Source organism: Lacerta agilis, chromosome 9 (assembly GCF_009819535.1).
Source record: "Lacerta agilis isolate rLacAgi1 chromosome 9, rLacAgi1.pri, whole genome shotgun sequence".
NCBI lineage: Eukaryota > Metazoa > Chordata > Lepidosauria > Squamata > Lacertidae > Lacerta > Lacerta agilis.
Genome location: NC_046320.1, coordinates 50,722,562 through 51,010,919, shown reverse-complemented (window position 1 = coordinate 51,010,919; position 288,358 = coordinate 50,722,562). Strand labels below are relative to the sequence as shown.

The 288,358-nt window shown below is 41.4% G+C and overlaps 8 protein-coding genes and 2 long non-coding RNA genes across 36 annotated transcripts in view; 6 read left to right on the top strand and 4 right to left on the bottom strand.

The window, feature by feature from the left end:
* The window catches only part of COL25A1 (collagen type XXV alpha 1 chain), a 269,680-nt gene extending 203,885 nt beyond the window's left edge, over window positions 1-65,795 (bottom strand). For 6 of the 26 annotated variants that reach the window (XM_033160233.1, XM_033160225.1, XM_033160226.1 and 3 more), the window contains exons 1-2: window positions 65,161-65,791; window positions 63,607-63,676 (exon numbers count right to left, since the gene is read on the bottom strand). In XM_033160233.1, coding sequence (XP_033016124.1) covers window positions 63,607-63,676; window positions 65,161-65,487 — 397 coding nt within the window. In that variant the 5' untranslated portion in view covers window positions 65,488-65,791. Of the gene's footprint in view, window positions 1-63,606; window positions 63,677-65,160 lie in introns of all 26 variants that reach the window. The other 20 variants (XM_033160220.1, XM_033160240.1, XM_033160244.1 and 17 more) reach the window with 6 other exon arrangements.
* A 22,432-nt stretch (window positions 65,796-88,227) lies between these two features.
* Window positions 88,228-89,829, top strand: LOC117052786. The gene is made up of 2 exons (XR_004427319.1): window positions 88,228-88,378; window positions 89,714-89,829. It is a non-coding gene; the product is annotated as an uncharacterized LOC117052786 (long non-coding RNA).
* A 26,642-nt stretch (window positions 89,830-116,471) lies between these two features.
* On the top strand, window positions 116,472-149,965 carry SEC24B (SEC24 homolog B, COPII coat complex component). Of its 2 annotated transcripts, XM_033160215.1 has the most exons (24): window positions 116,472-116,711; window positions 123,423-124,136; window positions 125,077-125,238; window positions 129,083-129,187; window positions 131,581-131,661; window positions 133,155-133,333; window positions 134,827-135,002; window positions 135,539-135,641; window positions 136,065-136,191; window positions 136,686-136,795; window positions 137,048-137,160; window positions 137,718-137,836; window positions 138,247-138,302; window positions 139,145-139,351; window positions 139,673-139,796; window positions 141,269-141,427; window positions 143,017-143,190; window positions 143,370-143,480; window positions 144,391-144,566; window positions 145,241-145,378; window positions 145,778-145,882; window positions 146,218-146,310; window positions 147,235-147,338; window positions 148,791-149,965. In XM_033160215.1, the coding sequence occupies exons 1-24, from the start codon at window positions 116,585-116,587 to the stop codon at window positions 148,903-148,905; spliced, it is 3,678 nt and encodes a 1,225-aa protein (XP_033016106.1). In that variant the 5' UTR covers window positions 116,472-116,584; the 3' UTR covers window positions 148,906-149,965. The 2 variants fall into 2 exon arrangements, with proteins under 2 accessions (XP_033016106.1, XP_033016107.1); XM_033160216.1 differs by lacking the exon at window positions 129,083-129,187.
* Window positions 149,966-156,487: 6,522 nt separating this feature from the next.
* Window positions 156,488-223,240, top strand: MCUB (mitochondrial calcium uniporter dominant negative subunit beta). The gene is given in 12 exon segments (XM_033160213.1): window positions 156,488-156,638; window positions 206,894-206,969; window positions 207,821-207,835; window positions 207,838-207,864; window positions 207,867-207,899; window positions 207,902-207,988; window positions 213,243-213,347; window positions 215,123-215,283; window positions 217,202-217,405; window positions 218,728-218,827; window positions 218,830-218,843; window positions 222,767-223,240. Coding segments are annotated over 12 exon segments (1,032 nt in total). The 5' UTR covers window positions 156,488-156,506; the 3' UTR covers window positions 222,845-223,240.
* A 749-nt stretch (window positions 223,241-223,989) lies between these two features.
* Window positions 223,990-232,473, bottom strand: CASP6 (caspase 6). The gene is made up of 8 exons (XM_033160214.1): window positions 232,293-232,473; window positions 230,140-230,181; window positions 228,959-229,001; window positions 228,261-228,413; window positions 227,053-227,129; window positions 225,997-226,172; window positions 225,270-225,420; window positions 223,990-224,535 (listed from the first exon to the last, which is right to left on the bottom strand). The coding sequence occupies exons 1-8, from the start codon at window positions 232,333-232,335 to the stop codon at window positions 224,297-224,299; spliced, it is 924 nt and encodes a 307-aa protein (XP_033016105.1). The 5' UTR covers window positions 232,336-232,473; the 3' UTR covers window positions 223,990-224,296.
* Window positions 232,474-236,921: 4,448 nt separating this feature from the next.
* Window positions 236,922-246,319, bottom strand: PLA2G12A (phospholipase A2 group XIIA). Its single transcript, XM_033160439.1, has 4 exons — window positions 245,862-246,319; window positions 243,561-243,637; window positions 241,339-241,504; window positions 236,922-239,776 (listed from the first exon to the last, which is right to left on the bottom strand). Exons 1-4 carry the CDS (start codon window positions 246,070-246,072, stop codon window positions 239,658-239,660), a joined length of 573 nt encoding a protein of 190 aa, XP_033016330.1. The 5' UTR covers window positions 246,073-246,319; the 3' UTR covers window positions 236,922-239,657.
* Window positions 246,320-252,085: 5,766 nt separating this feature from the next.
* On the bottom strand, window positions 252,086-267,290 carry CFI (complement factor I). Its single transcript, XM_033160211.1, has 14 exons — window positions 266,672-267,290; window positions 266,252-266,504; window positions 265,147-265,297; window positions 262,497-262,663; window positions 261,978-262,088; window positions 261,055-261,165; window positions 259,572-259,622; window positions 258,358-258,387; window positions 258,107-258,142; window positions 256,144-256,247; window positions 255,347-255,453; window positions 254,256-254,536; window positions 253,496-253,597; window positions 252,086-252,845 (listed from the first exon to the last, which is right to left on the bottom strand). Exons 1-14 carry the CDS (start codon window positions 266,732-266,734, stop codon window positions 252,628-252,630), a joined length of 1,785 nt encoding a protein of 594 aa, XP_033016102.1. The 5' UTR covers window positions 266,735-267,290; the 3' UTR covers window positions 252,086-252,627.
* Window positions 267,291-269,480: 2,190 nt separating this feature from the next.
* On the top strand, window positions 269,481-276,041 carry GAR1 (GAR1 ribonucleoprotein). The gene is made up of 5 exons (XM_033159566.1): window positions 269,481-269,579; window positions 272,280-272,499; window positions 272,596-272,750; window positions 274,018-274,077; window positions 275,751-276,041. Exons 2-5 carry the CDS (start codon window positions 272,289-272,291, stop codon window positions 276,039-276,041), a joined length of 717 nt encoding a protein of 238 aa, XP_033015457.1. The 5' UTR covers window positions 269,481-269,579; window positions 272,280-272,288.
* A 406-nt stretch (window positions 276,042-276,447) lies between these two features.
* Window positions 276,448-278,411, top strand: LOC117053188. The gene is made up of 2 exons (XR_004427364.1): window positions 276,448-276,518; window positions 277,851-278,411. It is a non-coding gene; the product is annotated as an uncharacterized LOC117053188 (long non-coding RNA).
* Window positions 278,412-279,359: 948 nt separating this feature from the next.
* The window catches only part of RRH (retinal pigment epithelium-derived rhodopsin homolog), a 10,934-nt gene continuing 1,935 nt past the window's right edge, over window positions 279,360-288,358 (top strand). The window contains exons 1-4 of the mRNA XM_033160502.1: window positions 279,360-279,938; window positions 282,976-283,166; window positions 286,108-286,207; window positions 287,754-287,907. Of these exons, the coding sequence (XP_033016393.1) occupies window positions 279,833-279,938; window positions 282,976-283,166; window positions 286,108-286,207; window positions 287,754-287,907 (551 nt within the window). The 5' untranslated portion in view covers window positions 279,360-279,832. The remainder of the gene's footprint in view (window positions 279,939-282,975; window positions 283,167-286,107; window positions 286,208-287,753; window positions 287,908-288,358) is intronic.

Sequence of the window (288,358 nt, the reverse complement as noted above, 5' to 3'; positions counted from 1 at the left end):
CTCCTGAAAAGGGTAAAACAGGCTTGTTGTTTCTAGTTCCATTATATTTATTGCATTTTAACAGCTAATACCAGATTTGGAGCTCTCCCAAACCATTCTGAGAATCCAAATCAAGGAACTGCCAGACCAGCTCTTGACAATCCAAAGCTTTTACAACCTGCAGCATGACTAATGTGTCACTTCTTTTAGTCATTTATATGAGGAAGGTCAATGTTCGACATCCTCAGAATGTCTTCTGCCACCCTGGTCTAGGAATGTAGAGTGTCATATCCTCAAATCCTTGTTAGCATGTGCCAGAGACTCCAAGTTTGCTCTAAACTACAACATGACCAGCAAAGGTGACACCATCTGTGTCCTGCTAGATTAATGTCCTGGGCAGCTGATCTTGGAATTTCTCCAAGCTGACAAGAGCAGCACATCCTCCACCACGTCATAGCTAGCCTTCCATGCAATCCAGCTTGACTGGCCCCAGTTGCACCTGACACAACAACTGTTGGACAGCTCCAACCAGCTCTGCCAATTTCAAAGCCCTGTACGGTTAAACTATGCACATTGGTCTCATCCTGGTTACACTATGGTTATCCGAGCCCTCTGATATGTTGTCATGATCTCAAACATTTGCTGCATTTTTTTTTTTTACTTAGGAAACTTTATCCCATTATGAAAGCTGAATATATATCCGTTAGATTACAATAGATCACTTAATTTTGTGCACTGTATTTCAAAACATCTGTGATGCAGTGAATTACATTGCATTCTTCAGAAATGAAACAGCCTTTCTAGCCATTTCTTAAAATAATGAACCCCAAATAGGAAAAATGCACATTTCTTTTTTAGCATTTACAACTTTGAAAGGAAAAAAAGTATCCACACAAAGGTTTACATGTACAGTATTTCTACTTAGAATTCTGTAAAGACCAGTGATTGCAATCCAGCACTCCTTTACAAATGTCAATTGTGCACTAGATTGTAGCTGAATGCTGCCTTGCTATAATGAAGGAGCTGCTAAAGGTTGTACACAAAGTTCTTCAACACCTTCTCAGTCCCTTGGTACTATTCCTGAGCTTCTTGAAAGTAATAGCATTAGCGCTACCTATTTCCACTTCAGTCAAAAGAAATGCTATCATGGGGATCTTAAGGCATAGCCTGAACTCCTCTGTAAATGGAAACAAGCACCATTTATTACAATCTGATGCCTTACTATTGACATATAGATTCACTTAACGGGTTCTATACTTGAATACAGTTGTATCCTCTTGAATATCCTTGAATGAAGGGCCTCCTCACATCTTAAAACCGAGAACATGTTTTCACATTTCAGTATTGTTACATTTCAATGTAACACCTCACACTATAGCTTAGTGCGTTAAGGAGTAAGCCCACACATGGCTTGAGTGCATACATGCAGGGGCGTAGGAAGGGGGTGCAGTGGGGGTGGGCCGCCCCGGGTGTCACCACTGAGGGGGTGACAAAATGCCGGGTGGCACTCAACACAGGGCCTGCAGTGCGCCCGAGCCATGTGTCTCTCCTGGGACTCTCCAAAGAGTCCACCCGCCACCTTCCCCTCAGCTGTAAGGTGACTGAGTGGGAGGAGACAGGCAGACTCCTCAGAGGACCTGCAGAGCGTCCTGCCCCAGGCGCCCGATCGGCTTGCTCCGCCACTGCATACATGTCCCCTGCTCCTTGTCTGGTGTGGCTGCAAGGAGAGATTCAGAACATTTGCCCATTGGGAACTGCATTTAGTTTTCGTGTGATACATTCCAGCCAGACATTAACACTCAAGGAGGGTGCAAAGCAAGGGAGTGAGAGGTGTGACTCAGGAGATTGTGTGGCCAGGGAAGGGAATCCTGAGCACTAGACAGAGATGCCTGGATAACACATCTGATGGATTGATCATTTCTATCCTGCTTAATGTATTAAAAATATACCTACGTAGTGTACAAGTAACTGAAGCAACAACAGACAACAAAATATTACAGAAATATACAATTACATATAAAAATGTTACTGTAATACAAAATTACTAATATATACAAAAATCAATATAAATTCATTTACCTTCTGACACACCTGCCTCTCAGCCTCCAGGTTCTCACCCAGGGTCCAAACAAACTCCCAGCTCACCCACAGAAGTCTCACAATGAGAAGAGATCCCAGAAACAGAGGACCCAGAAACAAGTCTCTCACTCTAGACTTGTGTTTTATGGGCAGGCCCAAGGTGGGTGGTACTTCCTCAGGCTTCCCACAGCTGTGTCCCATTCAGCTGCTCTTGCCACACTTGGTTCCAGGTGCAGCAGGTTTGCTCCTCAGCCTGAGATTCCGCTTTCTTGCTGCACACATCTGAAACCTAGTTTCTGGTGTTCAGAAAACAAGTTCCCCTGAAATGTTCTCCTGAACAAGTTCACCTGTTCCCTTAAATCCCTGCAAAATCCTTGAGGTCTTCAGGAAAGCCCTTGTTAGTGGATCCCCACAGTTCAGATGCATGGCTCATATCCACCAGAAGCCATGCAATTCAGTATTGTGGGTGAAATCTTATTGGACTCCCTTCCAATTGATGTCTGAGAGGTCACCTTCCTGTTGAACACCCAACACCTCCTGAAGACTTTCTGATTTTATGGTTTTAAATCATTTTACGTTTCATTATACAGAGGCTTTTTTACACTGCTTAGAGACAACTGTAATTAAAAATATATATATATTGATATTACTATTATTTTAGCATCTTAACCAGGTCCTGAATAATTAGAATCCTTACTCATGAAATTTAAAAACTCATTTGAGCATCCCATGCTATTTGTGTGGATATGCACCTGTTATCAATGGGAGATAAAAAGTGCAAGAGAGTCAAATTTATACCAATTCGATTATGACTAAAGTGGGTTTTACATTTGAGTTACAGGCACAAGAAATGGAAAACAACCTAAGTGTGCATAAGGACAACCTCTATTCACTTATTGTCAAATTGGTAGAAGCAATCCTGAGCCATACGTCCGAACTAACACAAAAGAAACCTTTCTTTTTAGAAATACAAAGGATTATACTTTCTCCCAGAAGCAAAAGGTTAAAAGGTTTTTCTCTAACTTCTTCACACCTGTACATTCTGTAACCTCTTCACAAGGTGAACAAACATATCCAAGAGGTTAAAGAAAATAAGCAGACAGAAAGAATGAGGTTTTCTACCTTACTTGCAGAGGTTGGTTTGTTTCCTCTGTTATAGAAAAAGACTTTTTTCCATTTTTGATGGGGGAGGGAAAGAGTGTCCCCCCCCCCATACAATATAAACCACTGGATTTGTTTTGACTTATTTTATACCTTACCATCAGGGAATGTAACAACAGCTAAACATTATTACTAGGTTAAAAAGGTGGTGGTGGCAGTCGAGGAGCTAAAGGACTCAACTAATTGATGGATTATAGAATCTTCAAAGAGAATTAAGAAATATGGTCAGGGCATACTACACTCTGATCAGAGAGTCCCTAAGCACTTGGCTGTCCATCACAATGGACAAAAATTCCTGGATCCCACCGCCTTGTGCTCTGCAAGCAGCATCTGATATTCTCCATGACCAGATATAGGCTACCAAGCCAGATAAACCACTAATCAAATATAGGAAAGCTGCCACTGTTCTTGTGTAGGCACAGAGTCCACACAAAACTCCACACTGTCATTTCTAATGATGTGCTGCTGTAGCGATAGAAATATATAACTCAAGGTGAGCAGCATTTTGAATGTTTGGGCTTAACTAGCAAGGCTTTGTTGAGGCACATGGCAGGATATACAGTAAAATAAATAAATAAATAAAAACAAATTCCTCTTCTTCTTTTGCAGGAAGATGACAGCTAAGTATTTAAAGTGATAAAAACATCACAGCTCGATCCTGTCATTTTAATCTCATTCCGTATTTCCGAAGAGCTTTACTTTGGCTAAATCCCATTTCCACAGATTGCCATGACATGAAACTTCTCCTGTGATTTAAAGCTCTCAAATATAATGAAGTGGACAAGAGGAAGGGAAGAGTCTATTGCTGCTGTGATCATTAGTTGAAGGTGTTGTTGTTTTTTACAAGTTCTTTTAAATGGAGCAAAGGAGGAGGAGGAAAGGATGTCTGTCTTTGGTGTCAGCAGAAGAAGGAAGGATGCTACAAAGTCACTGCTAGGTTTTCTGTTTCAAAAGAAGTAAAGGGACAAAAGCCATAAAAGAAATACGCAAAATAACCAAGCAAAGTATTAGAAATCACCCCACAACTGGCACTACTAAATTTCTTCCAAGACAATAATGCTCATTCACATCACAAAGAACTCATAACCCACCTACTCTCAGCAGCCAGAATCATCATAACCAGACACTGGAGAGACCTGTCGGGAGTAAGCATGGACCAGTGGCACCAAATAGTATGGGAAACAGCCTTACTAGAAAAATTAACCAATAAACTGAAACTGACATGGGGACAAATAGAAGACGCCTTCACCAACAAAACAACAAGAATCCACCAACAGCATAGGAATCAATATGGCTAACCTGATCCAAAACACCCACCCACCCCACTCACAAAGTTCACCACTGCCAATCACAAACAAACAACCACACCCTAGGCCAACCCCAACCTCTCTCACCAACAAAGGAACACAAGTGAATAGCAAAGAAAACCTGCACAAGTGATGCTGACACAAAACCCCACACATACATTAAATAAAATAGAAGCATTGCCACCCAACCCCAACCCCACTCACCATTCCCCCTTCCACCTTTTCCCCCCTTTTCTTCCTAATGTAACACTAATGTCTCAACAAATGAAACTGATCTGTAGAAAATGCAACTTGAAAAGAGACATTGCACATACTTTTGTAAACCAAGAAATCATTAATAAAAACACATTTAAAAAAAAGAAAAGGGAAGGGAAGAAACCCAGCCTAGAACAAAAGCCATTTCATCAAATGCATTAAATTATATAATATTAATGTATTTGGGAACATGTTGAAAAATGTTCATGCTTTATATGGACTTCTCCAGCCCAGACACTGCAAGCTGCAGAGAAAGTCGTATTAACAGCACCACAGCCCACAGATGTGAATCACCAAGACAAATGCAGCCACCAGCCATGTCTGCAGTTCGGCAATGGTTGGAAGATCCTTTCCCAGTAAAAAAAATGGGGGGGGGCGGATGGCTGACCACAATACATGGTGGGTGGGCTATGTTTAGTTTTGTGGGTCACACTGTGTCAGATTGATTTATAACTTTCTGCCAGATTCCACTCCAACATATTAAAACTGCCCAACAATCTTACGAACTATGCCATTAAATAAAGATAAAGTTGACCAAACTGAGAAGATGGATTTTTTGTTGAATATAGGGAGAGCCAGCAAGATCAGAGCAAACCCCTATCTATGCAGAAAATGTACAGGAGCAGCTTCAAAATGCATGTAGCATAAAATTAATTGCACATTCATGGCTTCTAAATACAGTTGCTTGTAAAAGTGAAGTTTTAAGCTAGGCACATACATATGAATCAAACACTATAGCCCTGTGCAAATGACCAAATGTGGAGATAATCAATGTATGGAAGTAGGAGTGGGATTTACCTCTGCCTGGGACATCGGCTGAACCAAGTCTGGGGCCTGGTCCTGAGGAGCCTCAGTCTGCAACAAGACTCAGCTGAGCCCAGTCTAGTGCCTGAGTCTGCCTTGGTTCCAGGTGCAGGGGATACCTCGTTGCCATCAGCTGGGTCATCACCAGCAGCTGGCCCATTACCAGCTGGGGCTGAGGCGGCTCCTGGGTCCTGTAACCCACCAGCATCTCCCACCTGATGCCCTGCCCTGTTCCCAGCTTCAGCTACTTCAGGCTGTCTCTATCCTGAAGCTACGAACCATGGAGCAGACTAGGACTTTGCCTCTTGAGTAACCCTTGGGACCAGCACAAGAACCTACTGTGCAAAAAAGAACATATCAACTCATCACGCCAGCAGGCATCATGCCTCTTCCTCTGCATCGTCTGAATATTCCCACATTTAATTATCTGCACAGGGATCCTTTGCGCATGCAATCAGCAGCTTCCACACAGTTCCCACCTTGGCAACTCAGCTTCATTTGATGGAAAAGCTCTCGTTTACAACATTAGCCCAGTTTACACACAGTGCAATTCTGTTTATTTTAGCTGACTGGAAGAGATCCAGGAAGTGCACAGAGCAAAACGAAGCTCTCCCAAGTGTCTTCTTGTTCTCAAATTATACATTTGACCTTATGAGTGGGGAGGCAAAAAAAAAAAAAAATCCCTTTGGGAAACCTTGAAGGTTGGTTAGAAGAAAATCCTAATTATCTGTGTTGGGTGACACACATCAACAGCTGAGGCAGTGAGTCCCAATCTCTCTTCATTCTGGCTTTAAGAGACACTTATCACCCACATGAAACAGAAACAGAGAACATTGCAAGTTGAGCAGCTGCTCTGAGAGGCCAAAGGCTCATTAACCACGAAGCTGATTATGTTTTCCCGCCGAGGTTTTTCCCCCTGTCTTAGAACTTTTTCAGTGTCTTGTCTTTACGAAATATTTTTAAAAACAGAAGATGCAGCAAATAACCAGACAAATTTGATTTATTAAGAAGTCTTGGAATCGGAGGTTTTGCTGTAGGAATGATGACAACAATTCATCCCCATACAGTCCTGAGGATTTTCCAGTCCTCTGACCTGTAATATTAGGTTCAAAATCTTTCACGGCTTGGACTGTTCCAAGAGAGAGAGAGTGACTCTTTGCAGGAATAGCCATGATGGCTTCTCACTGGAACAGTGTTCAGACTAGCAAATTGACTCGTTCATGCAGACAATTCAGACTAAGATCTCTGGAGGTGAAATGTAATTAGTGAGGGAGAAAGGCACTCTAGTTTCCCCATAGTTAGGGTGAAAGTGGGGGAATAGCATTCTGCCATGATAACCTCCAGAAAAACACATTCCTCATAAAACCAAAATGAAATTCTCCTACCATTAAAAAAAAGTTGGCACTGATAAAGTCAGGTCAAGTATGTTTTTAAAATGCATTAAGATATTCAGAAGGAAAGGATTAGAGAACATCATTCCATTGAAAGAGCTACAATTTTCTTTTAACTGGACTTGAGACTACAATCCTATGACCCACTTGCCTAGAAGTGCGTTTCACCTGGATAAAATTGACGGCATTTCACCCAAGTGTTTTCAGCACTAATAGTAAATTTTTACAGGTAACCAGGCAGAAAGGTTTTTGTATATAGAGTCCCTCACCTTGCCATCAGTTTTGGCCATTTATGTGTGAACTTATGTTTTCTGGATAAGAGTATAAAAACGTGCTGGAAGGATAAAGTCACATTGCCAAAATGACCAGTGCAGTTAGTGGATATCACCTTCCACAGAAAAAACCCATGTTTGTGGCTGGTTTATAGATAAAAGCTTGCAGAGACTCATAAAGGCTCCAACCATGTAAGAATGCCTTCAGGGCCCAACAACGCCATTAAAATAAATATTAGTTTTGCCATTGATTTCAGTTGGATGTGGACTGGAACCCAAATTATTATTTGAGTGTAAGGTCCGCTAGCCTTTACAACCTCATATACATTTAATGTTGAGTTAAATACATTCTCAGGGATGGAGCGGAATATTAAATCGACCTCTAACAACCTATCCGGGCATCCTGAGCTGAGCAGGACGAAGTTCAGGATTCAGTTGAGACCTAACTAAAATCTACAGTTTTGCAGAGTCTGTCATCTTGAACACATCATGACACACAGAAGCCAAGGAAAACAAATGAAGTTCATGTTTTACTGGGTCCCACATGCTGTGATATTTCCAAGCCTGCTAGCATCCAGCATGAAACACTCAGAACCCTGGATTCAGAAAACAAATCCATAACAAGGATAGAGCAGAGAACAAAGTCAACTCAACAAGTCACTCCATGTGTTTTTCATTTACCTAAAGTCTGGAGGGGAAGTGAATGCGTGGTTCATATTTTGGAAACCTCCAAATCAATTCTCTCTCCCCACACTGCCCCACTCCATTTCATACCATTTGTTCATCATATCTCTTCTCCTTCCACCTCAACCAACTTGTAACTCATGTACATTGGGGGAGGGAAGGAAAGACACAAAGTTAGGAGCACACAGTAGTTTGGATTTAAAAGTTCTGCCCACAGATATGTGTATGTCAAAATCAGAGGAGAAAACTGTTATGAAAACTTCCCGCGGGGGCAAGTTGAGAGACTGACCCCAAGGCGGACGAAGCTTCTGTGCCCTCTGGCTTCTGGAGTCCAGGGGCACAATTGTAATACGCGGTTGTTCCCAGCTTGAAAACAACACACACAAGCCTTTTGGCTAAAACCTACTTTATTGTAGATAAAGAGCAGAATGTCTGCGTAGCCAGCTCGTTAATTCAGAGCTGTCTATTAAAGCGTCTTGCATCTCCGATGCAAAACAGAAAGTAAGAAATACAACAGGATTACAATGACATCACATGTGTGGAATGATTGTTGGATTTCCCACAGTGTGAAACATGACTCTTAAGTCAGGTGCCTCGCTTCTTGCAGCTCGGCTTGTACTGATATCACATATATGCAGATTTCCCTTTCTCATTAATATTTTTAAGCTGGAACTAGTAAAGGACACAGGCATATTAAGATATCATGCAGTATATACCATGAGAAGTCAGAGAAGTGCAGGGGGTTGGACTAGGGTACTTTCCAATTCTACAGTTCTATGATTCTATGACTATACTGAGAGAAGTTCACCTTAGTGACCCACAATAACTCCCCAGATAGTTTACTGCAATGCACTATACAGGGGTATCCTTTAAAGAACAGTCTGGGTGCTGCAACTAGTACAAAAAAGAAAAACGACCCAGTGTAGGACATTCTCAGTGGTGGCACCCCAGGCACAGAATTCCTTCCCAAAGGGAATCTGGAATCTAGTAAATTATTTACTATTACAGAGGAACTTTTTGTTTATTTATTCAGACTGAGTGTTTTATGGTTTATTTTTAAAAAAACAAAACCACACCATATATACTGCAATATGTCATAGCGTTGTTTTAAGTTGTTTTTTAATGCGATTTTTATCATCGTGAGCTACCTTGCACTCCCTCTGGGGAGAAAGGGAAGGCTATAAATTTGAAGGAACAATAATAAATAGATAGTGTATATACTATCTGCAAGCATATAGTAGACCTGTTAAAAGAATTCCAGTATACATAGCTTACACAAAAAGTGTTGAATTTGAGTGTTGCAGGTAAGCTTTGGGTTTCTACCTTGTGGCCCTCCAATGGACATTGACTCCCATCATCTCTTGATTGATGGGGCTGATAGCAACTGGAGTTCCTCAATATATGTAGGGCACCATCTTAGGCACCCTTGAAATAAGCAATCCCTGACCCATGATTGAGATTATTTAGAATGGAATAGTTTTTCCCTCCTACATAAATCCTTTTAAGAATAAGCATAGAGTGCAATCAATTCCAAGTTTAGTTGACTGGCCACAATCCAGCGCATTGTTCATGTGGCCATCACTTAACTATGCTGGATTGTGGCCACTGTATTTCACTCACTTCAGCAAGCTGATCAGCTTTGGATTTAATGTATTATGGGATCTAGCACATAAAACAAAGTGTCCTTCAGGGTGTTTTGCAATCAGTCATATAAGCTTCACTTCTACATTAAACTAAGCACAATGCATTTATTGGCATGCTGGTGGTGGGGAAAACAGCTTTCTTTTCAGTTAAAACATGCATTGTTTCAATGTCAAACACATCCTCGGGTGGCTTACTTTAGTTTGGGAAAGTCTGGATTTCTGGATTGGGTTAGGCCAATTGGTGGGGGTTGCTGGGGATGCCTGCAAAAATGTCTCAAGTTTGCAAATATCTCCATGGGCTCAAAAAGATGTTGGTGACCCCTGGCTTATGTTGATGCTGTGAAGGGCGTATAGGGAAGGCGGTGGGAATAGAGCTTAGGTTTAGTTTCACTTGTTCCAAATAAGCTGGATCTTGGGGAAATGGAGTAAAGAAGAATACTCTAACCTAGCTCTCTCTACTCTTCTAGGTGGCCGCATCCAAAATTATCCAGAACACTTGACAATTTCCCCAGCAGTATATAATCATTCAGCAGGCCTTTCCATTCCCCACCCCCTGCACTGGCTCCCTACATTTTATATAGTTCAGGCTGTTGCTGTTATTGAGATGGGGCCAGGAACCATGAGACTGCTGTTTGTGGCAAGGAGACGGGGGGGGGGGTAAGAGGAGAAACTTCAGTCCTCCCACCATCTACAGCAAGGCTATCCAACATGCGACCAAGGGCCAAATGCAGCCCTCAAGGCCTTTTTTGGCAGTCCGGCCCTCAGCAACATTTGATGCCCCCATGCAGCCCATGAGCTGCCTTCCGAAAGCTGGGTAAGTGAATGCTGGGCTTTGGGAAGGTGGTGAGAGGGCTCTAGGACCCTGCCAGAGCCTTGCATGTCCGTCTCAAAGCCCGGCACCTCACTTATCTGGCTTTGGGAGGGCACCATCAGGGCTAGGGAGGGGCCTCAAATTTTGGCATCACTCTCCCCCCCCCCAGCCACCAAGCAACAAGACAGACTGCTAGTTTAGGGGAACTTCAACATCTATGCTGAGGTGACTGAATCTGGGATGGTCATGGCTACCAAGAAAACTATGGGGCTGTCCCAACATGTCACAGGTCCAACACATGTGACAGGCCACAGGGTAAATGTAATAAGTAAAAATGTAATGATGATGATAATATTAATTGTTGCAATAATAACAAAAACTTTTTTTGCTATTATTATTAATTAAATTTATATCCCACCCTTTCTCTCATAGCAGCCTAGGGCAGCAAACACACGAATGATATAGCAACTCAAGTCGGTAGATCATGAGACTCTTAATCTCAGGTTATGGGTTCAAACCCCATGCTGAGCAAAAGGTCCTTGCATTGCAGAGAGTTGGAACAGAGGAACCTCGTGGTCCCTTCCAGCTCTACAATCCTATGACTTTATGATCTAAACACAATTCCATACACATTGATACAGATGTTATAAAGATAACTAGCAACTTAACACTTATTTTACTTACTCAGTTGTAGCTTTGTGCAGTTGGGTGGGGTGGGGGAATAAATAATTGGAGAGTGGAGGAAACCCATTCTCTGGTTATTTATTTCCCACACACACCTGTGTAAAGCTGTGATCAATCTGAGCTTACCTGGCTTTAGGAAGGTGGTGCAAGAGCTCTGTCAGCATCCCAGAGCCCTTGTGCTGCCTCCTCAAAGTCATGTTAGAGGGGCTTTGGGAAGGAGGCACAAGGGCTCTAGTCCCACCTCCTTCCCAAAGCCAGGTAAGCAGCCCTCCACCTAGCGAGGGGCCAGGTTCCAGGGGTTCCTGGCTTCATGCAATTTTGTATGCAACCCACCCTTTCTCAGATGAGTTCGAGGTGGCTTGCATAGTTCTTGCACTCCCCATTTTATCCTTACAAGAGTCCTGTGTGGTGAAGAAGAAGAAGAAGAAGAAGAAGAAGAAGAAGAAGAAGAAGAAGAGAGTTTGGATTTGATATCCCGCTTTATCACTACCTGGAGGAGTCTCAAAGCAGCTAACATTCTCCTTTCCCTTCCTCCCCCACAACAAACACTCTGTGAGGTGAGTGGGGCTGAGAGACTTCAAAGAAGTGTGACTAGCCCAAGGTCACCCAGCAGCTGCATGTGGAGGAGTGGAGACGCGAACCCGGTTCACCAGATTACGAGTCTACCGCTCTTAACCACTACACCACACTGGCTCCATGAGGTGGTGTAGGCTAAGATACATTGACAGATCCAAGGTTGTCCAGAGCAGGGATTTTAACCATGGTCTCCCAGATCCTACTCTAACACTCTACCCATTACACATCCAAAGAAGAATTACTCGCATGGAAACGAAGTTAAAAAATCTCATGAGGTAATGTATTGTATTAAAACATAATGTGTGAATCAACCAACCGACAGAAAAGCATGAGAAGAAGGTGGCTCTGGATATGAACCCTCTCTTTGCAATATTTAGCTTGAACAATCAATATGTTATCTGGGACCAAATGTATTAGATCAAGGGCATGAACCACCAGCCCTTGCAGGCCCTATCTGACAGCCCGTCAGTCCGTTTTCAATTTCCCACTGGTGATAATGACAACACAGCCACCGGCAGGAGGGAAGCCATGAATAGTCAAGCAGCAATATTGTGCTTTTTTATCCTCATTGTGGATGAAAATTTAGATGCAGGGCTGGATAAATACTGCAAGAATGAGTGAAAGCTTGCAGAGGAGCGGGGGAAGTAATGTGAGAAGAGCAGGGATCACGATTTAAACAAGGGGAAATGTTTCAGTGGACCTAACTGCTTAAGATCACAGACTTTACTTATCAAGACTTTTACTATATAAAAAATGTAATTCTGGCCCAATTATGGGCTATCACAAATCCATTGAGAAAAAACTTGAGTACGAGAAAGATTAAGTGAATGGATTTCTCAAGTCCTGCTTCCCTGTCTGGCAGACTCTTTAATATCAGGTTTCAATATTTTGCTAAGTCTATCTTCCATATGTATCATAATGCCAGAATAAGGCAAAGAGACCTGCAGTTATAAAGGAGATAGGTAAATTTTAGCAGGCCAGTGGGAACCAGTCTCCCATCTATTAGAGTTTTGGTGATTAGGCATAGAGGAAATTTGAGCAATACATTGCTTCACAACATTCCCTACCGACAGGAGATCTTGCACAAATGCAGGAGTGAGCTTTTCTTCTTTAAATAAAATATCTTGTGAGCAATATGAAAAACCAACAAGCAGCTCAAAAAAAAATCCAAACTGTTGTTCCCATATGCAATTTATGTACATATATTCAGTATTAAACATACCTACTCAAACATAGAGCCCAAACTTACAAAGTCATAGATTCCACATCATCACATCCCCAGCACAAGAGTCTTGGTGACCCATCTTGGCCCGACTACTAGGGAAAAATTCCTCTAGCTGCTAACTATAATCTGAGTCTGGCACAGGGTTACACTGGCATTCAGAGCTACAAAGGGCTCTGCTGGAACACAGAAAGCTGCAATGAAGATTATTTTTGTGTGCTTTGTAAGCAGAGCAAGAAATAAACTGCAGTGGCCAGACACTACTAGCACTGTCACATTTAACTTGAGCAATCATTGAGGAAGCCTATGCCCCAAAACAAATAACCACAGGAGGGCAATTAAAGGCATAACAAATAGAGACATGTTCCAAGAAATTTGGACCCCCTTTTAAACTATGTTAATGGCCAAAATCAAATCAAGACCTTGTTATACCAACCGCTCAATATTCTCAGTGGAAAGGTTACATTAAGTAATATGCTTGAATGTTGACTGTATAAGTTTATGTCTAGAGTCAATGGATTAAACAAACACTATTAGATGTACTGTTGGATAAGGGTTTACGGGTTCTTGTATTTGTTTAAAAACTAATTTAAAATTGAAGAAAAAAGAAAAAAAGAAAAAAACTATACAAATGAATTTACATTTTGCCTACTCATGCTCACCAAATAAATACCTGCATGCTTTCAAGATGTGGGTGCTACTGAAACTGACTGGAGTTCATTTATGTGTTACAGTACATCAATCTGAATCACAGACATTAGCTATACCACAACAAAACAAAATAAAAAATAAAAAAATCCTTCCAGTAGCACCTTAGAGACCAACTAAGTTTGTTCTTGGTATGAGCTTTCGTGTGCATGCACACTTCTTCAGATACACTGGAACAGAAGTCACCAGACCCTTATATCTAGTGAGAGAGTGGGGAGGGGTATTACTCAGAAGGGTGGTGGGAATGGGTGATTGGCTGATAGGTGTGGAAAACCTGTTGACGACTGTTAACGACTGCAATTGGTCTTACAGGAAAAGGCAAGGGGTGAGATGGCTAAAGATAGCTTTGTCATGTATAATGTTATACCTGTAACTGGAACTATACCACAACAGTGCACAGTGGGAAGCTGTGGGGGAAAGGTCCAGGATGCAGGGGTTCTAAAAGGAAATGGAGCTCACCTGGGATAGCAGAGTAGAAAACAGATTTAGAAGAAGAAGAGTTTGGATTTGATATCCCGCTATATCACTACCCGAAGGAGTCTCAAAGCGGCTAACATTCTCCTTTCCCTTCCTCCCCCACAACAAACACTCTGTGAGGTGAGTGAGGCTGAGAGACTTCAGAGAAGTGTGACTAGCCCAAGGTCACCCAGCAGCTGCATGTGGAGAAGCGGGGACGTGAACCCAGTTCACCAGATTATGAGTCTACCGCTCTTAACCACTACACCACACTGGCTCCCTAGAAATGGAAATGCTTTGCAAATTTTATTTCTGGGAATATCAGCATTCTGTGTTCCCTTGTCGTTCCTACTGGACCAAGCTCTGCTCCCCCTTTGTCTCCAAGGGCACAGAGGGCTTTGCATGTAGCAGAACCAAGGGCATAGAGGGGCCCTCCCCCATCATAGTTAAAGGCTGCTAGGGAAACATCCAGCTGAAAAATAGGTGGGGTCTACCATCTTAGGGTAGAGGGTTGAGAACTTTAGTTCTGGCACCTGCTCAGTGGAAGCAAGTTCAGCTGGTAGGCAGTGCTGAGCTGTAAATAAATAAAGAATAAAGAATTAAAATACACTACTGAACTCCACATCTTGTGTGCTGAGCTGTGTCAGAGCCAGTAGTGACAGTGGCCCAGCAGAAACACCAAAGCTACTAGGGTATATGCTGTCTGGAATGGCATGCCTGTCATTTATCTGAGTCAAGGAAGTGAAAAATAAATATGCCCTGAGTTCAAATACACTGTCTCTATCATGAGACATTAAACTCTATCATGGGTAAGTAAACAAGTACAAAAATATATTGAGTTGGGAATGAAGACTGTATACAGGAAGTTGGGATACCTCAAAGTCTTTTAATCTAAACCTTCATTCCTGCAACAACTTCATCATGAATCTGATCTTCGATAGCCCACAGCAATATCCTGCCTACCTCCACAATGAAAGACTTTAAAGTGCCAAATGTTCCCATATGCCAAAAATTGAAATTAGAAATGAACACGCCAGCTGCCCTAAATCTATACAGACTTTATGTAGTGTTGCCCAATCGAAGCATTACATTTCAGGTAATCAGCTGGCATAGTGGAGCAGAAAACCAGAAGCTGGAACATTTGGGGTTACTCCTAAGGGTGCACTTACAGTTTAACACCACCAACGCATCTCTCAATAGCAGGAGAGATATTCAACAGCATACAGGCGCATTGCAACATAACCCTCTCCTTTAACATTTTTCTTTCTTTATCTAGCGGTTTTGTTATTGTTGATACAAGTTTTTCCTTGTCTGTAAAAAAGCAAGTTACAAAATAAATGCGTAATTCCAGAGTAAATATTCCACATAAATTACATCCCTTTTATATTTATGCTCTATTCATTCAATCTCTGTCCGAAGGGACAGCTCACTCAGATTGCAAGAGACCTGCCCACGTTGGCAAACAGATCTGCAGGTGCTCTCCTGACTCAGATCAGGGCCCTGGTGGGAAGCAGAGGGGGGCTTAACCCCCTCCCATGCCATTTTCCCAGTTGAAGCAATCACCTAATAATGCCCTGAAGGAAGGAAGCATACTGGTACCTCTATGCTTACCCCCATGGAGCAAATAGCAATTTTAGGATGGTTTTGACTGTAGAAATAAAACGGCATCAAGCTCCAAATCAACCCCCTCCCCATCTCCTGCAGCTGGCTGCTTTTAACTACAGGTATTTTAAGTTTATGTCATGCTGAAATCATAGGAGAAGGAAAAAATATTTTTCAATAAACCTTAAAGCTGAATCTACATTTCAGTTAAGATTAGTACCTGCAATTTCAAGTTGATTCGGGCAGGCTGACTGAATCTAGTTGGAATCAATATTTGCTTTCATTGTGATGGATTCCAAAGGGACCCACATAATTTTAGGTGAACACAAAGGATTGAGCACCCATAACTGTAAACTGATTTTTAATCTTGGCCTTTTAAAAACTTGCCTATGAGGTGGCATGATTTTGGAAAGGAATCAAAGCACTACAGGGTGTATTCAGACTGCGTAATACACACAATTCTGTGAATCATATTTATTACATCTAATCTTGATCATTTTGATTGCCAGTTTATTTACTTTTTTCAGTCCAACTTAGTAAAACAGTATAACTCCCCACTTCTTGATCACTCTCTGTATCTTTAATACAGCTGGCTTTAAGGCCTACTTCAGCACCATGGCAGTAAAACAATAAATGCTCCTGAAATTCTCTCATCAGCTTGAATTTGGGTGAGCTTCATAGGCTGCTGTGATGACAACTTTAGCTTTCCCATTAGATTTGATGCTTAGGTATTTCACTGTCATTTCAAAGTCTTTGGAAAGCCTGAGAAGAACGCTTTCTTCCCTTGTCAAGTGCTGTTCCAGTAAATGCAGCATTAAATACCTTGGTTTAACAGTAATAATAAAAACTACCGGTAATTCACACACACTTTTTTTGCAGCCACTGTGTTTTGCTTTTGCTTGCTTTCTTCTGTCTCATCTCCAAACAAGAAGAGCAAAGAGAAATAAGCTTTCCTTTTTTTTTTTACCCCTTCTTCTTGTATCAATCTATCTAAGCAGATCTCCATGCATCACTTCCATGTATTATTTTCCAGATGAAGTATGGCAGGACTAAATGAGACATTGCTCCAAATGCATGCATTATCTGCACCACATTGCTTTCAATTGAATGTGCACTTTGACATGCATCCCACTCAAAGTAATGCAGCGCAGAACGACAACATGTGCACTCAAACAGATATTCAGTGCACCCCATGGTCCTTTAAATGCAGACCCTCCAAATTTCCCTATTTTCCAGGGACATCCCTAATCTAGAGAAGCCATCCCAGTTTCTGATTTGATCCCAGAATGCCCCACTTTTCCTTAGGATGTCCCTATCTTCATTGGAGAAACGTTGGAGGCTATAGAGTTATCCAACCCCTGAGCTGTCTGAAGGCAATTATGTATAGGGAAGTTTTTTAAAAAAAATGTTTAATGTTTTTATATAAGTTGGAAGCTGCTCAGAGTGGCTGGAGCAACCCAGTAAGGTGTGTGGGGTATAAATAGTAAAATTATTGTTATGGAATGGGACGTCCCTATTTTCATCGGAGAAATGTTGGAGGATATGTAAATAGCATTCCTCTAGCAGTTTAACAGACCCTATGGAAGGGGCATATGGCTTTGAGAATGTGCATCTCAGCAGCAGTTCCCCTGACTGGCTGTGGGGGTGAAGATGACCAGTAGCAGTGCCAGCCAGACTGGGGATCTGGATCATGGGGGCAGGGGCCCCAGGGCTGGCAGGCAGATGTGCCAGTAGAGCAGTGTGGCCTTTGGGGGAGGGGCTGCAGCAGCCTGTTGTAGCTGTCCCTCTGTGGCTTGCCTATGCCTCTTGTCATGCTAATTCACATGCTAATTCACAGTGCCATCTGTGGTCACCACAGCATGATGAAATTTAGTACAGATATGTATTTCACACATACTACACACGCACACACACACACACACACACACAGCTTTATTTTTCAGACAGAAGGGCCTCTAGCCTAGCCTTTGCCTCTATGGGTTCAAATTACAAGAAATGAGATTCCAACTAAACATTAGGAATGACTTTCTGATTGATAGGAACTGTTTGACAGTGGAACAGACTACCTGGGAAGTTGGTAGACTTTCACTGGAGGTTTTTACACAGAAGTTGGATGACTGTCAGTCAGTGATTCCTGCACGGCAAGGGGATGGAATGGATGACCCTTGGGTCACTTCCTATTCTACAGTTCCATCCTTTATTCATTCCTTTTCTATATGTGGGGATTTACTTGGAGAGGGTATGAAGAAATCATGAGAGCACCCACAATGGTAATCTGAAGTGGTACAGTCCTGATACACAAGTTTAGTGCCTCATCTGCCATTTTGTTTTTGGCAGATCTTAAGAGAATCAGAAGGATTAATCTCAGTCTGTAAATCACTAGATAAAAATGACACAAGTTCTGAAACTGTCTCCTCTGCTGCCTGCCTCTACCAATGCCTCCCCTACATACACTTTTCTCTATGAATGAGCCAATCCATGGAAAAGAGCCACAGGAAGCAAGTCCATTGAATGGATTTCCTCCAGTCTGACCCTTGTGTGATTTAGGGAACTGAAGTATTTTGAGGTGCCTGCTCCATTTCCTGGTTTTTTTTAGCGCCAGCTGTAAATGATTCTGCTTTACTAAAAGGGACATCCTATCTAAGATTTCTTGAAGCAATTAGGAGTAAAATAAGAGCCTAAGATTGATGCTTTTGGTTTTCAGAAGACTAAGATGGAAAGACAAAAAAGTAAAATAATTGAAACCCCTAACTGATAATAATGCCATAGAATTTGCAATGCAACTGAAACAGATGGCCCTGGTTTTTAGAGCTTTATCTGGAATCTTGATGAAAGATAATCCATCATAAAACTGAAATGTTGAATGTTTCTTTGTAAAACCCTGATACAAGAGTGCTGGGACTTGTAGATAGTTGCATCTATTGACCTGAACTCATATTCCCTTTACTTTAAACTCACATTTACTTATTTTTTTCTGCTTTTTGGAAGGACATGACAGGCAGCTTCTGTTATTTTCTGTTTCAATGCAATTGCTGTTCAAGAGCTTTCAGGAAATCCATCCCATACAACTCTCCAATTTAGTACCCTGACCTGTATCCATATAAAATAATCCTCTTCTACAAAAATAGGTCTGTTGTCTAAGTCTAAATCAGCAAGCTACTGCTTTATGTGCACACAAATTTCTTATATTAAGTTAATACCCATGAAATGCCACAGATCTGGCGCTAATATCATCCCAGCAGCTCACTGGAAAAGGGGTTAAGGACAAGTCTATTATTGACAGCATTCCCTTTTATAATAATAATAATGATGATAATATAATAATAATAATAATAATAATAATAATAATAATAATAATAATAATAATAATTTTATTTATACCCCATCCATCTAGCTGGGTTTCCCCTTTCTGACTGAATTACAACATACCAGGCTGTGTTCAACATGCTGCTACTGATATACCCTAGGCAACTTGGGACAAAGATACCTAAAAGATTGTCTCATCCCATTCCACACAATGTCCCATTCCACACAATGTCATAATAGGGCATTTTGGGAATGGACTAGATAAATTCTGAGGTTCCTTCCAACTTCTTAACTGTGTGATAAGCTGCCTGGACCAAGAAAGATAAGAAACAGATTCAAGTCCCAACAGGAGTAAAGATGGGATGAAGCACGAACTGATTTTTTGCCTGGCTTGTTGGTCTAGAACAGGGACATCCAACTCCTAAGAGACTGTGATCAACTCACAGAATAAAAAACTGGCTGTGATCTACCCCTTGAGGGGGGTTGGGGGAAAGTTGTTGAGTTTTTTTTAGGGAGAAAGGGGTAAACCAAAAGATCGCTAAGGGAACAATCAGCCTCACAGCAAAAACTCTGTCTTCCATTCTAGAGATCATGCAATAATGGAGGACCGGGCGAAGGGGGCAGGGCTGGATGCTCTTTTGTCGCCATTAACAAAAGGGAGCCAGCAGTCTACCAAAACGTCCTGGGAATCTACCACTAGATCATGATCGATCTGTTGAACATCCCTGGTCTAGAAAGTCAATAATCATGGAACTGTAGAGTTTGAAAGGACCCTGAAGGTCATCTAGTTCAACCCCCTGCAATGCAGGAATCTCAACTAAAGCATCCTTGAGAGATGTCCATCCAACTTTTGCTTAAGAACTTCCAGTGAATTAAAGTCCTTTGAGAAGGGACCAAAGACTATGTGGTAGAGCATATGCTCTACAACAGGGGTCAGCAAACTTACCACGCCTCGGGCTGGTGTCTCCAGCACCGATCGTGTGGTGGGCCGGAGGGCGGGAGAGCGCATGCCCATGCGCGTGCACACACGCGATTTCTGGCGCACTTCCGGGTCGGAGGAGCACCGGAAATTGCTTGTGTGCATGTGCACGGGCCTCCTCCGACGCAGATGTGCACCGGAAATATCACTTGCACATGGGCACAAGCTATTTCTGGTGCTCCTCTGACCCAGAAGTGGGCAGCCGAGCTGCGCTGCATCGGTAAAAGCGGGTGGCGGCAGTGGGCGGTGGGGGTCTCCAGGGACTGGATAAATGAGTCCCTTGGGCCGTATCCGGCCCCTGGACCGTAGTTTGGAGACCTCTGCTCTACAAGCAGAAGGTCCTACCACCTGGATTTAAAGTAGAATGAGGTAGTAGCAGATGATGCATGAGCTTCTGCAGAGAATATTGAGGTTACATAGACCTGGCATAAGGCAGCATCTTAGGAAAACATTGGGAAAACAGAATAAACTGCACTGTGAATGCAGCCTGGTAGTACCTTAGAAAGGAGGGCAGTTTGACTGGCAAAAAGGCACAGGGAAAAGGGTTAAACGGTATCTCCTCTGGAGTTCAAGTTCCACTCAAAATGGGAACCCCCTGCAGCTGCTTTAAAGCAAAATAAAATAAAATCAAAATAAATCAGGATATCTGATCCCAACAGAATAACCCTGTGGAATGCCTTAATGTGGTATCTGCGCAGGATGCGCCAGGGTCACTATCATGCTATAGATTAAACCTGCAGATCTAGTGTGTACAGCACACATAATTTAACAAAAATAGAGTTAGAGTTCAAACATTCATGTCTGAATATGAAACATTCAGTCTTTCATTTTATAGTTCACTTCACAAAAGAGAGATAAAGTGTTCAACTGCAAACACCCTGTGCAGCTGCAATAAAAGTTTGTAATTAATAAAGTTACATTCATTTCCTTCACTTTGGTGCCTTTTTTGATTCAACAGTTGTTGGTTTTTTGTGTGTGTGTTTTGGCTTTTTCTTTCCAGGGTCTACCAGAACTGCTAAGAATTCCAAGCATCATTTGAAAATGCTGCTCTACTGTGTTTTGTTTGCATGACTGGCATACTCTTCATTGCACAAAACAACTCCAAAATGCCTATAAAAGTATTTATCAATTAGAATCTTTGTGTGTGTCTACCAGAGAGAGAGAGAGATGGGGGGGGGGGGGAGAGAGAAAGCATCAAACACACATTATGAGAGGTCTTGGGTTGTCTGAGAAATATTATAGTATGATGTCAGCTCTCTGAACTATAGTTTCTTTATTTGGTTTATTACATTTTTTAAAAAAGATTGACTGATTTGGGCCCCAGCAGACCCCTCTTCATGAACTTTAAGGCTCCTTGAGAATAAACAGTCCTCCAGCTCCCATTAGGTACTTGTATAAGCCATTTATTTTACACTGAAGAGACATTCAGAAATGACAGCGCAAAACAGATATTTAAAAAACAAAAGGCGTTCATTTGAGACAAACAGGTTGTGTGCAAAGGCCATTCACTGTGGCTTTTGCAGTGGAATGCAGAGGGGGGGGGATTTACCACAGACTCTTAATTACATTAAACAAACTGAACTAGCTCAGTCAGTGCATCATGTTTAATAGCACTCCATCGTGTATACAAGTACTATGTTTGACTAAAGGTTTTGTTCAACAGCCTTGAGAAAGAGCTATGCAGGGCAAGGCAATCTAGCTGATTATTTTCTACTCATTATTTATTAGGGCAGCAGAGGGGACAGTGCTTTAAAAAGCATGATTTAAATTTAAAGTCTGAAATGTATACAGAATGCACATTGCCTACTTTATTGGGGAAAAAACACATTCTATGTTTTCTTGAATTATTAAGAAGTAACCCTGGCTCCAAATCACCTTTTTCACCTCTTTTACTAGGCTACTTAATGACCCATTGGGCTCTCCAATAACATATGCAGTGTTTACACCCTACTTAACATAACGTGTCCCCCTAGAAGTCAATAGGATGCCACTTTTCAGCTGGTGAACAAATGTTTGCCAAGATTACAGCGCAAGAACGCAATTCAACCAAGCACATACTTTCCACCATTAAATATTCATATTATAATATTTTTACATACCACCCCAATCTCTGAGCAGTGAGAGATTCCATGGGTTCTAGCACTTACCCCCAGGGTTCAGTTTTCCTGGAATGAAGGTCAGTGGAGACTGTGGCGTCTTTAGGATATATAGCTTATTTACACCCTGATAAATAATTTATACCCTGAGCCAGGGCCAACCCTGTGGGCATCCCACCTATACCCATTAATCCCACCCATTCATGAATAGAAATAGTCCTATTTTTATCTTAATAAAATAATAATAATAATTTTATTCTTTAAATTCCGCCTATGTGGGTTGCCCCAGCCACTCTGGCCGTCTTCCAGTAAAATATAAAAAACACAATAAAACATCAAACATTGAAAACTTCCCTATACAGGGCCGGCTCCAGAAGTCTTCTAAAAGTCATATACCATATTTTTCTGTGTATTAGACGAGGTTTTTTGACTCAAAAATCATGTCAAAATACTGGGGTTGTCCTATACACAGATAGTGGCATGGGGGGAGAAGTGGCACGCCTGCCAGCCAGCCTGTTGGTGGGAGCGCAACTTCCCCTGAAGCCGCTGTGCATGGGAAACGATGTTTCCTGTCCGCAGCTGCATGGGGAGGAGAAGCTCAAGAACTTTGGGCCATCTCCCCTCATTTTCTTAAAATTGAGGTTCCCCCCCCCAAATAGGGGGGAGGTCTTATACATGGGAGCATCTTATAGAAGAGAAAATACGGTAGTTGATTATCTTCTTTGACATTTGATGGAAGGGCATTCCACAAGGTAGGTGCCATTACTGAGAAGGCACTGTGAAATGTTGAAAGAAAGATGTCAGCAGGCATAATCTAGAAGTGGGTGGCATGCCTGGCACCTTCATTGCATATCTTCAAGCACCAGGCAAATACAGTGGTGCCCCACAAGACGAATGCCTCGCTAGACGAAAAACTCGCTAGACGAAGGCATTCGTCTTGCGGAAGGCTGCCCCGCTAGACGAAAAAGTCTATGGGGCTGCCTCACAAGACGAAAAATTTTCGTCTTTTTTTTTTCGGTTAGCGAAAGCACAGCTGACATTGCCGCTTCGCTAGACAAAAAAACCGCAATACGAAAAAATTGTACACTGTACAGTACATTCTTCTTCTCCCAAGCTAATTAAACAATCTATGACCTTTTAAACTGGAGAGTGATGTTGTATCTGTTTGTTTGTGCTTTTATGCTGTAAATTGTCAAAACCTTTGAAATTCAATAAAAATTAATAGGCAAAAAGGGGGGATCAATCAGCCTCTGAGGGCAGACCATCCTAATAGGTTCCCCTGCCTCTGTGGAGTGGAAAGGGTGCTGTAACCCTAAATCACAACAGGAAGTGATCTGACCATGACAAGGGACTGCTGTCAGTATCCTCCACTTTCAGATCATCCTCTTTCTGCCCAGTTGAGAAAACAAGCTGCAGGGTATGGCCTACCACATGTGTTAGACTGGTGACATGTTGGGACAGCCCTATGGTCATTTACTTCCCCTGGTTAGCAGAGGAGCTGACACATGGCACAGCAACTAAGTGCCTGTGCTGTGTGCCCCTTACCCAACCTGCCCTACTGATTCATTTAAAGAGCAGCAGATACTATTTAACAATCTGAATTCAATATTTTTAAAGATACAATTCAGGTAGTTCTGTTTATCATGGCTTTAAGAAAAAATGTAAGCTTAATTCAATAAACAATAATTACATGAAGAACAATACATTGCAAAAGTATCCTCTTATGCTGCTAATTGGGTTTTTCCAATGTTTCAGTTATACTTATGTCTTGGTCTCAGTTTAGTATGTTTGTACTTTGAGGAACAGCAACAGAAAATAAGTGTTCAGACAGAGTCAAAAGAGCAGCTGGTACCAATGCTATGTGAAAAGAATGTTCCAAAAAAAGTTCAAGCATGTTCAATGATATCCATCATGCATCTCCTTCTAAGATTTCAAAGTCATATAGGAAAGTGCTAATTACTGCTCTAAGTAAGAGGAAGTCCGCTGTGAGTGGAATTAGAGAAGATACTTACTTCGACTCAACCACCAGAGATTCAACTTTCAGGTTTGTCCTGAAAGTCATACGGTTCATTGAAGAAAATTAAACAAAAACCAGAAGCAGCTGTAAATGAGTTAAAGTTAATAGATGTTGCAGGACTACAGTTCCTGATAGTTCCAGCCAGGATGGGCAATGGTCAGGAACAGTGGAAGCTGTAGCTGAGCAACATCTGAAAGGTAACAGGTTCTCAACCTCTGTGATATAGCATTAGCACCAGTTCGAAAGAAGAAAATATCCCATGGAAAGAATCCTTCCAGTAACGAGGATTGTTTTTGTTTGTTGTTTCTAACAGCATCACTACAATATCACAGTCCATCACCTATCAGACACTTTCACATAACAGACCTGTAGATTCCACTGTGCAAATATCAGCAGGGAAGAAAACCAGACATCTAAATCCACCCTGCGTCAAACACAATTGCCTTGTTTTGTGTAATTGCTTTTCACTGTGCCTAGCGGAAAGGATTTTAAGATCATTGCAAGTTGTGGGTAGGTATTTTCATTGAGAAGAAAAATAAGGCACCATTGTTTCGAACTCTTACAAGAAGTCTATCCGATAAATAAGGTAGGCTAAAGCATTGCCATATGACTTGAGCTATTGACTTAGAAAGAGAACCTGACTCTAATATAAACTTGAATCCAGTATGTTCAGATCAGTCATGCAAAGGCAACACAATTTACAGTGTGTTGTGTTTTACTCACAATGTTTGGAATTGTCCTGGGAGCACAGTAACAATACATTTGTCTTCTGCATAAGTAACCAGATAGCTTCACATATAAATGTTTTTAGTGTGGTGTATTTAGAATAATAAGTCTGGTTTGCTGAATGTGGCTATTCAGGTGAAGTTCATTATGGGAAAAGAGCTGGAAGGAAGGCAAAGATTCCCATAGATCATCATTCATGAATTAAAGATGAGCAGTATATATAATATACAGTATTTCCCAACACAGAATGCAATGGAATATGGTGCTCTTCAAGTGATCCACATCCCTCAGTTTATTGTAGTTTGGTCAAAACTGTGATTTGGGTAATTACCTCCTGTTCACCAAAGATCTCCCTCAGTGCTTAATGAACAATATACCACTCCTATGCAGCTGTTTTGCTTTATACTATTAATGTCTCATTGTTTCCCAATGTTCCCCTGACTGTCTGCTGTGTCCACCTGTTGTCTCTTGCACATTGTCTGCCAACGCTCTGGGTCATGTCCCATCTTTTTCATTCAGTGATGCTGAAGAATACCACAACACAATGGAGCTTTGGTCCATGATGATAGCTGCTAGTAAAATTAATAGCAACACTCTGCTATATTGTTCTTCACTTGCTAATTAATGCTTCATTACAACTGAGGATTCTCTAACTCAAGAGATGTCACAGTTTCCACTAAAGCGATATTCTCTCTCTCTCTCTCTCTCTCTCTCTCTCTCTCTCTCTCGTAATAAAAAACTGAAACTATTTCATTCATCACAAGCTGTCTTTTTGGATGCTTTCCTTGCAAGAAAAACAAATTTGTCATGTTATTAAAGAAGGGAAAAGGACAGGCAAATATTTGGAGGAGGTGAGTTACACACTGGGAAATATCCAACAGCAGAATTTTGATCACTTGCCAGCTTTAGTTGCCACAGTTTGCTCACAAAATGACCAAAAGTCCTGTTCCAACTTCTGTGGGTACAGACATTTCTGCACTAGGCTCCATCTCCAGGCACGCCAGGATTTGACCCTTGAACCTTCAAAGCAGGGCCATCTTTGTACCTCCACTTTTGACAGAGTCATTCAGCCAATGGGGGCAGCCAATTTTTACCACAAGAATACCAAGGAACAGATGCTACATCATGCTATAACATCATTCCCATTTGGCCAATTATTCAGCAAATAAGAATTCTCTTGAGCTACTTTGACTTCAGCTCCACTGTCACTGCTTCAAGCAACTGCAAAGCTTTTCTCCCCCCCCCCATTTAATAAAGAAAATATATGTCTTTTGCCTCGTCTGAAATAAGCCTCCACAACATTAACCAATTTCAGACATTTTCACCTCACTCCCTAAAACTACTGATAAAGTCTGGGCTGAATATTTCAACCTTGGGGTAGCCAGGCAACCTCTTTGATACTGGACAACTGGTATTTCAATAGGGAGGTGACTTTTTTTTTTTGTATGCCCATACTAGACAGGGCAGGGAAGGACAGGACAAGGTAGTTGGCAAGTGTTCCCATTTCTTTTATTTCTACTTAATTAAGCAATAGGACAGTTGGCACGGGACTTTCCACTGCCAGCTCATGGCTGCACCACAGACTGAACCTCAAATGCCCCTGCATGGGAAGCAACACATTCCATTTGCTTTCCAGGGTCAACTATTTCCTTTTCTGTATGCTGTTCCTGGAAAGGAAATGGAAACAATGTTGTTTCCCAGGAACACCTGAGATTTCCATTAGCTTGGTGCAGCCGCCATCACCAGTAACAGGAGTTTAATTGCCAGTTTCCCTTTTGCTTAATTAAGGAGAGAGGGAGAGACCACCTGCTGGCCACCTCATTTCATAGAATGAATCTTCACCACTGCCACCCAAAGGGCACCATGCATGCTTTTTATTTTTAATCTGATTGAATGTGTGGGGGAGCAATCATGTGGTGATTGATGAGGAATAGGGGATAATTAATTGGAGGGAAACTGATTTTGCAGCAATATTTGGGTGGGAAATTGACTGGGTGTAAATTAATGGTGGAAAATTAATTGGGGTAAATTAATTGAAGAACTGCATCTGGGGTGGGATGCAAATTAACTCAAGAATTTATACAGGGTAATTTGGATGGGAAATTAATTGGCTTGCTTTCTGTGAAATTTAAATTGTAGTGATTATTTTGAAGTTTCCATATAATATGTAAATTCTGTGCAGATTTGTGAACTCTTGTATTTCTTCTTTTTTGGTGATGCATAAGTGGCCACCCTGGTTCAGACCAGCCTTATTTGATCTCCTTGTGTTCTACCACCTGGGACCTGTCAGAATTGTGTCTCTCTTGAGAGACAGCAATCTTGGCAGAAAAACATAACAAAGAAGGCTTGAAATACCAAAATATCAATTGCTCAAAATGCAAGCTGTCATTGTAGCATGCAACAATATTCACTTAGAAGCAGGGTGGATAAAAATCAATGTGGTGTTTTTTTATTTAAAAAAAAATCCATTGTTTTTAAATCAGATTTTTTTAAAAAAATTAAATTGGATTTTTAAAATAAAATGCTTTTGGAGGAAAAATCTTTCTAAATATAGTTTTCTATTTAAGTTACATTATAGTCCAAAGGCTATTCATCAGGAAATAAGGATTTGTTTTAAGTTTTTCATGTGTGCTAAAACTCAGTCTAAGTTTAAAACAAAAACAAACAAACAAAAAAACGTTTAACCGCATCAGTTAACAAACATGGATACATATGCTATAATGTTATTGTTTTAGTTAATTAAATGATTTAAATTGTTTTCAAGGAAATGGTTATTTTTCTCCTTCCAATAAAGTACAGCAGAAAAGCTGTCCAAATATAAACAGTTAACTTATTAAACCTCACAATAATTTCAGAATTATCTGTCTATGTATTTCTAATAGTATAATCAAATCAGTAATTTTTGATATAACTGTAAAAACTACTCTGAAAAATTATTATTCAAAAAATGAAACCTTCATCTGGTTGTAAATATTAAGATTATACCAGCAAGAATGAGTCTTTCTGTTAAAAAAAATGATTTAAATAAAGTCTTACTGTTTAGTGATTTAAATCAATTTGATTTAAATCAAATCCACTCTGCTTAGAAGTAAATCCTATTGTATGCAATGGAGCTTACTCCCAGCAAAGTGTGGGTATGATTGCAGCTTAAGCCTTTTGGTGTTTGTGGTAGTAACATTTCAGCTTTAATAGCATCCCTGTCTAACAAGTCAATGTAAGAAGGTTCCTTTTAATATCTAAAGTCCTGCAGAAAAGAAAGATCACTGGACAAGACTGAAAAAATGGAAAGCTGAAAAGCAGACCGGTTTAGCTACTATAATGAAGAGGTGAACTTTGAAAAAGCACCAAGATTTTCAATAGTCTACCAAGTAACCTCCATTTCTACTGTACCGGCATGTGTGTGAGTGTGTTTGTACACAAATTAAGTACAAATGCAACACTCTGATGTCCTGTTGTAGATGCGTTCTAGTTTCCAAAGGAGAGTGTGTTGGCTATGCTTTTCTGGCTATAAACTGTACAGCAATTGCTATAATACAAAGAAAATATATGCATGTGGGAAACAAAAATATACAAAGCAGAAAACTGGATTCTTACAAGACGACAGAATACCTTGCTATAATAACTAAACAGTTGCGTTACATTTTCCCCTACCTCCATTCTCTTTTAAATCTCAAGTTATTTAGAGTGTCATGTGCCTTTAATTAAGAATATAATTCTTATTTACAGCACAGGAAATGTAAATTTGTCGAAACAATAAAATTGGTGAAACTTGTAACAACCTTGATTTCACCCCAGTACCTCTATCTTGGAAACTTGGCTTAAATTCCATTTATGCAAATGTATTTTATAATTCTAGTATCATCTGTATAGCACCTGAATTTATAAGTAAGCAATTAAAAAGCAATAATAATAAATTGTCACCTTGCATTTGCTTGAATTGCTTCATTTTTAAAGGCAGGAACCAAAGCACAATGACACATTTTGGTCTGGAATATACATAGAAGGCTTTTTTCTTGCTTGCTTCTCATGCACACCACATTCTATTAGTGTGACATCATCACCGCTTCTAAGTAGAATACCACTCTTCTTTGCACACATGGTTGTCATGTATCTCCCCAGGCTGCTTTTCCAGTGCACAAACAGCTGAGGAAGTGCCCTGTGTTTCTTCAGCTTTGCACCATGTGTGCTGTCCACATGCATTTGGAGTAGTATAATCATGCAAACTGCCCTTCAACCATTCTCCTTTGGAGTTCAAATATTTAACCCTATTTCAGCCAGCTTCACACACAAGAAATAATCAACAGCCACTCCATAAATCATAAATACGCACACTTCTATTTTGCATTCAGATTTATAATGGTATTTTTTATAGCTCTTGGTCTCTAGCCAACAGGAAAGCTTAATAAGGCTATGTATGAACTAGACTAGGTGTATGATACAATCCCTGCAGAAGTAAGATCTGGTGTTTAAACAATTTCCCTTTAAAATTACTCCTCCCACACTTTACATTTTCTAAAAGAATGATGTCAGGATTGTATTATTCTGAACACATTAGAAGGAGCTTTAAAATTTTGATATGTTTCTGTGCTTCCGTACTACAAAAATGTCAACCTTCTGTTTATTGCAAAGGCTATTTTTCTCTTTCCACGTTGAACAAAGAACACAAAAATCAGTCAGTTTGAATAATCAAAGTGAATGTTAGCTACTTAATAAAATACTGTAATTTTATCAAACTGCAGCGTATCTTGACTTAAGGCACAAAATAGGGTGGCATAGCAGTTAACACTTAAGTCCTAGAACAGTGGTTCCGAAACTTTCCCCCTGATGGTCCACTTGAAAATTGCTGAGGGTATTGGGGATTACTTAATGACTTTTCTGCCTGTTGTAGGCTGTAGGAATTGTAATGTACTGTGCTAGATCCTGCATGGTTTTTAACTATTTTTAGGGACAAGCCATGAACCACTTGTGGTCGGTCCACAGACCACAGTTTGGGAATCTGTGCACTAGAAATTTCCTTTCTCATTGTAGCCATGCACTCACAAAGCCAGGCCACCTCAATCTGTAGCATGGAAATAATATTAATAGTAACTTTACAGTACCGTATTGTTTTAAATGCTGTGAATAGAATGCATATGAAATATTCATCTTTGTTAATGAAAAGGAGGGAGAATTCATTAGAACTGACCCAACTGTAATAATTCCACTAAAACAGGTGGTGAGAACTTTAATCAAGATCCAAGGAAAGACTTCTTCTGATTTCTGCAAGGTTGTAACATCTAATGACAAATGGGATGGGAGTTACTTTAAGTTACTTTTTTTGTTTTTGTTTTGCTAAGGACTAAGTAGTAGTAGTAGTAGTGATGAGGAGGAGGAGGAGGAGGGGAGGAGGATGTAACTGATTTGCCCCAAGGGGCATAACAAAATTACAAGACTGTAAGTTTGGGAATATCCCCCAAATGCCCAACAAATATTCTCATAACATCCTCCTTTTCCCTGAACATATTACTGAATAGAGTATCTGCAACAGACCAATTTATTTGGGTGATTTAACCACCTGGGCATAGATGTAGCTTGCATCATGTGCAGTTAGTACTGTGCACAATTATAGAGTAATATCCAACATTAGTCGTACTAAATCTACTAAAATCAATGGGTATAAATAAATATACTGGTATGAATGAGACCACTCTGAGTATGGTGAACATTGGATATCCCCCACAATTTGTACTCCACTTTAAGCATTTCTGTGTGAAAAATTAGAAATTAGAAGATGCCTGCTTCTTGGGAGAAAAGCAATGACAAACCTAGACAGCATCTTAAAAAGCAAATACATCACCTTGCCGACAAAGGTCCGTATAGTTAAAGCTATGATTTTCCCAGTAGTAATGTACAGAAGTGAGAGCTGGACCATAAAGAAGGCTGATCGCCGAAGAATTGATGCTTTTGAATTATGGTGCTGGAGGAGACTCTTGAGAGTCCCATGGACTGCAAGAAGATCAAACCTATCCATTCGTAAAGAAATCAGCCCTGAGTGCTCACTAGAAGGACAGATCCTGAAGTTGAGGCTCCAGTACTTTGGCCACCTCATGAGAAGAGAAGACTCCCTAGAAAAGACCCTGATGTTGGGAAAGATGGAGGGCACAAGGAGAAGGGGACGACAGAGGATGAGATGGTTGGACAGTGTTCTCGAAGCTACTAACATGAGTTTGGCCAAACTGCAAGAGGCAGTGAAGGATAGGCGTGCCTGGCGTGCTCTGGTCCATGGGGTCACGAAGAGTCGGACACGACTGAACAACAACAAAATGTGAAAAATGATGCTTCATGAATAGGCACCAACCACTCTGCGATGTTTCTCAGCAAAGGTCACTTGAATGAGATTTTCCACTAAATTTCCACCAGTTTTTTTGGTGGGGTAGGGGTCCCGAAAAAGGAAGCCAAAAGATAGTTGTACATCTCTACGGGTGCAATCCTATACACACATAACCCTGGGAGTAAGTCCCATTGAACAAAGTGGGCCTTATGTTCTGTGTAGCCATGCTTTGTCCATATATAAAACACATAATTTCTCAGAATTCCCATATTTTACCTATGAAATAACTTGTGCCTTTTGCCTAAGATTGGAGGAAGATATGGGAAACAGATGGATCTTATATTCTTAAAAATGGGAGATCAACCTTTGAATGTTTCTTCTTCCCAACTGTTCTGTGAGCAACCTGAAACCTGAATAGCACCTAAAAGAGCCTGATTTGAGCGTCTGCTGCCTACTCTCATGTTTTATCGCAAGACTGTGAATAAATGCAGACTTCATTGATGGCTCCAAGACCAGCCAACTGTTCCTCCTCCTACCCCAAGATGTATACCATCTTGCCTGGAGAATTTGAAAGCTTGCACAAAATTTTGAAAATTTTGGCCCTCCTAATAATGGTATTGCAGTAATGTGGATTTTGGATTTTTTTTACTTACAGAAACATGGCTACCTTTAATTTTAAAAAACCCTGAATTTAGGCAAATACTTTCTTTCAACAAGTTTTTTCCCACCCACCTCCAACATTATATGGCTTTTTTATTGTTTTATACGTAGCTCTACACATGCCAACAATATTTACCAATGTTTTTCATTTCAACATGGTTTTCATTTTTACCCTTCAGAGTCTACACTCATCCATGTAGATGGCTGCCTTGTATATATGAAAGGAAGTTTGAAAACAATTACATTTCCAAATTATAAAAAGGCCATCATTTCATTAAGATTCCCCTCCCCTAATCTTGGCATATGTGCATTCTTTTACACATAGAGAGTATCTATAACATTGCTGCTTTTCTTCATGGCTGTTTTCGTATGTATGTATGTATGTATTTGTTATTCTTTCCATTTCTTATCCATCCTTCACCATAAGGTCCCAAGCTGGGTTGCAGCAATTTAAATATGTAATATTTTAAAAAAAACCTGTTTAAAGCAAATTACGTACAACCAGAAGAATAAGATGCACCCAGGATGCAATTATTATGATCTTGGTATATGCCCAACCACATCATTGGACAGGTGCGTGCGCACCCACCCACACCTGTTGCCATCTGTTTTCAAATGAACACACTGTAGAGTAATGCAGAATCAATTTGTTTTCAAGTTGTCAATAAGTGCTTCTCATGGGCAAAAAAAACAACAACCCCACAAACTAGATCTATGTGTGAACTACATAGAAAAAAACAAGTACTCAGTCCTCACTGGTTCTAGAATAAAATGTTGTGTGTATGCTGCCTAGGTATTATAAGTTTTAGCACAGTAAATTTGGTGTGCGCCATCTACAACCCCATCTCCAGACTCCCCTGGCCTAGAAGGAATTCTGATGCAGGCCCATTTTAGGAGACCTGACAAGCAGTTGTGCAGACTGTGTTTCATCGCAGACTTCAAAGGAACTGCAAAGGTCATCTAGTCCAAGCCACTCCCGACTAGATGACCTTTGAAGTCCTTTCCAACACTATGATTCTAAGATTATATGATTCACACAGTTAGAAACTGTGTCTCACCTGGACTACCTTTGCGTAGTGGAAAAAAAAACCTGAAAAATGTTTAAACAAAGAAAAATTGTGGGTGGTAAATTTAGTTAGTGTTGGGGATCAAGCAACTCTCTGATGGTCCTTTAGATGTACTGTAGTTCAAATGTTCAGAATGAAAGGAAAGAGTTCCCACCCATGGACAAAATAGACAATTTGTTTCCTTTCACTAGCACTAAGGTTTTTTTTGTTCCTGAATTTCTCCTGTACCTGCTTTCATGGAGATGTGTAATGTGCAGACTGAAAGATTTCCTAGATTGCATCAGATGAGAAAATTTCCTCTATGATTATAGGAAATTGCTGCTGATGTGACTTACTAGTTCACTTGGTACATTTCCCCATGCTAGTACATGCATAGCCAAGTAAAGTTTGGGACTCCACATGTGGACAAGGAAAAAAATGTATTTTGTGCACAGGAGCTAAAATGAGTGCAGCTTGTTGTGATGAGGAGTGAAAGTCTTCCTCTCTTGTTACTACATTACTTATACACACACTAACCTTTGGAATTGCTTTGGAATTTCTCCTCATCAAAATGCATGCAATGTATAAAATGTATTTTATTGTAATATACTAAAAACAACAGGTGCTCCTTGATATATATGTTTAAGTCAAAGACATAAATAAACAAGCAGCTGCAATTACTGAACTGCGTGAAAGATGGGCCTTTAAAAATTGCAAAAATGAGAATGATTAAAATTCAATCTGGATTTAAAAGTGGGCTATGTCCCTGAAACATCCAGAGTACCAGCAATTTGTGATGAAAGTACTAGAGCTGTGTTTCTCACAAGCTTTTGTGTTAAGATAAAAACACAAACACAGGTAGGTGTAAATGGTCTGAATGAATGGCAGCTTATGCCTCTCTTCCATTCCTTTGGATAGATTATTTTTCAACATATGGGACAATTTGATCAATAGAGCATTTCCATTTCGTGGCAATAATGGTGGAAAATAATGTCCTATTTACAAGGATATTACTTTCGGAGATGGGGTTCTCTTATTCTGCATTCTCTGCATATCTCTGCAGCTTTGCTCCAATTTCACAGTGCTCTTCATAAATTCAGCTGTAGGAACTACTAACTAAGCTGTTCACCATTTGTCTGGGTTGGGGGAGTAGTCCTTTAATCACCCAGAGAAAGAGATACTCCCCCTCCCCCGCAAGATGAAATATGATAAGGAATCCAGTTCAGAGGTACACTTTTGTCCTTGGGCTCTGATATAGTTGTACACATCTGCAAGCAATTAAAAGGGATTGAAATAGTCTAGTGGCTGTGAATATGAGCTAGGACATCCACAGTTCAATGCACACCCCAGCCATGCACTAACTAGGTGTTCTTATTTCCTATCGTCCTCCTGAAGCTGTTCTGGATAGCATATATTCTCCAAGTGACCAGCCTGCTATAGATCAGTGATAGCAGAGAACAGAAGGACAGAGAACCAGTTTGCCCATCCCAATGTGTAAAGCAGCTACTGCAGAGCAACTTTTCCTTTCCTTTAGTTTTGGCTTTGCACTATAACCAGACTGCCCCAAAGCCCCACAGGAAGAGAAAGGGCAGAATAATGAGGCTGTATTGCAGAGATACTACCTTGATGGCAGAAAGTGAGGAGGAATTAAAGAACCTTTTAATGAGGGTGAAAGAGGAGAGCGCAAAATATAGTCTGAAGCTCAACATCAAAAAAACTAAGATCATGGCCACTGGTCCCATTACCTCCTGGCAAATAGAAGGGGAAGAAATGGAGGCAGTGAGAGATTTCACTTTCTTGGGTTCCATGATCACTGCAGATGGTGACAGCAGTCACGAAATTAGAAGACACCTGCTTCTTGGGAGAAAAGCAATGACAAACCTAGACAGCATCTTAAAAAGCAAATACATCACCTTGCCGACAAAGGTCCGTATAGTTAAAGCTATGGTTTTCCCAGTAGTAATGTACGGAAGTGAGAGCTGGACCATCAAGAAGGCTGATCGCCGAAGAATTGATGCTTTTGAATTATGGTGCTGGAGGAGACTCTTGAGAGTCCCATGGACTGCAAAAAGATCAAACCTATCCATTCTCAAAGAAATCAGCCCTGTGTGCTCACTAGAAGGACAGATCCTGAAGTTGAGGCTCCAGTACTTTGGCCACCTCATGAGAAGAGAAGACTCCCTGGAAAAGACCCTGATTTTGGGAAAGATGGAGGGCACAAGGAGAAGGGGACGACAGAGAATGAGATGGTTGGACAGTGTTCTCGAAGCTACTAACATGAGTTTGGCCAAACTGCGAGAGGCAGTGAAGGATAGGCGTGCCTGGCGTGCTCTGGTCCATGGGGTCACGAAGAGTTGGACACGACTGAACGACTGAACAACAACAACATTGCAGAGATGCCCCACACAGGCTTGTTTGGCAGGTAAAAGAACCACCATTATCCAGACCAAACAAAAGATTATAATATGCACATTATAAACTCACTTCCCCTAAAACATGTAAGGGCAGTTTGCAGCAATTGTGTCTGCTGGTTTGTGGCTTGTACACATTCACTCCATGCACAAACACAAAGAGAGAGAGACAGAGATAAAAAGATAGCCGATAGCTTAAGCCAAACAAGTATGGTATATTGAACAGCAGTACACCATACAACCCATATGCATGCCCAGGGCCTATGTTCATGATTATTTCAGCATGTGATGGTGCAGGAACAGATTTGCCCATGCTGACTCTCAGATATATTAGTGAGTTTTTTCTTAGTCATCTATGGGTTTGGGGGATGAATCTTGCAGGGAACAGCTTGTGAGAATGCTAGGAGCTGGCAAGAGTACCCAAGGGCACTCCTAAAGATATGGGACTAAGAGAGGCAAGAGGCAAAGAGATATGGGACTAAGAGGCAAGCAGGAGAGAAAGGAGGTACTACAGAAAGGAATAACAAAAAAGCAAGGGGAAGGGGTGGGTCAATAGATCCAGGTTATAAACAAAGAAGGGACTGGCAGTAAAAGGGAAGAAAATGTTACTTTTCCTTGTGGGGAAAGGTGGTGGTGATTCCCAGGAAATGTAGAGTTTGTTCCCATTAGCAGCTTGAAACATTGCATTTCCAAGTTGCTTTCTTCCATTGCTATTCACACCTGAGTGAGGGCAGGAATGTCTTCAGCCAATGATTTCCTTCCTTGCACTGAACTCCAATTCAGTGAAGCTTTCATTTACGCATATGCATTCATCTGTGCATGCACAACAGCTGCCCAAACTGTTCCCTCTACATCATAACCACAGCTTCCATTTTCAAATAACACAGGAGCTGGATTAAAGTAAAGTGCATCAACGAGGAGTATTTCTCTAAAAGCTACAGAAAACAAAAGGATTGTGGCTAATATAATGTGAACCTAGCTTTGAAAACCAGCAGTGGGAGTGTGCTGGAGACACTGTAAATGGTAATGTGAACATACCCTTAGACTTAATCTAATTACTGGTGGAATATACCTGATGCCTCAGGACCAAATAAGGGTATATATACTTGCAATGGATATGGCAAAGATTCTGGGGACTAATGAGGTTTGTACTTACGTTGTAGTATTCAATTCCATGCACAGTTGCTACTGTGGGAAAATACCCTTCTCTAATCCTTTGCAATGGCACTGCACTCATTGCTCAAAGGAAAGCCAAAACAGATACATAAATCCTGGGCACACGTAGAATTGCAGCTGAATCAAGCTTCTCAATAACAACCATCACATGCTGAAGTGGTCATATGACAATTTATCAACTGGCCCTTAATTTAGCCTTGTGTGCCATCTGTCAGAAGGAGCATTTAAATCATAATCACATGTGCAAAATGTACTTTGTGATAAATGTAGAAATATTTATTCATTCATGATACTGCTAACATGCCATTCAGCATCTAGCAGCAAACAAGAGACAGCTTCAAACTGAGTGGTTTATTACAATTCTCACCCTCTCCCAAAGGCTTGGCCAAAAAGATAAATGTTCACCAACCCATGAAAAGTCAGCAACATTGATACTAGACACACACCCAAGGGGGTGCCATTTACAGATGGGGCACTGCTGCAGAGAAAGCCCTTTCACATGTCAACCTAGCAGCTGCAGGTTTGATCTGCAGATCTTAATGTACTGGTGGCATGGAAGGTGCTCCTTCAGCTACTTAGATCCCAATCATTTACAACTTTATTTGTCTGCAAAAGCACCTTGAATTGGGCTTGAAACTGAATTGGCAGCAAGTGCCAACTGAGTCCAGCCAAGAATGCCTGTCACCAACCTCTAGCTACTGCATTCTGTATCACAATCTTCAAATCATTTTCAAGGGCAGCCCCACACAGAGCACATTAGATTAGTCAATTCTAGAGGCTATCTGATCATGTGATAACTTTAGCCAGGCTTTTTCCTGGCGCTTCAACCAAAGCTGGCCCTAGGCATTCTCCACCATTGAAGCTCCTTGTACCTCAAGTAGCAAAGCTGGATCAAGGAGGGTCCTCAACCTACACACCTGCTCTTCCAAGAGGATTGCAACCCCATCCAGAAGAGGGCATCTCACCTACACCTGTTCACCTACCACCCATAACACTTCCATCTTGTATGGAATCAGTTTTAATTTATTGGGCTTCCTAGAACAGGTCCCTGATTAGGATGGAGCAGCAAAAGAGCACTGAATGTCATCCATATATTGATGACACCTCTCTCTAAATTATAGCTCCCAGCAGCTTCATAAAGATGTTAAATAGCATATCAAATCATGGAAGATAATTCCCACAGAGTTGAACAGTAGTCCACCATCATTAGTCTCTGAAAATGACCCAATAGATATGAACAAAACCTCTGTAGTACCATGCCACCAACTCCCAGTCTGCAGAGCTGACCCAGGAGGAGAGGACATTGTGGTCAATGGTATAAAAACCACAGCAAGTTATAGGGGAGTTGGTTCTGATGCATACCCCGTCTGTCTCCTGACATCAGTCAGGTCAACTGGGGAGGTTTCAGTACCAGTATATTCAGTACCAGTATATTCCAAGGGTGATAGTTACTTAACACTTCTAGGGACAGCCTCTCAAGCAGAGAACACTTGCTACCTTGAGAAGTTTAAGATTTCAGAACAGAAAAATCAAGATTTTCTTTAAAAAAAAAAAATACAGCTACAGCTCTAGCTTCCATATACTAGAAAGTCTGCCCCATAAGAACAAAGCTCCCTATTTAAGTCTAAAAATGGGCTGCCAAAACCATGATACATAACATAAAGAAATAAGAGACTCAGGAATATTTTGCAATTATATTAATGCATATTTCATATTTATTAGATGGTGAGCTTTATAAATTGCAACCTAAAACAGTCATATGATTTTATTATCCCTTGTTTAATTTATTTATTTTTTCATTTTTTCCCCAATATCCCTTGTTTAATATAAAGACACCAACTTCAAGATCAAAGACTTCTGATAGAAACTGACTATGGCCAAAAGGTTATAGTTTCATTGAAAGAATTTAAGTCAGAAAAAATGTTAGCACCAAATTCAATATATTTTCTAAATCCTACACAAAGTGGTCTCACATTAAGCTAAGGGATATATTTATCATTAGAAAATAATCAATTTTGGCCACTTGATCTATAGCTTGTCTTCAAAATATCAGGCTGAAGTTGTTGCTTTTTCTTGATGATGAATTGATTGCAGTTTTTCCACTGACACTGGTACTAAACTTGCCACAGATTCATCATTCACACCCTTCACAATAAATTGCAATAATTACATTGAAAAAGCCCATGAAATTCTTCTCAGAGGAAGAAAAAAAAAGCAAAGTAATACATCACAAATGGAGTGGTGGTCTCCACAGATTTTGTTAGAATTTGATTATTGGGTATTTACTACCTGCTTTATTATCCAAATTATATATTATTTGGAAGAATGATTCAGTTTTTTAAGCCCAATAATGAAATATATATGCAGTGACATGGATTTATGAAGCAAATTCGCTATGATAATTTGAAACATCTCAACACACATGTATAGAAAATGGTAAGTTAATATGCCCAAGTACAATATACATAACAGCCACATCAACTTCACAAGTGCATGGACCTCAGAGCCTTAACAAAATAATTCTTTCTATTAAGATTAGCTCCTTTGCTACCCATTTCTTCATTGCCTTCTTTCCAGAACACATCTCATAAATGTTAGAAGTTCACATTGCAATCCTTTTTTTTAATCTTTCACTTTCTCGCTTACACACAAACGATCAACTCAGAAGGATTTATTATTTTGAAAGCTATTCTATAATGCTTCTCTCCCCCCGCCCCCACCTAAAGAATCCCGATAAGCAACAAAGCTGTTCTTCAGTATGATTTTTTTTTTAAGGCAACACAATGCATTTCTGGAACACTTCACTTAAAGCAATTAAATAACCGAGTCTACCAATCACAAAGCCTGGCCTATGCTCTAGCACTTGAGATATACTACGGAATGGAACTTAGGGGAACATTGCAATAGAATACTGTACAAGCAAGATATTTGGTTCTGTGAATGGTGAATCAGATGACACAGAGGACTACAAGTCAAAGTAGAAGGATTGGCTACCTGTTATAAACAGAAAGGTGCTCAAGAACAGATTATCAACAGGGGGAGAGAACAAGATTATGGTAGACAACTGATCTGGATCAGTACACTTGAAGAGGGAATAATTTGTATCATTATACCAGCTTTCTACTGTGTGTAAAAATAGGAGACGTTGCACCTGGTGGAATGTCTGTTGCTTTAGAGCAGGAACGTCCAACAGGTAGATCACTTGACGTCTGGGATAGATGACTGGTAGATGACTGAGTCCCCCCAAAGAAGCTCAACAACTTTGGCTCTTCTAAAAAAGTTCAATATTTTTGCCCTTGACCCCCCCAAAAGGGGCCTTCCTCCTCCCTAAAAAAGCTCAATAACTTTGACCTGAACCCCCCAAAAGGGGGTAGATCACTGCCAGTTTTAAACTCTGCGAGTAGATTACAGTCTCTTGGGAGTTGGCCACCCCTGCTTTAGAGCTACTTAAATGTAAAGAAGCCATGCAAATGTATGTCCACATGTCCCATAGGGACTTGTGAAACTTCTTTACACCTAGTCAGACCACTGGTCTATCTAGCTCAGGACTGTCTTTGAGTAAGGTTGATTTGGTTCCCCCATTGTTCTCAATGTAGATCTTCTTCCCTTTTTCCTGATGTAGAGGGGAGGGTGAGTGCTATTTTGTGGTTCACCTCAGGTACTTGGTATGGTACAATGCCAGGCCTGGTAGTACAATCCTATACAGACCTACTCAGAATTACTGAGTTCACTGGAACTTACTCACAGTAAGTGTGTGCAGAACTGCTGCTGGACTGTACGAAAATTGCTTTTGTCTATTGTCTATTCACAACTCCATCTCTGATGTGTTTTGTGGTGAAATGCAATTAATAATTCAATGTAAATTACAAGTCTCTGCTGTGTAAGGGATGTGAAAGTTTACAGCAAACAGCATGATTCATTGCAGAATGCATACAAGAGTGGTAAGATCATTGTAATTTAAAATTAATCTGGTCATTTGTGGAACCATTTTTTAAAAGCAGAATAAAATTAGAGCATGTGTTCATACATCAACATCACACTGTGACATTTTTGATGTTTCCAATTTTAACGATGTCACTAAGATGGAGAAGCCTGTGATTTAGTCATTTCAGAAAAGGTCCAATAGCATTCCAGAGTTTAATTTGAAAATCAGTAGTTTAGCTCTAAGCTATTTTTGTATGTTTTTATTGTCCACTGGCCTATGTTAATGTTCTGAGAATGATTTGCTTCAAGGTGCTCGGGATTTAGGCCACTGTTCTTAGCCTGATGCTTAGATCATGATTTCAAATTCAAAATGGCCAAAATAAAACTGAAAGTAGCATACCATGAGGGCTGAACATCTTGGCTACACTTTTAAATTGTTGACTGTGAGTTAACATTGTGAAGGATAAACCTAGCCATTATTCATCTACTTAGCACTGTCAATTTGATTAGCAATATGTGTTCTAGATCAGAGATAAACAATTTCATCAATGTGTTTATGATTTATATCCCACATTTTCTCCAGTGAGTTCAAGGCAACAGATATGGCTCTCCTCCTCCATTTTATCCTCATAAAGAGAGATAGTGGCTGACCCAAAGTGACCTCAGTGAACTTATGGCACCTGGATTTCTCCTGTCCTGGTCCAACACACTAACCACTGGATCACCAGTGGACCATTTATGAAATGTACTATGAATTCTTTATTAATTTGCAATGATATACAAAATTCGTAAAGCAAATCATTTGTCCTGGAATGGACTCCTGCTGACCGCTTTAACCAATTTATCTTATGCTTCAAAGTGTCATTGTCATAACACAAATTAAATCTGAGCATTTTCCACTTTTCCTCATCTCTCAAATATAGGAAGCTATCAACCACCCTCTGCATGACTTTCTACAAATACACCTTGCCACAGTGTTGATTCTTGGGCCTTGTTCACACATATGATTTGCCAGAGGTGTAGAAACATTTAGAGCCATGTTAGAATGTTTCAGAATGTATTAGATGCTATGGAAAAATGACACAAACCATGAGGAGTCTGGTTTGTAGTAATCAGGGTGTGTTTCTGCTGTTGCTTTTGTTTTTACTATATGTGTATTTATAAAAGCAGGGGACACAGGTGGCACTTTGGGTTAAACCACAGAGCCTAGGGCTTGCTGATCAGAAGGTCAGTGGTTCAAATCCCCGCGACGGGGTGAGTTCCCATTGCTCGGTCCCTGCTCCTGCCAACCTAGCAGTTCGAAAGCACGTCAAAGTGCAAGTAGATGTACCGCTCTGGCGAGAATGTAAACAGCATTTCTGTGCACTGCTCTGGTTCGCCAGAAGCAGCTTAGTCATGCTGGCCACATGACCCGGAAGGTGTACGCTGGCTCCCTTGGCCAATAAAGCGAGATGAGCGCCGCAACCCCAGAGTCGTCTGTGACTGGACCTAATGGTAAGGGGTCCCTTTCTCTTTACCTATTTATAAAAGCACATTCTACTTTCCAGCCATAATGCTTATCAGAGCAGCTTTGCTATGTTTCTCCTTGAACACCTTAGCAGAAAAAGAAGAAGAAGAAGAAGAAGAAGAAGAAGAAGAAGAAGAAGAAGAAGAAGAAGAAGAAGAAGAGTTTGGATTTGATATCCTGAAGGAGTCTCAAAGCGGCTAACATTCTCCTTTCCCTTCCTCCCCCACAACAAACACTCTGTGAGGTGAGTGGGGCTGAGAGACTTCAGAGAAGTGTGACTAGCCCAAGGTCACCCAGCAGCTGCATGTGGAGGAGCGGAGACGCGAACCTGGTTCCCCAGATTATGGGTCTACCGCTCTTAACCACTACACCACACTGGCTCTCCAGCTACCTAGACAATTTCAGTAGTAATAATAAAATAGTGAAGGTCTGAACCAAATCCTCTTACACCCATTTTAGTTGCCTTATCTCCCAACATGGAATGCCCATCCAGTTACAACACATATTTTCACGCAGCAATAGACATTTAAGCAACCATCAATTGGAAAAACCAATGTTAGTAAACTGAGAGGCAAGGTGCATGTTAACACGTTCAATGGTGCCCTGACATTGTATAGATACGCTGCATGAAAGCAGGAAGTTGTGTCCCACCTCCAATGTTATTATTTCTTAGTATTTTACAACTCTCCTAGAATTACTAAAGTAGGCTCCTTATTAAGTATATGGAGCATGTATAAAATATAGCATCTGATAGCATTGAAATTACATACACTATAAATGGAAATGAACTTGTTTTTGCACAGTTAATAATTATTGCCTTATAAGGTTTAATGATCCAGTGCAAGTAAGGTAAGGTAAAGGTAATAATATTATAGTAAACATTCAGTGTGAAAAAGGAACAACCTTTAGTAGGAAAGATGTTTAGTAGAAAGTAATTGTGTTACCAGGTCAGTTCTGAGAATGTTACAACACTGTACTCTATATCTTGGGACATAAATACATTAAGTACTTGGTATCCTGATTTTAAGATGATTACTTTTTGACTTCAGTGCAGCTTCCTTCCTTATAAATACAGTTAGGATCAATGATAGCATGTATTTTTAGGCTCTGGTGTTTGGTAAAAAAAAATGAATTTAAAAGACACGTGAATGCAACTGTAAGCCTAGCAAGCTTTCTTTTGAACTGAAATTTGTCTTCCACAGAAATACACTTAGGATTATTGTAGAAATGTGATTTCTCTAGCATTACACAGGGAGAGAGATGATATGGAAAACCATTTCATAGTTAATTGACCTGAAACCTGCTACTCTGAATTCTAGCAGAACTGCCATACAGCCACCCTGGCCTTGTTTTGTCCTGATACTGACCATGCCACCCATGTCTGATCTTTATAATAATCAGCAAACCATTTACATGATATGCAGATAGGGTTGCCCAGATTTGTGGGAGTAAAAGTCTAGTAACCCTAAATGCTATTTGCTTCCATTTTTGCAAATTTAGCTGTGTGGGGGGGGGGGGGTTTACAAGTTCAAAAATGCTACACTTGCAATTAAATTGAAGATAACCTGCCCAACAAAATTATTTGGGATATTGTGTGCTAGACTGTTATTTGTTGCTGCTTTTCAATGCGTTGTCTTCAATCTCAAGAAGTTATTAGATTCACTTTAATAATAATTTAAAAAGCAAACTATGCTCCTTAAGCCCACAATTCATATAACTTTCACACATCTCCACTCTCTTTTGAAAGGAAAACTGCCTGCATGCTGCTTCCACAAAATATAGATAATAATTAAATTTCCTTCAAACAAATCACCATCAAAATCTTTCCAACAGCTTCTCATCACCACAGGGGAGCAAAGGCCAAAAGGTACATTTAATGAGGCCAAACAGAAGCTTACTTACTCCCAGGGGAAATGTTAATCTTATTTATAAAGAAACTAGAAAAAGAGAGAAAGCCAAGGATGGATGTTGTATGGGAAGTGTTTACAGTATTTTCTTTGTGTGAACTTCCAGCTAAGGCTTGAATTGAGGCAGAACTTGAGATAATTCAGTTCCTCATATTAAAATTTAGTTAATTAGGTTAATAGATACAGCTCCATCTTTTGAAAAAGCCTATCAAGCCCATGGGACTAGCGGCAGGGTCATGCAAAATCCCGCCCACCATCTTGGCTTTGTTCTTCAGAGAGAACAAACCCAGCAACTTATTCTGAAGCGAACTAAAGGCTCAATCTTATTTTAATGAAACCGTATTCATTAGCACCATAATCGTTCGAGCTATATTAAAAATTTATAAGCCACCTTGTTTAGAAACACACACACACACACACCCCAATACTCTAGGTATTAGCTCTCAACAACAGGTTCTCATTTTCCTTGTTTTTCTTGCAGTCAAAGGATGGTTTGAACTAGTTTCCCCAAAGGAAGCCCAACATTTTAGACTTCAAAACTAGAGACCCAGTTGAAAAACCATCATATACAACAGTGTGTTGCATAACACTAGCAATTAATTGGGGGGGGGGATAATCATGCTTAGTTGGCCCCAACAGTGGTTGGTTGGGAGACATACATTTCTCTCTGCATCATAAGACAAATGAAGGGGCGTGTCATTTATAATTGTAGTTGTCAGACAACGCAACTGGCATATCCATGCATATGGCATCCCATACTATGAATGCATCCCAACTTTCAAAGGTGATCCAACACAAGGATCTGTGTGAAAAATCTGGTGTCTTTGCAATAATCTCCATTGCTTTTTATTTGCAGGAAGACATAATTAAGCATTATTCTAACCATGAAGAAGTGCAGAAGGGCCTGTGTGAAGCATACAGTGGTACCTCTACTTACGGACGTGATCCGTTCCGGGGTGCTGTTTGCACCCTGAAAAGTCTGTAAGTAGAGTGCCGCTTCTGCGTGTGCGTGTGATGCAATAGAGTGCTCCTGTGCATGCGTGAAGTGCGCAGAATGCTTCTGTGTGTGCACGGGCTGCAAAACCCAGAAGTGTACACACTTCTGGGTTTGCCGTGTTCACAACCCAAAAATCCGCAACCTGAACCTAACGCAACTAGAGGTATGACTGTACTTCCTTGCAGTAATGACATCATGCATAGGTACCAAAGGCAGGTGTGGTTCTGAGCAGGTTTTAGAAATTTTATTGTGGTGTTAGCTTTTGTGAACTAAAACCTTCTTTGTTAGATGCATCAATCCTGAACAGCAGGTATTCACGCATGTGGCAAGGGGCACTGTAAGCAGTGAGATCAGAAGGGAAGGATATGAAAAATGTACTTAGACTGACAATTCAACAGAGCTAGCCTATATGTAAAATATACACACTGATACCCCTAACAACAGAAGAGATGGATACTGTACAATAAGCATGTTCAATGTACTTGTTCTATCACCTGTCAATGCTGTTAAGAATCAACATGCTTATTTTGAAAAATTCTGTTTTTTTCTAAAAATTTGCTAATTTTTAAGATCCCACAAGTCTGTTTCGGTGATCAGGATATGATTGGTGAGCTATACAAAATTGCTAACTTGTTGCTTAATTCAACAATTGCCATAGTGCTGAAAAGATGTACTACAGCCTGTTTCATGTGTATGTATTTGCATTTTGTTAATGTGTACACGCTAAGCAGTTTACAAATAACAACAAAAAGGAATCAATATGGGAAATACAAAATAAATTCAACATTCAAAACCACTACTGCTAATAACAATTCCACAAACCAGCAAACAAACCATATACAAAACACTGAAATATATCAAATGCAACATTTTTGTTGTGCCAGTGGAGCTGCTGTGTTTGATACAGCCCTGTGGTGTGTGGGTTTTTTAAAAATATATATATATATGAGTTTTTATGATATATTGCAAATGCAACATACAATATATCATAAAAACTATATATATATATATATATATACACACACACACACACACACACACCACACACCACAGGGCTGTATCAAACACAGCAGCTCCACTGGCACAACAGACTTCTATGTGCACAATGGAGCCTCCTCTTCCTCTTCTGTCCCCTTCAGCTCCCCCTGCCCCCTCAAAATAAGCTCCAGGGTGTTGGTGGTGCACTGCAGAGGAGGAGCAGAAGAAGAAGAAAGAGAAGTTCTATTGAACTAGCAAAATTCCTCTGTTGCAATGCTAGATGCAACCCACAGAATACAATCACCAAAATAATAACTCTCCTTAGAGATGATGATACTCAAGAAGCGGCACGGTTGCCACAGCAACCTAAGTTGGTAAAAGGCTTAGTTACAGCTGCCACCTAAACTTCCAGGAACAAAGCCAGTTTTAAGAGCACCTCCACACTGCGCACCTGATCCTTATTATTATTTTATTTATTGATTTTATATACTGCCCTATACCTGGAGGTCTCAGGGCAGTTCACAGAAAAGATCACAACATACCGGTATATAATCAGAATAAAAACAACTCAATAACACACACACACACCCCAGAAAACAGCCACATTTTAAAAGGATATAGGATGTCAAACAGATCAAGCAAAGGCATGGTTAAAAAGAAATGTTTTTGCCTGGTGCTTAAAGGTGTGTAATGAAGGCGCCAGGCGAACAATTCCACAAACGGGGAACTGCTGCAGAGAAGTACCGTTCTCATGTTGCCACCCTCCGCACCTCTCAAGGAGGAGGCACATGAAGGAGGGCCTCAGAAGATGATCTCAGGGTCCGGGTAGGTTCATATGGAAAGAGGCGGTCCTTGAGGTATTGTGGTCCTGAGCCGTTTAAGGCTTTATAGGTCAAAACCAGCACTTTGAATTGGACCCAGAAACTAATTGGTAGCCAGTGCAGTTGGACCAGGATCGGTGTAATATGCTCAAACCATCTTGCTCCGGTGAGCAACCTGGCTGTTGAATTTTGCACTCGCTGAAGTTTCCTTAGATAAGCAACCCCAACTACAGAGCTGAACTCCCAAATCAGATTTAACATTGCCAACTGAATATATTTTTATTGGAATCCTCTAGGATCATCTAATGCTACTGGAAAACATTTCTCTTCATGCTAAGATGATAAAAAGAGCCTTGCTGGACCAGACCAAGTCCTTACCTAGTCTAGCATCTTGTTTCTCACAGTCAGATGCCTATGGAAGTCCAGCACAGGACATGAGGGCCACAATGCCTTGCTGTTCCCTGACAATTGATATTCAGAGGTCTACTGCATTTGAACTATCATATAGACATCATGACTAGTAGTCATAGAAAGACCTCTCCCCTCCATTAATACAGACCCTTTTAATGAGCAACAGATTCTCGGTGGATTGCACCCATTTTCTTGGAAACCATATATATTTCAGTGGTTAATTACAAATCAATGAAGTGTTTTCAGGAACCTAGCATTACAGCTCACTAATTTGCTCCTGCAGCTGTGTTACTTATTTAATTGTTTATTTCAGGTATTTATCTACCGCTTAATATTCAGAATTTCTAAGTGGTGTACATCAAATTTGCTTAAAAAGAAAATACAAAGAGTGAGAATCATTAAAATTAATCCTAGAAACAGAAAACAACATTAAAATGCCTGCTAAATAGAAGAGTGTCAATCATCTGAAGTTCAGCAGGAAGGTTGCCTGCCTAATCTCAGGAGGGAGGGAGTGCCAAAGGATTGGGCCCACATCACTGAACGCATTCCTTTTGGTAGTTACAAGCCATGCATCTTAACCATGGGATCCTGCTAACAGAGACTCCCCTGAGAATCTCAGTGATCAGAAAAGGATAATTCTATGGCTAAAGGGTCTTAGAAAGTATGAGCTACAAGCACTTGCTACCATTTCAAAGCAGGTAACTGATCTTCCTTTATTAGTGGGAAACACTATACGTAACACAGACAATTCAAAGAGTGAAATATGTCCATAGACTGCTTAAAGTATCTTTGGGAAGTTATACTGTATATTTGGACACTGGTGAAACAAAATGAGTATCAATAAGAAGCTAAACTGTTTCCCAAATTACTGAGGACTCAGCTACAATAGTCAAATAATGTTTTGAATTCGTTATCAACATACAACACAAGATGGTGCCAGAGAGCAAAAAAAAATCTATACAATTTTCACATAGCATTTTTTCCCCTTTTGTTATAATGATTTAATTTCGGACTTATTTATAGCAGAGGTTTTCCTGTGTGTAGATCCACCCTGAGTGTATTGTAAAACACATGCTAAAATTTACCAAATACCGTAGTTGAAGTTCTCACCAGGAATGTAAACTCCGCTCCAATAACTGGGGCTATAAGAACATGGTATCCCACACAGGCAAACAAGGGGAGGGTAGTTCCGTGGCACCTATCCAGCCTCCTAATATACTACCCCAAAAGAGATGGACATGCAAAAGAACTCTGTGCCTTTAGCTAGGAGCAAAAACTATATCATGACATGCACACACTTCAAGTTTGAATGTCCTGGTGTAAATTGATTTTCTTTCTTTTTTCAAATAAAGAATTATTTAAAATATTTTAGTTATTTTTATGACTAGAGGGTCAATTTTTGTAAAGACTTTTTTTGCACCGAAGACACAAATTCCTGTAAGATTTCTTCATTCATAAGTAGCACAATTACTTTCAATGACAGTTTGTGCCTCTGTTTTGGCACCTTGCTTTTATACTAGTTTTGCATGATGCACTAAAATCTGGTCACTATCTTTTTTTCCCTTTTAGCTTGTTAGTAAAATAAGGAGCAAACTCAGCAGTAAAATGATGCTGAACTATTTATACCAGCAATCTGATGTTATTTATTTTTTACGCAGTAGGGAAGAGGAAAAGCACTGATCAGGATGGTCACTAAGGAAACAGATAATTACTTTTGATGAAGTATAATCACCAGAAATCCTACAAACATCATAATTGATCTTCATGATGCTGAGCTTTCCAACAGACGTTCTCAATGAAATTACCAATCATTGTTCAGAAATGTGCAATGGATAAAGGAAGAAAGAGTCACATTTTTGGACTTCAGACTTACAAAACAAATGTAAAAAGATTCTGTTAACCATATATATTACCAGTTGTGAGACATAAACTACAGCTCTTACTAGATTAAAATATTGATTATACAGAAATGCATAGGCCCTCCTCAGCTTTTATTTCATTTTCTCACAAATCAAATTAAGAGTTTGCAGTGGGGTACCTGAAGAAACACCTGTCCCCACATGTCCTTATCTACACACTCAAGACTAATGTGCTCAACAGAGGCTCTTCTCTGAGTACCCTCTGAAAGATAGACGGGAGTTTCAGGGAAACTGCTTTTTTTGGTGACATCAGTGGTGCATGAGGGGAGGGGGCAACAGCAGTGATGCTGCATTCACCAGGATGGAAGTGGTTGCAGCTAGTGTAGGGGAGCTCAAGGTTGGTGGCAGCATGCAGCTGATGGACATCACTGCTAACTCAGAGTTTGGAGAGTTGCTCTCCAAAGAGACTTATCAGGCATCCATTTGATGTTATTTCATTGCCAAGCAAAAAACTCCCCCCTGGCTCTATCTGTGCTGCTCATTTTATGCTGTTATCTTTAGACTGGCTGCTTTTAATATATAGGGTGATATCCAAATAAGGCACACTCAAATTAAACTCACTGTAATTCCTTTGATTTCAATGGGTCTATGACATATTTTGATATCACACAATGTTTGTACGTTTTTATTTCTGATTGTTTGCAAACCACCCTCAGAATTTATCTGAAGAGTGGGGTAGAATTCCCCATAATATAATAATGTAGAATTAGAGTAAAATGTAATTTCCCCCCACGCCCCACCCATGTAGCACAATGTAGTTTACGATTGCCATCTTATACCCAGTTACCTGGGAGCAAATCTCAAGGAACTCCATGGGACTTACTTTTGAGGAGGCACACATCACATTGCACTCTTAATCCTTTAAAACATGGCAGCATATATTGAGCAAATATATAAAAAGTAAGCAGACTAAATCACAAAATGAAATGTTTTCAAATATTACAGTTGCAAAAGAAGAGAGCAACTGGCTTCAGTGCAATGTGCAATCATTCCTTTTTTACATTACTTGTAATTTGTTCCTCTACACCATCTTTGTTGACATAATATGCACATAATTAAAATTCCCTCTAAAACTTTAATTTATTCTGACCTTTATCCATTACCATAATTCAAACAATTAATTATAACACTACACAGTACCAAGGGGATTCAGAATTATTTGTTCTTACTGTAAACTTTGGATTGTATTTCAAATACAAAATTAGTTTAATCCACAGAAGGTAAGCATTTGTGTGTGTGTGTGTGTGTGTGTGTGTGTGTGTGTGTGCATAGTGACACACACTATACACACACACAATAACACCCTTTATGAAATTATTCTTTGAGTAAAGCTTCTTTCGTCACATAAAAAGGGAAGTCCTATCCTCACCACAAAGAAGAAGAAAAGACCAGCAGTAACAAGCAAATGTCCCACTGTTACGGCTATCCAAAGTGTATATTCCCATCATGTAGAAGCCTTGCAAACCCACATGGCAAAGATGCAAGTGGTATAGCCATTGTACCTCCTGTATGATTTCAAGTGGCAAAAACCATCTGTCTATTCACTCTGAAAAGCCTCCCCCCTCCTCCATCAAGCCCCTTCTCACAGAATGCCATAGTATCCCTGCCAGACTTTGAACTGGTGTCTGTGTGTCACACACAAAGTTCCTCTCAAGGCTCTTTCTGCTCAGAGAGGTTTCGTAAGGTTTAGGCCAAAGTGACCAATCGTGGCCTAACAAAAAGGTTAGTGTGTCTGGCCACAATGCAAGAAAGGGATGTGAGTAACCCTCTATGTAGTGACCTACATGCACCCCAGTGTAAAGAACACTGAATGCAGTCAGAGGAGGGATGCTCAGGCGCCTGAAAGAAAGAAAATTATTGCGGAGGGGAAATCTGCCTTCAGCTGGAAACAAATGCTCTTTAATGCCAAAATGAATTTTCCCAAAGAGCCTGAACAATCACGGACCCATTACTCCCAATCCAAGAGCTATTAATAGTACTTGATTAGGCTAAACAGAATAACAGATCCACTTCAACTCCTGAGCATGATCAGCAGCAGGCAGACTAAGTACTATATTGTGTCTGTCTCCACCATGTAGGGCTGTTCTTGAGATAAGGGCAATTTGCATACCAGAGTTATTTGTGTTACATGAATGCACAAGCAATGATGGGCTGAAGCACTTCAAAATAGGTTTCCTCTTAACCAAGACAGAAGAAGGACCTCCAGAAAAAAAGTTTAACTCAGAGAAGACTCAATGAAATTAATTAACATGACAAAGTTAGGTTCATTAATTTCAATGGGTCTTCTCTGAGTAAAATGTAGTTGAATACCACCCAATGGAACTTAATCTTGAGTAGACATGTATAGGATTCTGCTGCAACTGCCTTTCAAAATCTGTCTGCCACATACAAAAGATTTCAACCAAATATTAACCAGATTTCAACCAGATGAAGTACTGTATTAATTCTAAGCCAAAACTTGTTGTTGTTTACTCATTTAGTCATGTCCAACTCTTCGTGACCCCATGGAACAGAGCACGCCAGGCACTCCTGTCTTCAACTGCCTCCCACAGTTTGGTCAGACTCATGCTGGTAGCTTCAAGAACACTGTCCAACCATCTTGTCCTCTAACGTCCCCTTCTCCTTGTGCCCTCAATCTTTCCCAACATCAGGGTCTTTTCCAGGGAGTCTTTTCTTCTCATGAGGTGGCCAAAGTCTTGGAGCCTCAGCTTCAGGGTCTGTCCCTCCAGTGAGCACTCAGGGCTGATTTCCTTCAGAATGGATAGGTTTGATCTTCTTGCAGTCCATGGGACTCTCAAGAGTCTCCTCCAGCACCATAATTCAAAAGCATCAATTCTTCGGCAATCAGCCTTCTTTATGGTCCATCTCTCACTACCATACATCACTACTGGGAAAACCATATCTTTAACTATACGGACCTTTGTCAGCAAGGTGATGTCTTTGCTTTTTAAGATGTTGTCTAGGTTTGTCATTGCTTTTCTCCCAAGAAGTAGGCGTCTTTTAATTTCATGACTGCCATCACCATCTGCAGTGATCATGGAACCCAAGAAAGTAAAATCTCTCACTGCCTCCAAAGCCAAAACTACTTTGGGTATAATTCCCAGTAGACAGCAAGTGTCTTTCAATAAAGCTTTCAATCAGGTCATCTTTAGTCATCTGTATCATCCCTTTCAACATTATTGGTCCCCCATGGCGAACAGAATTAAAAGGTTTTATCATAGCCAATAAAGCTCATTTATTTCTACTGTAGGGGATAGGTTGAGTAACCTTAAACAGATTAAGGAAAAGGCTGTATGCTACTGCACTTCAGCAAACATCTTTATGTAGGGAGCATAAAAGCACTGACAGGGGGAAACCCCATAAAGTTAAGGGACAGCATTACAACTTAACATCTTAGAATGGGAGGAGAAACAGCACTGAAACAGCCCTGTCAACAAGCAAGGCAGACAGTGCATTGCCTCATTTGTTTTGTGAAACTGAGCTTTCCTTCCAGGTTCCTGCAACTCCTAATTCATCTCTTCTTTTGCACAGTCTCTTTGGTCATAATAAAGCAGTAACACCCTGCTGATATCAATTTCAGTCTTGTTTTAATCCCTGAAATTGATTTATTCTCTCTTGTATGAGCTTCCTTAATTGTAATGCCTCAGGAAGCAATCTTTATGGAACACTGAAAATTAGAAATGTGTTGCTATAGTATTGCATCATCAACATTATGTCCCTGTGTATATCCCAGTTAAGCACTGCACCTTAACTGAGCCCCTAATCTTATAACAAAATTAAAGTAGCCTTTGCAGTACTTAGGAAATAATGCCTTTGAAGGAAACAAAAAGGCCCCGCTGACTTTGTTTGCTGAAAATTCCTCTCCTTTTCCTTCCCAACTATTTTTCTGGCCAAGCAACATTACTACATCAACCTGATGCACACCAGTTGCCAAATCATGACATGTCTCCTTATGCTTTTCTCCATCTCCTTATCTAAACAGATGTTTCATGTTCTGGTCCTTTCCCCGACTTGACTAACACTTTGTTCTTATCTCAGGTCTTCCCTTTTCACACCTCAGTCACTTCACTTGTCCACAATTATTCACAGTCCTTGAGGTATTGCTGTCCCGATCTGTTTAAGGATTTATTGGTCAAAACCAGCACTTTGAATTGGCCCTGTAAATTAATTAGCAGCCAGTGCAGGATTGGTTTAATGTGTTCAAACTATTTGCCCCAGTGAGTAACCTGGCTGCTAAATTCTGCACTAGCTTAAGTTTCCATACTATCTTCAGAGGCAGCCCTATGTATAAAGCATTGCAGTAATCTAACCTAGTGGTTACCAGAGCATGGACAACAGGAGTTAGGCTATTCCTGTCCAGATAGGGGCACAGCTGGGCCACCAGCCAAAGCTGATAGAAAACACTGTGTCACTGAGGTCACCTGAGCCTCAAACAACTGCAAAGAATCCAGGAATATCCCCCAAGCTATGTATCTACTCTTTCAGAGGGAGTGTAATGCCCATCAAGAGCAGGGAACCTCCTATCCATACTGTCAGGGATGGCTATTCCCTTTAGATGTTGCTCATGATTGACGACAAGCTTTCCGGTAAGCTAAAACTATTTATTGTTCATTAAAAATTACAGAGTCTCTGGAGCATGACTGCTCCGTTAGTTTCAGTTCCTCAGAGTGGAGAGTGTTCGCACGCGCGCCAGCAAAGCCAACGGTTCGGCAACTTAAAATGACGTTGGCGTCTCCTCCTCCCCCCTCTTGGCTCATTTTCCTGTCTGTGAGTGCCAACGCTGGGTCCCTGCTCCTCCATTCCCGAGTAGTCCCTCTTTCCCTGACACATACGGTCTAGGTGCCTCAGTCTTTTCTGGTTTGAGCTTCAGTTTACTGGCTCTCATCTAGCCCATTACTGAGGTTATAAAACCCTATAAGGCGCCACTTCCATTGATGGCATTAATCATGACAAATAATGAAACATTTTACTGATTCAAGCCACAACAAGCTAAATTAATTAATGGAGCATTTTCATAACGCCAGCTAAATCAAAACTATGGATACAGATCATACCAGGCTAACATTTCAAGTCTGCCTCGCCTGTAACATTTACTTGGATTTACACATTTTCACACAACAACACTGACGCAGAGTTGATGGCCTCACCATGGCAAATCTGCACAATAAGCATGAGAACACTTCAGATGGAAAACTATGGGACTCTTGGAGGAGCAGCACAAAATAGATGCAGGTGGTGAAAGAAGGAAGAAAGAAGCAATTCAGAATGATGACAGCACCCACACACTGGAAATTATTTCAAACCACAGGTGTTGCTGCTTCTAGAAGAAGAAGAAGAAGAAGAAGAAGAAGAAGAAGAAGAAGAAGAAGAAGAAGAAGAAGTCTAGAAATAGCAAGTTAGGTTCTGAAAATGCTGGTGACTTGGCATGGAAAAGGAAAGCTATCCTAACAATAACATGCCAAAGAAACTGGTATATATATCTTCCGGCGGCGACGCCATCGCCGGGTGGTCGAAGGCTGCTTCGGGTCCGAAGCGCCTTGTCCATCCCGGGGGTTAGGAGCCGCGCTACCGCAGCGCGCGGCTCCGGTTGGGGTGCGGGAAGAGCGTCCCGCACCCTGGGCTCCCCGGCTGCGCCCGCGGAGGCTCCGAACCCTTCCCCTGCCCCCCTGTAAAGGGGGAGTGGGGGTGAAGGGACAACGGAGCCGGGCTTACGGGGATATGCCCCAACCGGGATGCAAATGCGGCGGCAAAGCCCGCGGTGAGCGTCTAAGTTCTACCTGTGAAGAATGGAGCTAAAGGAACCCGGTGGTCGTGAGTAAATAATCTTGGCAGAAATCGTGTTTTTGGAACGATCCGGGGGGAAGGAGAAAGGCAGCCTGCCTCCCTCCCTTCGAGCCTAAGAAATTAACCAATTTGAGGGATTGCTGCCACAGAACTGGTTATAAAGTATTTAAAATCGATACATGAGACTGGCAAACTTTTTTCTTGGGAAGCTAACTAGCGGAAAATATCTCTATTTAAAGTTGCGGTGTTTGCGCTCCAGCTTAGGAAAATGGCGACGAACAAAGAGACAGGAGAAGAAATATGATACCCACTTCCTCCTCCTCTGCCAGTATGCTGGGTTTCGTCCTTGAACTGGTATTGAACTCTGGACTAACAGATGAACAAAGGCTCACTGCCTTGAAGGTGGAACTACTTTACAGAAAAGTTAAAGTCTTGTGTGGGGGTCTGAAATGGAACCAACTGCCCACAGAGGAGGCTAACAAAACTTTTGACACTTTGGAAGAAAATCTTGTCAAAGAGCTGAGAGGATGGATGGAAAGATGGAAAGAAATGAGTGAGCTACTTCGGAGAAGAAATTCGCTTGTTGGGGGTGGCAGCCCCAAGGCGATGTCAAGATTTGCTATATCCAGTCCCCGAGGTGTGAGCTCGGGGGCCAGGGACAGAGAATTAAGGTATTTACAAGAAGAAAAGGAATGCTACAAAGAACCGGAGAAGCTGAGAGAGGGAGAGTTGGACACCTCGGAGCTCGTGGCAAGGAGAGCTTTGGACTATGCCTGGATCTGTGGACGTTTGGAGAGGGAAGATGCATGGAAGTTCAGTGTTGATGCCATCAGGAGAAGAAGAATGGACAGAGGGGGTGTGGGGTGATGTATTAAGCAAAATCTAAAAGTAATCTGTTATGGTACTTTGAAATTGGAGGGTGAACACTGTCAACAATAGTTTGTTTTATTATCTGTGTGAACATGAAAAGAGATATTTTAAGTTTTTATGTTATTAGCAGCAGTTCAAAGGACAGAAGAGATAGATTTGATGAGGATGATCTGTGAGGATTTATGAGGATGTAGTATAAATAAAGTCGATTTAAGTGGTTTAAGTTTATAGATTAAGACGATTAAGATTAAGATGAAGATTAAGATGAATGTTCTTCTTTATATATATAATTAAGTTTAATTTTTTAAATGAAGAGGTTAAAAAGTAGATTATGGATATAAACTCGAAGGTGAAAAGGCAGGGGAAGTCAACTGTCAAGATTGGAAAAAGAATTTTTTTTTTGAGATGTCTGATTAAGAAGGAAAATCATGGCAATTTTTGTATTAGATGTGTAATTGTATTTGTTTAGTATGTGTATAAATGTAGGTGTGGTTAAGGTTGTATGTGGTTATAAGTAAAAATGTCAATAAATTCTTATAAAAAAAAAAAAGAAACTGGTATATCACCCTTCAGTTCAGAGTCTAAAATTTATTTTATTTGCATATTGTATATTGTATCATTTTTGATACAAACTGGCTATAACCCTCAAAAAGACAAACGTTCATCACTGAAGGTTGTTTATTTTCTGCCGAATACCATCAGCAAAGAGAGAATGTTCAAAGTTTTGTTCATATGCTAGGTGAACTTCCTGTGCAATTGTTTCCACTGAAATCAATAGGTGTTCTGCTGGTGAGCTCAGCACAACCAAAACAGACATAAAGGTATCAATTACTACAGTGTCATTACTATATATAATAGTAGATTCCAAGTTCCTCACTTCTGCAAAATAAATTTATTGCACTGGTGATTTATGGATATGTCCTTTTCCACACTTCTTCCAGGGCTTACATTACCTTCAGTTACTAATCTTTCTGCCTGTTCACTTCGTCCTTATTGGATAAAACTGAATTCTTAAAACTGAATTTATCCAACTAGCAAGCTTGTGAGTAAACCCCACTGAACCCAATAGCCCTTACTTCGTTCTGAGTAAGCATGCTTAGGACTGTGCTGTTTCTTTTTCCCCGTCTCTTGGCTACGCGGCATAATTTTTAATGGTTCCCCCCTTTTTTATATCCTTTAAGAACATTGCAAAATAGTGTCATTGTCAAATTATTAATTGCATGACAAGGTATTCAGTTTATTTTGAATGGTTTTTATTGGATTTATCTTATGTGTATTTTTATACAGTAAAACATATTACAATTCTAAACTTTCATTGAAAACCTTCCTTGGATTACCATGTAATGAAGGAAAATATATCTATTATGTTAATAAATATTTCTAAAATGCATTCATTTCTCTCTGCTAAAATTATTCATTTTTCATTTAATGTAGGCTTGATTACAGTATTGAATCAGCATGAAATATTAGCCTTAAGCTAATTTGATCCCTTTCAAATAAAAACAGATGGTTTGAATGTTGAAATTGGATTGCATTTACACCCTACATTCAGTTGCCACCTCCCAAAACCTTCATGGCTATGAACAGGTTCAGGGATGACTCCTTATCAAAACCAGAAGGTCTGTGCCTTTAACAACTGCATTGCAGGCAAAAATCAATTTTTCATCTGTCAAATTCTACCCATCATGGAGCTCTCATGCAGACAGCTCATGTTTATAATACAATACTATGCATGTTTATTCAGAGTTAAGTCCCATTGTGTTCAATGAGGCTTACAGCCAGGTAAGTGGGCAAAGGAAGTTGAAGCAGTTTTGTTGTTGTTGTTTAGTTAGTTGTTTAGTCGTGTCCGAGTTTTCATGACCCTATGGACCAGAGCACACCAGGCACTCCTGTCTTCCACTGCCTCCCGCAGTTCGGTCATACTCATGTTGGTAGCTTCAAGAACACTGTCCAACCATCTCGTCCTCTGTTGTCCCCTTCTCCTTGTGCCCTCCATCTTTCCCAACATCAGGGTCTTTTCCAGGGAGTCTTCTCTTCTCATGAGGTGGCCAAAGTATTGGAGCCTCAACTTCAGGATCTGTCCTTACAGTGAGCACTCAGGGCTGATTTCCTTAAGAATGGATAGGTTTGATCTTCTTGCAGTCCAAGAAGCAGTTTTAACTGCCAGCATTAACTGAAACTTTGATTGAAACACAGATTATATTGTGGCAGTTGCAACAATAATTCCATCTTTGAGAAAAGCCTTGTCTACAAGAGGAAAAGAATCAAAATGAAACATCTTGAAGGCTACGTACTCCAGTTTGCAGCCCATTCCTGAATGGGATAGCATTTTTGCTTATACACAAAGCTATAAAACTCCATTTGGCAAAAGATTACTATCTATTACATACTATATGGTGCAATAATAATAATAATAATAATAATAATAATAATAATAATAATAATAATGAATGGCTGTCATTATTTATATATACCATTTACTATTCAACTCTATGGATGTTTACTAGGAACTGTGTTCATGGTGGTTACTCTCTAATAAGCGTGCATTGGATTGTAGCCTCAGAGACTTTTTCAACTGACTTTCTTTCAGCATGAGGCTTATGGCTTCTTACAAAAGGGGGGTGGGCACCCAACTATTATTTGATTAAAACAGACTTCATTGCATGTCACTGCAGAAAAGGGAGCAGCCAATAAATAAAACTTACATCATTGGTGGAAACCCAGATTTCAGAGTCTGGAGAAGTTTCTTCGTAAGAAGAAATGAAAACCCTATTTACCCTAGACAAGGGATGGGAAGTAAAGACTCCCTTTGGTTAAAAGGAACCCCATGCATGTTGGCAGGCCAGCCAGGGAAGGTTCATGAATCTGGCTTCTCTCAGTGACCTAGTCTTTAAGAAACCTATCTCTGGCTATGCAGAATCCTACCATGGAGAACCACAAGGGGATGATTAGCTCACATTAATCAGAATCACACTCAGGGCCGGCGCGTCCATTAAGGTGAACTAGGCAATTGCCTAGGGCGCCAAAATGGAGGGGGCACTGGCCAGGCTTGGGCGGGGGGGCAGGGGGGCTAGCAGCAGCTTCTCCACTGTAGCGGAGAGGTGCTGCTTGCCCCCTACACCACCACCCGGCTCCCGCTAAAGCAGGCTTTGGCATCGGGCGGACAGCGGGACGGGCGAGCAGCAGCTTCTCCGCTACAGCGGAGAAACTGCTGCTTGCCTCTCCACCACTCCCCACCTCCCGCTAAAGCAGGCTTTGGCGGGGGGCGGGCGGCAGGTGGCGCCAGAAGGTGATCTGTCTAGGGCGCAAGAAACCCTAGCACCGGTCCTGATCACACTTACTGCACTTCAACGTTTGAGATCAGATCGCTTCCTAAATGGCCAGGAGATTGCAGTTTGCCAAGGAGAAAATGGAACAAATTATTTTTAACAGTGTTCATAAAGGACCAGCAGAATGTCACTAGTGACATGGAAGCTAGGAGCATTTCACAGTACTTGCATTAACAACAACAATAACAACAACAACAACATCTATTGTAGAATCCTTTCAAATAATCCAGTGTTGATCCTAACTCGCAGTAATGTAATCATAAAGTATAAAACCACAGTGGCGTCTTAAAGAAAAGAATCAATTTGAGAACACAGTCTACACATATGAATCAAAATTATATATCATACACTTTTAGTATATTTGTATTGTTTTTATGAATGTTTTATTATGCAATTTTGTATTTTACGTTTCCTGTAAATTGCTTTGGGACTCCGTTCAGTTGTGTGAATTGATAATAAATAAATTTAGTAAATTAAACCACAATGGCATGAAACGACACTAGTTCCCAGAGTTCCATCTCTATTTACCTGAGCATTTCAATGGCCACAAAAATAGAATATTGTGTTCACAGTAATCTAAACAAACAATTTCAAGAGCTACTTGCTCTGTTTCCACATGATGCTGACAGAAAGTTATAGAGCTTTAAATAAATCTTAAAACTGACCACTTTGTGATAATAAAAAACAGCTGATAGAGTAAGGGATATCTGAGAATTGATACATATGATCACTTTAAAGCATTATGGTTCAAACTCTTACTCTGGCTGAACATGTCACATTTTTGTCGCATTGCAAAATACTTTGATTGACGAATTTGCAAGAGGGTTTGTGCAGGGAATAGGCATGAGGAGTGGACAGTGGCTATATAAGATTATCTTTAACTGTTTGTTGTAGTTTTATTTAAATATTTCCTAAATTCTTATCCTGACTAGAAACTCAAATATTTCATTTTTAGATCACTTCAATTTTGAGATTTACCGTAAAATTTAATTTACAAGTTTTGAGATGAAGTAATCATACATATGATCACTCTTCAATACCATCTTCAGAGTGACTATTGGTCAAAAGGTGGGGTCTGCTTTTTTCATCCCATGACAATTTAAGTCCTTTAAAAAAAAAATCACATTCTACTAATCTCTATTTCACGTAATCTATAAAGTTTTCTGTTCCTGACACATGCCGTTTCAACACGTGCTTCTCTTGAGCATGTTGGAATATGTCTTCCAGTGTACTTACAAATCCAGTCGATTTCAATATAATGGAACACAATACTAAAGACAGAGAGAAAGAGAAAGGATGCTCAGGTAATAGTTGGTATAATGTGGAGCTCTAGTGGCAGCAAGGAAGAAAAGCAGCATGTGCAATAAATGCAGTTGTATGAAGAGGCTGTGCCTAAGCTTGAAAGTAGATCAGGGATTCTTATGAAGCAACTATAGTGTTTATTTTCAGTAACAAATATCATGGAGAGCATGATATTTGAGTTTCAACTTCATAGAATGCATCTGCATTTTGGATCATACCACTTAAGAAAGTAGTAAACCATGCCTACTAAAAGCTCAAAATTTTGCTACACATGCGTATTAGCCAAAGCCTGACAAAATGTTTGTGTATCTCCCCTGAAGAAGAAGAAAAGTTGTTGTTGTGTATTACCTCTGCTCTTACAAATTTAATGTGTGTTTTAAGGTCACACAGAATCATAGGAGCCAAATCCTAGGGGCCAAGGTCCCTTGCCCTCCCACAATAAAATATTAAGGGGATCGCCCCCTGCAAAGTTGATGGGCATTGCCATTCAAATGGTGTGCATGGGCCATGTCTTGTGATCAGTTATGTGGGTTGGGGCTTTCCTGCCCTCCCCATATTTTATTCAAGTTGGCACCCCTGGATAAAATACTTCTTCAGACATGGCTATTTAAAGCAACAACCAGCCATGCTTTTTATTATATACAAACCACTCAACAATGCTGGAGTAATATAATCCAATGTTTGTTTTGGACTACTCTGTTTGCAGAGAAGAAGAAGAAGAGAAGAAGAGTTTGGATTTGATATCCCGCTTTTCACTACCCGAAGGAGTCTCAAAGCGGCTAACATTCTCCTTTCCCTTCCTCCCCCACAACAAACACTCTGTGAGGTGAGTGGGGCTGAGAGACTTCAAAGAAGTGTGACTAGCCCAAGGTCACCCAGCAGCTGCATGTGGAGGAGCGGAGACACGAACCCGGTTCCTCAGATTACGAGTCTACCACTCTTAACCACTACACCACACTGGCTCTGAAGGAGTTTCACATTTTAAACATTTCCTGGGTTTATAAATGGCATCGCCTCATTTGCACCATGCTTTTGGTTCTAGAGAGCCAAAATGGTTACCAAAGCCTTAGCAGCTCTTTAGTTTAATTTAATGCCAGTTTAGCCGCCAATACTGTTGAAGAAGATGATAAAGAGCTCTGTACTAATAATAATCACAGTGAAAACCAAGCCTGTGCAGATATTTCTTTTTAGATATAACCCAAGATATCTGAAGTGCAGTTTTAAAAATGCACATATCTGTTGATAATACAAGCTCTAAGGTTCAGTCATCCTCTTTAGCCCTCTTCATGCATAACTCAATTGCAGAAGAGTGCAACCACATTTCCAGCCCCAGCCCCAGCATCAGCCTTCCTGCCTGGCCCTGACTCCAGACTCCTTACATTAGCATGGTCATCTGCAGTGAAAAAGCCTGCATGTGCACGGGCTTTCCTACCATGAAGACACTTGTGCGATCAAGTGTCCCAGTTGCATGAAACCTCTGCCTGAGCAGGTACTTGTGCATTGGTGTTTCATCACAGATAGGCCACACTACTATATGGTCAGCTGTGTGTGGGGGGGGGGTGTTACCGGGCAGAATGCCCAATGCTTCCCCAGGGAACGTGAACTGCTTCCCAGTAATCGTTTGATGCCTACTTCACATGAGTACACATGTGAAAAGGTCTTATGTTTAAGTGTATCTAATGTACTAATTACCAGGCTAAGATACTTTGTTCCTTATAATAGCAAACCAGCAACTTTTCAAAACCGAGAGTTAAATGGCTTACTCGTAGTTATCCCACATTAATATTTAAATTACCAGCATTTTGCTTAAGGTGTGCACCCTACATAAATACCTACAACAGTCCTACATCCTGTAACACATTCTAGTTTCAAGATGCCCAACGTAAAACAGCATAACTCCATATATAACTTATAAAAAACATTAATGTAAGTTACCTAAGCAGCACTAGCCTTTAAAAAAATAGACTGCAAGGATATTAACATTTCACAAATTATTGACCCTGTTTTCATAGAATCCACCACTTAAAGGTTTGGTTGCAAAGAATGTCCAGTGAAGTTAATGGATTTCAGTAGTGAACTCATATCCCTTATAATAATATACAGCAGGAGACATGCAGTCACCTGGTAAAATATCCCTTTACAATGATGAAGGAAACAGTAAGGAAACAGTAACCCAAAAGTTTATGTATTATTTAATACAAACTGAAACCAAACACTAAAATTATTTTTGGATCTGTTTTTTGAACTGTCTGATGTACTTAACATACTTGCTCCTTTCAGAAGAGCCAAACAGCTGCACAGAACTGCTCACAGATGCGATCCTACACTACAGAATGTCAGAATGTGTGCTGCTGCTCGTTAAACACAAACATCTCTGTAAAGCTTGCACTGCTACACGAATGCATTCAATCACATATCTAACACTTCACTCTTGAATACATTTATTAGAATTGAATCCCACTGATTTTAATTCATCATACTTAAAAAAATAAGTGGATTGACAGTTTGAGCCTATGCATATTAACTTAGAAGTAAGTTCCACTGAATTAAATGGGATTTAAATCTAAGCAAGTGTGAACAGGATTGCAGCCTTATAACCTTATCAGATGCATTTTGTTCATTAGTACATACCACTGCTTCCAGCGGGTTTTACTACCAAGCAACTGTGCCTGGGATTGCAGGCTCATGGTGCAATCCTGTACAGTTCTTTTCAGAAGAAAGTCCATTGAGCATACAAGCCAACTTCATCAGCCCCTCCCCAATAAAATATTTAGCGGGGCAATTCAAATGATGGGTGGGTGCACCACATTTTGTGATTATGCAGAGTGGGGCTTACCTGCCCCCCCCCAACTTTTAATTCAAATTGGCACCCCTGCCAATGAGTTCAAAGGGGCTTTACCCACAGGCCAGTTGCTGTAGACTTAATTTAATAGAGGACGAGTCCAAATGAATACAATGCAATTAAATTTTTTGGCAAGCACACTTAAGATCACACAGCACAGATTAAAAGCACTTAAGAGGCAAAATATTAACACACATTGCAATTACAGGTGACTATCAACTTACACAGGGATTGCATATAGTCAAAACACACTGGCTTCGATGGCGGGTGGGATTGCCAAAGTCTTTTTTCCCAGATGTCTCTCCCCCCCCCCTTTTCACCACCTCTTTATTTATTTATTTTTTCCTAATTGCCAAGCATGTAAAGCTAAATGCACACAAATTAATTGTGTTTAAATTGTGAATTACCTGTACACGGAAGAAAATTCCACTCACTTCTGTAAAACTGACCTTTACTTAGAATGTTTAAGGCTGTTCTTCTATATTAATTAACATTTTCCCCCTCTGTTAATCTCAAACTTCAGAAGACAGGAGACATGCTTGTTAAGCCTTTTTCAAACCTTTCCTCAGCACCATCAGCTAATCAAAGAAACCATCTACAGTACAAGCATTAAACAAAAACAGAGTTAGAACTGTCCAGGCTGCTGCCATTTACCTGGTGGGCAATTGCATTCTGGAGGAGCTTCTCTTGCTATTCTGATTCTTGCCATATGCTCATAGGACCTCTGTAGGGAGGAGAGGTAAAGACAGAAAAAGCAGTAAGCAGCATGTTAGTCCCTTGCAGGAGAAACTGATTAAGAGAGCTGGTGTTAAACATTCTGTGGATCTGTGTTGCATTATGATTTACCTCTGTTTAATATCCTACTTAAGTTACAAGGGTCTCTAAACTTGGATTTCAGTCAACTCACATCACTTGTTCACCCCGACAATAGCTAATGGATTAAATGGTCACACACACACACATACACTCTGGCTTTCACTTGAATCACCCTTGCACACGTTTTACCTGTTCATGTGAACACAGTCACCCACCCTTTCCCACATCTGTGAAGCACAAAATAATGCAGAAAACTTGGGTTTGAGTGAATATCTGTAAATTAGAGATGAGAGAGTAATGAATATTTTATATATGAAGGTCAAATGCTACCACAATTATAGGATCAGCCGCTGCCAATTGGATTCTGGCTGCTGCCAAATGGTCACTGGGGACAGGTCCTGGCAGCCCATTGAAACTTGGATCCACATTTTACAGCCACATGTCTGTATGGGTTCTTGTTGAGCCTCAAGTCTGGAACATTTTTATCTTCCAAAAGATCTCAGTAAAAGCATTTTAAGAGCCACAACACTAAAGTAAAAGGGATTTCTTCTACCATTCGGTGGAAACGGCATCACTTTGAAATACACATGGAACAGTCCTGATATAACAATACAGATGTCTCTTTTTTCCAAGCTATCCCAGGTTTCGTAAGACTGTCCCTTTATCCCATGCCTACAGAGTGCAACACAGTTCATAGAGCAACACGGCCATCCTGATTTTTAATATCTTGTTCAAGCAATTGCTGCCCAAGGCTTAATTTAGTCTCAAAGCTCAAGACGGTGTAAGCACCCTGTTTGGGGTTCGTATGGCTTCTTTCCTTTCTAATGTTAAAACAGAAAGGCACACTGTACATGCTCAGAGGCACCCTCTTCAATATTATTGCATCTTTGTAAAGTTGTGTGTCTGGCTGTTAACCAGAAGGCTGGTTGATTTGAGCCAGAGATGGCTGTGGGCAGGATTCCTACATTTCTAGGGCTTGAGCTGGATGACCTGGAGGGTCCATTCCAACTCTACAATTCTATTTCTCTGTGAATAACAATAATGAAGAGTGTGTCTCTGTAGAATTCAAAGCCAACTGAAGAGCTAAGCCATGGGGAGCCCTGTCCGCAAATTACCCCAATAAACCAGCTAAATTTAGTCCTAAAAGTCATTCAGCCACACAAAAATGTTTAGCTATTTTCACACGCTCTTTTCCTAATATTAACCAGTTTCTCTCTTTCTGTTGAAAGCATGCCTGCACGAACCCCCTACTTTTCTTCAGTTGCCTTTGGCTTAGATTTCGGGCTACGCATGCAACTGGCCTCCATCAGTAAACAGAGAGGCATTCCTGAGGTGGCTGGCTAACTGTCTCTTCCTGGGAGTCCCACCCTCAGCCTCCAAAGGCCACCCCACCTGAGCCAGAAGCCGCTCCACGTTTTCCTTCATCAGTGCATTGAGCTGATCCAAAGAGTAGCTGGGCAGCAGCTGGTAGGAAGCAGAAGCAGAAGCAGAAGCAGATCCGTCCCCTTGGGCCGTCTCGATTGCCAAGACCCTGGCCTGAAGGTCACTGGTCTTCATCCCAAGATACAGGCAGGAAGCGATGGATGCCACCGAGAGCAGCAGGGCAGCCAGCAGCGAGCTGGGAGGCGCCGTCCTGCTGGAGCAGCAGCGCTGTCCTCCCCAGCAGCTGGCCTCCCCGTTGGCATCCTGACCTTTGGCGTCCGGGCTTTTCCCCACCATGCTGGGCTGCTGGCACAGGCGGAGGGCGAAATCCCCTTTCCTCCTCTGGGGAGGAGGGACACTTTGCCCGGAGGTGCCCGCCACCAGAAACGCGAACACGCGCCCCCACTAGCGACAAAAAATAAACTCCAAGGGACCAAGTCAAGACCCCCCCTGCCTGCCAAAGCCGAGCGGGGCTTTCAAGGCAGAAAGACCATGGCGAGCTTCCTCAGGGCGCCTCTCAAAACTGCCATCCACACGGTCAACACGCCGCCTCTGTGGAATATTCTCCCTAGAGCGGCACCCGACAACCTTCCCAGGTGCTGCCCGGAGCCGTTTTCCCCAGCCAGCGGCGCGGACAGGAGACTTGTTGCTCCGCTCTCTTCGGGCTTCCTTGGCGCGCTTTACGCAGCGCCCGGGTCACTTCGGCGGCAAGCCAAGTGCCAGGGGACCCCAGAAAGCGGCGAGCGGCGAGCGGCAGCAGCGGCCGTTCTCTTCCTTTCCCCGGAGCGTGTTTGCAGCCCCCTGGCTGCGTAGGCGCCTTTGGTAGCGGCTGTCAGGAACAGTAGCAGCGGCGGCGGCGGCGGCAGCAGCAGCAGCAACTCCTGAGCCTCGCGCTCTCTTCTCTGGACTCTGCACAGCGCACGCCGCCTCCAAGCGCCTGCCAGAACCGCAGGAGTCTCATTAGCATAATTTATTCACCTAGACCGAGGGGCGGGCGCCCAGCGCGCTCCGAGAGAGAGAGAGGAGGCTGGGGGGGTTCGAGGGGATTTGCATAATATATGCAAAGCCCCCCCCCCGGGTGCCGCGGCGTCACGTTGCTTTCCCAGGCTCGCGGGATCGGGATCGCTTAAACTGCAGCGTGCGAGGAAGGGTCAGGTCGGCGAAGGAGTAGGAGTTTCAAGGGGGCGCAAATAGGTACCTACGTTCAGAATCGGTCCCGGAACTTTAGGCAGTTCAGGTAGAAAGGTTGCTCGGTTTTTTCCAATGCTTCACATCAGTATATCGCAATGTACCACCCTGTGAACATGGGTGTAGCCAGGGGGGAGAAGGGGGCAGTTGCCCCCCTAAATCCTCTAAAAGTATTGAAAAGCATTAAAAAATTTCAATTAACTGAGGTTATCTCCTCCCCCCCCCCAACCAGCAGAAGGCTGACCCCTCTAGCAGAAGCCTGCCTTCCCAAAAAAACAAAAGCCTGCCCCCCATAATGTCCTCTTTGGGGGGATTTTTACCCGTGATCTCCCCAAAATTAGCTCAACAACTTTTTGAGGGTCCCCTTAACAAAAATCCTGGCTACCTCCATGACTCTGAATGTTTTGATTGTTGTTACTCTTTTTGTACATCGCTTTGAAACTTTTTTACAATCCATAAATGTTACAAAATCTTTCTTCCAGGGCTCTTAGGCAACTTATTTGGTGTGTCTCCTCACACCCACACCCACTGCCCCTCCTGTGTTGTCCTCCATGCAACAACCTTGTAGTGGTGCCTTCTGGCTGCTTAACAGAATGCAAATGACTCCAGGCGCAGCCAGCAGACTCCCACCATACAAAGAAAGCACATTCAACATGCATTTAAAGTGCATGGCTTCCCCCGGGAATTGTAGGCAAAGTTCTCAGCCTCTTTAACCAACTGCAGTGCCCAGGATTCTTTGAGGGAAGCCATATGTGTTGAATGTGTTTTAAATGTATGGTGGTTGGTTCTGCCCGAGCCTGGTGCTAAGCAATATACCATGCTAAGAAATAAGGAGAACGGAGTATTAAAGCAGCTAGGTCATGACCAGTGACACTGTGCTGGCTTGTGCTAAATATAGGATGCTAGTCTACTACAACTGGTTCATCATTTTAGGATCATGATAACCAATTATTTTATTTAGGATCATTGTACTTCAGCGATTAAGAGAGTCAAAATAGGATCTGGGAGACCAGGTTTCAAATCCCCCACCAGCCATAATGCTTCTTGAGTGGCCCTCGCCCAGTCACTGCCTAACCCTCACAAGTTGTTGGCAGTATAAAATAGGGGAAGAGTGGAGAAGTCATGCATTGAGCTCCTCGAAGGCAGGGTAGAATATAGATGTAATAAATAAATAAATAAATAAATAAATAAATAAAAGCTCAAATGCATTGTATATTTCATGCTTGTGTAGAAATTAACTAAATAGGTTTAGCAGCATCTACACCAGGGATCAGCAAACTTTTTCAGCAGGGGGCCGGTCCACTGTCCCTCAGACCTTGTGGGGGCCCGGACTATATTTTGAAAAAAAAATATGAACGAATTCCTATGCCCCACAAATAACCCAGAGTTGCATTTTAAATAAAAGGACACATTCTACTCAGGTAAACATGCTGGTTCCCGGACTGTCCGTGCGCTGCATCTGGCCCCCGAGCCTTCGTTTGGGGACCCCTGATCTACACAGACATACTTTCCAGATACACACATAACTGGGTAGCACTGAACAGATTCAGTGTGCTTATATTTACTAGACATCGGGGCTTTTAGTGTTGCGGCTCTAGTCCTCTGGAATCAGTTACCAACTGAAATTAGACAAATGCCTACCATCTTAATATTGGGTGGCCAGTAAGAACATAAGAGCCATAGGCTGATCTAGTCCAGCATCTTGTTCCTGCACCGGCGAAATGGCTGCCCATGAGAAGCATGCAAGCCGAACCTGGTTGCAACAGCACTATCCGAACCCACGATTCCCAGCATCTAGTATTCAAAGGTATGCTGCCTGTGATCTTGGGAGGCAGAGGAAAGCATTGTGAAGGCTACTGAAGATTTTTTTTAAAAAAAAGATGTGGGTCCCAATCATTTTATGGAACACTAGTTGTAGAATTGTAGAAGTATTTTTGTTGCTTTTAATTTACTGAGTTTGTAAACTTTTGTGCTTTATCTTTATCTTATTGTACACTGCCTCAGTAATTTTTCTCTGGGAAGTGAATTATGATTCTGCAAATGAATGAATGATTGGATAAGAAAATTCATCTGTTATATCCATTCTAAAAGAGATTTGGGAGCCACCAGTGAGTCAGATATGTTGACAACATTTTGCACCTAATATATTGCGATTTGTTTTAATACGAGTGTTGAACATTACAGCTGGGTAGATTTGCCTTATGGACTGTAGCTGTATACAGCTAGTCTGCAGCATCTGAGAAGCCGTCATCAGACACCATATTTATTGTGGGAAGCCTAAAATGAAAGGGGAGGGGACCCTGACAGGTTAATGTAATATTAATAGGAAATGAGAGGATAAAATACCAGAAAAGCCTAGCTTTCTAACAGACTGTATTATTTATAGCATTTTAATGCTAATTTTCATGGCCACTGGTCCTATCACCTCCTGGCAAATAGAAGGGGAAGAAATGGAGGCAGTGAGAGATTTCACTTTCTTGGGTTCCATGATCACTGCAGATGGTGACAGCAGTCACGAAATTAGAAGACGCCTGCTTCTTGGGAGAAAAGCAATGACAAACCTAGACAACATCTTAAAAAGCAAAGACATCACCTTGCCGACAAAGGTCCGTATAGTTAAAGCTATGGTTTTCCCAGTAGTAATGTACGGAAGTGAGAGCTGGACCATCAAGAAGGCTGATCGCCGAAGAATTGATGCTTTTGAATTATGGTGCTGGAGGAGACTCTTGAGAGTCCCATGGACTGCAAGAAGATCAAACCTATCCATTCTCAAAGAAATCAGCCCTGAGTGCTCACTAGAAGGACAGATCCTGAAGTTGAGGCTCCAGTACTTTGGCCACCTCATGAGAAGAGAAGACTCCCTAGAAAAGACCCTGATGTTGGGAAAGATGGAGGGCACAAGGAGAAGGGGACGACAGAGGATGAGATGGTTGGACAGTGTTCTCGAAGCTACTAACATGAGTTTGGCCAAACTGCGAGAGGCAGTGAAGGATAGGGGTGCCTGGCGTGCTCTGGTCCATGGGGTCACGAAGAGTCGGACACGACTGAACGACTGAACAACAACAAAAATGCTAATTTTCAACATCTAAAACAAAAATAAAAATTAATTAGCATGCAAGAACAGTGAGGGAACAGTTTTGTAGATCTCAAACAGAATGAAACTGCACAGCCTGACTGGGATCCCATGTCTACTTTTGAAAAAGGGAACCATATTGGACAGGATTTGTGCTAGAGATGAACCTGGCTTAGGTTCCCTAACAGCCTTACGAAGGAGTGAACAGTCATAGACAGATTCCTCTACCTGGAAGCAACTTGTCTACAAATACATGTGTGTATATTCATGGAGTTACATTATAGTGTCATTTATAAATGTTACATTAGCATTTCATTGAACAAGTTGTGCTCACCAGGGCAGTATTTTAAAGACTAAATTGTGCCTCTTATCCATAGTCCCTGAACACAGTTGCACATCCATAAAACCATCCAGAAAGATGTGCCTGAGATACCAGAATAGCTCATGATGATCAAGGTCTGTCCTAGCATTAGGCAGAATGGGGAGGCAGCCTCGGGAGCAGATTTTGGATGTGATGAAATGGCAGAAAACTATTAGTTATTTAATCTACAGGTAGGTAGCCGTGTTGGTCTGCCATAGTAAAAAAAATATAAAAAAAATCCTTCCAGTAGCACCTTAGAGACCAACTAAGTTTGTTCTTGGAATGAGCTTTCGTGTGCATGCACACTTCTTCAGATACACTGTAACAGAAGTTATTTGATCTGTTATTGATATAGGTTTACTGCCAGGGCGGGGGAAGAAGCACAAGTTAGATTTTGTGTCCCAGGTGCCAATGTAGCTTGTTTGGCCTTGGGAATATGCACCGTGACTTGGAGTGTGAGCACCAGCTGCTACTCCATCTCTGACAGCAAAATGTCTTGCACCAGCCCTAGCACAATATATTGTTCCTTTCCCAGGCAACGGAGAACAGCAGACTTCTTTGCAAAACTTACAGGCTGAAGAGTGATATAGATGTAGCATCAGTTAATGGCAATGCAGTGGTCTTTCAGGTGCTAGCTTTCGTGCGCAATAACTGCATCGATTGACACATTTGTTTGTGGCAGATCTAGCCATCTCTTTTCTAAACAGACAGGAAAGCAGGGAATTTTGTTTTTAAAATGATGGACAGCAATTCTGAGGTGGTGGCATGGATTCTTTGGCAGAGGAACCACCACTTAGTTTGGGAAGCAGTTTGGGAACATGCCAGGGAAACAGGGAAGCTTAAGATCCTGCAGACCTGTGACACCCCTTGACCATAGCTGTCAACTTTTCCCATTTTTAAAGGGAAATTCCCTTATTCCGAATAGGATTCCTCGCAAGAAAAGGGGAAAGTTGACAGCTATGCCCTTGACACACCCCTAGAATTCTCTGTTTTGGCCTCCAATAGTGGCATTGTTTCTGCCCACAGAATGGTGGTGGTGGCAGAGCTTGCCACTGCCACACCAGGTCACCTTTTCCACTTACAGACCTCCCACTCTGTCCACGGAGAGGAAGACCTGCCATCACTGTTCCTCAGGTAGAAATTTTGCCACATTAGAGGCCAAAATGGAAAGTTCCAAGGGCATGTCTGCAGATCTACATGATCTGTCTGCCTGTCAGGGGACCAAAGGTCTACATATCTACATGGTCCTCTGACAGACAGACACACCCCCAAACTGGCTGCAAAACTACTGGAACTGGCATAGTTTGTTTTATTTCCATTGAGGTTAAAGGGCAAGGAATTTTGAAAAACAACAATGAAGAAAATCCGAAAAAGGAGCAGCTGCTGCTTTCCCCTACATTCTCACCTGGGCGGCACAAGTTAACAGGAAGTGGCAGTTTCTCCATCACTGAATTTCTTCCTCCTCTTCACCACGGTTGCTTTTGCCTGTAATATTAATGGAAGAAAAACAGGGTCACATGAGTACAGAGTCATGTACTATTTCAATAGCGTCACAGCCTGCAAATTGCAGCTATTTCAGTTAACCTATTAGATTATCCATCTGGTTTTTAATATATTTTATAGAATTTCCTTTTTCCCACCTGATGAAATCACTTTGTAAAAGCTCAAGTGCAGATAGAGTAAATGAAGATTAAAAGCTTGCAATCTAAATAACATTTTTGTTCAAATTCAGTTGTTTTTGTTTCTGTTACCGAAAACCTCATCATCTTTTTGTATGGCATTCATTGTTCATATGTACATATAAAGGCATGAGGCATTTTAGCAGTTTAATATCTGTCATGCATTTGCTTGGAGACCCAAACATGAATTTGGACATTCTGTCATTTGGAACAAAATTTAGAAAAATACAGGGTGATATCCAATATGAGTCATGCTCAGAGTAGACTTAGCAGAATCAGTAGACTTAAATAACCCACCCATTAATTCCAGTGGGTCTACTCCTGAGTGCAGCTTAGTCACCCATATAAAGTAAGAAAATTTTACTTTTGACTCTCATTGTTTAAATAGATATACTAAGCAGTAACACATGGCTCATTTACTTATGCAGTGAAACATATGCACAGTACATAACAGACAAAAAAAGGCACAAAATGTATTTTGTGTCAGCATTGTACAGTTCTTTAGAACAGGTGCTTGGTTGCTTGTTGCTGCCCTTGTGACTCCCATCATAAGGTAAGAAAGAGATTGTTTAAATTAAACATGAATTATTTGCCATTAATCTTCACTCTTGCAAACAGAGCAGTAAGGATAATAAAGTGTACAATTTATACAGTATAACCACATTCAGAATACGGGTCACATTTTTATGTTATTGAAATAAATGGACATAAGTGTTCTTAATTATCTGTTGGGGATTTGGTAATTATTGCAATTCTAAAATATACAATATAGCGAAAATAAACACATAAAAGAGCAACTAAAATGAATGGGAAGGGACACAACACAATATCTCTATGGAGGAAGCCTTAGGAGATGACTATAAAACAATAAATGGATGTTTGGTTCTTATCCAGCAAGACAATTCATATGCATTGCTATGTTTTCCTACAGAGGTAGCCAAAACATGTTTTTGACAGGGTGACTTAGGTAATGGAAATGATTTCTTTTTCTATATTCTTATGTTATATGTGAAAAACATCATTCATGGACCATTTTTGTCCCAATGGATTTAAATGTATGATACTCACTTTGTAAATATTTATGTACACACAACCCCCTTCCTTCACATCACCATTCCAATTAAAGCAATTGCTCGTTTAAGTAAAAATCCTAAATCCTAAACCTTCGCTCTCTTGAGGGAAATCCTCAGGAGAAGAAAAGGCTAAGGAGTAAATCCTACAGAAATCCAGAGTGGAGTCCCTAAGTTGGTTGGATGGCACCTTTTATGCCTTTTTCTGACAACTCCTGAAGCCAAGCTGATGCCACATGTATATATCCAGGGGCACAATGGTATCTGATACAATTCCTCTAGCCTGCACCCACACACTACTGTAGCCTGCCTGCAATTTCTTCCCCACTTAAATTCACCTAGTTTAATGAGATTAGTGGTGATTGGGGGGGGGGAGATATCACTGTAGGCTTTCCTGCCTGCCGCTTGCTGGAATGTTACAGCCAATCTCAGCATGTTGGAATTCTATACAAAAGACTCCGGTATCCTAAGAAAACTACAATTCAATCACAACCCAAGCCGTAGAATAATTCCATAATGCTACCCTCATGCTAAAAAGGAGCCTTATCTTGTTCTGCTGACATAAACACACACAAACATACACAAAATGCATAACATAATAACAATTGTTGTTGTTAATATTTTCTATTATTATATTATATTATATTATATTATATTATATTATATTATATTATATTTCTGTTGCTTTGTACTGTAAACTGCTTTGAGTGTTCTTTTAATAGAAAAGCAGGGTATAAATATGACATCTAAGATAATAATCTGGTCGCATTTATGCGCCTGTTTGCAACGGCTCTAGCAGTTACATTTATTTTTTAGGGAATGTTTTCAAGCGTAAAATAGAATTGGTCCTGATTGCAGAGAGGAAGTAAGGTATGTTTACCTGGCCTATTCCCTCCCTCTAAAATTCTTGTGCATTTTCTGCTGCTTCCTCCCTACTTTAATATGGCCAGGGTGATTGGTGTTTGTTGGGATGGAGGTCCTTTCTCCAGAGTTATCAGACTCTTGACACTGTGTCCCAGCAATATGATCTTACATTTTCTGTTCTTTGATACAAGAACAGGGGTTGCTCAGGGGTCAGCAAACTTTTTCAGCAGGGGGCCAGTCCACTGTCCCTCAGACCTTGTGGGGGGCCAGACTATATTTGGGGGGGGGGGAAACATGCACAAATTCCTATGCCCCACAAATAACCCAGAGATGCATTTTAAATAAAAGCACACATTCTACTCATGTAAAAACACCAGGCAGGCCCCACAAATAACCCAGATATGCATTTTAAATAAAAGGACACATTCTACTCATGTAAAAACACGCTGATTCCCGGACCGTCCGCGGGCTGGATTTAGAAGGTGATTGGGCCGCATCCAGCCCCCGGGCCTTAGTTTGGGGACCCCTGATTTAGCTTTTACTGAAGTTGCTTCTAGGTTCTGGTTTGTGGAAACACGAAGGTGAAGATAAAGAGTTATCTGTAGCCTGCTTTTGTGTGTGAGTGTAGACTGCAATACATTGTATCTTTCACAGGCAAAGACCTTCACTTGTATTTTGCAGGCTAAGACCTTCACTTGACTCACTTTATAAAAGAGGACATTTGCAACACAGAACAGAAATGGTCACATACAGAGAAGGAATACCTGTGGTGTCACAGGTCTCCAAGGCCCTGTGCATTCCTTGGTGCTAATGATCCCACAATTGAGCTGATCTTTCTCATCTCCGGCCTTCTAAAATAACGCTGGAACACATGAACATCAGCTTTGAAAGCTGTCTCCATTGCCTCACGAGACCAAGATTATGTGTGGGTATTTGGGACATGTGAATGCCCCCATGTGCATCTGATAGGGGAAAAAAAACAAAAACACCAAAGTGGCTTGCAGATATAGGAAACAATTTACTCAATAAAACATACTAAAATGCAGCATGCATATCAAAGCCTGGAGAAACTATGACCAAATAGTATACTGGTGGCATTGTTACTTTTTTGTGTATACCCAATGTGCATCTGATCAAACACTTCATATTACGCTGCCTGTATGATGAGCTTGGGGAATTACAAGGTTTTGCACTCAGATTTATATAATGTTACAGCAGGAGAATGGGTGATAATATTGTACTGGAACAGATTATCTGGCCATGACTTCCACATGAAGGGCATATAGAATTGTATAGCATCATTTAGTAGCTTCCAAAAAAAGAATAGAAAAGAAAGAAAACGCCACTGAATGCTGTTTGAGAGCTAGGAATCATTGACAAGCACAGTGATCAGATGAATAAAACATGAATGGCTCAAACAAAAATATTCTACTTGTTAAATCATATTTTATATTACAGGTCCCTTATGGTAGGGACCTATCCTCTTGTGATGGGTGAGAGAAGGGAGAGAGAGAGAGAGAGAGAGAGAGAGAGAGAGAGAATGAATGATGTGGGATGAGGTGTAAGAGGTTTCTATACAGCTTTGTCCCCATGTTTTGGCTTTGCTCCTAATCACCACCAGGGCTGGCCCTACCCATCACTGGTAGGTGACTCCCAAACATTTCCCCTGAAGGAATGCAGCCTTCAATTTGCCCACACCAGCACTGTAAAGCACCATGCACATTGATGGTACTGTACAAAGGACAACACTGCACACAGTTCCCTCACATCTGCAGAGCACATCTAATTGTTACCAGTCATATCCGATTAAAACCTTGGGCCTTATCACATGTCCACTAGGTACGTGGTAACGCTTTGAAATTGCTCTGCAGGTTGACTCCCTGCCCATTGCTATCCAGTCATGTGTGACTGCTGCCCGGTGCAGAATCAAGGTTTTGCCTGCGTCTGCAAATACGGTACTCAGAGAAATGACAGTAGTGGTTATGTGCAAAAAGCTCAGTTCTGCATGTGGCAGTGGCTGCACATGACAGGCAGGGAGCTGGCATGCTCAAGAATCTCAAGCAGCTGCCCAACTGGCCCAGACATTAGCCTAAGAAAGCAGAAGGCACAGCCATTGTAAACAATCTATTGACTGGTTTAAACCAAAGCATCTTCACTCTGCTCTTTAGCTAAAAAGATAAGCAGTGAGAATGGTTAGGCTGATGGAACATAACAGATACTGAAAAGTTACCAAGAAGGAGGCATAATGGTAATCTCAATCATCACTGGGGGAGTGAATTTGCCTACATGGTTGGAAACTCCTCTCTCTGGCAGCAGTGCTGACATGTCTTTCTGCCAAGGTTTCATCATCTGTACGATGTGATTTTGTTATTTGAGTGTCTCTTCTGGAAGTAATTTTTAGGAAGTTTACCCCCTGGAATATCCAACCATATGCTTAGAATGAAATTAGACTTCTTCTTTTTTTTTTTAGTAGATGCTAGAAACAGCTTTTATACAATAAGAAACATTGTATTTCTTTGTGGTTTTTGCACAGCCCATTGGGGAGAAAAAGGAAATCAAGTGGTAGGGGATTTTGCCTTCTTGTTTGCTTGCTTTCTGTTCAGGCAGATTTGGTGGGTGTTCTTGCTTATTCATTTGCAGAGCTTTGGGTTAACGTGCCCTGTGTATTTTTCAGTACACATTAAACGCACCTGAGATGAACAAGTCATGTATTTTCCCCATGCCCTGTTATATCTAAGCCAATTTACCCCTTCCTTCATTTACCTCCCCTCCTGCCTATCCCCACTTTCCTCTCTGTTTCCCCATGTTGAATTTTAGCTCCTGTAAAGCGACAGGCACACTTATGGTGTTCTGTCACAGTGATGTAGTGACTAGAGAGCATTGGACTAAGACCTGAGAGGCCAGGGTTCAAACGCCTGCTCGGCCACGAAGCTCACTGGAAGACCTTTGGCCAATCACTGTATCTGAGCCTAACCTCCCTCACAGGGTTGTTGTGAAGATAAAATGGGAAGAGGGAGAACAAAGTACACCCACATTGAGCTCCGTGGAGGAAAGGCAGGAGACAAATGCAATAAATAAACAAATAATACATCAACATTAACAATCATAATGGTTCTATTGTTCTTAATAGACTTTCATATAGGTCGCTGGTCCTTCGAATAACATAAGAGAAGAGCCTTCTGGACCAGGCCAATGGCCCATCTAGTCCAGCATCCTGTTCTCACAGTGGCTGAACTGTGGAAAACCAGCAAGCAGGACTGAAGCAGAAGAGGTCTCTGCCCTCTTGTGGTTTCCAGCAATTGATATTCAGAAGAACTTTCCTAGCGATAGCAGGGGGGAATATAGGCTGCATTGCCCAGATACTTTTAATACTACACTTCTAATATTAAGAATTCTTACATTTGTTTCAAAATTTGCTTCCCTGATCAAATGCTGTTGGAAATGTATTCAGTGGGAGCGGGGAGGAGGGGACGTTCCTTGCATGCTTGTTATAAGTAGTGACCTATGAAAGAACAACTATTTCAATACTGTGCTGTTCACTGCTCCAATAATATACAAAAGTTGGCAAGAATATTTGAAATAATAATGTATTGCTTTTGCTCTCACTGAGAGCCAGTGTGGTGTAGTGGTTAAGAGTGGTAGACTCGTAATCTGGGGAACTGGGTTCGTGTCTCCACTCCTCCACACGCAGCTGCTGGGTGACCTTGGGCTAGTCACACTTCTTTGAAGTCTCTCAGCCTCACTCACCTCACAGAGTGTTTGTTGTGGGGGAGGAAGGGAAAGGAGAATGTTAGCCGCTTTGAGACTCCTTCGGGTAGTGAAAAGCGGGATATCAAATCCAAACTCTTCTTCTTCTTCTTCTCTTTTAGCTAAGGAGCACCTTGGTGGAAGGTTACGGGGAAAGGGCGAGGAATGCTGAAATAATGCAATACACTAAATGGCCATGTCAGGTATAGCAAATGTGCCATGAATGCAGGTGAATTTATTGGTGTTAACTTCTTTCATCCCATCCCTACAGATTAAGCACCCATGATTGTCACAACTGCTAGATTTGAAGGCACCCAAATGAATTGGCCTCCAGCTGCAGATCTCTGCATTGCCTAGTGAAAATCTGAACTTCCAAACTTCTTATTTACACTTGTAGGTTATACCTCCAAGCACTCAACTGTAAGGCAAATCCAGCTGTTGGGGTTAATTGCATCTTAATCCATAAAACTCCACATCATCTGTGAATTAGCAACCTACCACATAGAAATTCTCTGTAGACCTGGTCCTTTTATGTTTCCTTTCTAACTCTGCTGAACCACAGAAGGGGGGGTGGGGGTGGAAGAGCTTTTGCAATTGACTACATGCTCTGATTTTTATGAATAAACCCTTTGCTTATTGATGCAATTCTTTCAGGGAACTGAGAAATTGTAAAGAATGGCTTTTACCACACACAGTCACACCATCTTTAAAAAAACAACAACCACACACCTTCTTTTAGGCAAAACCTCACTACTTCCGCAAAATAGCAAAACAGAGGCTTTAATGGGGGGGGGGCCCTCTGTCCAGGTACAGACAGTAGTTCACAGCAGAATGTGTGAATTGATCCTGATTTACATTAACTGAGAAGCATATCAGCTTCCCCTAATGTATGTGCCAGGGGTGAATGCAATGTCTGTATGGTCATTCCCTTCTTTCTGAAAAAGGTATTAAAAATCCATATTGGGAGAAAGTCACAGCTGAAGTAGCCCTCTGCTAATTCTGAGTGGCAAGTGAATGCTCCATGTTCAAAGTAGTAAGATGATGAGGAAGGTTTGCTCCAGATATTTACATTACTAAAATTCTATGGATCAACACCAACAGTCTTATTACTGGGGCACTTATAAAACAATAATTCTAAAGGAAATCCATCTTTTCCCATGGACTGCAAAAAGATCAAATTTATCCATCCTTAAAGAAATCAGCCCTGAGTGCTCACTAGAGGGGCAGATCCTGAAGTTGAGGCTCCAGTACTTTGGCCACCTCATGAGAAGAGAAGACTCCCTGGAAAAGACCCTGATGTTGGGAAAGATGGAGGGCACAAGGAGAAGGGGACGACAGAGGATGAGATGGTTGGACAGTGTTCTCGAAGCGACTGGCATGAGTTTGGCCAAACTGCGGGAGGCAGTGGAGGATAGGGGTGCCTGGCATGCTATGGTCCATGGGGTCACGAAGAGTCGGACACAACTGAACAACAACAACAACATATAGCAGTATAGCACTGCTCCAAATTTTTTCATTTCTGGTAGAATCAATGGAAGATGGATCTCTACTTAAGAAAAACGAAACGCCCAAAAGTGTTTCCCTCCTTCCAGATCTCCTTGCCCATTCGAATGACAGACCAAGAAAACAGGCCAATTCATAGTGAGGAAGGTCCTCAGATGTCATAAACTGACAGAACTCGTTTAACTCTGAAGCACGCTTTTCAGGCAATATAGCCTCTTTATTTGATTCTAAACTCAATAAAGCATGCTAAATGGGGAAATAAATGACTATCCCCTGTCTGCAAAAGTGCATGCAACCTTCCTGTGTCAGATTTACAGCATACTGAGGTAGAAAACATTTTTGGCAGCACATGACAATTTTCTGGCGTCTTTGCAGATAGCTGTGGTAGCTGACCTTGCAATTCCTGCCCCAGCATAATTCTTTCCTTAACACAAGAGAGAGAGAGAGAGAGAGAGAGAGATCTGATGCACAGCTGATGTGAATTAGCAGAGATCACTTGAAGATCCTTCCTTTATGGAGGTTTTTATCAACCATTCTCCACACTGGGGGGAGGGGACATTTGCATGTAGCTCCAGCCTAATGCTAGGGAGAAGACAATTATACACCAATTGGGAGTGAAGATCAAGACCTAGAGGCCAAGAGCAGCAAAGAATTCCACATTTAGGAATAATTTTCACAACAGTGTCAATGCATCCATTTTGTGAAGGGTGACTTCAATAAAAACATAGGAATGTAAAGGTGGTGTCTCCCCTTCACATTAACAGTCAGCTTGGTATTTACAGTCTTTATTACATATGTACAAGAAACAGCTACATTTCAGGATTACACGTCCAAACCTGTTGAGTCGGATTCAGGGAGTGGCTTCCTTTGATTCCTGCGCCAACAAAGTAGACGTGGGAATCTCGCGAGATGTCTTTGATCCTTACGTTTCATTTCCCTCCTTGTCTGTGCTGATTTGAAAGCCCCCTCCCTTCCAGAGTCTGAGCTCCCTTCCCGAGCCTCTGGGCGATTGAAGGGCTCTGCAGCCTCCCTGAGCCCTTCCTCCTCCTCCTGGCTAATCTCCGCCCTCTCTTCCACTCCCTCTGGGTGGTTGAAGGGCTCCACAGCATCCCTGAGCCCCTGCTCTGCCTCTTCTGCCACTTGCTCCTCTGAATTCTCCCTGACAAGGAAGGAGAAACTGGAGGAGGGCAAATGGCTGCTCCTAATGTGTGAAATCAAGGCCTAGAGAAGGTAACCTGATGGCCAGGAATCCTATAACTTGCAAAAGCACTACAACTGCTGGGGAAAGCAGCTCAGACATGGTTCCCAATAGTGGGTCCTAGGTCCTGACATTGACAATACATGCAAGGCTGTGCTTATCTTGCTAGCTCAGTGGCCTGTTCAGCTATTTAAAAAGTGAGTATAGTTGTGAGTTGGGGGGGGGGTGAGTTGTCTACATAATGCCCGAGTCCCTTCTAATTCCTGGGGTCCTGGATCCAGCAAGGATTAAAATCTAATGGAGTATTCCATTGTGGAACTAGTCAGGCAAGTTTCTTTGTGAGATAATGGCCGTAGTTGCCACCTAAGTACCATCATTACTATAACCAAAGAAGTTGCTCTGTGCCAGAGGGCAAATGCACACAGTCTTCTCCCAGTCCTCACCTAGCTGTTATACCAGAATCACAATAGCTAGCAGTTGTGTGTGAGCTGCGCTAAGAGAAGGTTACAGGCAGAAGCTGGGAGACAGATCCATACTTGATTTCTGCTTGATTCCAAGATTGTGACTATGGAAGAAGCAAGACCTTCTGGGATATTAATGCTGTGACCCTTCATCTTAAGCTCTGATTGTATTTATGTGTAAATAAACCACATACCGTGTCACAAAGTCTCCACTGTCCCTCATTCCAAGGAAACTGCACCCTAGGTAATAAAATCTCAGACCAAAACTTTAGATCAAAATACCTGGGTAGATAAGCATGTTCCCACTTGGTGCCTAAATTAGAGCAGTGTTGGTGCTGGGCAGCCTCTTTGGGGGCATGTTATAAATGGCGTTCCACTGCCAATAAGATGATGACATTGTAGTTCTGGATGCCTCCATGGAAATTGTTTCTGCAGTAGTGTCAAGCTCCTTCAGTCCCCCCAAGGAAAATTTGGGTGCACAGGCAGGAGGGAGGAAGCTGTTTCAATGTCTGCTGCTTTTGGTGGATGGACACTTTGATATCAGCCTAAGACTAAGTCAACAATTTACCTGTAAAAGCAAAATGAAAGACAAATTGAAAATAACATCAGAAAAAGGGAAAGACTGAGAGAAAATTAATCATTGCTACGTATCAATTCAAACTATTGCTTTGAGGGACTTCCGGTGCCGGCGCCATTCTGTGCAGTCGGGAGCCGTTTTCGTGCTGAGACGGCTCCGGTGTTTTTCGGGTTTGGAGCTACCGCAACCGCGCTGCGGGCTCCTTAAAACCACTGGTGGAGTGTCCAGTGGACTGGGGTTCTAGCAGGCGCCAGACGTGCCACCCCGGTTCTCAGGCAGCCCTTGTAAAAGGGAGGCTTGAGTGAACCGGGCAACGGCACGGTGCTGAAGAACCAATGCAGACCGAAGGTACAAAGCAGCGGGATCTGCCAGTTTTGAGCGCTTGCATTTTCCTCGATTTGGATTTAAAGGAGGACTCTGTAAGTAAAAGAGCTTGATTTGGATTCTTAAATTTTTTAAAAAAATTTGGCTTGCGGAGGGAGATTAAAGTGAGGAAGTCCGTCTCTCTCCTTTGCGATAAGAGGACAGTAACGTCAAAGAAGCTGAAGCCGTTTAAAACTTGCTTTGAAGTTTAACTCTGATTTCGTGTAACTTAGAGTCCCCTGTTTCTGGGGTAAGATCAAGACTTTGTTTGATTTCTTCCTGTGGATTATAAAGTATTACACTGATATTTTTAACCCTCTGGCTAAGGATTTGGTAATGGCGGCTGTTGACCGGCTGGCGCAGCTGGAAAAGTACTGAAACCTTATCACTTCCGCCCAACTAATTCCCACGGACTCTGTAAACCCAACAATGACACCAATCCAGGAGAGAATATTGTTGGAACTAAGACTACTTCAATCACTTCAGCAAAATCTTGCAGAAAAAATTATCCAGATTGCAGCAACTTTGGAAAACTCTGCTTTATGCCCACTTGAAGGAGAGGAGGGAGTGAGAGTGGATCCTGTGGAATGTTTGGAGGATGATCTGGCACAGGCTTTTAAACAAGAGGGGCTTCCTTTGTGTGAGAGGCAGGGAGCCCCCAACGGGAACATTATAGCTGGCTTTTGGGGTGGCAGCCCAGAAGTTCAAGGAGTTCAAGAACAACAGGGAATCCAACAGAAACTTGAGAGTGGGCAAAGGAAACTTTGTTATGACTTTATTGAAACAAGTTATCAAGAGGAATGCTACACTCTGGAGAAGAAGCTACTTTTGAAGGGAAGCGCAGAAGTGAAAGGGAAAGAAGTCAAATCAACTTTGGATGAGATTATAGGAGAAGGAGAATCTGGACTGGTGCCATGTTGGGGGGGGACTGTGGGTATGTGGGAAAGTTAAAGAATGGGAAACAAATGGGCAGGAGAGGGGTGGGATAATGGGTGAATCAGTAGAAAGGAAGGATTGATCACGGTATCCGACACCAGAGGGAAAATGGAATATGAGATTGGAAGAAATATTTAGGTATAGATTAATTTGGGTTTTTAATAGATTGAGAATTGGAATCAGAAGAAATATAGGCTATAGCATAACAAAGTTAAGTTAAGAAAGGATATAAGAGGTAGTGAGGGGTAATTTGAGGTTTGTTTTATAGGGGAAAAAATTATGAAGTTAAAATGTGCTGAAAAGAATAAGGATTAAGATTTATGATATAATGAGTATGATTGTATGATTAAGATGTGAGGGTGAAAAGTAGATATTACAATGTTACAAAGTTACTAAAAGAGGTTTGGAAATGAACGCAGAGGAGAGGACGGGAGGAGGTCCTAATGGAATGTTAAAAAACTGGGAAAAGATAATGAGATTTTTGTTTTTTGTTTTTTGTAGTATAGGTTTGTATTTTTGCAGTTTGTAGTTTGATATTTGTTTTCTTTTTTGTTTGTTTGTTTGTTATTGTATGTGTGATTGTGGTTTGTATTTGTTTCATTGGAAAATTTAATAAATTTCTTCCAAAAAAAACAACCTATTGCTTTGAGGCTCTTCAGTTATATTGCTGGAATCCACCTAAAACCAAATGCAATACATCTCAGTGCTTGACTTGAGTACAGTATTTCTCAGCTTTTATAACATTCACATTTTCACTTCATGATTACTGCAAGATATAATCATAATTCATAAGTTTCTTACATAGCATGCCTGGTTAGCCCTGGTTAACAATATGTTTTTAATTCCCACAATTATTTCCCACTGTCTCCTCCACGAGTTGTTAGCCAAAATTATTTGTTCTTCAATTGACTGTTACAGATAAGAAAGTGGTCACTTGGCCCCCTCTTCTTGCAGCTGACTAATAATTCCTGACAATAAAAGGAAGAAGCAATAAAAAGAGAATACATTATCCCTTCTGAAAAATATTGAGTGGATCATGACAAAAATAAGATTGTTAGTCATATTGTTTTGTGTAGTTTGGAAATATATATATTCCTAGGGAAGGGAGATACATTCAGTTTGTGGAGTTTGAGAAATGTACCCTACAGTATGACCAATGAAAGGTGAACTAATGAGCAAAGAGGCAGCGTTGACATCAGTGACCCACACACAGAAATGGCAGTGTTGACGCTGCAGTGAAGTCAACATATCCATATCATATAGCCCAGGTTTTCAATATCCCTTTTATTGTCAGCGTAAGGAAAAAGACAGGACATAGATGAAATTAATATCTCTTTTCAGAAATGTAAGGGCAGTATGATCTTGGTTATAAAGGTCATGATTACCCTATGATGGAAGAAGGGATCAAAGTGGAGGCTACGTCTGCGATGGGTCAAAACTGAACCACCATATTTTCCAAGGCACCTGCAGCACTGCATATGTGGAAAGTCTAGTGATACAAATCATGCACCACCATCATCTTCATGTTGCCCACAGAAGGGAAAAGCTCATGAAAACACCATCGGTGACAAGCGGTAGCTTCAGGACCGAAATCCGATACATAATCTGTGTAGAAGGTGGGCTGTTATCCTCCTGAAAACAAATAATCTCCCCTGCTTTGCCATTCCCATGCAGCTGAATTATAAACTGGAAAGTGCACATCTAAAATGTGTTAAAGGAGACGCACAGTGCTCCGTTTGAGGAAAGGTTTAGCATGGGCTAATTCTTTAAGGGCTTCCTGTTCTCTCCATTCCACTCCTTTAAATCCCCTCCTCCTCAAAACGTGACAGCTCACTCATCACATCCTCAGCTGCAGGAATACTCAAAATACCAGTAGCCTGCCTATCCTAGCATGAACAGCAGAACAGCTACACTTTTTTGCATCCGGAAAGGTGATCCAGGGAGAAGAAGACACGTCAATGCTGTAGAGCAACCATATACATGAAATAATGTTGCACTCCCCTTTTTCTCACGGAGCACATTCCACCAGCATATATTTTGTACAGGCATCATCAAAGGATCCACAAAAGAACATGATGCTTGTGCCATTATTTCAGAGACACGACTCTGACAATTGTAGCTGACATTCTGATCTGTTATTAATATGGGTCAATGCACATGACACTTCCAAGCTGCAGCACGCATGATTGTTACTTGCCAGCCTAGGCTGATTTTTAGCTTTTAGTTGCAAGGGCTGAGCTGGTTATGTGTGTGCAGATACAACTCATGGGGGCAGATCAGATTTCCACACTTGTTTGGAAGTACAGATTTTCAAATGACTTCAGTGCAAAGTCCACTCATGCTTCCCTCAGCATAGCATGCATGCATACCAATTCAATCCGCAGTCGTATAGCTAGTTGTCCTCAGGTTTACTTTCAAAATGGACTTGGACTGGGCAGTCTGTCATATAAAGGACTCCTTCAAACAGCCATTCAGGTAGAAGACTGTCTTCTGTAAATGCATGACACTCTAATTTCAACATGTAGTAATGGGGGCCATACATATCAGTTCCACATAGGCTATTAAACATGCAAATGCTTTCCACTGGGTAACTGTGTAAAAGAGAATTATATCAGAGATCAGTCTTTCAATTCTGTCCTGATTCCAGGTTTGCTCCAAAGTTGGAAGAAGCCGACAAAATCCAGATGAAAACGATCTCTTTTAAAGTCACAGGCCAACGCGGACGTAATCTCATGGGGAAAGCCTTAAGTTACACAAGATCATCTAATTCAAGATGGCTGGCATTTGTGACTCAACATCTGGGAAAGCAGCTCCCAGAATTGTAGCTCTGCTAACTTCAAATGCAACCAGGCCTGCTATTTTGTTTTTGCTCTGAGCACAAACCGTGGCTAACCTAATCTGGGATTCTGATGCACGTCCAAAGCCCATAGCCTTGACCCACAGCAAAGAATGCAAATGTCTCAAAATTTAAACAAGATCAACTATTTTAATTGTATTTAAATAGAAATGCTTGTATAAATTACGTGTGCTTTTCCATTCTGTCATCTCTTTTCCAATTCTAGATATTCTTCTGTGCACTTATATGGTAAAGTTGTCCAAGACTGTTGTCATAGTTAAGAAATAATCCTTGCTGTGGCTATAATATGATGCCGTTGAGGGGCTGCTATGTTCAGTGTGTATAGCGTGAGACTTCCTTGTAGGATATATTCATGCTCAACACTCTTGATCCTCAGGCCAACTGCATGGCACCCATTTGTCTACATGATGCCCTCAGTCTCCAGGGCACTGTATGTGTTCCATTCTTGTGCTTCCTGGCAGGTGGTTACCAAGCAACTATGTCGCTTCAGAGTTTTATTGTCATTTTATCCACTGGGCGACTGCATGGGTCACAGCTGCTGCTCTTAGGAAGGAGGAAAAGGGGAGCTTTAGGGAAGAGAGCCACACATAGGAACAGCTCCGTAAGAACCAGAATATTTTATCTCATGTGGCCAAAATATACTGTTAGTGTTTGCAAGTGGGAAAGGCATCCACTGCTAATAAAACAAGAAGAAAAAGGCTCCAGTTCCAAACCTTTACAAACAACTCAAATAAGAAGGAAGGATAAGGTTGTATTATGGCACATAGATTTCTTTGGAGAAAACCCAATCTTCCACAGAGAGGGATAAATAAAGAAACAATGGCTTTTTAATATGCAGAAAGGGAAACACTCAGAAAACAGAAAAAACCTGTCCCTAATTTTGTATTATTATGTTATTGTAAGAATTTCAGTGTGCATCGGCTGACAAGGAAAATTATGCAGTTATGGTTTACATTTCAAGTGTCTCTTTCAGTCTCCTTATTTGTCTTACAGAGAAGGATGGCAACGTGATTGTAAAATGTGTTAATTCAATGCAGGAATTTTTCCTCTTGGACCCTGTCCTTTCTCTTGGGTTGGTAACCAAAACCTTATTCATCCTACTCTCTGCTTTATTTCTATGTTTAAAAAGAGACCCCATCCTGTGCATGCAAATGTTCGTTTCTTAACGCTAAAAATATCACATTCAATAAAGTAGGTTTTCAGAAAAACCCACCATCTTGCACTATTATGGGAGTTGCTTAGGGCTGATTATAATAAGATGCTCTTATTTATTTATTTATTTTGTTGGCCACAAGACCCCATAATTCAGTCAAGTAGACTCCCATAGCAGCATACACTCAGTAAAAAAGAAAACAAGATAACCCCACAAACTTACAGTCTAAAGGATATGACACAAAAGGGAAACGGAAAGGGAAGGGAGGTGGAAAAAAACAAACTCAAACACTAGTTCTTAAAGCTAGGAAGTTTTTAATAATGATTAGCTATAATGTAAGCAGTTGAGGTAGCCTGATGGAATGGCAGCTGAGGGAAGACCAAAGGCTGCTTTTCTAAGCAGAGCCAATGGAATCGTCCTACTTCCTTTCTCTTCCTTCGTCTTGAAACTGACATGCTACAGCCCATTCTGCCACTGTCATAAACTGGCAGGATGATGGGGAAGAGGATCCCAGCAAGGGGTGTAGCCAGGACTGGGACACACTGGGGCAAGCTGGGAATGGGGGAGGAAGTACTCACAGGGTGATGGAGGACGGCAAGGGGATGGAGGTCAGTGCACAGGAACCAGAGCAGCAGAACGCATCACCAGAGCCAACGGGGCCCCTGTCTCCATGAACATGGCAGGCTCTGAGGTGTAGGGAGCAGCAAGAGGCGCGCTCCAGGAGGCTGAGGCAGGCAAGGGCCCACAGCCCAGCTCCCAAGCTGGCCAGGTGGGGCTTGCTAGCTCTGGGAAGAGGGGTGTGATTCCTCAGACAGGTGAGGGCCACATGTCTCATCAAGCCCAGATGCTGTAATCAGCATGCAAAGTACAAAAGGAAAGCAGAGCTGAGGTGCAGTGTCTGCTCAGCTGCCCATGTTGATGGACCTTGGCTTGGATGATCCTGTACCTCTATGGGACTGTGCTTCAGGTTTGACTGTGGACTGTATCCTGACTGCAGAACCTCAGACTTGGCTGCTTGGATTGACCATGGGCTGCATTTCCTGACCTTTGGACTTTGGATTTGAACTTTGCTTGTGTGGCTTGATCCCTGGACTTTGGACATGACATACTGACTTGCTGCCAATTGGGCCAGGGGTTCAGGACAGCCACCCCTTTCTTCTGTATGTCTAGCTCACACCTGGAGTCAGTGGGGCTCACTCCCAAGTAAGTGCAGACAAGAGTGCCTGTGAACTTTACTCAGCTGTTTCACTTTACAAGAGAGATAATCGGAGGCCAGGTCCAAGTGACAGTAGGACAAAACTCAAACATCTGGAGTCGCAACAAACGAGGCAGCCTAATGTAGAGATGGGGAACTTGTGGCCACCCAGATGTTATTAGATGCCAGCTCCTACAAGTTCCAGCCAGCAGGGCCAAAGGTCAAGGATGATGGGAGTTGAAGTCTAACAACATCTGGAGGGCCACATATTCCCTATTCCTGACCCAGTAAATGAGGAATAAATTGTCAAGGGCATTCCTTACATGGCCTTCTCAGAGAGGTATACATACACCCTGAATGTCATTTTCTATTTTAAAAAATGCTTTGAACCAGTCTTAATTTCCTGGCACGAATGAATGATGAATGAATTTCTGACTACTTCCAAGCAAAACAACAAACAGATCAGTGTTTTTTTCCTTCTTCACCACTGATATTAGAATTTATGCTCTGAAAGACATCATCTTCAGCTCAAACATGTGAATAATCAATGCTTCTATGATGCTTCCCCAATGTTACCTCATAATTACAAATTATATAATTCGAAGTACCTTGACTACATGAACATCATTTGATGTTTATAATGATCGGGTAGCAGGGATATCCAGATCTCTTATTTATTTCCCCATGCAAAGTGACCATGATTTAAAATGTTGCCTCTGTTGTATAGATCTTTGCGTGCCATATTAAATTGCAATGCACATTCCTCAAAGCTATGTTCAATTTTACTTTATGACCATTTAACATCTCCAGGAAATTTCACATGGAACCTCTTGGCCTACCTCTGAAAATATCTTAGGATAATTACTCAAGGGGCCTTTGAAAAGTTGTAGTGCTACATGTGTTTACATGGGAACCCAACATCAGAAAGCTTGGCAAAGCAAAGCAGAGGAGGAATATGATGAGGTAATCTGGTTTATCATACAACTCTTAAGCACAAAATGTTTGCATTTTCCTATTTTGCTCTTGTGTTACTTACTGAAATAGCTGAGCACTGATAATGCTATATTCTCAAAGCATCTTATTAGACTTAAATAAACATGACCAGAACTGTTTTCTTTTGATCAGATGAACACACATGGGCCCCTCCAGATTTTATTGTGTATTCATGGTGGTATTGGGCGATTATACATTATTCTACTTTCAACAGTGTTAGGGGAAGGGTAGTACTACCTCTGGTGGGGGGTAAGTCACGCTCTTTCTGAGGGAGACCAAGATGTGTGGATCAGGACAGTCTGCATTGATATCTTCAAAAAAAACCAGAGTGGTATTCAGTGCTAGTCCTACTACCCATTGATGGTAATGAACATGGCTAATTTAGATTCATTAATTTCAGTGGGTCTGCTCTGAGTAAGACTTTGTTGAATACAATCTCAATTCCTCCACCATTATTACTTCTGGTCCTCTGCATCCTTGTCTCTGTGTTCCAGAACCCATCTACTGATCTGCCTTTAACAGCACCATTTGGGTTTTTTATGATTTTCTGCCTTTGCCTCAGCTGCATCCCAACTCTGGACCGACAGTATTCCTTCTAGTAGGAAAGCAATGGTGTTAAAATGAATGTCATAAATGATATTGTATATGTAAGTGCATCGCCCATACAGTCTTCTCTTCCTTCGTGTTATGTTTTGGTAAATAACGAGGCCTGTATATTCAGACACACTCAGCACTTTCAGACAGTTTTGATCTTAATAGGAGCTGAGAATATTCAAACCCCAGCACAAGACACTGTTTAGAGCTGAACTGATATGTCCAGCCCACTAGTGAAGACTAAAGTCCACCTGACAAGATCAAACACAAATCGTATCTCCACAGAAATGTGCCTGGTGTTGCTCTCAGGCAGTACAAAACAACTCATTCTTTCTGCCACAAAAATTCCAACAGAATCAGATAGGCCCTTGAGCCACCAGCTGCTCCTTTACTTTGTGGCTCAAAGAATGCGTCTGAATTTGAAAACTTGTCACCAAGCTGAATCTGTGACACACCTGTCTCTCTTGTCTGCCTCGTTCAGAAAAGCCTTACAGCCAGGGTAAGGCCGTAAAATTGAGATTTAACAAGACATCGCAGAATGCTAAATGTAACATACAGTACATGCTCCATATGCCCCACAATGGGAACGTCCTCATGTGTTACAATTTGTAAACAGGGACAACAGCTGTGGAATGCCATTGGCGGCCCCCCATTAGATTCTGAGAGGACTGTCAGACAAAACATTAGATGAACTTCTCTCTTTTTTTAAAGGAACCGGAGATTAACCAACCATTTGTGTTATTTGGCATCAAAGAGAAGACACCACCGAGACATGAGCACCGCAAATCATCAAACAGAAGCAAGAAACATCAGTACGTGCAAGTGAATTTTGTGTGCTTGTGACACTTATTTCTATGCGGTGGGCAAGATTGAAATGGTAACTTGAGAGAGGACTCAGGCTGCTGATAGCCAGAGGGAACTTCCAGATGAATGGCCTCACCACCAAGAACATCCCTTGTTCATTATTTTGTTTATTTAAAAGCACTTACATTCTGATTAACATTAAAAAAGAAAGAAAAGTCTAAGCAGTAATACAATATTAAAAACAAACAACATTATTTAAGCAAAAAAATACAGCCTAGAACATTAGTCTAAAAGCACGCCAAAGCATGTGAAAGCAAATAAAACAATAAGTTCAAGGGAGTCAAGCACATCAAAGAATGTCCAGTCTTATGAATGAGGAACAGCCTGGGCAAAAGGAGGAGGTTTTACATGATATCTGAATCAACTGGTGGCTGCCACAGAGGGAAGGGCATTTCATCATACTGTATAGGGGCAACCACAGCTATAGGCCAGTGTGAATCAGGTCCTGACCTATAGGCCCATAGAGTTGGGACCACAAGGGTTATCTAGTCCATCCCCTGCAATGTAGGAATCTTTTGCCCAATGTAAGGCTTGAACCCATGACGCTGAGTCTCATGCTCTACCAACTGAGCTATCCCAAAAGCTTATTAAGTCCGGTTTTCTTGCTGATATGAACACCTAGAAGATTCTGGTCCTAGTTGCTTCTTATAGGGTTGCCATACACCCGGAATTTCCTGGACATATCTGGAACACTGCCGTCTGTAGCAGGTTCCAGGTGGAAATCAATAAAAATGTCCAGGAAAATCCAGGGTAATGGCACCCCATGGCAGCAGTGCCAATTTTCAATAAAAATAGCTCAAAAACAACAACATATATATATATATATAGAGAGAGAGAGAGAGAGAGAGAGAGAGAGAGAGAGAGAGAGCGCTATTTTGCAAATTAACAACTTTTCTGTCCAGATTTTCACTGTTTGAAATATGGCTACCCTAGTTTACAATGTCTGACAGCAACATTTTGTTTGGACTGCTCCCCCCCCCCCTCATGCAATTTACTCTGAAGCAGGATGGGGCAGGCCAGTTATGGCCAGTCAGAGATCTACTTTCTGGATTACCAGCAACTTTCCTTCATTGCCCTTCATGTTGGCATGGTTCCTTCTTCCATCCTGAATGAATTGTATGGTTAAATATCCCACACTTTACTTGCACATGGTCTGCCCTGGCTCAACAAAATAAAATCAGCACAAGACCTTCCAGCGAAGAGTCTGACAACTAATAGGCTTCACCGTCAGCATCTTGAGAATAGGCATGTAAGGGTTTGAAAGTCCTAGTCTCAAGATATTTCCAAACACTTTTAAGATGAAAGTTGTTCAGTTGTGTGTGTTGACTTGTACACCCACACAAAAGTGTGTTTTTAAAATTTGTTCTCCTTCCATAGTAAAATTTGCCAAGAGAATGGATCAACATGCAGTAAATCCTGAAAGCTGTTTTAAGAAAAGTTAATTCCCCCAACACCCTGTTTATTCCAAAACAAACTTATTTGTTCTGTTTAAAATACTGGCAGCATTTGTTTAAGGAGTACCATTGGACTCACACATCACATCATTTCCACAATCCAAGCAAGGAAATTAAAAGTTAAAGACATAATAAATCTCCTGCTGTTTGGAGGGACAGCTTGTGAATCTACACAAAAGCCAGGTCAAGTATTTGCTGAAGTATCCTGAGACAGCAAAGGACCTCGGCTACAGAGATAACCATCTGGTTCTGGACATTAGTAGCCCAGCATCCTTCCCTTTTTTTCATGTGTGTCCAAAATCACAACACTGCTGCTAACTGCAATTTTAATTCCACTGTCAGTAGCCGAAGAAAAGTATTATTATTTTTTATTAGAGGGGTGCTATCCAAGATTCCAGGTAAAAAGCCAAAATATGCATTTGCAAAGCTTTTCAGCAATGAAATAAATACATGTCCTTCCTATAAAGCTTTTTTTTTTGTAATACAACAAGTCCATCACGCACAGGATTTCACTCCAAGTAAAATCCATTATTTATTGCACACTTGCTATAACAAGTTAGTACTCAGTTTGAATTACAGAGAAGAGTGCTGCGCTGAAACCCTACACCTCCTAAGGTTTTCAAGAAAGGATATTAAAAAGGATTTCACACTTACATTAATCACTCTGCACACTCTAAAGAGGTAAGTCTGGGATATATAAAATGAATGACGGGGGAGAAGTGGTCTTCATTACCCCATTGCCCAAATATATTTTTGGAGGAGGGAAACTGGAGTCCTCTCAACTCTGAGTCTAGAATTTGCAACAGCTTTGCCTTGGATTATCTGTAAAAAAAAAAAAAAAAAGCACAGTGCATTCTGGGTATACAGGCATGCAAATACGTACGTAATTATTAATAGAAATACAAAACAAAGGACTCTCAATGGAATTGAAGGGATCCTATGGGTCAATTGTGGGCCCAGGAGGAGGAATTATGGGGGCTTGAATTTGAAGCATCAACAGTCTCTTACACAATAAGTCATTGTTCGTGTTTCCCAGTGATGGCCTATATATTAATAAATGGTGGTGTCTTTGCTTTGGGACTGGCCTAGAAAATGACACAACTCCAGAACCAACCCCTCCACTCTGTGAAAAGGAAATAAAATAATGAAGTGAGGAATCAGTGCTGCTTAGTGCTGTTTGCCATTGTCACAGAAGAAGATATGGCATTAAGAAAAACAATTTAAGTGTGTGCGCCTCACTTGCCCATAAAAGGAGTGGGAGTGAGAGAGAAATTAAATGGTAACTAATCATACAGCGACTCAGCTCCCAGTTGTACCATAATCTCTGCTGTGGCTTGTATCTCCTCTTCCATTTTAGTTAGACTGAAAGGAAAGGGATTAGAAAGGATTGAGAGATGGAGATGGGGGTACAGGTCACTTCCTGTACTACTTTGAAAAGCAGCTACAGAGTAGGCTAACAGAGCTCCACATGGTGGCAATTTTCATAATGACTTTGTGTGTGTGTCACTTCTTTTGCATATACTGTACATACATGGTGCTCAAAGCAATTCACAGGAAAAGTACAAAAAAAATTAGAGACTTGCCTATGGAACTGTGACCAGCTCTCATTTCCAGGGAACAGAATGAAACACCCATTGCCTTAGGGTGCTTCCAGACCGTCAATATCTTGCAGGAGCTATTCAAGTGCATACTGGTCGTTTGGGTTTGCCCAATGAAAGTGGATTAAAGTGCTCTGCCGCCCTAACACAACACATCTACTTTAAAAACAAACAAACGAAAAGAAAACTTTTTGCAGTTAGAAAAGTGAAGGGGAGAATGCACTGCAAAGTGTGGGATGAAGAAGAAGAAGAAGAAGAAGAAGAAGAAGAAGAAGAAGAAGAAGAGGAGGAGGAGGAGTTTGGATTTGATATCCCGCTTTACCACTACCCGAAGGAGTCTCAAAGCAGCTAACATTCTCCTTTCCCTTCCTCCCCCACAACAAACACTCTGTGAGGTGAGTGGGGCTGAGAGACTTCAGAGAAGTATGACTAGCCCAAGGTCACCCAGCAGCTGCATGTGGAGGAGTGGAGACGCGAACCCGGTTCCCCAGATTACGAGTCTACCACTCTTAACCACTACACCACACTGGCTCTCGATGATGAACAGGTGTATCAGGATGAATGCTCATTGCCATATAACCTTCCCCGTAAACAAATAAGAATGAAAGCTCAGTAAAGATTGGACATAATCTAACTACTACATAGGCTTTCTAGAAGCAAATCAGGATGAATATTCAATAAACAGGTAATATGAAGAACCCTTAGATTGTAAGCAGCAGATAGGAAAGTTGTCAGCTCTTGTGATGGCAGTTTCAGTTTTCAATTTTCTAAAAAGCCATTCAACCAAATGGGGATGTTTTATGGGCTCTCCCTCCATTTCCTCATTTGTTTGATGTTTGCTACCAGACTGCTAGTAATACACGGCTCGCAATGAGCCCCCTTGTGGATAATTTTAGAGGGGATGCCTTGATGCTTCCCTCATCCATCTTTGCCCCGACACCCAATTTGACTGTTGGACAGATGACTGAATACAGAAATTGTAGCTAAGTGAATATCAAAATGCAGCTACTAAATCACTGACCTTATTAATACTGTAATAATTTAGAACTGGGAAACAACATCACTGAGACATTTGGCAAGTGCTGAGGAATGAAAGTGAGAGAAACTCTTGCAGCAGTATGAGTTAGGAGGTCAGCAAATGCCAATCATCAGCACAATTTGATAGCTGAATTATGATTGTCATGGAATGCTGAAGTGTTTGCATGTTTTAAAAGAGAGCAAGTGCTTCCTGGGTTTTGAGGTTAAATAGGAAGAGTTCAGCTTACCCATTATGACTTCTGTGTTGCTACATACCTATTTATGTTAAAAATGTACTCCATCTAAGGTACTCAAACTGAGCTCGCAGGGTGGCTTATAAACCTTTCCCTAAGTATTAAAAGCACCACAGATTTGTTATCTCAGCAGCTCTTACACCAGCGTATAAGATCAGCTGTACCGTATTGGCCCGAATATAAACTGCACCTTTAAAATTCAAGGGGGTGGGGGAGAAAAAAATATAATATCCAAATATAAGCCATTCCCTTAAAATTCCGCAGTCACTCAAACCCATTCTGTTTTATCGTATGTCTGTTTCAGCAGCGATATTGTAAAAGCCAATTTTTGTAAGGTCGTCAATTTAAGCCACACTTTAACTTTTCACAGTCAGAATTTGGAAAAAAATTGAGGTTTATATTCAGGCCAATATGGTAATTGTTGTTGGCATCCATCTGTCTAAGGAAACAATGGAGTGTGCCTCCGGGTATAAAGACAAACCGCTGTGTTAGCAGCACCAAAATTGACCTCCCCAGGGTGCAAGCCTGCGCAGTGTGTATGGAGGTCTTGGAGTGCCCAGATGACAAGACCTTCCTCTCGGCCTCACTGATGTGGTCCAAAAGAAAGCAGAGAATACTGTGGTACCAGCTTGGTTGCAGAAGTTGCCAGAAGGAGGTATACAAGGCACCACCCAACCGCCTTAGAGACTCCACTCTGGATTTGTGTAGGGTTTACTCCTTGACCTTTTCTTCTCCTGAAGATATCCTACAAGGCAGCAGAGGTTTAGGACCAGAGTTTTCCTTCTACATGAGCTACCTTCCCAGGTTGGTGAACGCCATCTTCCCCTCATTTCTCTCTACAGCACATGGAGAAACTGTCTTCTTGACTGTTGAACCCATAGAGGTCTATTAACTTTGGGTCCTCCCCTCCTCAGTTTAATAAATCACTGTACATGGAAAGAAGGCAATCATGAAAAAAGGTAAAATAGAAAAGGAAAAACAAAAATAAAATCTATATCCAGTTCCATGGGTAAGATACAGCTGAGTAGAACAATGAAAAATTAACCCAACCACCCATTAGTATTAATTAAATTACATTCAGTCTTCATAGCATAACAAGTCTATTTTAATCAAAATCAATTTGTATTCATTTTTAATCTATAACATTTAATAGCTCTTCTCTTACAATAGTCCCTTTTCCTTCATCTTGAGCAAAGTGTTTCAATGGGTCTGCCATGTCTAGTTCTGACCTTGTGACAGTAATAGAGTCCTTGGAGGATGAAAGGGACACCCCGGAGGTCAAGGACCCTGAGGAGTAGGTAGGGCCCCCTGAGAAAAATCCTGAGGATCTTCTCAAATGGTCCCAAGTGTTGGTATCTGAGGAAGAAACTCTGGATGCAGCAGAGAAGGAGATCTTTGGTGCCTCCCACCACTCCTCTGCATTCAGCCTATCCATGACATGCAAGGAACGGACTCTGGTTGAAGGACGTGGCCAAGGACCTTGGGGATTGCTTGCAGATGTGAATGGTTTGGTGATCAGCTGGCCGAGGTGGGGTCTGGTTCAACATAAGGCATTGAGTTGGATCTTTAGCTGATCAGGGGTCTGGGAGGGGAGTCATAGAATCATAGAATCATAGCATCATAGCATCATAGAGTTGGAAGAGACCACAAGGGCCATCCAGTCCAACCCCCTGCCAAGCAGGAAACACCATCAAAGCATTCCTGACAGATGGCTGTCAAGCCTCTGCTTAAAGACCTCCAAAGAAGGAGACTCCACCACACTCCTTGGTAGCAAATTCCACTGCCGAACAGCTCTCACTGTCAGGAAGTTCTTCCTAATGTTTAGGTGGAATCTTCTTTCTTGTAGTTTGAATCCATTGCGCCATGTCTGCTTCTCTGGAGCAGCAGAAAACAACCTTTCACCCTCCTCTATATGACATCCTTTTATATATTTGAACATGGCTATTCTATCACCCCTTAACCTTCTCTTCTCCAGGCTAAACATACCCATTCCCTAAGCCGTTCCTCATAAGGCATCGTTTCCAGGCCTTTGACCATTTTGGTTGCCCTCTTCTGGACACGTCCCAGCTTGTCAGTATCCTTCTTGAACTGTGGTGCCCAGAACTGGACACAGTATTCCAGGTGAGGTCTGACCAGAACAGAATATAGTGGTACTATTACCTCCCTTGATCTAGACGCTATACTCCTATTGATGCAGCCCAGAATTGCATTGGCTTTTTTATCTGCTGCATCACACTGTTGACTCATGTCAAGTTTGTGGTCTACCAAGACTCCTAGATCCTTTTCACATGTACTGCTCTCAAGCCAGGTGTCACCCATCCTGTATTTGTGCCTTTCATTTTTTTTGCCCAAATGTAGTTTTTTTGCCCAAGTGGATTCTCTTACGGGGAATCCACATGGGAGCCAATGGGCCACAGCCCCTCTTCCAATGGCAGCCCAAGCAAGATCATAGCATCTGGTCCATGTCAGGGGTGACTCCCCAGCTCTGGGTCAGCCCCAGCTTATTTATCAACCAGCAGGTGGGTTGTTTGATACTGGATCCATACCCAATCCCTTGCCCAAAACCTACTTTCATCTGTAAGCAATAAAAAAGTTGTGTTCCTCTTCAAGCCAATACAAATCTCCTGTGTTTATTTCTATGGTTCACCCCTCACTGCGCTGCGGGCATCATTCTCCTTTGATGGCAATGGCAAAGTTGCTTGCATCTATTTTACGAAGTGTAATAACAGTAAATTCACAGCTACTAATGGATGCTGGTATTCAGCTCACATAAATACCCCACTGCTGCACAAATCCACTTTTGCAAACACTATTAAGATATTTACCACAACAGATGATATAAAACAATGACATTTACAGGACAGCGTCATAGATTGCCATATATTGTGGCTTCTGTGAACTTGCAAATGTTGGTTCAATAAAAAGTGCGGGGAGAGAATTAACTTTGAATTATTTCACATTTGTGAGGTTAATCCGTTGTTGTTGTTTTTAAATATCCTTTTATTCTTATCTGCTAGTTGGTGAGTGGGAGTATTGCTTTGTTTATTGTGTGTGTTGTTGGTTGTTGGAATCTGCCTGTCTTGGGAGACAATGGAGGAGTGAGCCTTTGGGGGTAACGTCAAACTGTTGGAAGACTGCGGTGCCTGCTGTGGCTGTAGAAACCAACATGTTTTGTTGCAGCTGGAGCAGATGAAGGCATCCGGTTGTGCTGCTGCAGATGCACCATGGTGTTTCTCTCTCTGTGCTCCTCCCAGTGGTCATTCTTCCTCCGGTCACTGCTATGGATGCGCAACCTGGCTGCTTGTCTCCAGGCACTGCAGTAGTCTGCAAGGGATTCCCACATGACAATGTTGATGTAGCCGGCCCTCATGTCATGATTGCAGACATCTTCGTAACACAAAGTTGGCCTGCCAATGGTCCTGGTGCCCGAACCAGCTCCCCATAGAGCACATCCTTGGGGATCCTGCCATCTTCCATTCTGTGGACATGACCAAGCCTGTGTAGATGTCACTCAGACAGGAGTACAGACATGCTGGGAATGTGGGCTTGGGAGAGCACGAGAGGGGCAGCAGTAATCTGAAGCCTGTCAGCAGCAGCAGATCACCAGCCTTCCCCGAAGTTTTTCCTTTTCTTTTTCTACAACAGCATTAATGTGTGTCAGCACTGCTGTGAACAAGATGTTAGGCCAAAAGTTGGGTGCGTTTTATTAAAAATACATTTAGGTCTCACTTTCCAAACATAATGCATTTCTAGGAAATTGTTCATTGGGTGAGCGATTGCATAAAGAGCTTGCAGTTTCCATTATTTCCTATGGGGACATTTCTAATCCATGATCTCTCTCCCCTCTTCCTCCAGGGTTTTTTCCTAAATTGCTGCAACCAGCCAAAGAGAGACAAAGGAAAAATTCATTTGTCTGATCCCTCCAGCTCCCTGATTTGTGCAATCATTCTCCATGATTTTTGCCCAAAAATGGCTGTTGTTGTCCAGAAAAGCACAAACAAGTAAGCTAGTGGGCAAACTCAGCCTGTTTGAATATGTGAATCAGCTGTGTGTGTAGGCATAATTCTTTATGTTTAGATAACTGAATTTGTGTATAATAAGCGTTCTAATAGCGGGACCTGCGTGTAAACTGAATTGAAAAGAAGACATGGGGTGCATTCTGACATGGGGAATAGTGCATTAGTTTTCCTGATTCTAATGTTTGTGCTTCTGTCCTGTTTTCGAATGTTCCTTTCACATTGTAGCACCTGTAGTATTATGGAACGAGCTTTTTGTTTGATATACCAGCATGTCATGCTAAATTTCATTCACAGCAGTTGCCGTGGTGTGACACAACAATGGACATCATTGGACAACATCACTTCTCCACTCTTTCAATACATGCATACTTCTCTTCCCCCATTATTCCCCCAAGAAAGCAGCCAGAAAACTATATGCCACCCCAAATTTTGTATGCCACCCCAAATTTTGTCACTTTACTCCCATGATTTTCACCATGTGAAAGCTCAAATGCAATGCAGAAATTAACAGATAGGGAAATGTCTGGGAAATGGAATAAGCTGCAGCCAGTGAAACTAACATGGGGGGTGTCTTTTATGTGTATCTTGGTTAATTTTCATCATAATACTTTATATTTAAAAATTTTGCAGTGAATTTTCAGGAAGACAATTTATTATTCACAGATTCTTGTGAAATTTTCACATGGGATTTTGAGGACAGTAAAGGAGTTTAAGAAGCAACCATCAAATCACACCTGCTTTACAAAGTCTGGAAATTTAAGTTTGAAGTAATACAGTACGTTGGTGCTGCTATGCAACAGGTCAAGGTGATCTGAGTTGTTAAATCCAGGAGGGAATTCAGAAAGGGAAGAAGGGAGGTATGGAAGCATCCTACCCTGAATGGGATACTGAAGAAACACTTGGGTCTAACATGTTCATTCATATGAATGTGTTGCCATTCATTATATGCTTTACAAGGAAATACTGTTTCCTTCCAAGACACCTCTTCTCATCTCTGATGGGAAACATCTGTCCCCTTATATGAATGCAGTAATGGTAATTAAGCATCTAGAGATCTGCATCATAATTCTTTCTCAAAAGAGTCTTGCTCAGCTACTTGAAAATGTGTACTAAATATTCTTATATAACTTCTATCTAGTCACAAAAGAATCATAACAACATTCATGCTGACAATTCTTATGCTTTTCATCCAAGTCAATGTGTTGATTGTCTTTTCAGTTCGGGAGGGGAAGGAACAGTACAAAAACAACACAACATCGTAGACAGTTCATTCAGGGAGTGACAGATCCTTTATCAAAGTATGGCATTTGCAGTGCTAATAGTACATGGTTTAGTTGTAGTTTCCATTAAAAGCTACATTTTCCATGTCGTCCATAATGCACCACTAATGTATCTGGGCAGGGAACAAACTTCTTAAAGTCATTGCATTGTAGCTTTTAGTGAGCCAATCCATAAATTTAGATTTGGATGTTCTTAGGACGATCAATGTAGAGAATCATTTCGTTGTTTTTAAAATGGTTTTTGCAAATGTCTTCATTTGGGGTGAGGGGAGCACAAAAACTTTGTGGGCTAAAAGCAAATGTGCATTAAATGGCAGAGCTTCTGAGTGATAGAACATATTTCAAGTGTTCAAATGCTTCTCCTATATCAGGGGTGGGCATCATGTGAGCCTCCAGATGTTTTTGGATATGAACTCCTGGCATGCCTAACTGGACATGCTGACTGGGGATAATGGGTGCTGGAGTCCAGAAACAGATTGCCCAACTCCGACTTACTTCATCTCAATAATCCTTACAAAGGATTGGAGCATGGAAGGCCAGCATGATTATCTCCACCAAGGCCTGTGCCAGGCATCACATTGCCTGAGCTGGGTAGAACACCCCAGTGCCCTCTTCTCCTCTGTCTTACAACCTTTGGCAAGCCCAACACAATGTTCTGGGGTCCTTCCTCAGGGTGAGGTATTGTGCGCAAGGTCACCCTGTGCCTGTTTAAAATACTGTTTAAATAGCGTTTGCTGCCATTGCAGCGAAGAAACTGTGGCACAGGTGCTTTCCAGGGTGATCTCAGCAACAATGGGCATGATCACGCATTCCTGAGAGTGTCTGTGCCTCCACTGCTTTGCTGACAGCCAATCAATTGGGTGGTAGCATCAGCAGGAGGGGGGGAGAAGCAGTTGGTGGCCGCAATGGCCAGGTGACTGGCTAGTCAGTTGCCACTGTTGTGGGTGGCCCAGCAGACAGTGGTTGGGAGGCACCCAAACTGCCACCCCTGCTGATCTGTGCTGAGCATGGCTCATGGTAAGGCTGACTTCATACAGTAGTTGTGGGGCTGAGACTAAGAGAATGGCCTCTGCATAGAGAGTTTGTGGAGGAAGTAAAATTTGAGCAAGGAACTTCATGGTTCCTAGCTCAGGCTTGGCCACTATGCTTTGCCAGCTCAAAAATGAATGGCAGTACAGTCTTGTATAATGAAAAAGATTTCAAAGCAATGTAAACTCAAGTAATGTAATGAAGCAATGTAAAATCAACTCTAGCTAGCATCTAAGTTAGCACAGCAGCTAATTTTAACAATTTACAAGAAACGAAAAGTAGTCCTGCCACCCTAGTTGATTAGCAAACTAATTCTAGCATCAACCCTAGTTGATTAGACCTAGTTGATGGTACAACAGTCTTGCTATATGCATTTTGTATGATGATGTCAGCCGAGTTTTTTGGTACGAAATACAATACAGTATTTGGAAATTTTGTAAAGTCTGCCTGCAAACTGAGGTGAGCGTTATTGCCCTGTCAGTTCCTCTCTGGCTCAAAATTGAATATGAGTCTGATAGTAACACCTTTCTCACTTACCTGCCTGCTACCCACCCACTTACATGACTGCATATTGTGTGTGTTGGCTAAAAATGGAAAGTGTGCATTGACTACAGTGGTACCTCAGGTTACAGACGCTTCAGGTTACAGATGCTTCAGGTTACAGACTCCGCTAACCCAGAAATAACGCTTCAGGTTAAGAACTTTGCTTCAGGATAAGAACAGAAATTTTGCTCTGGCGGTGCAGTGGCAGCAGGAGGCCCCATTAGCTAAAGTGGTGCTTCAGGTTAAGAACAGTTTCAGGTTAAGAACGGACCTCCAGAACGAATTAAGTTCTTAACCCGAGGTACCACTGTACTAGGATTTGGTTTTTGACAAGGCCTCTGAGACACCTGACATGGGTGGTAATGATGGCAAGGAGGAGGAGGAGGAAGAAGATAAAGATGAGGAGTATATACTTGAGTGGCAGAAGGGGTAAGTTGAACTCTTCCTCTGGAGCCATGAGGAGCCTCCTGTTGTTATTTCCCTGCCACCTTCATTGGAAAATAGGATTCTGACTAACTCGGTAGCTAATCATAGCACGACACCAGGAGTAGATAAGCCCCAACACTGGAACACAGCTCAAAAATGCAAATAGGGTTACACCAGTCTTCCCTCATATCTATAGAAGTATGGGCACACAAGTGAGAATTCTGGTGATAACTGTACTTTTTTAAACATCGCTGTGACAGAGGAGCTGTCCAGCAGGACAGAGAAGCTAGAGTTGGCACCATTGTTCATATGCAGGAGTGCTCAACCAGTCAGGAAGATAAGGTGAGAATGACCCAGGCAACAAGGATATTGCCTGGCATACCTTCCATCCATTGAAGCTGTAAGTTGTTTGCAAGCTACTGCATGCTGGGTTTGGATTGCCAAGGGATATGAACTGCTATCAGGCTAGGTGGTGGGGCTTTCTACATGTGGCTCCAGGAGTCATTTATTGCCTTCACGTCTTCCCCTCTTAATAATCATGAGTTAGATGCATCTCTGACCTATGGTGCTTTGTTGGAAATAATTTCATACTGCACTTTGGGGTTATTATCTTCAAGATAGGGTGCATGTAATAACCCCTCTTCTTCTAGACATTTTGAACTTATGTAGAATTTTTGGGATTTGCCTATTAGAAGAAACTAATTCAAGCTAACTTCTTCTTCTTTAAAGCATTCCTCTTTGTTTGTATAGCATGCCTTAAATAGCTATTGAACTAAAATATGAGTGATTTTTGTAAGACAGAAACCACCAACACAACTTTGACAAAGTGTGTATAGCATGTGCAGGCAAGGAAGGCAATGAAAAGCCACAAGCCACTTAATCTCAAGGAGTCCCACTGATGTCATTTGGACTCCTCTTAAGTAAGTGGCTTCTGGAATGCATCCCAAATATGCTTTGCAAACATAAACCCTGCTCACTAGTTTATATGGAGATTTTCGACAAAAGAAACTATGAGGCATCACTGTTTTATGTTGGTGGTGTTTCATTCTCTCTGGAATAATATCCGCTCATTGGAAAATCCTCAGTTATAAGCTACGCTATAAAACTGATACTCGTTCCATGATATCTGTAAATGAAATTACCAGACCAGAAGCTACTGCCAATATCCTCACTCCTTAAATGTTTTCATGCTAAGATAAGAGGACCTGTTTTTAACTGTTTAAAGTCCCAGGGCTCAGCTTTGTGCTATCATGTTGTTAGGAGGCCTTGCTAGGAAGCAAGTGCATGGAATTGGATAGCCAAGGAGAGACCTAAAGGATCTGAAACACAAGTGGTTTGAGCACAGTGGGGTAGCCTTAAAGACGCTGGCAGAAGACCAGAGAGCTGTTTGCGGTAATGGAGGAGAGACTCCTTACAAACTCTCATCCTCATTCCAACAGAGCAGTTGGTAGCTGTTAAGTATACACAGAATGTAAAAGGAGAACAAAAAGTGGCCGCACTGAGCAGCGGGAAGAATGAATAAAATGCATTAGGTCTCTAGCACAGAAGAATTAGAAACCTATATAAATAAAATACAGAGAGCTCCAAATGAGAGCAGGATAACTTCTGTGCAACACTGCTGGAGTGGAAGTCAAGCTTGTGCTGTTAAGTTCTCCAACCAATCCTGCCGTGTCTAAGGTTGTGAGACCTATAATTACATTTGTAATTATAGGTGTCACTGTATACAAACTATTGGCTGGGTTCTTACTCCTTTGTTTTTGTGGTTTTCGGGTGCAGGGTGGGGATACTTGCTCTCTTTGAAGTGGCTGAACAGATTGTTTCTTTTCTTGAATGCACAAATGTGCTGAATTGCTCTTACCTGTGAGATGTGCACCTAAAAGGAGGTGTGAACAATTACTAGAGGACCCTCCAAGCATCCTTTTAATTCAGCTTTCATTATGTTATTGGGGTGGACATACGGCTTCATTTCCAAACAGTGCGTGCCCCACAATGTCCTGCTGAAATCCTGTAACTTTATATACCACAAACACAATTTTTGGTCCCGCTTTGGTTGTGCTTCATAGCACAAGATTACCCCACCAGATGGCAATAATGCTGTAACACTGGGCATGCATGGCAGAACAACTAATTAATCTGAATGACATATGGATGGTCCAGTATAAATTCACCACTGATACAGTATTATTGCATCAATGACATGTCGCTGTCTGGGGAGGCTGAAACTCCTCCCCAACACTTTGCTTAAGAATGAGCAGCACATATTTCCTCAACAGCTCTTCTGTCCTTGACTACACTTTATACTCATCAACACACCAGTTGATTAGGCAGGAAGATTTCAGGTCTCCCCCTTTATTTCTTCTAATTTGCTCCCCTTCTTTAATCTATGTCAATACTGCGCTGCGGAGTCAGCAGTGGAGGGACAAACAGAAATCCCTCAAATCGAGGAAGACGGTGTTCCTCAGACAAAATCCCAGCCTGAACAAGAAGTCTTCTATACAATTTATTGGCCAGGAGAGCCCAATGGCCACTTTGGGTAGGTAGCACATGGGGATATACCATTGCCAAGAAGATGTTCCAAGCTGCATTTCTGATAGCTCATCACATGGGTTAGCTAGCATCTCCTGATAAACTTGAATCAAGTCTTATTTCAGCTCAGCAAAAACATTTGAGGGCCTAGAAGGGCCAGTGAGGGTATAGGGAGAATAATATCTGAAGAAGTGTGCATGCACACGAAAGTTCATACCAAGAACAAACTTAAGTTGGTCTCTAAGGTGCTACTGGAAGGATTTTTTAAAAAAAAAATTTAATTTTTAATTTTGTTTTGACTATGGCAGGCCAACACGGCTACCTACCTATAACTGGGCATAGGGAGAGTGTGTGTTCCACGGGCCAGAATCCTAGAGGGTTACATTTGGCCCCTAGGCCTGATCTATTCTGTCTCCCTATCCATTATGAAAATCTATGGCTTCTTTCCATATCCTCAACTAAAATATTTTTTATTCTCTAGTCATGCATTGCTTTTGTCTAGAGCACTTTCTCTCTCCGATATTTAGGGCCCCATCCAGACTGTTGCTATTTTGCAGGAGGGATTCAGTTGCATACTGGCAATTTAGGTTTATGCAATTAAAGCATTCCTGTGGCATTGGACCAAATTAGAAAAACCTGGACTTTTTGCGGCAAGGAAAGTGTCGGGAAGTAACGTAACCACCATGCAAATCAATCAGGATAAATGCTCAATAAAGAAGTCATCGGGAGGCATCCAAGAACTCTGTCGCCAAAACCATTAACTTCTCTCAGATCCCATTCACAACTGCAATGAAGCCTAAGTACGTGCCAGAATATTTGTGGAGATCCATCCTTTGTTACAGTTTCCCCATTGTCATTTTCCACACTGTCTAAATTTACGGGTCCAGCTCTGTGAAGTCTTTTAATTTTTACTACTTAAATTCAACTTTGTCAATTCCCCCTCCCCCCACTTATACACACCAGCTTCTACTGATTGTTTGGAGGACATGCGGCAATCATTGTTTCGTAGGATCTCACCTTCTGCAGAGTTACTATTTGAAATAGTTAACCAGGTTTATATGGTCCCAGTAGCCACCTTAAAATAAAGTTGGTTGTCTTATTGTGCAGCTTTCCAAGCAAATGTGGAATGGTTTTCTGTAGTTGCGGTTTATTGCCAGGAGCAAGAAAAGGGATAAACTGATAGCAAACCTTATCCTTTCAGAGACAACATTTAATCTTGCAGTTCTTTCAGAATAAAATCATGTGCAGGAGAATGCCACCTATCTTTACACTCCCAGTAAGGATCCACAGGTGTTCCTTTTGAGACTTACTGACCTAGATTAGTGCCCTTGCGAATCTGCATGTTAGTGGCAGGCAACACAACCAGCCAAGGGACTTTCCAAGTTTGACACTTGTGGATCAAGTGTCCATTAAGCCCTTTGATGAAACTGTTCTGACTGCTGTCCAGTCATTTATGGACCTAGCTGAAATGTTTCATCAGAGCTCCCCACATACCAAGCTTCCTTCATTTCCTCCTCCTAATCCCTCCTTAAATACATTTCCTTTCAAAGCCTTCCAATGTCAATCTCCTGGCCAAGAGCATCTGTGCTGATTTCATGACGATCTAGCAGTCAGCTAGAGCTTGTTTAGGAGACAAGCAAGAGATCTGTGATCTGTATTTACCAGTACTTTTTAGCACCATAGAAAAGCTTGCCTTTGGGGGGGGGGGAGGGCAAACTACACAGCATTGGTCTGCTTGAAAGGCAAAAGACACATACAGCAGTACCTGTTGATTTAAGCCAGGATCTATCCAGGTCTTGTGCCCCACTTCGTGCCCCGACTGGGCCAGGCGATAAGACTGGAACACCTACAGCTCAATCATAAATATCTGGACTCAAGACTGTCTGTCATGAGCACCCTCACTTCCTCAGAGGTCGAATAAAGCGCTGGCTATTTTAACTTGAAACAGTTCTTCTTTTATTTTCTACAAGCTACAATATACACATAACTATACAGCCTGTGTGGCTAAGTTTCTTGCACACATCTTATCTCCAGAACAAACCCTGTCTAACACACACAGTGAAGGTCACATTCTGTCTGACACAGAGAAGTTAATTAAGAGATCAAAGACTCAGTTCCCTCCCCCTTCTCTCAGACCATAAGTCACACGATTCTCACAAAGGGAGGGGGTGAAATACTAACATACTCCCCCATTTCATCCCGAGGTTTGGGAGAATCTAACATAACTGTAACTGTTTAACATATATACCAAGTTGTTCCTTGTTCACAGCCTTAGTCAACACATCAGCAGGAATTTCCTTCCCTGGTACATATGAAACCTTCACAACATTTTTCTGAATACATTCTCTGGCGCGTTGTAATTTTATCTGCAAATGCTTTGTTCTTTGCTTGCAACCTTCAGAATGTATCAGTGCTATGCAAGATTTACTGTCCTGGTATACATTAACTGGACAAGTAACTTTCAGTCTAATGTCTTGGCATAGCTGCAGTAACCACTCAATGTCCATAAGTGAGTGAGTTAATGCATTGAGCTCTGCTTCGCATGAACTCAAACTTACAGTCGCTTGCTTTTTACATGCCCAATCAAAAACACATTGGTTGTACATATAACAGATACCTGAAGTGCTTTTTCCATCAACTGCGTCACTTCCAAAACTGGCATCCGTGTAAATTTCTAGACCACCTGATTTCTGGCTAGAAAGACGCAAGCGATAGTGCATAGTACCTTTAAGGTAGTTTACAATGCGTTTGAGCGCTTTAAAGTCTTGCACTGTGGGATTGTTTGAATATCTGCTGAGCAGATTTACACTAATGGCAATATCAGGCCTGGTACATCTAGCTATGAAACTTAGCTTGCCTAATATGCTCCGAAACAATGTGACATCAGGAAACATTGTAGCAGTTGTGTCATGTTGGTACCCTGTGACCATGGGAGTGTCCACTGCATTTGACTCAGTGAGTCTCAATTTCTGGACCAAATCATTAATTTTGCATGTCTGGTGTAACAGAACATCACCTTTGTCATTCCTTTCAACTTCTAATGACAAGTAATTAGTCACATCTCCCAGATCTTTCATATCAAAATGTTTCTGCAACTTCGTGAGTGTGTCTTTGTAAATATTTACATTTTTCCAAAAGAATAACAGATCGTCAACGTAAAAGATGCAATACAACTTCTGTTGCTTGTGCTCCTTTACAAAAACACAGGAATCAGCCTTTCCTTGTTCAAAACCTAAGGAAAACAGTATTTCAGTAAGTTTGGTATACCAACAGCGAGAACTTTGTTTGAGGCCGTACAAAGACTTTTTTAACTTGCACACCATTCCTTGCTTTACTTGTACACCATCTGGTGGTTGCATATAAATGTTTTCATCTAGAACACCGTATAAAAATGCGGTATTCACATCGTGGTGTGAAATTGTCATGTCTTCCTCAGCAGCAAGTTTCATCAACAGTCTGACACTTTCAAACCTAACTGTTGGTGAATATGTCTCGTGGTAGTCTTGATCAGGAATTTGAGAAAAACCACGAGCTACTAGTCTAGCTTTGTGTCTGACCACTTTACCATGTTTGTCAGTTTTGGCTTTGAAAATCCACCTGCTATCTATTAATTTCATGCCTGGTTCTTGTGGAACCAATTCCCACGTTTCATTCTGCTTGAGGGAATTCAATTCAGATTTCATAGCATTAAGCCAAGGTTCTGCGTCTTTGGCTGACATGTTTTGAACCTCTTTGTAACTGGTTGGTTCAAACACAGAATCTGAATTACTGGCAGTAACAGCAGTTTTGGCAAACTCAATGGAAAAACGCTTTGGTGGTTTTCCCTTGGTGGTTCTTTCGGACCTTCTTACAGTCTCTTGATCATCTGGATCCATTTCCTCTTTAGGAGAATGAGGATCTATTGTGAACAAAGGTTGTTCATCTGCACCAGCCTCTGGCTCATCTTTAACTGAGGCTTGGGCACTGTGAAGGTCTGTATCTGGATCAGACTCTCCACCATCACTAGAATCAGCATCATCAGATTCAACCTTTTTCTTTTCTGGTTTTGGTTTTACATTTCCATCATCAGACAGTGGGTAACATTGGAAAATACCAACTGTGTCCCATTTGGGATTGCAGTCTATGCTCCTGGTCAACCTTATTGCTTTTGTGTCTGTCATCAGAACACGATAAGAACCTTTCTCATATCCTAGAAAGATACCATGTTGACCACACTTACTCAATTTGTCATTTTTCACAGTGTGTACCCAGACTTCTGAACCAAAAATTTTCAAATGTTTTACAAATGGTTTCTTCTGAAACAGCATCTCATATGGAGTACTCTTAATACTTGAGTGAAATCTCCTGTTATAGACATAAGTGAAGCAAGACAGAGCTTCCCCCCAAAAAAGGTTAGAGAGGCCTGAATCATGCAACAGAGTTCTTATCCCTTGTTGCAACGTTTGGTTCATTCTCTCACACAGGCCATTTTGCCATGGTGACCTGGGTGTGGCGGTCAAGTGTTCAATTCCCTGTTCAGAGAGGAAACTTTCAAATTCTTCTGAACAAAACTCACCACCTCGGTCAGTAAAAAAACAGCGTACATGTTCATTGTGCACATTCTTAAGCCATGCACAGAATTGCTTAAATCTCTGAAAAGCCTCTGATTTCTTTTGCAACACATAAACCCAGACATATCTTGAAAATGAATCAATCAGAACTAGAAAATACCGTGAATTTCCTCTAGAGGGCGCTAGAGGTCCCACCAAATCAGCATGAATTACTTCATAAGGTTTTGTAACCTCCCTTCCTGATTCTGCACCTTTGGAAGCCTGTTTGATTTTGTTCTCTGCACAAGAGATACATTTCATGTGGTAAGGACACTTCTTAACCTTCATACCATCAACCAAATCTTGCATTTTTGTTAAAGCCTGAAAATGAAGATGGCCAAACAAGCGATGATAATCATGAATACAATGGTTATGCAACTTCTCATTCTTATCAATTGATATGTTGCAGTGGGCCTGTTTAGTTTTCTTAGCTGTACCAGCTGTTGCACCTGTAACAAAAGGCAATACATATAAACCATTAACACATTTGGCATAAAGAATGAGTTTGTTGTCTCTAATAATGTCACATCGGGACTTTGTGAACACCAGCTTGAGACCTTGAGAAGTAAGTTGAGAAACACTCAGCAAATTGTCCTGCAAATGAGGTGCATACATAACATTCTTAACTGTTGCATTAAGATTCTGCAGAGAAATCGTTCCCTGGCCAGGAGACTTTATCTCTGACCCATCGGCCTGTTGAATTCGGCCTTCCTGTCTCTGCAAATTAATGAAAATACTCCTGTCGTTAGATACATGGCGCGTCGCCCCAGAATCTACAACAAAAACAGAGTATGCATCCTTATCAGTACAACGAGAGATCAAAGCCTTTTGTGCAGCTGGCCCTTGAGGTCTGCGTCGTCCTCCACCACCTTTGAAGTTGCCCTTCTTCTTTGAAGCTTTCTTGCAATTACTCCGATAATGACCTAGCTCTCCGCAGCCATGGCAACGTACTGACTTCAGTGCCTTTGCAGTAGTTTCACTTTCTCCTGCTGAAGGCTTAGAAACATTTTCAACAGCTTTGCCCCGGCTTTCTTTAACAGTCTGTCTGCGGTCAAACTCATTTAAGAGCACGCCAGATACATGGTCCGGTGTTAAAAGATCATTAGGCAATGCTGATAACTGAGAAGCAATAGCATCATATGACTCATCCAGGCTATTAATCATTAGCATAGAAAAAACAGCATCAGAAAAAGTCAAGTCTCTTTGGATGAGGTCTTGTCTAAGACGTTGTAATTGGGACAGATGGCTGGGCAAATTGCCATCTTTCTGCAACTCCAGTCTACACAATTTCTTGAAAAAAAGAATACTGCTCCCTGCTCCCTGCCTAAGATGCAAATTACGAAGTTTGTCCCAAACAGCTCTTGCCGTTTCAGCATCTTCTAAACTAACCAACAGGGTATCACAAACGCCCAGAACAATAGTCCCTCTGGCTCTTTGATCAGCTTCATGCCAGGCAGGCCATTCATCATCATCTTCCTGTGGGGGATCATCCTCAATGGTATGGAAAAGCCTTTCCCTTTGTAAAAGCGCTTTCATTCTAACTTGCCAGGTAGGGTACGTCTCTGGCGTAAGAGGAGGAAAAGAGAGAGATATCTGGCCAAACTGTGCAGAAGACATGCTTGCGTTTTTAACTGTAGCAAACACCACTTCTTCATACAACAAAATAAGCCTTAACTCCCTTTAACTTCACTCCCCCAAACTGAGCGCAATTAGCAAGAATCTGGAAAAGCGTCTCTGCTATCTGTTCTGGCAGCTAAACAGCATACCATTGTAAATCAATTCTGTAGCTTGAAAACAGCTCCGAAATGAAGCAGCCGAACTGTCTCACCAAACACAGCAGCAGCACGTCTCAGCAGCCTTCATCTGCAGAGGAACGAAAACCAGCCGCTCTGCAACACAGGAGGAACGCCAACCAGCCGCTTGCCACCATAGGAGGAACGAAGCCATCCGCCTCTGCTACCATATGTTGATTTAAGCCAGGATCTATCCAGGTCTTGTGCCCCACTTCGTGCCCCGACTGGGCCAGGCGATAAGACTGGAACACCTACAGCTCAATCATAAATATCTGGACTCAAGACTGTCTGTCATGAGCACCCTCACTTCCTCAGAGGTCGAATAAAGCGCTGGCTATTTTAACTTGAAACAGTTCTTCTTTTATTTTCTACAAGCTACAATATACACATAACTATACAGCCTGTGTGGCTAAGTTTCTTGCACACATCTTATCTCCAGAACAAACCCTGTCTAACACACACAGTGAAGGTCACATTCTGTCTGACACAGAGAAGTTAATTAAGAGATCAAAGACTCAGTTCCCTCCCCCTTCTCTCAGACCATAAGTCACACGATTCTCACAAAGGGAGGGGGTGAAATACTAACAGTACCTTGGTTCTTAAACGTAATCCGTTCTGGAAGTCTGTTCGACTTCCGAAACATTCGAAAACCAAGGTGCAGCTTCCAATTGGCACAGGTGCCCTGGAAACAATAGCCAACAGCTGCATTGGATGTTCGGCTTCTGAAAAACATTCGAAAACCAGAACACTTACTTCTAGGTTTTCTGCGTCCGGAAGCCAAAATGTTCAAGCACCAAGGCGTTCGAGAACCAAGGTTCCACTGTACACTGATGCAGCAACTGCAGACTTGAGGGCACAGAGTCTCCTCATGTTCACTTCAGTGGAAAGTGCAGTTCTGTCTGCTTCCACATTAACAAAATGGCAGTAGGCAAACATTTCCTATCAGCCACCTACTTCCTTTCGAAACATCACCCTCTCTGACATACCTGGAGAACAAAAGGGGAGGCGCTCGCTGGCTTCTGCTATTGTCCAGAGGACCCAAGGTCACCAGGAGGTTGCATTCCATGTTTCTGAGAAATGGCATCAAGAGTGAGTCTAACCTGGGCCCACTCATGGACCAGAGAAGGAGCAGCAGCAGGGTAGTTGAATCTCCCCCCCCCCCTTGTCTGAAATACTGAGCTACAGCTAACCTGTTGCCCCTAGACCAGGCATGGCCAAACTTGGTCCTCCAGCTGTTTTGGGACTATAGTTCCCATCATCCCTGACCACTGGTCCTGTTAGCCAGGGATAATGGGAGTTGTAGTCCCAAAACAGCTGGAGGGCCAAGTTTGGCCATGCCTGCCTAGACAATGGATGCAATAGAATTTCAATATACTTCAAGGCGTTCCTTTAATTCAGATACTGTATTGGTGTGCGTTCTGAATACTATAAATTAAACCACAGCTCCATACATGATTTTCTATACAGTGATGCAGGCAATACCCCATTCCTGTTTCAAGATAGGGGGGTGGGGAAATAATATTTTTATTTTGGAGCAATGTATTTTTAAAACCTTCACCTCTGGCTAAAACCATGCCTCTTCACCCTGGCTGCTGATTATTGTTCATTCCTTGAATTGAATTGTATTATATTTTAATTAAAGTTTTATTTTTTTTTAATGAATGTTGTTGCTTCAATGTATAGGTTTGTACATTTCTTTCTCCTGTTTTGTTTAGTATTGTTTAAAATGTATTGTGGGCTCCTCAGCACATATGCTATTGGTGTGCAACAGCAACCCCTAGTGGACAAATTCATACTTCCTTGTAAATATCCATTGAAAACTGCTTTTCAACCTGGGAAGGGGGGAAAAAACATCTTACAAACTAAAAAAACGTAAGAAGAATATTTATTTATTTATTTGATAAAATTTACATACCACTAGAGTGTAAAACACACACACCCTCAAAGCAGTTTGCTAGACCATCCATGTATCCCTAGAGAAGCTACAGTGTGTCCCCTGAAGATTTTCAAATTATGTCCAATATTATTTTTTATTTAAACTGGCTTTTAGCAGCTGCTAATGGTTTTTGTTGCCTTTGTTTTTTGAATGGGGAAACATGTTTTAAAAAAAAAAAAAAAATTGTTCTCACTTTTTTAAACACCAGGTCAATGGATCAATGTTCAGAACCTCTGAAGAAGATACAGAGACAGCGTTGGTTTAATATGCTGTGTCAGCAATGGTGAACAGTTAATCGACCGAGCTTTCTTTAATTGGGTGGCTGATCTAGAAGTAAAATGTACCCCAAGCCCTTAAGTTGCATAGGACAAAACTGAAAACTGTGCACATTGCTGTGGGCCACTGGTATGGCCACTCAGCCAAGTTTTCCTTTGTGCTTCTGTTCAGATGGTTATGTTGATCTCTCCCATGTTGATGTCTGCTGGCCACAGGGGTGTAGCAAGGGGGGTGCAGTAGGTGCAGTCTGTCCCAGGTGTCCCCACTGAGGGGGGTGTGATAAAATGCCGAGTGGCACTCACTGTGGGGCCTGCAGCATGCCAATGCAATTCTGGGCTGCATCAATAAGAGTATAGCATCTAGATCAAGGGAAGTAATAGTACCACTGTATTCCGCTCTGGTCAGACCTCACCTGGAATACTGTGTCCAGTTCTGGGCACCACAGTTCAAGAAGGATACTGACAAGCTGGAACGTGTCCAGAGGAGGGCAACCAAAATGGTCAAAGGCCTGGAAACGATGCCTTATGAGGAACGGCTTAGGGAGCTGGGTATGTTTAGCCTGGAGAAGAGAAGGTTAAGGGGTGATATGATAGCCATGTTCAAATATATCAAAGGATGCCATATAGAGGAGGGTGAAAGGTTGTTTTCTGCTGCTCCAGAGAAGCGGACACGGGGCAATGGATTCAAACTACAAGAAAGAAGATTCCACCTAAACATTAGGAAGAACTTCCTGACAGTAAGAGCTGTCCAACAGTGGAATTTGCTGCCAAGGAGTGTGGTGGAGTCTCCTTCTTTGGATATCTTTAAGCGGAGGCTTGACAGCCATCTGTCAGGAATGCTTTGATGGTGTTTCCTGCTTGGCAGGGGGTTGGACTGGATGGCCCTTGTGGTCTCTTCCAACTCTATGATTCTATGATTCTAAGCCACACATCTCTCCTGAGTCCTGGGAGTGACGCAGTGGCTTGAGCACGCCCACAGGCTCCACACTGCTCAAACTATAAGGCGGCTGAGTGGGAGGAGGCAGGCAGACGCCTTGGAGGCCCTGCAGTGCCCCCGTGGGCAGTGGCGGAGTAAGGCTCCGCGGTACCCAGGGCGGCAAAGGAAACGCCCTGGGGGCGGGGCGTCGTGGCACCACATTGTGACGTCATGACGCTCCGCCCCCAGGGCGTTTCCGGGGGTGCCGGCGCCGCTTCTGCAGCCCTCTTTTAAGCCGAAGAGCTCGCTTTTAAGCTCTCCGGCTCAAAAGGAGGCTGTGGAAGCGGCGATCCGATGACAGAGTGCGCCTGCGCGTGCAGGCGCACTCCGTCGTCGGGCTGTGCGCTGCCGCTCCCAGGGTGACGGAGGGAGCGGCAGCGCGTGGGAATGGTGGGAGGGGCTGCCTCTTGTCACCCCCACGTGCCGCCGTTCGCTCCGTTGTCCCAGGAGCAGCAGCACCGCACACACCGTGCGCTGCTGCTCCCGGGGGGACGGAGCCAGCGGCAGCGCGTGGGGCTGACAAGCGCCGGCCCCTCCTACCACTCCCCACGCTGCCGGTCACCCCGGGAGCAGCAGCGCTGCACGGACGGGGTGCTCCCTCGGCCGTGCGCTGTTGCTCCTGGGGTGACGGAGGGAGCGGCAGCGCTTGGGAATGGCGCGAGGGGCTGCCGCTTGTCACCCCCATGCGCCGCTTGTCGCCCCCACCCGCCGCTTCTCGCCCCTGGCCGGCGTTGCCTGGGGAGTGGCGGGAGGGGCGCCGCTTGTCGCCCCCACCCGCCGCTTGTCGCCCCCACCCGCCGCTTCTCGCCCCTGTCGCCCGGGGGCGTACCGCCCCCACCGCACCCCCCTAGCGACGCCCCTGCCCGTGGGCGGCTGGCCCCACCCCCAGGCGCCCGGTCCGCTTGCTCCGCTGCTGGCTGGCCATGACCTTATTTGCACTGGAAGCCTTAAATCTGGCTAGGAAACTTTTTCAGTTTGAGTTCTGCATTCGTTTCTCAGGCCACACATCCAGACGGGTGGCAAAAGTAGGTGCAGAGGCAAAAGTGGACAGAGCAACAAAAGTCAATTTTACCTTTGTCCAACAAGCTAGTTTATACACGCACACACTTTACTCTAGCTTTCATCCTCCCAAGGAGGCATTGCCAGAGTTCCAAGGACACATGCCAGCTAGGCACTCAGAATGTGAAGCAGGGGTATGGCTTTGGGAAAGTGTGTATGGCCCAGGGAGAATTCTGAGGGCCAGGTAGACAAGCCTGAAGGGCCTGCAGTCCCCCTTCCCTGCTTTATATATGTTCCACAGGTCGAGGCCAAGATTTATACAAAGTCTGATAGTTGTTACTGGTCTCATTTGTTGCTATGCTCCATTCGTGGTTTTGCATTTGTGCATATATGCATTTGTGGATATAAGCCAGCAGCTGGCAACAAAAACTTTCACTAAACCTCATGTCAAGAATAAAGTTTGTATGGAGAAGTTGCCTAAAATTTATGGAAAAACAATACTAACCCTGATTTTTCTTTTTAAAGAGAACTAAAATAGGAAAGGTAGGATACAGCTGCACCTATTTCATTTCTCATTGTACAGCAAAAAGGGAGTAACACCACTGAAGCATTATGTGGATTAAATAATTGCCTTATTATCTCTGGAATATTTTTTTTTAAGGAAAGGAAATATTGTGCAGCTGGGGAAAAGTTTACTGGTATTGATTAGAAACATTTTAGTCAAGTGCTTACATAAAATCATCACGGATTTAGCATTGCTTGAAACAGGATACAGACAATGTATGGCTTGATAAGTGTGTTCATATGTTGCTGGCTGAACAATGCCTTTAATTGTATGTAGGCTGAATAGCCAGATCCTGCTAATGTGGCCACATTCATTATCAATGAAGGAAAAAATGGATCTAGGTTCATATGGAATTTACTTGGGAGTCTGGTGTTCCTGCTGCCAGCACATCTGGATTTCCTAGATGGTTTTAATCACAGGGTGAATGCTACATATGGAAGATAATTTATTAGGCTTTCAAAATAAATGCCAAAAAAATAGCAGCAAACCACAAAAATACATTCAAGCTACCGCTTTCTTACAAAAGAGGAAGAATGGGAGGGGGAAGTTAAGCACGCCAGCTTCCAGAGTCGTGCGGTTTTGTCCCTGATTTGAGGATTTTGTTTGGGGGACTGGAAAGGTCATGGATCCTCCGGATCTGACCTTCTGTCCCTGACACGCCTCCAGTCTGCCCCCTCCTTGGCCCTACTGATGTCAGAGCTCCGTCTGAGGGCAAGGAAGGAGGCACCCGACGTCTTAGTTCTCTCTCCCAGGTCGGGCTCCTTTCTGCGGCTGGATTGCACCACTCCACACCGCAGGTGGGGAAGTGCAGTTCTGAATCGCCTCCTCTCTCTCTCTCTCGTCTATCTATCTAAAAGCCGTTTGCGAGCCGGAAAGTCAACTCAGCAGTTGTGGAGGAGCTTTAGCGAAGATTTTCGACTGCTAGCTTTCCATTTGCACACACCCACGAGAGGAACTGCAGTGCAGTATATATTCCAAAATACGACCCACCCACCACCTGCTCGCTGAAGCGGAGCGCTCCATTCCAACGGCAAAGTCCGCGCCTTAACCCCGCTTCATTCCGTTACCTGCACGCATGCAGGTGCAGACTTCCTTGCCCCTTTGCAACAGTGGAACTTTCCAGCAGGCATGCGCTGATAGTCGGGCGCGCGAGCTTGCGGGCGCTGACGCCGAGAACCGCCACGAAGTTCCAGCGCGAATCTTCCCCGTTGGCGGAAGAAGCGTTAGCGCTGGCCGCCGCCTCTAGGGGTCGCTGTGGGCTGGGGCGGCTGCTGCTAAGGAGGGGCGCCGGCGGAGACGTCGCGCGTCGGTTTCCGAGGAACGACGTCGCGAGCCCTCGGCGCGTTCCTGCCAGAGTCGGTTCCGTTGGAGGCCTTGCTTTCTCCTCCGGGCCACGCCGCCGCCTTCAGGACTAGCCGAGGAGGGGGAGGAGCGGCGCCATGTCGGTGCCCCCGACAGGGTTCCCCCCGCCGCCCCTCGGCTCCGCCGGCGCCTCCTTCCCGGGAGGGCCCAGCGTGGGGCCCGCCAACCTCAGAGCCTCGGGCGGTGTGGGGCTGTGTCAGAACGGTAAGGGAGCAGCGGGGACCGGGCGGGCCCAGGACTGCGGAGAGGGGCTGAGGCTGAAGGGAGCGCGGGGCCTGGTGGGGGGGTCAAGAGGGGTGGGGTCGGCCCACAGTGCAGGGGCCGAAGGTGGGAAGTGGGGGCGGGGGAGGGAGCTGGGAGGGGCAAAGGCAGCTCCTGGTGGGAAGGGGAGGCATGCCAGGCTGGCGGGAGGGGGTGGTGTAAGGAGCCCCCTGGGGAGGTCCTCGGTTTGAGCAAGCGGGAGATGAGGGGCGGGTTGTGGGGGAGGGAGAGGGAGGGAGAGGGAGGGAGGCTGACTTCGAGGTGAGCGTGGAAATGTTAAAGGCTTTCATGGTATCTTAACTTCCATGAGGGTTTCTTTGGTGGTGGGACTTGCGCCCTGCTTTTTGGGTCGTCGTCCCCCCGTCCCTGTGCACCCCCAAGTTAGGTTCTGCATCCTGTATTCAGCAGTGGCAGGGCGGTTGCTTTTGAAAAGGGAACTGGCAAGAGCACGAAGGCACGGTATTGGAAGGCTTTGCTGGCTCAAGGCATGCATGCATTCATTCATATGTACATATTTATTTCATACGCTGCCTGATTGTAACAAAACGACAGAAGGGCCTTTGGGACTGTAGAAGGGAAGACTGCCAAAATTCGCAATATGTACAATAAGGAGAGGTTCCATTTAATTGTTGTTGATAATAGCCATTGGTGGCTTCTACCCTTTGACTTTTTCTAATCTCCCTTTAAAGTCATCTAAGCTAGTGATCACTGACACCTTTTGAAGTTAATTATGCTTGGGATAAAGATGTACTTTACTTCCTTTTTTGTTTGTCCTGAGTATCCTGCCAGTTCCTTTAATTGGAGGAGGCTGAGTATCAGTATTATAAAAGTTGCTTTTAAAACGTCTCTGTATCCACTTTGTAGAAGCACCTGGATGGCTTTGTTGGAAACAGGTTGCTGAACTAGTTGAGTCTTTGCTCTGATTCAGCAGAGTAGTTAAGTTACACAGAACATACTACAGATAGTCTGCTTTGCTCCTTTTGGTTGGGAGGCTTTTGTTTTGTGAAAAATTCTCAGGTTAGATTGTATCTCTTTTGAACAAGTAGTTCAAAACAAGTAGTACTGCTGCTGACAGTAATGTAAGTTTGTTTGAATAAACAAACAAACATATCTAAAGCAGTTTACTCACCAGATATGGTGGCTGAACAAATCTTCATGAACAAAAGAAAGTCTTTAGCTAACATTTAAAAGAGTAAGCCAAGCCATGTATTTCATATGGTTTATTTCAGTTCAAGGATTTTTGTCAGGATCGTGAGGGGTTCCAGAATTTTATAGCCCTCATTGTTGCAAGTAGGTAATGGCAAAGACTTCTCATGTGGTTTTCATTTTTAAATTATTTCGGCTATCCTTGGAAGACAAGACATTGTTAAATGTATGATAGTTTTTAGATACATGGTCTCAAAAGTATGGTTTTAGAAAGACTTGTCGGCTTCTTGATGGACATGATTCTTGCTTGGTGGCAAATCATAGGGCATCACGTTACTGTTGTTAGCAGTTCTAATCTGGGGCCTTTGCCAGAGGTGTGGGAACACTGTGCCTCTTAAAAATAAACTTTTGAGAGTAGTATTATGCAGTAGCTAGAGCTGAGGTTTTTAGATGTCATAAACCTAGGTTGAATTCACTGTTCCTCCATTAATGCAGAAATAAGGTGACTTGCCCAAAATACATCTCAGAGGTCTCAGCGTAATCAAATGACTGACGAGTATACATGTTCTTTGGGTAAATGGTGGGTTACATGTGACCAATAAACACATACCTGTTACTAAATTTAACTATTATTATTGTTCGAGAGTAGTGAGCAAGTTGTGAGTTCTTTATAGTTTCATGCTGTAGCAGATGGTTGAAGATCCAATAGCTTATGTGTATCCCTGCCCAGCACAACTGTTCTATGGTAGAGTCTTGCATACCACTCTGCAGGGGGTAGGGAAAGTGCAAGTTATATACCTGCTCTCTTCCATTACAACTTTTCAGCTCTTCTTTGCCTGTAGCATGCATGTGCACTAGCTATAACTGGTTGTAATGAAGGGAATCAGGTTTGCTTTGTGCAGAATCTTATTGCAGCTGTTGCAAATAGGGCTGAGCCAAATGCGGGATGAATGTGTATCTTGGGGTGTGTGTGTTAGTAATGGGAGAGAAAGTGACTTGTTTTCTTTAGCGATAGGGCAATGCTCCCTGTTTTGCTGCATTGTGACAATAAACTTACTACAGTGCAGCAAAATGGTAAGCGTTGGCTCAGGTGTACAGTTTGGTTGTGATTCAGAATTCCTATTCTAGTAGACATCTTATTGAGAGCAATATTGCACAAGCAGATTGTGGGCCCTTTTGGATGTAAAGCTAAACACTAGTGTAGCATTACATGAGGTCTCTGCAAACCTCAACCTCATGTGCACCCATCATTTGCCAGGGGAGGAGATTGGAAACATCTGCTTCCACTTTTTAACTAGAGTTTCCTCTTATGTCCAGATTTTGGGATCTCAAGTTAAAAGACAGGATCAAATTGTGGCTTATGATCCTGGGGTGTGGACTAACCACAGTTAAAAATAACCAGAGTCCCTCAAGTTCAGACGTAATTGGGAACTCTCATTCATTAAAAGTAGAAGCAGATGCTTCCAGTTTCGTTCTCCTTGGTCTACAGCAGAGGATCTGATTCAAGTTGACTGTTCTAGGTTGCTAACTGACATTAAGCCAGAGTTGTCTGATTTGGACACAATAGGGAGCGCTAGCTTTAATACAAGCCAAAATTTCTGTGCCAAAGCTACTGCATTAGGCCAGTATGGAGTGGGAGGTGTGAGAAAGCCATATACAGTGGTACCTCGGAACTTGAATGTAATCTGTTCTGGAAGACCATTCGACTTCCGAAACGTTCAACTTCCAAGGCGCGGCTTCTGATTGGCCGACAGCTAGGTTTTTGCACAGCGGAAGCCATGTCAGACGTTCATTTTCTGAGGAACGTTCAAAAACTGGAGCACTTCTGAGTTTTTGGTGTTCGAGAGCCGAAACGTTTGAGAACAGAGCCGTTCGAGTTCCAAGGTACCACTGTATTTCCATGGTGCCCATCTACACCTTACCGGTAATAGACCATGATTTATGAAGCTGTGGGCAAATATCCAAGTGTGGCCATTGCAGATGAACAGGTGCAAAAGATTGAAGAAAGAGGATGGTAGTATGTGTTGGGCTTATAATATCCCTCAAAAGTAAACTGTGGTGAAAAGTGAAAAATTTGTTGCAATTCAAATAATTTATTACTGATCAGAATACTTAATATTGTTTCTCTGGACTCCAGGATAAAGTCCTGTTCTTAAAACAGTATGCCAGCTTAGTCCAATAGCTCTCAAGGCTTTCTCACTATAGGAAAAGAGAAAGGACAAAGTTATAACTGATATTTCCAATGCTGATGTAGCTAAATAACTGAAAAGTTATATTGGCAGCAATCTACAAATGTATACACAATGCATCTCCTGGTCATAGCTGTCAACTTTTCCCTTTTCTTGCAAGGAATCTTATTCGGAATAAGGGAATTTCCCTTTTTTTAAAAAAGGGAAAAGTTGACAGCTATGCTCCTGGTGCCTGTCTCTCCCAGCCCTGATGTGTAGCCCTTCCCTTTTCTCTGCCTGGAGTGAAGGAGTCAATAAGGATGAAGCTGAGGCAGTTTTTAAAAGTTTATTATTAGTACAAAGTCTAAAGGTGTGGGGATGCAGCAAGCTGGAAATGCTTCAAGCGGAATTTTGGAGGGTGTCTAATTGGATTCCATACTAGTTTGGGGGCATGCTGGGCTGAGCTTCATTTGAGTGGCAGGTCAGGGCTGTATATTTCTCTCCTTTAGACAGGCTTCTATGTCAGATGAGCAGTTTACAATTTTCAGAATGCTTGCTTTATCCTAGAGTAACCACTCCTTGTACAATTGCTTAAGAGGTTAGAAATGCAAATAAAATGTTATATATGCAGTACAGTAAGCAGAAGAGCCCTTGTTAAGTGAATGTTCAGTGTCTGTTAAACTCGGATCTTATCTGCATGGTTGCTCAGAAGTTTAGTGGGACTTATTCCTATGTAAGTGTGTATAGGATTGTACTCCCAGTAGGTTGCTGCTGGTGAGCCCACGTTTGAAATCAGCAATAGTTTAAAGTTTGGAAATGTTATAATTGGCAGATTGTATCCTCTCCTTTTAATAGGAGTTTTTAAAATAAAACTTGGACAGTTCCGAAAGCCCCAAATGAATTTGATTTCATCATGACTTCTGAGTAGAAAACAAACTACTCTAGTGTTCCCAAACTTCATGGGCAGAGATTCAATGATCATACCTTGAGAAATAGACTCTAGTCTAGCATATAAAAACTCATCACAATTTTTTTTGATGGTCTTTACAGTGCTACAGGACTTGCGCCAGTGTGGTGTAGTGGTTAAGAGTGGTAGACTCGTAATCTGGGGAACCGGGTTCGCGTCTCCGCTCCTCCACATGCAGCTGCTGGGTGACCTTGGGCTAGTCACACTTCTTTGAAGTCTCTCAGCCCCACTCACCTCACAGAGTGTTTGTTGTGGGGGAGGAAGGGAAAGGAGAATGTTAGCCGCTTTGAGACTCCTTCGGGTAGTGAAAAGCGGGATATCAAATCCAAACTCTTCTTCTTCTTCTTGAATAACAGTTGTTGACAGGGAATTAGACAAAATTTATATGTTCTACACATCTTGGGTTTTGTTCTAGAAAATATAATTCATAGAACAGTTGAAAGGTACCTCAAAGGTGATCAGTCCAAAGGCCATTTTTGTTCTTTCTGATGTTGGACTAAGTCGCTGGTGGGGAAGCTCCAGCCCATGAGCCTAATAAGGCCTGCAAGGCGGTTTCCCCTAAAATATGGTTGTGTGCCCAACACTGGATAGCATATGTTACGCCAGGTGTGGGGCAGGTAAAGATGTGACCCATTGGGAACTCTGTATTGCAACCATTGATTGGGGCTGCTTTCAGTGCTGAGCAGCTGATGGGCACTTAGATGGCGCCCCTTTTGAAGTCGGTTGGTCTCCCTAATGGATGGTGAGAGGAGCTCCTTTTAGGGTGGTTTCTCAGCTGCTTGATGTTGATACTGACATCTCACCTTCAGCCTGAGCTTGCTCTGAGTGCTAATCAGGTGATGTGTGCTGAGATGGAGCTCAGACTACAAATTTCACAACCTCTGTGATAAGCAGCAGATCAGTGGTGTCATAATCATTTTAACCAGTGTTTTTAGCCCTCATTGGTGTAAGGTGGCCTTTAAAGTACTTTATCTTAACCTGTACTAATGATCCTTATTTCTCTAGTTATTCAGTATGTAATTGCTGTGACTGACACTGAAATAAGTTAGGTGAAATCCCAATTTCTAAGTTCTTTTAGTCGGATAAAGATGAATTATGACTGCAATCCAGTATACACTTAACTGGGATGTGAGCCCTGTTAAATACAATGGGACTCAGTAAGTTTGAGAAATTCCATGTGTGAACTAAGCTTATGTTACTAGTACTCCTAGTAGTATGGTTGGAGAGAGGGCCATAGCTCAATGATAGAGTACATGCTTTGCATTCACAAGGTCCCAGTTTCAGTATCTGGCCTATCCAGGCAGGGCTGGCAAAGAGCCATTTTGGAAACCCTGTAAGAGCTGCTGCCCATGCTGAGCTGAAGGGACCAATGGTCTGACGGTTTAAGGTAGCTTCTCTCCTAAGCATCACTTAAAATTAGTATTGAGACTATCAGGAGCATGGTTTCTGAAAGGAGGTTAACAATCTTACAGCCTGATTTAAATATTTACAAAGAGGTCACTGTCTGTCACTGAGTAAGTCCTGTTAAAGTTGGCATACTTGTTTCTGAGTAAATTATGCATAAGCTCAGATAACATCATGTAAATTAGCAGTGGGTCTAGCTGATCTTCATTAGCTCTAATGGACATGGATATAAGTCATGGCTGGTTACTGTTGTTTTACAAAGCATACACATAATCATGGTTGGAAATTATATATTTCCCACACCCAGGACAGAGCCAAGCTCACCAAATACCCCTAGTCCAGCTTTTTATTTGTTTGCTTTAATTTAAATATTTATACCCTGATATAGGTTCTTTTGTCACTCTGGCTCTTGTGTGCAAAATAGGATGCGGAATTATAAGTATACATCTCTGGTTCTCATTGCAAGATGTATTTCTGGGAAAACTCTTCACTGCATTGATGCCATTCTACAGTGTAACATCAGTTATATATAATACTGTTTTTGATACACACATGTGACACATGAAGTTTCAATCTAAACTGCTTTAAGGTTTACTACTTGTGTAATTGCCCAGGTTGTTGCAAAAGTGTGTGTTCATAACATGCTGCCTGCATTGTTACTGCTTGGACATATTCCAGATGAGTGAATGTGTTACAAAATGTTAACATTTTTAAATGTCATTTTTTCCAGGTTTTTAGGAAAACTGAATAGTGTTATGCTTTTATGTAAACCACTCGATTTTTAAAATATGCATAGTTGAAATAAATAATAAAAAGCCGCTAATTATTTTTAAGAGGTGTATATCATGACTTTTAAAATTTATTTCTTAAACACTTTATGTACTGCTTAACTACCATAGTGGTTTGACATCCTTTAAAGAGATGATCCTTACAGCTTTAATATACTGATTTTTCTCCCTTTTCCCCCAGGTCCAATGCAAAATCAGATGCCGTTCTCCCCTGGATATGTATCACATCCTCAGAACTATAGTGCTCCATCAGGACACTACTCACAAGTGCCCAATAACATTATCCCTTCGCACCTGGATAACCACTATGGTGCTGAATATTATTCTGCCCACTATTCAGCACAGGCACAAAATGTTAATGCATCTTCTATGACTCCCAAGATGTTGAGCATGCAGGGATCACAGTACTTGTACAATAGAGAACCTCATATTGTAGAATCATCTGGACCTGTCCCAGGAATGGTTTCGTCAGCGTCCCAGTTACATACCAGCATTTCACAGTCATATTCCTCGTTTGGTAGTCCCTATAGTAATTCAGCCTTGCACTCTGCCAGCTCTTCAGTTCCATCTCAGGGATTTGTTGCTCCTTCTGGTCCCTATGCCACACCTGTTGCCTCTAGTGCTGCTTATCCTAACGTTTCATATCCTTCTATGTCCGTCGGCAGTCCATATGGGCAAGTGACTGCTTCTCACAACATACCAGCTTTTGGACATCCAACAGAGGCAAATGCTTATTCTTCCAGTCAAAATAGAGCACCACCTGCAGGGCGGCAGAGGGTTCCTTTGAGTCACAGTTCTGCAACATGGTCTGCCCCAGAGCTCCAGCCCGCTCAGAAAAACCATAGTGGAAGCTTTGCAGGATCCTTGTCACAAGCAAGCAGCCCGGCGGGCACAGGTATTGCACAAAGAACCAAACTGGATGTGACACAGTACATTTATCTATTCGTTTATCTGCACCATTCATGTTTTAAGAAAGGTTGGGAGGGGTCTACTTTTTACAACAAAAGGGGTGTGTTGATGAAGAGAGCTGAACCCTACCCACCACCTTACCTCATCAAGCTCCATTACCCCAAGCACTTTTTCCATCACTTTTTTCCTTTGCTTAAATAAAGATCCTTTCCTCCATAAGTCCAGGCTGAGCTACACAACCAGATGTTCTCATTATGTACTGTAGGAGAATGTTCTGGTTTGTGCAGCAAGAGAATACTGTTTCGCACATACTTACAGTCATGTTTTTGAATTTGTCTGCTTCCAGGCAATTAATTTGTATTTATTTTTATTTTTTAAATGTGATACTAATAAATCATATTGCCTGGAATAGACAAGGCTGATGTATGTATCGCAGTGACTTGATTGGTCCATATCTGTGCATGTAAGAAATTCAGACAGTGTTCTTTTTTAATATATAGGCAGTCCATATTACAAAAAATCGTTAAAGCGTGAATCCTTCCAGACCCGTAAGAGGACAAAATGGGGTTGGAACAGGGCATGCTTTTATATTTGCTTCGGGTTAAGAACTTTACCTCAGAATAAGAGCAGAAATCGTGTGGCGGCAGTGCGGTTGCGGCGGGAGGCCCCATTAGCTAAAGTGGTACCTCAGGTTAAGAATGGTTTCAGGTTAAGAACAGACCTCCGGAACGAATTAAGTTCGTAACCAGAGGTACCACTGTATCTGATAAAGTCCTATGCCTCAGTAAATCTGTTAGCTACAAAACTTTCATTGCTGCAGCAGACTTACATGGTTTCAACTGTGAAAATTGTTAATCAATATAACTGTTGCCAGTTACGTTTCAAAATACAAAAGTGCATTTCCCACTTTTTGGTTCGTATTTCAGGGTCACCGCATCTTGTAAACGAGAATATTCAGCATATAAAACCTGCCCAGGGAGCGTCTTCACCTGTTACTTCTTCAATAAGAACACCTGTTGTGGAAAAGACAACGAAGCCCACCACTTCCTCTTCCCTTACACAACCATCTGATCCTTTGCTTCAAGAAGGTATAAAACTAGAAGATGAATTTAAGTGTCTGCATTTTGAAATTGCCCTGCAATTTGAAATTAATGGTTTCTAAAGAGTTCTTTTTTCTCAGTTTTATGTGCTCATCTATCCCAGTGCAAGTAATAATTTAATATTAATTCTAGCTGGCAACAGGGTAGAATATGGTTATCATTATATTAATTCTAGCTGGCAACAGGGTAGAATATGGTTATCATTTTAGCACTTCCATAAGATTTGGCTCTTATTACTGTGTTTATTTATATATCAAGATACATTGTGTTTTATCATATATACATTCGCACTGTATGCAAGCTGCTTGAGAAAGCATATTTACTTTTGCATTCTCATTTCAAGGTGAGCACAGATTCCATTTGTATATCTAGAAAGATATGTGCAAGACAGCCTACTCAGTTATCAAATTACAATTGCAAGAGGCAGAATCAAACTTTTCAAGTAGGAGCCTTTTACAAGGATGATGGATGTATGGTAAATTTACAGATATATAGTCGAAATATATCCAGAAATCAGTATGGCTGAATGTGAGCCTTTTAATGGGAGCTCCAGGGACCACCACATAAAGTTTTAAGAGTTTGTAGCCAGTGCTTTGATAAATAGTAATAGCCTGACTTTTCAAGTTTCTGAGGGAGAGGTATTGAGAAGACAGCTACAAAGAATGCTGCTATACAAGTCCTACTATACTTTGTCTTAAGAAGGTGCTGTTTTGATTTTGGAGATTGTAGTGGTGGACAGAGGTGGTGAGCATGGTAATAAATGGCTTCAAATCAGTTATGGATTTATAAGTCTGTATCATTACCTTATATTGATATGAAAGATGGAAGGGGACCAGTGCACATCACTGGTGTAATGTGTTACTGGCAACCTGTTCTTAGTATTGGACAGACCATGGCATTCTGCAACAGCTAAGACATCCAAACAGATTCAGAGGGTAGTATTTTTAAGTCACCTCTTTGCCTTAAAGCACCTCAGGTGACATACTTAATTCTGTAACTTGGTGTCAAGGTTTCAAAGGTATGAATAGTAATTCAGTCTAAGTCTGAGAAAAGGGGGTCACAGGGTTTCTTTTTTGTATTCTCCCTCCCCTAGTTTCATTTGAGGTCAGAATTAGATCATTGTGAGTGACTTCAGTATGCAGATATAACAGATGTGCTGTCATAGCTTAGATCAGTGGTGGCGAACCTATGGCACGCGTGCCCAAGTGGGCACGCACAGCCCTCTCTGTGGGCACGCGCGCCTTCGCCCCATCAGGTTCATTTTTTTGTGGTTTGCAAAGGTGACAGCCTCTCCCCCCCCCCAATGCCACAGCGGGCGGGAAACGCTCCCTATAGTGCATGCCGGCGGGGGCGGGGGGAGTTGGGTGTCCCCCCCACCGCCATGAGCTGGAAACGCTCCCCAGCTGGTTGGCTGCTGCTGCTGCTGCAATAGGACGCTCGTTTTGTGGCTGGTCCCCGCGCGGAGCAGCCTGCAAAGACACAGAACGAGCCCTCTTCTTTTCCCGCCCACTGTGGGCTGGCCTGCAGGGAGAGGAAGTGACGCTGCCCGCACAGTTGCCAGGAGACAAAGTTTTGTGTAGGGAAGAGCGAGAGAAAAGGGGGCAGTTGCTCCTTTCCCGAGAAGGTGGAGCCTGAGCGGAGAGTGTGTGGGGTGGCTGCACCCCTCTCTCGCCCACAGAGGAAAACGAAGCAGCCAACAGGGCGGGGAGAGTGGAAAAGGCGCCTTTGAAGTGCCCGGCGGTGCTTTCACTCGTTTCTCTGGGGATGTTTCTGTACAAAGTTGCACAGGGTTGTGCTGCGCGAGGCATGGAAGCGCACACACGCTTCAATTCCGCGCAGCTCACCTCCTCCCGAGCAAACCTTTCCTGGGGCAGCACTAAGCAGCCCATGCTTCAGGAAGATGATAAGCCCTCCTGTCTTTCCACCCGGAAAGTACTCTAAAGCAACAACGACAAGCCAGGTGGTGGCTTGAGTCCCAGCAGTCACTTTCCTTTGGTTCCTGTTGCGAAACTCCCTGCAGGTGGTGAGCGGTTTGAACTCCCTTTTTTCTGCTGCTCAGCCAAGCGCCTAACCAGGTTGCTGTTGTGACTGTGTAAACCTTCATTTAATCCCTCCTTTCTTGGTAACACACAAACAGCAGTGGTTCCACAAGACCATATTTCTCACTCCCCCGCAACCACCCAATAATGCAAATATAGGATCCTTCCTTTCAGCACTAGGGCAGAGAGCAAAGACCACTTTTTAAAACCTCCGGATTGGCACTTTGTGATAAATCATTGGGTTTGGGGTTGCAGTTTGGGCACTCTGTCTCTAAAAGGTTCGCCACCACTGGCTTAGATTGATGTACAAATAGTAGGAAAAAAATACAATTTCTTAATTCCTCATTACCACATTTATATTATAGTTGTCCATTGTTTTTTAACTGGTAAATTCATTTCCTATCCCCACACCTAATCAGCTTGATTATTTGCAAGTTCACTCAGGAGCAAGTCTCATTTAAGTAAGCACAGCTGAACTGTGCATGCGTTTGTGAACTTAACCCTGGCTCGCTATAAAGCCTTTGTGTTATGACTCTTACATGTACTACTCATGGAGAGATTAATACGCTGCAAATATATTAAGGTATTAGCTAAAGTTTATTTTATTTGTAAATCCCCTACATGAAACATCCACAATAAAAACAAATTTGGATCCAGTACAGATACAGATTGCGATAAGAATCTCCACTTAAAAGGCTTGTTGAAAAAGGAAGGTGTTTGGTAGGCATTGAAAAGGCAACAGAGATGACACCTTTCTGATAAAACAAAATAAAATAAAAAATTCCTTCCAGTAGCACCTTAGAGACCACAAGAGGGAGTTCCAGAGGGTAGGTTTCACCATACTAAAGGCTCAATGCCTACATAGTATGGAACAGATCTCTTGAGGAGATGCTATCTGCAGGCCGCCTGCAGCGTGCAGTCATTGGTTGGATATATGAAGGTTGAGACTATTGTTTAGGTATTCAAGTCTCACAGACTCAAGCTCTCTATTTGTATAGGTTCTGCTAAATGAAATCTGACTGGCAACAAAAAAAGTATTCTGTTGATCTTAGAAGCCCTTTAATAATACCTTTGTTTTATGGATATGTTTTTTCCCAGCTGTGTATAAATTCGTTGTATTTGATCCAAAGGTTCCGTTCTATAAATGGAAAGAGGTTCTGTGACCAGAAGTGGCATTTCCATTCACTTATGGTCAGCTTGTGAATATAACTTTTCAGAGAGAGAGAGAGAGAGAGAGAATCAAAAATTCATTTAAAGTGTGACCCTTTATGTGGAGCATCAGTGACATTATTTGGAAGTTTTAAGTTGTGTGGATTAAGGAAAAATAACACTCATTAAGTATTAGCACTTTTGAAATTGATATTAGCACTATATGCTAATGATAACTAGTGAAATCTGTCTTTTCCTCAATGGGCAATTAATATCACTGTGTCAAAATGTGGAATCCACCCAACTTTTTAAAAAACGGGTCTCAAAACTACTTCAACTACTTAAAAAAATTCTCTGACTTAATTAAGAGAGCTGTTTCACGATCTCTGGAAGATGAACTGTGTGTTCTAATTCTACTAAATTTCTTTGTCTACCACTAATAATTAACCAAACTACTGCAATAAAAAATGTCTGTTTTTCTGTAAAGACAAAACTTTCTGGTATGGATTGGGTAACTCACTTTTCATGTTTGGGTGTCTTTTGTAATGCCTGGTTTTGCTGTCTCTTAATGCTCTGATTTGTGCTTTCAGTTTCTCACCTTTTCTGTGTGTCTGATTCTTGTATTTGTGCTTTCCACTTCACAGGCATGCAGTATGGTGGATATGTTAATAATCAAGCTAGCTCTCCAGCAACTCCCTTGTCATCAAGTTCAGATGATGAGGAAGAGGAGGATGAGGATGAGGAAGCAGGTCTGCTTTAAGCTTTGCACCAGTATTTCTCACTTTCATACCCAATTTTGATAACATTTATTCCATTCCCTGAACAAAAGTACATAACAACTAAGTATCCTGATCCTTAAACAGTCTAAATAATTGAAGGCAAAATGCATTGCATTTAGTAGCTAGTAATATAGGGTGGTATGCAATTAAGTTTTACTCAGAGCAGATCCATTGGAATTAATTTACCTAAATTGGTCATATTAACTAATTTCAATGGGTCTTCTCTGAGTAAAACTTAATTGAATACCATTCATTAAAGAGTAACTGGACACTCATCAATAAAAGTGTGTGGTTATTTAAAATTGCAGGTGTGGACATGTATGACATACTTCGTCCAGATTGTCCAATGATATTCATTTGTCCTACTATAAACATAAGAATATCCCCTTTATTATTTAAAAAAACTACAGTATTTTGTCATTCTTCATGTGTGAGAAAGTTACAAAAAACCAAAGACAGAATGCAGAAATACTTTTTGAGGCCGGTTGTTGTTTGTCTTCTTGTGCAAGCAAACATTTCCTTAACATACTTCCTATATGGTAACACATAAGTACCACAAATTAATAAATGAAAAAAATGGATTTCTTTTTAAATCTGGGAAATGGTGTTGTTAAGCTACACGTGTACAGTATGCTGCATGTGGTGCATGAAAATATTGATAACATGAACGGATATGCTTTCAATAATTTGTCGGTGGTTTTGGAACTTTTCTTTGTTGCTGATGCTGAACATGGATTTTTCAAATGGCATTTCTCCTGTATTAATCCACACAAATACATTCCTCATTTCAGTATAGCCAAAAGAATGTAGTGCCTGTCATTGTCCATTCTCTATTTTATTGTTATACAGTAAACCCACAACTTACACAGGGGTTACGTTCCGGGGATCGCGCCTAAAGCCGAAATCACATAGAGTCAAAACACACTGGGTTTAGTGGCAGGCAGGATTGCCAAAAGTTGTTTTCCCCAGAACCCCACCCCCTTTAATTTATTTTTTATATTTTTGCCAAGTGCATAAAGCTGAATGTGCATGAGTTAAATGTGTGTGAGTTGTGGGCTTACTGTATATGGCGTCGCTATAATGTAGAGTTCTCAGTTCTGCATCTTAATGTGGCTTGAAAGTTTTTCTGGATGAAAAAAGTAGACTTATCACTTTGCTTCTACAGTTGATCCATTTCTGTACAATCCATTTAAAGCAGATTAAAAGCTTAGAGCTAATTACTATCTTTCAGGGCTTTCTGGAGGCATTCAATCTCCTGAACATAGCAAATTAGGGGATACTCAAGCAATTCATGGATTAGAAAGTTAAATAAGAAGAAGTTTAACATTGGCATCTGTATGATTAAAACATATTGAGCTGCTTGTTTTTAAGTTTTCCAATGTTGTACATTTTATTTACGTCAAACTTCAGAAGCAAATGGCAAAAGGGTAATGAAATGCAAGAGGTACAGTCTTGGACAATAATATGCAAAGTTTAAATTTTGCATAGGAAAATTCCAAACACCACAGCATGCATTTCATGGCCTTTTGGCACCACTGTTTACAAAGTGCTTTTTTCTATATACTTTCTTAGGTGTCAGTTTTTCAGGATGCCATAAAGGTACAGGGCTGGATCCAAATAGAAAAGGAATCTTTGCCTCCAGTTTATTGTGTGTGTGTCTAACAGACTTTAACTTAGCTGCTGTTCTGATATATATCTCACTGAGTAAAATGGGAACCTCATGTGAGTGTATTTAGCAGCTGTACCCCACAAATGTGTGTTCCTGAAGTAGACTGTTCAGATGGAGTCTGAAAGTAAGAGAATTTGCAATAAGCAGGAACCCCAGCATCATCATCAGCATTATCCTCATCATTTATTATAAAATTTATTCGTTAGTTTTTACAAAAAAAGTCTCAAAGCGATTTATAAGGTAACATAAAATATGCAGAAGCAAAATATCAAATAAATTCAAGGTGCTTCCATTAAGTGCTGAGAACATTTCTTTCCCCTCTGCCTAGACTCTTACAGTGCCTCCAGACTTTAGTTTATGCTTGCAAATGCTTTAACTTTGAGGTAGAATTGCTTCCAAAGTCCAGCAATGGGAAGTCAGGATATGTAAAGTGAACTGTAATCACCAAAAACTTCTGAGGTTATTTTTTTCTTAATTGGAGTTTGTCCTTTTTAACTCCTCCCCCCCCCCAATGCATTTTTAGTTCAGTTTGGCAATTGCTGAAATACTGTGTTTGATAAACATATGAAATTGCCACTAAATACTAAGTTCCTAAGGGTTCTTTACAGCTTCTTACCTGGCATTGATAAACGTTTCTCAATATGCAGATTTAATGCCAGTTTAATGAATATATGTGTGCGTTTTTCTCTTCTAGCTATTGACAGCTCTTCCACTACGAGCAGCGCATCTCCCGTTCTCAACAATTATGATAGTCTTGAAGGAGGTGGCTATCCAGGTGAATCATGCTTTTGTTTGTTTAATGTTTATTTTATTTATATTTATATACACACACACACACACATACAAATGCAAGGTTGAGAAGCATCTGTAGTACAGCTTCTATACATTATTTGCTCAGAGTAGAGATTCAAATACAGCACAGTGTATTGTTCAAGTGACAGACTCACTTCTGCTTTTCAAGTTGCATATTAATTCAAACCGATAAGAAGTTCCTTAACATATAGTAAATCTTGAATATGTTTCATTAGAGGCAAAGCCATCTGATTTTAGTGGGATTTATTCCCATATATGTGGATAGGATTGCAGGTTTTCATATGGAAAATAAGTAGTTCCAAGCAGGGGCGTAGCAAGGGGGCGGGGGGGGGGGCGCGCTCCGCCCCGGGTTCCATAATGGAGGGGGTGACAAATTATCAAGGAACAATTTTTTTTTGAATTTTTTTTAAAATGCCTGCTCTGAAGGTCTTATTTTACTATACTAGGGATTATATAGCTATATATGAAATTTCATGCGTATCAGTTAATATCTTGACCCTCCTCCACCAAAATAGCTGTTCACTTGGCTGTTTTCCTATGTCATGGAGGCTGAAATTTCAGTTCAGAGAACACTTACTGTTCCCAACCCTAACCCTGTGGAAAGCCATCTAATTAGACTTTAATTTGATTTTGAGATGTTTTTAGGAGGTAATTTAATTATTGTTTGATTTTATACCAATGTTATGTATCTGATGTTAGCCACACTGAGCCCAACCTTGGCCAGGGAGGGTGGGATATAAATAAAAGTTTTTTTAATTATTACTTGTTACTATTCCTTTGTAAGAAAATATGAAATAACGTAAAACCATTTTTGCCGGGGGGGGATCAATGGGGGGGTTGACAAGAAATTTTCCACACCGAGTACCACCTGACCTTCCCATGCCTCGGGGGGGGGGATGACAAAAGTTTTTTTTGCCCCCGGGTACCAATTTACCTTGCTACGCCCCTGGTTCCAAGTGAAGTATTCTTTAAAAAACACACCTTTTACATTTCCCTATATAACATGGGGTTTTATTTCACATATTTCAGCTTCTGATGAATTAACTATTTAATTCTGGTTGCAGTTGAATGCATAAAGTTTATTGGACAACTGCATTCAGAAGGTTAAATATGTAACAAAGTAGATATAATTAATTCATTTCATTTGCTGTTAATTTTTTATTACAACCTGTTTAAGAATTATTTGATATTTGTTTAATAGTTAGAAATCAATACAAATTAAGCATGGGCATTTATTTACTCAAATGACGGTAGTTGTGTTGCTAGTTACTTTATTGTTGTGTGTTAAATACTAATTTACAACAGGATAGTTAACTGAGTTCACTTTCCTGCTCTGTTAATTAAAACACTCACTATACTACAGGCAAATAATACTCTCATAAGCAACAGTTTGCATTTTGATGCTTGCTTTTTAAAGGAATAAATACTGTATTAAAGCATTGTTTTTCTGTTTAGAGGCACGTTCTACAACAAGTAGTCCAGCTCCTGTTCCCTCAGTTCCACAGACGTCTAAAACCACTAAACCATTTGGCTATGGGTACCCAGCTCTCCAGCCTGGCTATCAGAATGTGACACCACCACTTCCACCTTCCAGTAACTCTGGATATAATTCTGGATTTGCTCAGTATCCACAGGTTAGAAAATACTTGCAAACTCTATATCTGATGTGATAGTGACAGATTAACTGAATGAGGGAGCATAGTTACCCATGAATCAAGGTTGGAATTGTAATTCTTTGATTTTTTTAAAAAACATTGTACTTCAATTAAACAGGTCACCTACTAAGATGAGAAAATACTAGCTGCTTCTTCAGTCCACATTTTCTACCTTCTCATATGGCAGGGACGAACGTTGCTGTTTTCCACAGACACGAGTGTGACTTGCAGGACAGATCTAATATATTCAATCAAGGAGGATGATTAGTCAGTTTAATTACTATTCTTGTAGTGGAAGTGGCAAATCCTTTTGAAAACAAATGTGGCACTTCACAGAAGTTGGATTGCAGCCTTAACCAGTGAAAATTGAAAAGTTATGGCGCAAAGGTTTTGTTCCCCTTCTTTGCATAAGAAATATACCGTTGCCATGACTGATAATTTTGCACATCTTATCTGATTAGAAAATGAGAAGACCATATGCACTTGGTTGACAATAAATGGTTAATATTGATAGTTATTTGTGTTGGTGTTTTTAATGATACAGTGATTTTCTCAAAGCATGTGACTTTCGGACAGTTGTATATGAAGATTATACACTTCCAGTTAAGTCACATGAATAAATACATTCAAGTTCATGTACATTGATTAATAATAATAATAATAATAATAATAATAATAATAAGAAGAAGAAGAAGAAGAAGAAGAAGCAACTGTCCTACATTTGTGTGATAGAGTTGTGTGGCATTGGGTTGGATCCAATGAAGAGCTAGTGGAAATCTGCTCATTCACTGTAGCTTTCCTGCTCCCTCTTCCCCACAGCTCCCTAGAAAGGGTCAGGGATACGTCCAGAATGACTTGCAATATGGCATGGAGGGCTATTGTGGGAAGAGAAAAATAGGGCGGGGGGCCTTCTTAAAATACTCCAAAATATCCCTGTAAACATGTCACTTGGTACTCCATGCTATCTTGAATGTTCTTTATGTCTTAGGGACAAATGAGAGATACTTAGCCATGTTGACAGGTGTTGATGGGAGGTGGTGTCGCACAACATTTGGAAGGCCACAGGTTTCCCATCCCTGATTTAAGTTACAAATTATATTGTAATGGAAAAGGCTGGTGATCTACCCAAGATGGTCCCAGACCACTTGTGCTAGTAGATTGATGTTTTTAAAAAGCAACACTGATCCATAGATAACCCTACAAAAGGGGTAGAAGTGAATGTGTCTGTTAAAAGAATCTATCAAGAGCCTCATATGCATTGCAGATATGAATTTGGGAGGGAAAATGGAGACAGGAGCAGCTTATTGAATGAGGGGGATTCAAATTATATAGGATAGAGCTTAGTTTAGTACAGAACCTTGTAAATAGTTGAATTTGCTTACTAGGTATTGCAGAGTGTGGAAAATTAGGCAGATACTGTTCAAGCAGCTAATGCTATAAAATAAATGCTTTTTTAAAATGTCATTTTTCAGCAATACCCTACAATGAATCAACTGTCAGCTAGTCTTGGAGGACTAGGTATTCAGCAACCAGAGAGCTTGCGACCGGTCAACGTTACCCAAGATAGAAATATTCTGCCTATTGTTCCAATTCCAGCTCCTGTGCCTAATTTGAACTCTGATCTGAAGAAACTGAATTGCAGCCCAGAGTATGTATAAAGTTTCTAATCTTAAGAATGTTTCTAGACTTTTTTTTTAAATCAATATCTGTGTGAGAGAGAGCTAAGAACTTATATCCTGATTCAATTGTTATGGTAAATGTTTGGCAAACATACATTTCAGGCCTTGCCTTGTAATCCTCACATTTTGCCTCTCTATGAAATGTTGGAAAGCTTTAGCAAATGAAGACTGCTTCTGTTGTACTTATCCCAGATGCAAATATGTTGACACAAATGGTGCTATTCATTGCAGCTATTACAAATGATGGAAAGTTATGATTGGCTCAAGAATTTTTCACGCTGAGTTTATACAAGTGTTTCTTTTGGCAAGGGTGTGGCTCGTTGCACTGCTTGCCCCATTGAGGATGTGTCAGTGAATCTATTTGTCATCAAACTTTGAATTTTGCTTTTACTACCTGGATATTTTCATGTAGAGGTGTGGGTGTGGAATTTTGGTGAATATGGGCCTCTTTGATAGCACAAATGAGTCATAATTTTGAAACTAACATTTGCGATTTCACTTTTAGCTCATTTCGATGCACTTTGACAAATATTCCACAAACTCAGGCTTTGCTAAACAAAGCAAAACTTCCTTTGGGATTGCTTCTACATCCCTTCAGAGATCTGACGGTAAAATGACTTTTTATTCCCAGAATTTTTATTTAGCCAAACTTGAATATATTAAAAAACATCTTTCATATTTTAAAGCTGTAGTTGAAGTAAATAATTATGAATCAGTTGTCTTGAAACCCAAACACAACACTGGAATTGAGAGAGAATATTTACAATAGATAATTACCGTTTTCCATGTATACCACTTTTAACAAAATTTACTTATGTGCAATTGGCACAGATTTCAGCAAAGCTCACTTAGAAATAAGTGAATTTAATTGTAGCCTATACCCTGGTCATTAATAATGGAATTCTTCTAGCCTTAATTTTAATTATCAAAATTTAATAAAATAGAAAACCTGAATTTGTTGTTTAGGGGTAGAAAAATATTATGAAACACTTCTTCAAACTGACATTTTTAAAATGTTCTTTATTCCTCAGCAATTGCCCGTGATAACATCGAACACCATTGTGAGATGTAGATCATGCAGAACATACATCAACCCTTTTGTTTCTTTTATTGACCAAAGGAGATGGAAATGTAACCTGTGCTACAGAGTTAATGATGGTGAATATTAATAAAAATGCCACAATCTAAAGGAATGAATGATGATCTACAGCACTTCCTTTGTGAAAGCAAACCACCCCCGGCCCTTGCATGGCAAGCAGCTCTCAAAACATAGGGTGACACAGTCCCCTTAGGGCAGGGGTAGGATATTTTTTCAGGCGATGGGCTGAATCCTTATCTCAACCAACTCCTGTGGGCCACCTGTCAATAACCTGACATCATTGTTATGTCAGACCATATACTTCAGATTAGCTTTCTGTGAGTGCCAGTCAGTTGATGGGTACTGACAACAAAACCCTTTAATGTTCTTCATTTGGTGGTGTGGGCCTGGGTTCAGACTATGCCTGCAGATGGACATTTTCCCTTTGCAGACTGGCAAGTGGTGTGGAAAATCCCTATTGTTCCTTGGCAAGTGGGGCCTGCTGCCTTAGAGTTTATTTGAATGGTGTTACCAAGTTTAGTATTTTTAATATATTAATTTTATAATCATTTAGTTCCTGAAGAATTTATGTATAATCCTGTGACACGGTCCTATGGAGAGCCGCACAAACGGCCAGAAGTTCAAAACTCTACAGTGGAATTCATTGCTTCCTCAGACTACATGGTAAGTATATCTGGAACAAAATATTGGTTAAAATAAATATTCGTAAAACTTCGGGAATGGAGGGTTTTGAATTTAAAATTCACTTCTGCTGTTTTCAGTTCAGCCCCCTTATCCTCTTTTCAAAGGGTCTATGCAGATGTAAAAAGTGGGGCTCATAGGAACATGCGATATCAAAACTATTCATGATTACAAATAGAATATAAAGGATTTTGTGGGTAAGCTTAAAGTCTAAACTTCAATTTTAATTTACAGCTTCGTCCTCCTCAGCCCGCAGTGTATTTGTTTGTGTTGGATGTATCCCACAATGCAATAGAAGCTGGATACTTGTCAATTGTGTGCCAGTCTCTACTTGAAAACTTAGACAAGTAAGAGCCTTTTTGGGTTTTTTTGTTGAGTATGTTTATGGTTGGGATACAGCAGCCATTAAAATAATTGCCAATGTGGTGCTGCTTTGATTACATGACAACAGTGCTTCATAAACCACAGGAGGGGTGTGTGTTCTGGTGCTCAAATACTGCTTGCTGCTTTCTCACAGGCATCTGTCTGGCCAATGTGAAAACAGGATGCTGGACTAGCTGAGCCATTGGCCTGATCCAGCAGGCTCTTCTTATCTTGTAGTGTAATAGTCCCATGATTAAGCAGAGCCAAACCATGGGAGCATGAACATCTTGTATCCAGTCATCTCCTCCCCCCCATTCATTTCAATAATAAACTATACATATTTGAGAAAGTTGTTACTAAGCCCTGTGGGTTAAATACAGAGCTGCACTGGGCTGTATGTATTTGGGGCATATGTTGTCTTCAAGCATTGAAGGCTGTCTCTTGAACAATTTTTTTCTAACATTAGAACAAGTTAAAGGCACAGCAATATATATCTGTGCTAAACCAATGCATCAGGGTCATTTTTCTTTTTAATCTTAAGGTTGCCTGGAGATTCAAGAACAAGAATAGGCTTCATAACGTTTGACAGCACTGTTCACTTCTACAATTTGCAAGAAGGATTATCACAGCCTCAGATGCTAATTGTGTCAGAAATTGATGGTAAGAAGGTTAATTGTCTCAGAAAATGAGTATGAGATAGAGTGATTCAAGGAGAGGAGACCATATTTAACAGGCATTTTATTGAAAGTAACAAAAAATTAAAAAATAATGATGTGGAAAAGGGAATATAATAGTGCTATGTTAAGTATAATAGTATTGGCCAATAATATCTGCCTAGAATTCATTCCTGCAAGACAAAATGAGGGCAGGTTGGTGTGTATTTGACACACTGTCAGGGACCATTAGTAACAACATGAAGGGCTACAACTAGAAAGGAAGATTGGCTAAGTCCTTGTGCATGTACAGAAGTGTTTTTAACTTATATTGCTGCAGCTCTTTGCACCCTAGCTATGCTGTATCTTTTAAGTACATAACATAAAACTATAATACCAATATATGTTTTCTTATAGATATTTTCCTGCCAACACCTGATAGCTTACTTGTTAATCTGCATGAAAGTAAGGAGGTAAGACGAATAATTCATAGAAGGATGAAATCTTAAAAGTGAAGATAATTCTTTCTGACTGCTCTGTCCTTTATTAAACTTTAGAACGGGGATGTTAAATCTGATTCTTAAATCACAGCAGGCCTACAGCATTTCCAGTCCTTCTCCCACCTTAGAATTTCTTCTTCTGCTTTTGTTTTGCCTCCTATGACACATTGTGATTCAGAAGAACAAGGAAAGGCTGAGCAGACAAGCCAAGGTCTCTACTGTCCTTTGAGCTGGACTTTAAAATCAAGGTTCCATGTAGGACAACAACAGAGGCCAGCGTGAGAGGAAAGCAATCTAGATATGTCATACTGAGATGGAAGCTGGTGGTGACCAATGAAAATTGCATAGCGGCAGTCCTTTTCAAAAAAAAAAAAAAGAGAGACGTGACTGCTATGTGGACAGCAGAGAAAGAGGACAGCCAGTGGGGAAGAACTGAATAGCCTTTATGTCCATGATACCAAGGAGGTTTTAGATAAAAGGGTAGTGTTGTTTATAGGCTCCATTTACGCGAAAGAATGTGACTGGGTAAAGAATCATTTCAGCTTCCTGAGAATCTTGCCTTTCGTTTTTAGAACGACCAGGTGTTTAATCCCAGTGGTTTCAAAGATTTATTGAAATGAATTTATACACAACTTAATATTTCAAAGATCTCTAAGCTTCAGGGTATGCACAAAATGCCTGCTGGGAATCCTGGAATCCATAGAGAGGTGGCCAAATAAGATTTTTCACTGGCTAGTGGTGGCACTTCAGCATTCTTGCCACTCCTTAAAAATAAAAGCAAAATATTTTCTAACACTTTAACAATTTTTTTACAGCTAATTAAAGACTTGCTAAATGCACTACCAAATATGTTCACTAACACAAGAGAAACGCACAGTGCATTAGGCCCAGCCCTTCAAGCTGCCTTTAAATTGATGTCTCCAACGGGCGGGCGCATATCGGTGTTTCAGACACAGTTACCATCGTTGGGCACAGGACGTTTGCAGTCCAGGGAAGATCCCAATCAAAGATCAAACACAAAGGTACTTTGGACTCTGTAGTTATTATGGATCTAACAAGCTTCTGTGGTGGTTGGTTTTTGGGGGAGGGGAATTGTTTTTATAATGTATTTTCATGTTGTGTGCCACCCTGAAAATCTTTGGATTATAGAATGGGTTATAAAAATAAGAGTACCTGATTTGTCATGGTATAGTTTGGGCAACAGGTACTTGACAAGGTTGGCTGGGGAATCTGTGGCCTTCCAAATGTTACGTATTACAAGCAGTTTGAATTTTATTTGCATTAAAAAAAAATGTACTTGTTTGCATTGCACTCCCAACCTTATTTTTTTCTTTGTATCCTAGGTTGTTCAGCATCTTGGTCCAGCAACAGATTTTTATAAAAAGTTGGCACTGGATTGTTCAGGACAGCAAACAGCTGTGGATTTGTTCCTTTTAAGCTCACAATATTCTGATTTGGCTTCTCTTGGTAAGAGCTTTTAACTTGCAGAGCTACTTCATAATTAGCATGTGTTGAGAGAACAATTTTTATGTTCAGTTAAAATTGCCAAGGAAAATTCTAAAGCTCAAAAATACTATTTGCTTAGATGGAAATTTTTAAAGGTTTTTAATATTTCATGTCACAATTTGGAATATGTCAAGGTACTAACTAACCGAATGACTGACTGACTGACTGAACTGTAAAACGGAGATATTTCCATCATGAAATTATGTACTCTTGTTGGTTGGTTCATGAAACTATCTATTTGGAGCATACAGGATTGCCAACAAGCTCATATCCTGTCAGCCTTGTGTAAAGGTTGTACCAGTTGATGCCCCTATATGGGAGCTGATATCATTCTTCAGAAAATGTGCAGAAAATGGTAGCAGGGCCACTGCAGTCATGCAAATTGCATGGGCCACATGCACAACACACACTCGTACCCCAGCAGAGCTGATTAATGCAACTCTACTACTGTGCAAACACTGGGAGGCTCTGAGGCTGTTAGTGGCTCTGCATACTTCTGGAGTGATTGTATGGGGGCAACCAGCAATGTGAACCAGTGCATAGTTGACTTGTTTTTTAAAACATGTATTTAGCAAACATACTGACTCCTTAGGAAAGAGCTCTGCTCACTTGTACTTTCTTGCCCCACTTGTCTTGTTGCTTCCTTAATATTCTGTGCTGCAGTAGTAAATTATTTATTTCAGTGACACTTCTATAATTCAGTAAAAAATAAGCATTTTTAGGATCTCTGCCTTAGTCTAAACTTAGGGCACTATACAAGTATAACCTGGCATTGTTTCTAAAGACACTATGTATCATATGTAACTTGCTTTTAAAAATGGAAAATTGCTTGAAGGTGAAGGTAATTTCTGAAAAGCTTAGAATCATGAAACATAGAATCATAGAGTTGAAGGGACCATGAGGATCATCTAGTCCAACCCCCTGCAATGCAGGAATCTTTCACCCAACGTGGGGCTCAATCCCATAGCCCTAAGATTAAGAGGCTCATCTACCACCTCAGCTGGCAGATGCCATTCTTTTTATATATTATTTGGCTGGCCTGGCAATCTTCTAAGAAAATACACTAATTTCTTTCATTATCTGTTTTTACTGGCTTTCCAGAAGCTCTATAAATTCAAATTAGATTTAAAAAACTCATATATATATATATATATATATATATATATATATATATATATATATACTTGGTGTAATAGCAGTTACCCTCTGGTAATTTTTAGACTAGACTGGTATTATTCACTTTGAAGTATGCCTTTGAAGACTGTCAGGCAACTACAGTTATTTCAGAGTATAACTGCAAGATTGCTAAGTGAAACACTAGATGCTTATCTTGCCATTGTTTAAACAGCTTCATCAGCTCAGGGTCTGTTCTCTGCATTGCATCTGTTAGTGAATGAATAATAACGATCTCTTTTTTTCATCCTTGCCAAAAGCTTGCATGTCCAAATATTCTGCTGGATGCATCTATTATTACCCATCTTTCCATCATACCCACAACCCTATGCAAGCAGACAAATTGCAAAAAGACCTTAAAAGGTACCTCACACGGAAAATTGGATTTGAAGCAGTCATGAGAATAAGATGTACGAAAGGTATGGTGTGGTTCTGGTTTATTATTAAATGCACCCAATATTGGTGAAAATGGTAGGATTTGTTTGAGACAATGGTTTCTCCTTCCCTTCTACCAAAAGAGCTATCGTCCTTCTTTCAGCAACTCCAACCAAACATGAATGTATGTCATTCAAAAAGTGTGGCTAGGGCAAAAATGGTACACACACTTGTAGAAAATGATGCATGGCATGTCATCAGAGGAGTCCTTTTTGGGAGGGTGATTCTAGCACTGGAGTAGCAACAACGTAGAAAACAAAAAGGAGAAATGTTCTCTGTACTTTGAGGACTGTGTGTCCTTCATGAATCCATGAATAAAATTTCTCCACTACAAAATTACAGGAAATAGAATATGATAAGTATCTAATGGGGGGAAGTCATGCGCAAGGGCTGCATTCTCTTGTGGGGACAAGAGAATGTTGGCCCCACATGTCTCCATGTTGGTGTTGACTAGGCCAGATAAAAAGTGTGCAGAGCAACATATCTGACTCTAACGTTGGCATAGTTGCTTACATTCCAACCATTGAAAAGTAAGAGGCTTCTACACATGAACACATGTCACCTTCCAGGAAAGCAAGAGGCATGATGACAGTTCAGGAACATGTTCCAGCCAAGCAAAAACACTTGAGAGTGCAAAGCAAGGCCTTCAATGGGTGTAGTTTGGGGAGGGAGCGTTGCCTACGAAGTGTAGAGCAGGCACGTCCAACAGGTAGATCGTGATCTACCAGTAGATCACTGGACCCCTGTGGTAGATCACTGGCTCCCCCAAAGAAGCTCAACAACTTTGGCTCCCCGAAAAAAGCTCATTAATTTGCCCTGCACCCCAAAAAAACCATTAATTTCCTTCTCCCTAAAAAAAAGCTCAACAACAACTTTGACCCGAATGCCTAAAAAACGGGGTTTTCCTCCTCCCCCAAAAGCTCAACAACTTTGACCTGAACCCCCCCAAAGGGGGTTGATCACTGCCAGTTTTTAACTGTGTAAGTAGATCACAGTCTCTTGGGAGTTGGCCACCCTGGGTGTAGAGTATGAAGGTAGAGAGACCTGGAGGGGCTGCATTTTGCCCCTGGGCCTGAGGTTTCCAACCCTGTTCTAGCATATAAATTGTACTGTAGCCTAGGCCCTTGTCCCCAGTATATGGTCCCAGAGGGATTCTGAGGAAACAAAGGTGGCAGTGGTTGCTGCAGTGGCCGCCTCTCTCAGCCTTTCCCCCGTCAGTTCTTGACTGAGGTGGTATTAGGTAGCTAGAGGCTTGTTCCTGCCCATTCCTGCCCTTTCCTCTGGCAAAATTGATTTGGGAAGATCCAGCAGGGAGGGATTTGGAGGCCCAGAGGAGGCCTTGCTCAGGGTGCCAGACTTGGTGTTTCCTGTCACTAGTGTACAAATAGCCATAGGTCTAATTTTTAAAAAACTTGGGCTGTAATCCTAAACATGCACACTTAGGGAATAAGCCCAATTAAGCATGACAGGACTTCTGATTAATTATGCTTAGGGTTGAACTGTTAACTATGCTTTTTTTAAAAAAAAAAATAAAACCTTGCCATTTTAACTTAAACATTACCATTTTTTTTAGGTCTTTCAATTCACACCTTCCATGGTAACTTCTTTGTGCGATCTACTGATTTGCTGTCACTTGCCAACGTCAATCCTGATGCTGGATTTGCAGTACAGATGTCCATTGAGGAAAGCCTCTCAGACACATCTTTAGTTTGTTTTCAGACTGCACTTTTGTATACTTCCAGCAAAGGTAACTTCACCTATGATGTCTCTTCTCAACATAAATGTAAGAAACAACAACCCACAAAGAACAAAATAAGATGATCGGTGGTTTTGGCCAAAAAAGGGGGGGGGACGACATATGAAAGTGGTTTTAGCAATAGATTTGGATAAAAAGCTTAAGTATTGTTCTGTTCTGTTCTAATGCAGGTGAACGGAGAATCAGAGTGCATACGCTTTGTTTGCCTGTGGTGACTTCACTGACAGATGTTTATGCTGGAGCAGATGTACAAGCAGTTATATGCCTCTTAGCTAATATGGGTGAGTTGAGAATTAGCATTCAGAGGATTTTCCATTCCTCCAAAGTCATTTTGCCCCTCTATTACCTGTAATTAGTAGAAAGCAAAAAATTGTGTGTTTAGTACAGTTGGAAAGATAGAAATGCAGTGTGGATGCTTGCAAGGTAGGCGTGGGGAACCGGCAGGCTGCGAGATCTTTAGATCTGGCCTGCAGTTCCCCTTCCTTCAGATCTCTCCTCTCATGTGGCACTTGGGGATTAACCCTTTGCTCTGTGATTCCCAATGCCCCCCTCCCCACAAAAAAACTCCTAAGCAGTACAGGGATGATTTGGGGACTTGATGCATGAAGAGCAAAGGATTAACTTTTGTTTCCCCATGCTATGATACTTCTCCTTCCTCCCAAAAAGCATATTAATGCAATGGGGAGTAAAGTGATGGATTTGTGTGGTCAGAATGTGTATGTGGGTCTGGCTCCACTGACACACAACCCTTGAAATGTCCATGAAAGAATGCAGCCCTTAAGATGAAAAAGGATGCCCTCTTCTGTGTAGCAAATAGCTCTAGTAAGAGCAGAAGTTGCTAAACTGTTATTTTATTAAATGATTTATACAAACCAATAAAATCTAAAACCAAGTTATCGGATGGGAAACCTCAGAATTATCAGGTGTTCTCGTTTCCCAGTTTCAAAGTTCATTATCCACACAGGTAACAGAAACGAGAGCCCTTTTTATCCTGTCTTGTAAAATTTTGTGCAAACTGAAGGTTTTGTCAAAGTAGTACTCTTGATTTGCTGGGATGTTAAGTACTTTCAAGGTTGTTTAGAGAAATGAGAACGTACTGGCCAGTATTAATGTCTGGAGTGGTATGCTGTTTGTTTCCCTTTTTTAATACGGTTCCTTTCATAATTATTTACTGCTGCTTCGCTTCCATAGCTGTTGATCGATCAGTTTCTTCAAGTCTGTCAGATGCAAGAGATGCCTTAGTGAATGCAGTGGTAGATTCACTGTCTGCATATATGTCAACTGCATCAAATCTCCAGCAATCTGCTTTAATTGCTCCAAATTCCCTCAGGCTGTTTCCTCTGTATGTTTTGGCTCTCTTCAAGCAGGTACTTCATATGAATAGCAATTGTTACTGACGTCAGGCAATTTTGAAACTTTGATTTAGTTACAGAAACATTGGTGAATTATATGAAAATGCATAGTTTAAAAGTCTACCTTCTACCTTCTTATTTTTAATGTGCGGCTTAAATTTGTGGGGGGCACTGTATAGTGTAAAGAGCCTAGATGCCAGGTTGCTTAAAAGAACTTGTAAAGATGTAATTATGGAGAAAGTTGCACATCTGAACTATGTCTGTTTTTAAAGCTGAGTACTTATAGATAGTCTGTAACACTTGTTTTGTCATAAGAGGCATTTGTAAGAAAGGGATGGAATTAACTGTTTTTGAAAAGTTGCTGTTAGCTCTAGTTTTGTTTGGTTTCTTTAAAATCTAGTCACCTAGTGACTGCACAACTAGTTCCATACACCCAGAGGAAGGCTGGCTGTGTGTTTCTAAAACAGAAGGCACCATGCCCCAGACAAACCTCTTTTGAAACTTAGGGTCCTTTCATATTTTTGGTATGATTGAGGTGGTAGCTGCCATTCAAGGAGTGGTGGAATCAAAAAGTCTACTAGCCATTCCCCAGACCTGTCCCCCGCCCCAAACTTAGCTACAATATTCATCTGATAAATAAAATAATGAAGTTTGTTGTTAAATGATAACTTTATTTTTTTGTTTTATAGAAAGCATTTAGAACTGGTACAAGTACACGCTTGGATGATCGTGTATATGCTATGTGCCAAATAAAAAGTCAGCCTCTGGTTGGCTTGATGAAGATGATCTATCCTAATCTATATAGGATAGACAGGCTTACTGATGAGGTATGTTACAATTTTTATTGCTTCTGGACAGAGATAACCTGTCTGCTGTTTTATAGGTTCTGGGAATGTTCTGATTAGACACCTCTATTGACAATAACTAGGAAAATTTGATTCACAGTATAGCAGTTAGTTTTCTTACTGGGGTTATTCATATAAATATCTTGACAGAGAGCTGCACCATTTTACTGATCCATTTTCCAACTCAGTTTAAATGCTGGATTCTAACTTTAAAGCCGTTACATGAACTATAACTTCAACTTCAGTTTCCTCATTTATTGTGTTGCGTTGTGATTTATGTTGTGAGTGCATGTGCCCAGCTCCTAACTGTTGAATTATTGTTGTAGTGCTACTGAATTTTATATCCATTTTGATGTAAATTTTATTTTCACCTCCTTGTAGGGTGCTATACATGTCAACGATAGAGTTGTACCTCAGCCCCCTCTTCAGCGGCTGTCTGCAGAGAAGTTGACAAGGGAAGGTGCTTTCCTTATGGACAGTGGCTCAGTAAGTTGCACAGATAGGGCTCTATTCTGTTACTTATATGTAACCTTGTATCTTTTTGATTGCACCCAGTATATGATTTAGTCACTATCTTACTTAATTTGTATCCCACCCTTCGTTGCACAGTAATTTTAGATTGTTTTATAAAATGTTGCATTATCATTTTTTAAAGGGGCTATAAACTTAGTTTCTAATAAGAAAACTGCCATGTTTATCTGCAAGCACATCCTCATTATGTAAATTGTCGCAGTGTGCATTGTTTAAAAAGCAATTTCATTCTTGAGAGAATCTTGGTTCATTAACCAGATGTGTTTACTTTAATAACATTGTACTTTTAGATATTGTACCTTTGGATTGGAAGAAATTGTGCTAGTAACTTCATAAAAGATGTCCTCGGATGCCCTAATTATTCAGCTGTTCCTCAGAAACTGGTGAGGGTTAATTTTCAAAAAATAATCATTTATAAATAATTTTATTTGTAATATTTATACAAAAATAATAATACCCAAAAGGGAGCTACACATTCTTACGTTAATGTTGAAATTGAGATTAGATTTCCTTTTCTGCAATGCAGTCTGTTCATTTGATCCACAAGGTGTTGAGCACCCCTTTCTTGTGATAGACCAGCTGTGGGGCTTAGAAAAGTTTCGCTTCTGCCCCTATAGTCTTGTTTTGGAATTGATAACCTTAAGCTGGATTCCCAGGGGGCATCATTTTCTGGCTTGCCTCAGGCACCATAATGTATTGGGCCAGCCCTGATTCAAGGCATGAGTCTTGCTGTGGTTTGATATGGGGTGGTCAAGGTATGCCAGTCCAATGACTGTTCCTTCCTCTGCCCTTTGGGGGACTCCCCAGTTTAGAGCATATCTTGCACCTATGTAACTTTGTCCTACACAGTAAGCAGTGGATCATGCCATAACATTTTTATTTTTTGTTTGTTTAAGGAGCTTTTTTGTAGCAACAGATTATTTCTTAAGCACATCATTGCTTGAAGGAAAGGCATTTAAACATTTCTGTTGTTCCTTAAAGTGGCTTCTGTGTATCTCCTTATACAAATTCAGTGTTTATAAACATGAGGTATAAGCAATACACTTTATTCCCTGCTCCCAGTCCTTCTCACAAAACAGTTATCTAGTTTCATTTTGTATTATTAGCATTTTAGTCTGCCTTGAGAGAGGCAGGATATAAATAAACATACAGAATAAAAATAGATAATGGAATAAATAAAGAATTCAATTGTTCTTATGTTTTTTTTTAATTTCTGAATTATGCAACACATCATTGGTGTTTAATTGAACTTTAACATAATCGTGCCATTGAATTAAATATAATAAATAATATTTTAATTCTTCTAGACACAGCTTCCTGAATTAGATACCCTTTCTTCAGAGCGAACCAGGTCCTTCATATCCTGGCTTAAGGAAAGTAAATCTCTAAGCCCAGTACTTCAAGTAATAAAGTAAGTATCCACTTACTTTATTAGCAGATTGATCCTTGGCTGACTGCAATAATATTTTAATACACAACAGCTCTTTGTTTCTTCTTAATAGACATGTTGTGCTAATTATATCTTGTTATAAAATAATACCTATCTCCACTGGATTCTACTGGTCCAGTGTGTGTGTGTGCCTAAATGCACATAGCAATCTAATATTCCGTTGATTGGAGAAAAACATGAATCTTGCCAAGTACTCACAGATACTAATCAGTGCATAATAATGTCATAAATTTGATTTAGAGAAGGATGGAGAACTGATACTTAGTGTCGGCCGGGGCCAGGAGTGGGGAAATCGCGAGGTTTTTCTAGAAAGAGTTTGTAAAAACCGTTCAGAAGTTGTCGGATTCTAGCTCCATGGCTGGGCCATCTGTCCCAGCCCACATGGCCAATGGCCAGGGATGGCTGTAGTTGTTGGCATCCATCTATCTCAAGAGAGAATGGAGTGCGCTTCCGGGAGTGAAGTCAAACTGCTGGAGAATCACAGTGCCTCCTATAGCTACATAGACCAGTAACTTGTAACTGCTGCTTCCCACATTGTTTTTGCTGCATTAGCATCACCAAAGAAACCTATCTGGGGCACAAGCCTGGGCTGTATGTATGGAGGTCCTGAACTGCCCAGATGACAAAACACACACACCCCCTCAGCCTCACTGATGTGGCCCAAGGAAAGGCAGAGCAATATGTTTAGCACCAGCTTGGCAGCAGGAGTAGCCAGAAGGAGGCATACAAGGTGCCATCCAACCGCCTTAGGGACTCTGCTCCAGAGTGGTAGTTCAACAATATCTGAAGGGCCACAGATTCCTCATTCCTGGCCTAAAATCATCAGATGAGAGTGGAGTGGGCAAGGCTGCCTTTTAATCTGGGCTTGACACTTGGTACCTATTTAGGCATGTTTCTCAGAGTTAACAAGAACAGCACGTGTTTAGCAAAAAATAGAGGTGATGATAGTTCTGTAATTCCAATAGCTACAGGAAGAAACATGAGGTGCAGTGTTAGGTGTAGGGAAGTTTGCTTATGGAAATGGGGGCATCTTTGTGCTCTTATCCCTGTCTAGTCTCACCCCTAATATAGGGCATATAGAATGATTGGCCTGCTGTCCCTTCTGTATTCGGCTGGGATTAAGTGCCAGATTGGTATGTAACTACAATATTACTGACTCATAATCTAATACTGAAAGAATTGGCTCTTCTGACTTCTACTACTGAGAGCTGACTGGATGACACTTGGAATATTGTATTGGCTGTGCTGATTCCTTCCAGGAATTCAGCTTTGCACCAGACTGGGTAGTGGTTGCTGTTATCGGCTCCCTATGCTCCACGTGAGCACTTAGAATTGTGAATTAAAGGGCCATAAGTCATGTACAAATGTTGGAAGAAACAAATACAAGGTGGGTTGTTGTTTTTTCTGTTTCAGAGATGAAAGCCCTACAAAGGCAGATTTTCTTCAACATTTAGTGGAAGACAAAACAGAGGCAGCATTCTCTTACTATGAATTTTTGCTTCACATTCAACAACAAATTTGTAAGTGAGAAGGAAGAAACTGAAATAATAATAAAAAAATTTCTGGACTTATGCAAATGTCAGCTGTGAAAGAAGTACACTGGAAATGATAAACAGACATGGGTTCTTCAGCATCCATATCTAAAGCTTTTCAGCTAAGAGGACAGAGTACACATTTCCAAAGGAATTTTATGGTTTTGCTTCAGTATAAAAATGATGGCTATGATGCAGTTTTAGTACTATGTTTTTAAGTTGGTTTGTATGCGTTTTCAATAGTGCAACGATATGGTGCTTCTGTTTCAAGCTGGTGAACTTACATAGCGATGTGGAATAGTATTTCTTAATGAAATCTAAAATTGGAGAGCTTCCCCCCCCCCTTCATATTTACTATGGTAGCCAGATTATCTCCAGCAGAGATGCCAAAGTGCAGTGCTCCATGCTGTTTATATGAATTTGTAAGAGAAAATTCGTATTTGAAGACTTCACCATTTTCTCTGTGAAGACTGTAGAATTTCAATACAGCATACATGAACTGTAGAAATGAAATATATATAGTGTACAGAAGTATTAACATTTGTAAAGAAGTTGTAAAAATGTAACTACAGACTATGAATTGGTTAGCGTGCTGCAGTGTTTGTGATTTGATGACAAATCACTATCTCAGTTAAAGAATAAAGATGACTAATGCATATTAAATCTGAATCCACATAGAAAAAATGCAACTTTGTAATCCATTTAATCCTTTTATGTGGATTTATTTATGATCAGCTAATTAAAAGTATTTTGCTTGATCATGTGTTTTTATATCTACATGATTACTAAATTTTAGACACTAATATTGAATTTCGCTTGCTGTATTAAAGAGAGAATGTTTACTACTTTATTGTATAGAATTCTGGGGAAAGGGTAAGTGGAAATATGGCTGAATTTGGATTGTGTAAAGGATATAGCTGGCTTGTGACACTGTCTGGCATTTGATAGTGTCTTTTAACTGGTTTACTTTATGTACTCTGCAACAATTGTGGTTCTGGATCCTTTATTTTCTCTTGCCACCATGAGACATTAAAGAAAATTTATATTTCACTTTAAGCTGGGCGTTTCTTCAACACATAATCCAAGTACAGACACACATTTATCTTGGTGTATTTTTTACTTCAGCTCTTATGCACATATGGAGAGAGATGTCTGTTTGGGCTGCTGCATCACAAATTTGGTTTTCTTTAATTTTTCATGTAATAGTAATGTCACATTATAATTTTTCAAAGCAATGCATTTCTTTTTTTAAAAGATGACAAATACACTAATGCACTCATTAATACATACCTGTGTCGCAGTATACTTTTCATCTGTGCACAAGTTGTGTATGCAACAAAATTTGTGTTGTTATTTTATCTTTGCACCTTTTTATTTTATGGATAAATACTTGTGGCTACATTTTCCTTAAGTTTGAAAAAGCATGTCAAAGGATTTCATAGATGAAAAATCACCTGCTTGTTCAACTTTGTTTATGGCACATTTAAGTCCAAGAATGTTTATTGCAGCAATAAGCCGTCACCTAACATTTTAAAGTTAGTGTTTCCCATACTTGACCAGGGGGCGGGGATAAAATGAGTCAAATTTATTTTGGTAAAGAAATTAGCTGATAATATATGTCATATGCAGCCATAAATGTTTCAGATGTAGTAGTGTGATCTTAACAATTAATTTGAAATAAAATGTTGCTTGTGGAGCTTAGTGCTGATAAGCCCAAAACATCCAAAGCCATGATGTATGGTAAATGATCTGTAAAACCATTACTTAAGCTCTATTATTCTATATTTTGTATATAAAAATGCTGAAATGTTTTTGGAGATGTTTTTGCTTTGAGTAAGGTTCCTGTTGCCTATTGCTTGGGAAATATCTAAGAACAGATGCAGAGTTGTTCAATGAATGGAAGAGCTTTTTCTGTTCACAGATGGGATTTTGGCAGATATTTGCACAGGAGGAAGTTAGGACATGATTTTTGCCGATTCCCCCCTTCCCTCTGCAGCCTTAATATCACCTTCAAAGAGCTCCCCAGCCTGCCAGAGCAACTTGTGAAGGGTGAGAACATAGGAGTTTGCCCTGCACTGTTAGAAGAAATCAGTAGAATTCCTATTATAAAAAAAAAAATTTAATTGTCCAAAGATAAAATGAAACATGGTTGATTTTGTGTTCCTTTATAACACAACACTGTGTGTGTATACCTAGAAGTGAGTTCAGTGGGACTTCCCTGGGAGTAAGTAGCTGCCTTATTTCCCCTCATGCAGTGCTTCTTTGGCCACAGTCACTAGTTCTAATATTACTTTTGTTAGGCTGCAGTAAAGTTCTGAAGTTCTCAAAGAACAGCCTTGATCACATCTCAAAACTAGTTTTATACTCTAGATGACTGATAAGCACAACACATGAGAAGCCCAGCTGTGATTGACGTCTACTACAAGCTGACCCAGCTAAAAAGGACACACTGAATGTTTGTTTTATATTGTTGGGAAACTGACAAATTGTTCTGAAATATAGCACCAGTGTCCCTGTTTATTTTTTAATCAGTCTTCTACCTGCTTGATCCTTGATGTTTGCAAACACCAAAGTGTCTCAGGTTTATGCTTCTGTATTTGCATAAGGTTTTTGAGTGTTCAGAGCGCTTCATGTGCATAATCTTCTTGTAATCCTTAAATCTTGTGTGAGTATTATTACCTGCTAATACTGTCTCTGTACAAAGAGCAACTGTGAGATACTGCATGAGTGAGTTCGGGAGGCATTTTGTAAATGTTGATATTCCTGCCAGGACGCTTAAGCGTTATTGCTTCTCTGGCAAGAACTATATTTTAAATGGCTCAATACGATTTCAGCGATGGATTTAGTGCAGTGCAAACACTATGCAATGAAATGAAGCTGTAGTCTGGTTTTCTATGCAGTTAATCTTAGAAAGTGAGGTTGCATGAGATTCAGATTGGTATCAGAGGAGTAGAGAAACCAGAGAGGGCAGAACAGTAAGAGATGGGGGTGCAGGTTGACAGAAGGTGTGTGCATGCATACAAATGTGAGAAAAGCAAACCGTTATGGGCTTTTTTACATGCATTCCTCCTCAAACCACCATCAAAATGCAGATGACATGGACTGAACCAACATAATCAGGAACTTGGCACTTTACAGAACCGTCATAGCACAACAACATGGTTTTTTTCAAGGGATTCCCCCATAAATTGATGGTTTTATGCCATGGAGTGCTGGGAATGTCAGATCTGTAATTTTTTACTGAAAGTCAAGACACCCAAGTAAGCTTTGATTACGGGCACAAAGGAACCTCCATAAAAAATTTACCCGACCTGACAGGTTATGTCCCCACGGAACCTATTTTGTGCTTACATTGTCTTTTCAAAGTTTCACATGTGCTCATGGGCCCCAAAAGCTTACATTACATAGGCTCTCAATAATTTTCAAACATAGATTATTATGTAATAACTCAATCCTATGCTTACATGTGTCCCAATATGTTTAGTAGCTATTACTCCCAGGCAAGTGGGTTCAAGTATATTGCTTAGACAAGTTGCTAAATGTTTATTTTTAATAACTGAATCCATTAGATTCAACCTATTTTAAATTAAACTTTGGCTTAAAATGTACAGTAAAGCTGCTATTATCAGGTTGTATTTAACTAAGCTTAACTCAATAGTAGACCCATTGAAAGTGATGACCCTAATTTAGTCATGTCCATTGATTTCAATGGGCCTACTCCAATGCAGTATGTACACTGAATCCAACCCATAGTTTTTGATCACTAAGGTTGTGGTGTTGGATGTTAATCAGTGCAAAATACGAAGGGAATGCTTATTGTAAGGTATTGAACTGCCTTGAATGCTTTATTGTCTGTTTTCTGTGTTGTCTCCACAATTTATCACATCCTGGCTGTTGACTGGAAGTGATGGCAGACAAAGCAGAAGTTGGAGGGGGCGGAGAGCACATCTGCCTAACTTCCTGTATTAATTTGTGCACAAGTCATGTGATATGCCTTTTGCTGCAAGCTGGACTCAGCATGCTCTGGAAAGAGAAATGTCATGAAACAGTGTGTGGGCTATTAATGTTCAAAAACCTCTGGCTGGTGGAAAAAGCAATACAGCGATAATGCTTTCTATATTAGAATGATCCCAAAGTCTGGCAGCGAGATTGAAAAAATAGACACAAGTTTGTCATGAATCAGATGAGTTTGTTTTAATTTGTAATTTGAATTGAACAGATGAGAAAAATTGTATGTGGCGGTGATATGAAGGGGTTGAAGAATGTTGTTTTTAGTTCAATCTTTTTTTGTTTTGTTTTCAAGGCAAGCTTCTAACGTTTATACATATGATATAAATTCCAGACTGTTCTGTGCCTGGTGAATCTGCAATCATGGCAGATTAAATTTACAGTACCCATGAGCCTTGCATCATACCCATCACTCACTAGCAGAAACGGAATAATCCTTACAAAAATTAGCATTCATACAGCAGCTTTTGGAAGCATTTCACTTACCTTATCTTGTAATTCGTTGAACAACCCTAGCAGGTATGGTTGCCAGTTGTCAAGATTATGGCCCCAGAATGAGGTTTTGGGGTTAATTCTTGGGGAACTGTCCCCTTGGTGGCTTCTAAATGTGCAGGTATGCTAGACTAGCAGTCATCTAGTGGATTCCCCTGGCTGCAGTGTTGCTAACTTGCTGAACGGATAAGTGGGAACATGCATTTTAAAAGTATCACAATTCTGAAGAAATTTGTGTCTCTTCTGCCCAACTCCCCCCACCCCAAATCCGTTTTCCTACTTTTTCCCCATTTCTGTGAGCCTACACACCACTAACTTCCTCGCTTTTATGGCTGGTCCATGCACTCTGGCTCAACCCATGTGTTTGTTCTGTTGTTGACTGTTCAGAACGGGCAACCTGGTAACATCACCAAGATCCATATCTGGAGTTGCAGACATTGGGGTGCTGGAGAATTGGTGGTGGTAATAATAATCATAATAATAATAATAATAATAATAATAATAATAATAATAATAATAATAATAATAATAATAATAATAATAATAATTTATTTGTACCCCGCCCATCTGGCTGGGTCTCCCCAGCCACTATGGGCGGCTTCCAACAAATATTAAAATACTTTAAAATATCACACATTAAAAACTTCCCTAAACAGGGCTGCCTTCAGGTATTTTCTGAATGTCAGGTAGTTGTTTATTCCCTTGCCTTCTGATGGGAGGGCGTTCCACAGGGCGGGCGCCACTACCGAGAAGGCACTCTGCCTGGTTCCCTGTAGCTTTGCTTCTCGCAGTGAGGGAACCACCAGAAGGCCCTCGACGCTGGATCTCAGTGTCTGGGCTGAATGATGGGGTGGAGACGCTCCTTCGGGTATACAGGACCGAGGCCGTTTAGGGCTTTAAAGGTCAGCACCAACACTTTGAATTGTGCTTGGAAACGTACTGGGAGCCAATGTAGATGTCTCAGGACTGATGTTATGTGGTCCCAGCGGCCACTCCCAGTCACCAGTCTAGCTGCCGCATTCTGGATTAATTGCAGTTTCCTGTTCACCTTCAAAGGTAGCCCCACATAGAGCGCATTGCAGTAGTCCAAGCGGGAGATAACTAGAGCATGTACCACTCTGGTGAGACAGTCTGCAGGCAAGTAGGGTCTCAGCCTGCGTACCAGATGGAGTTGATAAACAGCTGCCCTGGATACAGAATTAACCTGCACCTCCATGGACAGCTGTGAGTCCAAAATGACTCCCAGGCTGCGCACCTGGTCCTTCAGGGGCACTGTTACCCCACTCAGAACCAGGGAGTCCCCCACATCCACCCGCCCCATCCCCCAAAAACAGTACTTCTGTCTTGTCAGGATTCAACCTCAATCTGTTAGCTGCCATCCATCCTCCAACCGCCTCCAGGCACTCACACAGGACCTTCAGTAACCCTTCAAGGGGCAATCTTCTGTTATCTTCTGTTGAGCAGTTGTTTCGATTGGGGCAGGGTCCTTTGTGCTCATACTTTGTAGACTCCTGGCCATAGCTCTGTTTTTGAGTGTTGACACAAAGTCCCAATTTCAATCCCTGACATTTCTAGGTAGGACTGGGAGAAATCCCAATCTGCAACCCAGGAGAGCGACTGCCAGTAAGTGAAGATAATATTGATCCAGATGGACCAATGCTGTGCTCGGTATATGGCAGATTCCTATATTCCTTGTCTCCCCCTGACTCTGGATAAATGTTAATGTGGGCACCAGAGAACATTTCTCTCTTCCCAAGCATTTAATTTATTTTGCATAGCTGATGCTGTGATGTAGCCTTTTCACCTAAGCATGGTGATCACCATTTAAATCAGAGGTCAGCAAACTTTTTCAGCTGGGGCTGGGCCACTGTCCCTCAGACCTTGCAGGGGGCTGGACTATATTTTTTTGGGGGGGGGGTATGAACGAATTCCTATGCCCCACAAATAACCCAGAGATGCATTTTAAATAAAAGCACACATTTTACTCATGTAAAAACACCAGACAGGCCCCACAAATAACCCAGAGATGCATTTTAAATAAAAGCACACATTTTACTCATGTAAAAACACCAGACAGGCCCCACTAATAACCCAGAGATGCATTTTAAATAAAAGGACACATTCTACTCATGCAAAAACACGCTGATTCCCGGACTGTCCGTGGGCCAGATTTAGAAGGCGATTGGCCCGCATCCGGGCCCCAGTTTGGGGACCACTGATTTAAACCCTTAACTGACGAAGAAGCACGTGAAATTTGCGCTTGCTGAGAGGGTGGCGAGTTTGACCATAGCTGTCAACCTTTCCCTTTTTTGTGGGAAATTCCCATATTATAGCAGTGGGGAACAGCAGGGAGGGTTGACAGCTGAGTTTGACTATCGCTACCAATCATGAGTGTATGGTCACTTGCAATGTTTCCCCTCTTGGCCTTTTGTTTGTTTGTTTTTGCTTGCAATCCATCATATTCGAACTGTGATGTTTTCATACAATTGTGGAGTTGGAAGGGACCCCGAGGGGTCATCCAGTCCAACCCCCTGCAATGCAAGAACCTTTTGCCTCATTTGGGACTCGAACGCACGACCCTGAGACTAAGAGCTTCACGCTCTCCCATGCCATCTTGTGCCTAAGAGTAATAAAATCGATTACTGCTACTACTACTGAAAGCTGTGCAGGGGAGAGACCTGCATCTCGTAGCTGGCAAAGGGCGCGGCGCTCTTCGTCTCTCGCGCGCGGTTACGGGCAAGGAGCAGAAAAGTACTTTGCAGTTCATGCGCTTTCGTTCGCGAGCTGATTTTTGGCTGTTGCTGCTGCTTTTTTTTTTGTCGGCAAAAACAAATGTGACTGGGTGAGGGAGGGAGGAGGGGAGAGCCCGACGAGCGGCAGAAACGCCTTCCCCTTTAAACCCGCCCTCTGCTGCTCACTCGGAGAGCTCGCGCCTCACTCGCACAACGGGCTCCTCGGGTGCTGCAGGCGCCGCGCCTCGCTTTCCGCGCGCGCCCAGCAGCCGCTTCTTGCGCGGCCGGGACAACGGCGGCTGCGCGCCCCGACGCCCCTCGGCTCCCTCAGCGCGACCGGAGCGGGAAGAGGGAAGGTGGCGAGGATGCTGCCCGCCGCCAAGCAGTTGCTCCGGGGCTGCAGGAGAAGGTGGCGAGCGCTTCAGCCCCCGGTGCTCCTCGCCGCCGCTCCTCTGAGAAGGGAAAGCGGCGGCTTTCTCCCAGCGGACCGGCTGCAGGTGAGTGGCGGACACGGCTTGCCCCCGGAGCAGGCGGCGCCCCCGTCTCTCGCTGCTTCCTCCTCCTTTCTTGGCTCAGGCCTGAGGAAAGAAACTTCGTGGCGCACGCGCCACCCGCTCCTTCCTTGGCAAGGCAGGGCGAGGCGGGCGCTTGCCCGGCTTTGGTCGTCTGTTGCTCCACAGCCTTCCTGCCTTGCTGGAACTTCGTCCGCCCGCGGGGACACGCCCGCAAGACGGCGAAGTATAAAGTTGCAGCTGGCTGTGGAGCTGGGCGGGGAGGGAAGGAAGGAGCCGCCCTCTTCCTCCTCCTCCGCCTTGGTCTCTGTCGTCTTGAGTTTCAGGCTGTAATCGTGTTTTCCGACTTGGGGTGGGGGTGGGGTTGCTTACATTAATAGGGTGGGGTGGCGGGGTAGGGAAGCCCTCCTCGAAGTTTACTGTCACTGCTTTGGATTCCTTTTGCTGACCAGATCCGTCTGCGTGCAAACTCAGGAGGAGGAGGAGGAGGTGCCCAGGCCGACTGCAAAGAGAGGGAATATGTAAGCAAGTCCCATTTAGAGCAAAAGCCAGAAGCCAGACCCTTGAATGCTTGTTAACCTATGGTGTAAGCTTCCACATGATTTTCAGTTCTGATCCTAGGTGTATTTACATGGCAACAAGTCCTGCTGCGTTCAGTGCAACTGTTTTATTTGGAAATGCCTCTTTTTTTCCGTAATCTTGAGTGCTGTGAACTGGGAATGTTGCTACTGTCGGAGGAAGGTTACATGCATGCTCCTTCGTAAATAAGAGAGCCTATGTGTACATGCTGCAGGGTTTTTTTTCTCTGAGTCACCAATGGGATTTCAGTCCTTAGGTATTAATAGCTCATTAATCACCCATTCACTAAAACCATTTTAAAGCACTAATGGTGTCCAGATTCCTATCCTGCCTTGTTGGCATATGTGCACCTTGCAAAACGTCGGAGGAAGGCCACCTTATTACATTGACTGTGAACATTAAACAGAGGCTGCAAAGTGTTATCCTTCCAGTGGTATCTAAGAGTGCTCTTCTGTAATCCTAGAAGACTCAGTGTTAATCAGTCTCCTGCACAGTTGTGTTTCGTTATTAGGAAGCCTGTGGGGATGGTCCCATAGGAGACTCCAATTAGTTCAGCTACCGGTAGCTGAAGCAGTGGTAGGTACCGGTAGCTTATTCTTTTCACCTTGCCTGTCACTCTTTTTCATACCTTCTATTACAGGTTGTCGAACAGGCCTCCTAGTGGTCTGTGCCTCGAGAGAGAAAGAGAAAAAGGTGTTGGTGCAAAAAATAATATGGTATTAAATTAGTATGGAAGTTAGTGCTTGCTACCCAGCCCCCAGCATCAGTTTTACATAGAAATCTAAGGTATATATAGGTAATTGATACTTGGTGTGCTTTCCTTAAGATAAGAGTTTTGTGAATCGCGAAACTTGCTGACAGATGTTTAGCCACCAGCTTTTTTATATCTGTGCAGCTAGTGACTTTTCATTCCTTGCCAAACCTTTATACAAGAGCAAAGGATTTCTCTCTTTGGGAGCCTCTAGGCATATCCGAGACAAATGCATTTGGCAGCAGTTATTGCATTGTTCAGGGAAAACAGTGACTATAGGAGTCAGTTTCTTGTTGCTTGGAGGCAAAGTCTTCCCCTATGACAGGCAAAACAAAGAAGGTCTTCAAAATCCGGAGTTGAAAGCCATGATCCCCGCCCCCCATATCACTTTTCTTCTTCTTAACTTGTCCTAGTTCTGAAAGGGTAATGAATCATCCATAGAAAGCGTTTTAAATAACACTTGATTTAGCACAGCTGCACACTTTTGGGGTTGTCTGGCACGGAGACAATGTTGTTTGGAAAACAGAAAATTTGCATGGAAATAATCCTGCAAATAAATATGCACTTGATAAATCAACAGGGCTTGGTAAACCTGTCACTTGCAAGTACCTGCTTTTAGATGCTGCAAAACACTTGTCTTCATTGCCATAATTTGTTGAACTTTTAGGGCACATATCCCAGTAACACAATCACTTTATATTTGATGGACAGCACAGCCGCAATGTAGACAAGCAGTTCTAACATTCCACCCCATCTCATTTTGTGTAATGTACAGCTATAGTTAAGTGAATCATAACTATTCATTTACTTCTTAATGTGTACCATGTTGTGGCAAGGTTATCAGTAACTTCGGTTTTACTCCCTTGGAAAATGGAAGCTTGAGCATCGTTTGGCATTGCTTCTAGTAAACACCTTTTCATAGATTTGTATTCAGAGACACTTGCTTAAAAATATGCTTTGGGAAAGCCAAGGGGCCTTGACGGTGCAGGGTATAAATCTTTAAAACAATAAAGTTCTTCATCAAGTGGTTGTATTGCTGCCTCCAATATTGAGGGCCTCTGGGATGACTATAAATCTGCTTCATTGTCTTGCAAGACAGATTATTTAAAAACGATCTGTAGTATTCCTATAGGGAAGATTATGTGCTTGGTTTGCAATTGTGTGCATAATATTGGCTGTGTCGATGTCCATGGGATATATAAAAAACTGCATGCATAAAAAAGAAGGTTGTGGTGCTTTTTATACGCTGTGATTGAAAGATAAAACTTAAAATTGTAAATAATAGCAAAATATAACCAATAGTTGCATTAATCCTCTCTCATGGTTAATGCTAGCAATCCACTTTTCTAATTTGACACAAATGTCTGCAGCAAATCCATTTTCAAACTATTAATTATGCTAGATTTGGAACCATTAAATATGCTATTACTGAGTTGCAAATGGGATTTGGAAAAACAACCTGTACTAGATCTAATATTCAACAATGTGCTTCTGGTAGTGACATTGGCTGTTCAGTGGAACTCCTCCAACTTTAATGTTTGGGCACCCTTAAATCTGTTCTGTGGGTTCCTCTTATCATCTGGAGCAGATTCAGGGGTGCCATGGGAAAAGAAGAGGGAGAAGACATTCCTTTGTGTAGAAATCCTTGTGATGATGAAAACATTTCGTTAGATACTGCCCTCGGTGATTTTGCATTATACTCAAAAGCACATGCATAAATTGACAATTATGTTTAACCTTTTGATCTTACTTTGGAAACAGTTGCTTAAATTTGATATCCAGCCCAAATTTTTAATTGCATAATCCTCCCTCTCCCTCAGCTTGGTGGAAGGGAGAAGTTTGGCTTAAATGGTTTGCCCAGTGCCGTGTAGATTGCACAGCCTATGCTGATTACACCACTATTTCTTTTAGCCAGGTGTGTGTTGGGTAGATGGGGAAAATGTGGCAGAACAAGTAAGAAGTACAGAATGAAATATCAGATGCAAGTGGATTATATTGCATGCACTTCATGAATCAATCAGACCCTCTTGCCTTTTGTGGATCTGCCCTGGGCCACCTTTGCCTAAAACAGTAGATTTATATTACTTTCCTCCTACACAATCATTATTACTTTCAGCCCCTCTCAGGAAAACTCCATGTGGAACTAGGAATTTTGTGGATCCAAATTTATCTTCACAAGATCAAGTCCCAAATTCTTCTTCATTTCGCCTAATGGTGTATAATGAAGACACCAGCAGAACCTTCTGGGGAGAGCATTGCACAAATGGGGAGCTAATGCAGAAAAAGCCTGTTTCTCATATTGCCACCCTCTGGACTTCTTGTTGAGGAGCCATAGGACGAAGGGCCTCAGAGGATGATCTTAGGGTTACGGTAGGTTCATATGGAGAGAGGCAGTCCTTGAAGTATTGCAGTCCTGAGCTTACCTCACATCATTGTTAGGGGTATGGGTCACCTAAAACGAGAAAGCAAGTTATAAGAACAGTGATATTGTCAATTACCCAACCAATTCAGCCTGCTTCCTAAAGGAAACCTGTCACGCAGTTGTTTGGTGCACTTGCAAACATTCCTCTTAATCCTTACTTAAACACAATAAAGCACATTTTTCAAAGGCATGTAAACCAGCTTGACTGCATTTCCTCTGTAGCTGAAGCAGGAGAAAGTCTTAAGTCTAATGGGTAGTGGAACAGATTCCCAGGCTTGCAGAGGCAAGGGAAAAAAATCCATAATACATATGGTGTGCCACTACAGAGGAAATATTATGTGGTTCTCCCATTATCCCTGACTATACTTGGCTGGGGCTGATTGAATCCAACTTGTTTACTGCCAACAAACAACGATCTGGAGGTTTGAAGCCCTTCATTACAAATAAACCCAGGACTCTTCCTTAGTCACGATTTGTTTAGCTATTCTGTTGGGTAGTTACTAAGCTTCGAAAACATGAGGCAAGAAAAACGAAAAGAAAAAAAACTTTGCAGATACAAGCTATGGCATGTTTGTTCATCTGTGGGATAATTTGGGGGTGAACTCATGGTTTGTTAAACCATAGCTTAAGCAAACCATGTCCCTGGGTTATGTGTGAACCAGGTCTTGAGACAGAGCAGTAAAAACAACAGCACCAGAAGATAGGCACAAGTAACAACAGTATTACTGAAGTGAAGAAATAAGTATAAAGCTGCAAGGAAATGAGCATCTGTGAAAGGTTGCTTAAGTCTTCGTTTTTATATCAGTGTTGTCTAAACATATATTTTGGAATAAAGGGTTTTGAATTGAAAGGCAATATAACACAAATGCTGCACAGTGAGAGATCACATTTCTACTTCTAAAGAAAACAAACAAACAAATAACCGTGGTTGTGCTCAGAATCTTGACAATGGCCTTGGCTTTAACTCTTTCCTTCCACATTCAATTGAAGGGGGAACGGTGTGTTGAGTGATTTTTGCAGGTTTTAAAAACCTGACATTCAGTGATCAAAGTGAAAGATTCAAGATAGCGACTTAATATAACATACCCAAGGAATGCTTCATGTTTCTACTTCCAAAATTCTACATATCATTAGCAAAGAAGTTTGAGAGCATTGCACCAGCCATCCAGTATATTTGACAGCAATATTGTATTTTCAAGCTAATGGGCATCACACATTCTTTCAGCTGAAGTTTACGCTTCCCTACCTGCTATGATAACATGCAGTAATGCCAGTTCCTTGCGGCAAACTTGGAAGCCGGCCTTCAAAATTCTCATTCAATATCCTCAATCTGTGTGCTTTCTGGAGCAATCAACCTTCTCTCTCTCAGATCGAGACTACATAGAATTTTCTTCAAAATCGGGACTGAAACTCACTCCAAACTATGATTTCATATTTTGCATTTAAAGGAGATCCTGGTTAAGCATACCTGTAATTAATAGTGCTGATGCCAGCTTTATGTACAGTTGTACCTTGTGTTACAAATGCTGCATGTTGCGTTCGTCACGGGTTACAAACGCGCCGAACCCGGAAGTACTGAAACGGGTTACTTCCGGGTTCGGCGGTTCACGCATGCGCAGACGTGCAAAATGACATCACGTGCATGCGCAGAATTGCATTGCGCGCAGACACGGCGCTTTAGGATGCGGACCTTCCAGGTTACGAATAGGGCTCCGGAACGGATCCCGTTTGTAACCAGAGGTACCACTGTATATAAATATCTATATGTCTCCTTTATGGGCTAACCCTCCTAAGAGTGCTTGCATCATACTGAAACAGAAACCAGTCTTAAAACATTAGGCATCCCATAGACCTCTGGTTGGCCACTGTAAGAATAAAATGCTGGCTGAGATGGACCTTTATCCTGATCAAGCAGGATAAAGAGGGACGGGGGCGCTGTGGTCTAAACCACTTAGCCTCTTGGGCTTGCTGGTCGGAAGGTCGCAGGTTTGAATCTGCATAACAGGGTGAGCTCCCATTGCTCTAACCCAGCTTCTGCCAACCTAGCAGTTCGAAATCACACCAGTGCAAGTAGATAAATAGGTACCACTGTGGAGGGAAGGTAAACAGCATTTCCGTGCACTCTGGCTTCCATCACGGTGTTCTATTGCACCAGAAGCAGTTTAGTCATGCTGGCCACATGTAATATACACAAGTATCAATTGTGGTGAAAATACTGATACAACAAAACAAAAAAACACACCACAAACTGGCTATAACTATAAAACCAAATTTACTGGAATAGAAATGAGCTGGTAACCATTGGATTCACAAACATGCTAAAGTGCCAAGTGCAAATACTGAGAACAAAAGATAAAAATACAGCTATATCTGACCAAATTGGATTGATGAATCATATAACAAGTGGCATAAGTCCAAATACAGAATGATGACCCTGTGCCTGGGTGAACGGAGAAAGTTCAAAAACCGTTGTCGGTGTCAAACTAGATGGAATGTTTCTCAAAGGGTCTCAAGTTGGAAACTCCAAACCGTGTAAATGGAAAAGGTGAATCAAAGCCACCACCCAGATGGGGATGAAGACCTGCTTTCCGGATATGTGTCAGGTTTCTCAAAGTGCTTCATCAGTCCAAAGCAAATCGTGCAAAACAGATTACCTGATCCAGCAGAGCTCTTCCTGTGTGTGTGTGTGTGTGTGTGTTTGCGTATAATGAAAGTTTTATTCATATAGCGTATAAATAATATCCCATATAAATGATGCAACAGCCATTTAAAATGAAGGCAAGCACTGTGTTTATTAACTAAAACATCATTAGAACAGTGACAGCTGAAAACAATGCAGAACATTTAACTATTAGTTAAAAGCCAAAAGGCCTGTTTAAAAATAGTGAAGGGGTGCATTGCTTAAAAGAGGAGGAATTCCAGGGAAAATAACGTAAGAAGAACAGGTGCTCAAAGGCCCATCTAGAATCAGAATTGAGATGGAAGGAATCATGCGGGTCATCTGAGGTCCAGCGCCTTCTGGCGGTTCCCTCGCTGTGAGAAGTGAGGTTACAGGGAACCAGGCAGAGGGCCTTCTCGGTAGTGGCGCCTGCCCTGTGGAACGCCCTCCCAGCAGATGTCAAGGCAATACACAACTATTTTACTTTTAAAAGACAACTGAAGGTGGCCCTGTTTAGGGAAGTTTTTAATGCTTGATGCTGTATTGTTTTTAATATTTGGTTGGAAGCACCCCAGAGTGGCTGGGGAAACCCAGCCAGATGGGCGGGGTATAAATGATTAATAATAAATATTAATCATTAATATTATAAATAAATAAATAAATAAATATGTCCAATCCCCTGCTATGCAGAAATCATTTGCCCAATGTGGGGCTTGAACACACAACCCTGATATTTAGAGTCTCAGGCTCTACCAACTGAACTATCCTAGGTCTATTCCATCCTTTGGTTTCCCCAGTGCCCAAACACACTTTTAGGAGGCCTGCAATATCCTTTTCCCACTCCTAATCACCAGCAAATGATTTGGAGGCATTCTGCTTCTTATACATAGTCAATATATTTATTGTGACTTTATAACTTTTTTCTCCATGAATAAGTAGCATACATTTGGTGACTGGGTTCTTCTCTCTCTGCCCTGCACTCAAATATTCTTTTACTTATTTATAACCCTCCAGTAACTGAGAATTGCCCACTCACCTTAGCAAGAGAAAGCTGAGACACTTTATCCAATTACAGTATAAGTTGTTTCCCAACGCGTTCTGCTTTTGGAATAAACCCATCTGTGTACACGAATCCAGTTCTGAGTATTGATTCTTCCGAGTGATTTTATAGGAGCAGTCTAATATACAGTGTATTTTGTATAGCCTGTTACCACACTTAATATTTTCCCATAGCTTTTCCCTTTGTAGTTTGCAGCTTTAAAGCTGGCTGTATAAACCTCTTAAGTGGGTTTACTATCAGCAGGACACAACTACGCTGTTCTGTAAGTGATTTCTGTGAAACTTGTCACCGATAAAGCCTTTATTTGTGGCAACAAAATGGTCTTTCAAAATGTATTTGGGTAGAATGAATGCTTGAGATAGAGATCTCATGTGGGTTAAAAATAAATTCTACTGTTGTTGGTCTGTCAATGCATCAATCCAGAAATAACATTTTTAGGACTGATATTAAAATGGAGATCCACAGTTATATTTATGATTGCAGCAAAATGAAGCTACAGAGGCCCACGGCAATCTGCATCCTTCACAAATCGGCATTAAACAAAAAACAAAAACCCAGACATAATGCCCTTGTTATAAAAATAAGTTTTATATAATTTATGCTCCGTTATTTACACAAATTAATTGGTCAAACACATATAAAAACCCATTAATCAATGAAAACACACATAATCTTGAAACTACAGAAGAGTAGCAGTAGACAAAGACAAACTTGAAAGCAGCAGGTCACAGACTTATTTAAATGGGTGTTGGACGTTCATACCCAGTTTCAGCGCAGGAAGAAAAGGACTAAGACTCATCTCCTCAGGAAAGGTATTCTAAAGTTTCAGTGCCGCTACCAAAAAGTCCACATAGCTCATACCTGTGTGCCTGTTGAATCCCAGTGGTGATGGAGAGTAGAGCCTATGAAGCTTACCTTTGGGCATGAGCAGCATTGTTTTAGGATAGGGGTGGTTAATCAGTGACCCTCCATGGGATCTCAGTGATCAGGGATGATGGGAATTGTATTCCAATAGCATACAGAGTGCCATGGATTAGCCACATCTGAGTTAGGAAAATGTGGTTCTGAAGGTATCCTGGATCAAGGCTATTAAAGTTTGGTCTTTTTTATATTAACAGTTTGTTCTACAAGGTATTACAAATGAAGGAGGAGACAGGAAGAACTGGGAGTTTTTTCCCACCTTCAATTTACCATGTACTGTGGTGTCATTGTGCCATGCCTATGGCTGGGACAGGTCTATGAAAGAGTCTATTCCACTGGTTGTGTGGAGTTCAATGCTTGTGGCTGAAGGAACAAGTAAATATTTTCTAGGTCCCTGTATCAGATTTCAAGAGCATCAAGGATTTAGTATTTTTTTTCCCAACCCCAATGATATTGCAAACCTTCCAACCAGCAACGTAAAACAGCATCACAACTTCTTTGAACAAGATTTAAATCAAGGCATGATTGTTACTTGCCGCTATGAGAGAATCCAGAGAGATGCAGGCAGACAGAGCAAAACCATTTAGATGTCTTATCCAAATGTTCTGATTTCTGATCCTGTAGCTAAAGCCCCAGCATAAGTGCAAGTTTGGTTTTGCAAACTACTCTTGTCTGTTGTTGCCAACAGACTGCTATTGTTCTTGACACTTTCCCTACCTAGAGGTGCTGGATGACATAGATTCAACAATGCAGTTGAAGGTCTCCTCTCAGGTGAGATCTTCAGTTGGTGTAGAGCACAGAAAGGGACACTTTCTTAACCTACTTAAAAGCTTTATAATCCTGCCATCCCCCAGTACATCAGCAGCAGCTGTAATGAATCATTCCTTAGCCTTGGAGAAAAGCTTTCCAAATATATCTCGCATCTGTACAGTTGGCATCCTATTTATGTGCCTTTGTCTCATGAGGTTAATTTCTTTGGTGATTTTGCCTGCTACACAGTAGGCAGGCAGGCCTGAGTCTGTGATATAGTTAGATCAGAGACTGTGAAGAGAGCATTTTGAATTTCTTGGAATTCACTTACATGTCCTTGACTTTATGCCCTAGCTTTATGCCATGGAACTGGCAAAAACCTAGGGTCAGCCTACACAAATGTAGCCTATAGCGATGTATGTGCTTTTTTTCTTACCAAGAGAGAGCACTAGGGCCATGAAACTGCAGCAGATGAAGAAGTGAGGTTCAATAAATTGGGTTCTACCTTGAGTAAGAGCACGTGTTGCGGTCGGGCCCTGGTAAGACACCTCCCTGGTCGGTGGGGTGGGGCTGCTAGCCGGCCTTGGCTGCAGTAGGGTCAGGAGGTGTTGCTGGGCAAAGTTAAATGTTGCAACTTGTGATGGACAGCCCAGCGTCCTTTATATTGCTCTGCACGCGGGGTGATCTTCCTCTTGGCTGCGAGCTTCGGATCCCCTCCCCTCCCCCCCTCTTTTCATAGGCCTCTGCTTTGACCTTGCAACTGCCTGTCATGGGGTCGTCTGCTTTTGGGGCAGGGGCCCAGTAGGAATTTTTCCATTTGGCTGATTGGCTGTTGCCATCTGGTTTTCGCCTACTGCAGTAGCAATTTGTCACAACTTGTAAGGTTGGCGGTTAGGCATTGGTTATTGTATTGATTACTGGATGGGTGGTGCCCACCTCCATAATCATGGTGATGATGGTACAGGGAATTCTGTTAAAGGAATTCAATGGCTCTTTATGCTTTGTCCGAACCCCCGGTAGGGGATAGGGCCGTAGCCAGAGCCCCTGGGACCTCTGGGGAGAGGGAGGCTTTGCCCCCAGTCTTCTTAACTCTCCCCAGTTGGCATTCTCCCGATGCTGACTGGAGGTCAGCTCTGTCCCGGTGGACAGCTAGTCTGAACCAATGCCTACACAACCACTCACAGAATTTGTATTTCAATAAAGTTGTGGCCTAAATTATTTGCCAAAAACCCAAACAAAATTAATGTATCCAGTGTGAATTCCTTGGGGGTGGCTTGAGGACCTTGACACGCAATTCCTTCCTCAGCTGCGTTGAAGTTCTGGTCTGGACTTGCACTTTTGGTTACACACCTCACTTAGGTGCATTCAGAACAGCCTGTTTACCCCCCCCCCCCAGTGGAAAGATTCTCTTCTCTCCAAAGGAATTTAGTGGGTAGTAGATACACAGAGAAGTCCCAGCAGACACTAGTAACCAGTCTTCTGTTATGATGAGTGGGGGAGAGAATTTATATGTGCCTTTTCCTCAAGTAAATTTGTCATGAGGTGCTCCCCTCCCCCCTGATAATTCCAGTAGTAGCATATCTTACAAACATGCCATGCATCCACACGAAAGGTCGGTTAATACGTCCTACAAAATGAGTGTGTTCTAAAGTTTTGATCCAAGATTATAATAATCTGCCATTTTGTTTTATTTGAGATCCCTCCCCCTCCCACAAGAACACTTCATTGCAAAAAAAAATCTTGTCTAAGTCAGAAAATGTCATGTGAATAAGCTTTAGCCTTGGCTTGTTGATGTGCACAAGTACAGCTTCTTGGATCTTAAAATGCCAGTTTAAAAAGAGAGAGCACATAGAAGGCCAATAAAAGGCAAGACATTTGTGGTCCAAGCTTGTCATCTCTTTTGTGAATATTGCATTGCAGAGTCTGGAGAAAAGCCAGGCAGATCCTCTCATCCCTATTACAAGGAACTTGCCTGCCTCAGCACTTGTAACAACAACATCCATTCTCTCGCTTTTGATTTTGGTTCAGTGCCAATGTGACATAATGGAATTGAGAGTGGCATACTGCCAACATAGTATTTTGCTTGGCCAAGGGGTTGGGTTATAGTTGCTACTTTCAGATTAAGGGTAAAAGCTGATTCAGAAGGTTTAATTATGGAGTTAGAGCTCCTATCTCAACCCTTTCTGAAACTGGGCTTTTGGAGCAACAATTCTGCTGAAAATGATCTCTGTTATAACTTGCTCCTGCAACAAAATGTTTCAGTGTGGAGTAGTTGGTCCTCTTTATGGTTCCAGCCAGTATTCTCCAGTGTTCTGTATGCCATCCTCCCCATTGAAACTTAGCATTATGTAGCTACTAAGCATTCATAGGCCTCAATAAACTGTTTTGGGTTTTCCCATTTCTTTTCCTCATAAATATTTTCCCCCATATTCCTGTAAACTTTGGGTTGTGCATGGATCGTGTCATTTTGGCTACATGAGTTGTTACTATGATTTTTCTTAAGATAACCAGATTCTTAAGGTAAAACCACATTTTATGTGATGGTTCCTAATACCAATGAGGATTTTTTCATTTGTTATTTGGATACAGTTGAACAGCATTTTGAATCAAGATGGCAGGCTGAACTTTTCAAAACTGCATTGATTTTTGTTTGTTTGTTTCTTAGAATTCCTCAGCAACGCCAGGCATAAGGCTACTAGTAATCTATATAGTAGATAAATAAATAAAATGAAGCTAGTCAGAGTATTTCAAAACCATGCTTTATCCTGGGGAGCAAGAAGTTTATTTCAGTACACAACAAACATTTTGCCCATTTTTGTCTCCATAGAGGTGGCAATTCCTATAACTTTTGCCCACTTATATCATTTACTCTTTCACCTGCTCAAGCTTGACATTATAAGGCAGATGATATATTTTTGGCAATAAATGTTCTCTACTTTTTATTAACAATCTCCTTGATTCTATCTACTTCACTTAGCATATATTAATTACAATGTGCTGACTCAAGTATTTTTGTGGTGATGGTTGCAGCTCTAGCAGTGATTGGGTGAGCTGCTTTAAGTGTCACAGATGTGGTTACAAGAATCTCTGGTCGCCATTGACTCCCACCTCAGGCTCGAATTTCAAACTTTTGTATGAAAAATTCAGTAAAATCTTTGGCTACAGGCTTATAGACACCCTGCTGTTTTTCTTCAGTTAGATCTTTATATATTATGCAGTATTTGCTAATACTGTGTAATCTTTGAGATCTGTAGGGAAGCTTCAAAAGTCTTCTGGCAGCTGTGTAGACTCTTCCTCATTCATGTTGTAACCTGCAAAGTGGCCCTGGATCTATCCAGAAAAAAGAAAAAAGGAAATAGCCCACTGCAAACACAGCATGCAAGCAAAACCCAGCAAACTGTTATTATATATAACTGGCACCTGGGAGATAAGGCTTCAGTAACATGCCTTTAATTAGAAAGTCAAGTTTTCAAAAGAAATCCCGACAAAAAGGGAGGGGAGAGAGTGCGCTTTTCAAGTCCTACAATCAACAGTTCGACTTAATGTAAAATACTGGGAAATGAAAAGCTATCAAAAGACTTAAATAGACAAAAGCATAGCGGAAGAGGAATTAGCTGCTTAAAGCATCCATCCTCGAGAAATTTAAATAGCCTTTTGGAGGGGGGGGGAGATAAAGTGTGTGTTTTTCTGAACAGTTTGCATGCAAATCCTTACTGAAATGGAAATTTGGTTGTGTTTTTCTTTGAAAGAATGGTTGTATGAAATTATTCTACTTTACAGCAGAGGCAGCTGTCATGTAACAAGGGAATGAATGCACTGAAAACTATGTTCCCTTGATAAATTGCATGCTGAAGAACCCAGGTTCATGTCTTGGCTTCTTTAGCTACAAGGATCTGGTAGCAGCTGGTGGTAAAGACCTCGTGCTTGAGACCCTGGAGATCCAGTGCCCGTCAGAATAGACACTAGTTGGACTGAAAACAGTTTCATATATTTGAGGGTTGCCAGAGTCTTGAAGAGGGATGGGAAACCTGCAGCATTCCAGATGTTGTTGAACTGTAACTGCCGTCATCTCTGACCATTGACCAAGCTGGCTGTGGTTTAGGGGAACTGGAGTCCAACAACATTTGAAGGGTCACAGGTTCCTCTACAGCAGGATTTCCCAAATTTGGGTCTCCAGCTGTTGTTGGACTAAAACTGCCATCATCCATAACTAGCAGGTCAGGGATGACAGAAATCGTAGTCTACAAATTTAGAGCTGGAGACCCAAGTTTGAGAAACCCTGCTCTAGAGCATGCATAGCCTACATGGTGCCCTCCAGATGTTGTTGGACTCCTAACTACCATTGTTTCCAACCAACTTGGTCAGTGGTCAGGAGTTATGAGAACTGTAGTCCAACCGTATCTGGAGGGGACTCAATGTTGGTGTTCTGGGCTCTATAGAGTGGTGGGTATGAAAGCTGCAATTATGTGCCTACTTCATTGGGCACAGTTTGCATTGAAGTGTGATCTATTCTATTCTATTGAACTCAGAGGGACTTACTTTCAAGTAAGCATGGTTGCACTCCAAGGCAGGGTGTGTGCTCTGGTGACCTCTAGGTTTATGCTGTGCTGCATTTGAAGATGGTTTCAAAGCTGCAACACATGCAGAATTTTGTGGCCAGATTATTGACTAGGACCAGGCCCTTCTCTATGTGCCCCCTCAAATAAATGGGTGTTGTACCTGACACCAATATCTTCTCAGTGCCAGATGAAGACTTATATATTCTGCCAATCATTTGGATAACAATAATGGTTGGGTTTTAGTATCTGCTTTTGATGTTGGGTGAAGGTGGATATTTTTGTTTTGAAGGATGAACATATTTAGTTTATTTGTACTATGTTATCGTATTCCTGTATCTTTTTGTGTGTCACTTTGGTACTTCCTTTGGTTGTGGGAAGTGTTGAACAAATAACTAAACTAAAAGTAAGGCAGCCATCATGCTTCCTTTTCCACCTTTAGATCATGGAAATTCAGCTGTGCTAATTACTACCAAAAAGTTGAACCATTTATTGTAGTTGAATAAATTTAAGTGCTTCCTTTTTCAGGTGAGGAGGGAGCTAGGGGAAACCTTCCTTTTTGTTGCAAAATGATATAGGTCCATAATGCCAACCCTAAAAAGAGCCTATTCCAGGCAGATTTGGGTGGCTACCATAACAAAGAATTTAAAAAGTCAGGGGTCACTTTTTAAAGATTCTCTCTATTCTTAAAAAAGATGAAATATCTTCTGCTACTGAAATCTCTTTCACATTCATTGGTTTTCATTTTGTATTTGTGTCTGTTTCCAATATATAGCACAAGCAATATTAACACTTGTATATGTGATGCTTTCTTCAGTTTTTCACATGAACTACAGAACCAGCAAAGCTAACCCTCCTTAGTCAAATAAGTGCACTGTATTATGTTTACCAAATCCAATGTTCACGGAGAGGAGTGAAAGTAAGGCCGAACATAAGTTGGCAAGTCTGCCTGTTAGAAATTGCTAACCATTGCAATCTATACACTGCTTCTTTGATCCATTGGGAGTTGGCTGCAGTGTTGTACCACATACTTTGTGAGAGGAATGTGAAAAGCTCTCCTGTGGCTTTGAAGGATAAAGGGGCAGAGTTCAATGCTGGTTGTCACTTCTGAGAAGGCAATTGACTTTTCCACTTCTTTGTCTGGTAATGGTGTCATTGCTGTAGACTCTGTTATTGTGCTGTCCACTTTCTTTTTTTCAGTAATGCAAAAGCTGTCTTCGCATGGCTAGAATTGGACTCTCCCCACATTAGGGCCATTTTCATGCCCTTTCTCACATGCTGCATACAAGTGGCATGATGTTGCTCAAGTAGCAAATGGGAGGGTAGGTACACTGCAATTTAGGGTACAGAGATAGCTTTCACCTGCTTGATAGCATTGCTAATGTCTCGTTATTGAAAATGTTTTCAATGAAAAAGTAACTATCCTGTCTCTTTCTTGAGATAGATTTCAACTATTCTTATCTTGCTTAGCTAAATAAGGGTTAGTGTTGAAGGATTTCTGTCCTGTGTATAAACATCTGTGTTTCTTTTATGCATTTGCACCCATTTCTCCACTGAAAAGACTCTGGGTGACTTAGGATAGCAAACAATACAACCTCTTCCTATTAACCTATCCTTAGTTAATGTCTTTGATGGCGGCCTGGAGTGCAGAAGTCTTCACTCTGGTTCGCTGTCAGAGGACAATAGCCAGCTGTGCATTAGTTCAGTAGCGCAGCTGGCAAAAGATCAACCCACCCGTCCATCCCTAAAATGCTGTTTCTTTGCATCTTGTGTGATAACCTTGCTTTGTTTCCATATGCACCTTGTATGATGACCTTGCTGTGGTTGAAAAATGGTTGCTATATTCAGGACCGGAAAGGAATTTGCTCGCAAACCATTTTGGCCCATTTGGAAGTTTTGCCTTCCTCATAGAAATCATAACAACTTTGGGTGGATAAGACTTTGGTGGAATCCTAGTCCAGTTCTAAGTTCAGGGTGAATTAGTGCATCACCAGATTGCCTGTTAATGGGGTTTAAGTGGAAGTCTCTGTCCCGAAGCCAAGTGAGGTGCAGATGGGCCGTAAAGCTTTCAACAGCAGCCTGGGATGGGGGGGGGCACCTAAGTTGACCTTCATTTTGAGGGGGTCCATATCCCAAGCATGACCCTGCTGGAACTAGGGCCTGCTTCCCATATCTTCCTCACAGTTAAATGCTTCAGATCCCAATATGTAGCTAATAAATCAATCCATCAATCGTATACCTGCTTGTTCTAGGTTGTGCATCTATGGAAAGCTGAAGTATATAGTAATGCTTTCATAGATCATAGAATTATAGAGTTGGAAGGGGCCTGAGGATCATCTAGTCCAACCCCCCTGCAAAGCAGGAATATGCAGCTGTCCCAAACAGGGATCAAACTTGCAACCTTGGCATTATCACCACCATGCTCTACTTAACTGAGCTATCCAGGCCTTGAGAGTGTCTGATTTATGGCATAACATAGATGCTAGGCATATTTTTTTGTGAACCTCCAGCTCATTTTCCATTCCTGATGCAGGATTATTTCAACAAATAAATTATTGCCATTAATCTTTAGATAGAAAAAAGCCTGATGTTAGCTTGAAAATAATAACTGGCCTCTTAAAAACATGAACATTTATACATGGAAAAATGCCAAGACCTAACCAATAGGAGTAGTTGATGTCTCTATACCTGAGTACTACAAATTACAGGGGTGGTATTTCTATACTGATTGGGCTCTAAGGCTTATGTTCTGGGTGTCTGCTCAAGTGGATCTTCACTGCGGCATGTATACATACCCAAAAGAGCAACTGAAAGTGCAAAAATGAAATTTTGCTTTCTTGCTAATGAGCTTGCAGCTTGAAATTTTGATGAGGTAGAAAATTATTTTTTAAAAAGGTAGCAGCTCACTTTCATTTAGTGACCCTTGAGGGGTGTGTGTGTGTGTGTGTGTGTGTGTGTAAAAACCAGCCGAACCACTTCCCTGGGATTGTTTTAATTTGCCTTTTGAGTATTGACCTTCAGATATAAGGTGCAAAAAAGGTTTAAGGACCCTGCGTATGAAGTTTTGTGCTTCCAAAAATACTCCCCTCAAGGTCAAAATACATATTACACCAGTCAGGATAGAGTGTTTTTTATGTATGCCACAACAGCAGCTAGAATTTTATTGGCAAGAACATGGAAAGGTGAAGAGATACCAACGGTGGAGGAATGGCAGATGAAGATGATGGAATATATGGAACTCGCTGAACTGACCGTCAGAATCCGAGACCAGAGGGAGGGGAAGGCGTCGCAGGAGTGGAAAAAATTCAAAGACTATTTGGTTAAATCAGTTAAACTGAATATTTGAGTAGAATTAAATAGAATGTCGGCTTTGGTAGATATGTATTAGATATGAATGGTAAGAGGAATTGTTGTGATGTGAAAGATGTATGTGTCAAAATATGCTAAGATAGGTCGTTAAGATAAGATACATAACTATTGAGATATTTGACTAAAAGAAAGCTAAGTATATTAAAATTTGGGTAAAAGTGAATTGAACAATATATAAAGCTACCTTGAAGAAGTATATGTTTTTTGAAGACAGTGGAGGGAACGGGGGAAGTCCCCAAACAGAGAAGTTAGAAACAAGAAATATAGAAAGAAAGATAATGGTTAAGGTTCGTATATGTTTATTTTTATGTTTTTATTGTTGTTATTGTTTTGAATGTTGATTATGTTTATTGTTGATTATGTTTAATGTTTATTGTGTTTTCATTGATGTTTATGCTATGTGTTGTTCTTGTATTTTGTTCTCCTTTTTCTATTGGAAAATAATAAAATCTTATAAAAAAAAAAAAAAAAAAAAACAAAATACATATTACAATATATGTCTAGGTAAGGAGAAAGTGCAATGTAGTGCCTTAATTGCGTGCGAAAAAATGTCAGTCGTCAGTCACAGCTCGTCAATATGTCCTGTGCTTTCACTGCAACATTTACCTAAAATCTGCAACCTTTTCCTCACCTTTTATTTCCGATGGGACTAACTTGGTCTCACTCTCTATAATTTCTGTCATTTGTTGGTCCTTTCCTTATTTATTTCCTATATTAATCTCTTCCCTGATGTGATTTAGTGATAAAAACATCAGCAATAAAAACCGCATGTAAAAATCCAAATCTAATGCTCATATGGACTGGGGTAAGAATCTCCACTTAAAAGATCTTCAGTAGGCACTGATAATATGATAATGCTAGTTAATGGAAGGGAATTCCAAAGGATAGGCACTGCCACACTAAAGGTCTGATTCCTACAGCATTTGTAAGCAACCTCCCAATGTGCTGATATTTGCAGGAGGCCCTATTCTGCAGAGCACAATAATGGGTATATTTTTAAGGCATTCTGATCCCATGGTGTTGTATAGGGTTTTATACTCTAGTACCAGGACCTTGAACTTAGCCTGCGAGCTAGCTGGCAGCCAGTTCAATTCTTTAAACAGTGGTATAACATGATGCCAATATTTTGTCCTAGGTACAGATTCCGCGCCAACTTTGCGGGCATAGAGTGCATTGCAGTAATCCGTTCTGGAGGTTACCGGTGCACGAACAACTGTGGTCCGGTTATCCCAGTCCGGAAATGGCCATAGCTGTCTTACCAGCTTGTTTTGAATTAGTCCCAACTTGCTTGAATCGCGCACCCTTTCTAAATATCCTTTGAATGTTATTTTTTTTGCTAATTCAGCAAGTTAATCATACTGCTTTGGGGGACTTTCCTTGAGAACAAATCTTTCCTTCTGTGTTGTGAAAATACAGGTTGTGCTCTGGATGCATCCTAATCAGGCCACAGAGAGTTGGGGCAGATCAGCCTGCTCTGGCAAATAGGCTCTGCTTGCCCCAGGCAACAGAATCCATCCAAAGATAATTATAGCTCCGAGAAGGAGAAGGCTCTGGGTGATTATTTGTCATAGGCATTTCCAGTTCTTTTAGCTTATGTCCTTGGGAGAAACGCTTTTCTGATAATGAAAAAACAACACTCGGTTAATCAAGTAGCTTTGAAATGAAAGCTATTTGTTTTTGTTTGTTTGTTTTAAGAAAGAGTCCCCTGTTTATTTCCTAGCTGAAGCTTTTATTCCGTAAAGGAGGCAAGAGGTAACTCTGTTGGTCAGAATTCAGATGCTCTCCTTGCCATGTTACACTTGATCTGTGCATTAAATTTGTATGCAGGCTGATGGCTTAAGATTTGAGCCTGCTTGATTTTGGAACTTAGTCACGTGCATCCTCTAGGGGCAGTTAAGGGAGAGGAAGCATATGCATTTGTCTTGTACCAGCAAATGAGGTGTGCAATGTGGCTTTAAGTGTTTACTTTTTTAAAGTGGTTTGGCTAGGTACAAAACACCCTAAGTGTGCACTGAAAGCAAAGTCACTGGAAGAATAGAACATTGTTGTTCCTGCATTGGCATTTCTTCAGGGCACAATCCAAGGGGCTGGGAATGTCTCTACAGAATGGGACATGCTAGCATGAAAACCCTTCTGGGAACACTGTTTTGGCAAAAAAAACTTTCCATGCTAAATCCTTTTCTATTTCACTTTTTAATGAACCCCTTGTACAATTATTAGTCGTTATTTAGTTGTAAATTCCATCAGATGCTGTTTCCTGTTGGACACTGAACCTAATTCAAAGCTGATGAGGAAAGGTAGTGGGTCTAAACTGCAGGTGGAACTTGTTTGTTTCCCCTCCACCTTTTCCCTTAAACAGAACCTGATGGTATTTTTTCAACTCTCAATATCTGGAGCCAGTTCTGTAAATTTGCATTTATTCTTTTTTCAAACCCTGTAAACTTTTTGCGGATCCTTGTATGGCTTGTAAACCACCCCCACCCCCCAGTTTATAAATAACTGAAAATGATTTAAAAAAATAAAAAGTAACAGATAATAGTGCCATTTTTCAAGGATAATAAACTCATTATTTTCTTCCCCACCAGCTATTGAATGAAACCAGGCTTATTACGGTTTTTTTTCTTAATAGCATATGCATCTCACCCTTCTTCCAAGAAGCACTGGGCAGGATATAGCAGTAGATGGTTTATTTTTCCACAGATGGGCACAAAAATGTAAGGTAGAAGAACTAAGGCAACATCATGTTAGGAAAACTGCCCAATAGAGAACATTAAGCTAATTTTTAAGTGAGGAGACTTTTTTTAAAAAAAGGTTATTTGGTGCTGCACTCGAGTGAAATTCTAGCATTGGCAATTTGATAAATGTTCCTCTCTATGCCCACTTTACAAATAAACTGTCATTTAGAAAATTATTTCCTCCTGTGCTAAAAGCTATATAATTATATTTTCTTACACAGTGTAAAGGATGAGCAGTGGCACATCTAAAGAAGGTAATTACTGCAATTACGTTGCTAATGGACACAGATCTGTAATACAGAATTTGCTCTGGTCTCTGCGATGGCTTCGTGATAGTCTAATATGCTCTAAATGTGTGTCACTAAAGGCTCCCACAATAAATTTAGTATTACAGGAAAGGAGTAACATCAGATTTGCAGTGGAGTGCAATTAGCTATTCATCTGGCATGATTAAAATGCATGATGGGTACAACATGCAACCATGTCAAAACACATTAAAACCATATCAGATTTCAGTTTCAGATTTCGCTTGATGTGCCTTCAAACTAGCGCGAAAAAAACCAAACACCTTGCAGACTTAAAAAATATAGTATTGCTCAAAAAGCGGATGTATTTTTAGGCTGATATTGATGCAGCACACAGATGCTTTGAAACCTATTCATCACTATTCTTAGCATTTGGTTATGCAGTAAATAATACTCCCTTTCCCCAAGGAGGTTCTGGCATGAAATGTGACCATAAGCATTCCGTTAATTTGAGAAGTTTACTGACAGCAATGGGAACAGGCAGAGTCTACATTGGTATGTAGGAAGCTGCCTTATACTGACCATCATTCCATATACCTCTGTATTGTGCAAGTTGGCAGAGGTTCTGTAAGATTTCAGAAAGGATTCTATTTCAGCCCTGCCTGGAGATGCCAGGGATTAAATCAGGGACCGTCGCTATACAGTGTGTAGATGCTCTACCACTGTGCTATGGCCCTTCCCAAAACATTTTCATGTGCTCTCTTCATTGAAGAAAACACATTTGGTGTGTTGCGTCTCAGTTACTCTTTTTCAAGTTAGAGAATCAGAAAAGAAAAGGAGGGGGGGGACAAAACAGAACTCTGCCAGTTCAGGGTATTGACCCACATGTACTCAGTTGATGTCCAGCATCACAATGGAGGAAATGTGATTATAGAGCCAAGTTGCACATACCCCACACTGGTAAGATTTCAGGGCTCCCCACAGGGAAAGCTGAGTTGTACCTGGAAAATAAAACAATTGGGTGCAAGGCACATGTCTTAAATGTCATGTAGGCATGCTAGAAGTCCTGAGCTAAGTATTTCGCAGTGAAATGAAATGCTTGCTAAATAGAACTCATCAGAGAACTAGAAGATTTGGTGATGCCCCTTTTCAGTAACAGCACAGATAAAAAAAATTGCATGGCTTAGTGAAGGAAATGTTTGCCTGGAGCTGCTAAAATGCCCTTTCATGTGAGAAAAAAATGATACTAGTCTTGCATATGCATTTGTGATAATGGACTAAATTCCACAGTTTGGAAGGAAGGACTTCCCTTTCAGGGGTTGAACTTACACTATCATCATAGCCTTACATTATTTGGACACTGCTTTTCCATGGTAAACAATCTCCAGAGTGGCTCATGACATCATAAAAATGTTTATAATAAAAGCATAACATTTTAAGTTAACGCCCTGACAGCTACCTAGGTTAACATTTAAATAGGCATACAAATATGGGATGTTTTGATTAAGCTACTAATATTAATAAGCATACACCCAGATTAAACAAACCCACCAGTAATTAATAAACCTTAGCAACAGAAAAACAGCCCCTGAAAAGGACGCTGCCCTAACATTCCCTAACCTGGTGCCCTCCCAGTGTTTTGGATTACAATACCCATCAGCTCCAGCCATCATGGCCAGTCGTCGTTGCCTGAAATCTCCTAAGAGCATCAGGTTGGGGGAAGCTGTTCTTGGGCCTTTTAGCAACAGAAACAGTGTTTGTAGCTGGAGCAGGTCAGAGCCCTAATTTCTTGGGCCAGGTAGAAGTTGCACAGATAGCAAACAGGGACAAAGGCTTGCAAGGACTCGTACTGTTCCTGTGCACTGGGCTTGCACTATTGGGTTATAAATAGTAGTTTTCTCAGTGTTTGTCATTATTAATCTTAAGGGGATTTCAGCTTGGATGGTTTTCATTTATGCCTAGTGCTGTATGGTTCGTTCCTACCTAGAGGGTCTTTTCACTGGAATGTCATTAATATTGGGATTTTGACATTTGGTTGGCAGTGAGGGATATGCTTTACTCTGGAGAAATCAGTTTCTTAAAAAGAATTTGCAGTCGAACCTACAAATCACTATGTGTGACTTGACTTTTAGTTGACTTTTAGTGGATTTGTACATATCTTGAAGATGAAATGGGCTCTGGAATTTTTTGTACACAGTGCCCCTTATCACATTTGCAGGCACATGTGGGGTATTCAGTTTGCAGAACATTGGACTCTTAATCTTGGGATTGTGGAGTTGAGCCCCCCATTGGGCAAAAGATCCCTGCATTGCAGAGGTTTGGACTGGATGACCCTTGTGATCCAAACTCTACAATTCTGTGCACAGAGAAGTCATTTCTGTAAGAAAACACACTTAGATGGCACATCATTTAAAAGCTGCTTTTGGTGAGAGGTGCCAATTGGAACATATTACTTTGCATGTATATGTCTTTGGGGGGCACTCCTTAAAAAACCCCACTGTTATTGTGTCTAGTATGTAAGAATCCATCCTTTGTTCCATTTAAATCTATGAGACTACATTGATTTTACTCTCTGTACTCTTTACCTGTGGTGTGAATGTGGGGTGTTTGGAATGGCCCAAGAGATCATCATTGTTTTATAGATTGATGCCTCCCTTGGAAGGGTCATGGTTATGAGAACTTGCTTTCTGAAATATTTCATGTGGAAGTGTTAAAAGGGAAAGTTAAAATGGCTATGACTGGAATTTATGAGGCGCAATTAAAGACATGGGTTGGCAAAGCTGTGATCCAGACATGAGCATTAATCCATTTTGCCCATAAAGTTCGTAGATGCCAAGTACTGCAGAGGGAGCTATAACTGGGAGGGATATAAAATGAGATTTCTAACAGAATGTTCTGAACATGCGAATATTCTAAGGTTGGGATGGTTCATACATAATTTATTAAACAATTGCTTAGTGTTGTGTGTGAACCTGCCCAGCAGATTAATTATGAATTGTTTACTGAAGCCATGGTTTGTTCTTGGCTTATTAACCTTGGTTTCTTTTAACTTTTAACCTTGCTGTTAGGTGCAAACCCAGCACCCTTCAACCTTGTGGTTTGCTTGGCCACTCCAGACTCTCACCAAACTATACAGGCATGAGGCAAGTGTAGCTACAAAAGAAAACAAACCATGGCTTAAATTTGCCATGAATTCATGTTAACCATTTTGGGGGAAATCATAAGAACTGCATTACTAGGTACCTTGGAGGTCCATTACTGTAGTTCTCCCTAAGAAAGCCTGTTCTGTGATTCTGTGCACAGAGGTGTCATTCTGAAGAATCTTGGCATTCAGAAAAAATCAGTCCTAGTTAAACACAATGAAATTGTTAATGGAGGCTGCTTTCGTTGCTCTTCCTTGTATTTGAGTTGTTACTATCTGAAGTAACTTTGTTTCTGTTCTGAAAATGAAACTACAGTATGCAAATACATGGAACTCCAAGTCATATCCTGTCATAACTATTAAATGTAGTGCCCGTGTGGTAGATTTTAGGCTGTTTTTGTGCTAAGCATTTCCTGTGGAAAAAGCCATACCTTGTTCACTCATTTTTTACATGGCACTTATGCAGCATTGTGAAGAAAATATCCTCTGCATGTTTTCTCTTTTCAGTTTCCTTCCCCCTACCTCCCAGCTCAGAAAACCCTAACTTTTTTTAAATTCAATGAAATAACTGCAATTTTCTAAGGAATGCTGCCATTCATGCTGCTCTTCTGTCCAGTAGTGACCTGGGCATATTGCTGTTGCCATTTTCTCTTCTATAGTCCATTTCTCCACTCAAGCAAGCAACTTTACCCTTTCCAAACAAAATGGAGCGCAGTGAGGGAGGAAAGGCGTATTTAAGGCTTCCACATACACAGTGGTTCTATTGAAAATCTCCTTCATCCTGTTGAGGGAGCTGAGTGTCCACTTGGCTAGAGAGTGTCAGAAGTCTGGAAGCAGAATTTCTATTCCTCATCCAGGTAATAGCAGGCCAGCACCAATTGGGTGTTGTCCATATTTGGAAGTACCATTGAACTGAAGGGACGCAGGTTAAAATATCCACTATGTAACCTTGGTTTAGCCAATATCTCTGAGCTTAACGTACCTCATAGGGGTCTTGAGAAGAAAGAGGGGACAATGTATACTGCTTTGACCTCAGTGGAAGAAGGATAGAATAAAACTTTAATAAATTGTAATGTGTGGCATATATGTGTGTCCTCTGCCTTTTTTGTCCCAGAATGCAATCGACTGGGATGTGGAGCAAAAGAGTCATTACTCAATCTCATCCCTTCTCTCTCACCCTGTGGCTCTCACAATGCATAGCTTAAGCCTGATGAAATACCGGTATTTCATGCACAGAAAGTTTTATTCTCTGTGGTGTGGTTCTTAAGTAATTTTAACTGTGACATAGTGTTCAGTCTTTCTCTCAGGGTTTACTCCTGAAGGCTTTCTCATGAATGAGTGTAGCCACAAGGCAGAGAAGTATAGGATCAAAGTTTTCCTTCTCCTAGATCTTCTAATTGGACCCTTGCCCCAATAATCTCTTGGCTTTTTATCTTAAAGTATACTTACTTTGTTGACTCCGAAGTGTCTTGATTTTACTTCTCATGCAATGCCTCTATCAAAATTATATGGCCACATTTACTGCCACTGTGCAGCATTAAAAACGTAATGTATCTTGATGTAGCTTAATAGGAAAAGCATTTTTCAATTTAGTCTAAGTAATCACAGGAGAAGAAATGCATTTTCCATTAATTTTGTGTGTGTCCCTAATTGCCCCTCTGTGGCATTATTATGAAAGACCCCTAGTGTAATGACGATGAGGCAGAGGCAACACTTCAGTTATTTTGGGAAATGCAATCCATTTTCTCGCTGTAAGTATACTTGCAATCTCGGTTTTATCATTTATCATATGTACATTAACAGTATTCTCAAACATAAATTAATATGCAGTTTAGCACCAGGTTAATGGGAGTGCAAAATCGAAAACTTTCAGAAGGCTTGTTGCAAAACCTTCTGGTTCTTAAATATTCAAAATATTGCAAATAATGCTGAAAATATTTTCTTCCGTCTCCAGATAGGGTAGCATGCCAAAATGTTTCTTGCATACGGTACACTGAAATAAAGCAGAATTGTGCAAGAATCAAGCTATGACACTTACATTCAGGGCGTTTTCAAGATTAAAAGTGGATTAAATTTGTACCTTGCTGTTCTCCCAAGGAGCTTTGCCTTCCTAATTATATTGTAGGAAGCTAATACATTGTACAGTGGTACCTCTGGTTACATACAGTGGTACCTCGACTTACGAATTACTCGACATGCGAATTTTTCGACTTACGAATGAAAAAAGTGCCCGCACGCCTACAAATTTTTCGACATCCGAAGGACATCCATTGGCAGTTTTAGATGGGGTTTACTCGGCTTACGAATTTTTCCGAATTTCCAATGCATTCCTATGGGGAAATCGCTTTTTTCAACTTACGAATTTTTCGACCTACGAATGTGCATTCGGAACGGATTAAATTTGTAAGTCAAGGTACCACTGTACTTAATTCTTCTGGAGGTCCGTTCTTAACCTGATGCACCACTTTAGCTAATGGGAACTCCCGCTGCCACTGCGCTGCCAGAACACAATTTCTGTTCTTATCCTGAAGCAAAGTTCTTAACCTGAAGCGTTATTTCTGGGTTAGTGGAGTATGTAACCTGAAGCGTATGTAACCCGAGGTACCACTCTATTTGGCTAAGTAAGTAGAGAGAGTAGCTTGTTAATCAAGTTCCTCTCTGAGTGGAGGTTAATGCTTGACCTTCCCACACCATTGTGGCCTAGCACGTTAGCCACAAGTGTGGTCATTGTTGAGTGTGGCCATCACTGAATATCTGAGCAGCTTCTGTTGACCGAAATGTTGACAGTGTATGTTCATATTCACAGCCAATAGATCCTCCTCCCATACAGTTTTGACACTTTTGTAGATGGCCTAACAAACAGGAATAAACTTAATATTATTCCTTTCCTGTTCAGTAAGACTTATACTACCTTTAGCTTGTTTTAGGAACTGAAAATGCTGCTTCAACTGTAATGTTAATCAACTTAATGCTTAAGTGTGTCCTGGCAAGAATGAAATACACCACAGATACTTCGTATCAGCAATGCATAATCTCAATAAGCAGCCAAACATTCACCCAAGGGCTTTTGGCGGGGTGTGTAATTTAAACACTTGCTCAATTAAGGAATTAGATTTAGGATTTATTTATTTATTTGCCACCACTAGTAGAAAAGTTGTCAAATGATATTACAGTATTTTGCTTTGTATTCTCAGTGGTCTTAAATTGGAGAGGTCTGCATCTTCTGTGGTTCTTCAGTAATTGTTTGCTTCCCAAGACTGTCACTGGCTTGTTTTGGGTTGTTTCCTAGAGGTTTTATAATGCTTGAAAAGGTATAGGCAATACAAACATCTATTCAGCTTATGTCAAAAGTTAAGCGGTTGCAGTATAAGGAGTCAGCAGTTAATGCCATGAAATGCTTCTTTTTAAAATTCCACACTGAGGTTTTATTTTTTACAATCAAAAGAAAACTTAACAATGCATGAAAACCAAGTATCACTTCCCTTCATTGGTGTGTTTGTGTGCCAAAAGACAAGAAACAGATGGCAAATAAAACTAGTCTAGTTTGATCATTTTGTCCTCTTTCTCATGCTTGGCCAACTACTGGAACATCTAATGTGATATGTAGCATAATTTTCATGTAGTACATTGTTGTCTCTTCCACTGTGTGATAGTGTAACTTAAGTAATAGAAAGGAACAGATGCTAAGGATCATCTTGTCTGTTCTGGTTAAATGTGCAACTGGTAAGTCAGTAGGAGCTAAATTGGTTTATGCCAGTTGGAGTTATTATTAAGATACTTCAGGTGCATAAGCTTAGCAGAGTTAGAGAATGGGAGGCTAAGTTGTAATGTAGAGAGCTTTACATTTCTTACTGTTCTGCCAAATGCAGGAGTTCTTTTCAGGGCTATCAGGACATATAAACCAAGCTGGTGGTAGGTGAAACAAAATAACTTTATTGAAGAAAGTAAAACATACATACCCAAATCAACATGTCCCCAATCTGCTCCCAGGAGCCCCTCAAATGGGTAGTGAGGACACACAAACCAACTCATATCACCCTAGCCCTGGGTCTGTGACGAGGTTCCCACTTCTATCCCTAATACCTGCCTCTTATAGAGAGCTTGATCTTAATTAGTAACATCTGTGGTCAAACATCCAAGCTTTCCTTCCTTAAAGTGAACACCCACACATCAATAAGCTATGTTTGGGGCGGGGCTAGGATATGGGGAGAACCCTATCTCCTCATTACAATATCTTCTGGGTTGCTTCCCATACACTTACTGAAGAAGTAAATTTATTTATTTATTTATTTGTTTTTAAAAAAGCTAATTTGAAAGCATGCCTTATGGTACTAAACTGTCTGTGGTGATTCCTACCAAAAGTGGACGTTATCACTGCACAAAAAAAAAGAAAAAACAGCTAGAGATTTACAGTAGCTGCTTTTTAATCAATACAGTGGTGCCCCGCTAGACGAAAATAATTCGTTCTGCGAGTATTTTCGTCTAGCGGGTTTTTTGTCTAGCGAAGCGGCAATGTAAACCGCGGTTTTCGCTAGACGAAAAAAAATTCGTCTTGTGAGGCAGCCCCATAGACTTTTTCGTCTTGCGGGGCAGCCTTCCGCTAGACGAATGCCTTCATCTAGCGAGTTTTTCGTCTAGCGAGGCATTCGTCTAGCGGGGCACCACTGTATTATTAGTAATAACATATTTGATACTGAAATATGAGAGTTTGGATACCAAGTTTATTTCAAAGTCCAATGAAACACGAAGGTTTGGATCCTAAGAATTGTGAGATGCGTGTTTGGCATGCAGAACAGGGCTTTGCTGTTGCCTCCTTTCTGCCACAGTCTCCTGTGCACCCTTTAAAGTGGGCAGAGGATTTGGGACATATTATTCCACTTGAGTCATGTGAAAGATGGTGGAGAAAGGATTTAAAATTTACGGCTTGTAGTTCACTTAAAGAAAATTATATGAAAATGATGTACCAATGGTATTTGACACCAGTTAAACTTACAGAAATGTATAAAAACTCCTAAAATCTGTTGGAAAAGTAAAGATAAAGAAGGTATTTTTTTCATATGTGGTGGGTTTGCAAAAAAAAGCAGAGGGCTACTGGGAAATGGTATATAATGAATTAAAAAATGTTTAAGATAATGTTTATTTTTTTAAAAAACCAGAAGCCTTTTCGGTTGGAATAAGAAGTGATGAATTGCCAAGGAAGCTAAGGAGATTGTTTATGTATGCTGCTACAGCCGCTAGAATGTTATTTGCACAGAAATGGAAAGAATAAGAGGTCCCAATGAAAGAAGAATGGATAACGAAAATGATTGACTATGCTGAAATGGCTAAACGTACTGTGAAGATCAGGCATCAAGACAAGAAGAAATTCAATCAAGAATGGGGGGGATTATAGACTTATTTTAAGGAACACTGTAAGCATGTTAAAACACGGGCAGGATTGATGTAACATTTATGAAATAATTCTATAATTAGGTTTAAAAATATTTGGAAATTAAATGGAAAAGTACCGGTAATTATATGCAAGGAAAAAGAAAGAATTAAAAAAGGGAGGTTAGGGGGAAGTCAAATAAATGAATATGGTTTTATTATGAATGGAAAATTGTTGTTATATTGTAAAATTTTAAAATAAAATATTTAAAGTAAAGCTGTAGAAGACTGCGAACTTCTCTTTGCATGTCTGGGAGTGCTTTCTGCTTGCGGATCTCCCCTGTTGGATCCAAGCCATGCCTTCAGGCAATCTGCTGCTCCTTAATTCTAATCACTGGAAGTATATTGAAGGAGCAACATCAATCTTGATAATAAAACGATTTACTTAAAGGACTCCTGCTTGAAAGGAAGCATACACTCAAGGCAGGTCAGGATGGAGAACCTGTTTTGCTACAATGACTCGGCCATAAATTGCTTCTTGTGACGCTCTCTAAAGCGATGATCAATTGGTGAATGAATTTGTCTGGACTTTCCTAATGCGTGTTCACATCACTTTTATATAATAACATGGACATTTCAGATACAAACTGTACCCACTTCTAACTAATAAAGTAGCAACTATATGTGCCTCTTCCTCCCCTCTCCCACCCCCACATGTACAGAATGGTAATGCGTACTAAAAAGCTAACACTAATAATGATTCTTGAATTCTTCATATTGTATAAAATGGCCCCAAACTGGAAACTTCCTAGCTAAGAGCAGGATGATCATTTAGCATTTGATAATTCTCCTTTTGCCGTGAGAATGCCTTTCATTTTGCCTTAATAAGAATTGTAAGATGTTTCTTATGAGGGCATTGCTGCGGCATTACAACATTAATTACAGAACAGAGATGACTGAAGGCTATACATCATTCCTTTTTATGTTGAATAATGTTGGAGAACTTTTACTGATTACTTGGAAATTGCCCGTGTCCTCCTGCCAAAAGCATTTCAAAATGGCAGATATGGGAATTCAGCCATTAATCAGATGTTGAAAGCCCTGGGCTGTAATTTGGTGGGAAAAAATCATATATAATGTAATGATGGCCTTGACTGTGCTGGTGAGTTAGCTTGCTTGTGCTGTAAAATGCAAAAAAGCTTGATAGTGGTAATATTTAAGCTCTAATTATAATTATTCCATGTGGAGCCTTTCCAATGCTGCCCTTTTTATGGTCAAGTATCATTTATGTGCCCTTTAATCATTCAGTTCAATCTTTAATCTTTTAAAAATATAGACTTGGCCATGTTAGAATCCAGAGTATGTACTGGTAAATCAGGATTTTTTTAAATGAATATTTTTATTCAAATAATTTCAAATATGCAAATAACAACCATAGTAATCCACATTAACAATTCATAGCATAACTGTTGCAATAACTGTACCATGTTAAGTTAAACATGTTGACATAAAAGGTCTCTGCAAAAATCACTAGGAGCTGATGGAAGAATTATAGTGTGGCTAGATTTAGTTGCATTATTTAAATTGGAATTGTTTCATGTAAACCTAAACATAACTCTATGAAGCCTTGTATCATACAGGGATGGATAACAACTCTTCCAAACACATGCTACCAACATTGTTGTTGTTGTTGTTGTTGTTGTTGTTATCATCTTATTTATACCCTGCCCATCTAGCTGGGTTTCCCCAGCCACTCTGGACTGTTTACAGCCCATATAAAAACATATGCATATGCAGCTCACTAGAAAAGATATTTTAAGTTGTATGTGTGAGATGTCCACATCAGTGGTAGGTAGCTTCTGGCCTATGGGCCAGTCTTGTCCTGTCAGGTTGTCCAGTTTGGCCTGCGAGGCCATTGTCCCCAAACCATGGTCACCTGTCAATAAGCTGATGTTGCTGGTTGACATCAGCTGATGAGCAGGTGGTAGGGTTCAATTCTGCATTGGGTGTGGGATGTGCCAACTCCGGCAATCTCAGAGTCCAGGTTGGCTAATACAAGCGAAATTGTTCCATCAGATACTTGGTTCCCAAGCCTTTTGGGGCTTTGTGTATTGGCATCCGTATCTTAATTTGGGTCTGGTTGTGTTTAACATGACTGCACACATATGCTGCTGTAGTCAGCATTCTCACAACTGCAGTCTGCACAAGCTGTAGGATAGACTGTCTTCAAGAGTAGCCTTATGTAGAGAGTGTTACAGTAATTGAGAGCCAGTTTGGTGTAGTGGTTAAGAGCGGTAGACTCGTTATCTGGGGAACCGGGTTCGCGTCTCTGCTCCTCCACATGCAGCTGCTGGGTGACCTTGGGCTAGTCACACTTCTCTGAAGTCTCTCAGCCCCACTCACCTCACAGAGTGTTTGTTGTGGGGGAGGAAGGGAAAGGAGAATGTTAGCCGCTTTGAGACTCCTTCGGGTAGTGAAAAGCGGGATATCAAATCCAAACTCTTCTTCTTCTTCTTCTTCTTGAGATGCAAGGTTACTAGAGCATGTGAAATTATATGAAATACTTGCAGGCTGAGCAGAACCAAGAGCAGAGGTGGCCACTTATGTGGCAGGGAAATAGGTATCATTGCAGTATCTTTGTATAAACCAGCAGAAGAGCAGAAAAATAACTCTTCCTAAACACATCTGTTTAATTGAATTATTCGTGGTTGTATGTAACTTGCAGCCAAACTGCAACTGTTATAGATGTAGTTATCTCTCTGGACATTTTTGTCTGTTTTGATTCATGTTTGCTCTAGTCTGTGACTCTCAACTTCCATCTGCTACTACCCTATATTATTAACAAGTAGTAGCAGATGGAAGTTGAAAGCCTACTGTAAAAGTCTGATCATTCAGTGCATTCTGCATCTGAATGCAGAATGAGATTTTTAACCCCTTTCTGGGTAATAAGCACAAATTTCTTCATAAGGTACAGAGGAAATTGAATGAGAAATGAGCACTAACCCATCTTATGCTTTCTAATATTCCCATTCCCCTTGGAGAATATTTGATCTTATCAGTGTAGATGCTGTACAATGGTTTCTCTGTGTCTGTAATAATTTGTTACCTAAGTTACACTTGAGTTGCTGTAATGAAAAATAATGAACTGTGTGTGCTAGAGAATCATCAGGCTTGCAGAATGCTGAAAGATGGGCTGCCTTAAAGCCTTGTTGTCCAAAGTATGTTGCATGTATTATTGCTATTATTTATTTATTGAGAAAATGCCTTCCCTGCCTCACAGCCTCCAAGGGGCCATCTGAAGAAGCTTCCATAATTTAAAACACAATTACAGAAAATGCTAAATAAAAAAACAAACAACCTCAAATTAAGTGAAATTTAACACAGCAGGTCCATTTTAAAGTACAGTGCCAATTCACTATCTTTGAATATTACATCATTGTTCATATATAAATACTGACTAGTTCTACTTTAATACTTACTTTTTGACCTACTTCTCTGGAAGTGTTAGCAGATTTTTGTCAGCTTTGTATTATAAAGCTTGCCAGCCAAATATAGAGGTTCTTAGGATTCTGTGCTCCTGTAAAAGGCACTCCATAGAATGGCCAAACCATGTCATCTTTTATAGCTGTCATGCAGCACTTGCATTAAACTTGATATAATGAATTTCTGCATTCCCATCCCTCATCATACTGGCTTTCCTAGGAAAAGTGTAATGAATTGATACCCCTATCTTCCCTCCTTTCTAGACCTCCTCCCATCTTAAATTACTCCCAAGTGCAATAATACCCTACAGGATAAGTTATGAAGAAGATAGCTGTATTTTTTATGTTTAAGATTTCATCTGTGTATGAAACAATGAATATGAAGACATTTTCTACGTAATCAATGAGCAGGTGTGCATTCATCCATCATTAGAATGTTCTGTTAGGTAGAATGGAAATGTAACTATTGTTCTACTTCGTATAATACAAATTAGGGTAGAGGCAAATATATATATATATGTTTTAGTCACAATATTCCTCACCCCCACCACATTTAGCATAAACAGTTGATGTGGTTATTATTACTTCATTACTCTAATGGCTATTATTGCTTCCTTTTCTGGCCTTCATGTTCAAAAAGGGCAGTGATTATTAAGCAATAGATTAACTGTGTGGTTGTGCTAATAGTGAAAGTAGCCTTGTGGCCTCTTAAAGTCCCAAATCTACAGACCCCTCTACTAGTGGACAAGAGGCAAGGCACCTATGTGAGGAACTGGAAGAAATGTGGCTCTGTCGTAGGACATGATTATAAACATCATGTGGTGTGGTCTGGATGGAAGCAGGAAAAATGTATGATTATTGTTCATTAATTAAATTTATTGGTCACTTTTCCTTGTCAAAGGCAAGTCGAAACAACTTACAACCAGATTAACAAAGTCCCACTTGTAGATGTGTGTAGATCAGGACTTCACTTGCAAGTGACTTTTAAAATCTAACGAGTTCAGGGATTGTAGTTTCGTTTGCAGCTGCTTCCCACTACATCCCACTTCACAAATTAATGCACTCATGTCAACATTATGAGAATGGGGCTTCCTGTAGAAACAATAAAATCCAGAGGCATATGTTATGAATACTACCTGTGCAGGAGAGTGAGCCGTTATGGTGATTTTCAGCTTATCAATTGTAAAGCAATAATGATTCTTTGTTTCTCCAATACTATTTCATATGATAATCCTTCCTGCCATTCAGAAGATGAAATGGTTGTACTCTGTGTCGCTGAAGCTCAGAAGGCCTCATCTGCACCTTATTCTTCTTAGAGTCAAAGGCTGGGGAAGGATAGAACATTTACATCCACAATAACCAATGCAGTCTCATATTGGTTTATATTGAAGCTTAAATTGCATTTGCGACTCACTCTCTTTATGTTAATGTAAGAGAGTGGTTAATGTAAGAGAGGCGTTTGTAACTCAGATGAGCTTTCTGGCTAGTATGGGGTCTTTCTTGGCATTAGAAACTTGGAAGGAAGCAAGAACCACCACAAGCTCTTTTGTAAGAATGCTGTTGCATGCAGTTATATTCCTTCATTACCTTTTATTTATTTTTTTCCACAGCATGCTGACAACGCATTAATTTTCCTCCAGAGTTTAAAGCAGCTTAATGAGCCAAGTGGACATGTTTAATGCCTAGCTTAAGACTGAAGAAATACAGATAACCAAATAAGCCCCATTTCCCAAGCATTATTTCCCTGGTTGGAAGGGAATAGTGTTGACAGCAGCAGAGTACTAGGTAGAGAGCAGGTGGGATCTAAACAGCGGCCCATTCAAGTAAGACTGAACCTGATTGTGTTCAGCTTGCCGGCATTTGTGCGGAGATGCTTACCTAGTTGACTGCTCCTGCTTTGAATGTTTGCCCAGTTCCTAATGTGAACGGACCCTCTACTGGTAAGTGACTTCCATTTTATTCACAGCTGAAGCTAAGTGGTGGATCAAATGGTTTGTATGTACTAGGTCTAAGATTCAATCCCTGGTATCCCCCAGATAGGGATGGCAAAGACATGCCTGAAACCTTGGAGAGCTACTGCTGTCAGGTTGAACAATATTGAGGGCTGACTTGATATGAGGTTAACTATAAGAAGAGCAATTCTTCTTCATGTTAGAGAGTATGACAAAGGCTAAATTGAAACACTCTACAGTGGTACCTTGGTTTTAGAACAGCTTAGTTTATGAACAACTTGGATATAGAATGGTGCAAACCTGGAAGTAGGTGTTCTGGTTTGTGAACTTTGCCTTGGAAGCGGAACACTTCCTGTTGAGTGTGTTCCGTTGGTAAATTGAGTCCCCCGCTGCTAATCAGAGGCTGCCTGTTGAGTCTGTCCCAAGCACCCACGCAACACAGAGGTGATATTTGGAGCTTTTGTTTTTGCTATTTTTTGCGTTTTTGTTTGGCTTTTTCTTTTTCTTTTTTAAATTGTGACTTGTTCTTCGTTTTGTGAGACTGACTTGTGATTGCGGCTTGTGATTTTGTTTTTGTCCCTGGCTTGTGATTGTGACTTCGTTTTTGTGACTATCATCAGTGCACGTAAGAAAAAATAATAATTTTAATTTTTCTCATCTACAATACTGTCATATTTATTTTATAGCACAGTACCTTGATTATTGCTTTCATGTTATGGATCAATGGTCTCGTTAGATAGTAAAAATCATGTTAAATTGCTGCTTTAGGAGTTCTTTTTAAAAGTCTGGAACGGATTAATCCATTTTGCATTACTTTCTATGGGAAAGCATGCCTTGGTTTTAGAACGCTTTGGTTTTGAAACAGACTTCCGGAACGGATTAAGTTTGGGAACCAAGGTACCACTGTATTTAGTCCTACAGCATCATAGCACTGACAATTCCAGAGTGGCAGGAGACTGTGGAGCACACACAGCCCTGCTGTTTCAGGTGAAGTCTGCAGTAAATGAAGTTTGATGCACACTTCCAAATAGGAAGATGGAGGAAGATGATACAAGGTCCTCAACTCATTGCCAGATAGATACCCCAAGGAATATTCTGCTCAAGTTTTTTTTTTTTAAAGAAATTATAGCACAGATAAACCTGTTGTGTATTCTGCACTTGGGAATGCAGATTTTCCAAGCTCAACTCAAAGCTGTTTTGGGGGTTTTTTGTTACACACACACACACACACACACACACTATATGAAAGGCACCATTTTCTTTTTTAAAAAAAATTGCAGTAAAGAATATAGGGGAAGCTGGAAGCTTCTGAGAGCTTCCTTGAGCTCTATTTAATCTCCTTGTGTGTCCTTGGGGAACTTAAAAGAGTGGGCAGTAAAACTGTCTTGCTAGTAAAGTTGCCTTGGAACTTGTGTTTTTTAATAATGCTTTTGCCATTGGTGGCTTTATGAAACAGTGCAGTCTAAGAGTTCTAGTCATCTACAAGTGGGGACAAAAGATGTATAGTACTTGAAAAGAGAAGGCAGGGAGTCAGATGAAGATTTTATTTCATAAAATAAGTTGCAAAAGATTAAACCATAATTCAGCATCAGATTGTTTACTTCATCCTATGTCTTCAGTCCGGAAGCTCACTGCAGATCAACAGCAAAAGTTCTAGTTTCAGAAGAATTTTTTGTTGTCCTTGAGTCATTACTGGGTCTGGTCATTACTGTTGCCCATTCACTCGAACCTCCCTTTTACAAGGGAAGCCCGAGAACTCCCATGTAAATTTCAATACAGTGGTACCTCTAGTTGCGGACGTAATCCGTTTCCCGAAAAGTCCGCAACTAGTGCGCCTCTTCTACGCATGTGCGCAGCGCGTTCGACTGCTTCTGCGCATGTGTGGGCAGCGAACCCAGAAGTAAACACTTCCAGGTTTGCCAGGTTCGTAAGCTAAAAGTCCGTAACGAGCGGATCGCAACACAAGGTATGACTGTAGATTATAAATCTCTTTTGTAGATCAGTGCCATCTTTTTCTCATCTGTAGCCTAGTATTTTTTCATTATTTAAAAAAGACTCATTTGCTTTTTTATTATTTGCTTAGCCATGCTTGTCCTACACACTTTCACTTAAGCGTATCAGCAAGGTGCTCCCATTCATTTCCAACACAACTGAAGGGAGCATTTGCTCGTTTGCCAATAAGTACCGCTTTGGGAATTTTTATGTTTTGCTAAAACAGATATCTTAAATTATGTAAACTGCTGCTTCCTGTCCTTGATACCCATTTTGCCAGTTTTTAAGTCTTTTCGTTGAATTTCAATTAATTCAAAGTGTAAGAGGAGTTCTGTAATGGCAAACAAGCACGCTGAGTTTTCAATTGGGACATGTGGTTTACTGATGCTCTAGATCGGTCCTTGCATGCTAATTGAGCAGTTAATAAAGTAGATGTTGGCAAAATGTCGATACCTTTTTGGGAGATGTTTGTGTGTTGCCATTACTGCGCTGCTGCCTCTTTGGGCTCTCCTCATGCTGGGCCTGTATTCACTGTGTTCTGCATTGTAGTCAGGCAGAAATCAACAGTTTGGCTGTACTGCAATCAATAAAACCTGCTGAGTGTTAGCTTCTTGTTCTTTCTTTCCTGCTTTAAATTAAAGGCTTGGTATGGGTCCTCCTTCCCTGAGGACTATTTTTGCAGTGTACAGTCTTTTGATTTGTCTTAAAGAGGCAAGGTGGCATTTCATTTCTCAAAAATAGCATGTATAATAGGAAGAAGCTCTTGAGGCAACAGATCTAGTGATGTATTAGGTGCCATTTTATAGGTACAGTAGTTGTTAGAGTACAGAGCCACAGTCTGATAATACCCACAACTGCAAGAAGCTTTTATTGGCTGGGCAAAAATTACATTTTGCAGTTTTAGTGCTGGGAAAATGCAATTTCCCTGCAACACATGCACCGGGGTGGATGATTGCAGTCTGGATCCTTTTGGGATAAGGGTTGCAACCACTGTACAATCCCTAAGAAAGTATAATTTAAGCTGAAAAAAATATCAAAAATGCCACTGCTAGTGTCTTTCTAACTAACAAAAGAATCGAGGAGAAAATTAGTGGCTAATCCAAACTTGCATCCTATAGTGTCATTGTAGGTGCACGAGCATTTACTACTCCTTCTGAGCGGTTCTGGCTTGAACTGTGGTATTCCTTGGTGTTATGAATGCCCAATAAATAGTACATGTCATAGCAGAATAGGTCTGCTAGACTGCTTATTGAGACCAGGCTTTATAATTTCTAGACCCAGTTTTTAAAGTACCTTTTGAAAGCCCTTCAGGGCTTGGTATATCTGCAGGATCGCTGTCCCCATATATGTTTTCCTCTGCTTTGAGATTCTCCTACCATCGTAAGGTGCTTGTTTTCATTGGTGGTGCCCCAGTTTTCCAATGCTCACCCCAGAAAGGATTACGTGGCAGCCATTCTGATGTATTTTGGGTGCCAAGCAAATACTTTAGTTCCTTTAACTCCTGTTGATCTGTTTTGTTTGCATTCTGCTTATGTAGAGGTGCTGCTTTTTTGGGGGGGGGGAGTCACTCTGATAATGTATATGAAGCGTAAGGTGAAAATGGACCTAAGTGACAAATACATTGAAATGCCACACAGTTTGCTCACCCTTGCTGAAAGTGGGTGTTAAGAACAAGGTTTGGATGCTGATTTCATTGTCACTGACATTTAACTTGGAAAACTGCAAACTAAGGATTGAATGTAGAGGTCAGGAGAGGCAAATGCCTGCAACAATTAGACTTAAAACTTGAGTTTGATGGAAGTAAATGAGAACTGGCAATACTGTTTTGCAATTGCTTCTAACAGTTTGATCTGCCAACAGAATTGCTACTTTTGGCAGGTACATTGGTGATAGATGTATAACTTCTACAGTGATGAAATGTATTTCATTACATTACTTTCAAAACTGGTAGGTTTTGTGGGGGGGGGGTGGAAATGCTACAGAATGACAAGCAAATTCTATTCAGCATTATAGCCAGCTTAATCAAGGTCCTGTGTGAGTGCCTGGAGGCGGTTGGAGGATGGATGGCAGCTAACAGATTGAGGTTGAATCCTGACAAGACAGAAGTACTGTTTTGGGGGGACAGGACGCGGGCAGGTGTGGAGGACTCCCTGGTCCTGAATGGGGTAACTGTGCCCCTGAAGGACCAGGTGCGCAGCATGGGAGTCATTTTGGACTCGTAGCTGTCCATGGAGGCGCGGGTTAATTCTGTATCCAGGGCAGCTGTTTATCAGCTCCATCTGGTACACAGGCTGAGACCCTACCTGCCCGCAGACTGTCTCGGCAGGGTGGTGCATGCTCTAGTTATCTCTCGCTTGGATTACTGCAATGTGGTCTGTGTGGGGCTACCTTTGAAGGTGACCCGGAAACTACAACTAATCCAGAATGCAGCAGCTAAACTGGTGACTGGGAGTGGCCGCTGGGACCACATAACACCGGTCTTGAAAGACCTACATTGGCTCCCAGTACGTTTCTGAGCACAATTCAAAGTGTTGGTGCTGACCTTTAAAGCCCTCAATGGCCTCAGTCCAGTATACCTGAAGGAGCGTCTCCACCCCCCTCGTTCTGCCCGGACACTGAGATCCAATGTCGAGGGCCTTCTGGCAGTTCCCTCACTGCGAGAAGCCAAGTTACAGGGAACCAGGCAAAACACAAAATGGCGCCCACATGGGAAGAACGGGTGAGTGAAGATCTACCGGTAGATCAGGGGTCAGCAAACTTTTTCAGCAGGGAACTGGTCAACTGTCCCTCTGACCTTGTGGTGGGCCGGACTATTTTTTTTTGGGGGGGGGGTGAATTCCTATGCCCCACAAATAACCCAGAGATGCATTTTAAATAAAAGCACACATTCTACTCATGTAAAAACACCAGGCAGGCCCCACAAATAACCCAGAGATGAATTTTAAATAAAAGGACACATTCTACTCATGTAAAAACATGCTGATTCCCAGTCCGTCCACAGGCTGGATTTAGAAGGCGATTGGGCTGGATTTGGCCCCCGGGCCTTAGTTTGCCTGCCCATGATCTAGATCAGGCTCCCCCCAAAGAAGCTTAACAACTGTGGGTCCCCTAAAAAGCTCAACATGGTACTTCCTCCCTGAAAAAAGCTCAACAACTTTGACCTGAATCCCAAAAAGGAGGGTAGATTACAGCCAGTTTTTAACTCTGAGAGTAGATCGCAGTCTCTTGGGAGTTGGCCACCCCTGATCTAGATCAAGAACAAGTAGGGGAGGTGACCAGCAGCACCTCCTATTTGCCTAGAGGCTGCTGTAGAGGCGGCCAGATCCGGCCTCCAAGAAGTTGGCAGCAGCAGCAGTTGGTGCATCCTTGGAGGATCTGCTGCCCCTGTGAATTCTGCCATCTGATATGGTCGCCCCACCTTCCCTCATGGTTGGGCTGGCCCTGTGCTAAAGCAACTTTGAGCTGAATGGAGCACTTTTTCCCCATTTGTCTCTCAGATTGAAAGCATCCTACTTACAACATTCCAATAATATTTATAAACAACTATTATGGGTTTAGTTCTGATTATTTCCTCCTGCAGTGCAGATGTTGCACTTCTGAGGGCGTCAGAACTACCAAGAGAGCCCACTCTGCTGATTTTAACACCAAAGAAGGTAATTATGGATGGAGACAGTTTTTCAGATATTTGGGGTCTAAACAGATTTTAGAATATGATCAGACTTCATTTTATTCATTGCCTTTCAAAAAAGATTCTCTTCAGTCAAAGTATCAGGCTTTTATTGCTAGAGAATGAAGGTAGACTTAAAAATTGAGACATAAAATGTGTCCAGCAATCGTTACTGCGAAGGGAATCCAATCAATCTTTGAAATGTCCAATACTGTACTGAAACCTATAAAATACCAAGAGTAATTTAAAGCCTATTCAGAAATTATGCTAGTAGGCTGGAAGGGACATGATATTGAAGAGATCCATGGAATGTGTCAATCTGATGATGAGACTGGGAGATAAATGAGAGAGAGAAATGGTAAAACAGATAAATGCTATTAACAAACTTAGTTGCTTATCCATCATGTAGTGAGAATATGGAGTTCTTTGTTCTGATGGATATTCTCATTGTACTCATTGTTTAGGGGAAAATATTTGAATTATAGGTAAATGCTTTTGGAGTAGCTTGTAGGAAGCTTGGACTGGGTTCTGTGCAACTCCTTGCTTGCTGAAATGTTTCCCCCTACATGAATTCTGCCAGAATTCAGTGTTTAACATTGCGCATGTGCGTGTGCTTTAAAGGGATATAAACAAAAAAAAAACGTTGAAATTACTTTGAACTGTGTTTCAGCAAGGAAACGTATGAGGGTTGTTTGCATAAATATGACTCTCACTCCTAAGGTTTGTGCCTCTGGATTACAGTAGCTAGGTACAATTGCAGCTTCCTTCTGACATATAGAAAGGACAGCTGCTTCAAAGTTAATAAAAGTTAAAAGCAAAGTATTTAACAACATAAAACAAGAAGCCTTCATTCTAGGAAGTACCTTCAGTGTTCTTGAAGTGTTTGACTGTAATTTTTTTCCTGGATTTTCTTGCCTGTATAGCAGTGTTAGTCTCGTTCTTTATAGACATGCTATGGGGAAACTGTCCTGATATAAAACCTTCATTTATATAAAACATCCTTCTAAGAAATGAAAAAGTTTGTTTGATATCCATTGTACAGATATCCTGCTGAAACCTGAAGAATTTTTAAAAGGGGCAGTAAAAAAAAACACAACACAATCCAGTGGCTTGGATCCAAAGAGCCCGCTGCGTAATCAGAAGGGACTTTACTAGTTTAGTGGAATTTTTGGAACTAAGCCCATATTTACTTAGCAGCATGATGAATTATGTCTTGCATTATTTAAACTGGTTTTAACCATCCATACAGCTTCTCTTCTCTTTGATTTCTCTGAGGGTAAGATAGTGAGCTTGTAGAGGTTTTACCAATGGAATTTTATAGCCTGTATTTCAGCAGAACACTTGTCAGATTTCAATCATTATTTTCCCGCTAATGCTTTTGCTGCCTCTTATATGCAGGCACCACTAGCTGAAGTAATTTTGCTGAATTCTTGATAGTGTTGTGAGTTTGCTTGGGGGTGAGGGGATCTGTCTGTATGGTGCTTGGATGTCTTGTGAGAGCTGGGTTAGAAGCAGGCAGAAGTGGAACCATGCTTAATTTCTCCTTGAATCCAAAGTTGTGACTATGGGAAGCAAGACCATCTTGGGGTGTTAAGGCTCTGAACCCTTCCATTGTAGGCTGAGGTTGTATACAGTATTTGAGTTATTCTACTATTGCCTCCATTGTGCATCATGATGTTGAGAATATTCTTAGCCATATTGTAACAATGTGATGAAATAGAAAACAGTGTACAGTACTTTCAAATGGAGTAGTAGCTACTTATTTGTTTTTAATTTATCATTTAGTTGTTTGTTTTAATCTTTCAATTCCAGAACTGTAATCATCAGTTCCAAACAATGAAGAGAATGTATTATAATAAAAAAATAAGGTTGGTCAATAAAAGCAAGGTGTAATAATTAAATACAAAGTTTAAATTGTTCTAAAATTAAGAGGATAGATCCTGCTTGTTGCATCTTGCAGCCTCTATAGAGGCTTTAAATTACAAGCCCATGGAACAAGTCCTTAGATGGTTGAAACTGCGACAATTTCAACTTCCATACTAGAGAACTCATATTTTCCAAGACAAACTGGTATTTTATAGGCAACTCAGGGTGATGTTTTCTGCAAACTCAGCGGTAATCACTGATAAAACTGGTATCCTACCATGCTCTTGTTTGATACATCGACCAGAATGCTCTGTTTGGGTTTTTATTGCAATCTGAAGAGACTCATTCCAGATCAGTCTTCAGCTCTTGAATCATGTCACTCCTGCCTTGAGTGTGAGATTAATTTTGATTTCCTCCAGTTGCAGAAAGCATGGCTCCCAGCACACATATTTATCTGAGCAGCAGTTCAACATGTAACTGCAGGCTGCTGGAGTTTTGTTCGTCATGTTTTTAAACAAGAAACTTCGACCTGTGTAGAATGCAGAAGAGCATTCTTAACATTCAAACAAACAAACTCTAAGGAAAATTATAAATGGACACAGATCTGACATAAGAAATGTCAATACTAAATAAAAAGTAGTGGAGAAACACTTCATTCTCCCAGGACACCCTGTATGCGTTCCTATGTGAACAAAGAAACTTCAGAGGGAAACTGCAACCTGAAACTGCTGAATTACAATTCGGCAAGAGATCAAATTCTATCAACTGTAGCTTGAACTGGCTCAAAGGTTTATTATTATTATTATTATTATTATTATTATTATTATTATTATTATTACTATTACTCTACATGTGTAAATTAGCTTATGATTACCAGGATGTCTTTTGCCAGTGAGTGTTGTTACTATTGCTACCTGTACTTTTTGCATTTAATTTTTATCTGACCCAATTATTTACAACCCTCCCCCCATAAAATTGTTGTTGTTGTTGTTCAGTCGTTCAGTCGTGTCCGACTCTTCGTGACCCCATGGACCAGAGCACGCCAGGCACGTCTATCCTCCACTGCCTCTCGCAGTTTGGCCAAACTCATGCTAGTAGCTTCGAGAACACTGTCCAACCATCTCATCCTCTGTCGTCCCCTTCTCCTTGTGCCCTCAATCTTTCCCAACATCAGGGTCTTTTCCAGGGAGTCTTCCCATAAAATACTTTGTGTAAATACCTGTATCTTAGGATAACACTACATGCATCTGTCAATTTCCATAAAAGCCCTTACGTAATAAATTTGCTAGCTTTCAAGGTGCCACAAGATTCTGTTGTTGTTGTTGTTGTTGTTGTTGTTTGCACAGCAAACTAACATGGCTACCCCATGGGGGGATTAAATTCTGATGGTATCCCAAGTAATATTTTGTATAATAACCTAAGTAGAAACCTTTCCTGTGATTGAACGGAAACATGATCATACCATAAACTCACTAAAGATTGAATCAACCAAAAAAATCACTGGGCAGGAATGTTCTTCATCATTCTTGATGGGTGAGTTACAAATGTATAAAAACAATAAATGTTCACAGAATATAATAATACACAACAAGAGCAGATAAAACCAATACTCAAGCCAGTTAAAATTCATTCCTATGGATGGTTCCATTAAAATCTTTAAGGATTAGGAAAATAAGTTTTGAGCATGCACCAAAAGCCTTTTAAATAGCCTGACTTCCAAGGAGAGGGTGTTCCACATTCAAGGTCACCACCACTGAAAGAGTTAATTTTCATGTTGCTAAATAATGCACCAATGCTGGATACAGGACACACAGCAGGTTGTAGAAGGGTTAGGATCCTTTTTGTAGAACAAAATTTGTGTGCCCACACAACAGGTTATTGCTTCCTTGGAGTACAAATTGATGGTGCAATGGTATTAGCCAGAGATGGATAGCCTCCCCCCCCCCCAACCCCCTAAGACATTGGTGGCAAATGTACTGAAGAAGGGCAAAGACTTTCTGATGATCCTGCTATTTATGCACTGCGACTATTGGAAAACCTAATTAAATGAACTAAAGGAGACTGGTGGCTCTTTCTGTCGTCACCTATCCCTTAATCTACTATAGTAGTAAGCACTGTATGGTAAACATTGGGAGTTCGTGTATATCATAATCCAATATGCTCTTGGCAGATTGATTGTGTTGAGCAAGCATTGGCACTGTTCACCGTTAGCCTCATTTTATCTGCCAAGCCCCTGTATACCAAACAGCATTTCCCATTAACCAAGCAGTTGGCATGATAAATAGTTGCAGCGCCTGATTGCTTAGCCGAATGCTACTTGCTTGCACTCAATTTCTAGCATCCGCAGCAACCTTTTTATTGCTTCACAATTCATTTGTATTGGGGGTTGTAAATCAAATTTGAGATGATGAAGAAGCAAATGCGCTGTGTGTGTGTGGGTTAACGCGCATCAGTAATTTTACAAGCAAAGAATAGGGGTGGCCCTTGCACGCACTTGGACAATTTCAAAAGCAAATGAGAGTATTAAATTGACTACATGGAGACAAGGTTATTACTCGGAAATTTGGCTAGAACTCTTTTAGCATAACGAAATAAAACTCTACTAGAATTTGGCAGCAGGGTATAGTAACCAGAACCACAAATAATTGGATATTGACTGGAAGCAGAAATAATGGGTCATTGGTAGAAGTAAACATTTCCTTTAAGGCAGGAATAAAGCAGACTTTGCTTGTTTTTTGGTAATTTCATAGGTAAAGAACAATAGTTGGTTCTATTCTGTCTTGCTTCAAAACAGACTCATTCTCAAATCTGAGGTGTTCACTTTTAATTATTTTTTTGTAAGGTTATTTAATTTTTTAGGTAGCCATTCTAACCAAAGTTACTATACAGGTGATACTCGAAAAATTGGAATATCGTGGAAAAGTTCATTTATTTCAGGAATTCAACTTAAAAGGTGAAACTAACATATGAGATACTCATGACATGCAAAGCGAGAGATGTCAAGCCTTTATTTGTCATAATTGTGATGATTGTGGCGTACAGCTGATGAAAACCCCAAATTCACAATCTCAGAAAATTAGAATATTAAATGAAATCATCAAAACAAGGATTGCAAATAGAACAATAGTGGACCTCTGAAAAGTAGAAGCATGCATATGTACTCAGTACTTGGTTTGGGCCCCTTTTGCATCAATTACTGCCGCAATGCGGCGTGGCATGGATGCTATCAGGCTGTGGCACTGCTGAGGTGTTATGGAAGACCAGGATGCTTCAATAGTGGCCTTCAGCTCTTATGCATTGCTCGGTCTCATATCTCTCATCTTTCTCTTGACAATGCCCCATAGATTCGCTATGGCAGGCATGTCCAACAGGTAGATCACGATCGACTGGTAGATCACTGGACGTCTGCGGTAGATCACTGGTAGATCATTGGCTCCCCCCAAAGAAGCTGAACAACTGTGGCTCACCTTAAAAAAGCTCAACATTTTACCTCCTCCCTAAAAAAACTCAACAACTTTGACCCGAACCCCCCCCCCCAAAAGGGGGTAGATCACTGCCGGTTTTTAACTCTCTGAGTAGATCACAGTCTCTTGGGAGTTGGCCACCCCTGCTCTATGGGGTTCAGGTCAGGCGAGTTTGCTGGCCAATCAAGCACAGTAATCCCATGGGCATTGAACCAGGTTTTGGTACGTGTGGGCGTGTGCCAAGTCCTGCTGGAAAATGAAGTCAGCATCCCCATAAAGCTCATTTGCAGAAGGAAGCATGAAATGCTCCAAAATCTCCTGGTAGATGGCTGCATTAACCCTGGACTTAATAAAGCACAGTGGACCAACACCAGCAGATGACATGGCTCCCCAAATCAACACAGACTGTAGAAACTTCACACTGGACTTCAAGCATCTGGCATTGTGTGCCTCCCCATTCTTCCTCCAGACTCTGGGTCCTTGGTTTCCAAATGAGATGCAAAAGTTGCTCTCATCAGAAAAGAGGACTTGAGACCACTGAGCAACAGACCAGTTCTTTTTTTCTGTAGCCCAGGTAAGACGCTTTTGACGTTGTTTCTTGTTCAGGAGTGGCTTGACAAGAGGAATACGACATCTGAAGCCCATCTCCAGGATCTGTCTGTGTGTGGTGGGTCTGGATGCACTAACTCCAGCCTCAGTCCACTCCTTGTGAAAGTCCCCAACACGTTTGAATGGTCCTTTCCTAACAATCTTCTCCAGGCTGCGCTGCAGTCATCCCTGCTGCTTGTGTACCTTTTTCTTCCACATTTCCCCCTTCCGCATAACGTTCCATTAATGTGCTTTGATACAGCACTTTGGGAACATCCAACTTCTTCCGCAATTACCTTTTGAGGCTTTCCCTCCTGATGGAGGGTCTCAATGATGGTTTTCTGCACAGCTGTCAGGTCAGCAGCTCTCCCCATGATTGTGATTCCTACTGACCCAGACTGGGAGACCATTTAAAGGCTCAGGAACCCTTTGCAGGTGTTATGGATTGAGTAGCTACTGCACCTTTTCACAATATTCTAATTTTCTGAGATTGTGAATTTGGGGTTTTCATCAGCTGTACGCCACAATCATCACAATTATGACAAATAAAGGCTTGACATCTCTCGCTTTGCATGTCATGAGTCTATCTCATATGTTAGTTTCACCTTTTAAGTTGAATTCCTAGAATAAATGAACTTTTCCACGGTATTCTAATTTTTCGAGTATCAACCTGGATGTGTACTTCTTAACAATCAACACAAAAGCTTTTTACTATTTTAAGCACCTCTGCCATGATAGTACCAACATCCGTAGCAGTTATGGCTGTTTGAGAGACCAGGTTCTCCTTTGTGTCTCTGTATAGCTATGCTAGTTGTGAGAGATATATTAAGAAACGGAAATAAGAATAGTCCTTCATGCCAAGGTTTCTAATTTTTTAGTGCAGCGTGCATCAGTGTTAAGTTTATTCATTTGAAATTCTTGTCTCAGTGTCAAACCCAGTCACATGAATGACCTCCTCTGCCTGACTGTCTGGTAATCAATTTCCCATGGGATCATATCATCCCTTGTGAACCGCTTTTGCCCCATGGGGGCACATGAGAAAGTAATTGGCAGCGGAGAGGGTGGATTTAAAATAGTATTTTCACCTCGCCATGTTTTTGTGTCACCAACCTTGTACAAGAATTGCTGTATATTACCTAATGTGCATTTTTTCCATATATTTATACACATTTAAGTAGCATTTTTCATTTTTTTAATAAATCCTCTGAATGGAAGTATAGGGAACCTTATCATATAACAGTGTAGGCTTTCTTAACAGTTCGCTTTCCATACCTTCCCATGAAAGTTGATGATGTTCAAAGAAAGCTTTGTCAGTTTCAAAGATACCAGGAACACCTGAGCCATCTACTCCTTTTCTCTGCTAACATTTTCCCACCCAAAAGGGCATGCATGTTTACCTGTATAGTGAGGTGGACTAGAAGGATTCACCTGTATTCAGTGTAGTGAGAGTGCAGAACATAACGGCTAGCATTTTTAACAGGTTGTTCAAAGGGTGTCTTCTCCTATGCTAGCTGAAGATGTGTTATGGAACTCTTTAACAGGGTAACCTGTGAATTGTGTTTGTGTGCATTGCATGAAATAGGGAATCTTCATTAGTAGTGATTAGAGAGCATTTTCAAAATTGCACATACAGTTATTGGCCTTCCACTTCTGCAGTCCCAACAAGTTCAGCAGCATTGAGCTGTAGTGCAGTTTGTTTGCTGATGTTTGAAACATCATGAGAGGAAAAGAAGCTTGCAGGGATTTGGAATAGTAAACATTGGTGGGGATATATATCACTCAAAATGAGTTGGCACCAAAGCTGCTTTTCATAAGAAAAACCAATTGGGGCATTCCACCGTGACGTGTGTGACATTCAGACAACGTTTTCAGTACTTTTGTAATTATTTTGACCCTAAAACAACTGCTGGTTCAAAAGCAATTAATTGACACCTGTCATTTATGTCTTAAGATATAATTAATATGATTTGGAATATTTTTTATGTTGCCTGAATAGAGATACAAATTTTTAATTTTGCGTGACGTGTGTGACCATTTTGCAAATGTTTTTCCCTCTCTTCTCAAGTTCTTTGAATATTTCTGTGAGTTCTTGTAACATTCATGGAAATAAAAATTATTAGAATTAAGCCATATATGTGTAAATCCAAAAGAGGGGTTTTAGGAATATGAAGTAGCAATACTTAGGCTAAAAAACAACGAATAGTACTGTGACGTGTGTGACATTTAACGTGACGTGTGTGACCGCATATGAATTTTTTTTCTAATGAAACCCTTAAAAATATCATTTGTGTGGATAATTGTTATCTTTTTACAGATTGAGGTTAACAAATTAATAAACATTAACATAAAAGTGGAATTGGACACAAAGCAATCATCTTTAATGTTTGCACAACTTGTAAAGGTAAAGGTACTCCTGACCATCAGGTCCAGTCGTGTCTGACTCTGGGGTTGCGGCGCTCATCTCGCTCTATAGGCCGAGGGAGCCGGCGTTTGTCCGCAGACAGCTTCCGGGTCATGGGGCCAGCATGACAAAGCCGCTTCTGGCGAACCAGAGCAGTGCATGTAAACGCTGTTTACCTTCCTGCTGGAGTGGTCCCTATTTATCTACTTGCACTTTGACGTGCTTTTGAACTGCTAGGTGGGCAGGAGCTGGGACAGAGCAACGGGAGCTCACCCCGTGGCAGGGATTCGAACCGCCAACCTTCTGATCAGCAAGCCCTAGACTCTGTGGTTTAACCCACAGCACCACCTGGGTCCCTGCACAACTTGTAGAACAGCCTTATTTTATTGACAGTTTTGTTGTTGTTCAGTCGTGTCCGACTCTTCGTGATCCCATGGACTAGAGCACGCCAGGCACGCATATCCTTCACTGCCTCCCGCAGTTTGGCCAAACTCATGTTAGTAGCTTCGAGAACACTGTCCAGCCATCTCATCCTCTGTCATCCCCTGACAGTTACTGAACCAAAAATAGCATTGCATTGGTTCATTCGAACACATTCACTTTACTTTCAAATATATTCAGTTCTCTGGCAAAGTGAATTAATTTTGGACAATTTTCTCTAGCTCTTTGTTCATCTGAAATCCAAGCCACATCTCCCCTCACAGTTCTTCTTTCAGGAACAGCTCCCTTATGAAGAGTCCCAGGGCCAGGGGGTGGGGCAAGGCAGGTGGAAGGAGGCCTTCCACATTTAACATTATTTATTTATTTTTAAGCATACTACTCTTACCTTGACTTGCAAGTGCAACTTCAAATTTGTGAATTGTTACCCAATAGAAAAAAATATTTGGTCAGCAAATGAATATTGATGAAGCATAAATTTTTTGTGATGTTTTGAAGATGGCACAGTCACATTTAGCCCTTTGATGCCAAATTATGGAGCAAAATACTTCAAAGCTTAATCATAATCTAACAATTTTTTCTGTCAAATATTTGTTTGCCATAACAGATGTACTTGTTATGATCTATGTTAATATTTTATTATTTACATGTATTTGCATTTTTAATTTTAAAAAATGCTCCTGTCACACACGTCACAGTCACACACGTCACAAATAGTGACGTGTGTGACTAAATTTAAAAAGCCCAATATTTTTTTATATTTCTTTCAAAAAAAATTCCAAACTTTTTTTTAGTGTTTTTAAGTTTAATAAGCTTATAAAAAAAATTTCAGCATGGTGAAGTTCATGGCTACATTATTAGATAAAAAATATTAACTTATTGTGACGTGTGTGACACTGGAAGCCAGAACCAGTCACTTTAACATGGACAAAATTTAATCAAAATCAAAAATACTTTTCTGCCAAATATTTTTGGGCAGAACAGATATACTTGTTATGATATATGTTAATATTTTATTATTTATTATGTTTATTGCATTTTTAAAAAAACATGAACCCATCATTAAGATTTCATTTTAAAAAGTGACTTTCTGAACTTGTACTGTTATTTCCAATTTTCACTCCCCCAATTTTCTTTATACCAAATTATATTGTCATTTTAACAAAATATACACTTTCAACTACATAAATATTTTTTTGGGAATTTTATCTTTAATTTTAATATTTTAGACCACAGGACCACTTTTCATGGAATGCCCCAATTGCTGGGAGCTGAAATTCATAGCTTGTTTATGTAAGTTTATTTCAAATTTGTAGCTTAGTTTGGCTCAGGTATTTCTTTTTAAAGCACATATAATTTTCCCCCAAAGGGTCTTGCACAGTATTTTTTTGCATGTTTTAGAATTTGTTGTTAACACCATTTTTCTCCTGAATTTAAATCTCTTTTATTCCTATTTAAGAATTGTCTGTTTCTGTGCCATTTTGTGAGTGGTAATAACCTTGCCTGATATTTTAGCACATTGAAGTCAGGGAACTGTTCCCACTTCTTTCAGATTACTTTTCAGGAGTCTTCACAGCCTTGTGGACAAAAGTCATTTAAGAGCTTTTCATCTATAGAGTTTGTAGTATTGTTGTCGACAACAATATAATTGAATCCTTGCCTTTGCCTATGTATTGTATATATTATCTAGAATCTGGACAGTCTTGGGTCTAAACTGGAGATATTTGATAAATATCTAGTCTTTTTCTCCTAGTGGGCTCTTCGTGAAGAAACTAAGGTATGAGAAGCAGCCCTTACATGAGAACTCTTGACATCTAATCAATCTTCTTTACAGATGCTTTGCCTGAGACAAACTGGAAATCTAAGACATCACAGAAGAGCACTTTATAGCACGCTAGTGCCATCTGATGGTAAGCTTTCTCATCAGTTACTGTTCTCATATCAAGTGATGACATCTTTCATAGTTTCTGGGTGCATGCCTATCCAAGAATTTCTCTGTTTTTATTCTGGACAATTGAAAGTCTTCAAAATTTTACGTCAACATATATCCCTCCTGTGTTTCGGACTTCTTAGTATTTTGCCCACCCCAACCCAAATCATATAACAGTATCCTCCTCGTGTTTCATGAGATGCTCATGGGTTTCGAACTCCTAGGAATAGTGAATGGTGCTGCATTTGGAGATCTTGACGCAAAGATCAGTAAAGTGTTGGGGCTTGATAGTTAACAGGTCTTGTGGGTTCTTTAAATCCCAGGTCTGTTTGGAGCCCATTGCACCCCGAGTAGAAGCACTAAATTCTGCATGAATTCTGGCAGGGGGGTGCAGGATTTCAGTAGCATATTCCTCCTTTGAACTCTGTATGGCCTGTACTGCAGAGAGTGCCTTTCCTTCAACCACTTTCAGTTCTTCATATCCTTTAATATAGATATACAGTGGTACCTCGGGTTACATACGCTTCAGGTTACATACTCCGTTAACACAGAAATAACGCTTCAGGTTAAGAACTTTGCTTCAGGATAAGAACAGAAATGTGCTCCAGCGGCGCAGCACAATATGTATGTACAGTATTTGTTTGGTTTTATCACATCCTTTCTTCAAGATCTTCAGTGCAGAGTATATCTGGCAGCATAAAGGAAGGTGTGTCATGCCTTTGTTTTTTCCCAAGCTTTTCAACATGTGCTTGTAAGTTATTCTGTTGTCATCATTTTTTTAAAAAAAAAAGTTTGAGTGATAATCAATTAAAATGCCCTTTCCTCCCCCAGAAGTAACTGTACATTATAACATGGATTGCCTGCGATAACTCTGACATACCCTCGAGAAAGGAACGCTGCCAGTTTACAGTCAACCGATGCTGATGACTGGGGGAGCCTTCTTGCAGGACATACAGAGAGAGGATAATGCCATTGAAAAGGTAGAAGTCTTCACAGCAGGTACTAACACCACTATCACCTTGAAAGTAAAGGTAGTTCAGTTTCCAGCTCCTTTACATGCATAGCAGACAGTGACTTTTGAATTTTTTTTGTTAACTGTACTACTTTGGGGGTGTGGAGGTTTTCCCTTTCAATGAGATATCTACCACAAGAGTGGACAAAAAGTAAACTGATGGATCTCTGTGGTTGATCTCCAGTAGATCCGTAAAGATTTCTGATGCTCAGTTGCTTAACAATTTTGTTGTTGTTGATTAGTTGTTTACTCATGTCCGATTCTTCGTGACTCCATGGACCAGAGCACGCCAGGCACTCCTGTCTTCCACTGCCTCCCGCAGTTTTGGTCAAAACTCATGTTAGTAGCTTCAGAACAACTGTCCAACCATTCTCATTCTCTGTTGTCCCCTTCTCCTTGTGCCCTCAATCTTCCCAACATCAGGGTCTTTTCCAGGGAAGTCTTCTCTTCCACAAGGTGGCCAAAGTATTGGAGCCTCAGCTTCAGGATCTGTCCTTCCAGTGAGCACTCAGGGCTGATTTCCTTAAGAATGGATAGGTTTGACCTTTGTCGGCAAGGTGATGTCTCTGCTTTTTAAGATGCTGTCTAGGTTTGTCATTACTTTTTCCTCCAAGAAGCAGGCGTCTTTTAATTTCATGACTGCTGTCACCATCTACAGTGATCATGGAACCCAAGAAAGTAAAATCTCTCACTGCCTCATTATTTCCCCTTCATTTGCCAGGAGGTGATGGGACCAGTGGCCATAACCTTAGTTTTTTTGATGTTGAGCTTCAGACCATATTTTTCGCTCCTCTCTTTCACCCTCATTAAAAGGTTCTTTAATTCCTCCTCACTTTCTGCCATCAAGGTTGTGTCATCAGCATATCTGAGGTTGTTGATGTTTCTTCCGCAATCTTAATTCCTGCTTGGGATTCATCCAGTCCAGCCTTTCGCAAGATGAATTCTGCATATAAGTTAAATAAGCAGGGAAACAATATACAGCCTTGTCGTACTCCTTTCCCAATTTTGAACCAATCAGTTGTTCCATATCCAGTTCTAACTGTAGCTTCTTGTCCCACAAAGAGATTTCTCAGGAGACGGATGCTGTTGCTTAAAAATAGCAACAGCAAAATGTCTTTTGCCACCTATTTTAGGCTTCTGGGATTAAAGATAGCTAGCCAGGAGTCGACCTCTGTTTGAAAAGGAAGAATATGAGTTTCAGTTCAGTTCTTGGACTCAAAACAAATTGTGAGGCTCAGAATTTGCTCAAAGGCCCCCTGACGTTCAATTCTAACTCTTAATGTCTTTTGCACCTGGCTCTGATTGGTAGATCTTGAGGTTTCCAGGGGGAAAAGGGGGGGGGAGCTCAAACAAGGCTGAAGTCTGAACAATCTTGGACTAGCAATAAACAGGACTAGCATCAGGGATTGGCGTTGTTGGGCTCCTGCCAGGCTGTCATCTCAACAGACATGTGATTTTGCTCCAGAAAACAAATCACAGTTAGTTCATTTGGGCTGTGTTGAGAAATTAAAAAAACCCACACATTGGCTAAACAAACCATCACTTGGTGGTATGTGCAAACCAGGCAAGGTGTTGATGATTTATTTTTATCTCTTTTAATTGTGTCTTTTAATTGAAGCCTCTTCATTTTTTGAATACGTATTATTAACTTTTTAATGAATGAATATAACCAATCATACTATTAGTTCTATTACAATGACCCACTTTTTTAAAAAGTTGTCATAGATGTAACCCAATGGGAGAGCAGTGGCCAGAGGATTGGAGAAGATCAGTTACATCCCAATCCAAAAGAAGGGCAGTGCCAAAGAATGCTTCTAACTACCGCACAATTGCACTCATTTCACACGCTAGCAAGGTTATGCTTAAATTCTACAAGGCAGGCTTAAGCAGTACGTGGACCGAGAACTCCCAGAAGTGCAAGCTGGATTTCGAAGGGGCAGAGGAACCAGAGACCAAATTGCAAACATGCGCTGGATTATGGAGAAAGCTAGAGAGTTCCAGAAAAACATCTACTTCTGCTTCATTGACTACGCAAAAGCATTTGACTGTGTCGACCACAACAAACTATGGCAAGTTCTTAAAGAAATGGGAGTGCCGGATCACCTCATCCGTCTCCTGAGAAATCTGTATGTGGGACAAGAAGCTACAGTTAGAACTGGATATGGAATAACTGATTGGTTCAAAATTGGGAAAGGAGTACGACAAGGCTGTATATTGTCTCCCTGCTTATTTAACTTATATGCAGAATTCATCATGCGAAAGGCTGGGCTGGATGAATCCAAACCGGAATTAAGATTGCCGGAAAAAAGAGAACACCTCAGATATGCTGATGATACAACCTTGAGGCAGAAAGTGAGGAAGAATTGAAGCACCTTTAATGATGGGGAAAGAGGAAAGCGCAAAATATGGTCTGAAGCTCAACATCAAAAAGAACTAGATCATGGCCACTGGTTCCCATCACCTCCTGGCAAATAGAAGGGGAAGAAATGGAGGCAGTGAAGAGATTCATCTTTCTTGGGTTCCATGATCACTGCAGATGGTTGACAGCAGGTCAGGCGAAATTAGAAGACGCCTGCTTCTTGGGGAGAAAAGCAATGACAAACCTTAGACAGCATCTTAAAAAAAGCAAAGACAATCACCCGTTGGGCCAACCGAAAGGCCCGTATAGTTAAAAGCTATGGTGTTCCCAGTAGTAATGTACGGAAGTGAGTAGCTGGACCATCAAGAAGGCTGATCACCGAAGAATTGATGCTTTTGAATTATGGTGCTGGAGGGACTCTGAGAGTCCCATGGACTGCAAGAAGATCAAACCTCTCCATTCTCAAGGAAATCGGCCCTGAGTGCTCACTAGAAGGACAGATCCTGAAGTTGAGGCTCCATTACTTTGGCCACCTCATGAGAAGAGAAGACTCTCTGGAAAAGACCTGATGTTGGGAAAGATGGAGGGCACAAGGAGAAGGGGACGACAAAGGATGAGATGGTTGGACAGCATTCTCGAAGCTACTAACATGAGGTTTGGCCAAACTGCGGGAGGCAGTGAAGGATAGGCGTGCCTGGCGTGCTCTGGTCCATGGGGTCACGAAGAGTCGGACACGACTGAACGACTGAACAACAACAACTGGGAGAGAATTCTGGCTTGTTGGCTGGAATTATAGAATTGAAAAACCTTACTATGTTGATTGGTCAGATCAATAACATAGTTAGTAATATCATTGTCAGCATCTATAACCGAAGAGATTATCAGACTTCTGATGTTATCATTCCCAAAACATTTGCAGAATTTCTATTCTGCATCTTTGCATAAGCTAACTATCAACCAGACTTCACTTTATGCAACATTAAATAGAAAATTCTCTTGCAGACGACATTTACAGTTAAGAAGTGTACTAGAGAGACTCCTGTATTTGTTCTCCTCTATCTTTTAATCTCTAGGGTGATGTGAATTTACCATTGTAACAAGTGTAAAAGAGTCTGTGTGCAGTGCTTTCAGACAAATATTTCCTTTTAAAGATAGCACCCCGCCTGGATTTCTTTCCCCAAACCTAAATTATGTTTATATGAGAATACTGAATCTCGCTTGCACAAATCAGCATTTTCGTGTTGTTGCATTTTTTATTTATTTGTAGAATGCCTGGTAGCCGACCCATAAAAGTTAATAGCAAAACAAAGCAGCAAGAATAATATTTCATATAAATATTTAACTCCCCCCCCATTCCTTATTTTATAAATGATGCTGGGCCAGATTGCATCCCCGAAAGATTGGGTAGAGAAGAAAGCTGCTGTACTTGGTTCATTGCTACTGTAATCAGAAGCCCAGCATGAGCCCAGATGACAGAATTCCAGTCAGGATATGCCAGTATGCCTTTGGTAACAGCACATTACTTTGAGTCAGAGATAACACAGAGAAGCAGGCCAAGTTCCAAGCTAGTAGTAATATGTTTTATCAGAGCATCTTGTTGTGCTAGTTTTAAAGAAACATTAGTGCACTGACGTTGCACCTTTTGGATGAACGAGCAGCTTAGTGCTAGAACACATGCTTTGAATGTAGAAGGTCCCCCAGTGCCATCTGGCACTATGCTCTTTTCAGCACCTGCTTTAAGACATCTTTTATTTTAGGCCATCCAGACATGTAGAAGTTACAAGCCAAACGGTTTTAATATACCTGCTTTTATCAATAATTTTAATGTTTTATTTTATATTCTTTAAATCGCTTGGAGGTTTCCTTACAATCAAGGGGTATATCAATATTGTTAAAAATATATATCTCAATTTAAAGCAGTCTGATAGCGGGAAGGATGTACGATGGAAAGCCACTTGCCATAACCTGCAGATGACACGAGGGCAACAAATTGTGGTTAACAGCTCTTACCGTATTACACTTACGGTGCACAGGAAGAGGGAAGCAGGGAGAGCGTGCAGGCAATCACTACACTGTTCCTTGGTTTGATAAAACCATAGGAAGCTGACTTATTCTACTCAGTCAAACCACTGATCTATCCCTATCAGTATTGTCTATACTTACTGGCAGTGGCTTTCCAGAGTTTCAGGCAAGAGTCTCTCAGCTGTACCTGACGATGCCAGAGATTGGACCTGGGACCTATGGGAGCCGAAATACATGCTCTGCCATTGAGGTATAGCTCTTCCCTAACCCTGGCCTCATTAATCAAGAGCCCCAAAGCAAAAGGCTGCTCCCAAAAGTATTATATTGGGGGGGAAGAAGATAGGCTTTTCTTAGGGTATGCGTTCGGAATTAATCCATACGTGGATGGATACAGTGGTTCTAATCTAGATGTGAGCACATAGGTGATGATTCTTGGCTTGCTAACTTTCAGAATCTTTGGACCAAAGTGTAGATCACACTAATTGCACGGATGCAGGTAGCTTCTCTTGTTTTTCCAGGTAAATGGCAGGATTAGAAAAGTAGATTTTGGGAAGCAGGGCTGACTCTCTCCATGCTATGATTTCAGTGACAATTGCAACCATCTCCCTCCTAGATTAGTCCTGGAGGAAAGCTTCATTGCCTTGACGTCATGTCATGTTTTGAGTTACACTAGACGTGACAAGAAACAGGAAGCAACAAGACATGGGCCTACCATAGAAACAACCTAACTCAGTAATTGTTGGTGTAGTAAACCTTGCCTGTATTGAACTTCATTATCTGTGATCAACACAGCACTGGTACTTCATTAGTTAATGAAGCATTTTATTGCTAGTATTGAGGTATTTGCTTCCTCCCTACAGATGGCAGCATGATTTCTTCTTCAACGTTGATGGAGGTTCTTTTGATGAATGATTTTAAACTTGTCATCAATGGTGCAGAATACAGTGTTCATCCTCCACTGAAAGGTACACAATTCCATGGCCAACGTGAAATCATCTGGAGACATATGACTATCAAATTATTAAATATGTTTAAAATCCATTCCTTCAAAATATAGAAACTTAACTAGTACCGCTTCATGCTTGCTTAAAAGTTAGCCCCATTGCATTCAATGGGACTTACTCCCAGGTAACTCTGAATAGGAAGATTGCAACCTTAAATCACAAGTGGTCCAAACTGACTTTTTGTTCTGTGCTTTAAATGACCAGGATGATAGAGCTGTTCCTTCCTTTTGCAAACCCCCAACCTTAATTTAAATTCTGTCTCTTGAAATAAATGGTGCCCTATTGAAATGCATGCAGGTGTTCTTGTTCTTGCATAGCCCTGCTTCATTTGCATTATTCTGAGCTTGAATGAGAGGTGAAGTGGGAGAAAAAGAAATAGCAGGAAATGCTTCACAGCTCAAGGCAGCCTGCAGGAGAAAATACAGTGTGCCTGCAATTTATGCTCACTTTACATACGTGATTGCAACCTTATGCAAGTTGGGGGGGGGAGTAAATAAAGGTTATGTGAAGAGTTGCTTACCAGTCTCTGGGAGCATCCCAGGGGCCTAGCACCTCCTTCCCAGAGACTAGTAAACAGCTCTCTGCTCATAGCGCATGGGGTTCCTGACTGTGGTGATTTTGCCTTTGCACAGAGACTCAGTGGTGTCAAGTATCCCGTATTGGTCGGGATTCTCCCGTTTTTAAACGCGTTTCCCGCTGCGTCCCCGGATGACTCAAAAACCCATATATTCCCGGGTTGTCAATATACGGGTTTTTGAGTCATCTGGGGGACGCAGCGGGAAACGTGTTTAAAAACCGGCCTGGTCAGGAAGCTTCTCCTTCCCCTCCCCCACTCCGCCGCCCGCGCACGTGCTCGCGCCCGGCCGCACACCCCCGTCTCCTGTGCGCCTTGCCTTCCTGGGTGTGCTGCAGCTACAATTGCTGCTATGAGAAGGCGGTGGGAGCAGCAGCCTCAGTCTCAGTCCCTAGAGTGGCTGCACGCAGCACTGTCCTAAGGCTTAGATCCGTTTGGCTTTGTTCCCCAGGATTTATAGCCAGGGTGGCTGCTCGTTGCGCGACTGCGTTCCCCTCCAACTCGCACTCCACCCGCCCCGCTCCCGGGAGAGCCCCTAGTTCTGGGCCTCGCTTCTCCCCCCGCCCCACTTCCCCTCCCAACAAGTGAATGAATCAGCCTCAGCTCAGACCCACTTCCTCGCTGCCCCTCCCCGTCCAGTGCAACCCAGCAGCGCCGCTAATGAAATCGCTGCCGATGGACACACCTCCACCCATTCCGCTTGTTAACACCACCCGAGGCTACCGCTTCCTTCCCTACCGCTGCAGCAGGGTAGGGGGTCAGTCTGTTTCAGGTGCGCTTTGGATCCCCCACCTCGTTTAGGACATCTTGTTCTCCATAACTTATTAGAGGGGAGGGGGAGAACGATCAGTGAAGAAAGACCCGGAAAGTGCCATATGATCTAGGGAAGAGCGCGGACGCCGCGTTCCAGCTGCTCCGCCCACTTTTGCTTCTGGCTCCGCCCACCACTGCCATGTGACTGTCATAGGTGAGGCTGCTGATCCCTTATTTTCAAATCCGAAAGTTGACAGCTATGCAGAGACTCCTGGAATCAGACCCGCATGTAAGTGGCGGGTTCGTTGTACCTGCCCATTGGCCATATCCCTGAAAATGTATGGAATTTCAGGCCTCCCAAAAGCTGCGCTGGTATACTGTAGTGGTTCCAGTTTCATTCTTCTTTCAGAGCAAATGAGCACAGAACATAAACTGGAGATGGATGACATCAAGTCTATGGTCCACAAGTTGTTTACAGCACTTCATTTAGAAGACCACCAGACAAGGAGAGAGAGGGAATTAATGGAAAAAATGGAACTTCTGAAAGAAGAACTGCTGCCCCTGGAGCAGGTCTGGAAAAATATTTCTTCATGCATTTCATATTGTGGAAATCTATTTTGAGTTTAGCAGGTGAAGTCTATGAAATGTGTGGCAAATTTTCCCACCTCTGCACCCATTTTTGACTGGTTCCAGAGACACTGGAATACGCCCGGTACCTGATTTTTGTTACCCCAGTCCAACACAATTTAATTTATCAAAATGGGAATACAAGGCATCTTTCTGTTTTTGTAACACCCTTCAGAGACAGGTCAGGTCTGCATACTGAACTGGTATATTTCTACTCCCCATTCCCTATATTGAACCACTAGGTTTATGTCTCCTGTTATAAAAATAAAACTTTGAATTGGCTCGACTTAATTAATCTACCTTTATAGATAAGTAAAGCAAGTTGTATTCACAGCGAATGCTATTTTTAACATTGAAACTCTCTTAGTATGCTCAGATATGAGCCAAACACATTCTTGTATAACTTAGGTATTGATGTCTATGTAACTTCTTTCCAGATACACTTTTTAAAAGCAGCAGTAGTTTGTATTTGATGTAGTTATTTTAGATGTTGCTAAAATTATTTTACTTTGATGATAGTAAACTATACTTAATTATTTCAAATTAAAATTATTGCAGAAGTTGCAGTGTATGTATTTTGGACATATGACTTAATCAATTTCTTTCATGGATAAAACAAAATAAAATAAAAAATTCTTTCCAGTAGCACATTAGAGAACAACTAAGTTTGTTCTTGGTATGAGCTTTCGTGTGCATGCATACTTCTGCAGATACACACTTCTTCTGAAGTGTGTATGCACACGAAAGCTCATACCAAGAACAAACTTAGTTGGTCTCTAAGGTGCTACTGGAAAGAATTTTTTATTTTATTTTGTTTTGACTATGGCAGACCAACATGGCTACCCACCTGTAACTTTCATGGATAGTTTGTGAAAATTATCTTTTTCTTTGATAATTGAGAAAGGATAGCAAAAATTATCTCCTTTAAAGCAAAAATTGAGTGTAAATATCCCTTCCTTAAAGCTTCTCTCGGTCTTTCATTTGGGCAGCCCATATCACCTTTTATTTGCTGCCCAATTCTAGCCTTGCTGATTAAAGTAATTATGTTTTAATTAGGGTTTCTCAGCTCTGCATCAGTGATGTTATTTTATAAGGTTTTTATGCTATTAATCTTATTTATCTTCTCTGTATTGCTTGCTTAAGTTCTATTAAGTAAATGAAATGTCTCTGCTATAGGCCTGAAAACTTCTCCTGGAACACTAGATTTTTCCGTGTGCTAATACTAAGGAGACTAATCTGTCTCCCCCTGAATGTCATAGTTGTTAATGAAAAACTGTGTGTATAGGGCTGTGTACAGATTTAAATAACAACAACTTAATTGTCAGACTCAACTTCTGCTACATAGAAATCAGGCTTAGATACATCCTCTGAACAAAGCAAAATGGTCGCACCTGCTTTATCATAAGAAATATAACAGGCTTCAGGATCAACCAAGTCTACAAAATCCAACATTCTTCTCCAAAAGTGGTTAGATTAGAAGAGGTGGTCAAGACCATATAAAAACTAAGGAAGAAGGACAGTGCTTACTGTTAAATGGCTTCCTTGAAAACAGTTGAATTGTTCTTGGCATCCGTCTGTTTTGGGGGACAACGGAGGAGTATGCCTTTATGAGTGAAGTCAAACTATTGGAAGGTTGCAGCACCTGCTATGGCTGTAGAGAGTGATGCAGGAGAAACATGTTTTGTCTCCATGGGAAAGGCTGGCTGAAGTCATCTTTTGAGATTTCGCTACACTCCACACAGGGAAATATTTTAATTTATTTATTAATGCACTTTTGAATACAAGGTAATCTGTGGGAGTGGGTGGGACATGCTTGAACAATGTTGTCTCTTCGGTCTTAACATCGGTTCTCTCTTCCTAGCTTAAAGCTGGAATTACTACAGATGTCGATGCTAAGACTTCTCGGCTTCTATGGATTGGCTTAGCCTTAATGTCAACTCAAGGTGGAGCCTTGGCATGGCTTACTTGGTGGGTCTATTCATGGGATATCATGGAGCCTGTTACTTACTTTATCACCTATGGAACTGCCATGGCATTCTATGCTTACTTTGTGCTTACTAAACAGGTGAGTCTCAGTAAATTTGGAGCCATAATGTTAGCAGAATCTGCATAGTTATCATAGTGAGAGTCTGCAAGTACATATTTGTGAATCTTCTAAAGCAGGCATCCCCAAACTGCAGCCCTCCAGGTGTTTTTTCCTACAACTCCCATGATCCCTAGCTAACAGGACCAGTGGTCAGGGATGATGGGAATTGTAGTCCAAAACTTCTGGAGGGCCGAAGTTTGGGGATGCCTGTTCTAAAGTATCCTAACAAGGAGGCCTAGGATTTCTTTAGGTTGTAAAATGTCCATAGACCAAGGTTGGCTAAACTGCAGCCCTCCACTTCATTGGATTCCATGTCCCATCAACTCCAGCTGGCATGGCCAATGGACAAGGGATTGTAGGAGTTAGGGTCCTTCAACTTCTGGAGAGCCACAGATTCTCAGGTGGGCACAAGTGCACCACCAGGTAGGTGTTGTTATGCACCACTCACTTGAAGGTGAAAAACATCACCCATTTGACTGGATGCTGGCTCCTCCCTTTCCTTTGGGGGGCAGTTTGTTTTCTGCCTTCACTTGAACTAGACCTATTTTGGAATAGACTGTCCTATTGTTCTGATCTCTACGGGGTTCATATAATTTTGTGGATGCTGGTCATTGGATCTATAAAGCCTTCTGTGCCTGGGGCCCTACATGCCTGAAGGGTCACCTTCTGTCCTTCACATATCCACAATCAACCAAGAGTACTCACCTAAATGTGAAATGCATGCATCTCATCCATACCATATTGAGTGCTTTTTTCCCAGTGGCTGATTCACTCTGTCACCTTGGGAGAGTCATTAATTTCTTGGGACTTTGAATCAATCATCTATAAAGGCTAAAATTAGTTTTATGAAAGAGTCACAGTGAGGTGGCTTCACCTTTCAGTCTTCATGTGAAAGTGGCCTTATAAGAATAATCCCATGTGATTAACAGCACGTTGCCACATGCTGAAAATTACTCAGATTTGTAACGTGCATTTCATGGTGATTATTTCTCCCTCAAAAGCTATCATGAAAATGAGCCCTTAACATTTTTGAGGTATTTCTGTTTACTGATTTGATGGAACTAGGAGTCTAGTAGATACTCTGTCACTCAGATGCTACATTGTATGTTTGGGTTTTGTTTGTTTGGTTTTTTTTTTTACTTTTTTAAAGGGGGGAAATGGGCCTTGAAATCTAAAGGATTTTTTTAAGGACTTTATCCACATTTAATGACTGCAGCTGCAGTAAAATGGACAGCTCTACAATTGTGATCTCCTGGTAGAAATTTCAGAGTACTGCCTTATATTTTTCTTTTCTTACGCAGGATTATATTTACCCAGATGCTCGGGACAGGCAATTTCTCCACTACTTTCACCAGAAATCCAGAAGCCAGAACTTCGATGTGGATCAGTATAACAAATTAAAGATGATCTTGCAGAGGTGAGTTGCATAACTTGCTTTGAGTCATATACTTAACTTTTGTCCTGTAACATAAAAGTGGCTCCAAAAATGTTTTAAAATCCCAACATTGGCCCCCACTTCTGCAGCTTGGCACATTTCAGGGAGTGACGCTGTAGTCTGTCGCTAAACAACATGCATAGAAAGCACACTCTTGTAGCCGTGTATACAGGCTTCCTTTTGAAAAGTGGGTTTAAAATGCATATTGACAGCCCTTGACAGGTGAGGAAGAAAAGAAATAATCTTACTTTGGAGGAAATGGGTACAGCTTCCTTTCCATCTGCTGCAGCAGCTGTGATTAGTGCAAGGGGATGTGAAATGGAAAACTACAGCTCCAAAGTAACAAACCCTTATCTCACTTGCTGTCTCCAAAAGCTAATGGAAATGCTTCTCAGCTACTTCAGTAGGCTTTAAAACAAAATGATAGTGTTGACCTTGCCAGCCAGCTCTGCTCAGACCTTCCAAGTCCATAGAGAATTGTTTTAATTATAGACTCCAGTGCTACTACTCCTCGATGGCAATTTACAATGCACCAGCTGCAAAGAGAGCTCCAATCATAGGCCTGCCTACCTTCTATATCCCCTCTCAGACTGGTGAGACATTGCCATAGTCACCAGGTGCAGAAGATGACCCTGGCAGAGTGTTGTGATTTGCAGCTGCTGCTTTCACTGGATTTGCCAGCTAGGAAGAGGATTCTGCCATCCTAGATGGCACATTAACTTGCTTATTGTGATTGCCAGGAGCTCACTGTCAATATAGCACAACACAGTTACAAAGCCAATAGCTTCCCTTGCTGTTCTCAGTGCTTCTTTGTTCAGTGCTCTGTAGCACCTTGCCTCCCTGTCACTGCCTCTGCTTACCCTTTCAGATTTCAGGCATCCCTGGAAATGTGTTGCAACTCAGGGGAGTCCCAGGCTCCAGGTCTTTGGGGGGTTGACCTGTAGCAATTTGTAAGCCGAGATAAAGGTTTTGTGTTGGAAGACATCCCCATTAAACACTTGACCACTGTTTGATGATTAAATAAATTCTAACAATGGTTGCTCAGTGGAAGAATGCTCATGCTGTTATACTTTAGTATATATACTTACACTAAGTAGATTTGTTATTGCATTTACCGGTATATCCTGCACTTTGCCCAAGGGTGCTGAAGAAGGGAGTGTTCATAAAAGCCCGTTGAAATGTCATGCTGTACGATGGCCAAACCAGCTTCCTGATTTGAGTTAACTGAATCATACTTAATTCTAATCAGAGGTGGAAGGGCCACACAAACCTGCAGGGTGCTCTTGGTTGTTAAACCATGTAACTAGGCAGCGTGATGTTTCAGATGTATATTCCATTTGTGCCACACAACAATCTGTGAGATGAGTGATTTGCTCATGGTGGACATCTGGATTTGAAATGTGGAAATCCGACTTCTTTGCCACCATTGTGTCTGCTCAGTGTCACAGAGCTAAGCTTGCACAGGTGGTGAAAGGCCTGTTACAATCTGGCCAAAGCAGGGGAAGTGATAGAACCATTGGTGCCTGCTGTGAGCATCATGCAAGACATTTTGCAGCTAAAATCTCCTTGCATCAGTTCTGATTTGGATTCCAATTTTTGAAATGAGATCAGAGAAATGGACAGACTCCTTGAAGAAATGAAACCAACTGCATATATGCAGCTAGAACCCTTGCCCTTCTTGTGCCCTTAACGTGGCAAGTTTAGGCATATCCAGTTGGGTCCCAGAGGTAATCAGTGCCTTCCTTCAAAGCTTTGGGAAGCATTCCCTCGCTTAAAAAATTACCCTTGACCCTGATGAAGGTAATAACTGTCACCATGCATCCAGTCTATTGTATCTTAATGCAGTAAATTCATGGTTGCTCCTTAGCAACAGGGTTTTCTAAATCAGTTTCCCATCTGGTTTTAGAGCAGAGGAGCAATACCCTGATGCTAAGTGATTTGGTAGTTTTTGCTCCCCTTTCCTTTAATCTCCACTGCTTTAAAGGTTGGACATGGCTTGAAGCCGTCTCCTTATCATCCTTAAAAGCAGGGCTGGGGAACCTTTTTCATTCCGGTTCTGGCCAGCCTTCAGATGGGGTGTGGACAGGCACGTGCCAGTGGTGGTTGATGGTCAGAGCCAGAGGCCAAAGTTGGGAAGAACCTTTTTACCTTTGTGCTGCAGGCTAGTTTCTACATGTGCTCACACATTCCCCCTTTCTTTCCAGGCAAGCAGGAGGCACAATCAATAGTTCAAGGATACATTCTAGCCAAGCAAAAACAGTGTTGCCCTGGATAGAGTCCTGAGGGCCAGATAACAAGCCTAGAGGCCAGTGTTGGCCTTCAGCTTTAGGTCCCCCACTCCTGCTTAAGACACTAGTCCTCTGCTTGCTCACCAGGCTCTGCAACCTAGCTAACCTGTTATTACTTCTTAATGCTATGATTTTTAAAGGAGTGACTATCCCTAAAATTGTTCCAGCGATACCTGACACTCATTCATTCACATACAAGTGTATGTGTGCACACACTTGATATTCTCTTATATGGCTTATTGCCCTTTGTCCATTGTTTCGAATGGTTGCAGGCACAATGAATTTCCTTCCTTGGAATTAGTGGCAGTTAACTGGGGGAAACACTTTGGGTGTTAAAGTTGCCATAGCTTACAAATGCATATGCATGCTGTGAGATTTTTAAAAAATTCAGGAACCCCACATGTCATAACCACAGGGTTTCCTGCAACGAAAAGCAGATTTCCTCCATGCATTTTATATATAAAGTTCCTCTAGAAGCAGACAATTGGAGTACCCTTTATGCTGACAGATGGATGCAGCTAATCTATCCAGTTCTGTGTCCCTCCAGATGTTGTCAGACTCCCAACTCAGAGATGGTGTTTCAGTCCAGAAATTACTAGAGCCCACAGGTTTCCCACCTCTGCCTTATATAAGGTTATATAAATGTATACAGCTACTAACCTAAGGGCAGAACTATATGTTATAGCAAGCACTCAAATGCTGGAGGGCAATATGCAGTGAATAACTGGTGGGAGTTCCTGGTTTATTCCCTCCCTAAAAAGTAAAGGGACCCCTGACCATTAGGTCCAGTCGCAGTTGACTCTGGGGTTGCGGCGCTCATCTCGCTTACCTGGCCGAGGGAGCCGGCGTACAGCTTCCGGGTCATGTGGCCAGCATAACTAAGAGCCGCTTCTGGCGAACCAGAGCAGCGCACAGAAACACAGTTTACCTTCCCGCCGGAGCGGTACCTGTTTATCTACTTGCACTGCGTGCTTTCGAACTGCTAGGTTGGCAGGAGCAGGGACCGAGCAACGGGAGCTCACCCCGTCGCAGGGATTTGAACCGCCGAACTTCTGATCGGCAAGCCCTAGGCTCTGTGGTTTAACCCACAGCGCCACCTGCATCCCGTCTTATTCCTCTCTACCTATGCCCAAAGATTGTTTTTCGTTCAACTAAACAAATTTCTCATCTCAGAGTTAGGGGAGGTGGAAAACATTGCAGAGGTTTTGGAGGCGGGGAAGAGTTGGGCGGCATGAAAAATACAAGGCTTTTCAGTGGTGGACCCATCTGTAGAATGCTGTCCTTGAGGAGATGCACCTGGCTTTGTCCTTGTCAGCGTTTAAGCACCTGGCCAAAACCTTTATTGATTATTCAGGCCATTGCTAATTAAGTTGCCTCCTAAGGTGGTGCTTCTCTTGTCCTTATTGGGTGAGCATTTTATGTATTTTGCATTGCTTTTTCCTGCTTTTAATTTGTTTTTATTTGTTGTAACTTCCCTCTGAGGAACCCCTTCTTTACCTTGTAACATGACTGAATGCCAGCAGCCATCCAGATGGCATTAACTAGGCATCAGAAAGATTCTGAAGGGTTTCACAACTGCAAGCTCACCAGTTAATATTTCTCCCTTCTCACTGCTAGGTGGAAGAATCCTTGAGGCGGCTGAAGAACCCCTTACAATTGCGTCTTCCTATCCAAGAAATAAATGACAAACATTAATTTTTTTGATAATTATTAGCCTTGTTGAATTGCCTCGTAAGATTTGAAACTGGAGTATTCTGGACTAATGTAGTCCTTCTGTTTTTGAAGGGGTTGGGGGGTGGCGAGGAAATTGACAAGGAACAGCTAAAACTGTTTCTGATAACCGGGATTTCTTTTTCATGTTTTACAAAGAAATTCAGACTCCCCATGTATATAGTTTGTTTCTTAATACTGTTCACAATGAAAAGAAACATGTTTCAGCTACTATTGAATTAATAATGCATACATACTTGATTGAAAGAAGAGACAAAAATGATTTTAAAATTTTTATTTTAATCTGGAAACCCCTCTATTTGAATGTAACTTTCATAATAAGGTAAATAAAAAATGCATTGCTGTTTTGGGCTTATTTTATTTTCTGAGTTAAGATCTGTTCTGCAAAAATAAAAAAGCACCTCCTAAGCTTTCAGGAATCCTCACATGCACAGTTTCAGAATCTGTGGCTTTTTATAAACCTATAAAGTTTATTGTTACATTTAAGATGCAAAGTCCAAGGGGCACAACTCACTTGTACAAACATCACCAATCACCTATAGAACAATAGCTAATGGCCTGCAGTAGGTCAAGCCCCTAAATAACAATTTTGAATTATAAATGGGGTGCTTGGAACTCTTTTGACCTCACCAGCCAGTTACACCAGTCAGTGGCAGTTGCACAACTGAGTCTGACAGTGTTCAGATGGTATTTCCCAAGCTAAAGTATGAGGATGAGGTCAGATAATGGAAATGATCCCTACAAAAGCATTATTGTATGGGGGGGGAAGAGAGTACAAAATCTCAAGCTTCAAAATGAAGGTTCCAAACTCATGCACTTGAAAACAGTTAAGCTTGATTAACTGCTTCTTTCTTGCTCAAATGTAAAAAGATTGACTTATTTTCCAAAATTCTCTTGAGGCTGGATAAGTATGATGTTGATTTCTAATCCAATAATTTCAAATGCAGTGTATAAAAAGTACTTCCGATTTTGAAATGTTGAATTTTATGGAAAGTTCAGCATTGTACAACTTCCTTTCAAATTTCTTTTTGCATTTTTTCTAACAATTTTTAAAAAGTCTTTCAGATTTTGAAATTATCTTATAATATTTACAATCACTTTTTAAAAAAAAAAAAAAAATCCCTTGCTGGTTGTAATTTGTTTACTTGGGTCTTCCATTATTGCTACTTTGTCGTTTTGCAAATTGTCTTAGTTGATCAAGAAAAACAAGGGTGATTTCTTAAGCAAACCGAAATAGTGCACACTGACAATGCTTTACAGTGCAATTCCAAACATCAGCTACTCAGAAGCAACCCCGTTGAGTCCAGTGGGAATTACTCCCAGGTAAAAGGGTACAGGATTGCAGTCTGAATCTATTACCCCATATGTCAAGATTGTGGGTAGTTTGAGATAACCTCTTCTTACTGCTCCTCAATGTTATTTTGATTTTGGGTAGAAATGCAGCTTCTTAGTCAACATTGATGCAAAGCAAGGAATCTGCTTTTTTCCTATAGCATTAAGATCTTTGCACACATCCACTCGGCGGTGAGCCACCTTCCTGTTAACCAGCGTCAGTAGCTCTGTGAACTCCAGGGAAGAACCATGCTTTCTTATCATCTCACACAGATCTTGAATGTACCAAGAACCATTTATAGTCTCGCGATGAGAATAGTACCCTATTGCAAAAAGGGGGGAAGGGTATTAAGTCTTTGTCATGTCTGCAGAAAAGCCTTGGATCGGAACCTGCATTCAGTATTTTTTTAAAAAAAACAAACAAACTAGCAAATAGTAATCTAAGAGATAATTAAATCTAATTCTATGCTTTGGGAAAGCCAAAAATGATCACACACCCTGATCTAAAAACATGTTTCCTTTGTCATCAACTGAACTTTTAAAATAAATATGTTTAGGATTGGAGCCTTAGTTGGTCTTGAGGGATATTCATTTGTGGAACAAGAATGATTAAGGGCTTAAAAATATTTTGGCACTATTAATAAGTACACCTTGCAGCAAGAATCCCAGTGTCCAACAGCAGAAAACAGGTGTCCATCCACTTTGGGCAAAGCTTTAATCCCAAGGCAGATACTTAAAAACTCTGAACTGAGGTAACTTGTCTAAAGCAGTCTAGTCTCAACGCTTCAGAGATACCCCTGAGCTACAGAGGGTGTTTTTGTTTTTTACTTTCTCAAGCAATATTTTCTAACCTTCCACAAGCAACTCCTATTACAGGAAATGGGTGGTTTTCCCATACACTTTTTCTTACCGTAAATATAGCATGCAACCCTGCACATAGCAATAACACACAGTATACACGGAGACTAACTTCAAGAAAATTGTCTCTTTCTTTTGTAGGTAAGATAACTACTATTTCAAGGAATCAGCAGTTACAGATGGGGGGGGTGCATTTTACCTTCTGCAACCGAGTAACACATGAGGAAGTCTGCACCAGCAGGCAGTGTATATACAGCAGCAGCATCGACTTGTGTTTCATTGATTTCTGTTTTGCTATCCACTGTGTCACGATGAAGGACTGGGTCGTCATGCCTATCTCCTCTGCATGCCTGTGGGAGGAGAAACTGTTGGAAACCAAGTCTCACAGCCGGACACCATTCTAACGCAGAACCCTTCCGAGTTCTGCCTTTGTTGACACACACTGAATATATACTTAAATATTTGGTTATGCTTTGCTGAGTCTTGGTAGGATGACTCAGCTTAGAAAGTGCAGCAAACACTGGAAAAAGGGTGTGTGTGTTTTTTACTTTAGAATTGAGTTTAGAAAGAAGCATGCTTTGTACTTCATATCATATGCATAAATCAAGGCAGTGCTTAGAAATGCAAGAGTTTTCCATAAACTGACACATGAAGTTCTGTCTACCCCAGACTGAGGGCAGGAACTGCAAGATGCAGCAAATAACTGGGCCATTGGAGGAGGGGATTTTGTGTTTCCATTTTTTCTTTATTTCTGTGCTGCTTCCAATCAAATATGCAACTGTCTACTCCTGCCTTCCCTAGCCTGGTGGTGACCTGGCTGGTACTGGCGGGAATTCCAGCCAGAAACACCTAGAGGGCATCATGTTGGAGAAGGCCCGTTTTTAAACTTAATATAATGGTTTAATTCACAAGCTCGACTTTCTCACCTGAATTATAAATACTTTTGGCTTCCCAATTAGGCTTGGGCATTTGTCTCCTCTGAACATCTTGGTTAATTCTTGTATCTTTATTTTAGCATCGTAGGCATAAACGTGATCATCTTCTCCGTGGCTCAGGAAAATGCACACGAAGCAGTCTGCATCTTCATGCTGGTCTGTGGACACTGCGAAATAATGCCGTTGCAAAACGTTATTTTAAAAGCAATAGTTGGTAAAGTAGTGATGAACAAAGTACCCTGGGGTCATGTTGGAGCAGAGTTCAGCAAACCCAAGCTATCCCCATAAAGGGAAAATAGCTCATGCTCTTTTACACCAAGATGGATTGAAAATGTGAACCATATTTTGCTCTCAATTTTGCCACTGGATCTCTCTGACCTACCCAGCAGCTTTGCCAAATTCCTCATGAGGCCCTCAACCCTGCACAGCTGCCCTTTTGTATTCCTACTAAACTAAGAGGTTATTGACAGAAGCGGTGTTCAGAATGAAAGGGACATGGGCTTCAAGGTGACCTTGTTCCATCCATCAGGCTGGATTGATTATCTAGCATCCGTACTACGGACTCGGTTACCAAAAAAGCTACTGCTTGGGCTATTGCTGTATCTGGATTCAAGGTAAGGAAAGGAGGCTCCTTGCAGGCAGAGACAATTAAGAGCTATGGGTGAGGCAAATAGTGCTTTCTTCATAGTGCGGGTGAGTACTATGAATGGAACAAGTACTTGTTTAGAGTCAGGTGACTTAATTGGAAAGGCTATTAAACTACTTCTATATTGCCTGCTAATTCAGTTATACATTCCCATTCAAATTCTAGACCTTAGGCTGCAATCCTAATCCCACATTCCTGGAAGTAAGCCCCACCGAATTCACTATAACTTCTAAGTAGACATGATGAGACTCTGCTGCAAGTCTCTTATCACAATTTTGCTAGAGCCTACTTTGTGCATTCTGGCTGTTCTGGAACTGCAATTCAAAACCAGCTTTGTTTCAAACTTGAACACATAGTATAATCATAACTGAATTTACTCTAAATAAAGCAAAGTCACCTACCATTGTAAATGTTTTGCAACACTTCAACAGCTTTAAGGTCATCAAAGCACTTCACTTCAAATCCAAGCTCCGTCAAGCTAGTATAAACAGGAAGAGAAAGTCTTACAACTTGCATTTATTTCTTGATTTTTCGCTTCTTGAGAAAATACAGCATTAGAAATGTGTGGGATACTAATAACTAAATTCATATGACATGGTTTCTCCAAAACAGCAATAAAAGAACAGGCAAGGAAACTTTTTTTCAGGGAAAGCTATCCCAACTGTTTTAACTTGAGTAGCCTGATGGGAAACAGTTTACAAGTGGCTTGATTATTGATCAGCCATGTAATTTATTGGTTGATACAGCATTCAAGAATAGAGGGGAAATAAGGTGTTTTCTCTCCTACAACTCTTAACAGGCTGCCCTGTGTACTCCTATCCTCTACTCAAAATAATAATAATAATAATAATAATAATAATAATAATAATAATAATTTATTTATACCCCGCCCATCTGGCCGGGTCTCCCCAGCCACTCTGGGCGGCCTCCAACAAATATCAAAATACAATACAGAGTCACAAATTAAAAACTTCCCTAAACAGGGCTGCCTTTAGGTGTTTTCTGAATGTCAGGTAGTTGTTTATTCCCTTGACTTCTGACGGGAGGGCGTTCCACAGGGCGGGCGCCACTACCGAGAAGGCCACTTAGAAGCCATTTTTGGCAAGTAGGTGGTCTATAAATTAAGAGAAAAATAATGCGCAGCCACAAGAGTGGGCTGGGTGTCTCCTAAGATACACTTTCTGTTCACGTGGTGTCATGATTCTCTGCAAAACACAGGTGGCTTGTCAACATGGGAAGGGTTGCCTAAAAGTAGTAAGTTTGAAAGCTGCATTCAAAGTGCTTTATATACAGTCATTCTTTCAACTGCACCTGTAATGTTCACCTGTATATTTGCCGGTGGGGAAAGACTTGAGTCATGATGCCCAACTAAGAAACAGCATTTGAACTGTGGACTTCACAGCTCATGCTTTTTTAGTCCTTATAGTGCACTCATTCTCACGGCAAGTCCCAGGTGGGCTTCATCATTTTTATACACTATAATTTTGTCTTTAAGAAACGTCATTCTTTGGTGTTTTTACATATAAATGGCATGAAGTTGAACTGGATTCTCCCTACTCCGCCCACAAACTCACACATGCTTAAAAACAATTTGAGAACATCTCCACACCTGCGTTTTAGGTTATCCCTGTCAGCTTGGGTGCCACGTCTCTCTGGTAATGTTAAGTGCCAGAAAAAACGTTCATGGTTGAAGATCAGAGCAAGTCCCCTCCTCTTGTGGTTCATTTTATACTCCACTGCTGGATCAAAAAGCTGGACGTTTCTACAAAAATAAGGTGTTTTCAGTTATTAAATGAACTCTCTCTCTCTCTCTCTCTCTCTCTCTCATATGCACACAACCTTGCTGAATCCACTGGAACAAGCCAGGATCCAAAGAACTGTACAACTAGTTATACATGGCCAGATATGCTTCTAAAATAACAGGTCCCAATTCCATATGCCAGTTGTAGTTTTGCCAATCAAACAAGATTTATTCCATATGAAAATAGTCCAGTCATTGTATATACACACAGAAATACAAACACATTGCTTTAGGATAGAAGATTTACGCAGCACTGACTGACAACTCTTAATTCTGCGATAAACCCAGTTACAAAAGTCAAATAAACAGCAAGTACAATTTTGGCTGCTCCTAAAAAAGTTATCTTTTGTATTGTGAGCACTTTGGAGCACAGCCATACTTATTAGAGATCCAGTAAATATTGGGGGTGTGGTTGTTAGAAGAACAAGCATATACTGTGGAAAATACTTTTCCGTCTCTTTGTTTTCAGCTACAAACAGCTGTTCAAGGACAACAGAGATCCTTACCTTTCAACAATGGCATCTGTTTCGGTGTGGTTTTGCTGTCCATCTATAATGTGAAAATAATTCAAAACATGGTTGGCCCAATATACTTAAAGGCACAAATGAAGTACATATAAATGATCTATTTTTCAAATAAGCTTTTAAAGAATGTAGCATCAACATGCTCCAAATATGTTTTCATTTGAGATAACTGGATTTGGTCCTGTATTAAGATTTTTCTGTAGTATATCAGGAGCTTCTGCAACTCTTGCCCCCAAATCTGTAATTAGAAATCTAAAAAATAGCACTCCTACTTTGACTATTGTTGTTTTTATGTATTAAATTTTGCTGTCACCTTTCTCAAACAAACCCAAGGCAACTTACAACAATATAAAAATATACAATACATAAAACAAAGTGAAAAACTGGCATTTATCCATACAATATGCAAAATGTAAAAACAGAGCCCCAATATACCGAGGTCTCAATAACACTGTGTTGACACCAAAACAATAATTGCTTATCCCAGAAATTAATTGCCTGCCTTCCAGTATTATCATATGCCTGAGAGCAGAAGAAAGTTTTTGCATGCCATCAATTATACTTATGCATGAATAGGTATGTGCAGATTTCAGTCCTGCTTTTCCCCTCCACTGTTCCTGGTTAACAATAAAAAACAGCATTTCATCTTTTAAAATATTTTACAACTTTTGCCCTAGTTAAAATCTTGAAAGTGTATCTAAAGATCTATCTTTCTCAATCTTCTTGAAACTTCTGCCTCCTGTCTCTACTCTCATGCACAAATCCTTAGAGGAATGTTTGTGTCTATCGTTGGATCACAGCACCTGCAATGAACAGGGGAAATAACAGTTCATGTACATTCCATTCTAAAGGCACATGCAGAGAAGCTTCATTAGAACAATCAGCCATGACTACAAATTTAATGTGTATATAGTTCATTCCCTATGCAAACAATCCAGCTTGGATTAATGAAACAAGAGTGTGTCACCTTCCCATAAATCAGATCCACCTCTGAATGTTTTCACCTCCACAGGAATACACCCACACCCCATCTGGGGAGGAAGATTTCCTTCTCCTGCTTGCTTCCCTGTTGTGTTCCCACTTAGAAAAGCTTTCTAAGTGGGAACAGAACACTTTTTTGAATAGCTTTCAATTATATTTTGAACGAACAGCAGATACTTTACCTCTATCTTGCAGTACATTCTTGCTGTCCACATGGATTTCTCCTATGGCAGAAAACAACATGTTTAGTGTTGCAATAAAAGTGTAGACTGTTTACTTCTTTTCTGAAGTTCTATACATAATTGTGTTGGTTCCAAGGCTTTGTAGATTCTGCTTGCTCATTAAACTCAAGACTAATCTATCCTTGGCCAGGTGTTCATGCTGTTTTGTGCAGCTGTGTACCTGCAGAACAGTGATGGGGAAATTGTAGCCTTCCAGACACTCTTGAATTACATACAATACCTTGTCTCTGGCCATGCAGTTTGGGACTGATGGGAATTGAAAGTCCAATAATGATGTGGCTCTAACACAAAACACGGGTTAGCATGAACACAAGGGTTCCCAGAGAAATCACAGCCACTCCACTCCTTCCCTGGTCCATCTGCTGCAGCAAGGTAAATCATGATTGGGATTAGTATGCTGACCAAACCTGGGCTCATTGCTTGTCTTCTCCAAATAAATCATGAGCTGTAAAACGAAGAAGAAACTTACAGCTCACACTTTCTCTGGAGTAGAAAATGGAAGTTGATGCTGCCCTAAAGACTGTCACATTGTTGTTGGCACATGAGACAATGGAGTGTGCCTCTGAGGGCAAAGTCAAATGGCTGCATTAGCAGCACTGAAGTGACCTCCCTGGAGCACAAACCTGGGCAGTGTTTATGGATGTCCTGAGCTGCACAAGGACAAGACTCCCTCCTCCTTCTTGGTCTCACTGATGTGTTTCAAAGGAAAGCAGAGGGATGCATTTGACACCAGCTTGGCAGGAGCTGCTGGAAGATGCCATCCAATTATCTTAGGGATGCCACTGTGGATTTGTATAGGGTTTACTCCTTAGCCTTGTCTTCTCCCAAAGATATCCCACAAAGCAGCTGAGGTTTAGGGTCATAGTTTTCCTTCTCCTAGATGGGCTACCTTCCCAGGTGGATGAGCCCCACCTGCTCCTCAATTCCCTCTATAGCACATGCAGAAACTGTTGTCTTGACCATTGTGCTCAATCCGCAGAAACCTGTCTTCGCATGCAGGGGAAGTCCCTAACTCAGTGAAGGTTTGAGACCCATCAGGCCAAGTCAAAGCCATTCTCGGGGTGTGGCTGCTGCGGCTGCCTGCTGACAGCTTCTAGGAGCCACAGGTGAGAGCTGTACTGTTCTTTCCAGTTACCCCCAAATGTGGGCGTGGGTCCGGCTGCTTTGCAGCACCACGGAATAACCGGCTCTCCCCAGCAGCCAAGCACCCGACTCCCTGCCCTGCGGGAACGACAGCAAACGTGCCCGGCAGCTACAACCCAGCCCAAAACACAGCGACGCGGCTACGTGATGACAAGGAGAACGAGGGGCGGAGCGGGAGGAAACACAGGAAGGCGAGAAAGAACAAAGAAAGGAGACGAACAGAAGCCGACTCGAAGCCAGGACAAAGGGCGGGCGTGGACAGCAGTTTTGCTTTCTCTCCCTCCCCCCACCCACCCACCAACGGTAAAAAGAATACCCCTTTGTGCCACCCTGCTTGAACTAAGCCTCAGGAGGTCCGTGTATCATATATTGATCACTAAATACAAGTACAGATGCACAAGCCATTCTTTCCTCAACACGAGCATTCTGCAGAAGATCAGAGTTCTTGCATGCACACCACCCATTTCAATTTCGCACCCCCACCCAAAGAGTAATGGGAATCGCGGAGGGTGCTGGAAACGGGGGCTCATTGAGGAGTGAACAGTTCCCAGGACTCTTCCGGGGAGCGAATACGCTTTAATTTAAATGAATGTGTGTGTCCCTGGTTCCCATTCAGACGTTGACACGCAGGCAGACTCCAAACCCCACCGACAGGATCCCTCGCTCTCTCCGGGGGTTAAAGGCAGCGCGCAGCCTTCTTACCGGGGAGGGACGGAACGACACCTTTTGGAGACTCATCTCCCGCGGCTGTTCCTCTCCGCCAGGAGAAATCTCTGGGCTCTGACCACCATGCAGGCAGAAAAGTCGAGCGAAGGGGAAGGAAGTGCCTTCCCCGGCTGCACCCGGGCCGCGCTCAGGCTTCCTGCCCCGCCGCCCCTCGGTTTCCCTACCAGTGCGCAAAGGGCGCCTTTGTGCACAGACGCCCCTAGCGCTCGGCTTCCGGCGCCTACCTGAGCCGTTGTTGGAGTTTCTCTGCCGCTTGGAGCTTGCCATGGCTGAGCTTTCGAGTCGCACGCCCGAGACTGAGGGAGGAACCCCCTTGGGTGCTGCTTCTGCCGGAGTCAGCGTTTCTCCTCCTCCAGGCAGCCGCCTTCCTCCGCCCACCTTTTTCTCCTCCACCACCCAGCCCGAGTTATCTTCCTCTGTCCCTCTCGGTTATCGAGGCGGGGCGTGAGCTGCTGCTGCTGGGTGCCAGCCTGGACGTGCCCTCCGGACGCACAGCTCGAGGAAGCTTCCGTCTTCCTTCCCTCCGAAGGTCGAAGAACTCGCCAGGGCTTGTCCCCGAGGCTTGTTTTCGTTGCCAGCCCCCAACCCTGCCGTCCCAAGACATGTCCATGCCTGAGGCAAAGCAACAAATGCCAGCCGCCTCCCCTCCCCGAGGTGTATAGTTCCAAGGCTGGCCCAGTTGTGAGGTAGAAAAATAGCACAGGCTCTCTTCCTGGGATTAAAAAGCACACTGATAATAAATATATAACGGTTTGCTGCCTGTTGCCCAATAGTTGGGCTGGTCCTGTTCCTACAACATAATTTAAAGTGCATGTTAGTAAGAACAGGCCAGCCCATTTTGCTGCCGGAGGCAAAATATGTTGTTGTTCAATGTCTTTATAAACGACTTGGATGAAGAAATTGAAGGGATGCTCATCAAACTTGAAGATGACACCGGGAGGGGTAGCAATGCATAGAAGACAGAATCAGAATTCAAAATGACTTTAATAGATTGGAGAACTGGGCCCAAGCTAACAAAGTGATTTTCAGTAGGGACAAATGTAAGGTTCTGCACTTAGGCAGGAAGAACCAGATGCAGAAATATAAGATGGGGGACACCTGGCTTACTAGCAGTACATGTGAAAAGGATCTTTAGGGGTTTGGGTGGACACATTGAAAGGAATTTCCCATAATAAGGCAGTTTTTCTGCCTTTACGAGGAGGGGCGTTCATTTCCCCTGACCCTCGTAGGATGAAATTGCACATGTATAATGATACATCTCTCCATAGGTAACGTGTTAATTTGTTCCTCTGTACTCCTAACAGTTTCTCTGTTACGAATGTTAACATGGAGTAACATCTGATAATGGAACCAGTTGAATGCAGAGCAGTCATCAGGTTCCTGGACTTGAAAGGGCGCACAGCACAGGAGACGTTTGATGAGATGAAAGGGACTTATGGGGACCATGCCCCATTGTGTGACGTAGTTGTGATTGTCAGTTCAAGTGTGGTTGGATTTCGGTGGAATGGCTCCCATTCCTGGGTGACCACCCCTCCTCGCTGGCCCACGCCCGCCCCTCTCCATGCCCCTGCGGTGAAAAAAGCCACTGAAAGGGGGAAAGCTGGGCCACAAGCGTGACGCCTCTCCTCGCTGACGTCATGCACACGGAGCGACGCCCAGCAGCCAAGCGGCTTGCTACGCCCCTGGACCACAGTCCTCCACTGATGAAGACACCATCTGGCAAGTGGAGGCCGCCATTTTGGAGGATCGCCGCATAACCGTTCACCAACTAGCTGCAGATGTCAAGATCAGTGTGGGCTCTGTTAAAAAAAATCATCCATGACCATTTGCACACAGGAAAGGTGTCCACATAGTGAGTTCCCCGGCTGCTGAGGCCTTTCCAGAAGCAGGAATGAGTCAGATGCTGATGTGGGCTCTTTTGGTCATGTGTCACAAAAACCATGATGACTTCTTCACCAGACTAATTACTCAGGACAAAACATGGGTCCATCATTATGACCCAGAGACTAAATCCCAGTCCAAACAATGGAAGCACTCTGCCTCACCACCTCCAAAGTAAGCATGTGTCCAACCATCAGTGGGCAAGGTCATGCTCATGGTCTTTTGGGACCAGTGCAGAGTAGTGATGATGGATTTCCTGGCAAAGGGTACCACAATTACCGGGACATACTGTGCTTCACTGCTGCAGAAATTGTGGAAGACCATCAGAATCGAGAGGCGTGGTATGCTGACCAAAGGTGTCTGCCTCCTGCAGGATAATGCCCCAGTTCACAACTCACATGTTGCTTAGACAGAAACATGGTCCTGTGGCTATGAAATCTTTCCTCACTACGCTTATTCTCCCAACCTTGCATCATCAGACTTCCACCTCTTTCCAACCATGAAGTTATTTTTGAAGGGCAAGCTTTTTCCAGATGAAGAAATGCTGATTTCTGAGGTCAAGTCGTGACTTCTGACGCAACCTGCCGGCTTCTACAGACGAGGTCTCCACAGCTGCCTAAAGCGATGGGAGAAGTGTTTGACTCTTGCTAGTAGCTATGTAGAGAAGGACTAATAACTGTGCCCAGTTTCATTTGTCTTGGTCCACAGGAAGTATGTCAGGGGAAATCTTTAATGAACGCCCCTTGTATCTGTGGATATTCTCATTGCCTCCATCACCACCACACAACTGCTGTAAGGCTGTAGTCTATCTCTAGAAAGAAATGAAATTGACTAGACATAAAAATGGTTAGCATTCAAGGGTGTGTACCAATGCTTCCACTTAACAAAAATAAAACATGATATGCAGGCTGCTGGCAGGGTGGTAGAGGATATAAACATCACCTGTGATGAAACCCAACACAAAAAAAGCCACTAGCGTGACACATGCTGTTTCTAACCACAATTCCTCCAACCCCCAAAAGCTTTCCCTGCCAGTTGGGTGGAGCATAGGTATGGCCCACAAACTGTTGGTGAAAATGGGTTGTCTCGCCTTATTAGCAGAAGCACCTTTGCTGACACAAAGTTACCATTGACTGCAACCCAGTAACTTAAATTGGCCTTAAGTCTAAGGATCTATCCCTACTTACATGGGAGTGAGTGCCAATGAATCCATTGGGATTGAGACATGTATAGGATTGTGCTGCAAGTGTAATAATGTAAAAGTTGACAACTTCCAGAGGGATTGCTGTCTGTAGGTGCACAAGTTTCTTCAAAAGGCTGGCACTTTCCCACTTAGTACCACTAAATCTGGTGTCTTCTGTGGTGACCACTTCCAGGACAGCCTGATTAACATTGCAGGAAGCTGTCAAGGTCCACCTAAGTCTGTGTGTTCTACAATGGATGATGGGGGCTTCCCGGGGTTTCAGGTAGGAGCATTTCCCAGCTCTGTGCAGAGATATCAGAGACTGAATATGTGCTCTACCATTGTGTTATGACACTCCCATATAAGAATCACCTTTTCTGTCCAAACTACAAGTTTAAACCTTGGTCACAGTATACCCAGAATCTGTGATCTCTTAGTCACAGTTGTGTCAACCCTGTGCTAACATAAATAAAAAACTACTGGGTCACAGTAACCTGATTTCTGGCCCATATACTGTATAAATTTATTCAGTTTGCATTCACAATAATAATAATCCCAGACACATACTGACATGCTGTAACCTTTTATTGTTAACTTTAATTATCTTTTAAATTGTTTTAATTATTTGGTTTTAACTGGTTTTCATTGATAATTTTAATATTTCTTGTAAACTGTTTAAAGGTTTTATGACAGTCAAGCAGTATATAAATCTTTAAATTGTGGGGAAATACAAAAGAGCTATGTGGAGTATGGAAGTCCAAGCAACATCTGTAACTAGATATTCTTTTAGGAGCTGCAGACACCTTTCCTTCTGCACCTAATATTTCGCCAGGTACAATCATCTCAGTATAAAGGTCTAGAAATAAACTTCCTTTTTCAGAAACAAAAGCAGATTTTTTTCAGGATATTGTACCAAGTGCAATAGTTTATAAATGTATTGACTTTTTTTTGAATATTCAGAAGGAACCTTGGTCACTATTTATATAACTGATATATCATTGCCAAAAAAAAGTCTTATGCCATGCTTGTTGAATTAACATTTGTTAAGAATGCAATGGGAACATACTGTAACTGGCCAGAACATTTATGATTCCCCAGCATTAAATGGTCAATATAAATGCTTCTACCCCAAAGTGTGTTTTGGCGGGGGGGGGGTATGTGACTGTATCAGTTCTAGATTTTAGATCCATGATTAAAGTTTACACTCCTTCAAACTTCTCCAAATTGAAGTTCTCTTTTTTCTGGCTTGCCATTGCTTTCATTAAAATATGTAGAGAAAGTAGTTTGCTCTTCCTTTCCTCTGGGCTTTGGTTTGTGTCTCACAGATTGCGCCTGCTGAACTTTGTACCTACGGCAAGCTAATAATATAAACTACTAGCTTTGAGTCACATTGCTAGGAATGCTCTTGGCAGGCCAAACTAGTACTGAAATTTGCTGTTTGAATTGCATCTTCATTGCAGTTGTGTATTTGGATGAAAGGTTGTTATACACTTGTGTACTTTTTTGGAGCCTTGTATTAAATACTTCTTCACAAACCTAAAGCTTTAGTTCTGAACCTACTCTTAACCACAGTTTTACTGAAACTTCGTAAGTCAGTTACTGGCTTGCGCCAGTAAACAAAAGTTACGACTAACCACATTTTGTCTAGCTTCAGACAATTACAGTTAGCCAAAAATGGAAGGGAAAGTTTCTGACCTTGCAGCCACACTGGGTGCTGCAGGCTCTCATGTTACATCCAAATGCAGCTAGAATAAAGGCGTGTAAAATGAATCCTGCAGATTTTCCTCAGTATAGTATGCTACTCAGTTAAGTTTTATTTACAGCAAAATGACATGACACATACACAGCTTTGACTCTTTAATTCTTCTCCCCCACTTTACACAAATACAGTTCTTTTTTTCTTTTTTCTTTACAAATTTTCACACTAAAGAAATCCCTTATTTTCCAGAAGAAAATATATCACAGACCACTTTTCAAGTAATTTCATTCAGTAGTTTCTAGTGCTTGAGTGTTCAGAACAACTCAGCATTAAAAGTTCACATTCTTTCATAAAAGACAAAATACATTTGACAAAAAACCTCTATAAAATCCAAGATTAAAAAATGGAACACCCATTTTGTAGGTTTCGATCCAACTAAGGACAGCCCCAATGTTTTCATTGGGTCAGTTATACTTAACATTAGCAGCATGGAAACAGATTATTTCTCACAAATAACTTCATTTTAAAATATATATATATAGGAAAGATTAAGAGAATTTTTTTCTCTTAATGTCAAATAGGAAAGTACAGACAAATAAATTAGAACCTTTTTCTATTAAAGTCAAATGCGAAAGTACAAATAAATTATTAAAAATCAAGTGAGAAACAACCCTTGCAGAGTTCTCAAAGCAATTCCATAAGCCTAAAACACAGAAACAATGGTAAAAGTATTCATTAGTCATATCATTTAGTTCTGAAACAGTACAGAAGAAACAGGTTTGATAGTCAAATGCTCCACACACTAAATGCAAATATTTCTCTTGTTCAGGCCAATAATACATATTAAGACACCTTTACTTTGCAGAATGTCTATGTGTCTAAAACACTTGATTAGAGATCAAAAATAATTTTTAAAAATGGATAATTGGGGGGCAGGGGAATCAATACCTTGGTTTCATTGCTTTGGCAGGTGGATTTGATGCATCCTAGAATTCCAAAATGTAAACAACTTAACTTTGTCAGTTAATTATTTTACATAGCATTTAAAACTTTAAGGGAGATATGCAACTAAGGAATCCTCAGAGTAGATCCAATGAGGTTCATGTGCTTAAAGTACACAGCAGTGGATCTACTCCGAATATGACTCAGTTGGATACCATCTATAGTTTTAAGGCACTTGGGAATCTGTTGTATAAATGGATTCAGATGCATCTAAATCACATTAAGGTAATCCTTGAACATTGAGATTAATAATCTGACATGCTGTAATTGTTGGTAGAGAGGCGAATAGTGATCTGGCGTCTATTCACTCAAAAGTAAGCTCCACTGGAATCTGAGGTGAACTGAGAGGCGGTTTGGGGGTTGACGCTGGAGCTGGTAGGAAGTGGTTTGTGAGTAAACAGCAGGATGGCTGCAACTTTTGCTGCTCGGTACAGAAAGGTCAGGTGAAGGGTACTTACTAAGGAGCAGCACAAAGTCAAGCCAAAAACCAAGTGCTTCAGCAAACTCTCATGAACAGGAGCATTTGGAAATGCTACAGCGTTACAAAGCTGAGAAAAAACCACAAAGCCCTCATTTGCCCCTGAGAATTTTGTGTTCAAGCCTCCGGAGGGTTTGACCACATACAAAATTGCCTTGAGTGGGATGGAGCAGCTGAGGCGGATACTCCAGAGAATGCCAAAGATCTGGTCCGTTGGGCAAACCAGGCTGCTGATAGCCAAGAGATTCAAGCAGTTTGAGGGCTAGTGGATAACTCTGAGTTTACACACGGAGATAAGCCTGTGATGATCTGGGTGGATTCTGGGATATAGTGAACTTCCAAGTAGAAGACGTCAATAAAAAAATGAGAACTTGAGGAAGCTCCAGGAGAATGGACGGCAAATGGCAGGCGATGTTGTCCAGGCCAAGAGACCCCTCAAGAAGAAGGCAGCCCTTCAAAGGGCAACCAAAGCAAAGAAATTTGTGGCCCACCCAAGCAACGACCTCATTGTTTTCTCTCCCCTTATTTAATCAGAAGGGGCAAAATAAGTTTGATTTTTATTTACAAATCGGGGTGGGTGGGGGTAGTGGGTAGAAAGAAAATTTACTGTGGTTTTTCTATGTTAAGTACTATTGTATGTTTAATAAAGCTTGGTCTGTGTCTTCTGAAAAAAACAGTAAGTTCCACTGTTTTTAATGGGACTTACTCCCAGGTAAGCAAGCAGAGGATTGCTGTGCAAGAATGAAAAAATCTAAATATACTTACTAAGTGGTAAGCCTCAGTGAATAGTGAGACTTAATTGAACATACATAAGGTTCATTAATTAATTGAACACACACAGGACTGAACTATAGAAGCAGAAACAGAATATCTACTCAAGGGAATATTCCACTATAACAGCAGCGTAAGATCGCAAACAAAATCCATACATTTTTAAGGCATTTCCCTTCTGTCCATAAAGCAAGGCTCTGAGGGGATGCCAAATAGCTGGTAAGACCAAAGTTTGACCTACTTTTTACCCCATGCAATAGTTACGGGCGTTCACCTCTATCAGTTTAAGAGCAGCATCCACAATCCCCTCAAGAGGAAAAACTCACGGAGAGGTACCACTCCGAGGCCAGTTGCCGAAATTGCAGTTTTGGCTTTCAAAGTTGTATGCAAAAGATCCTTAAAGATTAAGGATGCGTGCAAAGGTGACAGAGGGAAGAAGTGCTATATAAAAAATTAGTGTCCTTTACAGAAGTGTAGACCAGCTTGACGCTCCGACTGTATGCTTTGAACAGCTTTGTAACAACAAAATGGCTCTCACAATACAGATGAACTGAACCAGGTCGAAAGCTTCTCTCTTAAAGGTCTGTCTTGTCTTCATACCGACACATGCATGCTGCTCTTTGACTGTCAAGGTATGGCTTGCATCCTAAATGTATGACTGCGTCAAACACTAGTTGAACTGTTGATTCACATGCTGCAAGGAAGAAAAAGCAAAGCAATTTTTAAATTCTTGTACTGAGGCCCAGTTGTCACCATAAAGAAACAAAGCATCTAGTTAACCTGGAACCAACGCAAGGTATGCAGCTTATTCCGCTGATTGACATAAGATGAAATTTCAATCTATCGAACAACCAACTTACACTTGTCACTTCCATCATCATCATTGCTCAGAGCAATCCAGAGTAAGACCACCACCACGGGAACTGGGGTGGATGTGGAAATGCGATCCATGTAGAGGTACCAGCTCCACACGTGCTTGAGATAATGATATGTAAAGGTAAAGGTACCCCTGACAGTTAAGTCCAGTCGTGGACGACTCTGGGGTTGCACGCTCATCTCACTCTATAGGCCGAGGGAGCTGGTGTTTGTCTGCAGACTGCTTCCGGGTCATGTGGCCAGCATGACTAAGCCATTTCTGGCGAACCAGAGCAGCGCACGGAAACACCGTTTACCTTCCTGCTGGAGCGGTACCTATTTATCTACTTGCACTTTGACGTGCTTTCGAACTGCTAAGTGGGCAAGAGCTGGGACCAAACAACGGGAGCTTACCCCATCGCAGGGATTCAAACCACCGACCTTCTGATCAGCAAGCCCTGGTTTAGAACACAGCGCCACCCGCGTATATGTAGTCAGCTATAATGTGAGTGAGCCCTATACCTGTTTGGGCAAGTTTAAGGTTTGGTGGGCATCAGGTTCATAGCAATACACAAGCAATTCAGCTCCTGCAATAGGACAGAAGTTGCTTGTATTTTGCACTGTGCTGATCACAAATACAGCCTGCAGGATTTGGCTCACTCACAAGTGTGACTGTGGCCAGTCTACACTGTGTCAAAAGTAGAATCAGCCCCAGAAAAAAAACATGATGTTGTGACCTTCTTTGCACCAAACTTGCAGAAATCAAAACTGCAATGAAGGCCTAAAATTAGGAACTGGCAGATAATAAACCATCAAGAGAAGCTTTTTATTCATTCATCATATAGTAAATCTAATGTTCACTCTACACACTGCTATAGCAATTAGGTGGAATTGCTACATGCTAATGGCTTTGCTTAGGTAGGACATGTCTTTTTCACATTCTACTGTAAGGGGAGGAATGTTCAGTGGTGACACAAGATAGAGCAGCATTTGCAAACAGGATACCCTACAGATGTTTTGGACTACAGTCCAAAACCTATTCCAGTCCAGGACTACACTCCAAAACCTACTGACCCAGTCAAAACCTATCCCAAAACATCATCTTACAGAGCTGCACAAGGAGAGAAGAATTCACCCAAACTAGGCAACACAATCTTCCATTGCTCATGCAAGATTTCCAATTTCAAGCAAATCCTTTCACTGTTGTGCAAAGATGGACACAATCCATACTTTATCATCTGTTAGAAAGTGATCTTCTTTATTAGCTGCACACAGGCACTGGGAAAACTAAACAGAGTTAAGTCACATTACTTTGTGCCCCTGGTTCAGATTTCTAATAAAACACTACCTACAGTTATATGTAAATATCCATTACAGCTGCATTATTCCAGACAAGCTTACCTTGTACGCTCTCTGGTATTCCCAGTGTCTTCTGTACATCTCTACAGATCTTAGAGAGGCAATATTGAAACTCTTCGTCGCAATCGTGTTTTTTGTTGCCACAGGTATCGTAACACCTGTCATGTTGATTGCAGCATTTTGTCATTGAAGGAATGCCAATGTCAAACTGAGAAGCAAGTTCTAATAGTTAGCATTCCTTGAGAACAGTTGTGAGGCTTGTTGTTATTATTATTTTTAATGTACTAGAAGATGAAACTGTGTCTCCTGAGGGAAACTCACGTATTTTGTGGTTTTTATATCGTAATTTTATATTGTGAACCACCCTGAGATCTGCAGATGAAGGGTGGTGTGTTAATTTTTAACAGCAACTCAGAACCAGCTACAAGAGGGATGTGTTTATACTCCCAAAATATATCAAGAAGTTAATAAAACAGATCAAGTCTTAAAGGAGAATTTTAATAAACCAAATAAAGAAAGGCCCACAGGAAATTTAAGATGGAAATTGGAAAAGGATTTTCATCAGAGAAACCAAATTATAAAAGTTTCTCTAAAGCAGTCATGGGAGCAAAGACATACATTTCACTCTAACAGCACTAGATGAGTTTACCATGGCAATATATGCTTTCTTCTGATGCTTCAGCTGTGCCTTAGAAGGCAGAGATGGCTAACCTATGGCTCTCTAGATCAGTGTTTTTCAACCACTGTTCCGTGGCACACTAGTGTGCCGCGAGATGTTGCCTGGTGTGCCATGGGAAAAATTGAAAAATTCAAGAGAATTACTTTATATATAGGCAATATAGGCACAGAGTTAAATTTTTTAACATTTTCTAATGGTGGTGTGCCTCGTGATTTTTTTCATGAAACAAGTGTGCCTTTGCCCAAAAAAGGTTGAAAAACACTGCTCTAGATATTGTTGGATTCGAGCTCCCATCAGCCTCAGCCAGCATGACCAATGGTTAGTGATGGTGGCAGATATAGTCTAAAACACCTGGAGGATCACACATCTTAAAGTAACTAGGAAAAGGGGACCCCTGTCAGTCTGGAGAAACTAAACATGGCACTTGGTTGTTCTAGCCTAGCATATATTCCAGAGGAGGAGAAACCTAGAATTTGCACATTCAGAGACAAACTGATAATCACATAGGGGTCAGAGAGGACTTTTTGGCCATATTGGCTGATAAACTTGTAATGTTTCCTGTAACAAAATTTACTAGCTTTTGCCATACAGGATAGTTCTATTATCAGATTCTCAATGCATCCAGCACCCCGCCTAATACCCTCAGCAAAATAATAATAATAATAATAATAATAATAATAATAATAAAGTAGATCAATCTACAGGACTAAGAGAGGAGTGGGTGGTGACAGCCTTTGCATGACAGGAGCATTTAGACTGGCAGATTAAGGGGTAGATGTCTTGACATGTGAGGTGGCAATGGAGGAGAAACAATTCCACAGTACTTAATCATGCAAAATAAAAAAAATCCTTCCAGAAGCACCTTAGAGACAAACTAAGTTTGTTATTGGTATGAGCTTTCTTGTGCATGCACACTTCTTCAGATACCATCTGAAGATAACACAAGTGTGCCTGTTGGTTTTAATTATATTTAAATGTTTAAAATCTTTATAAACTGTTTTTTTTTAATTAATATTATCTGCAAATCGTTTAGAGGTTTTACTACAATCAAGCAGAATATAATTTAATAAAATAGTAATAATAACTGGCCACTGTCTCAGAATGAAGGTTCTCATATTTTATATCTATAGTTCTGAGGCTGCGAAGACTCCTCTTGGGAGTCTGAGAGATTTAGTTTTGTATCTGAAGAAGTGTGCATGCACACGAAAGCTCATACCAAGAACAAACTTAGTTGGTCTCTAAGGTGCTACTGGAAGGAATTTTTTTATTTTATTTTGTTTTGACTACGGCAGACCAACACGGCTACCTACCTGTAACTTAGTTTTTTAAATTTTACAAAAGCGATTTTGAGAGAATAATCACAACACTTTGTGCTTAGACGAAAACAATAGCCTACTATTTACATAAACTAGTTGCATATTTACTATTTACATATTACAGTCTCTCCATATAAATGTGAGTGTTTTCATAAATTTAATACAGGTTAATCCAGTTACATTGCCATTTAAGCATCTTTCCTTCTTTTTCATCCAAGCACAGATGAAGCTATTGAGCAGGAGGAAGTACTTGATAAGAAGATACTTACGTGAACTCCAAAAAGAGGAGAACCGCAGCCATTGGGTGGTGAAGGCTTATAGTCATAGCGAGGTAAAGGCTTATATCCTGTAAAATATAAAGAACTCTGAATACTCAACATTTTTCATTTCCACCTGATTAGATGTCTCAAGGCAAGAGCCCGTGAATAATATCCATCTGGTACAGATGTATATAAATTATCCGTTCCGCAGAATTCAATAAAACAACCCAGTATAAGCTGTTATATACACTTGTGTGTTTGGAGACTTCAGCATAAGGAAAATTAATTTATTACTACATTTAGATTCTACCTTTCCTCCAAGGATTTCAAAGGGGAGTCCACATTTTATCCTCACTAAAACCCAGTGTTGGTTAGGCTGAGTTGTGGTGACTGACTCAAGGTCACCCAGGGAGGATCATGGCTGAGTGAGGAAGTGAATCCTCACCTTCCAGGTCCTAGCCCAACTCTAACCACTACACCATTAACGTGGAACTAACTATTCTGTACTAAGGGAGCAGTCCTATGTTCCCTGGGAGGGCAGCTGAGTGGAGTGGGGAGGCACAGGATGGAGACCTTTCTCCCTGGGGGTGGAGAGGGAGTTCTGCTGCTGGAGGTGTTCCTAGGGCAACAAAAGAAAGCTCTGCTGCTCTTACTGGTCCACCATACCCAGACATAGGCTGTTTTATGGGGATGTCAGAGGAGGCTGTGAATCATAAGGATCCTAATTCCCCTCATGTGGTCCTCAAGAGGTTGCCCAGAAGGGAATGTGGCCCTTGAGTTGAAAAAAGCTTTCTTGCTCCTTCAGAAGTGGCATCTCCTGCATCACAGAATCTCCCTTCCCTTAGGATTATTTAAGAAGATGCATTTCTCAAAACACATAGTATATCTAAAAATTTAGGGAAAAGGTATACAGCCATAGTTATGAAGTTATATTTTTAAGCAACACCATTTAAAAAGTAGCTTGCTTTCCACATAGCCATCTTCTCATCTCCTTGACCAGAGATAACTATGGGTAAACTTTGGCCACCTCATGAGAAGAGAAGACTCCCTGGAAAAGACCCTGATGTTGGGAAAGATGGAGGGCACAAGGAGAAGGGGATGACAGAGGGACAAGATGGTTGGACAGTGTTCTCGAAGCTACCAACATGAGTCTGACCAAACTGTGGGAAGCAGTGGAAGACAGGAGTGCCTGGCGTGCTCTGGTCCATGGGGTCACAAAGTGTCAGACACGACTAAACGACAACAAACCACAATCAAATTGGTTTTAAAAACTGGGCTCCAACTGGTTAACCTGAACTTTCAGTGCTGATGAAGGAAGAATGGATTATTTTACACAATGATTTCCAAATACTGTACTTCAATCCACAGTTTATCAAAGTGATGCCTAAACACTGAAGAATATATTTATAAAAGCTTTGTCTTTCTGTAATATAATCATTTGGCACCATTACAAGTTAACCTCAACTTGATAACACTAACTGCAGCTTAAGAAGCACTCTGCTGGATGTGATCAAAGGCCCATCCAGTCCAGCATCCAAAACAAAGAGAACTTTGAGGTCATGATAAAACAACCAACAATACTAACACAGGCTTATCAAGCATCCAGGAACCAAGACAACAATGCACTAATCTTTACAGTCAACATTTTAAAAGGTCACTGTTGTTGGCTAGCATCACAAGTGAGATCCTACGGACACATGTTCAAGTATGCAAAGCTTTAAGATTGAACTGCCATAAGGTTGGCAAACGTATTTTAGGCTGCAGCCTTTACTCCTTTACATAGAATATGCCCCATTAAAACTCAGTAGAATTTATAGGTCTGCAGTGTATTAACATTTGCATCTTTCAACCAAATGGACCCAGTATACACCTTCTGATCTAAAGCAAGTTTATTTATAACATTTATACGCCAGTGCAGCATAACAGTTACAGTGTTGGACTAGGACCTGGGAGAGCAGGGTTCGAATCCCCACTCTACCATGAAGCTCAATGGGTTACCTTGGGCCAGTCACCATCTCTTAGCCTAACCTACCTCACAGGATTGTTGTGAGGATGAAATGGGAAGCAGAACAATGTACACCACCTTGAGATCATTGGAAGATAAAGGTGGTATATAAATGTAATAAATAAAAAATACATTGCCTTCTGGAATCCAAGGAGGTACATACAGGATTATCTGATCACAATTCATGCACCATCCAAACCATTTAGACTTGAACCTAACGCTTTCAAGATTCGGTATCAACCGGGAATTACCGTGTTAACCTCCGCCCCGCTCTCCCCACTTCTTTAGGGCACTATCGGCATTACCATCGCTGCACTTATACTGACAGAGCCCATCCTCTCCTCCCAGGAGATCCAAAGCAGCATTCAGGTAAGTGTCGATCTTGTGGACGCCGTTCCTGATGGTCTTCAGCGTCATCCTCCAGTCCGGGGTCTGGGCCTCCTGGCACTGGGCGGGCAGGGGCCGCATTCCCAGCAAGCCGCAGGTCACAAGAAGCGACAGCAGGGCCCGGCACATCGTCTCTCCCGAGCGCGCAGGGGCCAGAGTGCCAGAAGGCCGCCCACGCGCGGCGCAACGGAGCTCCACGGATTCGGAGGGCTCGGGCGGGACGCGCGCACGCTGCCAGGCCGGCTAGTCTCCCGTTCCTCCCGCGGACAGCTGCATTACGCACGCACAGTCGTCGTCGCAGGCAGCCGCCTCGCCTTCACGGCGACCGCTCGGAGGCCACGGAAGCGCTACCATCCCGGACAAGCCCCTCCGGTCCCTGTTTGCAGCGCGCCGTCCGACTCCAGCACTGCAGCCCCGCCTCAGTCGCGCTCGCGTCAGGGCGCTCCGGGCGCAGGGAAGGAAAGGGGGCGCGGCTAGCGCTCTCCCGGTAGGGAAGGAGGTCGTGGCGGCTGGAGGTAGGCGGTGCGCGGTGGCCGTGGCGGCTGGGCAGGCGCTTGAAGCTCTTCCAGAGGCCTTAAAGGAAAAGCGAGCATTCTTTCCTTGGATCCCACGGTTTCCACTTCGGGGGTGGATGGGTGACGGACCTGTATTACGGGGACAAAAGTCACCTTTCCCTCCCCACTGCGAGCCCAACCGCGCGAGAGAGCGCGCGCACTGCTGAGCGAGTTGCTCTGCCTCCACCGCCTTGCCTGAGCTCTTTTCACACCACGCTGTTTCTATTTTTCTTTTGGGGCTAGCTACCACAATTGGTAGAGTCTTCTGGTTGAGGGGAAAGACACAGAAAAATGGTTTGGGAGAAGCTAAATCCTTCTTCTGGAGGTATAAATTTAATGCGCGATAAATACAACTCAGGACAGAACAGGCTTTTGCTTTTCTTTTAAATGATTTTTTTGCATTTTTTAAAAAATTAATTTTTTATACATGTGTGCGTATTTAAAGTTGTCAGCCCCAAACGATAGCATTTTTAACTATATAGTGACTGTGAAACAATTCTAGAGACTGAGTCCAAGAGATGAGTATTTCACTCTTTCCCTTCCAAGAAGCTGTTGGCGACAGCCCAATTTCCTCCCCTGGTGTTGTCTATGTTCTTCCTAACATTTTGTGTCCAAAGTACTATGAACCATAAACTTGTACACACAGTCTGGCCAGCTTCCCCCAGCCACACAATCCTCACCACTTTTTAGGCTGAAATTTCAGCTGCCTGCAACTCATCACAAGGCTTTACAATTTATTTTTCCCTTTAATTCACAAACTTCTAACTGCATGTGCTACCTTGATTGCAATGAGCTAGTAAGTTCTAATTACCTTCACTGAGTCCCCAGCCGGACAGTTTGCACTGGTGGCTGCCTCTGAACATGTACAGTATTGTGACCAGGGAATTGGATGCTGGCACAGAGTCCTACAGAGAACATGTTGGGCTAGTAGGCTTGTCCTTGGGTCTCATCTCCAGGAAAGCAATGCCATTTTCCCTATGTCAAAGTTCTCATGGACTATTACTCTGTTTAAAACAAATGGTTCTGTTGGGAGAGAGGCTTACCACTCCAGTCAAGATTTTATAAGTATGCACATTTCCCCCCCCCCTGCAAAAAAGAAAAGGGTTATAAAAGTGCAAGCAAATTGTAAACTTTGGCTTAGAATAAATCTGAAGCATAGTCAAATACTTCATATGCACGGGTGTCCACTTTTTGCAGTAGTATCCTGCCCGGTTTTCTGAGGCTTTTTGAAATTAATTAGATGAGGAAAGATTATTATACTCATCTGAGACAGAGCAATAATAATTGAGTCCTCCTGACTGCATTTGCTAATAGATCAGTGTGTGTGGCTGACTTAAAGCAATATTTGCTTCTGTGCACTGGTATACTTTCGAACTGCCTGGTTGGCAGGAGCTGGGACAGAGCAATGGGAGCTCACCCCGTTGTGCAGATTCGAACTGCCAACCTTGTGATCAGCAAGCCCATGAGGCTCGGTGGTTTAGACCACAGCGCCACCCACGTCTCTTTTACCTATGCTTCTGTGTCTATATTTGAGGTGGTATAGAGCCTATATTGTATATTGTATAGACCCATGTTGTGCTTTGACAATGGAGAACTGGTAGAATGTGTAGTGTACAGATGGAGCCATACAATATCAAGGCCTAAAAGGCCACCATATTCTGTATCTTGATGCAAGGCAAGGCCACCTGCCCACCATTCCCATTTGAGAGTTGCCCAAGCCTAACAGTGTGCAGATGTCAAAACCCAACAGCTCCCCAATATCAACTCAGCTGCAGTTCACTGTGGTCCATTGACCTCTAGTAGCCTCAGCTCCTTTAGCTAGCTACAGGTGAAACTTGAAAAATTAGAATATTGTGGAAAAATCCATTTATGTAAGCAATTGTTTTCATTAGCTACTAGAGTTTAATATATGAGATAGACTCATGATATGGAAAACTAGATATGTCAAGCCTTTGCTTGTTATAATTGTGATGATTATGGTGCGCAGCTGATGAAAACCCCAAATTTGAAATTGTTAATTTGGGGTTCTCATCAGCTGTACACCATAATCATCACAATTATAACAAATAAAAGCTTGACATATCTCGCTTTGTATGTCATGAGTCTATCTCATACATTAGTTTCACCTTTTAAGTTGAATTACAGAAAGAAATGAACCTTTCCACGATATTCTAATTTTTCGAGTTTCACCTGTATATTAAAGGGCTTGAATCATGTTCTGCATTTACAGGCTTCTGAAGGATAGAATAATGATAACCTAGTTAGAGATGTAAAATTTCTGGAAATGTTGAAGCTCAGGGAAAAAAACCCGTTTTTTCTCTTCTTTTTTTTAAAAAAAACAAACGGAAATTTTCAGAAAAATTGAAAAAAATGCTACATTAGCACTTCTTTTTTCTTTTCCACATTGAAAGTCATTCTGTTACTTTAGAAACATATAATATAACTATGGATAATTTTAATGGGCATAAAATTATCACAACTAGCATATTAAAAATAATGTGTCCAAACAATTACCTGGTATTACAAACAGAATTTACTTTAAAAAATAATATTTATTTGTATTTGTAACAAATGGAGCAACAATCTCCTGAACTGTTTACTAGTTTAGGTGGAACAAAAAAAAAAAAAAAAAAACTCCACAAAACAATTTTTTAAAATCAAGAAGTAACAATTATTCACATTTCCTCTCCACAGTATTAAAAAAAACACATTCTCATAAAAAGAACTGAAGAAGGAAGTGGGACTAAGTTTCAATGAATGGGCAGGAAATTTAATCAGAATCATTTCCTGAGCTGTAATTAAGTATATACTTTCAGGCCCTCTTTGTTGCTCTATATTTTCTTCCAGTGCTTTGAGGCCTAGTGAAGAGGAACAGAACCAATGCATACCACACATGCAAAAACAAAACTGAAACCTTTTTCTTTTATGGTGACAACAGCACCTCCTAAAGTCAGAAATGTATCTTGTTCTTGCATTGGAGAGTTCAGTTTGTAACCTAGGACTTGCTTGTCCTCACAGAAATTAGAATAATCTGATATACCGTACCATACATATTTTTTAGAAATGATTTATAAAATATTTGAACCCCTTATCTTAAAATATTTTTGTAGTGAAATTTTCCCCCACTGCTTGCCACCGTGTAGGGTTATTGGCGTTTTCCCCCACCCCTTTCAGTAGCAAGTAGGGGGAAATGTAGGATTTCCTCACTCCCCCGCCTCCAGCTACCCCAGCCACCGGCGTCCGGAGTGAGGAAAAATCCTCCTTTGCTTTTGCCTGCACCCAGCCCTCCGGCCGGGTCAAGGTAGATCTTTCGCTGCCACCACCCCCTGAAATTTGGGACCTAGCTGACGCCACAGGACAAAGCGCGGGGGCCGCTTTTCCTGCGTTCCAGCAGACAGCCTCCCCGGCTCAAACAGAGCCACAGATGTTTAACTTTTAACGGTAGACTGACCAATTGGTTAGGACTGGAATTAGCCAAGCAAACGTGAGAGCAAACAGGAGACAAGAACAGGAGTTCTCTAAAACATCTTTGAATTAAAGGTTAGCAAAACACAAAAGGCACAATTTCCAAAAGACAAGGCACAAGCTTAAAAACAACAAAACATTCTAATTAACTAGGCTAGACTAGACTAGATACACATACTAAATCCCTCTCAAAACAAAATCGAAAATTCTTTCTAGTAGCACCTTAGAGACCCACTGAGTTTGTTCCTGGTATGAGCTTTCGTGTGCATGCACACTTCTTCAGATACACTGAAACAGAAGTCACCAGATCCTTAAATATAGTGGGGGAGTGGGGAGGGGTATTACTCAGAAGGGTGGTGGGAATGGGTGATAGGCTGATAAGTGTGGAAAACCTGTTGACGACTCTAAACGGCTGCAGTTAGTCTTGCAGGGAAATGCAAGGGGTGAGATGGCTAAAGATGGCTTTGTTATGTATAATGAGATAAGAATCCAATGTCTTTGTTCAAACCAGGTTTCTCCTTGAACAAAGACATTGGATTCTTATCTCATTATACATAACAAAGCCATCTTTAGCCATCTCACCCCTTGCATTTCCCTGCAAGACTAACTGCAGCCGTTTAGAGTCGTCAACAGGTTTTCCACACTTATCAGCCTATCACCCATTCCCACCACCCTTCTGAGTAATACCCCTCCCCACTCCCCCACTATATTTAAGGATCTGGTGACTTCTGTTTCAGTGTATCTGAAGAAGTGTGCATGCACACAAAAGCTCATACCAGGAACAAACTCAGTTGGTCTCTAAGGTGCTACTAGAAATAATTTTCGATTTTGTTTTGACTATGGCAGACCAACACGGCTACCCACCTGTAACTAAATCCCTCTCCTTCAGGCAGGGTCGGATACTTAACTGCTTTAGCATCTGAATGAGCTGGCAAAAGTCCTTAGTTGTTCCCAGGCTGGTAGGTGTGAGAAAGTCCTTCGACGCCTCAGCTCTCCAGCAGCAATCTTCCAGCAGTAGGCAAAGCTCTAAGCTGGTAAGCTCCTAGCTCCCCCGCTCCCCTCTTGCATGACACCGCCCAGCATTGATAAGAGGTTAGCCCACGTGGACCCTCTATTCAGTATCCAATAGAGGACCTGGCCTCTAACCCCGTTAGCCAATTACTGCCCTTAGGTCGTTAGTCTCACCTGTCACAGATGAAAGGGCAGCTGTGAGTCTGGGCTGTTACCTCCTTGATTACTCATCCACTTAATAAACACCAGCTGGCCCTAGCCTAGTTCTCATCAGGGCCAGGGTGCCTCTCTGGAGCCAAGACTTACATATCTACTTGATTGTACAATCCTTAAAGGCAACTCCTTTTACATTCCCAAAGGGCATTTCCCGGTCATTTTCCCATGGTACAGCGATACCCACTATTCTGGTTTACCCAGAGGTCGTTATTTCCAGAACCAAAGATTTGGTATTTCACTACAATTTTATTCATCATGTTAAAAGAAAACATTCCATAATCTATTTTTTATTTTTTCAATTTTTCCAGTTTTTCGGAAAAAAACAAAAAAGGCTTCAGGAAAAAAATGGGGGAAAATGTTTTCCCCCCAAATTTTTCTGGTTTTTTTCCGGGTCTTCACATCTCTACACCTAGTTGAGGAACATTCCCTAGAGCCTTCTTGCTCATTGGAGGAGTCTGAAGTCTACTCCTCAGAGTCTGGGTGGTGACGACAGTGTTGTTGTTGTTTAGATACCATCCTTCCATCTGAGGATCACAGGATCTTCTGAGTTTACAGTACTTCCCTGAGTTTTAGCAGGTCGGGTGCAGGATCCAAGCATAGGTCCTTCCCTAACACCAGGCTCTGAATTTCTTCTGAGCTACTGCTGGATAACTAAATCTCTGAAGTTTATTGGCCCAAGGCCATGACATTCTCCATGCATTTTTTGGAACACTAGGGAAAATAGCACTTAAACAGGACTTCAGAATTTTAAGGAATCTGCAACTGTTTGAAATGTTTGAAAATAGCCTGTACAGTAAGATACCTGAATATTCTCCGCCCATAGCTATTATGCCATCTTGTGTATGGTAGAGCCTGCTTAGCAAATCTCAATACAAAACCCACAATAAAAACAAACATTTCCTTGGTGGTATGCATCACTTTTATTTGAATATATAATGAGTACAAAAGAAATGCAGTAACTGTTTACAGAAGCACATCTACTTTAAAATTTATTAAATGCAAAATTTCACAACTCATAACTGATGATCTTCTGCAGCATAATCCAGCCAGAGCTCAGCATTTTTAACTTTCGCAGATGAGAGATGGGAAATCAATGGCCTTCCACATGTTGATGGACTACAAATCCCATCATCCCCGACTGCTGGCCATGCTGGCTGGAGCTAATGGGAACTGGAGCCTGAAGCATCTGGAGGGCCAAAGGTTCCTTTCTCATCCCTGCCACAGTTTTCAGCAAGCTTAAAGCTACAACTGCACACATATTTACTTGGGAGTAAGTTACGTCTTCTGAGTAAACGTAATCGTGCCATACATTTCTCTCATTGAAACCACTAGGACAATGCTTCACTTTGGCTGGATTGAGCCACAAGTTCTGCAGCCTATCTTTAGTTACTGCCAAGGCAGAAAGAGGTAATATTTACATTAAAAATCACATTCCAAATCACAAGTTATATCGTGAAATGAGATTCAGTCCAGTGTGACGGCCAATCCAACTGAAATAATGTGCCACTTTTGTATAAACTCCAGGGTGTCCTTTTTCGCCACAATTTTCACCCCAGCTCACAACACCCCAAACGTACCCCACATTATTAGAATCAAAACAAACTAAGGGTCCTCCTGAGTCACCTTTACAGGAATCCACAGAGCCATCATGCGTACCTGAAAAGAGAAAAACAAAGTAAGTTGTTAAATGCATATTTTAATGGCAAGGATTAAATGCCCTCACCCAGATGCCCTCACCCACAACAAAGGCAATTATGGGTGCAGTTTCATTCCCAAACTGTATTATTGATACTGGATACAGTCAAAACAGAGTAGAAAGCCCAAAGTGTGTGTATGACTATGGCTTTGTGGTGTTGTTTTATCTTGTCCATAGCTCAGGCATTATTATTATTTTTGCCCATTTGGGACAATTAATCAATTCCCCCATATCCAGAGCCAGAGTTCATTGAGCCCTGATAATTGTCAAAGACTGACATAATTATTCCGTGAACTGGTGTTATTCTGGATATTATCTTTAAATGCTGGTGATTTAGGGAACAATACAAATTCCTGCTAGTCCAGTGGAGTCACATGGAGCAATGAGGCCATGACTGAACCCACAGCCCTGCCATGCATGACAAACAAGGCAGAAGGGAGCAGGCAGATAAACATCCCCTCATCCTGTTAACTTGTTAATACTCAAATGGGGAGCTATCTGTGTTTGTTTTGTCTCAGGCACTGGTATGTGTTGACCTGTCTCTGCTTACTTAATACTGTCATGAATTTGCATCCAGATGGGTGTCAAAAATTATACAGTTCATATTCACCTGCGCATTCCATGCCTTCAAAGTACCGGTTCCCGTAGATTTCGGAACAGTTTTCCATTAGATAAATGTACCCCCACTTAAGGTCAAATTGCCTTGAAAACTCTAAAGAAGAAATAAATAACAGTTGGTGTTTCATTTTACCATTTATTAATTGTTCACAATTCAGTACTTTCATCCACCATCCATAAACTTATCCCATTTCAACCGTGGTCGGGTTAATCTGATTTTTTAAGTATCCGATGAGACTTTTTTCCAATGCAGGACAAAACAACTTGCTTTAAAAAAAAAAAAAAGTGAAAATTTCACATAAATTTTAAAAAGTGAAAAATTTCACATAAATTTCATTCAGGTCACTGAATGAAAGGGTTGTGAAGACTTGGCCAACATGGATTGCTGAACCAGTTAGCAACAGTTATCTCCAAAGAGCTCACACTGTGCTAGCTGAAAGTTGGAAGAGACTCCCAAATCCATCTGTGGGTTCCATCCATGAGAATTTCACAGGCATTATCTTTCCCCTTTGATAATTTTGGAATGTAATTTATTTTCTCATGGCTTGATGGAGGATGGGGGGGGAGAAGGGGGGGGGAGACATGTTCAACAGTGTACTAGCTGAGACCAATAGGAAATGCTAGTGAAACAGCTATTAATGAGTTGAAAGAGTTGAAAGGAAGTGCTTTTGTAGCTTAGCAAAGTATGAGGCCAGAAGAGATGAGGAAACTGTAACCATAATTCAAACAAGTAATTAGCCTATTCCATTTACCTTTATTGAGTCCCCAGCCAGACACTTTGCACTGGTGGCCACCTTTGAACATGTATTTTGACCAAGGGACACAGACTGGCAGAGAGTCCCGAGGGTAACATGTTGGGCTGTTCGTGTCCTTGGGTTTCAGCTCCAGCAAAGCAATGTCATTTTCATATGTTTTGGTGTTGTACTTCTCGTGAACTATTACTTTAACTACTTGAAATGCTTCTATTATACCTTCCTGTACTACTGTGTTCAGCATTCCAGTCCACACCTGATAAGTGTGTGCACGGCTCTCTCTGCAAAGAAGAAATGTGTTTCAAAGAGTGCAAGCAGAAACACAAACTTTGGATCATGAAAAAAAATTCTCAGCTACTTAATCAAGTAGTCAAATGGATTATATACACAAGCGCCCACTTTTAGCAACAGGCTCCTGCTCAGTTTTCCGTGCCTTTATGAAATCCATTAGATGAGAAAAGCTGAGATTCATCTGAGATACAACAAAAATAGCTGAGGCCTGGCTACGTATTTATTTATTTATTATTGCATTCATTTTAAGATATTTTTTTTAAAAAACCACTTAATTATTTGCATTTCTGGGGGGGGGGGGGGAAATCCACAGAAAATGGGACAATCAAACAATTAAAAAATTGCAATAAAACCAAATGCCACCTGGAACAAGAAAGTCTTCAGTCATGAACCTGAAGTTCAACAGAGAGGGTGTGTCTCTAATTTCAGTTGTGAGAGAGTGCAACAGTCTTGAGCTCACTCTGCAGAATGCAAAGCTTCTACTAGTTATGAGCTGTGTGTCTGAGCCATGGGGGACCACCAACAGAGATTCCCTCAAAGATCTCAAAGAATTTCAAAAAATTAAAAAAAAAATAAGGGACCAGTTAGGTATTTTTATTTATTTACTTGATTTGAGGGGGAGGCAACTGTCCCTCCTGCACCCTCCCTCCGGTTACACCTATGTCAATTAAGCCAATATAGAACTGCTAGATGGTTGTAACATAGATGGAGCCATAGACGTCCAAGACCCCAAAAAGTTCATTTTGTTCTGTCTCTTGCTGCAAGGCAATTCCCACTTGAGAGTCGCCAAATCCACTTACCTAACACAGTGTGCAGCCGTCAAAACCCAACAGCCCCCAATATAAACGCCACCGCAGTTCACTGCTGTGCGTTCATCTTTAATGGCCACTTGCCAAGGAAATTCATCCTGCAAATACATGAGGCATGATGTTGCACTTTTCTAGGACTAGTTCTACTACTGATATTACTTGTGTCTATCTATGTATGTGGTCCCCAGATGGAACTGGAAGTAGGAGCAAAGATCAACGTTGGTTGACAAAGTAGATATTTATTTCAGACCCTACTGTTTCTACTCTACCTTCTTCAGGAAAAGTCAGAGAAACAAAGGTTCAGCATTTTGATGTGCTGCCTCTTCTTTTCCTGTTAATTAAAGAAATAGCCCTTTTGTCTATTCCACTTTTTTTGGTTCGTACTTCTAGTTGGATTTTTTAAAATAATATTTGATGTACTAAAATGTCCTATAGCAAAATAAAAATAAAAAACCCACAATAGGCCCTTAACTGGAGTGTTTCACTTATTTCAACTGTACTGCCCATTCAGATTCCCTAGCTTATGATTGGAGGGAGGGAAGGTTGAGAAGTAGTAAAGGGGGGGAATATATTACTGTGCAATATTTTAAAAGACTGAAAATAAACTCTTCGATTTCCTACTTTATACCGTACTCAAAAAGCTTATGCTTCACCATGGATTTCTAGGTTGTTTTATCCATTGTCACCACTCCTGCAGGTCTAAAAAATGCATTAAAAACACAGACTTGACATTACAGACTCGACATTACAGTGCCTGTATTGTTAGCTACGCCTGATTTTCCTTTTACCTTTCCTGCAGTGAATCCACCTACGATTCGCTTCTGACGAGTAACCGTGTGGTTTGCAATGCCGCATTGTAAATGGGGTAACAATGTTTTGATCTTTCTTCTTTCTTTAATAAAAGAGATAAGCAGTGTCATGCTTGCAGCTTGCTCCCTTGCATTTGTTGAAAGAAACTGCTTTGTGGTTTGATTTTTATAGCTTCTTAAGCCCTCTTTGGGCATTTAGATTAAGATAAGATTTCTTTCTTTATTGTCATTACATGCGTGCATTGATGATAACTGAACAAAGGAGAGTTGAGTGCACTGCAAACCCCACCTCCTCCAGCACATCACATCCCCTGTTCTTCCACAAGATGGAGTGTGAACTTCTGAACTAGGGAGCTGCCCCTTCTCGTAGAGGCCGCCTGTGCAATCTAGAACCCCCACATATTAGGAATACAGTGGTACCTCAGGTTACATACGCTTCAGGTTACATACGCTTCAGGTTACATACTCCACTAACCCAGAAATAACGTTTCAGGTTAAGAACTTTGCTTCAGAATAAGAACAGAAATCGTGCTCTGGCGGTGCAGCGGCAGCAGGAGGTCCCATTAGCTAAAGTGGTGCTTCAGGTTAAGAACAGTTTCAGGTTAAGAATGGACCTCCGGAATGAATTAAGTTCTTAACCCGAGGTACCACTATAATTGCTTGCAAAAATGCACATTTTAGAGGAGGTGCACTCAAAAATGTGCATTTTTGCAATTATAATTTTTTTTATAAAATTGCAAACTAATGCAGAAATTGGGTATACTGAAGATTACAAAAATGAGAAACCAAAACTGGCAGATTCACCTAAGCCCACACAATAATTCTCTTTAAGTATATATCCATCCTCCAACATCCTGGGGACCAAAACCAGGATGCACTTATTTTGGTCTCGTGAGACCAAAAACCAAGCGGCTTTCATTCCAGCACTCTGGCACAAGTCAGCTGACTCGCGTCAGAGTGCCAGACCAAAAAATGGGAATAATTCCTATTCACAACTCAACAGTAAACATAGAAAACAAGAAACATACAACCATACAATTTATATAACGATGCAATTTTCAATAGTATATGTCCCATCAAGAGGACAGACTTTATCTTAAAATAGTTTTCACAAACTGAAGATTTTACAATGTAATGTCTCAGTTCAATAATATTTAATCAAATAGTTCAGATTCCAGTTCCATTAGAGAGTCTTTTGATGTATGGTTGTATGTTTCTTGTTTTCTATGTTTACTGTTGAATCGTGAATAGGAATTATTCTCATTATTGAATGGTAATTGTTGGCCTGAGTTCTTTGTTTGCTTTCTAATTGTGTGTATACTAATAAGAACTCCAATTTACTTCAGACCAAAAAATGGGACATTCCAGGATCCAATCAGAAGTCGGGATTGGCTGTTGTAATTCCGGGATATCCCGCTTAAATCATGACTGTTGAGCGAAAGTAAGCAACTTTTTAAAAGGTTTCTATTCAGGGAGCCGATGTGTGGCACTTTCCTGAGAAAAGAATCAAGACTCAGGGGTTTCAAGGCCAGCTGTTTTGTTTGATTGTTGTTTTCAAAGGTGGAAAGGGGGTTCTTAAACAACATACTCCTGTGTAGCCTTGAAGGCTTCATCCTCCGTTCATATATTCATGTGCTTTACATAGCTGTTCATGTGAGCAGCTTCCATTACATTTCTGACAGCACACTGTCAAAAGTGCCCCAGAAGAGGTGATAAACCAGCACGGTGAAAATCATTGGAAACTCAGCAGGAAGCATGATTTGACACAAGCAGCTTCCCCATGGAGTCGTTTCCAATTTTCAAGAGTGATTAGTGAATGCATGTAATAAGTTCCATTGAGCAAATCAGACTTCACTTATAAGTAAGCATGCATAGGACTGGACTGCTGAATCAGTCCAAGCAATTGTCATATTGTCTATTGATGATGATATAGTGTATTTACCTTCATCCATAGACTGTTCAGCGACTTCTGTTCCTTCTGAAATAAAATAAGAGTGTACAACTACTTTAAATTATTATAACTGAAAACCTAGTTTTAGATCCCTGAACCTATGAACATTTTGAACTGATCCCTGCAGCTGAGCCTTCACAGCTCTTTGATCTGTACAGCAATTAGCAAGTGATAATGTTTACTTTCATGCTGCAAAGAACTTAATGATGTCCATGAAATAATATCAAAACACAAAATGTTACCTCTTGCATTTTGTTCAGCTCTTCTATTGCCTATTTAAAACATACACACACATTATATATAAGTAGGGTGTACACAGGGAAAAAAAACATACACCAACGCACACTATGCTATGAATTAGACTGGTTTGCTGTATATTGGGGTTTGAGAATCTAGATGTTGGACATCCAATAATGCCTGCATCAGACTTGACCATTGGCTATGCTAGTGTAACCTTCCAGGTTTAACCTTGCAGGGGTGAAGTTCTTGAAGAGTTAGAAGGAAGGAGATGCTTTGTTCAGCTGGGAAGCCAAATAATATTATAGGGTAGATCACCCTGTACAACTTAAACTGCATTTTCTTATATTCATGAGTAATTAGCATGGGGTTGCAGAGTCCATTCTCGCAGAGTTGCAATTTGTAAGTTGCCAATTGCCGTTCTCCTTTCATTGTGGGACTAAAGCTGATTGCAGAGAGCAACTTGGAAGCCTTCTGCACCTTGGTAGACAAGAGCAGCCTCTCCCAACCTTGGGTTTCCAGATGTTGTTAAACTACAACTCTCATCAGCCCCAGCCAGCATGGCCCAATGGTCAAGGATGATGAGCACTGTAGTCCAATAACATTTTGGGAATAGAGGAACATTTAAATGGGCTGATCACATGAAGTTTGGGAATAGAGGAACATTTAAATGGGCTGATCACAAAATTTGCAAGCAATAATATGTACATTTTCTCTTCTGACTCAGAGGGACCATTGGTTGCATTGTTCTTTTTTCAAATACTGTAGTTTCAAATTGTACATTTATTTATTTGTGGGGAAACTGTTGTATTGCTCTGTATAACTGTGGTTCCATGAATGGGCTGTTTTTTCTGGGCTATTGCTGCCCAGCACCAAAGAGCCTAGGGCTTGCCGATCAGAAGGTTGGCAGTTCGAATCCCCGCGACGGGGTGAGCTCCCATCGCTCAGTCCCAGCTCCTGCCAAGGTGACCTCAAGGTGCAAGTAGATAAATAGGGACCGCTGGGGCGGGAAGGTAAACAGCATTTCTGTGCACTGCTCTGGTTCGCCAGAAGCAGCTTAGTCATGGTGGCCACATGACCCAGAAGCTGTACGCCAGCTTCCTCGGCCAGTAAAGCGAGATGAGCGCCTCAACCCCAGAGTCGTCCGTGACTGGACCTAATGGTCAGGGGTCCCTTTACCTTTACCTTTATATATCTATATATAATTATATATAATTACCTTTATATAAATTACCTGTATTTTTATTTTCTTCAGCTCCTTTTTTATCACCTATTTAAAACATGCACACATACATAAAATAAGTAAGGTGAACACAGAAAAAAACCAATCCACCAACAAGCAATGAATTAGACTGGCATCCATTATACTAAGGGTCTATAGTCCTGCAGATGTTGTTAAACTCCACCTCTAAATTGAAAGGATTGTAGGGAGTGGCTCAAAACTACACATGAACCTTGCTCAGTAATACGGATGACTAAGGGCCAAAGTAGACATTGGGAATCCCTATTAGCTTTCCTCCTAGGGCTAATAGCAGTTGTGCTGATGGGGTGATTTCTTTCTCTTTGTGCTTCACTTGCTATTAATTTTTCTAGCATCGTGTTTAATATGGACCTAGGCTCCATTCACTCCTTTTGCTCTGCAGGGAGAAGTGACTAGACAAGCATGATATATAGACCAGACATGTGCTCACTTTTTGATGAATTTTAAATGAAATTGTTAATAGTTGGATGGGTAGTGCTGCATTGCAGTGATAGTATAACTTCTATTGTGTTTTATATAGATATACAGATATGTACACACTTTTCTACCATGATACCCAAGGTGGTTTACATTATTTTTAAATGTGATTAAATTATGATTCATTATGATTATCACATTATTGCGATTATGTCCTATTGCTGTGGACTGCTTTGTGCACAAATATATTTGTTTAAATGCAGAATATTGAATGGGGATGATTGCCTTTATTGAGAAAATGCATAGATATGCTTGCAAAGTGCTTCTGCTTCTATTGTGAGAATGAGAAGGGTTTGGTTTTCAAATAGTACAAATCAACCTGCGATATCCACCTGGGAAGGTGACATGTGTTTTAAGCTTACTGTTAATTTTAATTATGTTTTGAACTTTTTAAAATACCTGTTTTCAGGTGCCTTTTATTGACAATACCGCTATTAATGTATTTTTTTTGTAAATTGTTTAGGGGTTCTTTTTACAAGAGAGGTATATATTTTTGTTAAATAAACAGAAAGCATTGCCTTAATGAGCACCATTGAAATGAATGCTGCTCATTTTCTTGAGCTGTTCTCTGTGTTTTTAGCTACAACAACCTCTTTGGATGGGGCAGGCTGTACATCTCAGATGAACAAAAAGGCAGCTGCAAATTATATATCAGTAAGTGGAGCGCAGACTTCAAATCAAGTAAGCTACTAGGTTACAGAAAGCATCCCTCCCCCCTTTCAAGCTGCAATGTTGTGTTGTGAGTTGTGTGGGAGCACTCCGTTTAGGTTTTGATAATGCTCGTCTGTGAATGAGGGACAAGTGGACATGAAGGATGGGCTGTGCAATGGTCTCAGATATCACTACAATTTGAGCTAGCTAGAATGTTCTAAGCTTATCCAAACCCATTACATAGTGTGGGGGGTGGGGGGTGGGGATTATTGTCCAAATGCAGCCACAAATAAATGGAAAGGTATACTCTTACACTGTTGGCGAGTCTCATCTTCTCCTGTTAAACAGTCCACTTCGTTGTCACAGACGTATTTTCTTGGGATACACACATCTGAATGACAGTGGAAGTTTTTCCCCCTGCATGCTATCGGAAAGAGATCAGTCAGAATATAAAACACAAAATAGTCCATCAATAGCACAGTGGTTTAAGGCCTAAGCATATAGAATTGTAGAGTTGGAAGAGACCATGAGGGTCGTCTAGTCCAACCCCCTGCAATGTGGGAATCTTTTGACACAACCCTGAGATTAAGAGTCTCATGCTCTACTATTCAGTTATTTTTTTTAAATTAAGCAATGTAACTTTGAAATATTCTACAGTCATACCTTGGGTTGTAAACGCTGTGGGTTGCGTGTTTTCGGGTTGCGGACCGCACTGAATCCGGAAATACCGGAATGGGTTACTTCTGGGTTTCGGTGCTCGTGCATGCGCAGAAACACAAAATGACATTACACGCATGTGCAGAAGCACCAAATCACGTCATGCGCGTGCGCAGACGCGACGCTGCGGGTTGCTAATGTTGCGGGTTGCGAACGTGCCTCCCGCACGGATCACATTCGCAAACTGAGATATGACTGTACATACTTTTTGGAAATGACAGCTTTTCTGCTTTTACTTCTGATCCATTGATTTTGATTGAAGCTTGTGTTTGCTTTGTTGTAAGCCACCTTGGGGAATTTTGAGTTAAAGTTGGTATATAAATCTAACTGATACCTAACATGACTGAAGAAATATGACTTGAATCTTTTAACCTTTTGTTCTTAAGCAGAGTTGAGAGCAATGATGTTTACAAGCATTTGTTTGACAAACATACAGCTTTAAAACATCTTTCAGGACCATTTGTGTGCATATGACTGATAATACATGAAAAAAGAATGATTACATAGCATAGAGCATACCTTTGCAACATACTTCATCACTTAAGTCTCCACAGTCGTTGACGCCATTGCATGTCTTAAAGGAAGGGATGCATTTTCTATTGACACAACGGAATTCGCTTGAGGAACATTCTGTCAAGTGGGATGAGAAACAAATAATGTTTTGGTTAGATATTCTGCAGCACCAACTGCACCAACAGATCATTTACAGCCATATACTAACACTGTAATGAACTCAGGTGCTGAGTTACAACAGCTATGTAGCCACAAGAGAGATATCAACATGCTAAAACCCTATTGACATGTTCAGTGACCACAGAATGCTGAGTTATCTGTTGCAAGGGGAGTTAATGCCAGTGTAGGGGTGGGGAGAGGAGAATTGGAATGGAGTCTCCTGTAAGAGGGCATGGGTAGCACACTGAACAGGAATATTTCATATTGCATTGTTTTGTTCCAGGTCCCACTTGTCATCTGAAGTTGAAGAATTTGGTTATCAAGCCAGAAATGGCTAATTACAGACATAAAACTTATTTTACCAACCTTTATGTGCTGTATGGCACACCACTTTTGCCATTTTCTCCTTAGTTTTATTCACTCTAGTTAAAGTACATTCCGCTAGGCTGGTCTCTATTCCTCTGCATCTTATCTTAAGGCATTCCAATGAGTCTTCTACTGGGTCAGAAGTGTCTGTACAATCATCAGCCCCTCTGAGCAATGCAAGAAAGAAGAAGAGAAGTAATCATTGGCCCTGGACCACACATATTATTCATATAGGATTTCCCTGATGGGAAAAAGAAAAACACATATTTGCAACAGTCTTTGAACCAGCCCACCTTGTGTGCCAGGAGCCAAAACAACTCCAGAAAGGAAAGAGTAGAGATGTAAAATGAAGTCATGGAAAAAACAGAACTTTGGGGAGAAATTGGAAATGATTCAATCTCTCTTCCCCCCCCCCCACCCCTTTAGAAATTGAAAGTCCCTTTGTTACTTTTGGAATATAAAATGCATTCTTTATAACTTGGTTTGCTATAAAATTAACATGTTTTCTATATTAAAAGTACAGTTTATTCGGACAATATTTGTGTGTGTGTGTGTGTGTGTGTGTGACAAATAGAACTGCTGAACTCTAAAGAGCCTAGCATCTCTTTGGTTTTGCCAGTTTATAGGGAACAGCCCAAAACACTGCAAGACAGAAAAGACAACAGCAGGCTAGATGGGCAAATAATATGACCTTCTATAAGGTTCAGTAGTGCTCCATGGACTCAAGAAAGGTCTTCCCAAGCGCTGCTACCTCAAAGGGTACCTACCTCAAACTGTGTACTCTTGAGTACCTACTGGAAAAAAGCACTGGCTGTATGAACTATGGCCCTGACCTCATAATCCACAGGTGGGAATTGGGACCCTCTCAGGTGTTGTTGGACTCCAGCTCCCATCAGCTTCAAACCACCATGCCTGATGGTCAGGGAGCCATGACCCAGGGCTCTGCCTCCCCATCCTCAGGGAAAATTGTTACAAATTCAGAGCTGGGAGAAGTATGTGCCCTCTTAGCCCACCTTGGGCATCCCTATCTCCTTGGGAATTCCAGCACCAGAGGAGCACCTGATTCCAGCAGCTCTCCATCTTGAAGAAGCCACACTACCCTCTTCAGACTCTAGCTGAGAATGCAAAACAGAACCATAGCCAAAGTAAACTAAGTAAACAGCCAGGGCCCCTTTAAGAGAAAGGACTCTGTTAATCAGGGTTGAAAGGAGCTGCTCAAAAGAAGCCGCCATCCTATTTAACAAATATACCCACAATGTAACTGGCTGTGTTTTAAGTATATGAAATTCTTTATACATCATATAAACATAATTCTTTTCACATTATCTAATTGAGTAGAAGCAATTAAGGCAGTGGCGTAGGAAGGGCGGGGTGTAGGGGGCACTCCGCCCCGGGTTCCAGGGGAGGGGGGTGACACTCCCCGGCCCCTCCCCTGCCGCCCAGCACCCCGTCCGTTGCTTCCACAGCAAGCCGGTGCGAAAGCGGCAGGTCGTGGGGCTGCCCGACCCACCGCCGGCTCGCAGGGCTGGATCCACTACACATGCCCTGAAATTCCAGGCATGTGCAGTGCATCCGACGCGTCATGGCATCACGACGCACGTGCCGTGACGCCCCGCCCCCAGGGGGTGCCGCTGCGCCGGGCGGCGCGGAGGTTTCCTCCGCCGCTGAATTAAGGACCAACATTTAGAGCAGGAAATACAAATAGATCAGTTCTTATATAAGTAATGTCCAAATAGAAGCTTTTGTGTTCCATGTATGTACAAATAAATCAGTTTTTTAAAAAAACGTAATGTCCAAATAAAAGCTTTTTGTGTTCCACGTATGTCTTAGCTAATACAAGTGTCAAACGTAACAACTTTAAGGAGCAGTACTTGAAAAAGATGAACTTTCTTCTTTGTAATGTTCCACATCTGCCTTTGCAAAGTATGGTTGTTGTATGCAGCTGCTGTATGCAGGTATCAGACGAAGGATACGAAAGATCTTAACATGTGCCTTTGCAAAATATAGTTGTTGTATGCCGGTGTCAGACAAAAGAACTTAAACGTGACAAGCATTCCCAGAATAATACCTTGTTTCATCCTGCCGGGCTTCGTCAGCCAAGCATACTCATATTTTGTGTATCAGAGACATGGAACGAGTGACATACGTAACTATCGGTTTGACAGTGTTGTGGAAGCCATCCGATTTAAGGCTTGGTCTGGATTTGCTCATTGCTGGAGCAACATCCAGCCTCCACTGGCTGACATCCCACCTAGGTGTCACTTGGAGCTATCTCCCTTGGCTGTTTGCTTTTTGGCCTTTGCTCTGCTGGACCTTCCTTATCTGGACTTACTGGCATTGCTTGGCCTGACTTCGCTTCCTGGATTTGGAACTGGCGCTAGCAGCTAACAATACACTACCTGGTGTCTCTGGGCTCTTTACTCAGCACATGCTAAAACCCTCCCTTGCACCCAGCCGAGACCCTTGCATGGGAAAGAACACAGGCATGATGGGACCTGGAGTCCAACGACACCTGAAGGGCCACAGATTCCCCATCCCATCTCAAATCCATCATAAAGATGGATGCCAATAATGCAGAGTTTTTCTTAAGATTTATTTAAGTAACATTTTATCCATATAAGCAGCTCTCCATTCCACCCCAGAATCTTACTCTGGAAAACCAAGATGTCTGCAGGCCACATTTGCTTCATTCATACCCCAATGCTGTCCACACACAGGTGTCTTTGGGGATTGATTCACTTCAACTTGGATAATTCCTGTTGATGTTGCATTTTCAGGCATCAACGAAACTTGAAAAGTCTCTAGAAAGCAAAGCAAAATCAGCTAATGTTTAGGTCTGTAAGGTTCACAAAAGACAGCAATGTGGGCAAAACCCACTTTGTTGTATGCAAGACGCCATAGGTATAGTTCTGTTGGCGTTGTTTGTCAGAAGGGTGGAGTTAAAATAAGTGAAAGGATAAATTAACCTTGAATGGAAAGGCGGGTACAGTATTATCTAATCAAATGGCACATTCTTTGTCAATTTGGTTCCTCTCTGGGATGCCAGATTTGAATTTCTACAACAATTCACACAAATGCATACCAGGAAATGGCTGGATGTTTTATATAAAAACAAAAAGCACAGGGTTTTCCCCCCATTTACAGGGCGTTTTTTTTTTTTTTTTAAAGAGCCTGGAATGTCACCAAGCCAGTCTTTGAGCAGTGGACTCTGAGCGCAAAGCGAGACTGCTGCTTTTTGTGCATATGACTAGTAAATGCAGTGGAGGGAGAGTGATAAGTCATGACAGAAACAAAATACTCTGTGCTTTTGGAATGACAAATGTGCAACATTTTAGAATGTCAAGACCTGACAAGAGCTGTTATACGAGTCTTGGGTTGTTCTGCCTGTGTATTTGGCAGCATACACATAACACACATTTAAATTATTATATTAAAATTATTCATATTTTTTTAAACAAAAATAACTCAAAATACACTTAACAACAGTAAATACTAATGGGCTACCCCTGGGGTGGGGATAGTAGGGGGTTAATGTGGTGGTGATTTGGTTGAAATCAGGTGCTCCAGTTTTTGCAAGTGGAAGCACTATGTGCTAAGGCAAAGCCACAGTTGGAAATCACCAAAACTCTGTAAGTATAACAGAATTACAGGCACACATCAATGTCGGCACACATCTGCACCCCACCCTTAAAGCTTGGTCTTTCTCAGGATCAACAATCAATTCAGAAGAAGAAAATGAAACATACACTTCTTACCTTGAGAGCTGCATTTTCCCCTGTTCATAAATCTGCTATTTTTACGGTGACATTCCAAGCTCTTTAGCTGGCAGTAATTTAAAGTCCTCTTCTCAGTAGAACAAACCAAGGTTCCATTTTTTGGGCATTGGTAAGGCAGCTTACAGAAACAGGAGCCATCCACACACCTCTGCCATGGCTGGCAAAACACTTTCTCGCAAGAATTCTGAGTGTAGCCATTGTTTACACATTCTTCTATCAGATATATATTGTCCTAAAAACAAATACTATTCAGAAACACAAGCGGATTTGTTGTTTTCACATTTCCTTCAGATCCATGCTAAGTACATTAAAAAATAAATAAACACAAGCCTTAAAGTCTTACCAATAAAATGTGTTTCTTACAATGCTAACCATTTTTTTAAAAATAAAAATCCTTACCTTTTGTTGAAAAATTCCAAGTGGTAAGCATGAAATAAACACAAGAGCTGATAATGATTTCATAGTGAAGTGTTTCTGTCTGTATTTAGAATATTTTCTTTCCCTAAAATTTCCCCCCAGTCTCAGACTTCTGCTGTGTTTAATTTTTAACCATTAGCAAATATTTAAAAAGATGGTTCTGAAATAACTACGAGAACATCCATGTGCATGGATGGTTCTCAGCTCTTAGACAAGATCCTGCTTAAACCTCAGTTCACTGTTCACTGCAAAAATGGTAAGAGAAGCAAACAGGTAAAAAGACTGGTAGATCCCTGAAGGAATGTTCTCTCCTGTGCATGACTCTCACACCACTTTCTTAATACTTTCACTTATTTATGTAGCTGCTTTATAGTTGCCTGCTTCTCTGGAACAGAAGATAATGGATGATTTGCATATTTAACTGACAGGAGACTAAGATTTCAAGGTTGTGTTTGGCCAGTTGCTCAATGCCTTGGCAAACGGATAAAAAAAAGTATTTGTGCACTAAGCTCTGGGAGTGCCAGTTTCCGGGAATGGCTAATCAACTAGCCCTTAAAAATCAACAAATAGTGGGGCTGTACAGTTCAAAAATCCTTCTATTTAACAATAGCAAGGGAAGAAGGTTTGTGTTTTAGTTTTTCTTCTTAGGAACATAGGAAGCTCCCTTATAGTGAGTCAGTCCATTGGTCCATCTAACTCAGTCTTGTCTGCAGCCTGTAGCGGCAACCTCTTCACACAAGCCTTCCTACCAGGGGCCGTCCCCCAACTTTATGTTACAGTTCCCCTTCATCTGTACTGATACTTGGGGGACCACACCATAAAACAGTTGTAGGGGGAGTGGAGCAACAAATGCTCTTTGCCAGGGCCTCTTTTTTCAGCTGGAACTCACCGGAACTGAGTTCCTGCACCTGAGGGCAGGCACCGTTGCCATTATAAGAGAACAAGGTTCATTTTGAGTTCCGGCACCTCTTGTTCTAGAAAAATAGCACTGAGCACATTAAGACATACAAGAAAATGGCTTACCTCCAGGAATGTTGTCATTGGTTTAGGGACCCCGGAGGTGTGCATGTCTACATTCTGTAACTTCTCCTGCTGTACGCCAATAGTTATTTGGAAAGAACATAGAATCATAGAATCATAGAGTTGGAAGAGACCACAAGGGCCATCCAGTCCAACCCCCTGCCAAGCAGGAAACACCATCAAAGCATTCCTGACAGATGGCTGTCAAGCCTCTGCTTAAAGACCTCCAAAGAAGGAGACTCCACCACACTCCTTGGTAGCAAATTCCACTGCCGAATAGCTCTCACTGTCAGGAAGTTCTTCCTAATGTTTAGGTGGAATCTTCTTTCTTGTAGTTTGAATCCATTGCTCCGTGTCCGCTTCTCTGGAGCAGCAGAAAACAACCTTTCACCCTCCTCTATATGACATCCTTTTATATATTTGAACATGGCTATCGTATCACCCCTTAACCTTCTCTTCTCCAGGCTAAACATACCCAGCTCCCTAAGCCGTTCCTCATAAGGCATTGTTTCCAGGCCTTTGACCATTTTGGTTGCCCTCTTCTGGACACGTTCCAGCTTGTCAGTATCCTTCTTGAACTGTGGTGCCCAGAACTGGACACAGTATTCCAGTTCTGTTTTGGCCATGCCTGCTTAGAAATAAACACCACTCAGCTCAATAGGGATTAATCTCAAATCAGTGTGCAGAAGACTCTGGGCTTTGTGTGATTAAAATACATATTTCTTTCACTTTAAAAACACAGTAGCTGATTTCTCAGTAATTCTTATCACTGACGATTAGGAAAGAAGGAAGTACTGTAAACAGAAAATTAGCCCTGCAGATATTTCCCGCACTGATTTAGTAATGCATGCGCCTTATAAAAACTTTTCTATTGTTTCCGTCCAACAGATTCCCAGAAATCAAATGCAGATTCAAGGAAGCTTCTTAATAACTAGCATTCAAAACGCTAGTTTGAAAAAAAAATTGCATGTAAAATTCAAAATAAAGTGAATAGGTATGTTTAGATATTTCCATAAGAATGCCCACAGCTACAATAGACATTCTTCTTACTGTTATAATAATTTGATTTATTTTATGATACATAAGGAAACACCAAAAGATTGAGAGAAATTTCAATCAAGCCCCCCCCCCCCCAACCTGATTCATCAGATGTTTTGGACTACGACTCCTATCAGCCCCTAACCGGCTCTGATCAAGGATACAGAAATACATTTTGTCCACAGCAGTTGACAAAAAACTTCATTTTGGAAGTTTCGCTTAAATTTTCGGGGGGGAGGGGGGTAACAAGTGTCCCCACCGTTGTAGCAGCACAAACTTATTGCGACACCAGCTTCCATCAGGTTCATGCAAACAACACAGTAATGTGGAAACAAGCGAATTACGAAAACAGACACGGTGTTCGTTTTTTGTAGCAATATGATTTATTACAAGGTGCGGCTTCTGCTGCCGCCAGTGACGTCCGAACTGTGCTAAATACTGCAATTTTCTCTCTGTGTGTGTGTTTCTGCTGGACATGAACACACACTCAGTGAGATAATTCGTAAAGTAATAATATTCCACGAGACAATTTGTACCCTGCGGAGCTTTGGGCGCCCGTCAATCCGCCTGCCTCGCTTCGCTGATTGGATCGCCGTTCCTCGTTTCCCAAGCGGTGGGGGAAACCACAAGCTGGAGAAACAAAACGTCTCTATGGTTGGCTACACGTCGTAAAACGGAAGCGCGTGATTTTACGGCGGGCCTGCGAATGGCTGGATCGCCGGCAAGCGTGAAAGGAGGAGGAGGGTCGCCGGAAGTGGCCTGCGCTCGTGAGTCCTTGGCGGAAGAGCGGTGCGGCCACGTGGGGAGGAAGAGCGGAGCGTGGTGCGCTTAGGTGGGAGATCCTGTTAAGAGTCGGAAGGGACCCTGAGGGTCATCTAGCCCGATCCCCTGCAAGCAGCATTGCAGGGGCTTGCCTCGCCTTGCAGGCACTTGGAGCCCGTGTGGGCTGGGAGGAGGGGCGGGGGTCGTGGTTGCTGCTGCAGCCTTGCTGTGCTTTGCAAAACCCCGGGTTGGGCGCGTGCTTGTGAGTCCCAGTTTCCTCCCTTGAGACTCCTGGCCGTTTATGAAGCGGGACTGTGTTGGGAAATAATATGTGACTCTTAGGTTGGGATGCATGCGGAACGCACTTACTTGCGAGTAAACCCCATTGAACTCTGTGAGGCTTACTCCTAAGCCGATGCTATTAAAATGACCCCCTTCCTCATATGCTGGGTTTTGCCATTGACTTCATAATTATGAAGTCGTAAAGGTAAATGACCCCTGACAGTTAAACCCATTCGCATACGACTCTGGGATTGCGGCGTTCATCTCGCTTTACTGGCCAAGGGAGCCGGTGTTTGTCCGCACAGTTTTTCTGGGTCATGTGGCCAGCATGACTAAGCTGCTTCTGGTGAAACCAGAGCAGCGCACGGAAACGCCGTTTACCTTCCCGCCGGAGCGGTGGCTATTTATCTACTTGCACTTTTTGGCGTGCTTTTGAACTGCTACGTTGGCAGGAGCTGGGGTCGGGGGGATTCGAACTGCCGACCTTCTGATTGGTAGTCTCAAGTTTTTTTTGACAGGGGCAGGTTTTTGTCCCTACACCCGAAGCACTGTGGTTTGTTGTTATTTTTAAAGAAACACCATGAATGTTGGAAGCACAAGATTTGGATCGCTTGTTGGGTTTTTTTAGGCTAGGCAGCATCACAGTGCACATTTTGGGAGAAGAAAGGGAGAAGATAAGCTTTTGAGGAAGGTAGCAGCAGCAAAAGTTTGGGGTTTAGGCATTTTGCAACACTGCCACTGCAGAGTGGTCATTTTCCCACCAGTAATTGTCAGGAGCCTCAAGTACCTGGTTGGGAAGGGGCCCTGGTCCCTAGGGACTGGGAAAAAAAATGGTGTTACATGGTGTTGGTTTCTTGGTTGCACAGTTGGGGCAGTTCTCTGCTCAACATGGAACGTTAAAACTACAGTTGTTGCAGCAGCAAAAGTCATATCTAAGGCTGTCTCCCTTAATGTAATGTCCTCCAGATGTTCTGGACTACAGCTTTATCACTTCTGATTGTTGTCCTTGCAGGCTTGGACTGATGGGAATCAATAGTTCAAAACTTCTGGAGGGCACCAGGTTGGGAAGGCTGGTTTAAGGGCTCAAGAGTAGCTCTTATATAATTGTTTAACAGTTTTCTTTACCTAAAAATGAATTTTTTACTATACTGAAGAGTAAAGAACACTTCAGTATAAGTTTAGTTAATACTTGAAGTTGAAAGTGGTGCAAGGAAGATAGTGGTGGGTGAAGAAATAGCTGTTCCCCTTCTCCTTTTTTAAAATAAAAAACAGTACTTGCTATACATCCTTTCACAACACTGATACACTGATACAATGCCTGTGATGATTTGAGTATTTAGGTAAGGTTTTGGTTCACTTTCATAGGCCAAATGATAAAGTTGTGCAATTTTTAAAAATTATGGTTCAAGCTAAAGGTTGCTTCACTCCTTGATTGATTTCTTAATTTCACCTTTTGTTGAAATAAAGTTGTGTTGTATAATGGAATTGAAAAGTAGGGAGTCTTATTCATTTACCAGGTGTCTTAGACTCATGGTGGCCCTTGGCGGACTAGTACCTTCCTACTCCCTCATTTAGCTCATGAATGTGGTAGACTTGCTTCTAAAACTACAAGTACAGTGGTACCTCGGAAGTAGAACAGAATCTGTTCTGGAAGTCTGTTCGAGTTCCAAAACATTTAGAAATGAAGGTACGGCTTCCAATTGGCTGCACGAAAGCTGCAGCCAGTCGGAGCCGCATTAGACATTCAGGTTCCAAAGAACGTTCACAAACCGAAACACTCAATTCCGGGTTTGCGGCATTCGGGAGCCAAAACGTTCGAGTCGCAAGGCGTTAATCAACCAAGGTATGACTGTATCTGTTTGATTCATATACAGTGGTACCTCAGTTTTCAAGCACCTCAGAAACCGAACATTTCGGATGCCAAAAACCTGGAAGTAAATGCTTTAGTTTTCGAACACGCCTTGGAAGTAAAATGGCTTCCACGGCGTGTTTTTCAGTTTTCTCCATTGAACTTGCAGCCAGCCCCTTTGCGCCTTGGTTTTTGAACATTTCGGAAGTCAAATGCTCTTCCGGAACGGATTACGTTCAAGTACCAAGGTTCCACTATATTACAACTGCTGTGTGGAAGCCACAGGAACAGCTAAGGAATCAAATATATCTGTGCAACTAGTTTTTGGGTGGTTGGTGCAACTGAAATGTGAAAAAGAATGTTTTTTATGGGAGAGAAAAAATCTCTTGTTACAGGAATTTTATGAGGATTAAGTGACTGTTTGATTTCAGTAACCTAAAAAACCCAAACTCAAAACCTAACGTCTTAATACCTTCAAGGTAACTGATCTTTTGAAAAGTATTTTGGATGATGTAGATTAATACATGATGACGCTAGTGAATGCATGCAGTGAAATGACTGGCACACGTCTAGAGTGATTCAAGCTCTACAGAGATATATCGGAGTGCTATTGATTTCCATGAATTCTTTATTGAGCAGAAGATAGTCATGTCGTATCGAGGAAGAGGCGGTGGTGGAAGCTTCAATCGTGGTGGTGGCAGCTTCAATCGTGGTGGTGGCAGTGGCGGCTTCAGTCGAGGTGGTGGTGGCTTCAATAGAGGTGGACGGGGTGGTGGAAGAGGCGGATTTGGCCGTGGAGGTGGCGGACGAGGAGGCTTCAACAGATCATATGACCAAGGACCTCCAGAAAGTGTAGTCAGTAAGTTACAGTCATTTCTTAATGTACATGAAATAAAACGTCTAGATCCTGACTTTGAATTCCTGATCTTAATATGTTTCCCTTTTTTCTTTACAGTCCTGGGAGAGTTTATGCACCCCTGTGAAGATGACATTGTTTGCAAATGTGTGACTCAGGAGAGCAAAGTACCTTATTTCAATGCACCCGTCTATTTAGAAAATAAGGAACAGATTGGGAAAGTGGATGAAATCTTTGGGCAGCTCAGAGACTTTGTATCCTTTTGTTGTGTACTTTTGAATGTTTGCAGATGATAAATTACTAGCATTTTCTCTCTCTTTAATTTTCTAGTGTTCCATAATCTAGATTCTAGAACCTAATTCCAGTATATCTTTTAAGATTAATCTCAGCCTTGTATTTTAACCATTTACCTGGTTTCTGTAGTTCATTCAAGCAAATGGGCTGTTGGAGAAGAGGTGAAATGCAACCCCACACATTACCTTTGCACGCAGAGTAGAAACTATTATTGTGGCTAGCCTGCGTTTTTACTCATGCAAGGGGCTTGTACAGAGATGGAATCATCTGTCTGCCATCCCTTCCTATGAGTATAAAGCAGACTAGTATAACAATTTTTTTTTTTTGCAGGCAGGCATAACTTTGTCAGCTGGTTTACAAAGTTAGTTTGTTGGGATCCCCATTTGGTTTCTCTGTTTGTGGGGGAAGACAAAGCTTAATGTCCACATAGGGATGTGTGTAAGAGCATCTCCATCCCCATCATTCAGTTTGGACACTGAGATCCAGCTCCAAGGGTCTTCTGGCAGATCCCTCACTGCAAAAAGTGAAGTTACAGGGAACCAGGCAGAGGGCCTTCTCAGCAGTGGTGCCCTTCCTGTGGAATGCTCTTCCATCAGACATCAAAGAGATAAAGAACTATAAAACTTTTAGAAGACACCTGAAGGCAGCCCTGTATCATGAAGTTTTTAAATGTTTGATGTTTTATTATGTTTTTATGTGTTTTGGAAGTTGCCCAGGGTGGCTGGGGCAATCCAGCTGCGTGAGCAGGGCATTAGTAGTAGTAGTAGTAGTAGTAGTAGTAGTAGTTGTTGTTGTTGTTGTATATTAGGACCTATTGCTTCTGCGTTTCATAATTACAAGGTGCTTTTTAACCCTTTTCACAGTTGTGCTGTGTTCATGCATAACACTAAGCCATGGTTTACATGAGCCAAGATTTATAAGCCAACATGGCACTGACTGCTTCTAAAACAAAAGTGTTCTGATGGCAACTGTTGCCTCTGTCACATTTTAAAGTTCAATAGCAGCATCTTTGTAGATTTTGAAGCCAATGTGCACCACTGTGTCAATCATGTCTGAATTCCAAAATGAAAAATTTCTCAATTTCTTTGGGAATTCTAGGTCTTTGTTTTCTAATATAAATGACAAAAAAGCTGTAATAAGGCTCAAGCATTGCTTGAGGCACTTTTCATCCATATGAAAAGAACTGGACATGCATTCAATGTAATCTTTCCTAAACAAGTCAAATAGTATTTTTCAGTCAAATTGTCAGAAAACATGAAAGCTGCTTCCTTCAAAAAGTTGCAAAAGGTAAGTACCTATTAACCAGTGTTTCAAAATTCTGAACTTGGATAAGGTGCATGAAAGCTCTCATACCATTGGGTGTTATTTAAGCTTACCTTCTAAATGCATGTGCAATAAGTATTAATGGTATGTAAGTAGTCATTGAGTGTGTGTGTGCATGTCTGCCAATTGCAAAATTATAGTGTACACCAGGGGTTGTCAGCCTGGTCCCTACCACCCACTAGTGGGCATTTTGGGATTCTAGGTGGGCGGTAGGGGTTTCTACGGCACAAGCTGAATCCTCCTTCCATCGAGCACTGGTGGGCGGTAAGGAAATTTTACCATCAAGAAAGATGCATTAGTGGGCGGTAGGTATAAAAAGGTTGACTACCCCTGGTGTAGATCTAGTGTTAGCCTTATTAATTTAAACAGGTTGGACCCAGAGTTTCCCTTCCAATAATGGAAAGGCTCCCTTTGCGAAAGGAACTGACAGAGATCTGGGAGAGGTTCCTGCTGGAGGAAGGGATGTTGATTTCTGTCCATCTTACCCACCCTTTGCACCAGCTCCCACCCTGTTTGATAGCTGTTGTCTCCCAACCCTCCAAAGCAGATTTTCAGGAGCCAGTGTGGTGTAGTGGTTAAGAGCGGTAGGCTTGTAATCTGGTGAAACGGGTTCGCGTCTCCGCTCCTCCACATGCAGCTGCTGAGTGACCTTGGGCTAGTCACACTTCTTTGAAGTCTCTCAGCCTCACTCACCTCACAGAGTGTTTGTTGTGGGGGAGGAAGGGAAAGGAGAATGTTAGGCACTTTGAGACTCCTTTGGGTCGTGATAAAGTGGGATATCGAATCCAAACTCCTCCTCCTCCTCCATGGCTGCTGCAAAGCAAAGAAGGGATTAGCAAAAATCCCATGAGTAGAGTTCACATTGTGACCCCTCTTCATCCAAGCCGTAGGCTATTCTTGCTGCTAAGAGACAGAGCACATTGAGATGATGTTCACCTTGTTTAGTTGCTTGGATTCAGCTATCACAGCAGTCGATCCCAACATTTTGAGACTGGACTGGGATCCAGCATTTTGGACCCTCTGCTGGCTGCTGCCAATGAGCATCCTGTCAGCAGCACTACCTGTTTGGTGAACAGAAGGGGGGGAGGGCTGCATTGACAAGCTTTATGAGGAACGGCTGAGGGAGTTGGGTATGCTTAGCCTGGAAGAGAGGAGACTGAGAGGAGATATGATAGCCATCTTCAAATAACTAAAGGACTGTCACATGGAAGATGAAGCAAGCTTGTTTTCTCCTGTTCCTGAGGCAGGATATTTATTTCTTTGGTTTTAAATAGAAGTAAAACTCTATACGTATGTGATATCAGTGTTCAATTGCTATTTAATTACTGTTTTTTCCCCTATGGTGTTATAGGTTCCTATTTTTATATGTAAGCTCCCTGTCAGAGAAAAAGGCAGGAAATAAATAAAATCATTATGATGCTGTGAAACTTGACATATCTAGCATTGGTTTCAGTGGGACTTGGTGATGACTTTACGTGGATCAAGAAAGCAATGAAACATAGGGTTACAGCAACACCTAGTTCTAATAATAGCTGTTAAATCTAAAGTAAACTTGTTTACTCTAACTTTTAAGTTATATACACATGTAAGAAAGGTTTTGGACAAAACCTAACCTCGGCCTTTCCCTCCCCCCACAGTTTTATATCGATCCAGCAAAATTGCTCCCTCTGCAGAGATTTTTGCCAAGGCCTCCAGGTGAAAAAGGACCTCCGAGAGGTGGAAGAGGAGGCCGTGGTGGAAGAGGAGGTGGCAGAGGGGGAGGTGGCAGAGGGGGAGGTAGGTATTGTTGTCTGGATGCATGCAGTAAAGTGGTAGAGATCCCCCCCCCATCCCGGGCAGAAAGTTTGAAAATCCAGGTCTGGAAGCGATATGTTCCTGACAACATTCGTGTATATTTTATGCGTGGTTTCGGAAATTGTGCTACCTAATTGCTGTCATCTTAATGGATCACTGCCTTGTCGTGGCGAAGGAGAAGGGGACGACAGAGGATGAGATGGTTGGACAGTGTTCTCGAAGCGACTAGCATGAGTTTGGCCAAACTGCGGGAGGCAGTGTAGGATAGGGGTGCCTGGCGTGCTCTGGTCCATGGGGTCACGAAGAGTCGGAAACGACTGAACAACAACAATTGCTGTCATAAAATATACCTATGTCTTATTGTGCTTTTAACGATGTTTTATTGTGCTTTTAATATTCTGTTGGGAGCCACCCAGAGTGGCTGGAGAAACCCAGCCAGATGGGCGGGGTATAAATATATTATTATTATTATTATTATTATTATTATTATTATTATTATTATTATTATTAATTACCTGTCTGTTCCCCCCCCCCAGGTGGTTTCAGGGGTGGCAGAGGTGGTGGAGGGTTCAGAGGAGGACGAGGTGGTGGAGGTGGCCGAGGTTTTAGAGGTAAGTATAATGGCAACATTACGGAATTAATTACCTATGGTACTGTTTCTGGTAATATATCTATGCAATATTCAGCTACTTACTGAGTAGCTCTTACTGTGACTTACCGGTAAGTAATTGTTTTAAACCTGTTTCAGAAAGCTTAGGGTTTCTTAGAAATTTATCAAGGGTTTCTGATCCTTACTGAATGATAGGTTTTCTTAATAGCTTGTTCACAAGTACCCATTTCCCCCCAGCAATATGCAACCACAGGAGAGTGTTGGATGTGTTCTGTGGTGCATGTTCAATTCATGCACAGGGCACTGGTGATGCTCCAAGGGTCTGGTAAGGGGTCCAGTGAAATTCTGTACAACATACAGCATAACCCTGTAGTGAATGAACAGAGGAGTCCTCTGCAGTGTGGGCAGTGTTTCTTGATGGTAAAAAGCTAAAAAGAAAAACTTAACAGGAGTAGAGACAAGGCCACTGGTATCATTCATTCATTATTATTATTATTAATTTATTGAATTGATACCCAGCTCTTTCTCTCCGAGGAGCTCAGGGTGGCAAGCAATTTCAAAACAGAAGCAAACAAAAATGTTTAAAACCGATTACAGCATTCCAAAAACAATTACAATGGTAAATGTCTGAAAGCAGTTACACCTAGAAACATGCTTGATCCAATGATCTTGAGGTTGGTAGCAACAGTATTCTTCAGCCACCAAATCCCCGGGTCAACATAAATGTTTTCACATTCGTCCTGGAAGTTAATATGATGGAGACAGGTGAGGTGCAGAGGTCCAGCTACTCCAGGAGGGCTTGCAGTTGTTTGGGTAGGCGCTCCAAGCTGAGCATATTCTCTTACCTGAATTTGTCAAGGCACTAACAGTTACCCGGTAAGTAATATTTAGGAAGATGCCCATTTTGATGTTCCCACACGTAGGATGCTGCTGTGTTGGGCCATTGTAACAGTGATATGAAAGGAGTCTCGCAAGTGTTTGCTGTGGATCACAGCAGTGTTGTTACCACTGTTGGTAGTAATCCTGCACAAAGGCATTTATGGTAGTGATGGGGGACACTTGGGAGCCCCATTTCATGGCACTTTTCTGGGAGATCCTCTCATGTGAAGCTGGCCTTGGATAGAATACCCAGCCAAACTGCTACCAGTATGTGGTAGAATGTTATCTATAGTGCTTCAGTGGATAGTTAAAACGACAAATGCAGATATCTGCAATATTGCAGGCACTGCAACAACAACCTACCCATTTGTTATAAAAACTTGTTGAATTTTTCCAGGCTAGATGGGAATGATGATCTGATTTGTGTTTTTTTTTTCTTCTTCTTTCAAATTAGGCAGAGGACGTTAAGTGAAGTTCTGGGAAATTCCAAGTCAATGGTTTCATCTTCAGGATATAATGAGAGATCTTTTTTATGAACTTGGAACGCCATAAAGTGGACTTTTAATACGTTATTGTCTAAAGGAGTGAAGTACTCTCACACGTGTTCCTGGATTTCTACTGAGATGAACCAATTTCTGATCTACAGATACTTCTCTTGAAATCTCCTTGGACCCCTTGTGCTCTTGACATTAAACAGAATGTTGTTTTTAAACACTTTTTATGAGCTATATTTTCTATTTTTTTTAGTCAAAAACTCAACTTGAAGTTGGGAAACCAGTGACTTCCTGAACAATAGAAGATGGTCAGCTCGATATATTTTTTATTTTTTATTATCCGTCTTTGTATTTTGGTTTTGTGTCAATCTTCAAATCGTGTTTCATGGATTCATACAAAATTGTATCAAAACAACTTGAATATGCTTTTGCAGTTATATTTAACTTGGCTGTCTAATGAATGATATGTCTAAATGACAAAAGTTTTTTGTTTTTTAAAAATAAAACTGGTAATAGCTTAGGTTTGACTTCAAAAGTATAATTGATGGGCATTTGTGCTAAATTCATTTTTCCATTCACACATCACAGTAAACCATAGTTAATGATTTATTGTGTACACATCTAAGAGCGCCTTTTAGTTATGATCTCTCGCTTGGTGTTATGTCCAAACCAGGCATCATGGTTTGTTTCACTCCCAGCAAACCATAATATGTAGCCGTGGTTTGTTCTTGACTTACTGATTATGATTTGTTGGGGAGTGAAACAAACCAAGCTATCTGGTTTGAATGTACCATAATAACTTGGAACCATCAGGGAGGAAAGAAACTGGCATTATTTCACTCATACACAGCTACCCAAAATATGTGGTTGGCCTCTTGGCTGCTTGTGCCATCAGGTCCCAGTCTGTGTGTCACACATCAAGTGCTCTCACCTGGATGTTTTTATGAATGCCATTCCACCAATGAAACTTTGAAGAGTTTTAGCTAGGAGTCTTTTCCAGCCATACCTGGAGTTGCTGAGGATTGAATCTTTGGCCTTTTGCACTCACTCAGCCATTGAGCTACAATCCTGATATAGATAATGGACTCCATAGACAAATATTCAAAGTTGATGTAAAGGTGATGCTCTTGAAACAGATACATTACAGGTATTTCAAGCTGGGATTTCAAATCATGATGTGAATCTTCAACCTCTTTTTGCAAATACTGTACAGTGGTAACTCAGTTTAAGAACAGTCCTGTTTACGAAGGATTCAGTTTATGAACTCAACAAAACTGGAAGTAGTGTCCCAGTTTGCGAACTTTACCTCTGTCTAAGAATGGAAGTCGAACGGTGGAAGGGCACCGGCAGTGGGAGGTCTCATTATGGAAAGCACACCTCGGTTTAAGAATGGTTTCAGTTTAAGAACGGACTTCCGGAACTGATTATGTTTGTAAACCGAGGTACCACTGTAGACTGAGATGTGTTTTGCCCTGTCTTTTGCAATAGTCGGGTTTTTATAGTTATTGTTTTGCTTAATTGCTTTTTAAAACTTGGTTCATAATTCTCAAATGCAAACATACACATGATGAACAATCAACTCCTGCCAGGTTTTTTGAAACATTAAAAGAAAGAAAATGTGAAGTCCAAAGTGTGGGACCTATGCAGCCGCTAATCTCTTTAGTAATAAGGCCATGAACCGTAAGGATCTTGTTAAAAATGCGCTTGCAGCTCTGTGCTGTTCTTTGTTGAGCTAACAAGCCTCCCCCTTTCATAGTTTGGGAATGTAAACCCCTTTGCTCTTGAGTGGAAATCCATTTGGGAGCTTTTCAGCAGGGAAGAACTTTTATAGTCAGTTTTGCAGGACAAGGATCTGCCTACAAAAGCGGGATGTGTGTGTGTTTCGAATGGCCATTTACAGGATAACCCTGGAGGGTGTTTTTCCAATTTTCTTTCCCCTGCAATGTTTTTGAATGATTCTGCTAACTTTTCGGAAAGTGAAAATGAACCTCATTCGGCCTTCTCACAGACTGAACACAACATAGTTGCAGCTTATTTGATAACAGCAGGTATGAATGTTGATTTGTGGCAGGGGGATGAAAAACCAGGATTTAAGACTTGGAATAGAAGCATTCTGTGTTATGCAAGTGCAAAAAAAGCTGTTAATTGATTTTTGTCCAGCATTTTCTAAAGATAAGATTTAGAACAATCAAATGTGAAATGATAAAACTATGATCTTAAACAAGTATCGAACATGCACATTAAGGGTGCAATTCCCTATATGTGGAGTGGATGTGACTTGGATGGCACATGTTAACTTGCAAAAGAAATGTAATTTATTTAGATTTGTAAAATAATGTGTTCATCACCGTTTTGGGAGCCATTTATCATAAAGATAGAAGGTTTGACCTGGACGTAGTCTTGCTTAGAGTTTGCTAACTGAAATCATGATTAACTTTTAAGTCCCAATGGCCTGTGTTTGTCTACTGAACATTAATGGCTTTGTCTCCAATCTGTAGCTTTGAGGAATAAAAAGCATGCAGGGTTATTGGCTCTCAGCCCTATGTTTACTTCTCCATATGAAGTTCTTTGTTTGCTAGTTCTAGGCTAGAATGGTCTGAGAGCTCAGAAAGTTCACCCATTTTGCATTCCTCTCTGCCTTGTTCTTGGTTTTGGGGTCCTGTGCTGCAGCCACAAGTGGCAGCCAGTGAATGATTAAGCAATATCCTCAAGAAGCAAGTGGCTTGATACTTCAAAAGCTCTAACTCCACTTCCCATAGCAGTGGTTGTGGAATATATTTTAAAAACAACATTGTGCATGGATTTGTCATAATTGATTTCCACCCAAAATGCAGGGGTGGCCAACTCCCAAGAGACTGCGATCTACTCACAGAGTTAAAAACTGGCAGTGATCTACCCCCTTTTTTGGGGTTCAAGTTAAAGTTGTTGAGCTTTTTTTAAGAAGGAGGAAGGCCCATGGGGGGGGGGGGTTCAGGTCAAAGTTGTTGAGTTTTTTTCAGAGAGGAGGTAAAATGTTGAGCTTTTTTTAGGGGAGCCACAGTTGTTCAGCTTCTTTGGGGGGAGCCAATGATCTACCAGTGATCTACTACAGACTTCCAATGATCTACTGGTAGATCACAATCTACCTGTTGGACATGCCTGCAATACAGTATAATCTTACGTACATTTTATGGGAGATGTTGGAATTGCTCGTGAGGGAAAAGCTCCAACTATAGGTCCTTGTTTCAGCTATAGGTTTTGTTGAAGACTTGTATCTATATCGGATACTCAGAAATAACATTTGTTCCCTAGATGTGCTCTAGGTCAGTAAAGGAGGTGGCCCTTGTGAGCAAGAATGCTCTTTAAAGATTGAGTAGCTTATTATGACATTTACAACAGTCATTGTCATGAGTTTTGCTTCTAAAGGAGCCTGCTGCATAGTCGCGAAAAGGCTAGAGCATCTGTCTTTTGGCTGAAGCAGTGGCTGTACTGGGAGATCTGGAGAGCTATTTTATGCAGCAAAGCAACGGAGGAGGTCATAGATGCAAAGGCTACCTCCTGTCATCAATATAAGATTCCACATTCTGTGAGTAGGTGGTGGTTTTACTATAGGTCAGGTATATTGCATTATCTTTTTTCAATTTTTTTTTTTTAAATTTTCACAAAATGAAAATTTCAAATTCTTACAGTGCTATAGTTTTAAATGGATGCTTTTCATTGTAGCAATTGCTACAATGCTATAAATGCTTTGACGCATTTTGCTTAAAGATATCACTCTTCTCCAGTCTTATCACGATAAATTGAGTCAGTTTTCTTAGAGGCAAATCTTTTCCTTCTAAGGAAAGACTCACTGAGCAGTATTGGCAATGTGACAGCGTATAACAAATGTGATCTTGCTGCCAGAGTGCTCCAATTTTAGTCACTTTTATATTCACAAACTGAACAAATGACAAAATTCTACGGTACAACTTTTCTGTTTAAATTCACTTTTTGCAATAGGAATGCTGAACATGTTCTGTTGTCTTCTGGGCTTGTGTCTTATGTTACTTTGTGTAGGAGGAGAATATATATAGATACACTGAATACACACTGATGGTCTGACACCTTATAATAAATAGTAGCGTATATGCTGATGAAGAAGTAATGTTTTATTGTTGCTCTATTTGCTTCCAAGTGTATTGCCTTAGACAAAAAAGCTTCAAAGAAAGTAAGTAGCTGTTTTCTGAAGTGCAACGCCTTGTTGATGGGGGGGGGGGACACCTTCCAGTAGCACCTTGGAGACCAACTAAGTTGGTTATTGGTATGAGCTTTCGTGTGCATGCACACTTCTTCAGATACAAATTTGATGCAAATTAGATGTCACTAACCTTTTTGGACCTGTGGGCATATAGTCATGCTTTGTTAATTCTTACTGCTGAAAATAGGGCTTGGTGATCATAGAATTGTAGAGATGGAAGGGGCCTAAGAGTCATCTAGTCCAACCCCTGCAATGCAGGAATCTTTTTGCCCAACATAGGGCTTGAACCCATGACGCTGCAATCAAGAGTCTCATGCTTTACCGAGTGAGCTATTCCACTGATGAACTTGTTAAACTCTTTGATTGTGTTCCTAAAGGATATAGATTCAATGATGGAATGGTTCCTGCTCATTGATTTGTACACAGGACCATGATTTATTTTGACTGCTTTGGATAAGCTGCAGGATCCAAATGCTTTTCAAAGGCAGCCCCATATAGAACATGCAGTAATCCAGTCTTGAGGAAAGCAGGGCATACATTGGGTACAATATTGCTGAATGCATGAATAATTCTGAGTTGGAAAGAGTTGGAGAGAAGAGAAAACTAGTCAGACAGTTTCACCCATTTTCAAAACGAGCTTTGTATAAAAGCATGCAGCACAATATTATAAGACTATATTAACATTAGCATACAGAAGTCTATACAAATGTATTATTTACTGATTCTAATTCCTGAAAATGTGCCCACAGGCCCTATAGCCTACATTTCTAAATTTTAGCCATAATAGAGTTGTGGGGTGTTTTTCTTTTCCAGAATGCCAATGTTAATTATTTGCTGTTGTTTAGTTTCCCTTTTTGGTTTTTTAACAGGAGTCGTAAGTCTTCTGAGTAACATAGTGGTCCTAGGCATCTTTGTTAAGTATAAGGAACTTCGAACAGCAACCAATGCCATTATTATTAACCTGGCTTTCACTGACATTGGAGTGAGTGGGATTGGCTACCCCATGTCTGCAGCTTCAGATCTTCATGGAAGCTGGAAGTTCGGCTATGCAGGCTGCCAGGTACTTTGAAGTTAGAAATGAAAGACCAAAGCGTGTTTGTGTTTATCCCTGTTTAAGGACAAGTGTACATAAGGCCTTGGGTTGATTTGATTGACATCCTATGCCCTTTTAAAATGTGGGGTTTGGGGGGAGGGCGGATTGGGTTGTTTTTATTTCTGTGTATGTGTGTGTGTGTGTAGTCATACCTCAGGTTATGGCCACTTCAGGTTGCACAATTTCGGGTTGCGCACCGTGCCGAACCCGGAAGTAACGGAACGGATTACTTCTGGGTTTTGGCGCTCGCACATGCGCAAAAGTGCTAATTTGCACATGCGCAGAATTGCCAAATTGCGTCGCGTGTGCGCAGACGCAGTGGCGTGGGTTGCGAATGCTGCAGGTTGCGAACGTGCCTCCCGCAGGTATCGCGTTTACAACCCAATTGGCCACTCTGTGTGTGTGTGTGTGTGTACATATATACATGTAAACAAGTGAGATGTATCTAGGCCATTCCTACAATTGTTCATGTTCTGTTCAGAGCACAAACATTGATGCAGTCCTAACAGCCACTCCATATGTTACTTCATACGCTGGTTCATCAGCACCTCACAGCTGCCAGGAACAACGTTGGACTAACTTGAATCTTCTTGAACTTATTTAAAAAACAAGAAAAAATGAGAAACTGAGTTAAGAATTTGTAAGAACCTAGTAAAATTTGATACTGTAAGTTCACTTCATTTGAGGTAGTTTGCTGGTTTTCATGGCACCTTGTAAGTAATAGTCTCTTTCTCACAAATTTGATAAATGGTGTAAAATTATTTTTGAACAACTGTGAATAATTGTCGCCATCGTGCTGTATGAGTTGCACTATCTTTATCAATGGCACAGGCTGCATTTTTCTAGCACTCCATATGTTACAGCAGAGGCATAGTTACTATTATGGAATAGGATGTCCCTAATTTCAATGGAGAAATGTTGGAGGGTATGCATGCTCCCAAAGAGTGAACAGCTGATGAAATAGGCTCTAGAGAGTTTAGTGAACAAAAGCTTATGCCACAATAAATCTGTTAGCTTTTCGGATAGCACAAAGCTCTTTACTATCTGCTACCCCTCTGCAAGCTGGAAATGAGACATTTCAGAATTGTAAATTAAAACATATACTAAATTGGGCTTGCCACTAGATGGCTGCCTAGAGTAGAACTTCTGACTCCCAGCACTACCTAGCAGCTATTCATAATATTTTTCAGCTCTGAAGACTATTAGGGGTGACAAATGGGCAGAAGACCTGGTGGGTAAGGGACCCAGCACAGGGGCAAAACACTTTACATGGCACAGGCCCCACAGTGCTTCCAGCTAAAAGGATCAGGGAGTAGGTGAAAATAAAGAACTCTGTTGGAGAGCTACTGCCAGCTGGAGCAGGAAATAGAGCTTGAGATGATGCCTTCGGCCAGAGGTTTTCAAACGTTTTGAGTCCACAGCTCCCTTGACCAACTACGTTATCAGGGACGTCTTAGCCATTGAGGCTACTGGCGCAAGGCGGCATGGCCTGAGGAGGGTGCCTGCACCCTCCAGCCCCACCGGCAGCACCGCTCTCGCCCATCTCTTCTCGGGCTGCAGACGCAGGGAGGCCATCGGCGAGCCTCCCATCGGCGCTGCAGCCAGGGTTCTCTGGACGGCAGTGCCACTCTGCCGCTTTGGCTGAGCAGGCGGAGGCGGAGCACAGCTGGCAGCGTCCCCACCTGCCCCTCCGCACCCTCTGGCTGCCCGCCAGGCTGCCTGCCAGGGGCGCCAGAGGGATCTTCATGCCAGGGAGCCGGATTTACTTAAGATGGCCCTGTACGTTATGTCACCCCTTGCCTGCCAAACTGGCAGCCTCTCATCCTTTTTCAAACTCCCTCCCTTGTGGAGTGTTCCCTTAGCCTCCTCTCCTCTCCCATCTCCTCGGGTTTCCTCCAGGCAGCCATCGTAAACTACCCCCCCCCCGAAACTCCTCAGCTCCTGGCAACCACCACCCCCTGGCCATCCACAGAGGCACCTATTGTCTGGGGAGCTTGTAACCAAGGCTGCTGCAACAAACAGCTGTGCAAGCCTTTGGGAGACAGAGATGCAAGAGGACATCGGAGGAAGGAAGGAAGGAAGGAAGGAAGGAAGGAAGGAAGGAAGGAAGGAAGGAAGGAAGGAAGGAAGCCAGTGTTGCCTGTGGCACACTGGTTGAAAACCCACTGAGGCTGAGTCAGACCAGTGGTCCATCTATCTCAGTATTATCTGTGCTGGAATTGTAACATAGAAATGTCAGATTAGTAAAAATCTATAGAGGAAATGACAATATATTTACCAGAAAAAATAAAACAGGGGAAAAAGTATATAGATAACACCAGCCACTTATAAATAGTCACAGAATAAATCTTCAATCTAGTCCACTCTGTTGGAGAGGATGTCGGCAAATGGGGGTTTATCTCCATATGTGGTGGAGCTGCAAGAAGGTTCAATCCTTTGAAGAATTAATTATGAATGAAGTATATGTTGTTACAGGTCAAACAGTACCCTTTGGTCCCCAAATAGCATTGCTCAGCTTGTTTGCTGATGATTTAAAAGATTTAATAGACACTGGAAACTTGGTTGGAAAGTGTACGGAACATTTCCCTCATGGAAAAGTTATCAAAGCAACTTAAAGCTCTAAAAAACATGAGACCCAAATACAATTTTAAGCAAATTATATGTATTATATGTTTATGGCTCTCTCTTGTTAAGATATGAACAGATAACAATGCTCAACTAGCCAAAATGCAACACGTGAACTTTAGTGTTACCTTTTTTAAAGCTAAACTTGATATTATTTGGGGTGGATTTATGCAACAATGCATAATAACTGCAAAAATAACAGTAACAAGGTTCAGAGTTCAAAACCTTTGAAAACAATGGTGATTATTCCTTGAAAATGATTATATAATTTCTCCAATTTCAGATCTATGCTGCTTTAAATATCTTTTTTGGAATGGCAAGTATTGGTTTGCTTACTGTTGTTGCAATTGACCGTTACCTGACAATCTGCAAGCCACATATAGGTATGTTATGTTCTTGCACACACAAAAATGTAGAATATTGCAACTACTGTATAAAACACAATACAGTGGTACCTCAGGTTACAGACGCTTCAGGTTACAGGTGCTTCAGGTTACAGACTCCGCTAAACCAGAAATAACGCTTCAGGTTAAGAACTTTGCTTCAGGATAAGAACAGAAATCGTGCGGCGGCAGTACAGCAGCAGTGAGAGGCCCCATTAGCTAAAGTGGTACCTCAGGTTAAGAACAGATTCAGGTTAAGAACAGATCTCCAGAACGAATTAAGTTCTCAACCTGAGGTACCACTGTATAGGTTTGGGTTATATTTTATTGCCTAAACTCATGAACTGGTTTTGTACACAATCTGATTTTTCATGGAGACTTTTTTGTTACTTATGCACAGCAGGACCAGTTGAGCAAACAAATGCTACAGAGTTTTGCCATATAAAGCACCAGCAGTTCTCTTTACTTTCTTAGTGCACTTTGGAAAAGTTGTTACCCACACAGAGTTAACCAAGTCATATTTTAATAGGGTTTTTGAGATCCAGCACTTGAGAAATTGAAAGGGGTGAAGACAAAAGCAGACAATCTTGGTGTCCGGTTTGCATGGTTATGAGTGTGTGAGAGAGGTCTCTCACAATGTGCTATGGCCATATGGCTAATGCAATAATAAATAAATTGTTGTTGTTGTTGTTGTTGTTGTTGTTGTTGTTGTTGTGTGTAGGAGATTCAACTGTCATAAAACAAGATAGGCTGCAGTGCAGCCACAAGGCTCAGGGCACTGATAATCTGGGAGCAGGGGAATTAAATGATGGTTTTGTGGGCAAAAGCACCATTTTCATATTTTACTTACATATCTTCCATTGGAGATCCAGCACTGAGCAAGTTGGGATAGATTACCTTCCAGGTCTCTACTAACTCTAAAATCCTATGATTAGGCACACAATGAAGCTACCTTGCTGAACCTTTTAATTCTGCTCAATACCTGGTTGGGAGACTGCCTGGGAATCCTATGCATGCTGCCCTGAATTCCATCATGGGAGAAAGGTGTGATATAAATGAAAATAAAGAACGGGGTAATCCTATTAGTGAAAGGTTTGTGGTAGGTGTGGAGAACCTGTGACTCTCCAAATGTTGCTGGAGTGCATCTCCCATCATCCCTGAACATTGGCCATTCAGGCTGGGGCAGATGGGACTTTGGAGACCAACAGCATCTTGTGGGTGGTGATAGGTTCCCTACCCCTGGTTTTGGGGAATGGTGTTGTTCTGTCATCTCTTGTCTTTTGGGGGCCGACCTTTGATTGTAAAAAGTTTTTTGATGGAGGGGAAGATAAATCCATTTCATTAACTGTTTGAAGCCAATATATAATTTAGGTTTTAATATGTCTGAGGGCCTTCCTGTGTAGATCTACAATAAGTGTAGATTGATTTTGTATTTTTATAGGTTTATACAGTTTTGTTACCATGAAAACAATGCTTTTACTTCAGCGTAAAATATTATAAGCGACCAGGGAGAATAAACAGAGGTATCACTGTTTTGTCTCCATAGGTAGTAGACTTACTGCTAACAACTACACAGTTCTGATTCTTGCTGCCTGGATCAATGCAGTCTTTTGGGCCTCGATGCCGATTGTGGGCTGGGCAAGCTACGCCCCAGATCCAACTGGAGCTACCTGTACAGTGAACTGGAGGAAAAACGATGCGTATGTTTTGACGTCGGGTAGTACGTGTGTGTTTGTTCATAAATTTGTACTGGGCTTGTGTCAGTGCAGCCTCACCATTAAAGGTGGCAAATATTGAGAAGTTGGTGGGGAGGAAAGAGCTTGTAAAGAGGGCAAGAAAGGTTTCCAAACTCCATTTTCTCCTCCAAGAATATATTGTAATGATTTTATTTTTTTAAAAAAAAATGATTATTTTTCTTTATATCTTAAATAAAAGGTTTTTTTTTTTAAATTAAAAAAGCAATATTTAAAGTCTTCATAGTGCACTGTGAATAGATGGGAGTTAGAGACTCAAGAGAGTCTGACTCCCTAACTGTTGACAAGGGTAAGCAAACCCTTGTGGGCAGTTCTGAAGATCACAATCCTTTTTTACATTTAGTCAGAAGTAAGTGCTATTGGGTTCAATAGGAAATACTCCCTATTGTGGGTACAG

Coding starts and splice junctions, on each gene's coding strand:
- SEC24B (XM_033160215.1), top strand. CDS start 116,585: ATGTCGGTGCCCCCGACAGGGTTCCCCCCGCCGCCCCTCGGCTCCGCC. Junction 135,642..136,064: donor ATCCCTTCAGAGATCTGACG/GTAAAATGACTT, acceptor TTTATTCCTCAG/CAATTGCCCGTGATAACATC. Junction 147,339..148,790: donor CCAGTACTTCAAGTAATAAA/GTAAGTATCCAC, acceptor TTTCTGTTTCAG/AGATGAAAGCCCTACAAAGG.
- CASP6 (XM_033160214.1), bottom strand. CDS start 232,335: ATGGCAAGCTCCAAGCGGCAGAGAAACTCCAACAACGGCTCAG. Junction 229,002..230,139: donor GAATGTACTGCAAGATAGAG/GTAAAGTATCTG, acceptor TTCACATTATAG/ATGGACAGCAAAACCACACC. Junction 227,130..228,260: donor AGGGATAACCTAAAACGCAG/GTGTGGAGATGT, acceptor TGTTTATACTAG/CTTGACGGAGCTTGGATTTG.
- PLA2G12A (XM_033160439.1), bottom strand. CDS start 246,072: ATGTGCCGGGCCCTGCTGTCGCTTCTTGTGACCTGCGGCTTGCTGGGA. Junction 241,505..243,560: donor CTCCTCTTTTTGGAGTTCAC/GTAAGTATCTTC, acceptor CTTGCTTCTCAG/TTTGACATTGGCATTCCTTC. Junction 239,777..241,338: donor AATACCAGAGAGCGTACAAG/GTAAGCTTGTCT, acceptor TCTTCCTTGCAG/CATGTGAATCAACAGTTCAA.
- CFI (XM_033160211.1), bottom strand. CDS start 266,734: ATGAAATCATTATCAGCTCTTGTGTTTATTTCATGCTTACCACTTGGA. Junction 262,664..265,146: donor AGACATCTTGGTTTTCCAGA/GTAAGATTCTGG, acceptor TGCATTGCTCAG/AGGGGCTGATGATTGTACAG. Junction 254,537..255,346: donor ACGGCTGCACACTGTGTTAG/GTAAGTGGATTT, acceptor TCTTCTTTGCAG/AGAGAGCCGTGCACACACTT.
- GAR1 (XM_033159566.1), top strand. CDS start 272,289: ATGTCGTATCGAGGAAGAGGCGGTGGTGGAAGCTTCAATCGTGGTGGT. Junction 272,500..272,595: donor ACCTCCAGAAAGTGTAGTCA/GTAAGTTACAGT, acceptor TTTTCTTTACAG/TCCTGGGAGAGTTTATGCAC. Junction 272,751..274,017: donor TTGGGCAGCTCAGAGACTTT/GTATCCTTTTGT, acceptor CAAGTCAAATAG/TATTTTTCAGTCAAATTGTC.